Consider the following 288,358-nt stretch of genomic DNA (forward strand, 5'->3'; position numbering starts at 1 on the left):
TTATAATAAGTTTATACTTTCTTGGACCCTTGAATGCACTTGATACATTTTAATCAATCTTCAAAACACTGAAGTGACATAGATGATGTGTTATTTCCATTTACCTTTTACAGTAAACTTCTGATAATACGGCACCTTTAGGACCCAGGGGGTGCCAGATTATCAGATATGCCGGACTATAGGAAGGGGGGGCTATGGGGGGTCTGGGATGGAGTGGGGAGGATGTGCCCCTCGGCGCTAGGGGACCAACCTGGCAGCGCCCCAGCTGCTCTGCCCCAGACTTCCCCAAGTCAGCCGCTGCTGAAACTGACCAGGGGCTGACTCTGGGAAGCCCGGGGCAGAGCAGCTGGCAGCTGAATTGTGGAAGCCGGGGGCAGAGCAGCTCCAATTGTCGGCTGCTCGGAGCACTTCCGGGTTCCAGATGGTGCCGGCCCATCAGGAGTGCCGGACCATTGGATGCCGGACCACTGGAGTTTTACTGTAGTTGGTTTTCATGCTATGAAAGAGTCATATGAGAGAGAAGATGCTCCTTGAGTAGGGCATTGCTCTGAGTCAGGTGACAATATTTCAGTTTCCATTAGTTACTTCCCAATGTGACCTAGGTTAAATAATTCACAGAGTCCAAAAGCATCCACTGATGGTGAATGCCTCTTTTATATGTATGTGGCCAGTTTCAGACAATTTTTTGGCTTTAACCTCCTGCTCCTGGTTTTTTTTTTTTTTTTTTTTTTAGTTTCAGCTCCAATAATAGGGGGATAATTATGCTTATCCTACATCCTGATGTAAGGATACATCACTGATATTGCTCAAAGACTTTTAGGCTATGTCTACACAGCAGCTTTATTTCGGGATAACTGACATTATTCCGAATGAATAAAAAGTGCATCTACACTGGAAGCCATTATTTTGAAATAATGATGAGCTGAAGGACTGCTGACCCTGACTCTTGTAGCCCTCATTTTATGAGGAGTAAGGGAAGCCAAAGGAAGTGTTCTTCCTTCAGCTTCCTGCTGTGTAGACAGCGCCGAAAGCCGAGTTAATCTATTTTGACTTAAGCTATGCAATTGACGTAGCTCAGGGTGCTAGCTTGATTCGACTTTTGCCCTGCAGTATAGACATGCCCTTAGAGTCTAAAATGGGAGTGCATAAGTGAGGTACAAAATGTAAGGAATGCAGTGGTCAATGTTAAAAACAATTCTTGACCAATAGTTACTGCACTATAGTATCTCAGATGTGGAGATGGTTGAAAAATTTCCATCTTGAGAGGGGATTTTGACAGAAAATGAATTTTTAACTAAAGATGTCAAACTTTGAAAAAAAAGAAGAAAACCTAATTACTGAAAAATGAAAATTGTGTTTTTTAATGAAAACTCAGACAACTTCAATGAAAACATTTCATTTTAATTTTTTTGCAGATATTTCCCTGTGTGTCAATTATAAGTAACTTCAGTATCTCATATACTGCAGTGTAGGCAGCTGCTGACAGTGAAATATTTGTTTTTTAGCTGAGACCATTGCATTAATGCAAATGTGTGCTGTCCGGGGTGTTGGAACTGGGGGAAAGTCCGAGAGGGCCATGACAATCACTATACTGGCCATAAGGGGAGGGGAGAAGTAAGGGGTGGTGAGTGAACAGAGGATAGGGTCGGGGGGAAGGGGTGGGGAGGAGGCAGGACAAAGGATGGGACCACAGTTTGAGCATTGGTGTCCCCCCACATTTAGGAAGCTTCTGTCACTCTTGATCCTGACAAAATGCTTCGAATCATGATATAAGCTATTAAATGTCCAGTACATCTCTCATTCTCTAGAAATATTAACAGACATGTATTTATAAAATACATTTAGATCTTTCCTCTGACCTATGTATTTCTTACTCTGATTTCATCGTTTTCTATGCCACTTTGTTATATTGAATTTATGCTTAGTGTGCCTTTACCATACATTTGTGGAGAAATCACTGACAGGATTTTGAGAAATAAAATCTTGCAATACAAAGCCACTCAAATGTCATAATTCATAACTTGTCTCAGCTTCCTCTCAAAGATCTTTCTCACAAAAGTAACAAACTAAAATAACCATTGATCATAAATGATGGACTTGGAATCAACAAGAGTTGCTTACAAAGTACCTCATTTATTGCCTTGCTATAATTGAGTCAATTGATAATCGTGGCAGAGGAACAAATCATGCAGGTTTTAATGGGTTTGGTTTTCTTTCCAGTAGTACATCACCTCATTCAATGCCACAATCCATGACAAATGAAGAACAGAGGGTTTGGACCACAGACCTGCCAAAGATTAAATTGTGCATCTTCGTTTGACACAAATTACCCGCACCATATGTGTTTCAGCTACAATCTCACTCCCCTTGTAAGGTGACTGGAGGATACCCAGAAAAATCAGATTAGGAAATAAAACATAGAACTGGACAAAACTCTTCAGGCAGTGAGTATTTCTTACAAAAAAGGAACAATACGAAAAGCAGTTTGCTGCCCCTTTAGGAGCTATATAAAATGAACTCCTCCAAATTGGGAAGCATTCAACAGGAGAACAGGAGCTAGGCTTACATCTGCCTATTCTGGAGTGGTAGGGCTACCGCTATTTCAGGGCTTTCAGCCAAGAAGCATCCTTCACTTTCCTTTGAGCAGGGGTCTCACACTCCCAGTCCATGGGCCATCCTCGGACAGAGCAATTGCACAATCTGGCCCAGGAGTCCCATCGGGCTGGGGGGGGCCCTGTCCATTACTGTTCCCCAAGCTCTTCACCATCCCACCATTGCTCCGCTTCTTCCCCCCATGGCACCTTGTCTCCAAGGACCCAGCTTCAGGGATTACTGGGGTGGAGGCTTGGTGAGGGATAGCAGCAGCAGTCGTCACTCCCTACAATTTTAACAGCCCTTTAACAGGTTGATGTAAGGGACTGGGCAGCGTGTACACGCACATTACAAATTGAACCTAATGTCAAATATGTCGACCTGAGTTCCCAGTGTAGACCAGCCCTTAGTAATGTCCAGACCCTATAGCACAGGTTGGCTGGCTGTGATGGGATGAGGTGAAAAATGGTGGTGGCCAGAGCAATAGCTGCAGTAGGTCTCTCATTTCTGATGAAGGAACTGCAAAAGGAACAGCCCAGTCTCTCTGTGAACAACTTGGGTCCATTAAAGTAAAACCCAGGATTGAGGGGAACCTGCTGACTGTAACTGCCATTGCTTTTCTCTCTCTTCACATGCCCTGTAATAACAACTGATGCTTGGCTGCATGAACATCCTCACCAATTATTGCTGAAAAATTCATGTCTCAATCGTTTAATGCTTTTGTGCAGGGCTTTCACTCAGGCTGTTCTCTGTTTCCTGGAATTGGGTCTTATGTGCATTTGGTGTGGGGCGATTCCCAATACTATTTAAAAAAAACACCCAAAACCTGTATTTTTCCATGAGGCTAAAAATGAATCAGAAATTCAACACACCATTGTTTATTACATTACATGCATCTCCAGAGTAGTACTGACAGCAACCTACACACTACCTCTGTTCTATGGGTTAATTCAAAGCCAGCCTCAGCCTGATGAAAGGCAACTGTTCATAAACTATCAAAGATTTGTTGTTTGAATGTCCTGCCTTGACTTTTGATACACGATGTTACCCATTGCTTGTAGGAGTCACAAGACCTTTGAAGCTGCAATTGCTAATCTCACTACCACAAGCACAACATCCATTGTGCCTTTCTAACAAATTTGTTTAAAGGGCCATTCACTTGTTGGCTGCCCCTAAATCTTTATTAAATGGCAGCCAACGGGAGCCTATGGTCTGAATATTATAAACAGGAGCCTCTCGCTAAGATAATAGATAAAATAAAACCAATTTTTGCTGCTGTATCTTTGGATGAATTGGGCACAATCTTATTGTTAGGATTTTTCTAGCTATGAAGTATTAAAATAAAAATATCTATCAGACTCAGCTCATTACATAAACTTCAATCTTTCTTAGGACAATGCTGCCTGAAATTGCTATATCATTCAGTTTTAAAATGATTTGCATATCGAATGCAAAAGAATGATTAACTAGGACCACCCCAGAGACATATGGTAAAGACAGCAACAGAAATGATGGATGTAATGGATGATTGCTTGCTGAACCAGAGTGAAAGACTTTGCTAGGAATAATTCATGTCTAGGTATAGTCTTAACTAAAAGACCTACTAAAAACAACATCTTGACAGGTTTAATATCTTATTTGATACATGTAATCTGTGACTGCTAAAGCAGGTGGTTATCTCAAAACTTGACTTAGAGTAGAGACTTCATTTCATAAAAGATCTCAGGAGATGCTTGAGCCTAATATAAAATCAGACATTCACAAAGCAGGGAGATCATGTTCTAAGTCACAGTCAGGCTGGGGGAGGTGGGGAGGTGGGACTCTATGGCGTGATATTGATCTCATGGTGATTTTGGGGAGGAATTTTAATTATGATTCCTGTATTAGCCAGCTTGGATTTTTATGAGTTGTTGTTGGCCTCCATGTTGGGAGACCTTCTTTGTCACTGTTGGTGCCCTTTTGGCAAAAAGAGCAGGAAGAGGGAAAGATCACTTGACCCTACTCTGTGTAGTAACAACTAGGTAATATAACAATATTCACCTGTCCCTGAGGGCTATCTGGAGTCCTAGGAGCAGTAGTTCAGTTGTGACCCCTTCTAGTAGCTGGGGAGCAGCCCTGTCAGAGTTATTGGCATACTAAGTTGCCAGATGCAGTTGCCAGGTTGTGTTTTTACCATTGTGAAGGTCATTGATCTCTAAGAAAAGAGTGTGTCTGGTATGAACAATCATTGTTGGAGCAACCCAGTAACCCACACTACGGCTGTGTCCAGACTCAGGGTTTTTTTCAAAAAAAGTAGCCTTTTTTCGAAAAAACTTCACCTGCGTCTAGACTACAGCTGCGTTCTTTCGAAATTAAATCGAAAGAACGCAGCTTTTCTTTCGACGGCGGTAAACCTCATTGCACGAGGAAGAACGCCTTTTTCGACGGAGATCCGTCAAAAATAGGTGAGTGTGGACGCGGGGAGGCCATTTTTTCGAAAATATGGCCTCCAGGAAGAAGCCCTGGTGGACAATCTGGGGCATGCCTTGCATGTCTCTGGTTCCTGTCTGCAGCCATTTCTTAAAGGGACAGGCACCCTCACAGCCACTTGTGGCAGCAAAGCAGCCAGAGCATACGGCTAGTGAAGTGCAGCATGTCCCAGCCCCAAGACGCTCCTGGCCCTTCTAGAGAGCCTTCTGGGGACCCAACCAGGGTCTCCAAACGCTGGGCACCACCATGGTCTGGGCCAGAGCTCAAGACCCTTCTCGAGCTCTGGGGAGAGGAGGAGGCCTTACAAGCCCTAAAAAGCCGGCGGCGAAATGCGGACATTTATGGCCGCATGGCAGAGGCCCTGGCCCAGAAAGGACACTACCCCCGCACCCAGGACCAGGTGCGCTCCAAAGTTAAGGAGCTGTGCCAAGGGTATGTGAAGGCCAGGGAGGATAGCTCCCGTTCTGGGGCAACCCTCCACTCCTGCCCTTATTATACTGAGCTGGACCAGATCCTGGGTGGTGGTGAAGCACGCACACCACGGCATCTCGTGCAGTCAGGCTTGGCGGACCCTGTGGTGGACGCGCCAGAGCAGGACCCAGAGCAGTCTGGAGACGGGGACATGGTGCCAGAGGAGGACAGTGAGGAGACGGCGACCCTCACCCTGGAGCCAGTCACACAGACACCAGAGGCCTCCCAGGTGTCATCTGACGCCGGAGATGAAGCAGCAGGTGAGTGCAGGAGGTTGTGTAACACCCGGGGGAGGGGGAGGTAGGTGGGTGCACAGTGGGTGATGCACAAGGGAAACCTGTAATGCTCAGGCTGATGCCCAGGTAACACACGGTGTTACCTTCAGAATGTCTGATTCCCCTGTCTCAAGGAGAGGGCATGCCCTTTTGGACAGCTGTTGCACACATGACTGATTGTGACAGAAATGTAGCTGTGTTACTCTGATCTGAGGAAGTGGGTCTGGCCAAAGAAAGCTCATCCCCTAATACACCATCCTGTTAGTATTTTAAGTGCTACATAGTCCAGTTTTTTAGGACTGGTTGTGTCTTCCTCTTTTCCTCCACAGCCGGACCAGCCGTGCAAGAGGGCTGCAGCACCCCAGCCCGACCTCCATCTCGGGGACATGGGAGCCGCAGACACAGGCGTGTGTATGCAGACATCCTGAGGCAGCATGTGGAGGCCGTGCAGGAGCTCAACATCATCCTGCGAGAGAGGGCGGAGGCAGAGGATTTGTGGCATGACCGGCTGATGGAGGAGCTGGTCCAGCAGCGCACGTCCCTGAGTGCCACTCTCAGGGAGGTCTGCGGCTTGCCTGCTCCTGTGCCTAGTCCTGCTCCTCCAGCACCCCATGACCCTGCCCCACCAAACCCCCCTTCCACAGCAGCATCCCTTTCCCCCCTTAGACCTCCCTCTCCCCCAGCCCCCCCCTAGTTCCCCAGCCCCTCTCTTCCCCTGGCCCTCCTCTCCCCCAGGCCTCCCAGTTCCAAGAGCACCTACCCGCTGTTATCCAGCCAACTGATCCTGTGGCCATGGTGGACCCCGAACACGAGGCCCAAGCAGGAGACTGAGATCAGGCAAGCACCGTGCAACCTGATCCCCTTCCACCCTCCAGGTTTCAAGTCCCCTTCCCCCCTCCAGGTTTCAAGCACCCCCATCACCCCAGTTAAATGACAAGGAAAGTGTTCAACAAAATGTTTATTGTACATAGTTTGGCATGAAAGTATATTTTCTACATCAAAAATGAACAAAAGCTTTTTTATGTTTGCAACAGTTATACTATTTTCCAGTGAGTGATATTTAATAAAATAAAACAGAACTTATTATTTTGAGAAAAACCCTGGTGTTTATTATTTCTCCAAACAGAGTCAGGAGATGGGTTGTGGAGGGAAGATTCTATTGGGCCAGGGCCCAGTTCCCAGGCAGAAGCCCCTCAGTAGAGTCAGTGGCCTCCAATTGAGAATTGCTCCCGTAGGGCCTCCCGTATGCAAACAGCAGACCGGTGAGCCTGGCGGATAGCAGCTGTCCGGGGTTGGGCAAAGTGCCTCTCCTGACCATCAGCACCTGTACCCCACCCTCGTAGGAAGGCCTCCCCTTTCCTCTCTACCAGGTTATGGAGAACGCAACACGCGGCCACCACCTCAGGGATGTTGCTCTCCCCCATGTCTAGGCATGTGAGCAAGCACCGGAATCTGCCTTTTAAATGTCCGAACGCACATTCCACCTGGTTGCGAGCCCGGTTAAGGTGAGCATTAAACTGGTCCTTGCTTTCATCCAGGTGGCTGGTGTAGGGCTTCAACAGCCACGGTATCAGGGGGTAGGCGGCATCAGCCACTATGCACACCGGCATGTGCACATCCCCAACCGCAAAGTTGTGATGCGGGAAAAATGTTCCTGCCTGAAGCCTCCGGTAGAGGTACGAGTTCCTGAAGATGCGGGCATCACGTGCCCGCCCTGACCACCCAACACAAATGTCAGAAAACTGGCCACGATGGTCGACCAGGGCCTGGAGGACCATAGAAAAGTAGCCCTTTCTGTTAATGAATTGGGCTGCTCGATGGGATGGTGCACGGATTGGAATGTGTGTCCCATCGAGCGCTCCTCCACAATTCGGGAAGTCAAGGGCAGCAAAGCCGGCCATGACACTGTCCAGATCTGGTAGACAGACGAGCCTGTTGAGCAGCTCCGAATTGATGGCCCTCACCACCTGCAGAACGAGACAGACAACAAAATGTTAGAAGGGGTGCCTTATCTCTTAGGAGGAGAACCCACCACCCACCTTCCCTCTCAAACACCCCGGGAATCCCCTCCTCAGAACTCCCCCCTCCCCCAGCAGTTCAGGGTGAGTGAAGGAGCTCCCTCCCACTCACACTCCACTTTGCCCTTCCTGACAGTCTCCCTTCCCCCCACCCCAAACTGTGACTGTCCCCAGACATTGACTTACCTCCATCAGGATGGATCCAACAGTAGACCTGCCCACTCCAAATTGGTGTCCCATGGAGCGGTAGCTGTCGGGGGTTTCCAGCTTCCAGAGGGCAATGGCGACTCTCTTTTCCACGGGGATAGTGGCCGCAGGTGGGTGTCTTGCCGTTGCAGAGCAGGGGCGAGCCAGGTACACAGCTCCTGGAAAGTGGTCTTTCGCATCCGGAAGTTGCGTAGCCACTCTTGGTCATCCCAGAGCTGCATAACGAGCCGGTCCCACCAGTCAGAGCTGGTGTCAAGCCTCCAAAAATGACTGTCCACAAAGAAGTTTGGAGGCAAGGGCAGTGGGGCTGCATGACGGACGATCCCTTCGTTCCTCTGGTCTGGGTCCAGATGGGGAAGTAGCCTCATGACTGTGTCATGCAGATGCAGCAACACTTGCAGTATGATGGCGTGGGGCCATCGCCTGCCCAGGGGCAGCTCTGGCTCCATGCCAAAAAAAAAAAATGGGTCTAAAACAGAAAAACCTCCACACAAAAAACCTGCTGGGGTGTCCCAGGAAGCTGAGCACTCCAAACCAGCACTGCAATGCCTTCCTTACATCCTACAGGGACAGCAAAGGCAGCTGCAGAAGCAGAGCAACGGGTGTTCAGGGGCGTCCCTTTAACCACGCGTCTCTGCAAAGGGCAGGCAGCAGCACCCGGAAGGAAATGCTGCCCCCATGCCCTGGCAGAAGCGGTTCCGGGTGGCTTTTAATTTCGAAAGAGAGTCCAGCAGTCAGGACGCTCTTTTTCGAAAAAGCGGATCGATTTTCTGATCCGCGTATTGTAGTCTAGACACGCTTTGTCGAAAGAGGCTTTTTCGAAAGTATCTTTCGAAAAAGCCTCTTTCGAAAGAGGCTTGCAGTCTAGACATAGCCTAAATATGGCTGGTAGATTTGGGTCAGTTAGAGCAAATATTTGGAACCCCCCCATGGCCAGGTCTAAACTAGACCTGGAAGGTTGACTTAAGGTATGCAATATATAGTATGACTTGTATTATACATAGCTGGAGTTGCGTACCTTAAGCCGAGCTTGGTGGCTTCTCCACAGCAGGAAGCCAATGGGAGCTAACATTCCTGTCTGCTTCCCTAACTCCTCGTGACTATGAGGAGTACAGACATCGACTGGAGCTGCCCTCAGCATTTTATTTACAGGTCTTAACTAGGCTTGCTAAATTGAATGCCAGAAGTTTGATCTCTGGAGCAGTGAGTGAAGACATGTCCTGAGTCTTCAGAGCATAACCACACTTACCTGTTACTCTCTTGACCATCAGCATTCTCCACTCACAACATCGTGTCAAGAATAGAAGAACTGAAGAAAGAAGAAAGAAAATCATCTGCCTGATCCTGAATTCTGGGTCCCATATCCAGCAGTCCTGTTCCTCATCTTGCATCTTTCCCCCGGTTCCTGTAGCATTCTCTCACCTTGTCTCGTGTCATTGAGATTACAGTAGAGTGATTCTTTTTCTGCTGTGTTGCCCTAGTGTTGCAAATATTTGGACTTCAGGCTTTATGCCAGTTTTGTTGTTGACAGATGGATCACTTTAAATTATACTTGTTAGCTGGGGTCGGTTAAGTTATCTGCATTGATTAAATAAACTTACCTGTTACACATTAATAGCCTGTCATGTCATCTGTTATTAACTAAACCCTGCTGATTACATACAGATGGGTAGAGAACCTGAGCCTGGGCCTTTCTGGTACACTCACCCTTTTCTGTCTTGGCCTGAATAATTTGGGTCTTAGCCCAACAGTGGTGTAAATCAGGAGTGACTCCACTGAGGTAAATGGAAATCCACTGGCCTAAAACTGATGTAAGAGAGATTGGAATGAGGGGAAAAGGCATTAAGGTGACCTGGCAGATAAAGCCCTGGGCTAAGATTTGGAATACCTGGGCTCTAATCCTGGATTGGCCACTGCCCTGCTGAGTGACCTCAGGTAAGTCATTTTTGTTTCAGTGTCCCCATATGTAAACTGGAGATGATGGTATTTACCTCCTTTGTGAAGGCTTTGACCGCTACTGATGAAGCATGCTACATAAGAGCTGGGTGTTATTAAGGTGAGTTTCATATAAATAAGAGCTTTACAGTTTCAAAATGTTGAGAACTTGATGTTGCCAGAAGATATAACAGGAGTTTTATTTCTCAACATATAACATGTATGACACACACTAGACTCATTGGCATTTTCACTATGTCTGACCGATGCATTTTTACATTGGTTCCAGTGAGGGGAAAACTTATAATAGTTCAAAAGCAAAAACTTAAGTCGGTGGGTTTATAAAATGTAAAGAAGAAAAGGTCAAAAGTTTAACTCTGCATAATTTGCTGCCAGTAATTTCCTCTTATCTGAGGAACGGCAAAGTTAAATGACATTTTACAATTCATTTGATTGGTTGGGGTTGGTCCTGCTTTTTAGCAGGGGTCTGGACTTGATGACCCCCCTGAGGTCTCTTCCAACCCTATGATTCTACTATTCTATGATTAGAAGTCTTGAATTAAATAGTAATGGCCTTTATGTCTTTGTACAAATAAACAGATTGATAATGACTAACATAAGTGAGCACTGTGGCTTATAGACAGGGAACTGGAATGGGAGTCAAGAGACTAGGGTTCAATTTTTTGGCTTTGTCAATGCCTTTGGGCAAGTCACTTCACATTGCTGTGTTCCTCTTTCTTCTTCTACTTTTCTTCTGTGTTGTCAGCTTAGATCGTAGGAGACCTCTGCCACCTCAAAGAGTTTACAATATGTTTGCACTGTGCCTAGAACAATAGGGCTCCAAACACAATTGGAGCCTGTGGTCATTAGATTAAGCCAAATACTACCACTAAGAATGAAAATAATAAAAGGGGACAAAGGGTTGAGTTTTTGTTCCTAACAGAAGATCTCCTCACTTAGGACCCCTTACCATGAGTATTGAGGGAGAAAGGAGATCTGCCCAAAAAGCAATAAAGGAAAAATAACTTCTCTTTTGATATAAGAGATTATCTCCCAATTTTATTCCTTAAAATTTCTCTCTTCCTGTGACAATTAAGATAAACACAGAAGTTCTGATTCTTCCACTAGTGTAAATGAGAAGTTACTCCACTGAAGTCAATGGAGCGATACCTGTGTACATTCTGCGTAAAAGTAAGGACAATCAGCTCATGCTTTCTGAAGTGAAACAGACTTTGACAGCTGAGAAAAGGTGCCTAATACTTGCAGCTTTAATAACTTCTTGGCTAAGATGGAGTCTGCTCTGCTGGCAGCTCTGGTCAAGAAAAGGTACATGCAGGAATGCTGCAAAGAAAGGCACCTGTTCCATTCCTCCTTGGAGTGAAGACGCATACACACCAGAAGAGTACAATGAATACAGGAAAGGGAAACTTTTATTTACCAAGGGATGAGAGGAGAAAAATAGGAAGTATAGGCAGAGAGGTAAAACAGGGTTACATTCAGCATGAACAATGCATCTGGACTCAGAGCTCAGGAGTTATGGGCAAAGTTCCAGTCCAGTGGTGAGTCTTGGGTACTCCCGGTCATGTTCAGTGCCAATGAATTTTCCCCAACAAATCCCTGTGACTTCTACAGCTGCTCTTTGCAAACCTACACAGAGCAACAACCTCTCTGCTTAGCTAGCTCTGAGTAACCTCAGAAGGCCAGTCTGTGCACAGAGTGCTCCACAATATAGGAAGATTAAACGGATCAACAAGTGTGTACGTGAGCTGAACCTAGACTAGAAATAAAATGAAAAACGTGAGCTAGCCCAGCAATATCTAAGGAATGAAAAAAAGCACTTTCCCACTGATCTCACAGTGAAAGCCATGTGAGTTTACAGTTACAATTAAAAGGAAAAGTAAGTTGAAGGAAGTAAAATGTATGAAATACAACTTGAACAAATGGAATGAGCTGTAAAATTAATGCCTTACTGTACTGTAACTTAAGGCAGACAGACCTCTGGGACTATCCTGTATTCAGTCTTCCCAAATTAGAAAGATGTGAAAATAATGCTTTGATTTTTCAGCAGTCCCACAGGATGGGTTAGAGAGCTGAAGTACATCAATAAATATTGAATTAGATTTACAGCTTCTGCACTATTATCTAATTATAGCATGCTTACAAATATATGGTAATTTATCAATAAAGAGAAACATATTGAACATGGTAGTCATAGGTCTCACAATAGAGGTATTTTTTTTATTATGCATCTTGATAGTCATCCTGGCTACTTTAATTTAAAATGAAGGTAATCTGGAATTCAGTAAGAGCCAGTTTGGATTAGTCCCCATCCAGAGTGTATGTGATTAGAGTAAAAAAATAATATATATGGTTAAAAAATCTTTAAAGAGTTTACATCATATTGGAAATTGCCTCTGCATGGTTTATTCTATCTAATCTAATTTACAATTCAATCCCCTCTGTCTTGCCTTTAAAGAATATTATTAAAGCTGCACAGTGAAGAAATAAAAAGTTACAAAAAGTTAGAATTAAGACTGGGAACCCTTTGTGTATATGCATTATTCTACAGTTTAGAACAGGGCTGGGCAAGATGTGGCATGGGGGGCAAGATTTGGCCCACCTAACACATTGATCTGTTCCATGGACTGCATCTGGCTGCTTTCTATTTATATCCTGCTGCCTGTGCCACTGAATTTTCAGGCAGTGACTCAGGCAGCAGGATGCTATTTAGATGACTCATGGCTCCCACACCTGGTCTAGAATCATATGACCACATATGTAGAGGGAAAATAGTGATCACATAATACAATATCAATATTTTTCCAAGTGAGAAAAATAAAGTTATTCTGGTATTAATTCTGGCATTTTAAAATAGAGTGCATTGCTTTACAATCTTATTGTAAGCAGAATCTGAAGAAAAGTGGAAAAAGACCCTTAGTGTGTCTGTGTAAATACAGTTTGGTCCTGTTATGTTTAGGTTTGCTAAATATTCAGCTGATGGAGTGGTGTTTTATTGATTGTAATCACAAATTGTGCTAATACTAAATGCAGGCATTGTGAAATATGATGAGCATTGCTTGCAATTTTAGTGGGAATACAGAAAAGATATACTGGCTGTGTATAGACTGGCAAGTTTTTCCGAAAAATCAGCTACTTTTCTGGAAAAACTTGCTAGCTGTCTACACTGGTCGCTTGAATTTCCGGAAAAGCACTGACGATCTCATGTAAGATTGTCAGTGCTTTTCCGGAAATACTATGCTGCTCCCGTTCGGGCAAAAGTCTTTTTCCGAAAGACTTTTGTGCAAAGGGGCCAGTGTAGACAGCACAGTACTGTTTTCCGCAAAAAAAGCCCTGATCATGAAAATGGCGATCGGGGCTTTTTTGCGGAAAAGCACGTCTAGATTGGCCACAGATGCTTTTCCGCAAAAAGTGCTTTTGCGGAAAAGCATCCTGCCAATCTAGACGTGCTTTTCCGAAAATGCTTTTAACGGAAAACTTTTCCGTTAAAAGCATTTTCGGAAAATCATGCCAGTGTAGACGTAGCCACTGTGTTTAACACAGTCAGTGTAAAGAACCTCAGGTGGACAAAGGCTTCATAACCAGAGCTCTCTCAGGTTAAGTGGGGAGGGCAGGAGTGTGAATCAGCAGGTTACATGCCCTCCAAGTGTGAGATGTGAGACTGGTTCAACCTGTTTCTTCCCCATGCTCTGGTTTCAATGATAAACCTAAAATAGGCTCTGTTGTGGGTTTGGCTCCCCATCAGGCTTATAGCCCATTCATCATCGGAGTCATCCGCCCGTGCACCTTCACCTATCCATGTTGCCCTTCTATTAGTTTCCCCCCACAATCGTGATTTGTGGCTCTGCGGAGAGCCCTCGGGCTAAGAGTTCCGCTCGGCATACGCAACACTGAGCAGGGAAGGAGGGGGACTCAGGCCCGCCCCCCCTCTGGGTCCCAACCAGGACTCTAAAGGCAGCGACGCACCGGCATTGCCTGGTTGGTAGGAATTCCCCCGTAACTCACCAACCCTCAGGGTTTATATGGAGCCACTGTCTCCTGCCCCCATCCTGGGTCACTTCCTCCTCCTCACTTGCATCGTTCCGTGCTTCTAGTTTGTCAGGGCGTCCTCTGGGCCGCTGGCCACCATCTAGGCTCCTTTGCCACCTCCCGGCTCCGTTTGGGCGTGGCCCCTCTTCCGTGGGGCACGTCCCTCTGCCCCTTCACCGCTCTGGTGTCTACCCCCTTCCACAGCTCTGGCTGGGCGCCATTTGACTGGCCCGTCGTTCCATGCCCCTAGTTTATCAGGGCTTCCTCTGGGCTGCTGGCTGCCATCCCGGCTCCTTTGCCGCCTCCCAGCTCTGTTCGGGTGTGGCCCCTTTTCCGCGGAGCGTGTCCCTCTGCCCCTTCACTGCTCCGGTGTTTGCCCCCTTCCACAGCTCTGGCCGGGCACCATTTGAATGGCCCGCCTATCACGGTCCTGCCCTGTTCCTCGGGGCGCAGGCTGAGAATGTCACCAGGGGATATTCCCTCACTGGCTCTGTCTTGGTTCTGGGTTACCCCCGTACAGGCTAGGCAGGAGCGCCGGGGGGGGGGGGGGCGCACACGCGCGCCAGAGTCCCTGGACCTCCATACTTTCTGCTGCCCCAGCCAGCCAGGGAGTGAGGGGAGCCGTGAGCTCCACGCCACCAGAGGCCAGCACCCCATCACAGGCTACATAAGGAGTCTTTTTTATTATTTTAAATTTACACCAGTGTATGCTGAAATTTCTTGTGGCTGGACGATGTCTTGGGCCAAGATCTAAAATCACTGGGTTTTTGCAGTTGGCTGGTGGGAGCAGCAGTGAGCAAGCAAGTGGCCAGCTGAGTGGCTGGCAGGAGCAGCAGAGAGCAAGCAAGTGGCCAGCTGGGTGGCTGGCAGGAGCAGCAGAGAGGCAGCGGTGTGATAAGCCACTAGCAGAGCAGCGGTGGCAAGCAGTGAGCAGGCAGATGGCGAGTGACCAGATGAGTGAGTAAGATGTTTCTTTACCTCCCCCTCCCACTCAGGATGAGAAGTGAACTCAGTGCACGCACTTCTGAACACTAGCTACAAGTGTGGCGCACAGAAAGGTTGAGCATGTGAAGGGAATGTTTAGATTGCTGGACTTAAGAACTTGAGAGTGAAAAGACATTGCCCTACCTACTTGGGCTGGGACTTTTACTCGGGGTTTTGTTTATGAACCCTGTTTGTGGTGTTTTCCCAAATTAATGCCAATTTACTTCCCTTTTTATTAAAAGTTTCTTTTCTACACCCCGATTCTGTGCTTGCAAGTGGGGAAGCATTGCCTCTCGGAGGTGTCCAGGGGTGGTGTGTGAATTTCCCAGGCTACTGGGACAGGGCTTGAGCCAGTTCTGTGTTGGATGGAAGGAGAGGGACCCCTAGATATTGAACCTGGCTATGGCTCCTCCTGACAGAAGGGTTACATTAATATTCTTTTAAAGTTTGTTCTGTGAAGGTAAAAGTATTTGTTTCTCATGATTCTAATGGTAAAGAACACTATTATTAAGTCTGTGTGTTGGGGAGTGAATTAGCCAGGGATTCAGGAACATCAGCACTGACAACACTTCTCCTCAGTGTGCACCCTGACCAGCCAGAAAAAACTTCAACTTTACCTTTGATCCCATTGCCGCGGTGTGCTATGCCTCCAGCACTATTTTTTCACTTTCTGGTGGTGACTTCTGAGCTTGTGATTAGTGCAAATGATACATACTCCACAAACAAAGCCCAAAGGTGGTGGCGTAGAAGGTAAATGAAGTGGTGTAGGAGATTAATTTATTTGGGATGCAGAATTTACAGTTGTAATGAGGATTTGTCTGCTGATTGTCATGCCACCCATCAATCATTTTTGGCTCTTAAAGCAATGAATAAAGTGGGAGAAAATAGACTAAAATTAACAGACTAACAGCTTGGTCATTGCCTATTTTCCTTCAATTAATTTTAGAGCATAGAAAGAAAGAAAGTTGAAAATGAATGCAAATATTTTATACTTTGGGTGACAAATATATAGGAACTAATCCACAAAATGTAAAGCATCAGCTTCTCATTTATTGTATTGTTACATGGTTTCCAGATACAGCTTGGATGAGTAAAAGAATCAATCAACGTTTCAACTGAAGAAATGGTTTCTTTAAATGGGATGCCCTAAAACACAATTTTATCTTTATCTCCCTCTCTTTTGGACTCCTTGTTTGCCTTCACTGCCCAAAATCTTGGGATCACTCTTGGATGAATTTGTGGAACTACATGTGAATGAACAAGCTCGGAGGTTTTATGTGTCTTGGAATCTGATTAGAAGACTGCTGGGGAGTCCTGACTGGTTCACAGCTTCCACAGGTGTTGACTCAGTGGATGCTCTAGAACTGAAGCACCCGTGAGGAAAAATTAGCAGGTGCTCAGCACCTGCCAGCAGCCAAACTCCACTTTCTCCCCCCAGAGCCTCTCACCTGCCGATGACCCTGTTAACCAACTCCTCCCCCTCCCAATATCTCCCTCTCTGCTTTGTGGAATTCAGGATGTTCTGGGCAGGAGGGAGGGGAGCAGGGATGGGGCACACTCAGAGGAGGAGCCAGGGCATAGGCAAGTGCTTGGGGGAAGGGATGGAATAGGGGCAGGGATGGAACAGGGGCAGCAAGAGGAAGGGCGGGGATTTGCGGGAAGGGCTGGAGTGGATAAACAGAGGGTTGAACATTCCCTGCCTAGAGGGGAAGTCAGCTTCTATATAAATTTAGCAAGTGTATACAGGCAGTCCCCGGGTTACGTACAAGATAGGGACTGTAGGTTTGTTCTTAAGTTGAATCTGTATGTAAGTCGGAACTGGCGTCCAGATTCAGCCGCTGCTGAAACTGATCAGATTCAACTTAAGAACCCCAGGCTCTGCGGCTTTGCTCTGCTTTGCTCCCCGTCCCCCTGGTCTGCAGAACAGGGGGACGGGAAGCAAAGCAGCGGAACACGCGGGCAGCGGACAGCCCAGACGCATCTGGGCTGTCCGCTGCCCGCGTGTTCCGCCACTTTGCTTCCTCTCCCTGGTCTGCTGGAGACCAGGGAGAGGGAGGGCCCCGTTCGTAACTGCGGATCCGACATAAGTCGGATCCGCGTAACTCGGGGACTGCCTGTATAGGAAATTGTCCCTGTGACTAGCTTCTCCCTGTTTTGGTCTGCTTTCCCCATGATACCTACTCCTACTGCTGATCTCCTGGTAACCTAACACTGCATGACTCGTGATACTGACCTTGGTCTGCCCTCTGGCTTGCATCCATATCTGACCTCCTGATATTGGACCAGGCCTGACTTCCAACCCCTGCTCAGACTAGTAGGTCAGACAACCCACGTCGCAGTGATGACAGCTTACTATCCCAGCTTACTAGGAAGCCTAACATTGGGCCTCCCCCTGTCTGGAGAGCTAATCTAGTGGTTCTCAAACATTTGTACTGGTGACCCCTTTCATATCGCAAGCCTCTAAGTGTGACCTCCCTTTTAAATTGAAAACATTTTTTATATATTTACCACCATTATAAATACTGGAGGCAAAGTGGGGTTTGGGGTAGAGGTTGACAGCTTGCAGGCCTCCCCATCTAGTAACCCTGTGACCCTCCTGGGGATCCCAACTCCCAGTTTGAGGGCCCCTGAGCTAATCAGTTACAGGAAAGAAGAGAGGAAAAAAGGGAGCTTTGCAACAATCCTATCCAGGTACATCGACCTTTTACCACTGACTCCCACCAAGCAAACGGGTGGATGTGGGCAGTCAATGGCTCACCCCCTGAAAAAAGGAGGGATGATACCAGCACCACTTCTATTGCAGTGAGTCAGAACACTCCATTTCTGCCTGCCCCATACACACTCCAAAGAATCAGGGAAAAGAGCTCTTCTGCCCTTCTGTCTTGAATAGAGCATACCTGGAGCCCCACCTAAGTGCTTCCCCCTTGCAGGTGCTGGTTCAGTGACACGTATCTGGGACACCTCTACAAAATCTCTCCTTATTGGTCCTCATCAACTCAGGTGCAGCTGACTCCTGTGTCAATGCAAAGGCAGCATGAATCCTCCAGAATCCTCTGCCATCCAAAGCCAATCCTAACCTTGACAGAACCCCTTTGTTTTCTGGTCAAGTAACAAAGAAAATAGCTCCCCTGGAGACTGTGATTGAGGGGTACAGAGAAAGTTACAATTCAGTGTGATCCATTTGACACACTTTCCCCAGATTTTCAGTATATCCTGGCTGGATGGTCCATGGTTCACTCATTTGGTGACAAGCACAGAAATTCTCTTTCCCATTAAAATTTTGTAAATGGAATTGTTGGAGACTAGGGATTCTTATCCCAGCATCTAAACCTCAAGAGGCTCATAGTAGAGTAGCTATCCAGTCAGAACTTTCCATTTGATGCTACATAAGATCACCCCTCAAAATATCAAGGCGATGCCAGTGTTTTTGAAAAGAAGAGCATGAAAACTCTGCCCCTGCACTTGGACTATGTCTGCCTAACAGAGTTGCAGCCAGGAACAAAAATACCCTTCAGATGAATTTATGCCACGTCAGGAACCAAGGTGACAGTGCTCCGAGAGTGCCCCTGGGAGAACCTGTCCTAAGGGTTTATCTGCATGTCAACCTCACCAGCTGGTGCACCAGTACTTTTGGTCAAGAAGAAAGATGGTAATCTCTGACTGTGCACGTGATTGTCATGCACTGAATCAGTACTAAATCAGATAACTATCAGGCATTTTCACCTGTTAAGGCTGATTCAACAACTACACTAATCTCTGAAGAGCCATCCTTTGTTTTATGTACCACTTTTGAAACCGTACACAGAAAACCTTTCCCTCACAGGATTTAGCCAACTTCTCCACCATCACAGGTACTGGACTATGAGGAATATGTGGTTCACAAAATCCTGGACATTAAACATAAATATGACAAGTTCTGGTACCAGGTTCCCTGGGATGGTAATGGTTCTGTGGATCACATCTAGGAAACTACAGAACATTTCCCTGCCTCCACGCTAGTATAAATGTTCCATAGGAAACACCCTGAAAAGCCTCATCCCATGTCATCTTGAAGGTGCTTGTAGCAGTGCTACGGCCCACTCAGAATCAGGTGGGACTAATGCAAGCCAAGGGGAGCCTGCCCTGTTGACTGTGGCAGTGTGACCCATGGAGAAGTGTTCCTTTGGGTAGACTGGTCCCAGGCTATTTAGGATTTTATTGGTCATAACCAACTCTGTAAACTCTGCTTGCAGATCAATGAGAACCGTGGTTAACCTTTACCATGGGACTCATCATTGCAGATGTTCACTGTACAAGCAGAGGAAGAGAGAGCACCTTAACAGTGCATTCCAGTTACCACCTGCCAATCACAGCCAATCACAGCCCCTACCAATCATAGCCAATCACAGCACAAACTCCATCAAGGGGCGGAGGAGGGCAAAGGGGAAGTGGGGGGAAAGCCTCACTCTCAAACACAGGGGAAAATAAATAAACAAACAAAAAACAAAAAAGAACACACACCAACCCTGACTCACAAACACAAGCTCAGCACACAGCAAGAAAGCCCCAAACACAACACACACTTCCCTCAAGAGTCCTGTATCTGCTTCTCCTCTATCTGGAGAACTCCCTCTCTAAAGCCTCACCCAAACAGGAAAACAAACAAACAAACAAAAAATACCACACCACCACACACCAACAAACACAAGCTCAGCACACAGTAAGAAAGCCCCAATAACACCACACACTTCCCTCAAGAGTCCTGTATCTGCTTCTCCTTTACCTGGAGAACTCCCTCTCTAAACTCCCTGTTAGCACTCACCTGTTAGTGCTGGGAAGCTATGTATCCTAAGAGAGAATGTACTTGCTCAGAATTATGCAGTCTTTTTCAAAATCCAACTCTACTAGCTTATTTGTCTCTCTCTGGTGTCCTGCTGAAGTGAATTCCACAGGAAGACTGCAAACTGTGAAGTTTCATTGTTTTTCTTCTGGGAAGCTTAGCTGCCATTAATTTGGCCCTTATTATTAAATGACTGTTCCTGAATAATGGGACAACATAAAAAGGAGTAAGTGATTAGTTTTCACTACACCAATCACAAGTCTCATAGACTAAAGGCCCTACCAGTGATTTTCCTTTCAGGCCATGAATACACTGCAGAGAAGATTGAAGCTGCCACAGTCGATCTTCTGGGGTTCAAATTAGCAGGTCTAGTGAAGACACACTAATTCAAACTGAGAGAGTATTCCCATTGATGCTGGTAGCACTGCTCCTACAATGAATAAGGGAAGTCGAAGGGAGAGTGTAGTCCTGTTGACCTCCCACAGTGTGGACAGCACTAAAATTCGATTTGAGATACTTTGATTCAAGCTATGCAATTAATGTAGCTGAATTCAAACTTATCCCTGGTGAAGACCTAGCCTCAGATAGCAAATCTCCCATCAGATGCAGATACTGAAGGATTGAAGAGCTTTATCTTGTAGTGCTCTAAAAAGCAAGTGACATGTTATTTGGCTTTTAGAATTTTTTTTCTTTAGTGACATGGAATCATTAATGCATGACCTGATCGCAATTAGAATTTTTAAAAAGTTATCATATTTGTATCCTTTCATCCTTCCATATTGCATAAGCCAAAACTCTTCTGCTGAAAAAGTAGCTATGCACACAAAAGCTTCAATGCTAAACACAAGAATTTTTTGATCAATCCTAACATAATATACAGTTGACATAACTTAATGTTGTGAATGCATGGAGACATCTGGGTGGTATTTGCAGCATCCATATTAGATTAAAAGGGAGGAGACTGTGTAAAGTGACTATTGAGAATAATATGATGTAGAGTTGCTCATAAAATCAGACTTGTGCAATAGTTATGCATTACTGTAACTCTGCTGCTTGAGTAAGCAATGAAAAGCAGTTTATAGGATTTTTAAAAATAGGCTTTTGCTCATCTCTGACATGTAAAAGTGTAAAACAAAAACTATTGTGTTATCCCAAATCTTTCACAAGGGTAGAGCAATTTTAGAACAATTACTTACTGCTATAGTGGGGCAAAATTCAAGAGGACACAATATTTTAATACCTGATTATCTCTCCTAACTTGCTATTTATCTCAGTGGGAGGAATGAAGTAATAATTAGAGAATTAAGCCTTGCTCACTCAGTCATGAAGTGCACAAATTCACTTGCTGGTTCATAGTTATTTTCTAGCTGGAGGAGTTTAATTAATTTTCCTTTCTGCTGTGCCCACACCTTACCAACAAAAGCTACTTCAGTTTGGTCCCATTGATCTCAGCCATTTAACCCCTGTCTCCCTCCATATCATTTTGCAAGCAAGCAGCTTCCCCTACAGCCAATGCCAATGCTGCTCACATATAGCTAGCTAGTGGATTTGAATTAGTAAATGCTTGGTCAATTCTTGAGACTGCCACCCGCAGAGTACATTCACTCAACCTGGCAAAAGAGTGAGACACAGAGAGTGAACCCCAGTTCAAGTCCCCAGTGCTGTTGTCTGAGGCTGCTCTGAGTTTAACCACATGTAAATCTTCTTCATGCCCTTTTACTGCCATAATCTCTCATTGTCAGATCCATAGATCATGGTCATTCCACTTTAAAAAATCCAACAGCCTTTTCCCAACAGCTGAAGCAGTAATATATCATTATGGCTGTGTGATACTAATGTACATTAAAAATGTGCTTTCTCTTTTTCTCTCTGAGTCCAGATGTTTTCCACAGTCCCTATAGGCAAAGTACTGTTTGTGGGGAAAAAAAAGTCCCGGACAGTTTTCACAAGGCATTGTTAGCTTATGAATGGTTCCTTAAATATCTGCAAGACTGCAAAGATTAAATGTTTTATAGGAAACCCAGTGAAAATAGAATGTCAGCATCACCTTTCATCCAAATGAAAAGTCAAATGACATTTCCAGAAATATCGATTAGAACATTTTTGAGTGTCACAATAAAATGAAGATTTCAGTATCTACAATGCATTGCACAGGCTGTAGCAGGAGCTAGCAAGTACAGATAAGACTTTACTTCAGCTAGTTCAAAGTTGGTGATTGGAAAATCTTACCCGTTGTGCTTGAGGTTCATACTCAGTGGCTATGTCTAGAATGGCCAGTTTTTCCGGAAAATCAGCTGCTTTTCCGGAAAAACTTGCCAGCTGTTTACACTGGCCGCTTGAATTTCTGCAAAAGCACTAACTTCCTACTGTAAGAAATCAGTGCTTCTTGCGGAAATACTATTCTGCTCCCGTTCAGGCAAAAGTCCCTTTTGCGCAAAGCTTTTGTGCAAAAGGGCCAGTGTAGACAGTTCAGATTTGTTTTCCGCAAAAAAGCCCTGATTGCGAAAATGGCTATCGGGGCTTTTTTGTGAAAAAGCGCGTCTAGATTGGCACGGACGCTTTTCTGCAAAAAGTGTTTTTGCGGAAAAGCGTCCGTGCCAATCTGGACGCTCTGTTCCAAAAATGCTTTTAACGGAAAACTTTTCCGTTAAAAGCATTTTCGCAAAATCATGGCACTCTAGGCACAGCCAGTGAGTTCAGACAACTTCATGTCAGACCTTCTCTCTCCTTTTCCTTTCCCACTAGCCCCACTGGTGGGAGAACCCAGGCATCTGATTGCGAGTTTGTTGCCCTTTCTTGGTTTGAGATACTTCTCCTCTGGATCTGCCATGTATAGTAGATTACATTAACTTGGAAAGTAGAATGGTGGGGCACAGGACTTCCTCTAAAACTCCTCAATCCCACTTTATGGACTGTCCAGAAATGGTGCTCCGATAAGTGTATGAAAGCCACAATTCTCAAAAATACTTTCTCCTGGCCTTACCTCCCCTATGTAACATATCATTTCAGGCCTCAGAAAGCTGAACCTTTTCCTGCTAACACAGGGAAATTGCGATAATGTTACCGGAGTAGACTTCTGAACACTATCTACCAGAATCCTTGTTGTGACATGGAGTTATGTATTGAAAGAAATGGTAATGGCTCTTTATCATAACTTACTTTCTACAGTGTATTTCCTGCAAATAATGTCCCTTCCAAATGCTTTACAGGATTAAACAGAATTACTACATTTCAAAAATGGCTGAGGAAGGAAAAAATAAAGAGACATAGTTAATGGAGAAAATATGGGTAGGATGATGCCACTGATGCCAACCTAGATACAGTACATTGATTTTTGTCATCTGAGAATCTGGCCTTCCATGTTTTAACCTGAGATTTAAAAATGCTGAAACTGAGAAATGCAGCAATGACGTGTGTCAAATGGCAGAAATTGCAGGGCAGAAGCCTCTTACACCAAAATGGATCAGATTTTTCAAAACAGAGAGTTGGGAGAAAAGTGCTAGAAAAGCAAAACCAAACAGAAATAGTCAAACAGAGAAGGAAAGAGAGAGCCTGGAGGAAGTCCATAAAGTAAGATTATTTTTGAACAACTGTTAGTGAGCCTCTTGTCAATGAATATAAATTTATCTTCTGCTGAAGTAAAATATATATTGCAACTTTAAAGTAATAAATTGAAACAAGTACAATCAACAATACAAAGAAATATTGTGCACATTTCTGACTTGTTATAGGTCAATATGACCTCATTACTAATTAATAAAATGGTCTTAATTAAAGTCCTGATTTTCTGAGTCTCTGCATAAATCAGTAGACAATCTTCTGGCCATTCTGCATTTTTCAGCTTTAAGATTATCTCCTCATTCAGCTCCCAGGCTGTCATTTGATCTTTCGCTGTCCTCTATGACCTTACTCTTCAGACTCAAATCATATTGACGCCTCTGATCACAGTCTGTGAAGGGAAGGGGGAGAAAAGGTTTATCCTTATTCTGTGCTTGTATAGATTCATGTCTTTTATTATCACAGAAAGAAATTAGGTTTGTAAAAATGTGTATTGCATTGATCTCCTCCTGGAATTCAGGGTTACATTTGGCCAGATTTGATATCACTTACATCAATGTAAATCAGCAATAGCTGCATGACAGCCATTGGAGATTCAGTAGTATTAAATTTTTGTCAGTAAGATGAGAATACAACCCATTGCCTTTCTAGCAGCAGGAACATTTCCCCATAGCTCAGTCGATATGTTGTTATGGACACGATCTGTAACACAAAAATAACCTTTCACATTCTTTTATGCATATCCAACAAAATTCAGGCTAGCAAACTATTAAGCCGTTTACGTAAATTTCAGGCAGACTCACTGTGTTCTTCCCAAAAGAAAGGATTTGGGATATGTGTAAAAAGGAACTGTGGAACTGGATATCTGCCATTTTGTTATTTAATTTGTTAGCTTCAGTAAGTAGGTTGATTTTATTAGAAGCATAAATTATCTATTTCTGACATGGAGGGTAGCTTTAAAAAATTCCAGATGAAAATAGTTTGATTTTCTGGAGTGTATGTTAGTGACCCAAGACCTTAGGAAAAATAGAATATAAACATTCCTACAGGGGAGTTGGCCATCTCAGGTGACTGACAATGAAAACAGACCATTCAGGTTCCCTGACAACATCTATAACAGAGCAGCCTCCTAAATTTTGTAGGTGTTTGAAATATGTACTGAACATGGCTCCACAGCTGAATTTTGCAGTAGGAATCTATAGGCTGGTTGATTCCTGTAGGGTTTGCTTTGTTAGGGTGCATCTGCATAGCATCCTAAACTTGAAATAAGATACTCAATTTGCGCTATTCAAATTGCATCTCTTATTTCAAATCTATTTCCAAATAGCTTATTTTGAAATGTTTGCACATCTACACAGCAGCAAATTTTGAAATAATGTGCTATTGCAAGCCATCCCTGATCCCTCATGCAATGAGGTTTACTGGGATGGCAAAATAGTTCACCCATTATTTCAAAAAATATTTTGAAATAACAGGTGTCTTGTGTAGACATGAGGTAGCTACATCTGTGTAGATGTACCCTTAGAATAACATAAAACAGAGCCTTCAGGGACTTCCTATGGATTTGCGTGCATGCTGAGAGCCTACAAGGTACACCAACCCTGAAATATAAGTAATAATTAACATCTGTACCTTAAAGGTGCCCACATAGAATAAGGCAGTAGGGAGTGGGTAGGATAGAAGAAAAGGAATAATATCAACAGGATAACATGGTGCTCAATGAAGCAAGTGCACAGGAGGAGGGTGGTTTTGTTGTTGCTGTCTTAAATAAATCCAAAATTGTAGTTTCTATCTTAAATAATGTCTTAGTTCAACAGTTTCTTGTGGCAATTCCGTTGGGTTTTATGAAGGCTAGTGACCTTGCAGACCAACTCAGGAACAGTGTTTCATGAGTAAACAGGGTAGCCGGATGCCTCTGGTGGAGGGGGACAGAATGGGCCACCCAGAGGGGCAGGGAGGGAGCATGAGGGAGTACCCCATTCAGCAATAACAATTTTGTAGGGGCATAAAGAGGTTGTGCATTTTTGAGTGATACCACAAGTCACCTATGTGTATAAAGTGTGGTGTGGAGAAAAGGCAGAAAGTTGTGTGACAAACTGAAAAATGGGGCACTGATGCTGGCATTCTTTTATAGGGGCTAAGTGGGGACAGGATATATTTTTAATCCTCTGTAATGGCTTTGAGTGGTTCCTCCCTGCCAGTGTCTGAGGGCAGCTACACTACCTGGATGATCAGCACAGGCTTAGCACAGTAAATCCACTAAGAGTCTAGGTCCCTAGCCCGTTAGGATAGAGTAATTGGCTGTCCTTAGCCCAGATCCCTGCCTGAGGCAGACAGACACCACAGTCAGGTTCAAGGCCTCCAGGCAGGGCAAAGCAATAGCAGTTGGTAGCCAAACCTCAGTGTGTTTGCCTGGTGGCTTCTTCTCAGAATATTCCTCCAGAGGCAGGAGATGGTATAGTTCAGTCCCTGGCATAGGAGCCAGTTGCAAGGCAGGTGTCCTACTTCTTCACTGGCTCTTTCTCAGCTGAGCTGGACCCCCATTTCTTATACTTCCTGTTCTGCTCCTCTGCTTCTGGTGCAAGGGGAAGACCCAGCGATGCCCTGCCCACCAGGGAGGGGACTGGGTCATGTCCATCAGAGGGAGGCCAATCTGTCTCACCACAGCCACTTGAGAAAACAGACTACTACTGTATATGCACCAAAGACACGGAGTCTCTAGAGAGCATCTGTACAGCATTATCTAAACCAGTGGACACCAAGTGATCGAAATTGACTGGTAGATCCAGGGGACTCTGCCAGCTGATTGCAATCTCCAGTAGTGAAGGGGGCTTGCCCCAGTTCAATGCCACTCCTGGAAGTGGCCAGCATGGCTCCACGGTTGTGAGGTCTTGGTGCACTTCTTCTATATGCAAGCACCAACCCTGCAACTCCTGTTGGCAGGGAATGGGAAACTGTGGCCAATGCAAGCAATGGGAGTGGTAACAGCATAGAGCACAGAGAGCGCATGGAGCCACATTTCCCCTCCTCCCCCGCTCCAGCCCTAGCAGGGCCACAGCTGCACACTGGCCTCATCCAAGAGTAGTGTGGCGCCTGGATAGGCCAAAAGCCTGCCTTAACCTCATGGTGCCCTGGACTCCAAATTCTGTGGGGCCAACCAGTAGTCCCACATTCCAGACTCTGTGGGGCTGGGCAGCAGTTCTGGACCCAGAAGGGTTGGATGGTGGAGCTGGGAAGCAGCTTTGGAGTGTACAGGGATAGGGTGGCAGGGCCTGGCAGCTGCTCTGGCCAGTTTCAGAGACTTTGGGCTCTTCAGCGTTGTGTGGCAGGGCTTGGCATCTGCCTTGGACCCCAGAAACTGCAGGGCCAGGTGGTAGGGTGGGGCAGCAGTTCTGGATCCCAAATTCTGTTGGGCTGGGAGGCAGCTCCAGATCATGTGGAGCTTTGCGGAAGCCCTGGACCCCACAAAGCTGGTGGTGGGGCTGAGTGGTAGCAAGGGTACCATTTCGGGTGCATAGGGTGGCAGCAGCCGTGTGCTCGGGGATGCGGCTAGCTTTTCAGGTTGAATCTCTCTAGTCTGGCACCCTTGGGACCTGAGAGGTGACAAACCAGAGAAACTTGGTTCCTGGAAACTTGGCTACAGCCATGGTAAGTGGACATCTGGATGCTAAGGGAGTGAGGGGAAAGTGCTTCACCAGCCAGGTGTGAGAGGAATGCATGGAATGCAAGTACTTTCCTTTCGCTCCTTTAGCATCTGGAGAATGGGATGAAAAGCAAGCCACATCCTGGAGTGTATGGCTGCTGCTCCCCCTATAAGCCCTTGAATGGCAGCCCTGGAACTCAGACTCTATGGACCTGGGTGGCACAACATCCATGCTCCAGCATGATTTTAGTAAGGTAGATGTCCACTTACCATGGGTGTAGCCAAGTTTCCAACAATCGGATAAAGTTTGTTTACAGCCATCAGTCCTGCCATTCAGTGTTCTATGCTGTTAGCTTTAATTTACCCCTAAATGCCTCCTAAGGGTGTGTCTAGACTACATGCCTCCTTCGACGGAGGCATGTAGATTAGCCAGATCGGAAGAGGGAAATGAAGCCGCGATTAAAATAATCGCGGCTTCATTTAAATTTAAATAGCTGCCCCGATCTGCCGATCAGCTGTTTGTCGGCAGATCGGGGGAGTCTGGACGCGATGCCCCGACAAAGAAGCCTTTCTTCATCGTGAAACCAGGCTTACCTGTGTCGATGAAGAAAGGCTTCTTTGTCGGGGCATCGCGTCCAGACTCCCCCGATCTGCCGACAAACAGCTGATCGGCAGATCGGGGCAGCCATTTAAATTTAAATGAAGCCGCGATTATTTTAATCGCGGCTTCATTTCCCTCTTCCGATCTGGCTAATCTACATGCCTCCGTCGAAGGAGGCATGTAGTCTAGACACACCCTAAGAGTCCAATAAGCAGAAGTTTTGGTAATAATGCTGCTAGACAATATTAATTTCCCATGGTTTGGCAAATTCTCTGGTTTGGCACCACTCAGGTCCCAAGAGTGCCAGATTAGACAGGATCAACATGAAGTGCCCAAAGACATCAATTATTAATTATAATTAAAAGCTTAATACAACTTTAAAGTCGCACAGAAAAAAGTCAATATGTGCAAAAGTTAAAGATAACAGCTACAATCCTTTGGTTGCTTTGAATCATAAAATCATAGAATACTAGGACTGGAAGGGACCTCGAGAGGTCATCGAGTCCAGTCCCCTGCCCTTGCATATGAAGATTTTTTTATTACAATTTTTGTTAAATTATTTGTGCCATTAAATAATTATAAAGATTTTAAAAACTTAGTCACAGTTTGTCCTCCTTAACGAATCCCAATTTATTATAGGAGAAATGTGTCTCATTTTAAAATATGCTCCTGGTTATATTCACCTTCTTTTTCCTCTCCCCATGTAACCTCACCTTCTTCTATAAATAATGCTACATGCTGCTTCCCCATGAATTCTTTACTTGATGTTTACAAGCAAATTAAATCAAACACCACCATGCTTTTTATGTGAACAGGTGACATAAAGCTTCTTTCTCCTATTATATCTATTCACAATAATCCTACGTAGTCATTTGCTATGTTTTTCCATGGCCAAAGAGCAACAATGTGCTTTCAGTCAGAGCTATCTTAATTCTCCATTAAGAAAAGAACAAAACAAAGAACACAAGTCAGATCTCCATGGAAGAGCACATAGCGTGCCTGAACTCTGTAACATGCTGCCTCTCAGCACAAAACAGTAGATGCCTCTGTAGCAAAGAGGCTCCATCAATCTCTCCATTTAAAGACCCAGAACCCAGAAAAATGGAAAAATTGGCTAGAATTTGAGACAATGATATTTCCATAAAACATTTATATCAGCTAATAGATTTATAGGGCAAGGATCTTACTGGCTATTAAATTTGATGGGATTCATAATAATTTTATAGAATGCTGTTGAATTGATTCCTATTAAATTCTGTAAGTCTGTTCCTGAGCATAGACAAAAAAGGTAAACCATACCAGTCACACACTTCTCAGCATTGTTCCCTTAATTCTGCAGAATAAAACTATGATTTGAAAAATATTCATAAAGGGCCTGGTTCTGTAAAATATTTAAAAGTTATTTAGGCTCCTAAAGAAGCAGGTGGGTACCCAGAGAAAACACTGATTTCAGTGGGAAGTAGGTGCTTTTAAAAGTTCCTTGAGGTGTCTATCTGCATCTGAAGCAGGGGCAGGCAAAATATGGCCAATGGGCTGAATCTAGCTCACTAAACTGCAGAATCTGGCCCCACCCCAGGGCACTTTGCATGCTACCTCTACCCCCAGAAGAATCTCACAGCTTCCACTGGCTGGAAACTGGCCAATGGGAACTGCTAGGGCTGTGTTTGTGGTGCAGGCATCATGGTGTGTACAGATGCATGTGGCCTCCAAAGCGGGTCACTTTGAGTGGCTTGTAAGGGTACAGCAGGCAGGAAGCCTGCCTAAGGATTCTGCTGGGCTGCTGGCAGGCAGCTGTCTAGGTAAGTGCTGCCTAGCCAGAGACTGTACCTGACATCCCACCCCCTCCCACACCTAACTCCTTGCTACAGGTAAAAAAACAAATCCCTGCTTCTGCACCCATACCTCTACTAGACCCTGGACCCCAATCCCCTGCTCCATCTCAGAACCCAAACCCCTGCAGCCCTGTCCCAGATCACAACCCTCTTTCAGCCCCTGCACCTGCTCCCAGGTCCTGCATCCCCTCCTGTATCCCAATCCTCTACCCCAACTCACAATCCAGACTCCTGCACCCCTACCCCAGGTCACAATCCCCTTCCAGACCCTGCATCCCCTCCCAGACCCTGCATCCCCCGTGTACCTGTTTCCTACCCCAATCTCTCTTCTACATCCATCCTCCATCCCAGACCCCACACCTCTTCAATTAATATCATAGAAAAGCGTGGCCCTTGACCACTTACCAAATTCCTGGTATGACCCCCATAAAAATTATTATTGCCCACCTCTGATCTAGAGGCATCTAAATAGCTTTATAATCTGGACCTTCGTGCTTCCGTTAATTCCCATTGAATTTATAGGAGCCATGAGAGCTCCATAGCCCATAAGAAGCATTAAGTACATTGTTGAATCATGTCCATTAATAGCTCCGACAATGTGTTGAAACAGATATAGTGTAAATGCACATATTGAAGGATAAAATAATACACTAGTGAAATACATACAGGGCCTGATTCCTCATTTACACCAGTGTACCCTTTGTGCTACTCTAATGTTGATGTATAGGGACCTTAAAGAGGATATAAATGTTTTTTATTCCCATTTTATAGCATTTATACCCTACGAGAATGGTGTAAAGTTGACTCAGAGTAAATGAAAATAAGGTCCATTGTATTCTGCTTTGCTCAACAATAAGGACTATAATCTGTGTTCTGTGACAATAAATTCATCAGTTCCTGAATACTGCATACCCTCCCACTCTCTGTTTAATATGAGGAATGTCTCAGAACATTACAAAACTAGTGCACTGACACAATGCATAAGAAGGGTATGTTAAAGTATTGCCATTATCATAGAATGTGGGAGAAATGGACACAAATGTGAAAGGCTCAGCTGCACACACACACTTATCTTCCACCTGTAGCTGCTGGGAGACATGAAATCAGGTAATGACAAGAAACAGCTGTTGTTGAGCTTGTAATATAGCCCGTGAAGAGTCATTGGTTACAAAGACAGATCATCAGAACAAAAGCAGGAATATATATGGAGCATTTAAAGGGAAAAGACATTTCCTCCTCCCCTTCCCCAAGTTAGGGTGGGTTTTCTAGTTACTAAACGTAGGAAAATCAAGATAAACTGTGACAATGTCATCTGTAACTGAAGCTCACAAGTGGAAAATTACTAACATTAAATAAAAAATGTACAGACAAAGGCTTGTATATTGCTACTGACTACATTAAAAATATGCAATGCACACAGAAACCAAACTTCCAATCTTGTCATGCTTAATAAAATATTGAACTAAGGATAAGTGAAACTACCTGGCATATCTAAAAGATACTCTCAATGCCCTTTCAGTGTTTTATTTTAAGACCAAGTACAAAAGGTTTTCACCTTAGCGTAATTAACTTTTTATTATTAAGATTCAGAAAAATTGAATTGTGTAGGACACAGGTCATCATAATGAGAATTTAATGGATATGTATTACTATGCAAGTTAAGCTTTGAATCTGTGCTAAATGCATTACATTACCATTGACCTATGCAAATTTCTATCCCTGTGACTCTTATTCTTCACTGCTGCCGCATTAAGACCCCCTCATTCTCCTCATCTCCTTAAACAATGATTTCCTCATTTTCATATTAATTGCATCAGTTAACTGAGATAATGCTCCCACTGAAATGAGCAATAGGATGAATCATTGAAATGGTGCAGTTATTCTTTTTGCTTAACCAATTTCACAGGACCCACACAAAGAACTGCCTTAATTTGACTTTATATAATTGCTTATCATTAGGCCCAGCAGCCCCATGAAGTACCTTTATTTATTTAAGCCTCATCTCTGATTGATGGAAAATTAGTCACTTGCATATCTGAGGAACACAGATTGTTCTGCTACCAGGCAACTTGGTTGCAGAATACCCTGGAGAACTTCAAAACAAGCAAATGCTAATGCATTCTGAATATAAAATATAAGGAAACAAAGTGCAACAGCTAATGACACCCAGGAGTTCTTGTAGTGCAAGCATGATGTCACAAAATTGCCTTACCTGATCCCTGCTAAATTTCCTGCATTAAAGGGAAAAAAAAGGCAGACCTTGTTCTTGTAGAATATTTAGCTATCGCTATATACGACATGTTCTGAACACCGATGATGGCTGTCCATTACACAGCTTGAGCACTGAAGGTTATAACATTCCTCCTTTTAAACTAACTAAGTAATCTACAGGGTTTGGAATTCAGTTAATCCACTTCTTCTTTTTAATATTCTTATAGTATATATTCAGGACAGCTCAAAGGAAATGTTCGTCGTCGTCTTCTTTGTAAGGAAAAAGAGGGAAGGGGAATTAACATTTCTAAGGCAAATTATGCTGTTATCATTGACTGACATACTCAGAAAGGATCTGGAAAAGATGCCACCTCTAGCATAAAAGAGCTATAGCACATTATCCTATCATGGGATTTGGGCTGAAGGATTGCCTCTAGGTCTCCTCTAAGCACAATGTGTACTTTGTCTCCGTGGATAAGAGTACCTGTCACTGAACTAGATATCAACCGTCATTAAATCCATATAGTCATAATGTTGTTTCTCCCAGACATCAATACCATGATTCATTTTCCCCCTTATATTTGCTCCTCTTATAATTCCACCCTCCCACACATCATCTTTCTCCCTGTCATCCTCCTAAGTTTACCTTTTAGATGCCACTGGCCTATTGCATCTGTTTAACAACAGAGAATTTGAATGGTGTGCATCATAGTGCTACCTTGGCACATGAATCAAAAAAAAAAAAAATCCTGAAAAACTGCCTTCAGCAATACAGAATTATTATTGATTGTTTGTTTAACATGCAGCACTTGCATAATGAAACACCAACTGAAGACACTATTTGCCCAAAAGGGCTTGCAACCTAGGGCCCCGTTCCTGCAATGAAAGGTGAGATTTTTGATGGTGCTGAATGTTGACTTAATTCTATTCGCATTGAAAACTCTCTTTAACATCAATGGGAGGAAAGACAGCCTAAGACTGAGCACTTTTGAAAACCATAGTTAAGACACATGCAAATGAATCTTTGCCTCTGTGCAGGGAGCTGTTGACATCACAAGCATCCCACACCGGCTCTTAAACTGCCACTAAAAACCCACAACTGGTCCAGCCCAGCTTATTTGGGCTCTTGGGACTTGGGCTAAGAGGCTCTTTAATTATGGTCAGGCCTGTCAATGGGGGTGGAGTGAGGCAAAGGCAGCCATTGCCTCCAGGCCTGGCATAGCTGTGATAGTGACCGAAGCCCCAGGTCCTTTAAATTGCCACAGGAGCACCGGGTAGGAATGCTAGGCCTCATTCTCTGGAGCAGCGTAAAGAGCTGGGGAAAGCAGGATGTGCTCCAGGCAGTGAAGAGGGCCTGCTGCCCTCAGCTCCACCCCTTTTGCACTCAGATCCGCCCCTTTCAGGAGCACAGAGCCACCCCACCATGTTGCCTAGGGGCCCACGGAGGCTGTCAGCTCTGCTGATTTTAGTGTAGATGTTTGGGCTCAGGCTGGAGATTAGTTTTTAGGACCTAGCAAAATGGAGAGTCCATAAGCTCAGGCTGCAGCCTGAGACCAAACAAACATCTACACTGCTATTAAACAGCCCCTGAGCCCAAGCCCTGTGAGCTTCAATAAGCCAGTATGGACCAGCAGCAGGTGTTTAACTTCAGTGTAGACATACCCTCAGGCTATGTCTACACTGGCCACAGTTTCTGGAAAAGGGATGCAAATCAGGTAAGTCAGGATAGGGAAATCCGCGGGGGATTTAAATATCCCCTGGGGATTTAAATAAACATGTCCGCCACTTTTTTTCCGGATTGGGGAAAAGCCGGAAAAAAAGCGTCTAGACTGGCGCGATCCTCCGGAATAAAGCCCTTTTCCGGAGGATCTCTTATTCCTACCTTATTCCGGAGGAATAAGAGATCCTCCGGAAAAGGGCTTTATTCCGGAGGATCGCGCCAGTCTAGACGCTTTTTTCCCGGCTTTTCCCCAAGCCGGAAAAAAAGCGGCGGACATGTTTATTTAAATCCGCGGGGGATATTTAAATCCCCCGCGGATTTCCCTATCCTGACTTACCTGATTTGCATCCCTTTTCCGGAAACTGTGGCCAGTGTAGACGTAGCCTCAGAGTCTGCCTGTGATTAGCTCATGACTGGATTGAGGCCTAATTTTGCAAATTAACAACGAGAATGACAAAGCCTAACTTAAGTAGGCTCAGTATTCTGTTATATGCTGAAGTTCCTCAGCCACTTATCATATTAGGTCTAAAATAGTCAAAAAATTATACATTTGTAACAACACTTCCCCCTACAAACCTTTAACAGAAGCAATAATGACAGAGTTAAATCAAACTTCACTATGGTATAATGAAATCTGACTAACATACTGTAGGTATGATGCTATGTAATTTTATCAATTGTTAGACTAACTGAAAATAATAGCGTAGGCTACTTTTGACACTCTTTAACAAAACATCCTTAGCTGGGAAATAAAGACTGTGGTACGGTTGCCAGGAACTAGAAATATGACTTAATTTTAGAAATAATTACCAATTCCAACCTTAAAACTAGAACTGAGTGAAATTCAGAATTTCTATCCCATGGGAAATTCTGGTATTTCAACATTTGTTTTCTTTCCCAAAAGAATGAAATTTCAATTTTTTTAATAGACTAGAAATTCTGGAAATAAGTTGATTTGGATGTCTGAAGTTTCCTGATGGAAAATTTAAAAATTTTGGCCACTTTTCCCTGTGGAAAATGTTGATGTTGAAGAAACTAAATTTGCAGATGGAAAATTCCTGCCTGGCTTTATCCAAAACTATAGTTTGTGCGAAAAATTATGCAGTGTGTTTGTTGTCCCCTACTTCTCTTAGCAACCAGGGATGATCTGAGAACCATATTTTGATGACAGGTCTGTATTGAGTATGCTGAGTAAAGAAAGTTCCTTGTTAATGAAGAGCAGCTGAATAAGTAGACAACCAGTAAATTGGAAACAGACTCTGGCCTGCATCTTGGCGCCTGACTTGCAGCCAAAAAGACCAATATCCCTGAGGATAACATGAGTACTCACTGGAGCTGTAGAAGAGCTGGGAGCTGGAACAGACTGGATCAAAGAGAATGTAACTTGAGAGCCAGGCCAGGAGTTATGAGCCAAAGTGATGAAGAGGACTAGCAGAACTGGGCTATTATTCTACAAGACCAGCAAGTTTGCAGATTACACTAAGGTAGGGGGAGAGGTAGATATGCTGAAGGGCAGGGATAGGGCCTAGAGTGGCCTTGACAGATTGGAGGATCGGGCCAAAAGAAATGGGGAGATAAGGTTCTGCACTTGGGATGGAAGAATCCCAAGCATTGTTACAGGCTGGCTAAGTAGCAGTTCGGCAGAAAAGGACCTGGGGATTTCAGAGGATGAGAAGCTGAATATGAGTCAATAGTGTGCCCTTGAGGCCAAGAAGGCAAATGGCATATTAGGGTGCATTAGGAGGAGCATTTCCAGCAGATATAGAGAAGTTATTATTCCCCTTTATTTGGCATTGGTGAGGCCACATCTAGATTATTGCATCCAGTTCTGGGCCCCCCACTACAGAAAGGATGTGGACTCATTGGCGAGAGTTCAGCGGAGGGCAACCAAAATGATTAGGGGGCTGAAGCACATGACCTATGAGGAGAGGCTGAAGGATTTGGGCTTATTTAGTCTGCAGAAGAGAAGAACAAGGGGTGATTTGATAGCAGCCTTCAACTTCCTGAAGGGAGGTTCCAAAGGGGATGGAGAGAGGCTGTTCTCAGTAGTGCTGGATAGCAGAACAAGGAGCAATGGTCTCAAGTTATAGTGGGGGAGCTCTAGTTGGATATTAGGAAAAACTATTTCACCAGGAGGGTGCTGGAGTACTGGAATGGGTTCCCTAGGGTGGTGGTGGAATCTTCATCCCTAGAGGTTTTTACGTCTTGGCTTGGCAAAGCCCTGGCTGGGATGATTTAGTTGGGGTTGGTCCTGCTTTCAGCAGGAGGCTGGACTCAATGACCTCCTGAGGTCTCTTCCAGCCCTAGGATTCTATGATTCTATGACTCTGTGATTCTAGGAGTTGCTGGGGCAAGATTCAGATATGTAAAGATAAGTAGTCTTGTGAAAGTGTATCATGATGATGCCATTGCTAGAGCATCATCTTAGAAGTTACAGAGGGAGAGGCAAAAGAAGGCTGAAGCTAAGACTGTGAGATAAATGCTGGGGATAAAGGTAATTGTGGTATGGCCCAGAACCAGGGAGAGCAAGTGTAATGAGGCCTGCAGGGCCCCAAGAGAGCCGGTGACTTGTATTCAGAGTCTAAGAAAAGCCATTTTTTCCAGAACGCTTAAAAGAGCAGGAACTAGCAAAGATGTGCCCTATATGTTGGCAGCCAGCTAAGGGAGGGGATTATGCAGTAGGGGCTGGGAAAGAGTCCAGGGTGAAGAGCTGAACTGATAGTTGCACTACTTTGTGCACCTTTTCCTCCCAGTCATTTCTAGTAAAAAAAAATTCTTCACTAGTGTAATATATCAGGTTTCTGGGGCATTGCTGAGAGGTCAATTGCTTAGAAACAGGACTACTTGCAGTCCAAGACTTGGGGTCCTCCTCCATCCATAAGGCACACCAAAACAGTCACAAATAGCACTTCTGTTTGTCACACTGGCTAACAAGAAATCATACAAGCACTCCAGCATCTCCTATGCCACAACCAGTATACACTTGCACAGGTGAGACATTATGAAAATCAATATTCTCACCAAATCCATTCAAGTTCGCCTGATGCCAAAGGTCCAGCCTCATTCTCAGGTCAATTTACACCTCAGATCTTACCCTAAAGATCATGTTGCCAATCCTTTAGGCTATGGAGCTATTTTGGGATACTGGAAATATCCCAAAAGAGCTATTCCACATCTTTTGAGTGTACCCGTCATTTCAAAATATAACTGGCTCACTATTCCAACGTCCCTGTAAACCTTGTTTTATGAGGGTCAAAGGACATTTTATAATAGTGTTTATTTTGAAATTACCTCAAAATAAGCTTTGCAATTCGCGTAATGCAAATTGTGCAGCTTATTTCGAGCTAAAGGTGCAGTTAGACACACCCTTAGAGTCTAAAATATAAAGTTTATTAATAAAAGATAGAAAGAAAAGGTTGAGAGTAAAATTGTTAAAGGAAATAAATTACATACATCAATTACAAAGTTCTTGCTGCAGACTTGTAGCAGAGATGGAAAAGTCTGCTGTCTCTGGAATACATCCTCTGTTAGGATGGGTCATCAGTCCTTCAGGGTTAAATTTATAGCAACAACGCTCTGTAAGTGATGAGCTGGAGTGTAGACAAAGATGGAGGAGCCCTTAAGGCCGCCAAAGGGTTCTTTATACCCTTGCCGATGAGGATGGAATTCCATTGTTTTCCATGTGTGAAACTATCTTCCAAAATTTAGTTTGTCACTTGAGCAAGTCACTGAGTCCTTTTTTAGGCAAGCAGTCAATTCACTTGACTAACCAACCTTTAATAATAGGTGGACAAAGCCTGTTGATATCTCCCAGAAGCAAATATTTGGAATACCACGACATAGCCAATAATTATAACTTCAAACACAGAAAGCATACATGCATATGAACAGTACAAACAGAATCAGCAAAGCATAAGCTTTCAATAGACACCTCACCTGGCCCACTTTGTACAATATTTGGGGGCAAACACACAATAGTGGGTGTAACAATGTTCTGCATGCTCACATCAAATATCCAGGAATTTCATAATTAGGTCTGAGTGTATGTGTGGATGATGCATGGGAGCCCACTATCTTTCAGGACCTATATTGATTGAGTTTTATTTGCAGAGCCTATTAGAAGATAGTGAGATGTTTATTTAAATTTTGGGGTTGTCCAGCTCGGGACAAGGTGGGTCTGAGTTTCAGAGTTGTCGAGTGCCTTCAGCTTCTTCTATCTTCAACTAGCTTTTAAGTTTAAGATGCACTGTTCTGTTTCCAAAGAAGTCTGATTTATCATCACATTCATCGCTATCCGGACTGGGGAATTCATCTCGATATTTAGTAGTCCATTACATGTAAAATAGGCAATGAAATACAGAATAAATATTTTTGTAGGAAAAACATTTCAGATACTCCCCTTTTAGTACAATATACAACAGTAACAATATTTTATTAAACTGTTTGTAGTGATGTCTGATGGACATATTTTCCCCATCAAATATGAGCATGCATCAATACACTGTGAATTGAAGTCAGAATCCTCTCAAATAACAGAGACACGATTTGAACTAAAAATACAAATGCTCACCTTCAATACATCAGAAATGTTGCCTATATTAAAGCAATCAAGATTCTCATTACTCTCTCTCTTTCTTTCTCTCTTCCAGGATCCTTAAAGAAAAGCACTTTCAGTTCAAGGACATCTTCATCTTCAGCTCTTGTTTACTTTTCTTATCACTAGTCTATTGCTCTCCTGAGGAACATTAAACATTTCAGTGGCATAACTTGCACATGAAATATACAGTTGGTTCACTACAGAGGCCTTCATTTTAGGGCTTATATTAGTGAGTCTCCTGTGAGTTGCTTATTATGCAATTTTGGTCCTTAGAACTTAGGGGAAAGTTATCATCCAGCAAATTGCCTCAGTCAGATATGCAGTACCAGTTATCTTCCTGCCTATCTCAGCAATGGACTCTATAGTAAGAAAGGACATTGTTCATTCAGTTTCAGTTTATCCTGCTCAATTATTTCTTATTCCACCAAGACAGAATTAGTTTTTACTTAAGTGATCTTAGAAAATAGTAGTGGCATAGTGAACAAAAACATTTTTTGCAGGGAGAAAAGAAGAGTATATTGGCTCTTTTTTAGAAGTTTCTTCACTTTCATTCTGCCATTCCTCAGGTCACAAGTTTAAAATCCTCTACTTTCACTTTTTTAATCCACAGAATAAAATATTTGTAACCTTTCCATGAAAATAATTTGAAAACTGCCTCATTCCATATCAGAATTGAGAGCAATTCCCTTCAATAATCTCCATCTTCATCAGTAACTCACTTGCTTCTTGCATTTCCCCATCTTCCTTAGGTCCTTCTTTCTCCCATGTTTTTCTGTCTTCTCAAAGTTTCCACCAGAGAGACCGTGTGTGTGTGTGTGTGTGTTTGTGTTTGTGCGTGCGCGCGTATGTGTGAGGTACAGGCAACCTAGATCCAGTTCCATTAAAACCATGGAAGATGGTGACCATCTTTAAAAGGAACAGTGTTACTTCCAGCAGCAAAGGCTAAAGGGAAAGTTTGCCCATCTTAACTGAAGGCAGATTGTACCTTCAGCCTCTTAAGAAGTAATAGGAGAAAGTAGGTATCTTGAATAAAAGCAAACTATGTAGCTCAGTGGTTCAGGAGCCAAATTAGCCATCAACACCAACGTAAAGAGCCACAGTTGTGTGATTTTACTGTTGCATTTACTATAGTATTATTAATATTTAATATTTTATATATATAACATTCTCATTGCAAATAAGGTAATAACCAAGTGCGAGTTGATAACTTAAATAGTTAACAACATTGTAAAAGCATCCCAATTGGTTAATAATTAGATCACACAGTGTTTCACTATCACATGCAGGAAAAAGCCACAAGAGACTCATTAAAGAGCCACTTGCAGCTCAAGAGCCTTAGTCTGAGTATCACTAATGTAGATAGTTTCAAGCATCAGGAGAGCATGAAAAGTTGTTGTTCAACAACCTTAAATCATAATACTAGCAATAGTGTGAGACTCGTGACAATCTTGTGAGACTTGTCATGGTGTGGCAAGAGTGGACATAAAAGGGAATGTTGTTGAGTTGGGCAAAACACTCAAGCATGTTATGATTGTTTCAAAGGTAGGTCACAAAAGCAAATGGCCCAGGCTGCTCATCAGCATGTGAAACCTGAGATCTAGGCCAACTGCATTTCCCTTATGGCTAGTAAAATAGGGGGAGATACCTCCTCCTCATCAAAATAACGTCTAAGTGTCCTTCTAAAATAATTGTATCCACAACATCAACTGTACTGTACAGGCTTTAGCAAACTACTGAAGAGGAGGGAGGGATAGCTCAGTGGTCTGAGCATTGGCCTGTTAAACCCAGGGTTGTGAAGTCAATCCTTGCAGAGGTCATTTAGGAATTTGGGGCAAAAATTTGTCAGGGATGGTACTTGGCCCTGCTGTGAAGGCAGGGGACTGGACTCAATGACCTTTCAAGCTTCCTTCCAGTTCTAGGAGATAGGCAATCTCCATTTATTATTAAAATACAAATGTTAATGGAGGAAAGTTACACAAGCACATACCTTACTGCTATACCAGGCACTGAAAGTGTTAATCACTGCAATGTTTCTTTCTTCACAAAATGTAGAGCTTTTGTCACAAAATGCCCATGGGCTGTATCTCATAAGTGTGACATTTGAAAGATTAAATCAGAATCAAACAGGACCTGGTGGTATTTAAAGTAGCTGATAGGATCAGTTGCTTTTATGATGAACATTATTTCAATTTTATTCATTTGTACTGGAGCCAAATACCATACATTTAAGTCCATTTAAATGTAATTTGGATTGGATCAGTTTCACCCAAATGCCCTATAGGGCAGATTGCTGCTGTAATATAATCAGCATATAGTGTAATAAAAAAATCAACCCTACCCAGCCTAACAGCATTTTGCATAGAACAGGAACCCACACTGTGTATGGTGTACAGAAGAACAGAAGACATGGCATGGCAAAGGGCAAATCATCTGCCTAGTGCTTGCCCTGATTAGCCAGATCAGACACTGATGGGGGTAGTTGTGGTTGGCAGAAAGAAATCAAAGAACTTACTTCAGACCAATGTCTTACATAGATTTTGTTGCTTGTTCTACATCTACTTACAGGAATCAATGGGCAGTTGAGGGAGAAATGAGAATGGACAGATCTCCCCAGTGGCAGATTTTCTGGCTCTGGTCTTTTTGGACCACATTCTACTGTGATCCTGTAGGATTTAATATGACAATTTGTATCATTGGTGCTAGCACGGTTATATAGTCACAACAAAGAGTGTATAAAGTATGTCATGTAAGGTGTGACTGGAAATGGTATATTTTGCTAAGTATGATATTCTGTTTATATGCACATGTCATCTTTGTATCTGCAGTTACAAATGTTGGCCAGAGACTTCTATCTTGTATATGTGCGGTACTTCTGGGTAATGCTCACCAGATAATATTTACAGACAATTTTATGTTGATGGCCCATTCAGCACATTTCACTCTCACAGTGGGCCATAGAAGAAATTCATTCCACCCAAATATCTCTGCCTGATGATACTTCAGACTACAAGGGGCCAATAGTGAGTCATCAAAGCATGTAAGAACATGTAATATGCTCATGTGACCCTACTTACCATTTTGGGTCAGTAATTTTCCAAGCATCTGGGCTATGAGTTTTGTCCGAGTCAGTGAATTTTCAGGTCTGTGGCAGAGGATATAAAAAATGTCTGATTTATCTCCATTTTGCCTCTTTCCTTTCTGATTCTTTGAATTGTGGAGTTACAGTTTCCAAGGAGCATTTTGGAAGTTACCAGAGAGACTTTAGAAGCCTGTAATTTATTTCATTACTGCTATGATCCTGATCTATGAACACTGAAAAATCACTTATATGTATCTGATTTATTAATCATTAATAACTATCTTCTTTATTTATCAAGAATACATTTATTAATAAGTCTTTAGCTTTCGTTAGTAAAGGATTGGCATTAGCATGCTTATTGGGTAAGATCTAAGACATATGTTGACCTGGCTTCCCCCCACCTTGCACAGGGGCTCAGCAAGTTTGTCAGCCTATCTGCATATCACACCAGGATGTCCACCCACTCTTTCTGGAATCCTGTCCTCCTTTCCACAACAGCATGGCATTAGTTGCATGCTTTCTCATTAGCAAAGACAGTGCTTAGTGATGTGTGAGGCAAATAGCCACACTTCTCCAGGGTCCAAAGTGCTCTGATCTCTCACCTGCATATGCTCCAGCCTATTTTTTTTTAAATGAAGATTTTTAATCATTTAAAAAAATTAGGATGATCACTTTTGAAAAATGTGGGCTGAACAGTTTAAAAACAGCTCATATTTAAAAATTCTGCATATATTTTACTGCTCATTATTATTTCTCCTCTGTCATAAATGTGCATGGTGTGAGTAAGATGTAGTTTAAAATAGGTTTAGTGTTTTTAAATTACTGTAATGTGATTAATTTAAAGTGAAAAATAAATCCCTGAAGGAGCTAGGAGCTAAGTATTCTGAAAGCATCACTTAGAGCTAAAACTGGCCCCAGTCTTCTCTGTTTTACTGGAAATCATGACACTTCTGTGTTACATTTCATGTGGTTGGGGATAACTCTAGAGACAGACTAGAACAGCTGTGACTCAGGTTTGATTTAGACCCAATGGTATAGCCAACACCATTCCTGAGTTGGGGTTGGGTTCATGGCCCATAGCATACAAGTTTCCTCTTATTCTTCCACTAGCAGCTAAAACAACCAACCATTCTTCTCCAGTTAATTATTTGCCTACTTCTAGGAACAGGAGAGAAATTTCTAAAAAGGCAACCTCATGTGAAAACCTCAGGGCTTCAACTATACAAATCTATATGCTGTACCACAGGACCATTAACATTGCAAGAAATCCTATAGGAGAACACAGGGTAAAACTATCTCTATCTATGTACTGAGTCTGCATGACCATCCAGTGACCCAGAAGGGGAAGTCCTCCATAAGAACCCTTGGTGGGCGGTGCCTGAGACACCCAGCCTCTCCCACAGGAAGCAGAAGGGCGGGGTTGGGACTATAAGAACAGAACTGGAGAGCTCAGTTGGAGCTTAGCAGGAGGACAGGCCAGATACTCTCCCTGGCCTCCCCAAAGGGTGAGCTGATGGCCAGCCCCCCCCCCCCCAGGGATGACTGGATAGGACCCCCAGGACTGCTGCCTGACCCTGGGGACAGACCAAGGCCTTGCCAAATCTCCCCAAGCATTGAGGCACAGCTGAGCAGACTGGAGTGCGCACCCAGCTTGGGGCCCATGATGGCATCTCCAGGACCCCATCAGGACCTAGACCCCGAGCCCATGGACACCCTGCCAGTGCTGGAGGACCCCGAGATGCTGCCGACCTGCCAGATAGGACCCTAGGGGAATTAGGATATGGCCCAGGGAAAGCTGACATCTCATCAACTGATGAGATGGAGGTCAGGTGGGCAGCGTGTTGCGGCTGAGACTCCTGCTGACCCACTAACCCGGTCAGTGGATTGTGGCTGGGATCCCCGCTGACCAAGTGGCTGCCTGCACAGCCACTACTAGGGCCCTGGGCCAGGATGCAGCGGAGTGGGCGGGCCTGAGTCCCCTACCGCCATCCCCTCACTTGGGGTGGCAGGTTCCCCCTGTAGGGGAAACCCCCCTGCACTTGTTAGTTCTCTGCCGAGCTAGGAGAACCGACCCTTGACTCAGCCTGCAACCAGGCCTGAGCGACAACGCTATTATAAACTTTGTGTATATTTGCTGTCCCACCCTGACCAAGGGCCATGGCTGATCAGACTATTATAGGCTTTGTGTATATTTGTTGCCCTGCCCTGACCCAGGGCTGTGGACCAGTCAGAGTGCTACAGACTTTGTGTATATTTGCGGCCCGCCCTGACCGTGGGCCATGGCCACCCAAACTGTCACAGCCTTTAGGGGTGGTTGCCAGTGCAGTGAGTCAGCAAGCAATTAGCATACTCCCTGCATTCCTTAAACATAGAAACACAGAAATTGCTATACAAGGTCCACCTTCTCCAGCATCCTGTTTTTACTGCTAGCCATAATAGATGCTGTAGAGCAGGGGCAAGCAATAATTTTAAATAGGGGGGCACACTAAGAATTTGGAAAGTGGTCAAAGGCTGCATTCTTCTAAGATATTAATGGAGGAAGTGCAGGGTGTGGGATGGAGGCTGGATGCAGAAGGGAGATCAGGGAAGGGAAGTGGGATGAAGGAGGGTATGTGGGAAGGGTATGGGTGCAGGAAAAGATTCTGACCTGGAGGGGCATAAGAGGGGTGCTGGTCTGTGAGGGAGTTATGACTAGGGACCGGGGTGCAGAAGTGTAGGCACAGAGAATTTGGGTTGTGATTTTGGGCAGGAGTGCAGGAGCACTGAGGGCTCTAAATACCATAATGCACAGAACCAGACCCTGTTACAAGAAAATTCTCTTCATTTTTCCAAGTTGACTCTTGGTCTGATATTTCTGCCATTGGCTTCAGGGGATTGCTGAGTTTGTTGTTTTTTAAGTTTATCCTGTACAGACAGTCTGGTAGTACTTTATAGTCTAACAAAACATGTAGATGGTATCATGAGCTTCTGTGGGCACACCCACTTCTTCAGATGAGCAGTTTTTTAAAAAGCTCATGATACCATCTACATGTTTGTTAGTCTATAAAGTGCTACCAGACCATTTGTTGTTTTTAAAGTTTATTTCTGCCATTGTTTCTCATCTCCCAGAGGTCCTCAGTCTAGTATCTCTCACCTCAGAAAAGTGTCTGCATTGCTTTTGTCAGTGATTTTATCACTATTTACTTCCTTTCCTAGGTCATTAAGGTGGCTATTAATCAAAACCGGCTCTAACACAGATCACATGACATTTCACCACAACTCAGTATTTTGCTGTTTATCTTAACCATTGGTTTACATTCCTTCAGCCAGATTTCAATCAGTGTGACCTGTCACGTACACAAGGACCTAAATTAGCTTTAAGCTTAATTACAGCTTTGCCACAAACCCCCAGTTCTGATGTGGTGCTGCCCTGGAATAATCCAGGGAACAGGCTATGGCCTCTCCTATCCCCCATACTGCAAGGCATGAGGGAGAATCTACTCTGGAAACTGGTACACCTGACTCAAGATTAGGGTTACCAGGCATCCAGTTTTTGACCAGAACACCTGCTCAAAAAGGGATCCTTGTAGCTCCAGGAAATACTGCCAACCGGGCCATTAGCAGCACAGTGGGGATCTGGGGTTAAGGCAGGTTCCTTATCTGCTCTGGTTCTGCATCGAATAGCTCCTGGAAGCAGCCACCACATCCTTGTGTCCTCTAGGCTCATGGAGTCTCTGCATGTTGCCCCTGCCCTGAGACCCGGCTCTGAAGCTCCCATTGGCCAGGAACTGTGATCAATGGGAGCTGTGGGAACAATGTCTGCAGGTGTGAGGGCAGCATGTAGACATAGAGTCCATAAGGACTTGGCAGCCACTTCCTTAAAGCTGCAGAAAGAACCACTAGGATCCTGTACTCCATCCCAGCCTGGAGTCCCCTTCTGTACTCAAACTCCACCCCCTGGAACTCTTACCCTTCTCAGACCCCAATCTTCTGCCCCATCCTTGTTCCCCCTCCCACTCCAAACTCCTCATTCCTGGCCTCACCCCAAAACACCCCCCGGCTGAACCTCACACCAGATCTCACCCCAACTCCTCTGCCCCAGCCCAGAGCCCCCTCCTCCACTCCAAACTACTCATCCCTAGTCACCCCAGAACCGAAACCCAAACCCAGAGCCCTCATCACAGTGGTGTAGCCAGGACCCAGACAAGTTTCTCGTCCTAACTTCAGATAGGTAGGCAATGGCAAGGCGTGGGGGCAGGAGGAATTGGGGCCACCTTCCATCACCCTCTCTAGCCAGCCTTGTGAGGAGCATTAGACACTTAATAAGCACTCTGTTCAGGGACCCATGAGGCAACCAGCTCCAGAAGAAACATCACTCTTTGAGCATCCCACTTACTTCCTGTTCCTGCTGGTTGTGTATCTTTCCCTTATTGAGCTGATTACCTCATTAACCTAACCATTGCCTCCAAGTGTCAACAGTCTGCCCTGTAACAGATTAATTGCTTGCAGTTAAGCCTATAATCTTCTATTACACAAGTACATAGGTATGGCACTCTGGTCATTTAATTATCACTGTTACCAATCATTCACCACTCTGGCTAACCTACAGGAAAGTGGTTTGACAAATAAGAAAAAGGCTCTTTTCTTTTGGATCATTCATTGTTGCATATAAGACATTTCTAATTGGTTTGTTTTGTTTTCTTTACATGACTTGTATATTTATTAGGTTTTATGCCAGAACTCTGAGTTAATTTCTGAACAGGGTTTCCATAAAGCAATCACCATGTTCACTAAGCAGGAGATTTAGATAAAAATGGAGTAGCACAGTGGGTTAGATACACCTTTTGAGCGATGGGATTTTGCTTTTAATAAATATTATACACAAAGAACATTCCTTTTGCCCCTTGAAGTGTAGGGTCTGTTAGAGCATTTCTGTATGAATCTTAGCTATCGTTCATGTTACCAAGTTTTTAGAACATGTTTGTGTAGTTAGTTAGTAAACTTTATCTATAAATCCCATCAATGAAATATCATAGAATTAATCAACCGTGAAACTATTTAGAGGGGACATTTTCCTTGTTCTAGGTCAGCATTTTCTGACTTTCGGTAAACATTCTCTCACATGATGCTTGTTAATAGGCTTCCTCATGCAGAAAATTCTTGGCAGCCACTAGAAAAGTTCTCCAAAAGACTGATTACTTTCCTTTGCCTGAGGCCAGCTGCTGATCATAGCCCTTATGTAGCATGACAAACACAGTTAATATCAGAACACACAGCCAGAACTGAAACATTCAGTCATGCACCAGTTAAAGCCTGGTCTGTGAACACACCATGGGGTATATTAGTATGCTGGGACCTGTTGATACTAGTTTCCAGGATTACAAAAAATGAGGGAGAAGTGAGAGGGTAGAGGATGAATTCAACTGGAGCTCAACCAAGTTTAAATGTCCATTAGTAATTAAATAGTTATTGGGCTGATTTCCCAGACCTTGTCACATTTTCTCTTATGATCTGATTTAGGAACACAAACCTCACATTCAGACCTTGATGCATTGCACCATCTTCTTTCTTGAAGGCTGCTTTAAAAGAAATAAATAAATACATGCCTGGCAGGAATTGTTGACCAGGAGCAAATTAACTAATAGTAATGATAATGATCTTTCATTTATATCAGGTGAAAGTCTATGCTGTCATATGAGTGCAATTCATAATGTGTAAAAAGCAAAAAATGGCTGAGAAAAACAGGGAGATAACACACCACAAATGCCAGTGATGACTGAACCTGGTGATATTCTAAATAAAAAGAGCTTCCAATCATTCTTGTAGCTGTTTCCATTGCTTCCCACTAACTCAACAGACATGCTAGATCTCTCAGTGACCCACAGATGAAGGGTGTGTCTAGACTACAGAGTTTTGTCGACAAAAGTGGACTTTTGTCGAGAAAACTATACCTGCGTCTACACTACCGCTGAGTTCTGTCGACATAACGTCGACAGAACTCAGCAGTTTTGTCGACGCTGGTAAACCTCATTTTACGAGGCATAACGCCTTCTGTCAACAGAGTTCTGTCGACAGAAGGCGTTATTGAATGTAAACTGTCCTTGCGTCTACACTGCCATGTCGACAAAGCAGCTTGCTTTGTCGACAGAACTGAATGTAGTGTAGATGCTCTTTGTTGACAGAAGCTTTGTTGACAGTATCTGTCGACAAAACTTCTGTCGACAAAACTCTGTAGTCTAGACGTACCTGAAGTGACAATTCTGAAATCTTACTACATAGATAGCGTGAAAACATTTAACAGGTTTTACTAACTGAAGTATGACAAGAGAGAGATGTGGCCACCTTTGCGGTGAGGTACAACAACTGTTTAACAGTACACAGCAACACAAGAGTTTATGTCCAAAAGAATGAATATTCTAGCCACCCACCCTGAGGGATTTAGGGAGGCCCAATAGAATTTGAGTGAGATAGTAATAAAAATGTCACTCTATTCTTTTGAAAAATGCTATAGGTTCTTAAATGACCACAAGTGTTCAAGATATCCATTCTGTGTCTCACCAGTAGGGTTTTCCTGGTAATCTTCCATAGGGGCCAACTCTGGGACTCAGCAGCCATCTTGCCTTCCACTCTCCCCCTCAGCAGCCCAGCCTGCCTGCAGCCCTGGTTCTCAACTTCTCCCCATCCCTCTCAGTTCCTCTTGCCTGCCACAATCAGCTGTTTTGTGGCATGCAGCAGATGCTGGGAGGAAGGGAGAGTATCAGGGAAGGGGTGTGCTTGGGGGAAGGGGCAGAACAGTTCAGGAAGAGGTGGGGTGGGAGTTGGGGGTTTGGAGTGGGCTTGGGGTGGGAGCAAGGCCTGGGATAGAGCAGGGGCAGGAAGATGCAGGGGTGGGACATTGGGGAGAAGGGAGTGGATAGGCTGGCTGAGGCCTTGGGTGGAGCAGTGGCATGAGCAACTCTGGAGCCCAGTGGAAGATGGCACATACACATCCAAGTATTAACCTGCCCAACACCTTGCTTAGCTTATGATGTCTGACAAAGTCACAGTTAATGATGGTACAGCCGCAATAAAAAAGTTATGTTGGGTACTTTATCACAATAAAAAATACAGTTTCCCACTTCCTTTCAAGTGACTGCTCCAATGAGCATTACCTCTTCTGTTTTCCAATCTGTCCTCATTTGTATTTAGCTCAGATATCCTGCTTCCTTCCCCAGACTTGAAAAAGAACTCTGTGTAGGCTGAAAATGTCTACCTTCCACCAACAGAAGTTGGTCCAATAAAAGATATTACCTCATTTACCCTGCTTATATTCTGGGACCAAGAAGGCTACAACAACACTGCAAATAAAATAGTATCAGATTTCCTCAGGAAACAGAATGGAACACGCTCTATATGATGGGCTGTAGATAGCACAAGGATAAAAATTAGCTAAGCCTATGTCTATACCACAAAGTTTTGCCAAGACAAAATATGTTGGCATTCAGCTACCACACTTGGAGTATCACTTGTGAGCATGCATATGTAGCTTCATGCATCAGCTTTGCACATACTCCCCAGGACTGGCCATGAGGGACTTGTCTCTGCCCACCATCTCTGGCAGAAGCATGGCGATTGCTCATCATTATCATAATCAACAACCACGGGCTCAATGCCTGTTGATGTCGAATGCCTCCCTCACTATTTCCTTCCATCTTTCTCTGTCCAGTGCGGAGAGTGGCTTAGTTTCTGTAGTCTAGCTCCACACCAATCTACTATATCATCTACCTGCCTCTCCTCATCCATTATGCCGAATACCAAGGTGTTGACTTTTCGCTTATCATTCATTCTGCAGATATGCGCGAATAGCTGTAGCTTCCGCTGAACAGTATACCCTTCTGCAGTAGGTTCTTTTTCGGCTGTATCTTCCTATATAATTCCTTGTTATACCTTCTGTATCCATCCTATTCTCGGGATCTTTCTATAACAACTCCTCTCAAATGCCAATAGCCTTCTCTTTGAATCTTTCCTTATCACCTATGTCTCACATCCATACAACATGCTGCAGAATACACGTTTTCAAGATGCTTAGCATCGTTCCTAAGCTAATCGCTTTGCTTTTCCAGATCTTATCCGTTGCCTTCAAACTCACTCTTGCTTTTGCTATTCTAGTCGCTATCTCCTTCTTACAGTCTTGATGATACGTCATGTTACTCCCCAAATATGTGAACTTTTCTACGTTCTGTAGCTTAATCCCATCTACAATGATCTTCCTTCCTATTTCCTGTGCACTATTGTCACAAGTATTGCAAGAATAGCATAGCACTGCTTCTGGGCCCAAGACACAAACATTGACTGGTGGGATCACATTATAATGCAGGTTTGAGATAAAAAGCTGTGGCTGGAGAACTTTTGAATGTGCAAAGTCACACTCTTGACTCTGTGTGCAAAGTTTGCCCAGCCATCAAACATAAGGACATTAAAATGAGCACTGCACTCATATTGAGAGTTTCCACTCATGGTGGAAACTTGCAACAGCAGATTGCTATCAGTCAGTGGGAAGTCATATTGAAACTGGAAAGTCCACTGTCATGCGAGTGTGCAGGCCCATTAATAATCTTCTGCTATGCAGGACTGGGATGCTCAGCAATGTGTAGAACATAATGGGTTGACTTACAGCAATAGGGTTCCTGAATTATGGCAGAGCAATAAATGACATGTATATTTCTATTTTAACTCCAGACCACCTTGCCACAGAGGACGGCAAACAAAAGAACTACTTTTCCATATTCATGCAAACATTTGTAGTCATGGGGGATGCTTCACTAATATCAGTGCAATATGGGCAAGAAAAATGCATGACACTCAGGTATTTAAGAAGCCAGGGCTGTTCAGAAAACCACAAGCAGGGAGTTTCTTTCCTGACTGGTAGGTTACCATCGATAATGATGATGATGAAATACAAATAGTGATCCTGCAGGATCCAGCCTACTCCTTACTCCCAGGTTCATGAAGCTATACACCAGCTACCTTGATGGCACCAAGGAAGATTCAACTACAGGCTCAGCAGGTGCAGAATGACAACTGAATATATTTTTTGTAGATTTAAAGGCTCTTGGAATTTTTTATTAACCAGATTGGATCTCAGTGCAAAAAATATTCCAATGACTATAGCTGTCTGTTGTGTCCTGCCCAATATTTGTGAGGCAAACAGGGAAAACTTGCTTCAGGAATGGAGGAGGGGTGTGACTGCTGAATTTGAACAGCTGTACATGAGGGTGATCAGCTATACACAAAGGCTTAATGCATGAGCCAGCTAAGGAAGGTTTTGAAAAGCATTTTAGTGAGCATCACCAATGTGCTGTGTCCAATCAGGGGTGACACTTAGAAACTGTGTGGTGCTTGCTGTACATCTGTGCAATCCTGCTGATGCATCTATTAATGTTGGTGTGGTTGCTGTATATTTATGACAATTGCACTGGTTGGCACTTATCCTATGAGTTGTTAAAGTACAAGACCACAGCCTTCCCCCTCAACAGGCATTACACATCATGTGATATAAATTAATAAATATTAATTACTTTCAATACAAGTTATTTTTATTGCCTTATGGATGTGTCTTAAAACAAATAGTTGGAAGTAAACATATTTTAACTTAATTTTTTTTAGCAACCTTAATAAATAAATGTGACGATGTAACACAGATGTCCATTGCAGCTACATATACAGCAATCTTGGCTCTCATAGATCAGTGTATGCTTTGGTTGTCCGTGTCTTTCCCTGGTGTGAAGTAGAGGTGTGCGAGCCCTGAGGCCACATGGAATGCTAGAGTCAGAAGGAGAGTAGGAAGAGATTTATAATGGAGGTCACCATGGACTTAAAAAAGGAGGCAAGCCCATGACTGTTGAATTTAGAGGTGGACAAACGTCTTCAGCATCTGTATTTGAGAAGGCCCATGGCCTGGTGCATCTCTCCCTCCTTTTCTTGTACCTTTCTCTTGTACACTCTTTCTTTCTCCATGCTGTCTGTATAAGTGTAGACACATGCACAACTAGGTTGATGCAAGGCAGATTACATTGAACTTTGTAGTATAAACCAGGCCTAAGATTTTAAATCTTCCTTCTACTTCTATACTGAAGGCTTAAGAGGCACTTAAGTGATACATACACCTTGTGCTTCTTTGATTCACAGGAGTTAATTTCATCCTCTGCTTTGTAAACATGTTGAACAGCTTCTAGGTAGGAACAGTTTGAAGTAAGTTGCAAGTGGCTAACAGGTGGAAAAACTTTTTCAGCTTCACTGTCCTCTCCACTTCCTCGCACTTTTCTTCACCCTACTTTCCAGGTGATGCTGTGTTTTATCTTTGTCCTTCCTCCATCAATGTTTCCCTTGCATTAGCCAATTAGAAAGGGTATAAGGCTTTTTGTATGTGTTCCAGTGTGAGGAGATCCCAGCAGGAGCTGATAGATGGCTAAACCATCCTTGAAATGGATTAACTGGCCCCTCAGAATGTGTAAAGAGCCAAATTCTCCCTTTTAATCATTTCCATATCTGTACTTTTGTTGCGCATACTATGTCTTTTTTACTACAAAACTAAGGGTTGACCTTCACAATATACAGATGAATTCTGCTTGCTTTGCACAGTGGACCTTAAAATTGTGATTGATGTGCAGCAGTGATTAAGTTCAGCTAGCCGAAATGCTTTAAATGCAATCTTTAGGAAAATAAGGGGAATTGGGTGAAAATGGAAAATATATTCAGAACATTTACATTATTGGATGCAATGTTTGAATTTCCACCGAGCTATGTTTGAACATATGGGCAATGGAAGATCCCCTTTGAAATATATGAAATCAGTCAGGTAGATTTGTATGTTGTTTCAGAAAAAGAAAGAAATTAGACTTGTCTATATATTTATTAGAAATAAGATACAAACTTTTGGCAGTGGAAATAATTTCTGGCTGTATATTGGTTCTTGTATTGTACTCATCACTATTAATACCTGAGTGCATTAAGAAACACAACTAACATCTGTCTTGTGTAGTCCATGCTTTTTTTCTCATTTTTTTCCCTGGGGAGAAATAGTGTATGCACTGTAGTGTTTTATTTTACCATTGGAACAGCTTACCTATGACATGGTGGATTCTCCATCACTTGAAGTCTTTAAATCAAATATTTCTAAAAGACATATTCTAGAGATCATGTGTTTGAAGAAGAAATTATTGTGTGAGATTCTATGACCTCATATGTACTGTGTTTTTCAGGCTAGATTCTCAGAATAGTTGTTTCAGGCCATAAAATGTATGACTATTTAACAGGCCTCAAAAGTCGTGATGGCTGAAACAAATGTAAAATGTTTGTTATACATCTGAAATGCCTTTGCACTAAAGCTGAAATGACTAGGGTTGCCAGGTGTCCGGCAGTTGACCCAGACAGTCCGGTATTTTCTCCTCCTGTCTGGTAAAAAAATTCAGAAAATACCAGACACCTAAAATGTCCTGTATTTTCTGATTTTTTCCTGGCGAGGAGGCAAAAATACCAGACACCTGGCAACCCTAGCCCCCAGGCCCAGCCCCTGGCCTTCCCACCCCGGGCCCCGACACCCCCAGTTCCCCGCCCCCGGAACCTATGCTTTCCTGGTTCCGTAGGGAAGCTAAGTTCTGACTTGAACAAGAACACACAATGGCCACTGGCAAAAAGCCTAAAGACCAAGGGAAAGCAATGCCTTTCCTGGGTGTTAGTACACAACCCCTCCCCTATTCCTATCCTTATTCTAACTCTGCACTCACTCTAAAAGGGGCCATGCTATTTCAATTCTGTTTTATTATTTATTTATTTATTTGCTTAATAAATCTTGAGGTTCTTTTTTTGGTCAACAACTTTGGTCCCCCCCCCCCCACCTTTTTTTTCCCTCAACAGACTTTTTCCCCGGTGTTTTGTGTGTGGGGGGACGGAGGGGGGGGAGGGTGTTTGGTATTTTTGGTTCAACCATCTGGCAGCCCTAGAAGTGACTTATCACTGGGCATATTTTTCAACTAACAATACCTCCTCTTGGTAGCATGCCATATCTGGAGCTATAAGAACTGTGGGGACTGTGTTGTGGGATTACTACATGTTGAAGGTCTGAAACATTCTCTGCTGTAGCATTCCAAAGTCTTGCCAAATGGAAGCAATGGCAAATGGAGCCACACTGGAGACTGAAGTCAAGAATGATTGTGTGCCAAAGTGGAAATTTTAAGTGAGGCCTGTCCACACGGATAACTTGTTTATTTTGTAGTGGTTTTATTTTCTTGTTGGTGATCTGATCCAATTAAGATCATTGTCATTAACAAAAGCATGTTTTTACAAAGCATGGATTTTGGAAAACATCACATTTTAAATGTTATAAGATTAGGCATCTTAGAAAGTCTGGTGCCTAGATAGCAGGAAGAAGGGTGCCTTACAAATATTATAGATAATTTAGATGGGACATACTTATGATAGCCAAAGGGTTGAGCTTGCATAATATAGCTCAAGAGAGCAAAGAGCTGTTTGGAAACCATAGATCATATAGTTTTCTTGTGCAATTATTATTTAATATTTTTATTGCTTTCTGAGTTATATTCACCCATATGGTAAAGGTCAATTCAAGGCTTACTCCTCACTACAGCCATCAAATTTGGGTGTTACTAAGGCAGAGCCCTGCTCTTGGCTTTCTGCACACAGGTGGATTTCATCTTAACAAATATGATTCCTGGTCAAAACAGTCATAAAAACGGCAGAATATAAACTGGATTGAGAATCTGAAATTGCAAACATTTACATTGCACATGTGATTCTAACACTTCTGACCTAGATCCTAACCCCCAAATGTAGGTGCCTACATCCCATTTTTTTTAAGTTGACTCTGATCCACAACCCCCCCACACACACACCTGCTGCCTACCCTGTAAGAATCTGAAGCCCCTAAATTTTTGCAGAGAAAGTTCTCTCAGTACCTATATTCCTGCCAGTGAGCATGAGTAATGCTGCTTCGCTGTAGGCGTCCAGATGCCTATCTGCTCCCCAAGCTGCAGTGTGATTCACAAACAGGAAGAGAGATTTTCTTCCACCTAACTCATATGTGGGGCCCAATGCAGTTGACATGTGCAGAGGCTAATTTAACACAAAACAGGAGGTGGGAGGAGGAGAAAGGCCTTCTTTATTACTTTTGTCCCAGAGGTTTGAGTCCTCTCTGAGAAGTGGTAAGGATAAGGGGTTTCAACAGGGTTCTGCCATCTTTCAGATGAGTGCCCTAACCACTGGATCACAGAATAGCTCTGATTCTTTCTCTGGCTCAAATCCTATTTCATTAAAGTGGCACAACTTCAGTAGAAGAGATTGAGGAACAATCACCTAGGATTGCCAACTTTCCAATTGCACAAAACCAAACACCTCTCCCCCCACCCTTTCCTGAGGGACTGCCCATGTCCTGCCCCTTCTCTGAGGCCCTATCCCTTCCCTTTCTCACCTTCACTCTCACTGGGTTGGAGCAGAGGATTGGGGTATGGGGGAAGTGAGGGTTCTGTCAGAGTGCAGCTGGGGATAAGGCTCAACTCTGGGGTGGATGAATGGGGTGTGTGGGAGGATGTGAGATGCAGGCTCAGGTTGTGTGGGAGGGAACTCTGGGCTGGGGCAGTGGGTTGGGGTGTGGGAGGGATTCAGGATCCTATAGTGTTTATTGCGGTCCTAGGAAGCTGCCACAAGGTCTCTGGCTCCGAGGCACAGGGATGGTCTATGTGCTGCCTTTGTGCCCGCAGGTACTACCTCTGCAGTTCCCATTGATCATGGTTCCCAGCTAATCGAAGCACAGAGCTGGCACTTGGGGCGGACAATGCATGGAGCCCTCTCATGTCTAGGGGCCACAGGACCTGGAAGACACTTCCAGGAGACATGCAGACCTGCCTTATCCCCAGACTTCCACAATGCCACTGACCAGACTTTTAACAGTCCAGTCGGTGGTGCCAACTGGAGCCGCCAAGAACTGTTTCAACTGGGCAATCCTAACATCAGCATATCCCATAAACCAGCAATTAGGGCACTCACGTGAAATATGGCAAATCTCCTGTTCAATTCCCTTCTGCTCATCAGGCAGAGGGCAGTTTTGAACTGGTGGTCTCCCAGTTCCTCCTCATAATGCCTAAATCCCTTTGTGGATCCTTTCTATTCCTCCAGTCAGATCCATGCTATCTGACCTATGTATCTAGTCTAAATGGCTTATTTCTCACCTATGGAACACACACAACTAGCTACATACAGATGACCTATAGAGCAAGAATTATTTACATAATAATTTCAAGGATTAAATACATTCCAAAAGTTGAAATCTGTTTGTAAAGTTCTAGTCATCAAACCCTTTTAAGGGGAAAATAAAAAGTATATCCCTGTTTTCATGCACTTAATAAACAATCAATATAGTTCTTGTTTCATTGTCATTTGTTCTAGTTTTATATCTCAATGAAAGATTTTAGCCTTTGTGCCTCTGTTGAATTCTTAATATTGGATGTGATATGTTAACAAGAGAGGCATGTATTTTTAAAATGTATCTTGCCTATCTCCCAAGAATGCTTGAAAACATGTAAGAATAGCCATACTGGGTCAGACCAAAGATCAATCTAGTCCTGCATGCTGTTCCTCAGACTGAGAAACATATCATAGGAATTATTAGAATGGAATTACATTGAAAGATGAGGGTCACTTTGAATGGTCATGAAAAATATTGCACATCTAAGCAATACATAATAATCTCCTCATTTCTACTTCTTCTAACATAGAAACGTTGTTTAAACCATTGCCTTCTCTGTTCCTTTAAATCCCAATAGCAACTCCTTATTATTTTCACTCTACATCTGTTTTGTTGTCAATTTTCAAGTACAGCTGTCATATATTATACTAAGATAATAATGATTATACAGAAAAGCAGAAAATAATTACCCACTTAAAAAGAAAATAGACATAGAACATTAACTCAGGTTGTTTGAAGTACATAGGCATATTATTCTATTTCCTGATGTTTACTTTTAGAGATCCTTTTTCTGTTGCATGCTATTTCTTTCATTTCATACATAAAATAACGAAAACTGCAAAGGCATTGTTTTTCTTGTCATTTCAGCTAATGGAGACCTCCACGGCTATCACAAAACACAGATAAGTGAGTTATCAAGACTACACAACTCTTGGAATTTGATCCATCTTTTACCCGAAAATGTGTTGCTTCAGGTAAAGTAGTCAAATCATAATAGCTATTATGCAACCTCCTATTGTAATCAATGGAGAGAGAAAAACACATTGAAGTCAGCTAACTATGAACAGGGATCTCACTTTCCTAATGCTCTCTGCACAGCTCCTCATATCTTCCCCGTAGAGGGAGGAAGTTTCAGACTCTCTGACCTCACCACCTTTCTCTTGGGAGCTGTAGAAAAGGATTAGGAGGCCTGAAGTTGTAAAAATCCAGGTCATGTAACTAGGGATTTTCTTTCTCCCAATTCTGAGACACATGATACATGATATAAAAGTGTTCTGTTTTAGCTTACTACACTAATGTTAGATCCCCACTCAAAACAGACAGAGGTGTGAAACTGAGTCATTGAACACTGTGCATTTGACTAATGTGTCTTGATTATAGAAAGAACTGACACAGATAACATGTTGACAAGTCACAGTATTTAATAACAGACAGACAATGTGGGTGACGTAATATTTTTTATGGGATCAACTTCTGTTGGTGAGAGACAAAAGCTTACACAGAGCTCTCCTTCCACTCTGTGTAAGAAAATAGCATGTCTCTCTGCAACAGAGGTTGGTTCAATAAAAGATATTACCTCACCCACCTTGAGTCTGTAATATCCTGGGACCAACACAGCTACAAACATGCTGTATTCAATAATGACATGCAGAATAAAGCATTCATCATTTCCCCCTTTTTAAGGCTCTTGGGATTTTGGAAAGAAGGAGGATATCCATGATGATGCTGAAGTAATTTCTAGTGCATTAGTATTTAAAAAATAATACTAAACAACACCTATTAGGGACATATATTTTTAAATCAGAACGTTGTGATAATTTTATATTCAAGAGCAGTGTTCTCCTGTAGCCACTCAGGAGAGATTCAAATGCTGCCCAGCTGATTAGCAGGGCACCCACAGCTAGGTTTTGTTTCTACTGGTGGTGCACATTCACACATGCCTCAGTGCACATCACATTTATTCTGCACATAGATGGAAAAGATTAGAGGGAACATTGCTCAAGAGTCCTAAAAAATTGGCCGAAGAAATTGTTGGCCAGCCAATGTTAATTTTTCATATATATCATGAAATATAAAGGAAATTCCAGAAGATTGGAAGAGTTCTAATATTGTATCAATATTAAAAAGGGCAAGCATGATCATCTGCAAAATTATAGGCTATAAACCTGACATTAGCCATGGAAAAATATGGAAATAGCCTGGGAAGAGTTATGGAAATGCTGATATGGGATTCAATAATTAAAGAATCAAAGGATGGAAAATAATCTTATCAAACAACACTGATACAATTTTTTTTAAATGAGATTTCAAGTTTTCTTGATAAAGGTAACTTTGCAGATGTAATAGGCTTCTGTAAGGCATTTGTCTTAGAGCATGACATTCTCATGTAAAAGTTAGTACTATATAATATAAAGAATGCACATTTTAACAATTAGCTAACTGATCTCAAAAAAGAGTAGTGGATGGGAAATCATCATGGGATGAGGGTGCTTCTGGTGGGGTTCCACAGGGATCCGTACTATGTCTGCTGCCGTTCAACATTTTTCTCAATGATCTAGAAGTAAATATAAAATCAATGCTGATTGCATTTGGGAATGACAACAGTTGATAGAATGGTAAATAATAACGAGGACATTGCAGTCATACAGAGAGATCTGGATCTGTGAATGACATCCAGCAACTGCCTGACCATTCATTGTTGTAGTATTTGAGACTGGTCTTCCTCAGCCACATGAGTGTCTATCAGCCACAGAAGAAATTTAACTCTGTACATGGCTAAACTACAAAGAACGCAAGCCAGGCATTATGACCCTAAAACTAACCCTCTATTAGGCTATGTCTACACTGCTGTGCTACTTTGGGATACTGGAGGTATCCCAAAATAGCTATTCTACGTATTTTGAGCATACCCGTTGTTTTGAAATATAATGGGCTCCTTATTCCGATGTTCCTGTAAACGAGGAGTAAGGGACATTTCAGAATAGCGATTTGTTTTTAAATAAGATCTGTGTAGACAGTGCCAAATTTCAAAATATGCTATTTCAAAATTAACTACACAATTTGTAGAGCTCAAATTGCAGATCTTATTTTGAGCTAACAGTGTGATGCAGACACCCTTAGAACAGGAGATATCCACCTGCTCCTGCACCAATCAGGTGAGAGTTCAGCTATCAGGCGAATTCTTAAAATGATGAAGAAATTATACACCAAGTTGCTGCATTTAGAGCAAAATTCTATCCACTTTTTCTAGCCACATTCTTAGTGGACATGAGAAACAGAGCCCAGTCTGCCTACTAATACTTTCTGAAGGCCCAGCTAATGGCCGTTGTATACCCCAACTGAATGATTAGTTAGCATAAACAAAGTATCTGCACCCCCTCCGCCCTGAAAAAAAGAAGGGTACTCCCAAGGAGTTAGGACATAGTTAAGGAAGGTACTCCCAAGGAGACAAGAAGCTTCTGAGAAGCAGAACTCCTAGGAAAGTGATTGGTGAGCTTACCAAAGTAGGGAGCCTACAGGATGTACACCTGTACACCTGGAGACAGGAAGCTCTCCAGAGAACTCACCTCAGCAGGGAGCTTAGGAGGTGCTCCAAGAAATTTGTGAAGGGTAGGCTGCAGAAAGCAGGCATCCGGGAGGGTCTGGCCTCAGCAAAGGGAACTCCCCATTTGGTAACAGGTAATCCAACCTGCTGGAACTACATACTGCCCTGGGAAGGAGCTGGAGTTAGCAGTTCTCTATGGGTTCCTGAATCCAGAGAAGGATTCTACCTAGGTAGCGGCAAGAAATTTGGGAAGAGACCTGAGCTGAAGCAGTCCTGTGTTAACCAAAATGCACTTAGTGCACTTACATCAGGTCCCCATCTCAGGGGAGTGCCCCCAATGAATAGGGGCAGTAAAAATATATCAGAGCAGTGATACATCCCTGGGCAATGAGTCACAACACTACTCACTCAAGTTTGGCTTGACTGCAATTCCATCATATGGGGTGAGAAAAAAGGTTATTCAGGGATCTGAGTGTGGGCTAGGAGGGGCATTCTGAGCTCTGTGTGGACTGGGGTATGTATAGAATAAGGGAACTTTGCTGTTGAGTTTATAAAATGCTGGAGCGGAGGACAATTTCTAAAGTTCCCAAGGCCTCAGAATTCTTTAATCCAGGTCCAGTGGGGCCGACAGCCACCATGGGCCCTGGGGCAAGGTGTGTGTGTGGAGGGGGGAGAGGGAGAGCTGGCTCCGCATCCCAGAAGGAGCGGGGCCTCAGGCAGAAGGGTTAGGGCCAGGGCAGCCAGCCCACTGCACTACCAGGACCACAGCGCCAACCCCCTACTAGCCCTCAGAGCCCCACAGAATACATGGCACCGCAGAATGCACAGCGCCATGCTCTGGCAGTGAACTGAAGGGGCCCAGAACTCTGGCTGCTGTTGCTGCTGCTGTGGCAGTGGTTCAGCCAGCGCCCCAGGATCCCTAGAATTGCCAGGCCCTAGGGGATTTGCCCCTTTGTCTCCCCATCAGTGGCCTGTCCAGGGGGAAAGCTCCTTAATACCTGAAGGTTGGCCTTCTTGGACTTGTTTATAGCATGGGTATGGGGAACTGAAACAGGGCTGACTCTATGGGGACACTCATAGAATCATAGAATAATAGGACTGGAAGGGATCTCAAGAGGTCATCGAGTCCAGCCCCCCGCCCTCAAGGCAGGACCAAGCTCCGTCTACACCATCCCTGACATATGTCTATCCAACCTGTTCTTAAATATCTCCAGAGAGGGAGATTCCACCACCTCCCTTGGCAATTTATTCCAATATTTGACCACCCTGACAGTTACGAATTTTTTCCTCATGTCCAATCTAAACCTCCCCTGCTGCACTTTAAGCCCATTACTCCTTGTCCTGTCCTCAGAAACCAAGAGGAACAAATTTTCTCCTTCCTCCTTGTGACACCCTTTTAGATATTTGAAAACCGCTATCATGTCCCCCTTTTATCTTCTTTTTTCCAAACTAAACAAGCCCAGTTCATGAAGCTTGGCTTCATAGGTCATGTTCTCTAAACCTTTAATCATTCTTGTCGCTCTTCTCTGTACCCTTTCCAATTTCTCCTCATCTTTCTTGAAATGTGGCGCCCAGAACTGGACACAGTACTCCAGCTGAGGCCTAACTAGTGCAGAGTAGAGCGACAGAATGACTTCACGAGTTTTGCTTACAACATACCTGTTGATACAACCTAGAATCATATTTGCTTTTTTTGCAACAGCATCACACTGTTGACTCATATTCAACTTGTGGTCCACTATGACCCCTAGATCTCTTTCCGCCATGCTCCTTCCTAGACAGTCACTTCCCATCTTGTATGTATGGAATTGATTGTTCCTTCCTAAGTGGAGCACTTTGCATTTCTCTTTATTAAACCTCATCCTGTTTACCTCTGACCATTTCTCTAACTTGCTAAGGTCATTTTGAATTATGTCTCTATCCTCCAAAGAAGTCGCAACCCCACCCAGTTTGGTATCATCTGCAAACTTAATAAGCGTACTCTGTATCCCAATATCTACATCATTGATGAAGATATTGAACAGTACGGGTCCCAAAACAGACCCTTGAGGAACTCCACTTGTTATCCCTTTCCAGCAGGATTTAGAACCGTTAACAACAACTCTCTGACTACGGTTATCCAGCCAATTATGCACCCACCTTATCGTGGCCCTATCTAAGTTATATTTGCCTAGTTTATCAATAAGAATATCATGCGAGACCGTATCAAATGCCTTACTAAAGTCTAGGTATATGACATCCACCGCTTCTCCCTTATCCACAAGGCTCGTTATCTTATCAAAGAAAGCTATCAGATTAGTTTGGCATGACTTGTTCTTCACAAACTCAAGATGGCCTGCACTGTGACAGGAAATGCGGCATAATACAGTACTTGAAGTCACTCCCACAGCCTTTTGTACATACAGTTCTGCCATATCTCACAAACATAGCTGGAGGACACCTGAAACATATGGTCCTGATTGTATGTGGGGGCTATTGCATTAATTTAGATGGAATATATATGTACAAAAGCATTAATGTAGCCCAGTCACTGTCCCACATTAAACAGTGTTAAACAACAGATTCAGAAACCTCAGCCTGCTCAGTACCATCACAAACACATAATTACAAATCCTTTTAAGCTTTTTATTAAAGATATGGGGAAAGATGGGAAAGCATTTGATGTGCAAAGTATTGAGTAATCATTTTAACAATATCCCTTGTTCCCTTTGTCTTTAGTCATAGAGTCTTTAGATGGAAAATTCACCTTGTTTTACAGTCACTTAGATGGTAACAAAGATGGCAATAACTGTCCTTTCCGTGTTAAAGAAAATAAATAAACTGAAAATAGGTTGCAGCTGTTGCTGCTGCTGTTGTTAAAGTCCAAAACCATTTCCTAGAAGACAAAACAAGACAAACACACACACACAAAAGAAGAGACTAGAACAGCAAAGATAGAAGAAAATTCAGCTTCTGTCTCTGTCATTGCAAGCTCACTGCTGGAAAAACAGAGGCACAGCGCACATGTAAGCGGGGGAATGGTCCCGCTCTTGTGGGGAACTTTCCTGGCTTCTATACACCCCGGTGAAATGAACCAGCGAAAGGATCTGAGTCCCCGCTCCCACTTCCTTTACCCCACGGCTCCCTGATCCTGAGGGCTCCCCCTCCACTCTCCTGAGTAGCAGAGCCCTTGAAACCCCAACAAGGCTGGGCCCAGGTTTCCTGGGGCTTAATCCCTGACCTTGTAGTCACTAGGGGCAGGAGTTAGGGTGTCCCCACTCCGAGGTGCTCTCTTTACACTGCAGGCCTTCTTGGCCCAGTGATCACTTCATAATGTTCAAAGCAAATACAATTTATTAAACATCAACTGATTAAAGAGAATAGAATAAGAAACAATGAGAATGGTTAAATGGGAACACACAGCCCTGCTCTGTAGCACAGGCACATCAACACAGCAGTCTGCAGAGTGTAAGGACAGTTCACAGTCTCTTCCTTAGAAGCCCAGGATGTGCTGCAAGGGGCTACAGGCTGGACACGCTTGCACTGGCAGTGACCACACAGCCTCAGTCTCTAAGTGGCCAGACCCCTCTCCCAGTCCAGAGCCTTTCCCCACACTTTGCAGGTCCCAGTAGCTCACCACATCCAGCTGCAGGCTGTGCTGCTTGGCCAGTTCCAGCTCTTTGTGTTGCTTCTCTGTTCCTTTTGGCTTTCTGAGCACTGCCAGTCTGCTGCTCAACACAGGGTCTGCACTGCTTGGCCTGTCTGTGTCTGGTTCTGTCGCTGCAGGACTTCTTCTTGTACTCCTCTTTCAGATCTCTGTCTTTGCAGGACCTCTCCTGCACACAGCTCGCTCTGCTCTTTCAGCTCCCTGTTTGCTCAGAGAGAGAGCCAGAACAATCCCCACTTACAACCTGCCAGTCAGGCTGAGCTGGAGTGTTGGCTGCTTTCCATTGTCTCTGGGGTCTGTCAGTCTCATGAACCCTTCCCCTTCTGAAGCTGGTAAACCAAAAAACTCCCACAGAGTTTTAGTAAGGGGTAACAGTCCCCTTACATTCCCCCTTGCTAGAATTCTACCACAGCCACAAAATTCACACCATATAAAAAACATTAACAATTAACAAAAACATTTCACATACTTAACATCTTATTTCTACTGGACATGCGGACACTCATTAAGCCATTACATAGGACCAATAACATAATCATCTCTAAGTTTAACAGGCAATACACCCTTATTAGTTCTCTGGGACCTTCTTACAACAGGTGGTTCATTACCCATATTTTCTATTTCATAGAATCATAGAATCATAGAATAATAGGACTGGAAGGGACCTCGAGAGGTCATCGAGTCCAGCCCCCCGCCCTCAAGGCAGGATCAAGCTCCGTCTACACCATCCCTGACAGATGTCTATCTAACCTGTTCTTAAATATCTCCAGAGAGGGAGATTCCACCACCTCCCTTGGCAATTTATTCCAATATTTGACCACCCTGACAGTTAGGAATTTTTTCCTAATGTCCAATCTAAACCTCCCCTGCTGCACTTTAAGCCCATTACTCCTTGTCCTGTCCTCAGAAACCAAGAGGAACAAATTTTCGCCTTCCTCCTTGTGACACCCTTTTAGATATTTGAAAACCGCTATCATGTCCCCCCTTAATCTTCTTTTTTCCAAACTAAACAAGCCCAGTTCATGAAGCCTGGCTTCATAGGTCATGTTCTCTAGACCTTTAATCATTCTTGTCGCTCTTCTCTGTACCCTTTCCAATTTCTCCACATCTTTCTTGAAATGTGGCGCCCAGAACTGGACACAGTACTCCAGCTGAGGCCTAACTAGTGCAGAGTAGAGCGGCAGAATGACTTCACGAGTTTTGCTTACAACACACCTGTTGATACAACCTAGAATCATATTTGCTTTTTTTGCAACAGCATCACACTGTTGACTCATATTCAACTTGTGGTCCACTATGACCCCTAGATCCCTTTCCGCCATGCTCCTTCCTAGACAGTCGCTTCCCATCTTGTATGTATGGAACTGATTGTTCCTTCCTAAGTGGAGCACTTTGCATTTCTCTTTATTAAACCTCATCCTGTTTACCTCTGACCATTTCTCTAACTTGCTAAGGTCATTTTGAATTATGTCCCTATCCTCCAAAGAAGTCGCAACCCCACCCAGTTTGGTATCATCTGCAAACTTAATAAGAGTACTCTCTATCCCAATATCTACATCATTGATGAAGATATTGAATAGTACGGGTCCCAAAACAGACCCTTGAGGAACTCCACTTGTTATCCCTTTCCAGCAGGATTTAGAACCGTTAACAACAACTCTCTGACTACGGTTATCCAGCCAATTATGCACCCACCTTATCGTGGCCCTATCTAAGTTATATTTGCCTAGTTTATCAATAAGAATATCATGCGAGACCGTATCAAATGCCTTACTAAAGTCTAGGTATATGACATCCACCGCTTCTCCCTTATCCACAAGGCTCGTTATCTTATCAAAGAAAGCTATCAGATTAGTTTGGCATGACTTGTTCTTCACAAACCCATGCTGGCTATTCCCTATCACTTTATTACTTTCCAAGTGTTTGCATACGATTTCCTTAATTACCTGCTCCATTATCTTCCCTGGGACAGACGTTAAACTGACCGGTCTATAATTTCCTGGGTTGTTCTTATTCCCCTTTTTATAGATGGGCACAATATTTGCCCTTTTCCAGTCTTCTGGAATCTCCCCTGTCTGCCATGATTTTTCAAAGATCATAGCTAAAGGCTCAGATACCTCCTCTATCAGCTCCTTGAGTATCCTGGGATGCATTTCATCAGGACCTGGTGACTTGCTGACATCTAACTTTCCTAAGTGATTTTTAACTTGTTCTTTGTGTATCCTATCTTCTAAACTTACCCTCTCTCTGCTTGTATTCACTACGTTAGGCACACCTCCAGACTTCTCGGTGAAGACCGAAACAAAGAAGTCATTGAGCATCTCCGCCATTTCCAAGTTCCCTGTTACTGCTTCTCCCTCCTCGCTAAGCAGTGGGCCTACCCTGTCCTTGGTCTTCCTCTTGCTTTTAATGTATTTATAAAAGGTCTTCTTGTTTCCCTTTATGCCTGTAGCTAGTTTGATCTCATTTTGTGCCTTTGCCTTTCTAATCTTGCCCCTGCATTCCCGTGTTGCTTGCCTATATTCATCCTTTGTTAGTTGTCCTAGTTTCCATTTTTTATATGACTCCTTTTTTATTTTGAGATCATGCAAGATCTCCTTGTTAAGCCAAGCTGGTCTTTTGCCATATTTTCTATCTTTCCTACACAGCGGAATTGTTTGCTTTTGGGCCCTTAACAACGTCCCTTTGAAATACTTCCAACTCTCCTCAGTTGTTTTTCCCTTCAGTCTTGCTTCCCATGGGACCTTACCTACAAGTTCTCTGAGCTTATCAAAATCTGCCTTCCTGAAATCCATAACCTCAATTGTGCTGGTCTCCCTTCTACCTTTCCTTAAGATCATGAACTCTATTATTTCGTGATCACTGTCCCCTATACTGTCTTCCACTTTCAAGTTCTCAACTAGTTCCTCCCTATTTGTTAAAACCAAATCCAGAACAGCTTCTCCTCTGGTAGCTTTTTCAACCTTCTGAAACAGAAAGTTGTCTCCAATGCAGTCCAGAAACTTATTGGATAGCCTGTGCCTCGCTGTGTTAGTTTCCCAACATATGTCTGGATAGTTGAAGTCTCCCATCACCACCAAATCTTGGGCTTTGGATAGTTTTGTTAATTGTTTAAAAAAGGCCTCATCCACCTCTTCCACCTGGCTAGGTGGCCTGTAGTAGACTCCTAGCATGATATCACCTTCGTTTTTTACCCCTTTTAGCTTAACCCAGAGACTGAGGGTTTCCCTGTCTTCGGGTAATACTGGGTCAGCCTGAGGGATCTGGTCATCCTCGTTATGGACTGGGGTTGCTACCCTCTGTTCCCTTTGGTATTCAGTTTGTGGGACTAGAACCATTCCCCAACTCCTTTCAGTCTCTTCAGGCCGTCCCGATCTACGCCTCCTAGGATTCCTGACTGAACTAAAGGTGCAATGTTTTAGCTGGTCTCTATGAACTGTTCTTTCCTGACCTCCGCGTTCAGGTCGAATGGTGTAAACTGGTAGGTCAGGATTGTTATGAGCAACTACAATGTGAGGACTCGACTCCCATTTGTCCTGTATTTTATTACGCCCCCGGTGTCTATGATTACGAACTAGTACACGATCACCAGGCCTGATGAGAGCCCCCCTGGACTTGCGATCATAAGTCCTCTTCCTGCTTTGGGCTGCCTGTTTAGACGTACTGAGAGCAACTTCACAGGCTCTCTTCAGCCTGTCATGGTGACTTTTGACCCAGTCATCCATATTGGTCACATCATCTTCCTCAGGGCCCTCTCTGTCCAGAATATCCAATGGCAACCTGGGATCTCTAGAAAACATGAGATAAAAAGGAGAATACCCTGTCGACGAATGGATGTGACTATTATAGGCCATCACCAGCTCAGGGAGATGCTCCTGCCAGGCTCGTTTCTTTTCCGGTGGGAGTGTTCTGAGCATGTCATGCATTGTCCGGTTAAACCTCTCGCACTGAGCATTTCCTTGTGGGTGATAGGGTGTTGTTCGGCTTTTGGCTATGCCATACAGTTTACACAATGCTGATATCACCCCTGACTCGAAATTCCTCCCCTGGTCTGAGTGTAACCGTGCTGGACAACCATAATACATAAACCAGTGTTTTAGGAGGGCTTCAGCCGTTGTCTGCGCTGTCTGGTTTCTAGTTGGAACTGCAACAGTGAATCGGGTAAACATATCTGTGAGAACCAGTACGTTCTCAAACCCCTCTGAAGATCTCTCTAGCCGAGTGTAGTCCATTGCTAAGACCTCCATTGGGGCAGTCACATTAGTGCAGGTCAAAGGGGCCCGAGTGGGCGGAAACACATCCTTGGCTAGGGCACACCGCTTACACTGACGGATCCATGCTGTTACATCACTAGCCATTGTAGGCCAGTAATAGTTCTTCCTCATCACCTCAAGAGTGCTTCTGTCTCCAAAATGCCCTCCATGGTCATGCCTGGCTTCATAAACTTGTCGGCGAAGTGACACTGGCACCACTAACTGCCACACTTCTTCGCCATCACGAGGATGACAGATTACACGGAACAGCACTCCACGATGCAACCTAAGTCGCTCCCACTGTCTGGTCAGCTTCTTAGCCTGAGGGTATTTGTCCCCAAAGCTCCGGTCTGGCCTCATCCGCTTCATGACTGCCTCTAAGACTGGCCCAAGGTCCCCTTCTTTTTGCAGGGTGCGAATCTCTTCCCACGAATACCCTGAGATTATTGCATCCTCACCTTCTACCAGGTTTTGTGATACCTCTTTTACCATCACTGTCAAGCAGTCCCCAAAAGCTCGACCACAGAAGTCATCAAATGCACTAGCATCATCGGGGTCCTTTTCCTTACTGCTGGCATGCTGCCCTTTTCCGAGGGACAGCCGTAGGAACCCTTCTGTCCCCGCTTGGCCTTCCCCTGATGTGCTACTCGATCTTGGTGTCTCTTGGATTCCAGACGCTCGGGATTCCAGTCCCCTCTTCAGTGGACAATCTCGACTAGTATGCCCTGGTCTTTCACAAGTGTAACAAATGTACCTTCCCAGCTCATCCTTTAGTGGGGGTCTTCGGGACCCTGGGGTCCTGGGGTATTTTGGCCAAGTAGTGGAGGAGGTGGATTTTTCTTTCACCACCTCAGTCATTACTTTCAGCATCTCCCCCTGCTGGATTGCCAGTTTTTGGATAGCTTCACTTAAACTTTCCAACGTTAACTGTGTTTGGGGCAGGGCCTTTTCCCCAGTAGTTGCACTGACTAGGCCCCCACTCCGTGTTCGGGAGTTAGGCTTGGCGGTCTCTTCCAAAGGAGCCTCCTCTTCTTCTGACCACATAATGGCAGCCTGCATGAGTTCAGGGAACTTCTTCCCAGGCTCTTCCTTCAACCTTCTCTTCATTTCACGGCGGAGGGAGTCATCCCGGAGCCCAAACACCATCTGTTCTTTCAGCGCCATATCTGCATCTGAAACTCGTTGAGGGTCTCGCCGCTCCACTTTGCTCATTCTCTCCTGGAGTTCATAGGCATATGCCCGGATAGTTTCACCAGGCTCCTGCTTTCGCTCAAAGAACTCCTTTAGCCGGATTCCAATAGGTACCTTGTCTCCATACACTTCTAGGAGGAGTTCAAATACCTTTTTCACATCTTTCTTGTCTGCCATTGCCATAAACTTTACTGTGGCCTTGGCCTGGCCCTTGAGGTGCTCTTCTATGAAATCCACATGATCTTCTTCAGGTATTCTTAGCACATGCAGAGCTGCCTTCACAGACTTCACCCACTCCTCTACCGTAATGTCTCCTGGCCTAGTTGGGAAGCCACCAAACTCTGCAACCTTCCGCTCCCGTGGGACATAAATAGTAGGGGGTTTCTTAGCTTCTGCTGCCTGTTGGTCTATAACTGCCCTGGCCAGTGATAAGGCTTCTCTATGCTCAGCTCTAGCTTGCTGTAATGCCTCACTTTGGTCTGATAATCTGCGCTGAAGTTCAGCAACTTGGATCTGTAGTTCTTCAATTCCAGCCATGGTTGTGCTCTCGACCAGGCCTGGCTGGTGCTACCAGAACTCAACAAATAAACCAATGGGGTGGACCCTTTGAATAGGATCCTGTTCGTGACGCCAATTATGTAAGCGGGGGAATGGTCCCGCTCTTGTGGGGAACTTTCCTGGCTTCTATACACCCCGGTGAAATGAACCAGCGAAAGGATCTGAGTCCCCGCTCCCACTTCCTTTACCCCACGGCTCCCTGATCCTGAGGGCTCCCCCTCCACTCTCCTGAGTAGCAGAGCCCTTGAAACCCCAACAAGGCTGGGCCCAGGTTTCCTGGGGCTTAATCCCTGACCTTGTAGTCACTAGGGGCAGGAGTTAGGGTGTCCCCACTCCGAGGTGCTCTCTTTACACTGCAGGCCTTCTTGGCCCAGTGATCACTTCATAATGTTCAAAGCAAATACAATTTATTAAACATCAACTGATTAAAGAGAATAGAATAAGAAACAATGAGAATGGTTAAATGGGAACACACAGCCCTGCTCTGTAGCACAGGCACATCAACACAGCAGTCTGCAGAGTGTAAGGACAGTTCACAGTCTCTTCCTTAGAAGCCCAGGATGTGCTGCAAGGGGCTACAGGCTGGACACGCTTGCACTGGCAGTGACCACACAGCCTCAGTCTCTAAGTGGCCAGACCCCTCTCCCAGTCCAGAGCCTTTCCCCACACTTTGCAGGTCCCAGTAGCTCACCACATCCAGCTGCAGGCTGTGCTGCTTGGCCAGTTCCAGCTCTTTGTGTTGCTTCTCTGTTCCTTTTGGCTTTCTGAGCACTGCCAGTCTGCTGCTCAACACAGGGTCTGCACTGCTTGGCCTGTCTGTGTCTGGTTCTGTCGCTGCAGGACTTCTTCTTGTACTCCTCTTTCAGATCTCTGTCTTTGCAGGACCTCTCCTGCACACAGCTCGCTCTGCTCTTTCAGCTCCCTGTTTGCTCAGAGAGAGAGCCAGAACAATCCCCACTTACAACCTGCCAGTCAGGCTGAGCTGGAGTGTTGGCTGCTTTCCATTGTCTCTGGGGTCTGTCAGTCTCATGAACCCTTCCCCTTCTGAAGCTGGTAAACCAAAAAACTCCCACAGAGTTTTAGTAAGGGGTAACAGTCCCCTTACACACAGGCTGATCGGTCAGTTCAGGACCTGGCAAATTTGTTCCCAGAATCATGCTGTCTAGGGCATTGCTTTTAGCTGCCTCTGTTGGATCACAGGCTTACAACAGTGTTGCAAACTATGCAGTCTTGGCCAGCTAAGCCAGACTCTTAGGAGACAGAAGGAAAAAGGAGCAATGGGGGGATTGGCCGGGGGGGGGGGGGGGGGGAGAGGGAGCAACAAGGTAGGAAGGAATAAGATACATTTGGAGGTAAAGAGTTGGGAATAAAGTCTCACATCCCAGGTGGTGTTTGGCATTCAGTCAGAGGTGGTGATGTCATGTGTGTCCCTCTCTCTGGCTCAGTCTGGATAAGATGTCCCACAGGTCCAGGATGACAAAGGCCCAGGGTCCCAAGAAATAGTGGGGTGGCAGCTACAATGGCGAAGTTCACTTTCGTAGTCAATTTATGTCCCAAAATCTCTTTTGTTAAGGATCCCAAAATGGAACGCTGGGTGGAATAACCCATTCCCTCATTATTTTGTTTACCAATTAGGCCTAAAATCCAACACATCAGTTTTGGTTAACCAGTCCCACATTTCTGGTTTACCTACCATGACCTTGTTAAGGGGTTCACCCCTGTCCGGGGTTAGCCCCCCCCTTTTTGGGGGGTTGACCCCCTTTTTCTATCGTTGCAACCCCCACTGGTTGTCTCAGTGTCTGTTAGTTCTCGGCCCACTTGTAGGTTGCTCAATAAGTCCTTGTGACTGCCAGGAGGGAAGGGGGACCTGGAGCCTCCCTCTCTCCAGTACCAGCCCAGGACCCTAAGAGCAGGCGTAACTGATGCCCTGATTGGTGGGGTGGGGAGCCCGATGCCGCAACTCACCAACACTCGGGTCATCCTTGACCCCGTCCTGGGCTCCTTCCTTCCCTCGCACCGTCCCCTGTCCTGGCCGCTCTGGTCAGCTTTCTCCCCCAGTCACCTGGCACCTCTCTGGCCTCAGCGTTTTGGGGTCCCGTGGCTTCTCCGTTGCCCGGTCCAGGTGGGTCCGCCTCACGGGTTCTGTCCACCGACCCAACTCCTACCATCCTCCTCCTTTGAGGGCAGGCGCCCTCTTTTTTAAAGCCGGCACCCTCTTCCTGGGACGCCAGCGCATGTGCTTCTTGGCCCTCCTCCCCCCCCGGCGTGTCGGCCTAGGGAATCCTCATGTCTGCTCAGGCGGCGGCAGCTGAACAGGCTTGGCAGAGCCGCTTGCACGCTGCAGCGCTGGGGCTCTGCGCTGTTCGGGTGTGGGGCACGGGGCTTAACCCTTCAGCCCCAGCTGCCCCGTCACAGACCTTAACACAGTTCCTGGAGTTATATCAGTGTCCCTTTTCGTTTGGATTAATCGCTTTTGTATCTCTTTCCAACAACATTTATTGTTATAGATTGTGACACCTTATAAAATGTCATTCATTTTTTACATTTGTACTTACATTAGGATAAATTTGCAGACCTAACGAGCACAAGAAGGCATAGCATGAAAACAGGGCCGACTCTAGGTTTTGTGCCACCCCAAGCAAAATTTATTTTGCCTCCCCCCTTTTTTGTCTGGGGAGGGTCCACCCGCAAATGCAGCTTGCGTGGCTTGCTGGGGGTGCACATGCAAATGGAGCTTGTGTGTCTCCCTGGGGGGGTGGGGTGCTCACTTCAGGGGGAGCCCAGGGTATTTTCATCTCCTTTAGAGTGCCAGGGAATCCCCACATGAGGACAATGGGAAAGCAGGTTCATCCACAGCAAGCCAGTTACCGCACTCACGAAGGCGAAGAAAAGGCCACTGGGCTCAGCTTCACCAGCTGCGGCCGCCCCATGCCATCCGCCCAGCAGGGGCCACGTCTTGGGATTGCCCATGCAGAGCTCCCAGCACCCTGGGGCCAGGCACAGGCTCTGAGAAGCTGGGCGCGGGGCTCCTAGCTCAGGGCGGTGTCCACAGGGCTCCCCACTCGGGGGATGGGGCCCCACCGCAGCTGAGCCCCAGCACCTGCTGAGCCCCTGAATTCCACTCCAGTGAGCTGGCTGTCGGGAGCAGCCACCATGGCCACGGCCTGCCCCGCCAGGCTGAGCATCACCAAGCGCGGCCGCCCTGCACCGGGGCCAGGTGACCAGCCCTCCCAGCGCCCCACCCCGCCCTGTCCTGCCCTCCCAGTGCTCCGGAGCCAGGCCCCCAACCCTCCCAGCTTCCTGCCCCGCCCTGCCCTCCCCTCCCCTCCCAGCGCCCCGGGGCCAGGAGCAGGCTCCGAGCAGCTGGGCGCAGGGCTCCCAGCTTGGGGCAGGCTCCGGGAGGCTCCTCGCCACCCTGCTCCTCCTGTGGGCCTGAATGCCGTCCCTGGCAATGCGATGACCCAAGCACCTGCTTGTTTTGCTGGTGCCTAGAGCCGGCCCTGCATGAAAAGGGGATAATAAAGGGTATGCAGCCAATTAAAAGAACATTTCTTTGGAGTTATAATTGTTCATTTTGTTTACATATACACACACCTAGAGTATTATGATAAGTTGGCAAGGACACTGGATTCAGCAGCAGGATTAGTGAAGAGATACATAAACACGCATATTTACACAAAGACATGTATCATTGTGACTGAAAGACATTTCTTTATAAACACTGATCACTTTTATTTTCACCGTTCAGCCAGTAAAGTGCAGCAGGAACTGTCTACACTTTTTAAAAGCAAAGCAAAATATGAATCCTTTACATAATATAAGGTCAATGACGTACTCACTCCTTTCTTGAAAGGTTATCATTTTTTCTCTTATTAATCAACAAGCTGTAATATGGCCACACTTTAAACCAAACAAATATTACTCTGCAAGTAAAAGTAACAGCAATAAGCTTGATTGTTTAAACTTTAATGGATTAAATGTAGGGAGCAAGTTTTGTTAGTCTGAGGACAGAGGCTGTTGACTTTAGAATGTGTGTGAAGCTAAGGGTGCCATGATGTTAACAATTCTGATCTTTAGGGAAGATGAGATCAGATGGAAAGATATGAACTAGCACCAGCAATTCTTCAAAACCTTAGAAAAGTCTATGTGGGGGAGGAAGAGGTTTTTGCAATAGCAGTAAGTGAACCTCAATAATTCAGATTCAGTTTAACCAGCAAAAAGAGCCTTAATTTACATCCTTTAGTTAGCTGTTGCTAAGCACATACTAAAAACTTAAGGATTCAAGATAACATTACATCAGTGTGAGAAAACTGGTTTGTGTACAGTCATTCAGCAACTAGGAAATGTTTACCGAATAAAGATATTCTGTCATGTTTATTACTCTTCAGTCATACTGAAGGCAAAAATAACATGCTTTCTTCATTTCAGCATGAACCTAGTTTGACCTTCCTCCTCCAAATCAGCTACTTGCTTGGTCAGTATCTGTTGAAACCCCACATGCATGGTCTCCCTTGTAAGTGCTGAGTAAGCATCACAATTTAGATGAAACATTGTGCCCTGGGGCTACTGCAAACTGCATGGATTATCTAGTCCAGCTGAAAGTGCACTTTCAAAAGCATAGCTATAACTGCCAACAGCAAAGACATTTCTGTTCTCTCAACCGTATTTCCTCTGGCTTATGTATTAACATGGTTACTTACCAAACTGCTGCTCTTAGCAAGGAAAATACCTTTGTTTGTTAATGTCTCTCTGAAATAGTGACTAGGGTCAGAAAAAAACCTTATTAATAAATAAATATACATTGACAGGGAAAAACTGTCAAATGAATTGCCAAATATTATTTGATTCATACATAATTATTATTGATGGTATACATTTATGTTGCAATAGTGCCTAGAGGTCACCAAATGAAAACCTCTTTGTACATTTTACAACCATTGTAAATAACACTGTATGTCTCCAAAAGCGCACAGTCTAAAAGACAAAATAGAAATGGACAACACTTATGGTAGTTCATGCCAAACTAACCTATTTCCTTCTTTGAGAAGATAATGATTACAGTAAGTAATGAGAAGACAACAGATTTCAGTAAGGCTTTTGATGCATTCCAAATGGAATATATTAGCTAAACTGGAGAAGATGGGGTTTAATGTGAAAACTGAAAGATGGATAAGGAACTGGTTAAAGGGGAGATTACAGTGAGTCATACTCAAAGGTGAACTGCCAGGCTGAAGCCGAGTTCCTCAGGGATCATTCTTGGGATGAATCTTAATTAACATTTTTATTACTAGCCTTAGCAAAAAAGTGGGAGCATGCTAATAACATTTGCAGATGATACAAAGTTGGGAGGTACTGCCAATACAAAGAAGGGTCAGAATACCATACAAGAAGGCTTGGATGACCTGGAGTAATAGTAATGGGATGAAATTTAATAGTGTAAAGTGCAAGGTCATGCATTTAGGGACTAACAGAAATAATCCTTAATATAAGTTGTGGACATATCATTGGAAGTGACAGAGGAGGAGAAAGATTTGGGTGTATTGGATAATCACAACATGACTATGGCCACCAATGTGATATCACCGTGAGAAAAGGCAAAACAGTCCTAAGGTGGTTTTTGTTTGTTTGTTTGTTTTTGCTTTCTTCTGTAGCACAGATCACTTTCAGGTTTAAACTAATGTAAAAACGTTGGATTCTCTGTGACCGGAGGTCTTTAAATCAAGATCTCTTCAGTAACTCAGCCAGAGATTAGGTGACTGTTACAGGAATGTGGGGGTAAGGTTCCATGGCTTGCAGTGTGTTGTGGTCAGACAAGATGATTATAGTTCTTTGTGAGCTTACAGTCTATGAGACACAAATAAATGGGTTGGAATGGGGGTGGGAAAATGGGATCACAAAAATAATAGAGTATGTACAATTCATAACCCATCAAGACCAATAATTGTAACAACACAATCAGATACATCAAATAACGATAATAAAAAACCTTGTAATAAGTTAATGAAAAAGAGCATAAAATTAATCCAATAAATGATTCTCAGGGACATATCCCTTGAGACTCAGGAGATGTACTTACTCTTCATAAAAAAGTAACTTCTGACCCTGTGACTGGCAGCTAGTATCACTAATCTGACTTTGTGAAGGCGCAAGGGACCTGGTGAGTTATAGAGCAATCTAGGATCCATGAGCAAACAATACTATTAACTTTTAACCAGTTTCATACTACCTACTGTTGACATCATTAGCAGCTCACCTTATTCATGTAATTTATCATGATCAGAGCTGTGTTTAGATAAGTGATGGGCAACCTACGCTAGTGAGTTTGCCGCATGAGTGTCCCTACCTCATCTCAGTGGGCCACAAGATTGTCATAACCAAGATGGTCTCCTGGGATAGGTTAGTTTTGCTAACTGCGTTTGCATACCTAGAATTGTCTGGGTGTGCCGATGGAACCATAGCACCACTTTGACTGGACACAGAGGGAGTGCACAGCTTTCACAGTCAAAGTTGTGTGCAATCAGTACGTTCCTCACTTCGCATACCCTTGCTTTAAGTGTGCGTCACTTTTGTCATACTGGTAGGAAAAAAACCCTGCCAGTGCTGATGGAAACCAGCATAATCTGGCAACCCTGGATGTGGGTAGGTCCACCAATGGGGAGGGTGCAAAAGGGGCAATTGTCCCAGGGTCTGGGAGAGTCAAAGGGGCCCAGAGCTCCTGGCTACTGCCACTGCTACTGTGGCAATTGTAGCAGCCAGTGCTGTAAGCCCCTTTGAATTGCTGCTGGAGCACCATTCCGCGTGGCTCTGAGGGTGAGTGGAGGCACTGCAGTCTGGGCAATGCTAAGGGCTGACTGCCCTCAGCCCTGCCCCTTTTGCCCAAGGTCCCTTTCCTCCTGGAGGCATGGAGCCCCCCACACTTTGTTTTAGGGCCCACGGTGGCTGTTGGCCCCACTGCTCATGGGCAACAGTAAACAAAATGTCTCACAGGCCACATATAGAACCCCAATGGGCTGCATGTGGGCCTTGCACTGCAGCTTACCCAGCACTCGTTTAGATGATAAAGAAGTAAGAAAACCTGACCCCTATCTACTGCTGTATACCCATGGTAGAGCTGCACCTCCAGTTTCCAAGTGCTCCCTTTGTGCCACTTACCCTGGAGTGAGGAAATCCCCAGCTGGCAAAGAGCTGGAAGAGCTGGCTCTTAGGCTACTTTGATGTTCATGCAGGGACAGAGAGGAAATATATTCAGAGTATAATGCGCTTTGACTATCCCAGCTCAGGGATGGCCCTTTTGCCAGCTAATGTAGGTTAGAGCAGCCCCTCTGTCCCTCTAATCTGAACCTTGGGATCAGGGTTGAGTAGAGAATTAGAGAGTTGTAATCAGATCCCTCACAGCCCACTTCTCTGCTGCATCCAGTTTATTGCTGGATGCGATAAAGATTTTAGCACTCCATTTGTACCCAGAGATACTTCTGCATGGAAAGTGAGATATGCATGCAACATACATATTGTGTATGTATATTTATGCAAGAAGTACCAAAAGGAGAGCACTATGAACAATGTGTGCACCAATGCTACAAACTATGGGTCCTATTCTGCAGTCCTATCTCACCTCAAGATGCACTTTTCCATCTGTGTAGTTAGTGGGATTACTTCTTTGCTCAAAAAGACAAGATGAAAGCAACAGACTCAAGTACGTCTAGACTACACGCTTCTTTTGAAAGAGATCGTCTAGACAGCCACAGCTTTTTTCGAAAAAGCGATCCGCTTTTTCGAAAGAGAGCACCTAAGCAATCTGCATGCTCTCTTTTGAAAAAGCCCTGTTTGCAGTCAAGAATGCCTTTTTTTAAAAGATCTCTTTCGAAAAAGGCTTTCTTCCTGGTAAAATGAGGTTTACTGCTGTCAAAAAAAACTCCATCCTGTTCTTTCAATTTAATTTTGAAAGAATGTGGTGGCAGTCTAGACACAGGTGAAGTTTTTTCGAAAAAAGGCCACTTTTTTTTAAAGGAACCTGTAGTCTAGATGTAGCCTTTCTATATTAGGGTCACTCCTGAAAGGGAGAAGGGTAGTTTTTCTGCAAATGTAACACCAGAGGAGAGGAAATTAAAAAAAAGTCTCCAACTGAAAATCCAGAAGATATTTCAGGTAGGCAGATTTTAATTTCCCACACTTTAACACTGCTACTCTTGTGAAAAATGGCCCTTGATCTTTAATGATGATGAGTTGTTATTGGTTGTGTATAACACAACTTGAAAAGTTAACAATGCAAGACAATTTTAGCATCAAAACACATTCTTTTTATGCTTTTTTCCAAAAGTTGTTTCTTTTCATATTTCTTGGATTTGGGATTGGGATATCGTAATTCTTTTGGCACCATATTTCTTTTCCCCCAAATTGGCACTAATGGCAACTACTACAGAGACTGAATTCAATCCTCAAAAATCTCTATTGCCACCAGTACTCACACTACCCACGAGGTTTCATTGGGTATTATGAAAGTTCAGTAACCATCAGATGGGTTATCAAATTGGCCAGTATTTAATAATTCTTTGTCACTAACATTTCCAATGTTATCCCATGATGTTATCTCACTATATTTTTTTAATCTCTGCTTGATACATTAGCAGCCTTGTGCTAACTGTTTGTACATCTGAATTCCCTTAGCACTGTGAAAACAGGCTGTCAGGATAATGTACCCACATAAGCTTGATACAAAGAAATCCCTTAAACACTTTAGAGTCTTTTAATGCTTTAAATTCAGATATTCAAAGTATATTCTCAATTTCTTTTTTAAAAAAAGTCTTAATGGTATCTTAAATGACCCTTAATTTAATGGCTGACAAAATGGCAAGATGGCAGATTTTATTACAGATTTAAAATACTGCGCTTGATTTGTGCTAAGACATCAAATCCATAATTCCCCATGAGCATTATGAGTTCATTGCCTTCTTTCTGTAGTTTATAAACTATAACGTTATTTTAGCTTGAAAATATGACATGGAGAATTGCCTATAACACTTTGGATACTATTTATGCACTTATGAGATGAAATACAGATAATATGGGTACTGAATACCTTTAGCTCTCTCTGCCCATTTTTTAAAGCAACAAACAAGCTTTGCAGAATTTACATTTTCTCTGTTACTACAATGTCTTATTAAGGGAACAGACAAAATTCAGGTGTAGTTAAATATCAAGTTCCACACAGCTATTAAAAATGAGGTTTATAAGTTACTAAAAAAGGTAGTATACAACATATAAGATGCTAGCACAGTCCATCTGTGATGGCCAGCACTCAGTGACTAAAGGGTTAAACTCAGGTAGCTCAGGGTGTTGGCAGGGGGTGAGAAGAACCAATGGGATACAGTATTGAAATCTTAATTGTATATAGGTACCTTGCTTGCTCTCTTTGGCTATGTCTAGACTGCAGGCTTCGTTCGGAAGAAGTTTTTCTGGAAGTTATCTTCTGAAAAAATTTAGAACATAAGAACGGCCATACTGGGTCAGACCAAAGGTCCATCTAGCCCAGTAGCCTGTCTGCCAACAGTGGCCAACACGATGTGCCCCAGAGGGGGTGGACCAAAGACAATGATCAAGCGATTTGTCTCCTGCCATCCTTCTCCAGCCTCTGACAAACAGAGGCCAGGGACACCATTTCTATCTCCTGGCTAATAGCCTTTCATGGACCTAACCTCCATGAAATTATCTCGCTTCTCTTTAAACTCTGTTATAGTCCTAGCCTTCACAGCCTCCTCTGGCAAGGAGTTCCACAGGTTGACTACATGCTGTGTGAAGAAGAATTTTCTTTTATTAGTTTTAAACCTGCTACCCATTAATTTCATTTGGTGTCCTCTAGTTCTTCTATTTAGGGAACTAATAAATAACTTTTCTTTATCGGCCCTCTCCACACCACTCATGATTTTATAGACCTCTATCATATCTCCCCTCAGTCTCCTCTTTTCTAAACTGAAAAGTCCCAGTCGTTTTAACCTCTCTTCATATGGGACCCGTTCCAAACCCCTAATCATTTTAGTTGCCCTTTTCTGAACCCTTTCCAAGTCCAAAGTATCTTTTTCGAGGTAAGGAGACCACATCTGCACAGAGTATTCAAGATATGGGCATACCATAGTTTTATACAGGGGCAGTAAGATATTCTGGGTCTTATTTTCTATCCCTTTCTTAATAATTCCTAGCATCCTATTTGCCTTTTTGACTGCCGCTGCACACTGTGTGGAAGTTTTCAGGGAACTATCCACGATAACTCCAAGATCTCTTTCCTGATTTGTCATAGCCAAATTAGCCCCCATCATACTGTACATATAGTTGGGGTTATTTTTCCCAATGTGCATTACTTTACTCTTATGCACATTAAATTTCATTTGCCATTTTGTTGCTCAATCACTCAGTTTGGTGAGATCTTTTTGGAGTCCCTCACAGTCTGCTTCTGTCTTCTTCCGAAAGAGAGCGTTCACACTGCAAAAGTGCATCGAAAAAGTTGTCTGCTTTTTCGGCAGATAGCGTCCACACTGAATGGATGCTATCTCGCATGCAAGATGTGATTACTATGGACGGAGTGGCCACCAGGGCACCTGTGCTTTTTCCTCTTCTTGAGAAAGAAGTCCCTCTTCCCTGTCCACATATGCTTCTTTCGGAAAAAGACTTTTTCTTTGTAGCAAGAGGTCTACCAATGTCAGATAAAACCCTCTGTTGTTTTGATTTTTTTTCAAAAGAACGCAATTGGAGTGTGGACGTAATTGAAGTTTTTTTGGAAAAAACTTAGTGTGTGAATTAAGCCAGGATTTGGGAGACAAAATGATTTAAACCCTAGGCAGGGCATACCATGCCTCCAAGGAATTCAGGGCATGGTAGTGGACTGAAAAATGAAGAGATTGTGAGTAAATAAGGGAAAATGTGTATTTAGTAGCAATTAGGGTATTTTTCTTTGTTTTGGTTTTTTGGTTAAACTTCTCTGAGTGAACCCATGTCTTCCCTCCCACATTCACCATTTAAGCTGCAGCCCAAAGAGCTATGAGTTCTTTGTGTTTTTGGTCTGTTCTTTTCTTAGTTGCTCTGTAACACCTAGCAACCAAATTTGCTTTATCAAGTATATCTTTTTGTTTTGTTAATAAAATCACCTTTTGTTAAGGTGATGATTTGATTCTTGTCCCTTGAAAGAAACAGGAGGTCTGTGTTTGTGTCTGCCTAGACTGAGAGGTCATCTATCAGGTACTGCAGTTTGTTTTCTCTTTTTTCCAAACTCTCATTTGGTAAAAGAGCTTGGGGTATGCTTCTGGAAGAAGTCCAAGTGCTTTCTTCCTAGGTTCAAGGAGAAAGGGATTTCTTTTGTTTCACTTGGTGATGGCAGTTACCTTCCAAGGCCAGATTTCACACTACCCTGTCCTGCTGGGCCAGCTCCCTGGTTTCTCCTAGTCAAGGCACAGAGCTAATCAGCAGCAGTACAGACACCTAGAGAAGTACAGACAGCTAAACTCTTCAGGTCTAAGGAAAATGTAGTTTTGGGCCCCGCTTCCTGGGATACCACTCTCCAAATGGGATCAAAACCTCCAAAGGAATTATTTAGGTAATCCCCCTTTAACAATGAAAGGAGGATGTGCATACTGTTTGCTCCTCCAGGTAACAATGATTGACACTGGGCTTGATAGTAAATAAAAGTGATTTTATTAAGTAAAGCAGTAGGATTTAAGAGTTCGTAGGTGAAAACAGGTGGAGCAAAGTTGATCAAAAATTTAAAATAACAGAAAATGCTTAGCTAATTCTAACACTAAAACCTTAGTAAAAACTTATTACAAAATCACCCTAAAACTTCTTGCTCCAGCTAAGCCTCCAAACCAGGGAAGTTCCCTCTCCTTGGGGTCTTTCATTCATTCACTTGCATGTGGCACACCAGCTACAGACAAAGATACCACTTTTCCATGGACAATTTATAGATACCACTTTTCCATGGACAATTACTTGGTCTGCCCCTTCCAGTTGGAGTGGACATGTGACTTTCTAAGACCAACCACCGCTAAGACTTAGAGGACAAAGGAAGTTGTTTACAGTTGGTCATCTAGACATTGAGGGTAACACCCTTTATGGCTTTCATTTGCACATTTAAAACCATAAAGCATTCCATACTCCATATATCTAACGTTACACACAAGAACAATACATACACCAAATAAGATATACAGACCTAGTGGATTAAGACATTAGAATTGACAGGTTATGTAAGGTAATTTTCCCGAGCATCTTTGAGTTATGCATATTTGTGTCCATAAGTCCATTTCATAAAGTATGGGAGGGGGGTCCATCACACAGAGATTTCAGTTATAGCTTGTGGGAGCCCCTAAATATTTCTACTTCGAATAAAAAGGGAAAGCCAGACGTATCTAATTTAGACTACTATAATACTTCTATATAACAGTTGTAAGCAATATGTCCCTCAAATTGCAATCAAACACTAATCAAGTAGTCTAATACAGCAGTGTTCATATATGAATTTATATGCAACTTACATCAGGTTGAAAGAGATTTTTCCCCCCGTTCTCAGGTTAGGCTCTGAGGGTAAAATTAACAAATGTGATTCAATTTTCTCCCTAAGGCATGAAGCTGGAGGAAAAAAAAGCAAGGAAAGGAGGAAGTAGCTTCTGCATTTTTCTCTAATCAGCCATGCATATTGCTGTTGAAGGCGAGAGAGGAAGGTAATATGAGAATGAGGCATAAAGCCAGATGAAAAATTGTGTAAGACATCTTTGTATAACTGCCAGCTTCTGTGTTATAATAGAGAACACCATGGTTTCTATTTAGCAGTGTTGATTGAATAGTAAAAATATAAAATAAAAAATGGGCTAGGATATTGTCTGCAATCATCACTGCACAACTGCTATTGTTTATGCTTGGTCTACTTAATGGGGAAGCTAATTACCATGTGTTTGTTTTTTATTATGTTTGCAATATTGCAGGGAAAAGTGTTATTTTTTCCCTCCATGGGTTTATAGAAAACAAACAATACAAACAAAAATATGGTGGGGAAAACCAGCCTTATTTCATGCTCATTTGGGCCCCTGTTTTTATTTTTCAATGTGGAATTGGAAGGTGAGTTTAGAATATCTGGTGAGCTAACTAACCTGTCCCAAAGTGCAGTCACACTGGGTTGCTGCTGCCCTGAATGTGGCAGGATGCGGAAGAAAGTTGGTCTACAGTTACTGTATTTGCATTGTGTAATGAGGGGTTATTTTATCTCGCACTTCACATTTAGACTTAGGAAAAGAGACAAAATAATGACATTGCTTCAGAAGGTGGCAGATTGGGAACTTCTTAATAGAAAGGCAGAGATTCCCCATAGAACCAACAGAATGTGCCCACTATGCCCCAACAATGTGCCTTATGTTTCTGAAGGTACCATACAGTCTCTAGATATGGGTGGTTAGTTTAGTCTCCATGCCCATTCAGTAGTTGGTGGCTCTGTTGAGACTTTTACAAAGTTAGCACTAGGAACCTCATTGAAACCACCAGCTCATTTTTACAGAGACTAGTGAATGATCATCATACAATACTGATTCTTGCTTATTATTAAATGGAGCTCAACTGAAACAAAAAATTTACACGAGAAAGATTCCACGTCACAATCAACAATCTGCCTGGCCTTCCAGATGCCTCCTACTTTATACTTCTGAAGCTTTTATAGACTCAGTGTGCCCTTCAGCTCTCACATGGTACATGTTTAACAAGAATTCATTTTTGCACAGCCTTTTTATTGTTCTAAATACATTTCCCATAAGAAAAAAAAACTAATGGCCTGCACCTTTAGTTATTACAAACTAGAACATTATCCTGCTCCCTGGAATAATATTCAATTAGAGAAAGCAGAAAGTTTATTTTTGAAACAAAACAGAGTTTTCATTCAAGCTAGTTTATCCCTTGCCTAACGCAGCTGCATATGAAAAGTGCCTCATAACCTTTAACTATAGCATAACTACCAAAATGCTGCTATATGACAAATATCACTGCAGCCATGTCAACTCACAATAAGCTATCATGTACCACGTGGGCAGTTATGTATGTTAGAGATCAACGGCACATGTGACAAACAGTGCTTATTTGCCAAAACCTCAAGGATTTAGTTTTTGAATACTGATTTAAAAAGTCCTCAGAACGTTTATGAGAAATAAAGCATATGACCAAAACAAAAGCATGTGACCGAAATGTAGACATTCAGAATAACTTATAATCTCTTTGACTAAGCCAGTTACAACCACTAACAGGAATTTTTCTCCTCTAACTTTTTCTCCTCCTGAATTTTTCTCTAAATTTTTCTCCTCCTGAATCCCTTCCAAACTGCCTTTCCATCCCTCCACTGCATTGAAAGTAGACTCGTCCAATTTTCTAATGACTTCTTTATGCACCGTTACCACTTTAGCTGATGGGTCACACACCTTTCCACACTTGACCTTTTATCCAGCCTCTCATTTTGGACCATTTCTCTGTCCTACCAGCCTTCATGACTCACCAATAATTCAGACTAAGTATGACCAAAATCTTGCTCTTTCTTTTGATGTCCTCTGCATTTCTTCTCTTACTCATTATTGTGGATGGCCACACCATTTCCTCCATCATTCCTCTTGGTATCACTTTTGACTCCTCCAGAATTATACCAACTCTATCCAGAATTATACCAAGTCATGCCACTTCTTCCTCCATAACTTATCAAAAGTCCATTCTTCCTTTCTGTCCCATGGCTAAAGCACTGTCTTTGTGATAACGGTCTTTCATCTTGATTACTCCAAGCTCCTCCCCTGAGGAGCACTAGGTTCCAACTGTCTTCAGTCAGCAACAGCTATAATTACGCATCTCCATTCAAAAGCAGGACACGTTATTTCCACTGGTAGAAAAGAAAGAACAGTTTCCATAGTTTTAGCTTAATGTATTTATTTAATTTTAATATAACAGTAGTCTCAGAAGACAGTTTAAGTAATACAAAGTGGGAGACTATGTAATTACAAAGCAACATTTGAAAGACTGAGAGACTTGGCTGGAAGGGACCAAGAACAAAAATGCCAAAAGCAGAGCAAAGGTAGCCACAGATGGGGAAAAGCAAAAAGGTTGTAGCTCGGCTTTTGATTGGATATTATAATTATTATTATAATGCAATACGATAATAATAATAATAAAATAATAATAATAATAATAATAATACTATATCTTATCATCAATAATAGTACTACTAATAAAATGGCAATAATTATCTATTATATATCTTTAAGAGTGTTTGTGGATTTGTTTGTGCAAAATAAAGTCATACTTGGAGATTACCTACTAACACCAAATTTTGCATAAACAATCCTGTTACCTACATTAGCTGAATGCACTGCTTTTTACACCAGAATAGGCTGGGTAAAAGGTTTAAACAATTATTTTTGGTTTTCATCAGAAAAAAGTCATGACTATTATGGGTAGGGTTCATAAAAAATATTTGCTAACAAAATTAAAATCCAGTCACCTATTCAACTGTCACTTTAGTGCAAAGAAGAATTTTAGTGTTATAAATCACAAAATAATTCAAATTAGTTACTGAAAGTGTAATGGAAGCTTTATGAATTTCTGATTCAAATGTACTATATATGGTAATCATTCAATAAATGAATAATGTTTACAAATTTAAAACTATCCCTTTACTTCTCTTTTGCAAGCACATTACAAAAAATATATTACATATAGTTAATTTCTTGAACTTTCCTATAAGTGTAATCTATGCAAAATGACTTTGCCTGGTCAATGATGGGCCTCACCTGCTAGCACTACTACTACTAAAACACTACTAATATAATAATATGCTCTCCTGTGTCTAAACTCTGACAGCTTAACAAAATTTAACTAAAATATAATAAAAAGGAACATAGCCCCATAAATCTGCAAGCCAGTGAAGAGAAACCACTAAAAATTCACCTTTCAACGGTCTATAAATAAAACAAAAACCTACCAGATGAATCCACATGGTCATAAAATAGCCTGATTCTGCTCTTGCTCCCCTGCATAATTACTCCTGATTTACACCAGTATGAGTGAGAAGATAATCAGGCCTCAAAATATCTTGAGCTTCAATTGGCTATTACAGTTCATGCAGGAACTTTCAGGAATGATCAGTGGAAAACTTTCTGCTTCCCAACCTCTCAGAAGTATACTGGAGGATGCTCAGCAGGTCTAGCTCCCCACATATCTGCTATCCCAAAGGGAAATAAGGCAGCCTCGTTTGTAGGACCCATCAGTTACTGTTTGTACGGTGCTTTGAAAAGGTGCATGGTATTATTAAATAATAATATACACACAATAACAACATACATATATACATTAGAGAAACATTATGATTGAAAAGTCAAATACACAAAAGTTAGGAAATGTCAGAATTAACGTTGCACATGTAGCCTGAAGTCAGCCTGCTTATGCATATGAATTATGATGCAGTCTGTAATTACATGATCACGTACAATTATTTTTCAGTGAATGGGCAGTCATTCAAATTTCTTTTCATTTGCACAAATGGAATGTGTGGCTCCAGGTCTTATTTAGCGCACAACATTTAAACCCACACACTAAATAGAAAATGATTAATTTCCTTATGGGCATCTCAATGGTGCTGTCATCATGAGTGCTTCCCAAACATTAATGAATTTATCTTCGCAATGCCCCTATAGAATAAGTAGTTTTATTTTTCATATTTGACAGCTGGGAGACTGAGACAGAGAGAGATAAAGGACAAAACTGTCAGATGGACACTACTTGTCAATACCTAATTTAATGCCTAATTTTTCAGAGTACCCAGAAATTTTTAGCTACTTGCTAAAAACAGTATTTTTTCCACAGCACTCATTCCTAATGGGAAGTATTGAGCAACCTCAATAACAGGTGTGATCCTGTTCCATCTATAGTAACACTGATAGCACAGGTTGGACCTCCCTGGTCCGGCACCCTTGGGGTGTGTGTGCGCCAGCCTCCCCTCTGGACTCGTATCCACAGCTTCAGCACCACATGAACAACAATAGACCTGCCACCCCACCAGAGCTCGTGGCCACCCTACTACCCCTGGTGAACCATGGATGTTGTTGGACCAAAGAGTCCCAGACCATAGAGGTTCAACCTATACAATAGAGATACATAATATGGGAGCAAACTAATACAGGCTGTACATCTCTAATCTGGCATCTCTGGTTTGGCATCATCCATGGTCCAACATGATTATAGTTAGCTAGATGTCCACTTATCATGAGTGTGGCCAAGTTTCTTGTGGTCCCACAAAGTTATTTACAGCTACCAGTCCTGGCTCTCAGTGTCCTGTGCTGAGCTCAAATTTACCTCTGAATGTTTTCTAATAGCCCAGCAAGCAGTGAAAGTGTTGGTAATACTTCTAGACAACATTGACCTCCCTTGGTCTGGCAAATTCTCTGGTTCGGCTCCGGTCAGGTCCTGAGGATGCCAGAATAGGAGAGATTCAACCTGTAGTAAGAGTGAAACATTGAAGTTCACTTGCTGGAAAACAGTCAGTCGGTATAGGATGCAAAACATAGGCATCACCAGTTTTAAGGATGATCTGCCATAACTGTCTGTGTGTTCTGGTTTGTATGGAACCTAACAGAGTGGAATCCTGATCCAGGACTCAGGCTCCTAAACAATACAACTAATAATAATAATTAATCAGTACTGAGCAATCATGTAACCTTATTACTTGTTTTCAAGGGCCTCTCCACTTTAAGCAATGGACTCAGTTAATAAAAATAAAATATTCTGGACTTCTGTAGTGACTGTGGAAGATGTTGTCCCAGAGCATGCCCCCTTGTGGCATCATCTGGTCCAGCATGCAGTCTGCCTTTAGCTTCCTAATGGCTCATGCATAATGCAGAATACTTAAAGTAAGATTTTTCCCCTCCTTATGGGGGCTTATTTGTAATGCCATTTCAGAACACTGACTCATTGCCTCTTGTCCCTAACATAGGGACAGTCAATTATTTTTTGTCAAGATCCAGATTTCTTGGTCAAGGTATAGTCAAGATCAAGACTCAAGAGAAAATAATAATAAAAAAACCACAACAATGATGATGATACTAAATAAATAAAAAGATTTCAGGGACCATTCAAATTGTCTGGCAGTCTGAATTTGGCCCACAGTCTGTCTATTGACTATGCCTGTCCTACCCCTTCCTCTCCTTGATTCAGGTGTCCCACAGTTCTCATTCTTGGAGTGTGTGGTAAACAGACATTTGTTTCCACAAGCAGCCTATCAGACCTCTAGCTCTCTCTAGGCTGCTACTGTCTTACCACCCTGGCCTAAATTAGCCTCCTGATCTCCCTGTCATGTGACTGATAACTCTTCCCATGTAGGGAGGAAAGCTTAGTGCAACCAGGACCCAATACCTCTTGAAGGGGCCAGTCACCTTGTGACTGCCATCTGAACATCTCAAAACACTTTGGAAACATTAAGCATCATGACCTCTGTGGTTGGGAGGTATTAGAATTGCCATTTTACAGGTGGGAATACTGACAGTAACCACTCCCATATAAGTAAATTACCTGCTTCTGTGAAATGCTTAACACCTCTGGTGAGGGATCCATTTCCTGCCAGGATTAGGGCCTAATCTCACAACACAAACAGAAAATGCACTCAAAAGAGCATCCCCTGGGACCGAATAGCAACTGTCACATGCCAACCTGGAATTGTCAGACTGGAAATAAAGCATATATTTTTAACAAAAAAGGGTAATTATCCATTGGAAGAGTTTTTCTGGGGAGGCTCTATCACTGGCTATCTTAAACTCCAGATTGGATGTTTTTTCTAAGAGATGCTCTATGAATTATTTTGAGGAAATTCTAAGGTCTGAGTAATACAGACGGTCATACTAGATAATCACAATGGTCTCATCCGGCTTGGGAATCTATGAATTAAGGCTAGTTAGAGAAATATTAAGACTCCAGAATCCCTAAAAGCAATCAGTCAAAATTAATGCAGCATGGATTTTAACAAGCGGGTTCACAAAGTCTAGTCCTCCCACATTTGAAGCAAATAGGAAAATGTTACGATATTTACAGAAAGGATTTTAAAAAGTAGGCACAGCTAGTGCACTCCCTTTTATTAGGATCAGGTCCCTCGTGTTTACAAATTACTGTGTATTTCAAGGCTTATTTAATTTTTAATACAACAATCTGTTATGTAATGAGATCAAATTTAAGCAAAACTTATTATTGTGTCTTGCAGGATGACTAATTTGCCTTTAAAGGTTCTGGAAAGCAATTGAATGTGGTTTTTATATAGAGCTATGTTACGGGGCTGGTACACTCTGTCCCAAAGGGGACATTATGGTTCTATAGCTGCATTCATTTGATTGCCCTAGTCTCAGGGCAGAGTCAATATGACTGCTCTTCCTCAAAGGGCAGCATGGCCATTACAGAGTTGACAGCACTATCCTTAAGCAGCAGGACAGTATGGTCTAGTGACCAGAGTCCATATGACTGCCCTCCCATGCAGGGTTGTGTTTCCTAATGGTCAGAGTCTATATAGATGCTCTCTTTCACAGGGCTGTGTGTCTTAGTGGCAGAGTCAGTATGACTGTCCTTCTTTACACAGCTGCGTAGCCTGATGGCCAGGGCATCTGGGGAGGTGGGCTGCTGCTTCCTGGCAGGCAGTAGCCAGGCTAGGGGGACCCAGACCCTCGCTACTTCACTGGGTCCCAACCCAGGGCATTGCTGTTGACAGGGTTGCCCATCACCTGCTCAGAGGAGATTCTGTTGAAACACACTGAACCAAGTACTGGTTCACTGCTAAGTCCCCTTGGATAACTTCCCACCTGTTCTTCTGAAATTAGTTGTCTTGTGGGTCCCATGGTATCGCCTCCCTTTGTGGTGTCAGGAAGTTAGTTGCCACAGTCTGGCTGGCCTCCGCGTCCTGGATTGTCAGCACTTCTTATGCGGGAGTCTGCAGCACATGTCTGTTTCCTTTGACAATCAATCTCAATTGAGCTGTGTTGCTTATCTGGGTTCCAGCTGGAGCACTCCCAGTAGTGTGGAGAGAAAAATTGCTGCCTGTAAGGGTCCTCTGTTGCCTCCATCGGCTTCAGGGAGATGAGATGGGACAGATCCAGATCTCTAGATGTCAGCGTGAGGATAAGCTATTTCAGTGCCCAAGAGACACAAGCAGAAAGTCACTAGACCCTGTACTCCAAGGCACTGAAATCTTGAACAGGAATCCAGAATAAAAACAGATGGAACAGTACTTCTGTTTCTGCTCTGACCTAAGATAGTATAGGACATATAGGGAAGAGGAGGGGAGGATGGAGGGACTTAAAGTACACAGGAAGTGGGAGTTTGTTTACATTTATTAGAAATAGGTGTCCTCAGGAAAATAAGCAAAATATAAGTTTAACACAGGCAGACGTAAACAGAAAAGCTCCCCAGCTTAGAATTCACAGGGGGCATGAATGTGTGGATTGGGAAAGCAAAATGGCCAACAAACAGTGTTTAACCCGCTAGGTCAGCTGCGGTCCATGCATGAAGCTTTTCCAGGAGCATGAGTAAACCTCCATCCAATAAAAAAGACAAAAAACAGGGGAATGTTGTAAGGAGAGAGCCTGGAACATTGGACCTAGTGAAATACTTAAGGCCTGAACCAGAGGCTGTGAACCAAAATCAAGTCATGTATTAAAGCTCGATACTATTCTTTAGACATTCCTCTGGCAAGATAAGGAACCCGACAGCCAAATATGCTCAGAAGGAAGTCCCCTCCTTGACTAAAAGAATGCAATGCCCTGCCATGAGGCTTGGCTCAGAAAGCAGCTTTAAAGATCCTCAGGCTCTGATAAAGAAAACTCCCTCAATAAGGAGGGAAAAGAGACCCAATTATAGATAAAGTGGTCATTTGAAATCTCTTATGACCCATACTACATTTGATTCCCCTCTCTCTGAGATCTTGCTAATGCAGCAAGACGTGTTTTTAATCAGATTCCAAAATAAATACAATTTATGCCAAGGCTAGTACCTCAGAGAGGATTAGTTCTGCTTCTGCCACTTTTGTAAATATTAAATTGTATTCAATTGCCATACTTCCAAGAACCTCAGGTCTCACGGATACATTTTAAAGCAATACATTAAAGTAGTGCACACTAGTGGTCCCATTAGTGAAAGTGTTGAAGCCTGTACATTTATAAGCACTCCATTCAAATCTTGCTACCATTGTGCTGTATGGAAGACATTAATGTGTTGTTTTAATTTGAGAGTTAGGCACTAAAAAGCTCTCATCAGGAATAATTTTCAGCCTTCCAAGATAGAGGAAATAAAATAAAGCACTAAAAATAAATAATTCAAGGCAGATTTTATTCATTATGCTATGTTTTCTATGGACAACTATTTGTGTAATTTCTCTTACACTGCCAGTCTGATCTGCATCTCACAGTACTTATTACTTCAGACAAACTGTTTGATTTATGCATTTACATTTTATTATTAAGGCAAGTTTAAATCTGTCTAGGCCTCTGTTCACATTTTCAACACCTTAAAATTAAAAAAAGGAAAAAAGGACCATAGACAAGCCTCAGCAATTTCACAAGTCCCTTTTCAGACTGGGATGTATGTATTCTTTCTGGTTAACCCTATTCATACTATATCTATATCTATATCTAATCTATATCTATATCTATAACCTTAGAAGAAATGGCCTGTTAAATACCAAAGGGTATGTCTACACAACAACATTAATTTAAAATAATGTTGAAATACTATCAAGCTGGAGGACTTCTTACTCTGACTGCTGTAACCCTCATTGTATGAGGAGTAAGGGAAGTCAGAGGAAGAGTGCTTGATTTTGAAGTAAGTGCTGTGTAGACATTCCCAATTTCGAAAAAAGTTACACAATTGACGTAACCTCAGTTTGCTTAATTTATTTTGAGTTAAGCCCTGCTGTGTACCCTAAATGCCTTGGAATTGCAGATTTTTGTTGCAGCAAGGTCAACTCTGGCCTTTAGTTACCATGTGTTTACTGTGTGTCCTGTTTAGAGTAGGAAAACTATTTGTTTTAAAACATGGTTAGCTACCATGATTTTAATTAATATATACTAATATTTACATAGTAATAATTCATTAGTTAGCAATGTGTCAATTAACATAACCCAGAGCTTATTCTAGCAGAATATTAGCCATCCCCTCTACCTTAAATGTATGTAGCTAGCTGCTCATCCAGTTTACCCTCAGTCACATTTCCTCTATTTATATGTTCTTCATTGCTGGCTTGTCCCCTTGATGTTGGCTGCAAGGCTATTTTGTGAGTACTGTGGCATTTGAAATTATGTAAGTGGAGGATAAGGGTAATCATTCATGTACTAGACAGCAGACGAAAGCTGAGCATCTGAAAGGATCAAGAAATAGCATTACTGCATCATGCACTCAGGGCCAGATCAGATGATCAGGAAAAAATACGCCATAGTATCATAGGACTTTCAAATAAAGGTGAACATTTGTTAAATCAAAACCCAGATTCATTCGCCTTTCACATTTTTTCATTACTTTTCTGCTTGTGAATTGCTATAAATCTCTGAGTGGCAGGATTCTTTACGTGAGTAAATATTCACCATTGTAAGAGTTGTCCAGATAAGGAGTTCACAGCAAAGGATTATGCATTCAAAGGCTGCGTGCCACCAGGCCCACCGACAAGGGGGAGCAAATAGGGCAAGGGCACAGGGGCCCTGAGTCTCGGCTGCCGTCATTGCTAATTCAGTAGTGGCTGAGGTTGGGGCCCCTGACCCCTTTGAACTGCCGCAAAGTGCTGCTCCGTGTAGCTTTGAGGGGGGGAGGGATGGGGAAGGGCAACACAGGCATCACAAAGGGCTGATTTCCCTAAGCCATGCCCCTTGCACCCTCAGCCCCACCCCGTCTGAGGGTATGGAGACAGGCCCCACTCTCACCTTGCCGCAGGCCTGTAGTAACTGTCAGCTTCGCTGCATGCCACTTACATGTAAACCTGCAGTGGCACCAAAGTGGAGGTGTCCAGGCCATTCCAGTAGCTACTGGCTATATCATAATATACAAGATTAAGATTGCAAGGCAATGTCAGGCCTAAGAAGGAGAAGAGGGAATGGATGAGGGAGAATGAACTCAGTAATGCCAATTCCAGCAGATCATGAGATTGACCTCTAAATCATGCAATTTTAAAAAAGTATTTACATGTGGTTTTTGGGCTGCTCTTTAATTTTGGAGGGGGAACTGTGCCACAGAATGCATCCCTGGTGACAAGGACACTCACTGCTCAAGGGTGTCCTTTGCTCTTGCTTCCCCTCCTCTGAGTACAACTGTGAGCTTCATCAATGGGTTAGAATGCAGAGATGGCTCCTTCACATGAGCAGCACAGAGGAGAGCAGGGTGCCTCTTAGCCAGCCACTACATAAATCTGGAAGGGAGAGTATTGTGGGTAAAGGATATTTGCCTATTGGATATTCACAGCAGCAGGCAGGGAAATGAGTTAATGGACTCCTGCTAAAGTTACTTACTGCAGGGGAGTATTTTGATCACTCGTTAGTTCATTACTCCATTGCTGTGTTTTCTCAGGTTCATGCTGCATTCCCTTTCCTCCTAGTAAAGTTTTCCTCACAGTCTCAATGCCTGTGAATGGGGCAGTATTTCTTTAATTATCTGGGTGGGAGCTCGAGCTAAGAGGGCACCCCAAGCTATTCTGAACTCAGCCCTTGGTGCCACCTATAACAGCTGGCAGAAGGGTTACATTTGCTGCCATTCAGTACAGGGGAGACAATATCAATGGGAGTTGTGGCTGCTCAACATCCCTCAAATGCTGTTGTAAGTATTAATGTAAGCCAAAATATAGGGTACTGCAGCTGGGTCTCTAAATTAAGTGGCCAGATTTTTCCCACACAGCTCCAAGTGACAAACCTATATAGAAGCTTACCAATGAAATCCAATTTTGCACCTCACCTGAGCTGACATACCTAAGCTTCTTGTTACCCAACTTTAGCGTGTGCCCGAGTGATGGCTTTGACTTTGTTTTCTTTATACCGTACATTTGCACTTTAGAGATGTCTGCCTGTCTGTTATGGCAGCTACCATTTTGTGAAGCAGTATCAATGCAGCATGATACAGGAGACACATATTGTGCTCTTTCAGGAAGAACATACTTTTGTTTTTTCTTGTTTAGTTGTTTTCTTCATAAGCAGATAAGAATAGTCATACTAGCTCAGAACATTAGTCCATATAGCCCAGGAGCCTGTTTTCCAACAGAGGCCCATGCCAGATGCTTCAGAGGGAATGAACAGAACAGGGCAATTAACATCCAGTCTCACTTTTTGGCATTTGGAGGTTTAGGGACACCCAGAGCATGTCCATCCCCAACCATCCTGGATAACAGCTATTGATGGACTTATTCTCCATGAATTAATCTAGCTCTTTTTGAACCCAGTTACATTTCTGGCTTTCACACCATTCCCTGGAAACAAGTTCCACAGATTGACTGTGCATTGTGTGCAGAAGCACTTCCTTATGTTTGTGTTAAACTTGCTATCTATTAATTGTGTCAGATAACCCTGGTCCTCGTATTATGTGGTGAGGTAAATAACACACCCTCATTCACTTTCTACACACCATTTAGGATTTTATAGACTTCTATCATGTTGCTCTTTAGTCATCTTTAAATTTAACTGTCCCAGTCTTTTTAATCTTCCCTGATATGGAAGTTATTCCATACCCCTAATAATTTTTGATGCCCTTCTTTGTACTTTTTCCAATTCTAATATATATTTTTGAGATGGGGTGACCAGAACTGCACACAGTCTTCAAGGTGTAAACATGCCAGAGATTTATATAGTAAGCTTATACTTTCTGTTTTATTACCTAGCACTTTCCTAATGGTTCCTAACATTCTGTTAGCTATTTGACTGCTGTTAAACATTGAGTAGATGTGAGCTGTCCACAATAATTCTAAGATTTCTTCCTTGAGGAATAATAGCTACATTAGACCTCAACATTTTGTATGTATAGCTGAGATTGTTTTATAACATGCATTACTTTGCACTTATCAATACTGAATTTCATCTTCCATTTTGTTGCCCAGTAACCTAGTTGTGAGATCCTTTTGTAATGCTTTTCAGTTTGCTTTGGACTTAATGATCTTGATTAATTTTGTATCATCTGCAAACTTTACCTCCTCACTGTTTACCTCTTTTTCCAGATCATTTGTCAGTATATGTTTCTGGTAATTCCATTATTTATTGTTGTTTCAACCAATTTGTTTTGCACTGAAGTTAGGCTTACTAGCCTATAATTGCCAGGATCATCTCTGGAGCTGTATTGTCATTACGTTAGCTATCCTCCGGTCTTCTGGCATAGAAACTGATTTAAATTATAGGTTATGTAACACTGTTAGTACTGCTGCAATTCATGAGTTCCTTTGGAATTTTTGAGTGAATATAATTGCAGTTAAACCTCACGACACACCTTTGATGTAAGTTAAAGTTGTGCCCATTTACTGATGGGTAAACAGAAGCAAAAGGTAGTAAAATAGCTTGCGTAAGGTTGCAAAATGGATAAGTGACAGAGATGGGAATAGAATCCAGGTTCTAGATGCTTTTGGTAGGAAACCTACCCTCTTCCGTAGGCTTCTGAGCCCATGTTCCAACCTGAGCCACAACTCTGAAGTGCTGTCCACACATGCATGTTTAGAGTGCTAGTGCAAGTCTCTCTTGCCCAGGTCTGTGGACCAGGGCTGGGGGGCTTGCTTCTGTGGGCTCTGCAGACATCCCTTTTGGCACCTATTTGTCCACTGCCTTGCTATATGTGAAGTCATTTTTACCAGGGCTATGTCTAGACTGCAAGCCTCTTTTGAAAGAGGCTTTTTCGAAAAAGCCTCTTTCGAAAAAAGCGTCTAGACTGCAAGCGGAACTTTCGAAAAAGCAAGCCGCTTTTTCGAAAGAGAGCACCCAGGCAGTCTGGATGCTCTCTTTCGAAAAATCCCTGTTTGCATTCAAGAACGCCTTTTTTTGAAAGAGCACTTTCGAAAAAAGGCGTTCTTCCTCGTGAAATTAGGTTTACCACCATCGAAAGAAAAGCCGCGTTCTTTCGATTTAATTTCGAAAGAACGCGGCTGCAGTCTAGACGCAGGTGAAGTTTTTTTGAAAAAAGGCTTTTTTCGAAAAAGCTCCTGAGTCTGGACACAGCCCAGTATAAAATTGGTGTAAAAATTCCGAATGATAATTTTATACTAGTTTCATCACTTTGCAGAGATGTAAATGATTCTACCAGGTGTAAATGGAAATTCAGACCTGTCGCTTCCTTATTGGCTACTTAATTTCAGTCTATTAGGGCATTTGAACAACTTGGTACAACTAAAGCTGAGCATAAGTCATAAATCAGATAGAATATAATGGTCAATTTTAACATTCTAAAAGTTTAGAAAATCTTTCTCTATATATGAAAGCGAAGGAAATAACTCTTTGGATGCAATTGTTATGTTTATTACTAACTTTATGTTATTTTTATGGCATCACTGGGATATTGAAGACCTGATGCAAACCCCACTGGAGTGAGGGGAAAGACTCCCTCTGACTTCAGTGGAGGTTTTTAAATCACGCCCTAAGTCACTTGGGAAAAGTGGATGTTGCCTACTTAGCAAAGCATTCATGACATACCTCAATGTCTGTTAATATTCATTAGAAAAATAGAAATGTGCTTAAATGATGCAGAGGTTACACAGGCATGTTGACACCATGAAATTCTCATTTACAACTAGCTTTTCATTCAAATAATATTTCTATTAAGAGTAATGCCTATTGCCTGAGGAGTTAATGTGGAAAGACATCACACAGTGTTGATTAACAGAGCCACAGTGAGGTCCTATTTACCAACAGATGTCTTAATTAGAGAATGGACCAAATTCATCCTTGGTGTAACACTGATTTGTCTTGTTGATTGCTGGCTTTTCCTGGTGCCTTGTGTATATTTGAAGAACTCTAGTAACACCCTGCTCCTTCTCTTGTTTGGTGGGACATTCTACATTAGGAGTATGGAAAAGATGATGAGCAACTAAAAGGACTGGAACTAGTCAGCTTACAAAAGAGAGATGACTAAAGGGAGGAGATGATAGACATCTATAAAATCATGACTTGTTTGGAGAAAATGAGTAAGGAAGTGTTATTTGCCTCTTTGCATAGCTCAAGAATCAGGGGTCACCAACAAAAATTAATAGGCAGTGGGTTTAAAAAGAAGCAAAGGGAAGTACTTCCTCACACAATGCATAGATAACTTGTGGAACTCATAGCTAGGGGATGATATGAAGGCCAGAATTATAACTGGGTTAATAAAAGAATTAGGTAATTCATGAAGGACAGGTCCATCAATAGCTATGAACCAAGGTAGCTTCCTTGATCACAGGATGCTGTTCCAGGAAGGACTGCTAAGCAGAGATTGGGTTCACCTTTCAAGGAAGGAGTAGAGAGTATTTGGATACAGACTGGCTAAACTAATGAGGAGGGCTTTAAACTAGGCTTGAAGGAGGGGCAGGTGACCAAAGCCCACAGGCAAGTGCAAAACATGGAAACCTGGGAGATGGGACAGAAATGGGAGGGAGCATAAGCTATAACAGCAGAGATAAAGGAAGGACAAGGCACAACTGGGGTGCAAAATCAAATCAGTTATCTGCATATGAATGCAAGAAGTATGGAGAAAAACTTGAAGTGCTAGTAAATAAACACAACTATGACATAGTTGGTATCACAAAGACTTGGCAAGATAATATATATGATTGGAATATTGGTAAAGAAGGGTATAGCTTGCTCAGAAAGGATAGGTAGTGTAAGAAGGCAGGTGCTGTATATATTAATGTATACACATGGACTGAAGTTGAGATGGACATAGAAGACAGACTTGTTGAGAGTCTCTGGGTTAGGTTAAAAAGGTTAAAAAACAAGGGTGATGTCATGCTAGGAGCTCTACTAAAGATCACCTAACCAGGCAGAAGAGGGAGATTAGATTTTTTTAAAACAACTAACAAAATTATCCTAAGCACAGGACTTAGTGGTGATGGGGAATTTCAAATACACAGGCATCCGTTGGGAAAACAACACAGCAGGGCACAGATTGTCCAAAAAATTATTTGAATGCACTGGAGACTATTTTTTATTTCAGAAGGTAGAGAAAGCTATGAGGGAGCAAGCTGTTCTAGATTTGAGAACAGCTAGTTGAGAATTTGAAAATGGAAGGCAGCTTGGGTGAAGGTCATGAAATGATAGAGTCTGTGATTCTAAGGAATAGTAGAAGGGAGAACAGCAAAATAAACACAGTGGATTTCAGGAAGGCAGACTTCAGTAAACTCAGGGAACTGGTAGATAAGGTCCAATGGGAAGCAAGACGTCTACACAGCTTTCTCTTCTGCAAAAGCCTATGCAAAAGAAGAATGGATTAGCATATTTTCATTCTTAATTTTCATAATTAATTGGGAGCCGTTTTTGAGCAAGAGGTTTTTGCACAAAAAGGTACCATCTACATAGCACCTTTTTGTGCAAAAACCCTCTCTTGTGCAAGAGTTGTTCTTCCTGGAAAAATGGTTTACAGGATTCTTTTTCGAATGAAGCCTGTAAACCTCATTTTTTCAGGAATAAGGGTTCTATTGAAAAAGGGTTTTTTTTCTGAAAGAACTGTGTCTAGACTGCTTTTTTTTCCTGAAAAAACCTTTCTCGAAAAAGCAATCAGATGTGATTATGCAAATGAAGTGTGAGATTTATAAATCTGTGCTTCATTTGCATTTTTTATTTCCTTCATTTACATTCCTCTTTCAAAAGAGGAATGTGGTCTAGACTCAGCCTAAAAGGGGATGTGATAGCAGTTTTCAAGTATGTAAAAAAGAGTGTTACAAGGAGGAGGGAAAAAAATTGTTTCCCTTAACATCTGATGACAGGAGTCATTAAAGCCATCAATGGGCTTAAATTGTAACGAGAGAGGCTTAGGTTGGACATGAGGAAAATTTCCTGTCAGGGTGGTTAAACACTGGAATAAATTACCTAGGGAGGTTGTGGAATCTCCATCACTGAAGATATTTAAGAACAAGTTAGATAAACATCTATCAGGACTGATCTACATGGTGGTTGGTCTTGCCATGAGGGCAGTGAACTGGACTTGATGACCTCTTGTGTTCCTTTCCAGTTCTACTATTCTATGATCAGGAATACATGCTCTGGGTTTTCTAAGACTCTGCCAGAACTTGGGAGTTGATGACAGGGGATAGGTCATACAATAATTGTGCTGTTCTGTTCATTTCTTTTGAAGCATCTGTCATTAGCCACTGTTAGAAGTCAGGATATGGGGTTAGATGGATATTGGTCTGACCCAGAATGGCCATTCTTATGAGATCCCCCGATGAATGGTATTACATGAGTGCAAAGAACCCTAAAAACAAATGTTGAACATTGACAATAATGATATTCACAAAGGTGACATGAGTCAGTGTTTTGGTCCATATCATTAGCTGGGGTAAGTCAGTGCAGTTCTGCTGAAATTCTGACAATTTTTTTCCTTTGGATAGCATTCCGGATTTTCAAAAATATAATATGAAACTGACATAAGGTAATGAATAACTACTTCTTATTAAATTTGAAAGGCACCTTTGAATATTACTGGTATAATTTATCACAATCATCTATATGAACTTCTGTTTAAATAATTTTATAATGTTACTTTATCTCATTGAGTTTTAAGCTAATATTGGTTTACTTTGTATTGAGAGCTATCATTACCTACATAAAAAGAAATGAACCTCTAACCCATGTTCCCCCCACTATCTCAACACCACAACTATACCTATGAATGATTTGCCCCACTTGAACCTAGTGTCAGAATTCTTTATACTGATTCAGCCAGCCCCTTTCTCCAAATTAAAGCTGTAACAAATTATGAATCATAATAGGAACTCCTTACTCACACTGAGTAGTACTTTATTCCACAAATAGTCCATTGACATCAACAGGTGTGGACTATAATGGGGGTAAACTGTGGCTATCATAACAGTGCTGTTGCTGGTATCCTAGTGCAGGTGTATATTCATGCAAACATGCATGGACAAATATGCAGTGGGTGAAATCCTGGCCTTACTACAAACAGAAATTTTGCCACTGAGTTCTACAAGGCCTGGTGTTCATCTGTTGGCACTAGGCCTACATGCTAATGCCATGGATACCAGCAGAAACACTCCCACTTAGATGCAGAGTGGAAATAGGATTACAAGGCAGTACCACAGGGTATGTCTACACTACCCCCCTAGTTCGAACTAGGGGGGGGGGGTAATGTAGTCATACGGAGTTGCAAATGAAGCCCAGGATTTGAATTTCCCGGGCTTCATTTGCATAAAGCCAGCCGGCGCCATTTTTAAATGCTGGCTAGGTCGGACCCCGTGCCGCGCAGCTACACGCGGCACGCACTAGCTAGTTCGGATTAGGCTTCCTAATCCAAACTAGCTGTACACCTCGATCCACAAGACGTACAGCTAGTTCGGATAGGAAGCCTAATCCAAATTAGCTAGTCTGTGCCGCGTGTAGGCACGTGGCACAGGGTCCGACCTAGCCGGCATTTAAAAATGGCGCCGGCCGGCTTTATGCAAATGAAGCCCAGGAAATTCAAATCCCGGGCTTCATTTGCAACTCCGTATGACTACATTACCCACCCTAGTTCGAACTGGGGGGTAGTGTAGACATGCCCACAGTTAGCACAGGTGTCACATTTCTGTTGTGGTTACTAAACACTTTCTAACAATAAAACACTCAAGTTTATACTTTGCTCTAATTTTGCTTTTCATATCCCAGTAAAAGCATAAAGGTGGGGACAAAAGAGTGGAGGCTTGTAATTAAGTTTAATTGTAGGGATGCTCTGCTTGGTAGGACTATAGGAATTAAGCACTGACACCCACATAGAGAGTTCAATCCTAGGTAGTGCTGATCCCCCTCACTTTTCCAAAAAACTTAATGAGAGTTAAGGGTGCTTAGTGCCTTGCAGGAATGGTCCTTTAGACGCTCCATTGGAGCAGGGCTGAGAGAAGATGTTTGCGTAGCTCATTACAAAGTTAAACCTGTTATCTTGACTTTCAGTGTTCTGCCCAATAAAAAAGGAGGCTTATACAGAGACAGTCGTGAGAAAATAATTAGCCGAGTCATGCTGTGTGCCCTCATCAAAATGAAGGAACAAAACACAAATCTAGAAGAATGAAAGTTTTCATAAGTTTTATCCTTAAGTTTAATAAAAAGACAGGCTAAGCAGCAAGCCGAGAGGTTTGCATCAGATTGAAAAGCACTCATTACTAAGCTTTACACTGAGATGACAAAAAGAAAAGGGAGAAAAAACCAAACCCTACACAACCTGATTTCACAGTAAAGTCTAGTAGCTAATTATTTGCTAAGTTTCCTGCTGATGTTCCCTGTCTGAAGTCAGACTTGATGAAGACTACTGTCAGCGGGAGAACAGAAAAGATGGGCCCAATTAGTTCAGAACAAACCCATTCTGTTCATCACTCATGCTTGCTACTTGTCTGGTACCAGCTCACAGCTTCCCATTGACCTTCCTCTTTCATTGTCATTTGAAGTGCAGATGCTCATCTTCTTTTAAAATCTTTAGCAGTAAAAGCTCAATAAATCACAACTTGCCATCAAGGCACCAGTCTTTTACACCCTCAAGAGGTGCACAAGAGGGTTTGTTGGGGTACACTCATTGCTGGGATACCCCTTGGGGCTGCATATGGGGATTAGCTCTCCATGGGCTAATGCCACAGCACCTCCTGCTCTCTTGGAGTCACACTGCTTCCTCTTTGTGTCATGGTCTTTTTCACAGCTTTGTCTTCCAGCCAGGTCTCAATAGAGATTTTTTTCCTTCTGGGGTAACAAAGTCTCACCAGATCAGCTGTCTAAGGTTGTGTCCAGATTCAGGGGTTTTTTAGAAAAAGGTAGCCTTTTTTCGAAAAAACCTCACCTGCGTCTAGACTGCAGCCACGTTCTTTCGAAATTAAATCGAAAGAACGTGGCTTTTCTTTCGATGGCGGTAAACCTCAATTTACGAGGAAGAATGCCTTCTTTCGAAAGTTCCTCTTTCGAAAGAAGGCGTTCTTGAATGTAAATAGGGCTTCTTCGAAAGAAAGCATCCAGACTCACTGGATGCTTTCTTTCGCAAAAGCAAGCCGCTTTTTCGAAAGTTCAACGTGCAGTCTAGACGCTCTCTTTCGAAAGAGGCTTGCAGTCTAGACATAGCCTAAGTGCCATTTCAGGCAGTATTCGAATTCAAACTCAAGTTTGCCCTAGGTGCAGCCTGCTAGGTTAATTAGCCTCTTAATCAGTCACTTTAACCCTTTTAGGGGTGATATGGAGTAAACACCCTATCACAGAGTCGTTGTGACATACAACTGTCAACATGTGGAAAAGCTCTGCAAACAGACTTCAGAAAAAAATAAGGAACCATTTCCTGTACCTTACATACTCCAGAAGGGACCACATCACAGAAGAAATCACCACATGCTCCCACATACTGGAAGGGGAAAAAAATCAGGAAAGTTAACTAGAAATCATGCAAGAAATCCAAAACAACTGTCAGAAAACCACAACAGCCATCCAATATAAACTAAAAATGAAGCCAACTACAACTTACTCCACAACTCATAGAACACCACCTCCAGAAGAAACCGTGACACCAGTACCCATCAATGGTCATTACATGGCACCTGATCATCAATTTATCAGACTCTTCGTAACTAGTCCTGAATTGCTCATACTCTACGGGAGTGTCTAGACTACATGGCTCCGTTGACAGAGCCATGTAGTCTAGACACACCCTACAGGACTTAACTTCTGCCCCACCACAGAGCCTGACACCATGATAACAGGTGGTGAACTAGAAAAAACTCTTCTGCTGACTCCACCTCAAAAAATTCTTTCAAAACAATGCGGTAACTTGAAAGGTATCAAAAGAAAAAGGAATCATCTGATTAGAGAACACAGAGAGGAGAAAACCACACCTGTGTCATTATACCAATTGCTTCAGAAAAAAAAGGTACTGAAATTTCTAACAAGCTTAACCTCCAACACAATCTCTCCACCTATATAGTCTCTGAAATCTAACCACCAAATAGTTATTAAACCAGGATAAAAAGGGGCCAGCATCAACCAAGAACTCACAAGGATGATCCACAGCCAACGGGAGCTGCAATCTCCTGTGCCTACAGAGGTTCAGGTAAATATAGCAGCGGTAGCCCACCAGAGTCTAACCCTGGTGACTCGGATCTCACCTGTGTGCCATTTTTGCCCACCCCTGCTATATACCAACATCCCTCAAAACGATGGCATAGCTGTATCCTAATATTTAGAAGACGACATACATCACTAAGATGTTCACCCCAAACACATCACCCAACTCATCCATTTCATCCTCACTGTGGCAAGGTCTACTTGCTTCTGCCCCTTTCAGTCCACAAACAATTCTGAAACCTTCTTCCTGTAAACCACTTGGTGCAGTGTATTTACAATATTGGTTTCCATCATCTTTACACATTATGTGCCTTCATCTATAGTCCTAGTGAGCCATCAGCTCCCAAGGCCAGTAGGAAGAACAAACTCTCTCCTCCTTTGTTTTCTCCACCCCTTCATTCTATGACTTTTTGTATCCTCTGCTTAATGGTTTAATTAGCCTCCTGGCTCTCCTCCACCTATCAGTTAAGCACAGTTCTGCTTAATTAGGTCTGTTCTGCAGTAATTAACTGGAGTTGCAGTGATCAGAGTGCTAGCTTGGTTGCTATTGCCTAGCATTCTGTTACGCACCTTTAACAATTTTACATTCAACAGCACTTTGTCCAAGCCATGGTGTGGTGGGGTGTCTGCCCCACACTGGCCAGAAGGGGTTAAAGCAGACTGGAAGGAGCCTGCCAGAGTCCTGGCCAAAAAAGGAGAGTTTTTTTAGTAGCCAATCAACGTGTGGCTTGCTGGGGCAGCCCTAAATATACAGAGCTGCCCAGCAGAGAGAAACAGTTAAAACCTGACCAGGGAAGACGCAGGACCTGGGTCCTGGAGAAGCACTTTCAGGAGAGCATTGCTGGGCAGGCTCAGGGGGGCTAGAGAGGTAGGCTGCCGACTGATACCTGCCAGGCTGCTGGTCTTGCCACTAAGGCTAGGTGGGTTCAAAGGGTCCTGGGGGAAGTGTCTCAGGGAACAAGAGGCAGTGAAGGGGAGAATGAGAGGGCAGGACAAGGCGATTGCCAGAGAGTCCCTGTGGGTGGGACCCAGAGTAGTGGGTGAGTCTAGGTCACCCCTTCCCACCCTTGCACTTCATCTTGCCACCAAGGCGTGACCTATGCAAACAGTGGCTTGCTCCTGAGACAGAGGGGCTAGGCTTGGAGGCCACCGTGAGCCACAGTGGCAGTAGAGACTAAAGACTACTGATATAACCCTCAGAAGGGCAATGTCCTGAAGAGGATGCCGTGGTGGGGATCCGGAACAGCAGGGTGGAGTGAGAATGGGGGAGACACCAGACAGAAGGAAGCACCCTGTGGACTAAAGAACCAATTCCCTGGAGCAACCAGCAGGAGGCGTCATGGGAACAACCTTGTATACTAGGATCTTCCTCCCCCCCATATGTCAACTTCTTCATGGGCTTCTTTGAGGAAGATTTTTCTGGATAAATAAGCCATAAAACTAAGACATACTTAAGATACATTAATTATATTTTCAGCTTCTGACAGATTATTTAACTCCTCTCCCTTAAACTCTACCACAGCTTCAACAATCCCCAACCATCCATCAAACTTCCTCTGGAATACTCCCACATAAGCATCAGTCTCCTGGACATCACAGTCAGGTTCAACATTGGAACACTACAGACAACTGTGGCGGGGCGGCCCCGCCACTCTCGGAGCCGACCGCGGCACGAGCTCACCCCGACCGCCGTGAGACGCGGTTCGGGACGGCCGGCGGACGCCGCCCAGGGGAGCGGCGTCTGTTCAGTCCTACGCGGGGCATGACGTCATCCCCGCGACGGGACCAGGCGGGGCGCACGAAGGACGTCGGGGGAGACGTCATCCCCCGGCGCCAGGCGGGAAATTTAAACGCCGGGCCGCCCGTCGAGAGGGGGGGACCGGGAGACTGGGAGAACCCCGGAGGACCGGGGGGAAGCGGATACTGGCGCCCCTGGGTGAGGTAGAACCCCGGGGGCCAGTGAGGGGGAAGGAGGGACTTGTGGGAAGAGGGAGAAGTGACCCAGGGCTGGGCTGTGGAACCCGAGTGCGGGGGAGTTTAGGGTTCGCAAACCCCCCCCATCATTGGCTGGGACGAGTGTCCTGGCTTTAGGGCCCTGGGTCGGGGTCCGGAGTGAGGGCGGGCCCGGACCCCCTCCCTCTCACCCTTCCCCAAGGGGGTGGTCATTGGCACCACGGTCGCGTTGTGCGGGATCGGCAACGCGGCGAGTATATTGAAATTAAAAGCTCTCAATTTAGGAAACAGATCGTGTCCGGCGTCCAGCTAGTTAGGAAGGGGGGGACCCCCCCCCCTTTTTCCCCTGCCTCAGGGATAGAGGCGTAACACGTGGTGGAGAATGTGGGCACAGGGCCCCGAAACAGGGGCCTAGGGGGGACGGTAAGCGGTGTTAACGAAGGTTTGACTCTTAGCCGAGATGGAACCCAACCGGATCATAGAATGGTGGACCGAGACGCAAAAGGTGCAACAGCAACAGCAGATGCAGGCCCTGCAGCAGTTGCTGAACCAGTTGCAAGAACGTCAGGAGCAGGCGGCCAGGGAGCCGCGGGGAGCAACTATGGGGACTGGGGCTGGAACGCCGGGAGCGGACGAGGACAGTGGAGCCCGACTACCCATACGATTGACAAAGCTGGGACCGGACGACGACCCGGAAGCCTTCTTGGTCACCTTCGAGCGGGTGGCCACAGCGGCCAGGTGGCCACAGGAACATTGGGCAACCTTGTTGGCACCATACCTGTCCGGACCCGCCCAGCTGGCCTACCGCGGGATGTCGGCACGAGACGCCTTATGTTACTATAAAGTAAAAGAAGCAGTCCTCGACCAGTTAGGCGTAACCCCAGAGACCCACCGACGGAGGTTCCGGGAGGCCAGGTATGACCCACTGGAGCGGCCGCGAGCGGTGGCCCAAAGGGTGAAGGAGGCGGGTATGCGGTGGCTGGAACCCGAAAGTAAGACGGGGACACAGGTGGCCGACATGGTCATCCTAGAACAATACATTCGGATACTCCCCACGGAAGGGCAGCTGTGGGTACGTCGCCATCTCCCCGAAACCCTAGATGAAGCCGTGACGCTGATGGAGCACTTCTTGGCCGCGGAGGGAATAGAGGGAAAACCCCCCAGCGGGCCGCCACGAGAACCCAGAAAGGGTGAGCCACCCCCGGCGAAACCAGCCACACCCCTACGGAGTGGGGAGGGCCGGAGAGGCCCCTTAGGACCCCTACCGGAGAGGAGACTGGCGCCACGATGGAGCCGACCCCCAACGGAGCCGAAGGTCGACCGGGCGACCGAGACCGGACCAGGGGTTCCACCACCGGAGGGGGCGCCCAGAGGGGCGTGTTACCAATGCGGCCAAGAGGGCCATTACAAACGGGACTGCCCTATGATGGACTGTACCTTCGGCCAGAGGCGCGGAGCCCCAAGCACCGCACAGGTAATCAGGGAACTGTGGGTCGAGGGGCGCCCCGTAGAGGCAATATTAGACTCCGGGTGCGGGCAGACCATAGTCCGGAAGGACGTAATATACCCCAAGCAAGCTAAGGGCCCCACCATAGCACTCCGGTGTGTCCACGGGGACGTCCACCACTACCCCACAGTACGCGTACGGATTGGGGATGGGGTGTTGGAGGAGGATTGTATAGTGGCGGTAGGCCCCAAGTTGGCATACCCGCTACTGGTGGGGCGGGATTGGCCGGGACTAAAAAGACTCTTAAGCCAGTGGGGCAAGGCCGTGCCAGCTGGACGAGGAGGGGGTGCCGAACATGGGACGCTGGTAGCCCAAGGGGACGAGGAACAGGCAGATCCGGGGCACTCAGAGAGAGCGGAGGGGACCCCGACGATCGTCCGCCTGGAGGTGGAGGAGGGAGACTTCCTTGTACAGCAACGGGAAGACCCCACCCTGCAGGCGGCCTGGGCCCAGATTCAAACAACGGAGACCCCCCAGCCGGGCGGATCCACACGCCAACCCAGAGGTGAAGGGGGACCGTTTATACCGGGTAGCAGAAGGGGAGCTCCCCGGGGAGGAACGGTGGCAGCTCCTGGTACCGCGACCTTATCGGTGGAAGGTCTTAGAGCTAGCCCACGAACACCCGTGGTCCGGACACTTAGGGGCGGAAAAGACCCAGCAGAGGGTATTACAACGATTTTATTGGCCCGGGGTATACCAGGAGATTAAGGACTTCTGCAGCTCGTGTCCACAGTGCCAAAAGACGTCCACCAATCGGGTACCCCCGGCACCGTTAGTCCCCCTCCCCGTGGTAGGGACCCCCTTTGAGCGGGTCGCACTAGACTTGGTAGGGCCCCTCGAGAAATCCGCACGGGGGCATAGTTTCATTTTGGTTATCGTGGACTATGTGACACGCTGGCCGGAGGCCATACCCCTAAAACGGGCCACAGCCCCCGTGATAGCCGAGGCGTTAGTAAAGCTGTTCTCATGGGTCGGTTTACCCAAGGAACTGCTAACTGACCAAGGGACGAATTTGACGTCCAAAGTAATGATGGAGTTATGTAAAGTGCTGCAGATCCGGAAGATTCAGACCTCGGTATACCACCCGCAGACCAATGGCCTGGTGGAACGTTTTAACCGCACCCTGAAGGGGATGTTGAGGAAATTTGCGCAGGACGACCCCCGCGAGTGGGACAAACTTCTCCCAGCTCTGATGTTCGCGGTGCGAGAGGTTCCCCAGTCATCCTTGGGATATTCGCCGTTCGAGTTACTGTACGGGCGACGGCCTCGAGGCATCCTGGACTTGGTAAGGGAAGGCTGGGAGGCCGATAACTCCACCGCGCTGGGGACAGCCCAATACGTAGGCAAATTAAAGAGGACCCTGCACGAGTTGGCAGAGTGGGCCCAAGGGAATCTGAAAAAATCACAAGACTGACAGAAAGAGAACTATGATAGGAAGGCCCAGATACGGGAGTTCGAGCCCGGAGACCAAGTCCTCTTATTACTGCCCAGCGGGGAGTTGAAACTGTTAGCCCACTGGCAGGGACCCTTCCGAGTGCTGAGGAGGGTGGGGCCTGTCGACTATGAGGTCCGGGTGAATAGGAATCGGGTAGAGGCACAAATCTACCACGTTAACTTGTTAAAGAAATGGAACCCCCGAGAGGCCCTCCTAGTAGAACCCCGGCCAACCGACATCGAGTTTGGGCCCTGGGGAGAACCCGAAATCAGGCTCGACGGGATACAGGTCGGAGAAGACCTCTCCCGCGCACAGCGAGAACAGCTACGGGACCTCCTGGAGGGGTTCAAGGAGGTGCTGACAAGCCGCCCCGGGCAAACTACACTAGTGCAACACGAAATTAGGACGGAGCCTGGGAAGGTGGTACGGGACAATATGCGCCCGCTTCCCCGGAAACTGTGGGGTACGGTAAAGGAGGAGCTCCAAGCTATGCTAGAGTGGGGAGTGATACGGGAATCCCATAGCGAGTGGCGGAGCCCCATTGTCCTGGTGCCCAAACCCGATGGGTCCGTTAGGTTTTGTATAGATTTCAGAAAGGTAAACGCCATATCCCGTTTTGATGCCTACCCCATGCCGCGGATAGACGAGCTGCTGGACCGCCTGGGAGGGGCCATATATCTGTCAACATTAGACCTGACGAAAGGCTACTGGCAGATCCCCCTGGAAGCAGAAGCACAGGTGAAGACGGCGTTCGCCACCCCCTTCGGATTATATCAGTTTACGAAGATGCCGTTCGGGCTACATGGGGCCGCCGCGACATTTCAGAGGCTGATGAACCGCGTCTTGAAAGATCACCAGAACTACGCCGCCGCCTATATCGACGATATCATCGTGTACAGCAATTCCTGGGAAGAACATCTGGAACACCTGAAGACGATATTGACAACCCTACAACAGGCAGGCCTAACTGCCAACCCAAAAAAATGTCAGTTTGGGAAGTCCGAGGTCTTGTACCTGGGATATACAGTAGGGAAGGGGAAGCTCAGGCCCCTGATAGACAAAGTTCAGGCCGTACGCGAATACCCCACCCCAACTACGAAAAGACGGGTAAGGCAATTTCTCGGCTTGGCAGGGTATTATAGACGATTTATACCTAATTTTGCATCGATAGCCGCCCCTCTCACAGACCTCACCCGAAAAGGACAACCCGACCAGGTAAGATGGACACCAGAGTGTGAGGCAGCCTTTCAGGAGCTAAAAGGGCGGTTGGTATGCGCGCCAGTGCTGGCACAACCAAACTTTGATAAACCCTTCGTACTACAGACTGACGCGTCAGAAGCCGGTTTAGGGGCTGTCTTGACCCAGGAGGAGGGGGGCGAGGGTCATCCTATTTTATATTTGAGCCGCAAGTTATTCCCCCGGGAGAAGGCGTATGCAACAATAGAGAAGGAGGCCCTGGCTCTGAAATGGGCAATTGACTCACTGCGGTATTTTCTTGTAGGGGGGAAATTTACCGTGGTGACGGACCACGCGCCACTTCAGTGGCAGACGATGAAGGAGACCAACCCACGGGTATTAAGGTGGTACCTGAGCCTGCAACCGTACCAATTCCAGGTGACACACCAGGCAGGAGCCGCGAACGGGAATGCGGACTGCCTGTCACGAATAGATGAAACATTAGAGGGCGGGCCGGTAAGGAGAGACTCGGACTTGAGGGGGAAGGTGTGTGGCGGGGCGGCCCCGCCACTCTCGGAGCCGACCGCGGCACGAGCTCACCCCGACCGCCGTGAGACGCGGTTCGGGACGGCCGGCGGACGCCGCCCAGGGGAGCGGCGTCTGTTCAGTCCTACGCGGGGCATGACGTCATCCCCGCGACGGGACCAGGCGGGGCGCACGAAGGACGTCGGGGGAGACGTCATCCCCCGGCGCCAGGCGGGAAATTTAAACGCTGGGCCGCCCGTCGAGAGGGGGGGACCGGGAGACTGGGAGAACCCCGGAGGACCAGGGGGAAGCGGATACTGGCGCCCCTGGGTGAGGTAGAACCCCGGGGGCCAGTGAGGGGGAAGGAGGGACTTGTGGGAAGAGGGAGAAGTGACCCAGGACTGGGCTGTGGAACCCGAGTGCGGGGGAGTTTAGGGTTCGCAAACCCCCCCCGTCATTGGCTGGGACGAGTGTCCTGGCTTTAGGGCCCTGGATCGGGGTCCGGAGTGAGGGCGGGCCCAGACCCCCTCCCTCTCACCCTTCCCCAAGGGGGTGGTCATTGGCACCACGGTCGCGTTGTGCGGGATCGGCTACGCGGCGAGTATATTGGAATTAAAAGCTCTCAATTTAGGAAACAGATCGTGTCCGGCGTCCAGCTAGTTAGGAAGGGGGGGGACCCCCCCCTTTTTCCCCTGCCTCAGGGATAGAGGCGTAACAACAACTATAAACAAGAAACCATGGATCACCTTCATCACACCTATTCACATGGCTACAATAACCTCCCAAAACATATCAATAAACCTGTACTATATAGCCAGGAATTGAGATACCACAGAATATTCTCTGAAGAGAAAGTCCAGGATATATACTTTAACATATTCAAAAACACCTTTACCAAACAAGAACATGCCACCAGATAAGTAGATCACATCATGGAATGGGCTACCCAAATACTCTGAGATAACCTGTGTAATGCAGAAACAAAACTGACCACACACCCCTAATTATTATTTGCTTCCCCACCATGGCTGAAGGGGTGTTAATGAGCTACTTATTCAGCTCAAATGGTCCCCTGAAATTTGCTAACTACCTTATGCTAAACTATTTGTTCCACCTTGTATTCAGCTGCAACACACTGTGTATATTTTTCAGACCTGAAGAAGAGCTCTGTGTGGCTCAAAACCTTGTCTCTCCCACCAACAGAAGTTGGTCCAGTAAAATATGCACTTTAGTTAATGATTTTTGTATGCCCATCACCATGGCATCTGGGTGCATACCCCACACAAAATGCAGTAACACTTTCTGTAATCCAAAGGCAGAATTATCTTTCTAGGTAGGTATAGAATCCTCTGTACTATCATCTTTAAGTAACTGCCCAATTATTTGGACTTATTCTTACAATCTTCCAGCCCTCCAGTGAAAGACTGAAGTGTTATTCCCATTAGGTGAGGGACGAAATGGAGAAATAGCTGTGTCTCTTTATAAGGGTGTGGGGTGTTTCATTAGCAGTAAGTCACACAGTCAGAAGGCAGAGACTGGAAGAAGTGATCTTTACTGAACACACAGACACCAACATTACATGCTGCGTGTAGCAGCATGGCCCTGGTACTCTTGAGTTCCTGGACCTAAGTGATTTGCCCAGCATTACATGGGTCTGTTGCTGAACTGAGAACTGAACCTAAAAATCTCAAGTCTTCTCATGCCTTTTATGCCAGTCAAGCTTCCTTTGTGCTACAATGCACAACCAGAGTGTTTAACACAGGAATGCGCTGCTGTCAAAAGGTGATCTACTCAAAGGATATGTCTGCACTGCAATAAATACCCATGGCTGGCCCATGTCTGCTAATTTGGTCTCATGGGACTCAGGCTGCAGGGCTATAAAGTTGCAGCATATAGATCTTAGGGCTCAGCCTGGGACCCAGGCTCTGAGACCCAAGCCTCCAGTTGTTGAATAGCACTAATACCATGCTAAATAAAAGTACAGTTTAATTATTCGGCTAGTTTGACAGCCTCTCTTTTTTACAATATCTGATATTGGATGAGTAAGGACAGACAAACATTTGCAGCAAGGCAGGTCATAGCTCTCTGAACCAGTTCAGATTGCCTGTTTCCCCCATCTTCTGCCAGTGATGAGAAGCTGGTTGTTTCAGAGTCAGGGAAAGACAGAAGAGGCTTAAGGGAACATGGGGAGAAAGTTTGGCATCTGACTCAATAGGGACATGAAGCTGATATTTTTTGTTTGATTTTTTTTAACCTTTGTGCTCCAGGTAAACTGACTGGCTGGTGTGTGCCTTTGAATTTGCACAGACCCCATGTGGATATCCTTATGCTATCCTAGTACTTTGTGTCCTTGGGCTCAAACAAAATAAGCAAAAGAAACTTATGTCATTCTGATAGTGTTTGTCTGCTAAGAGCGATGAATTAATGACAGAGTTTATTAAACTTTTTTTCCTCTCTAGTTTTCTATTAGGGGGGGCTAACTCTACAGAAACAGATTATTCTGATCACAAGATTTTATGATGCATTAGATTTAATATGCTCATTTCAAATGAGGTTAGATAAATCGTATTTACAAAAAATTCTCTTGCAATAAGTTACAATTTCAAAATTAATTGACTTTTCATTTTTTAAACAATTTACTAATACCTTCCTCTCTGCGGTGTGAAACTGGAAATGCTGTCAGTTCGCCTTTTGTTTCCACTTAGTTTAACTTTCAGGTTCTCATGCACTAATCAATGCTGTATTATTTAGATTGCAAACATTAATGCAAGGGAAAACTCCTAGATTTAAAAAAAATTCTTTCCATTGGAATTCTTTATAAAATTATGCAAATATATTTGTCTTAAGCTTTGTAAATGCTTGTTTTTAGAAAATCTAAAATTGGCCAGAATTTGATCTAACTGTGTCTCTAAGTCTTTGAACATTAGATGATCAAAGTGCTATAAAAGAGCAAAGTATTGTTTTTATTATGATATCTGACACAATCATAACATCAAGGAGTAGAATTAATCAGCAAAAATTCCAAAATAAAATATTTACTTGCCTTTCCAGATAGGAGTCCATCATTGCTGATCAATGACAAAGATAAGTGTATCCAAGTAAGGAAAAGCTTCCTACAAACATCCCTGTTAAGCAATTAATGCCAGTCTGGAGGTGTCAGTGTTTGCCATCTCTCCGTTGTCACTGGCTGTAGGTAATGGTGATATTATTCACGTAAAACCCAACATTTTATGAGAACTGGCCAAATTTCTGAAGTTCTAGCTTCAGTCTCCTTCTCTGTCATTTTCTGTCTCTGAAGTATTAGTTTAGCACAAGGAAGTACTTTTGAATGTAGAAAAATATGCAACATTTCCCATCCTATCAATCCACTGAAATTAGGAGTGGGTTAACCAGCTCAGAAAAAACCTGGAAAGTCACACATCAAAGAACTCCCTCTCCTTTGCACATTTCTTTAACTGAATTGGAATTTAACCTTTTTGCACCAGTTCAGAACATCTCTCATTATTTTTCATTTGTAGGCCAAATCCAAAGCTGGTGTAAATTAGCTTAGTTCCACTTCCATACCTCCTGGCAGTGCCAGATTTATGCACATACTAAGTAAACTACAGTTTAGGGCCTCAGACTATGAAGGACCTATAAATAGAAAAAATGCTAGTTTTTAGTTGCATCCTCACCTATGTACCAGTAGATATGCAAATAAAAATATTATTTCTATTTTTTTTGGTTCTTTGTTAGAATAATACATTTTTTGGTAATGTTATGGAGTCTTTTAAACTCGATATACCATGTCATAACCTGGCCCTGCCTTCTCCACACCTCTAGGTTTGCCAGTCTCTTCATTGCCTCTTCCCATGGAGTAAGTATCCTTTTCTAAGAACTCCTGCAGTTTGTTGCCATCTTCCTGGCTTTTTAGGCCCTGCATATTCCTGCCCACCTAAACCTGCTTACTATTAATTCCATGCTCCCTGGTTCTCCCTCCAGGTTCAGTCTCTGGAGTTAATAGGCCTGCTTGGCCACCTTAACCCCCTCCAGTCCTGGGGGGGCACAGAAGGACACCCCATCATAGAGTCCTTGTTAAATCTTCGTGGAATTTGTAAATTTCCCTTCCGTCATGCTAAATTTCAAGTTTAACTTCAAAATAAAGATTTTACACTTGATCGTACAAGTGCTTGGTAAGAAAATTATTTTCTCTTACTAAACAATAATTTCAGTTTATATCTTTGCTGTCTATAGTAGTTTTTGTTTCAAGATATGAAATACCTAGGTTTCCATTATTTTTTCCTACTGTTTTTCCCCTGGGAGTTGACCACAAGTTTAGATTCTAAGATCAGGAGAGTTCCAGGGCTCTTGGGTACAGCAGATGAGAAAATGTCACAGCACAAGAGCAAAGCAAGTTGGACTTTTTTGCCAATTGCTATACCCAGTTACATATTGAACCATGGCATTTGTAACACGTAGCAACTACAAAGCTATTACTGTATCTAAAAAGAGGGATAAATGGGTTCTTCACATAAAAATGACTTTTCTGCGCTAGGGATTTGACAGCATGGATGAAGGAAGTGGCAGTCTGCTGAAAAAAATCATTTTGTAAAAATGAAATTCTGATCTCATATGTTTTGTCTATGTGACTGCTGTACATCTATATCTGATCTCAAATGTTTGCACATGCAAAGAAAGCTAAGTTAGGAAAAAAAAACAATCTTCAGGCATACATAGATGTAGGGCCACAATTTGTACCTTTCTGGGAATATGTTCACGTACGCTAGGAAGAAAATTCTCCTATTGATGCACTGGGATTCTGTGAACTTAAGTTTTGTCTGAGAAGAATTTAATGCTGTCTAAGGAATCCTTAATCTGCATTTTTATGGTTAATTAACAGAGCTCATATGACTAGTGTGCCTGCCACGGAACAGTGTCTTTCTTCACTTTCTATTTCTCTCTTGCTGTGCCTTAACAGAAATTTATTTCGCAGTCTTCAAAATGTGGAGTTCATTTTCTCCATTTCTGAGAGATCGCTTTCCACACTCATAATTTAACTTCTTCAAGTCTGATTTTCATTTTCACTAATGTTCCTTCACACCACTCTTTCAGATTCTTTTACTCTTCCAGGATGGTAAAAAGGTGTCGTGGCAGAAATACAAATCAGACACAGAACAGTTGAATTATGGAGATACCATTAAAAATGCAAAAGGCAAGGTTTTATTCTTTGGTTTGGATACTTCAAATTTATAGCACTCATTCTGTATTACCAACCTCTTACATTCCAAAATATGAACTAGACCATCCCCATGAAACAATGAGAGCACTTTTAAAATCAAGATTTTTATCATCAGTTTTGGCCTTGGGGATTTCTGATCCCATGGGTCATCCTTTCAGTCTCTGCTTTGAAACTTTCAGAGCTAGAAATTACTTAAAAAAAAAAAAAAAAAAAGGAAACCTTAGATTCTCATGTAATAAAATGGCTGCTGGAAGTGGTTCTTTAACTCCTCCCCCAAATATCAGTCTGAGGATACAATAATGAAGGTTGGCAACACGTGATACAGGCTTTATGTGAAAATGACAGCCTTTTGGCTGCAACACTAATGGCTGCCTAATAGAAAAGCATAAGGAATACATACTGGGAAGGGATGGTTTAAAGGTTTTATCAAGGTGAGTTTGAGATGAGCAAGTTACTCATATGTGGTGAACCCATATACCACTAGGCTCAAAATGGATGCCAACAAAACCTCTCTGCCTCAAACACATCACCTGGCTTTTGATGTAATTTTGGAACCGTTAAAATAATTTTACACTTAATTTGACTTCAAATCTTCAGGCTGCAAAATGCTTTAGTACTCCTGTGCTTTGCAAAGAAAGCTAGAGACAGGTTCTTAGGTTAACTGTATTCCAGCACTATGATCCACAGGGGGAGGAGGCAGGTAATGTCTCCCAGCACTAAATGCTCAACCTCCCCAGCTCAGTAAATGGCACTGCTCAGAACAAGTCTCATGAAGCTCAATGTCATTGCCAGTACAATCGGATTTTCAAAGTGTTCTCAGGCTTTCTGTTCCCAAAGAAAAATAAATGACAACAATGATAAATAATGAGAGCAGTTCTTGCCTGTGATGGCAGAGTAATGAAATGGCAATGTGTGACAGCAGCAATCTTCCTCCACTTCTAAATAAAGATTCCTTATCGGCAGCGGGGTCAGCACAGCAGAGTCATTACACAGCTTTCTCTCCCCATTCAGCTTCCACTGCTTTCTTCCACTTGTGGTTTAAAAAAGAAATGTTGTTCCTTGAGCAGCCTCCTCATTCAGGCTTAGTCTGTGCCGGATAGACTCACGTCACAGTAAGGGACAGGGGAGCTCATGCTAGTCTGGGGCAGCACCAGGAGCCATCCCAAAGAGGCAGAAAAGCTCCTCTGCAGGAACTCTGACACATGCAGAGGTTGGCTGACTGATGCAATGCTGCATGGCGCTTATACAAGCCAGAACGTCAACCCTCATGGTTTCTGAAGTGCAGACGCTGCTTCATTCATAGGAGCAGGCCCACTGGCAGCAATTCTAGGCTCTGGGACAAAGTAGTCTATGAGCCCCCCCATGCATTCACAAACTGCACCCGCGAGGACATGGTCCACCTGACATTTGGGTGGCGCTGTGTCTTTGCTGGCTGGTGCCCAGTGAACTGACGGCACAGCCAGAGTTTCCCCGTGCCTGCCCCCAGGAAGCCATTTTGGGAGGGTAATGGGGGCAGCAGCCGTGCGCTCTGGGACACAACTTGCTTTTCATCCCATTCCCCGGACACTAAAGAGTATGTCTAGACTACATGCATCTGGCGACAGAGGCATGTAGTTTAGGCTACCCGGCATAGGAAAATGAAGTGGCGATTTAAATAATTGCCGCTTCATTTAAATTTAAATGGCTGCCACGCTGAGCCGACCAGCTGTTTGTTGGCTCAGCACTGTAGTCTGGACGCTCCGCGGTCGACATCAAAGGTATTTGTCGACCTCCCAGGTATGCCTCCTGGGATGAGGTTTACTTGGGAGGTCGAGAAATGCCTTTGATATCGACCGTGGAGTGTCCAGATTACTGCGCTGAGCCGACAAATAGCTGATTAGCTCAACGCAGGAGCCATTTAAATTTAAATGAAGCGGCGATTATTTAAATCACCGCTTCATTTTCCTATGCCGGGTAGCCTAATCTACATGCCGCTGTCGCCAGAGGCATGTAGTCTAGACATACCCTAAGGGAGTGAGGGGAAAGTGCTTGCATTCTGTACATGCCTCTCACACCTGGCTGGTGACGGGAGCTCAGGTGTAGAGCCAGCCAGGTGTGAGAGACATGCATGGATTGCAAGCACTTTCCCCTCACTCCCTCAGCGTCTGAGGAACAGGATGAATAGGCAGCTGCATCCCGGAGTGCGCGACTGAAATGGAGTCGTGGCCTGCCCAGCTGCCTTTGCTACTGTCAGTACCACCTCATGTGTGCCTAGGAGCCCTCTGCAGGCAATTTAAAAGTGTGTGGGGCTCCTAGCTGCCAGCTCTTCTACCATGATAGTGTAGGTGACTGGGAGCCACTGAGCCCTTTTAAATCATCCCTGGGGCATAGCTTCCTTTTTCCCCTGTCAGTGGGCCTGCCATGGAGGGTGCATAGTGGCCTAATATGGGAAATGAGGAGACAAGCCCATGACTCCACTCTGTGCTCTGGATGGCCATGCAAGTTGATGCAGGAGGAAACTGAACCCCACAGAGGTGGGTAGCAGTAATTATGCAAACTCTTCATGTCTGGGAGTTCCAGGCAGGTAATCTCCTTCCTCACCATGATTTCTCTGAGACCATGACCTCCCTGTCCTCTGCACCCACAACATGGCTAGGTAGAATATAGCCCTTAGATTATCTTATTCCACCCTGCAATTGAAGTGAAGGTTTATATCGGAAAGGAGCCAATGAAATAGTAATTAGTGTTCTGATGACTACATCTGCAATTTCAAGATTTAATTTTCTTTGTTGGGGCCTGCATAGTCAGCCTTTAAGTTGCAGTTCAGCTATTTTCTTTGTGAGTTAAATGCTTTCTTTAAAGAGAAGAACAGTCTAAATGTATAGGATCTTTATCATCGGATCTGGATAAAGTTCTACCCAGAAGGTTTGAAATGTTAGCAAAAAGTTGAGCCTAGCACCAACAACAAGATGAAACTGTGGTGTGGTTAATAAAAGGGAAGAAAATCTTTGGCCGTGTCTACACTGGCACAATCTTGCGCCAAAGCGGCCGCTCTTGCGCAAAAACTTGCTGCCTGTCTACACTGGCATTGTGTTCTTGCGCAAGTAAACTGACGTTCGACTGTATAAAATCAGAGCTTCTTGCGCAAGAACTATGATGCTCCCGCTCAGGAATAAGCCTGAATTTCTTGTGCAAGAATGCCCTCTGGTTAAAATGGCCATCAGAGCTTTCTTGCGCAAAAGCACATGCCTGTGTAGATGTTCTCTTCTGGAAGAGTTTTTGCCCAAGAACTCTTCCGCAAAAAAGTTCTTGCGCAAGAAGCTGCCAGTGTAGATGTAGTCTTTGAAATCAATATGTAGATGAACAACACACATAGGCATTTCATGCATGTACCAAACTGCAGATATTACTTGATCTGTGCTTTATATCGATCTAATAGCCACCTTAAAAAAGAAGCTGTTACCGTTAGAGAACATTAGACTATCATTAAGAACAGCAGGGTTATCCTACCTAACTAATGTATGCTATTATTGATCCTAGTTATACACATGAAAGGACATTTATCATGGTGTGTTAAATTCAATGTCTATAGCAGAAAGTTTGCTGTATGACTTATAGGTGTTTAACATTATGTTTGAGAAATGCAAGCAATCTGTAAATAGCAGAAATGTAGTGATAATAGTATGTTCTATGCAAAAATACTCCCCTCAAAATCATAGAAGATTAGTGTAGAAAGAAACCTCAGGAGGTCATTGTGACGGACCGGGCCGTATCTGGGCACAGCTGAGTGCGTCCGCTCAGGGCGAATTGCTCAAATCCGGGGCTCCTTACAGTCCCCCTGACTGGCGACCTCTCCAAACAGGCCACAAACCAGTCTCACAGAGCGCTTCAGCAGCCTGCCTGAAGCCTCCCGAGCAAAACCCCTGCGACACCCCAGCAATATCCGTGCCCCAGATGGCCCCGGGCCTATACACAGGTGAGGGGTCCTAGCACCCAATCCCACCTACCCCGAACAAGTTCTGTCCGGTTCCAAGAAACCAGCCACAGATCCCTGGTCAATTTACCCGCTGGACCTTACCCACAAATCACGCTGGGCCAATCCTTTAGAATCTATATCTAAAGGTTTATTATTACAAGAAAGAAAAGCCTGAGAGTAAGGTTATTAAAGTACAGTACGTTACATGCACCGAATCTCCCAGTCCTCGATGCAGGCTCTAGCAGAGATGTTGCAGCTGCTGGTTTAAAAGTTCTTATTGCACATCCTGCGATCAGGATGGGTTCACAGGTCTTCCGGGCTCTTCAATCCCTGCAGTGCTGCCTCTGGGATGAAGTGCTGAGCTGAGAACAAAATGGCATCGACCGCATGGCCTCTTTATATTCCTTCCTGGCCTCTTCTAGTCTGCAGCAAGTCACCTGGTCAGAGGCCAATCTCTGTGTTTCCTGCTGGCTGCCCTCAGGTGACAAATCCCATTCTTTGGGTGTGTCCATAGCCTATTGAGAGTCATTGTCCCACAGGGCTTTGCTACTCAGCCTGTCCATAGCCATGCTTAACCACATTCACAGAAATATTCAGCTTCCACACAGATTACAGATTCCTACCTACACACACAGACATTATACACTCACATAAATAGCGTACATAAGATCAACAAACAGTAATCTCCCATTCAATACCCCACATGGCTCCCCCCACACCAATTTCTGGGGCCAACACCCCCACCTAGGGGTGCAGCAGCGATCTGGCTGCTTCCCTCCAATTCAGCAACGTGACAGTCATCTAGTCCAATCCCCTGCTTGAAGAAAGACAAACCCCAGTTAATTCATCCCAGGCAGAACTTTGTCAAGTCAGGGCTTAAAAACCTCTAAAAATGGAGATTCTGCCATCTCCCTAGGTAACTCATTCTGGTACTTCATTACTCTTAGGATGCATCTAGACACCAATGTTATTTCAGATTACTTCCGGTATCCTGAAATAGTATTTTCTGCATCTTGACAGCACACCCATTATTTCAAAATAGCTTTTGAAATAATGAGTGCACTATTCTGATGTCTCTGCAAATCTCGTTCCACGAGGATTAAAGGAGATTTTGGAATCGCTCTCTGTTTTGAAATTAACTTGAAATAAGATACGCAATGTGCGTAGCTCAAATTGTATAGCTTATTTCAAGCTAAGGGTGCAGTGCAGATGCACCCCTAGTGAAATAGGTTTCCCTAATATCCAACCAACCCCTCTCCCACTGCAACTAGAGACTATTCCTTCATGTTCTGTCATCTACCACCACTGAGAATAGTCTGGCTCCATTCTCTTTGGAACCCTGCTTCAGGTAGTGAAAAGCTGCTATCTAATCACCCCCCCCCCCTGACACAGGGTGTGTCTAGACTACCGAGTTTTGTCGACAAAAGTGGACTTTTGTCGACAAAACTATACCAGCGTCTACACTACCGCTGAGTTCTGTTGACATAATGTCGACAGAACTCAGCAGTTTTGTCGACGCTGGTATACCTCATTTTACGAGGCATAACACCTTCTGTCGACAGAGTTCTGTCGACAGAAGGTGTTATTGCCTGTAGGGTTGCGTCCAGACTACGGAGTTCTGTCGACAAAGCAGCTTGCTTTGTCGACAGAACTCAATGTGTCTGGACGCTCTTTGTCGACGGAAGTTTTGTCGACAGTATCTGTCGACAAAACTTCCATCGACAAAACGCGGTAGTCTAGACGTACCCACACACACATTCTTCTCTTCTGCAGACTAAATAAACTCAGCCTCTCCTTGTAAGTCATGTGCTCTAACCCCCTTTTCATTTTTTCTTTGCCCTCTGTTGGGCACTCTCCAAATTGTCCATATCCTTTCTGTAGTTGGGACCCAAAACTGGATGCAGAACTCCAGATTGGCCTCATCAGTACAGAATAGAAGGAAATAATCACTTTCCTCAATCTGCTGGCAATGCTTCTATTAATGCAGCCCAACACCTGTCTTTTTCAGATGGTCAAGCTGCACTGGTATGCTTGCCATGCTTAACTCATACAGTTGCCTCCTCATAGCTGCTTGGACATGGTGGCAGGCCACTCTGGTGCCTGATCTTGGCCGATCAGCTGAACACCATGTGGGTAGTCAGCCGAAGATTCTTTGGCTGGTGAGGGAAATGTCCTTCCCCTTCCTTGTGTCAAGTGGCCAACAGCAGATCCCTTGAGGAGATGGTGGATGAGCTGCGACCCGAACAGCCAATGGCGTCGGGTGGATGAACTGCTGAGACCAGTGCTTTGAGACACGGTCCCCCCATCTACTTGGACCTCCTTGCCATTGGTTCTAGGCTGTGTCTTGGTCAAGCATCGTGTAGTTGCTGATGTGCAACAGCATCTCCACATAAAACACTATCACGCATAGGTGCTTCCTTGGCTAACCACTTCTCTTTCAGCCAATACCCACCATACCATTATCTGAACCAATCATCACGGTGGACAACCAAGTGCTGGAGAATGTCAATAGCTTTCCTTATCTTGGAAGCTATCTGTCCAGCAATGCTGACATCGACGATGAAATCCACCTTTGAATCTCCACTGCCAGTGCAACTTATAGATGTTTACAGAGGCAATTCTTCGATTACCATGACATCAAGAGGCAGACCAAGGTTGATGTCTACAATGCCATAGTCATCTCAAAATTGCTGCATAAAACTGAAGCCTGGACTCCCTATAAATGACATATAAAAGATTTGGAGAAATTCCACCAAAGGTACCTGAGGAGAATATTGGACATCACGTGACAGGATAGATGGACCAATGTTAGTGTCCTTGCAGAGTCTGATTCTTGCAGCATCGAGGCAATAGTCACGCACAAGCAGTTATGATGGTCTGGTCACATGGTCAGGAAGCCTGACACACGCTTGCCTAAACAGATTTTCTATGCTCAGCTGAGGACCAGGACAAGGTCTCGTGGTGGGCAGAGGAAGTGCTACAGAGATGTTCTTAAGAACATCTTGATAAAGTGTGGCATTGACACTGACACCTGGGAGAGGCAGGTGAAGGATCGGGTAACTTGGAGGACAGTGACCAACACTTTGGGTATGTCTAGACTACAGGCTAACGTCGACATCAGTTTTGTCAACAGAATCTGTCGACAAAACTTATGTCGACATAGAGCGTCCAGACTACATCGCTTTGTCGACAAAGCGATCAGCTTTGTCGACATAAGAGCATCCAGACTGCAGGACGCTCTGTTGACAGAAGGAGGCACCCGGAAGCCATAAAGCCCTGGCACTGCTGCATGCTCTCTGCAGAGACACATGCTTAAAGGGATACTCCTGGATAGCCATTGCTCTGCTCCTGCTTCTAGCTTGCCAACCTTTACAGGGAAAGCAAAGCTGCTGCAGTTTTCCTGGCTCTGGTTGCCGTGCTTTGTCGGACACCACAGCTGTGTATTATCTGGTTTGTCTGTTTGTTTGTGTGTGTGTTTGTTTGTGTGTTTGTTTGCTTCTGTGTGTGTTTGCTTGTTTGTTTACTTGGGTTTAGACTTTTTGGGTTTTTTTGTTTGTTTGTATTTTTGTTCTTGTGTGCGTTTGTTTGTTTTGGTCTTTTGTTTGTGTGTTATTTTGGCTTCTTTGGGCATGGAGCCTGAGCTGCCCCTGGGCAGGCGATGGCCCCACACCATGCTGCTGGAAGCTATGCTTCATGCTCAGGAGAGCATGCTGACCTTTGCAGAAGAGCTGGATCCTGAGGCCAGCGTTGAGCCCCTCGCTCAGGATCCAGCTGCAGCCCTGCTGCCCTTGCCCCCCAACTTTTTCCTGGAGAGGAGGGTTTGGAGGCTGGACACCAGTTTGGACTGGTGGGACCGGCTAGTGCTACAGCAGTTGGACGACGATCAGTGGCTCAGAAACTTCCGGATGCGAAGGCCACCTTCCGGGAGCTCTGTACCTGGCTCGCCCCTGCCCTGCAACACCAGGACACCCACTTGCGGCCTGCCATCCCCCTGGAGAAGCGCGTTGCCATTGTGCTCTGGAAGCTGGCCACCCCCGACAGCTACCGCTCTGTGGGACATCAGTTTGGTGTGGGGAAATCTACCGTTGGGGCCGTCTTGATGGAGGTAAGTCACTCTCGGGGGACAGTCCAGGGGGCAGTCAGGACCAGGCACAGGGAATTGGGGATAGGGTGGCACAGGCAGAAGCCCTCTCAGCCTCCCCCTGCCATGGTGCAGGGCCAGGGAAGGGATTGTCTGGGGGACAAAGGGGGGAGCACTTCTCATCAGGTGAGCCAATCCCTCTAAAGTCCTGTGCTGTGTGTTTCTATTTCTCCCATTCTGCAGGTGGTGACGGCCATCAATGCGGAGCTGCTCCACAGGACCATTCGCCTCGGAGACCTGCAGAACATCCTGGCTGGATTTGCGGGGCTGGGGTTCCCAAACTGCGGTGGAGCACTGGACAGGACCCACATCCCTATCCATGCCCCACCCCATCGAGCGGCACAGTACATCAATAGGAAGGGCTACTTCTCTATGGTGCTGCAGGCTCTGGTCGACCACAGAGGACAGTTCACGGATGTTTGTGTCGGGTGGTCAGGCCATGCACACGATGCCCGTGTGTTCAGGAACTCCTACTTGTACCGCAGGCTTCAGACTGGGGCATTCTTCCCAGAGAGGAACCTGGCTGTCGGGGATGTACAGATGCCTACTCATGAAGCCCTACACCGGCCACCTAGACGCGAGCAGGGAACTGTTCAACTCCCACCTGAATAGGGCTCGCTTCCAGGTGGAGTGCGCCTTCGGCCGTTTGAAGGGCAGGTTTAGGTGCCTGCTGACGTGGCTGGACATGGGGGAACACAACATCCCTGATGTGGTTGCAGCATGCTGTGTGCTGCACAACCTCGTAGAGAGGAAAGGGGAGGCCTTCCTCCCTGCGTGGAGGACACAGATGGAGATGGAGGGGAGGCAGTTTGGGCAGCCCCGGACAGCTGCCACCCGGCAAGCCCACCAGCTGGGCCTGTGCATTCCGGAAGCCCTGAGGGAGCAATTCTCACAGGGAGGCCCCTGATTGTCCCCAGGGCCTTCCACATGTGGGATTGCCCCATACCCCTGGTGCCTTCCTCCCTGCAACCCCTCCCTGCCCCACATTCACCCATTCTACTCAGTCCCCACTCACTGAGAATGGAGACAGGTGATGTTGAAAAATACAGTACACTTTATGTAACTGGTTTTTTTGTAACAATTGAAAATAAATAACTCTTGGATTCAGAGACAAAATAAAAATGTTTGCTGTAGAAAATAAAGTGCTTAAAAAATGCTTCCCTCAGTTTGTGTCACTGGTGGGAAGGGGGAATGTGAACGTGGAAGGGAGGAGAGAGGCTCAGGGCTGAGGGGGCTGCCTGGAGGCCGAGATCCTGCTGTTTTGGCTCTGGTGGCCTTGTCGCGCTTGGCTGCGCGTGTGGGATGCCACAGAAGGGGGCTGGGGCTGGGGCTAGGGCTGGGGCTGGGGCTGAGGAGGGGGCAGGGGCAGAGGAGGGGGCAGGCTGAGGAGGAGGGGCAGGAGCAGAGGAGGGGGCAGGCTGAGGAGGAGGGGCAGGAACAGAGGAGGGGGCAGGCTGAGGAGGAGGGGCAGGAGCAGGCAAAGGACCGGGGAAGGCCATGGCCCCCTGGATGGCAGCGCAGATGTCCCTGCGCTGCTGCCTAAATTCTAGCAGCAACTGCTGGCGCCACTCGGCATCTGCCTCCAGCCTCCTTTCCATGGAGTCCTTCATCTCGTGAAGGACTCCAACGTGCTGGTGCACCAGCTCTAGATAGGTGCGCCAGTGCCTACAGGTGCCCTGCGGCCATCTGGGTGGTCGGGCAGGTGGGGCGCCCCCCTCCTGGTCAGCTGGTCCGGCTGTGGAGGACAAGAGGGAAAAGTCGTCAGTCAAGCATGCTCACCCTTTCCCTGAGAGTGCATGCCCTTCTTCTTCTCATCAGGCAGTGCCTGTGCTAGGCTCAGAGGCTGCTCATGTGTGTCTCAGTAAGGCATGGTGTGTCCTGGCCCAGGCGGTGTGCAGGCCACCGTCATACCCCCCCGCCCCCACGCATCCCCCATGGGTGAGCAACACGGATGAGTGTCGGGCCACGGTCGGGGTTCCCACTGAGTGCTGAGAGGCCTGCAGCTGTGAGGCTGTCCCAGCGTCTCCAGTCCATGCCTGCATGTGGCATCCCTGCCTGCAGGAACAAGCAGTGCCTAGCAGCCGTGTGGATGTAGGGGGGTAGCACGGTCCTCCCTGAGGGCAGCCATGGGTGTGCTCTCTCCCTCCCCCCGGCCCTTGCTCAGCATGACATGTTAGAGCACTGCACCGTCCCCTTTGCTCCCGCCTGCCCTGCCCTGCCCTGCCCTGTGTGTGTTGGACCCTCACAGCACTCACCTGATGTTCCCTCCCTGGAGTCCGAGGTGGTCTGAGAGGCCTCCTGTGTCTCGAGGCCTGGCTCCTGGGTGCTGTCCTCCTTGTCTTCCTCCTCCTGGAGCTCCTGGTCCCCCAGCAGGTGTTCCGGCTGCTGTACAACCGGGGTCTCGAGCCCAGACTCCACCAGTCTCTCAGGAGGCAGAGGATCCCCTGCCCCCAGGATCCTGTCCAGGTCCTTGTAGTACTCACAGGAGTACGGCTTTTCCCCAGAGCGGGAGCTCTGCTCACGGGCCCGGACATACCCCTGCCTCAGCTCCTTAACTTTCGCTCTAACCTGCTCCAGTGTGCGGGGATGGTGGCCTTGTTTGGCCAGGTCTTCTGCCATTCTGGCAAAGATGTCAGCATTCCACCTCTTGGTGGAGTACATGGCCTGGAGGGACTCCTCCTCAGCCCAGAGGCCCAGGAGGGCTTTTATCTCTGGCCCTGACCAGGAGGGTGCCCGGCGCTTCGAGCCCTGGGGATCCCGGGGGGATGATTCCCTGGAAGGGCCGGAGGGGTTTGGGGGGGCTGGTCCCTCTGACATAGCTCACCCACAATTGAGCAGTACAGTTCTGATCTGATCTGGAGCTCGCTTGCTGCCAGAGTGCTGCTCCTGGGTGCCTGTGCCTTTTAAAGATGGCTACGGGCAGAAACAAAAGCGTTGCAAGCTGTGGCAGGAGTGTCCACCAGGGGTTCTCCCTGGAGGCCTTTTATGTCGACATAACTTTTCCCCTGCGTCCACACTGCTGTTTTGTCGACAGAACTATGTCGACAAAGGAGTTATTCCTCGTAGAATGAGGTTTACATACGTCGACAAAACTGCTGAGTTCTGTCGACGTTATGTCGACAGAACTCAGCGGTAGTGTGGACGCAGGTTTAGTTTTGTCAACAAAAGTCCACTTTTGTTGAGAAAACCCTGTAGTCTAGACACACCCTTTGAGATGATGCAATGTCTCCATGAAGAAGATCAGAAAGCCCGACATAGGAAGCGTGACTGGACCTGTATTGGCACCACTGGTGTCGGCGCCGCTGAAGATAGAGACCTCACATGCAGCCACTGCCAGGGAGTGCTCCTTGCCAGAATTGGCCTAATTTCTCATCTACATACTCATGAGTTAAAGGAGTCCAAGGGAAATCTTACTCACTTCAAGAGATCCCAGAGAAAAATGCAGCCCAATATGATCTTAGGCTTCTTGACAACAGTCTGTGAAGGATACTTCCCCATAATCTTGGGACCTACTGGACTGAACAATGATTTCTGAAAGTGCTGAAGAGCAACACTCCCTACCTAAGTTATTCAACGCAGTACTAAGCATGCTAAAGCAGCTGGTGATGATGGCTTGGTCAGGAACTCCAGAAATAGCCATTGGAATTTCAGGTACCTAAAATAAAAGGGTAACTCAAAGCATATAATTATGATGCAAAAAACATAACGGGTTTTCTGTTCAAAATCGTACTGGGGTATGATGCTGGACAGTCAAGTAGGCATAGAGCAAGTTTACATCACAGGCTAAGTCAACCTATGTCATGCAACTCCAGCTACATGAATAACATAGCTGGAGTTGACTTCCTGTGGTATCTACACCACACTGTGTTGATGAGAGGAACTTCTCATTCTGGTGGAGTACCAGAACTGACAGGAGCAAGTTTGGCAGTCAGGTTAGTGGGCCTTCTTTAGACCTGCTAAATTAAAAGCCAGTGGATCAATCCACCTGCTAGTGGAGACAGACCACTAGATTCACAAAGGAACGTAGGCATTGTTATGCTGAGCACCGTTTAAACATGTACACTATCACATCTCTATTAGGAAGCAGTACAATAAGGAGTAACCACTTTGTTATTGGGCTAAAAAATGCAAGCATGAAATTGACCTTGTAGCCTAGGGATTAGAGCACTAATCTATGCTGTGGGAACACCAGGTTCCCCTCCTCCAATGGCTAATCATTTATCCAAATTGTAGCAATTCCATCAGGAAAGATTGAGGGAGACCTTCATTACAGTATTACACTGCCACCACATCTAACTTGTAGGCACCTGAAAAAATCTCAGGAACACCACCGTGATCTACAAAGCCTGAGTTAGGTGCTCAGGCTTCTATACATTTCATGAGGAGAGATAGGTGCTCAAGAAGGAGATTCACAAAATCCAGAACACTGGTAGGGAATAACATAAGCTAGTAAATGGAAGATGCCATGTAGAGGGGTATGAACTAAGCCTTGCCCCTTCCAGGAGTTTTGCATCTATGGGTACGTCTACACTACAGCGCTAGTTCGAACTAACTTAGTTCGAATTAGTTAATTCGAACTAAGCTAGTTCGAACTAGCGCATCTAGAACTAAAAACTAGTTCGAACTAGCGTTTTGCTAGTTCGAACTAGCGCGTCCACACTGATTGGACGCAGGGGGGCATTTAAGGGCAGCTGAAACCGGTTCTGGCAGGGCATCAGGTCAGCAGTTGCTTTGTGTGGCTGCTGTCTGAGGCTATCTGAGGCTCGTGCTTAAAGGGACCCCCCCTGGACAGCCGGTTCTCAGCTTTTCCTGCTTGCTTGCCAACCTCGCCGAGGGACAGCAAAGCGTCGGTCTCTGTGCCCGTCTGTGTCGGTGCTTCCCTTCGGGGGGGCCGCCGCAGGTGGCAACATGGAGCCACGGCTCGCCCTGCACCTTCTGGTGCACGTTCTGGACTTGCTGCTGCAAGCCTGCCAGCAATGGCTCGAGGCTGCCTGGCACCACCTGGGGAACGTCAGCCCCCTGCCTCTCCGCCTGGCCGCCCTGGGGGCCGTGGAGGAGCCGCGGCGGCGCCCCGGCACCGGCGTGCCCCGCCGCATCTGGCGTCTGGACACCAGCAGCGACTGGTGGGACCGCATCGTCCTGGAGCACTGGGACGACCGACAGTGGACCCAGAACTTTAGGATGAGGAGGGACACCTTCCTGGAGCTCTGCGAGTGGCTCGCCCCTGCCCTGCAAAGAAGGGACACTCGCATGAGGCCCGCCATCCCCCTCCAGAAGCGGGTGGCCATCGCCCTCTGGAAGCTCTCCACGCCGGACAGCTACCGATCCGTCGGGAACCAGTTCGGCGTGGGGAGATCCACTGTCGGAGCAGTGCTCATGCAGGTACGGCGCTCGTCGGCCACCGAGCCGGGGGGGAGGGGGGCTGCGAGGAGGGGATGGGCCGCCCCAGGGACAAAGGGGGGGGCGGGAGGAGGCGAAGGCGCCCCGCACCGGAGGGGTCGGGCTGTCCCGGCCGTACTACACGCCGCCAGGGGGGTTGCTTCCGGGAGTGGGGCGCGGGGCACTGCCAGGGCACGCACGCTCCCAGCCACCCGGGCGCCCCACTGATTGACGCTTTGCTGTGTCTCTCTCCGCAGGTGGTCAAGGCCATCAACCGGGTGCTGCTCCGCAGGGTGGTCCGCCTCGCCAACCCGGATGCCGTCATCCGGGGATTCGGCGCCCTCGGCTTCCCCAACTGCGGGGGGGCCATCGACGGGACGCACATCCCCATCCGTGCCCCGGAACACCAGGCGTCCCGGTACGTGAACCGCAAGGGGTACTTCTCCGTCATCCTGCAGGCCGTATGTGACCACCGGGGACAGTTGACGGACATAAATGTGGGCTGGTCCGGCAAAGCACACGACGCCCGGGTGTACCGGAACTCCTCCGTGTGCCAGCGGCTGCAGGACGGGACCTTCTTCCCCGACCGCCACATCAGGGTCGGGGACGTGGACATGCCCGTCTGCCTGGTGGGGGATGCCGCCTACCCACTGCAGCCCTGGCTCATGAAGCCCTACACGGGACACCTCAATCCCTCCCGCCAGGCCTTCAATAACAGGCTGAGCAGGGCCCGCATCGTGGTGGAGGGGGCCTTCGGGCGACTGAAAGCCCGCTTTCGATGCCTCCTCACCCGTCTGGACCTGGCCGAGCACAACATCCCTCCCGTGGTGGCGGCATGTTGTGTGCTCCACAATTTGTGTGAGCGGAAGGGGGAGGCTTTCTTGCCAGCCTGGATGGCTGAGGCTGACCGCATGGCTGGACACTACGGTCAGCCCCGCACCGCCGCCGTCCGGGAAGCCCAGCGGGGGGCCATCCGGATCCGGGAAGCCCTGCGGGAGAGCTTCCAGGTGGAGGAGGAGGAGGACTGAACTCTCCCTGCATGCCCCACCGGGGCCTTCTTCCACCCTACCCCCCCCCTTCCCCTTTCCCCTCCCTATCTACTGTACAATAAAGACACCTGTTTTTCAAACAAAAACGTCTGTTTATTTCAGAGAACTGGGGTGGGGGAGGGAGGAATGAAGGTGGGAGAAGGGAGGGGGAAACCTGGGACGAGGGAGCTGGAAGGGGAGGGGAGGGAAGGGAGGAAGGGAAAGGAAAGCTCAGGGGTGGGAGTCTGGGTGCCTCTCCCGTCTCGCCACACTGCGGGTCCGGGGGCGTCGGTGGGGAATGGTTGTGGAGGGGGGGGCAGAGAGGACAGGGGGTGTGGAGGAAGCAGGAGCGGAAGCAGGAGGAGCAGGAGGAGCAGGGGGAGCAGGGGGAGCAAGAGGGGGAGCAAGAGGGGGAGCAGGGGGAGCAAGAGGGGGAGCAAGAGGGGGAGCAGGGGGAGCAAGAGGGGGAGCAAGAGGGGGAGCAGGGGGAGGAGGAAATGGAAAGCGGTCTAGCAGGCTCTGGAGGTGGCCTCGCAGGGCACGGCCCTGCTCCTCCAGGGCCTCCAGACTCCTCTGGCGCAGCCTGAGGTCCTCCTGGACCCAGTGGTCCTGGAGACGGAGCTGTCGGTCCAGGAACCGGAGGTGCCGCCTCTGGTAGTCCTCCTGGTTCCTGGCTGTCCTGCTTGCCCGGGCGCGGGCGGCTGCTGCAGGCGGTGTGGTGCGCCCTGCAGTCCCCGGTGCTGCAGCTGTGGTGCAAGAAGACCAGCGGTCAATTACCCCAGGGGCCCAGGTGTGTGAAACCCAGCTCCCCTCTGCAAGGCCAGGGCCCCTGCAGGATCCCCAGCTGCTGCTCCGTAGTGGGCAAGGCCCAGGCGCACGGTCCCGGGGCTCCCTCTCGCCCCAGCCCCCCGTACACATAAGGGGAACACGAGGGTACTCACAGGTGGATGCCTCCCCGGCCTCTGATGATGCAGGCGAGCGGCTCTGTGGGGTGCCTCGGGGGTCCCGGGTCCTGGGAAGGCTGGCAGCAGGCTCCTGGCTCTCAGAGCCCTCTTCCTCCTCCTCGGTGTCCAGGAGCGGTCCCTCTGCCCCGGGGTCAATCACGTCCCGGGGGGCAGGGACGGCATGAGGCCCCAGGATGCGGTCCAGGGCATGGAAGTGGGGGCAGGCCTCCGGGTCAGCCCCTGGCAGGCAGGCCCGGGAGTAGGACTGCCGCAAGTCTTTAATCTTGCAGCGCACCTGCTCCCGGCTGCGCTGGTGGCCCCTGGCGGCCAGGCTGGCAGCCATGCGTCCATAGACGGCCGCGTTCCGGTGGCTAGTGCGGAGATCGTGGACATTTGAGGCTTCCCCCCAAACCTCGATGAGGTCCACGATCTCCGCACTTGACCAGGCGGGCGCCCGCCTTTTGCGCCCCCGGGCAGGCTCCCGGGAGCCGCCAGGCTGGTCGTGGGGAGCAGTGGAGGGCTGGGAGCCCTCGGATGGCTGGCTCATCCTGTGGCAGGTGCAGGCTGTGCAGGCACGGGTGCTGGCAGCCTTGCAACTGGCACAAAGTGAGTAGCCAGCCCGTGGCCCTTTAAGGGCTCCGGGGCCGGGAGGGGGGCAATAGAGTTTCCCTGGTGTTGGCCAGAGTGGCCACCAGGGAAACCTGGGAAGCCTTAGCCTCCCACTAGTTCGAACTAAAGGGCTACACAGCCCTTAGTTCGAACTAGCTAGTTCGAACTAGGCGTTAGTCCTCGTAAAATGAGGTTTACCTAGTTCGAACTAAGCGCTCCGTTAGTTCGAATTAAGTTCGAACTAACGGAGCGCTAGTGTAGCGCATAGGAAAGTTAGTTCGAACTAACGTCCGTTAGTTCGAACTAACTTTCTAGTGTAGACATACCCTTACTCTGCTTGGGAGCCTTAACTGTGAACCTTCTCCTGGAGTCAGATGCATGAGGGATTTCTTGCAAGAAGCTAAGAAAGCCCAACTTGTAGCATTCTGCCCCATGGTTAGGGTACTTATCCAGGTTGTGGGAGATCCCAGTTCAATACCCCCTCTGCCTAAAATGGAAAAGATACATGACAAGGGATGTACTACCTCTTAACTGAGTACCTGAACCCTGGGCAATATAATACCGTGATGTAGGTCTCCCTCAATCTTTCCTGCTAGAACTGTTCCAATTTGGTGCCATGCTGCAGCCTCTGATACAAGTAACTAATGCTTCTGATACAGAGAAAGCAGCATGGGAAGGGAAGGGGGAAGCAGGAGGCTCCCTGGAGCTTGTGCTCGTGGGGAGCGTGCTTAAAAGACAGTTCCCCACGAGCACTGGCTCCCACCTGCTCTCCCCTGTTTTTATGCTGCATTCATGTATAATCATGTATATCTTTTGCAAAGAAAAGATGACTCAGATTGTCCTCTATAAAAGTAATATACTTGACTGAGATGGATACTGCCATATACACTATCAGCTGTGTTACGGTACAGTACAATGTTATGTTTCTGGCTATAATGCTGACACACCAGGTGTCAGTTATCGTTAGGCCCCCTAAGTCCCACTGAAAATGGTCAAATACACAACTGGAAGCCATTTTGACTCACTGTGTGTTAGTTCTGTTCAACTAGATATTAGACTTATAAAAATATGCTTTAAGCTATATGGAATGTTTGTGCATTGTTCATCTCATTTATAATATCTGTACCTCATGTTGCAAGATAATATTGAAATGTGTGTTCTGTAACTGAAAAAATGTTAATTTTAGAACAAACAATTTGCATTATAAGTATCTGCTGGAAACATCAACAGAATCCTTCACAACACCCCTTCCTGTCTTTACACCCTTCTCTTTGCCCCCACTATATGCATGTACACACACACTCTCACACACACACACACACCCTAAGGAACAGGATAAAGCCATAGGTGTGCTCAAAATTGTGTCTTACTATTTTAGTTTCCCCATAATTTTTGCTGAGTTCTCTAAATTCTAAATATTTATTTCAACTTTCTAAATACAACAAACGTAATATCATTAGAAGTGCTAGTACTGTATTGCCCATCCTTCACATTTTGTGGTACACCATTAACAATATGAACAGAAAATATATTAGACTACTTATTTAGCAAGAAAGACAGGAAAAGAAAATGAGATAAAACATATTCTGTAGGAATCGTTATTTTAGCATTTCCTGACTTTTTTATTTTAAATGTGCAACCTCAGTATTGATTCAGAGATGGTTTGGTTTGGTTTTTGCATTTAATATAAAATAGAGATATATTTCTGAACTGTGTTTTCTTCATGATTCTGAAAGTGTTAAAGAGAAACACATTTACAAAATGAGGCAGAATGACCTTGTAGAGAACAGTTTGCCACGTGCCAACATTTCTTTTTTTCCTTTGCACACAGCTTCTAATGGAAAAGTACTGCCTACCCTCTGTAAATTATTAATTTCTTCATGTTATCAGATACTGTTGATGAAAAGACAAGTGGCCACAGCACTGAATATCTGGGTAAAATGAATGCCCACTAATACACTTTATACCTTTTATATGTTTTCATCTACATTCTGTTAAGCTCAGCCTTGCACTGGGCAATAGACAATTACACACTTTTAGCAGCTCACAAGTAATAAGCCATTTCTGTTGCATTATAGGAGCTGACTTAGACAAATGAATTAATCTTAGTAACAACCTTCAGCTGATCTAAGATGTCTAACAAACTTTAAACTACTATATAGTCAGGTTTGTGTGAACCTAAAAACAAGACAAGGCTGAGATCCTTTTCATGAGCTAGAACATTTTATATTATAAAAGTCACAGTTTGGATACATTGGCAACAAAGACTATTGACACCTTCTTAGCCAAATGGTAATAATCATTATCAGTTTAAAAAATCCAATATAAAGAGACAAGATGGGTGGGGTAATACCTTTTATTGTACTAGTGTCTGTTGGTGAGAGAAACAAGCTTTCAAGCTACACAGAACTCTCTCATTGTCTTGAAGAGGAGCTCTGTTTAGCTTGAAAGCTTGTATCTCTCATCACGAGAAATTGATCAAATAAATGATATTACAATGTGCATCCTGTCTCTCTAATGTCCTGGGATCAGTCTAGTCCAACAAAGGAAAATAACACACCAAACACTTTATAAAACTAGCAAAATTAAGACTTCTAGTAATAATGGCACAAGCACCCAAGAAGCTCTAACTTTTAGTATATTTACCATGTACAAGTATGAGGTATTTATAGAGAAAAAGAACACATAAGGGATCCACCAAATAGCCCACATTGTTCAATATTGCTACATCATAGACTGCTATATTTAACTTCCCCACCATAAACAGTAGGACACAAGGTACAGTAGGCAAGTCAATAAGGGAGAGCAGATGTCCAAAAAAATCTAATCTACTGAAAATTACCTTTAGGCTCATTCATATAGGCCAGAAAAATGTGTTCCAAATGGCAGCCAAATACATTAGAACTAGTAGCAGAATGACCTAACCATCCACAATTCTTTCAACATCAGTTTAGAGGGTTATGAATAATGTTGGTTATGTCTAGAGCAGTGATTCTCAAACTTTTTGGCCTATAGCCCAACCCACTCACCACAAACTTTTCCACAGACCATCAGCCAACCACCCATGATGACAAAATGGATGCAAGAGGGGTAGAGGGAAAGGTCTGAGTGGAAGATAGGATGTAGGAGCAAGTTGGGGATAGGAGTCTGGTTGGGAGGTTGGATGCAGATGACTGGGGGCGTGGGGTTGAGGTGGGAGGGAGGATGTAGAAGCAGAGTGAGGGTACAGGATCTCAGTGGGATGGGGGTGTGTGAGAAGGAGGGGCACTTCCTGCCATGCCTAGCTCCAGCCCCTGCTTCTCCCATTAGCTGGGATTGCAGCCAATGGGAGCAGCAAGGAAAGCCTTCAGGCTTCAGTTCCCTGCAATTCCATTCCTCCAGCCACTGGCAGCAGCAGCAGCAGCGCATGGAACTACTTCCTCCCCTTGCAAGCCAGATCCAGTTTTCAAGGCTTGGGCTTCCCCTCACCCTGCAGCAGGAAGTTGGCACTGGTATTCTAATCCTACAGGGAGGCATGACTGGAGCGATTGTGGGGTGGTAGGTGAGGGGCTGAGCCTTGAGCCTTTGGTCCACCTACAAGATGGCCATGGACCACTAGTGGTCCACGGACCACACTTTGATAGCCACTGGTCTAGAGCTACTGAAAATGTAGATTCAAATCCCAACAGGATCAGTTCAGCACTGAGGCCTTATGAAGAAATAAAATAACAGGGCATATGTGTGTTTGTGTGCGTGTGAAGATAAACTGCAGAGCTAAAATGCAACTTAAGCATCTATTGGATTTCTCTATTTGCACTTTTAAAAATTTATTATCCTTGTTAGGAAAGCCTGTGACACTTCTTGTGAGAAACCGAAAGCCATTACATTGTGTCCCATTATTTGATGTAGATGATAAAATGGATTACATGGGACTTCTGGTCATGTAGTATGAGATGACTGCAAATGTAGTCAACCACCAAGAGGCCTCAGTCAGTACTGATGTAAGCAAATGAGATATTGCTGTCTTCACTGGAATTACACATGCTTTTGCCAGTGATGAATTAGGTCAACACGTTTTGTATTGTACTCTGAGTTAGTAAAAACTACAACAACTAAAACCCAACAAACCACGTACATGTATGTTGAGCCAAATGACTTTTAAAAGAGGATGGAATTCAAAAATTGTTCTTACACTGATGTTTGCTATTAACAAGCAACAGATTTGAAGTCTGAGGCTGTCTCTCTTACTCACTTGAATAATGCTTGAATCTGAAGTAAGTTGTATGGACTTCAGTCAGACTAGTCATGAGCAAAAATTTGGAGAATTGGACCCACTATACCCATGATACTATTGTAAGATTTAAGAAAATGAATACTTTCTGTGCAATAATTGTGGTGAAAATCCCCTAGCTATACTATTCAGATATGGAAGCAATAGATCTGGTTCATGTTCATGTTACTCATTTGTCCATATTATTGAACCAGCATAGGATCTGGCACAATTTGCTGGAACTCTTTGCTCAAGAGATACTAAGTTTTAGAATGGCAGTGCATTGTTCTTCCTATATCTGACTCCAGCTAATGCTATTAATCTTACTGGGCATAAGCACTAAATTTAACTTCAGATAAATAATAATTATAATATGTACCACTATAATAATTGTCACTTTTACGGTCATGAGTGATCTACATTTAGCATCACCCTTGCTGGCAGAGAGAGGTCAAAAAATAAATGGACACACAGATATACAGGGCACTATAAGAAGTTAGCACTCCTGCTGTGCCTATTTTGAGTATAAATAGAGGCTTAGAGTCTCCAGAGCTATTAATCTGGTATCTTCAATGTGAACTAAAACACTTTGGGGTGGAAACTTGTTAGGGGAGAATCTGAGGAGGTCCTTTTGCTGGCTCACATTTTGTAAAACACAACTCTCCAAGCAATCCAGTAAGTGTTGATTCAGTGTCAGCTCCCCTGAAAGAGTCTTCCTGTGTCTGATACACTTTAATCACATGCACTGAAAGCTGCAATGTTTGTTCATTTGTTCATGTTTGTCCTGAATTACAATAACGCATTTGTGTGAGCATGCCTTGAGCAAGGAGAAGACAAGCAAGTGAGCATGTCAGCGGCAAGAGTGGGTAACGGGCAGAGAGGATGTTGCCTTTGCATAGACTCATTAGAATGTTGTAGCTACCTTCTCTATTGCTTGTCTGCACTGATCATGGGAGAAATTAGTGACGGGATGATTAAGACAAATGCTGCTACTGGTATCTGGCACCATTCTTTCCCCCTTGCTTTGAACAAATGCAAAATAAATTAGATAGCAAAGGAAACCCTACTGTATTGTATTGTTGCTGTCACAAGAACTTACTGTTAAGCTGTTTACAAACTTCAGAATAAGTAACGTATTTGTCAGGAAAGAATAAGTGCTGCCAACACTGATTGTTTCACATTTCAAGGGCAAATTGGAAACTGTACGTTCACAGCGAGGGAACATAGCTCATTGGAAGGATGTTCCCATAAACACTTTGGGGAGATACGACAACCTGGCTACTGGCACAATGCATCACAAACTACTACCTGTGTGGCACACGTAGGAGGGTGAAGAGCTTCAGGTGTACAAAAGAAAAGAAAGAAAGAGAATGAAAAAGACCAAGCAGGAGCAAGAGGGGAAACAAATCAGAAGAGAAAATAAAAACACTCAAAGCACCCCCAGGACTTTCCCTTTGTAAAAAAAGGGAGTTATGACAGCAGTGCTCTCTTCTAATTGGGGAGTGAACCAGGGAAAGTTTTGAGGTCCCAAAAAGTTCAGATTACTTCTCTTGAGTGAACACTGAGGAGTTTTTTAACCCCTCTTCCCATCTACCCACCACAAGAGCAATGATATTGTTCCAGGTGAAACCTAGTTCTTGCCTTGCACCAGAGTGACAGGACTTTATTATACACAGGGATTCTAAGGATAGGATTATAGCTGGCAGAGGGGAAAGGAGAACGGCAAGGGAAGAAAGATTCCCTCTGCACTACTGTCTTAAGGAAAGAAGTCACTAGTGGGGACAAGAGAACAGCCCTGCAGGCAGGTAGGAATTAGGTCTGCTGTGTTAAGCTTCTACATTCATGTACTGCTTTCCATGTTACTTCCTCCATTCAGAATCCTTCAGACATTCATTGTGCATATATTCAGAGATAGTCGAAGATTTCTGTGTGTGAATAAAGCATTGTGCAAGCATTCCAGACAGAGACAATAGTGGGACAGAGGCATAAGAGCAGTGAAAGGGAAGGACAAGAATCAGGTGTAAGAGGAGTGAGAATCAGCATTTGTCTCTTTGGAAAGGAAAACTTCTTTTTGGGTATGTTTACACTACATAGTTTTGTCAGAAAAACAGCTGTTTTTCTGACAAAACTTGAGGAACGTCCACACTGCAATTGCATTCTTCCACAAAAAAACTGAAAGAACAGAGGTTTTTTTCTGACATTGGTAATCCTCATTCTACGAGGAAGAAGCCTTTTTGCAAAAGAGCTCTTTTGCAAAAAGGTGTGCGTGGATGGGGAAGAGGGAGTTCTTTTGGAAGAAGAGGAAAGAGGAAAAAGCACAAATGCCCTGGTGGCCATTCCATCCATAGCAATCACAGCTTACATGTGAGAGAGCATCCATTCAGTCTGGACACTCTTTCGAAAAAGCAGATTGCTTTTTCGATGCATTTTGGCAGTGTGGATGTTCTCTTTCAGAAGACGTTTTTTCGGAAGATCTCTTCTAAAAAAGCTCCTTCCAAAAGAAGCCTATAGTCTAGATGTAGCCTTTGTGAGTGAAGTGAGAAAAACAGTTGGCATAGCATGGTTGAAAACTTTCTGTTAAAACCTTGTCCAGTGGACAAAGGTTTTGACAAAATATAATTTTCATCAAAAGTCTGTTTCCTCAAAAATTTGGTTTTATATATGAAGATCTGGTTTCAATTTTTGGGGGGTATGGAGTAGTTTTCGGCTGAAATTTCAGTCTTCAAGCAAAAATGAAGGATTTCAGTTTTTCAATAAGGCTATGTCTAGACTACAAGCCTCTTTCGAAAAAGAGCGTCTAGACTGCAAGCAGTACTTTCGAAAAAGCAAGCCGCTTTTTTGAAAGAAAGCAGCGAGTGAGTCTGGATGTTCTCTTTCTAAAAAGCCCTGTTGGCATTCAAGAACACCTTTTTTCAAAAGAGCACTTTCGAAAAAAGGCGTTCTTCCTCGTGAAATGAGGTTTACAGCCGTCGAAAGAAAAGCCGCGTTCTTTCGATTTAATTTCAAAAGAACGCGGCTGCAGTCTAGACGCAGGTGAAGTTTTTTTTTAAAAAAAGGCTACTATTTTCGAAAAAAAACCTGAGTCTGGACACAGCCTAAGATAACAATCTTTTCAATGAAAACTCTTCAAATCCCATCATTTTATAATTTTCAACCAGCTTTACTGGGTGGCTGATCAAAACTAAGCAATACATGTCAAATTTTTGCAAGCAACCACTTACAACCAATCTACAAGCCAAGAAATACTAGCTGAATATACTTGGCTCATCATTTTGAAGGACAAATAAAAATGAGAAAAACACTTAGCTGTTCATGGATAATTCATGAACAGAACAACAAAATTTGGCAGATAAATTATTCTTTTTGGATTCTACGCTGAGCTCTGTTGCAAACACTTCCATTTTCCAGAGCATGACATACAGACTCTCCTTTTTGCATCTACCTTCACTCAAATTTGCAAAGAAACAGGGTTTTCTCCTTTCTTATGGAAAGGTTGTTTGATAGTTTCCTCAGACCAACATGCCTTGCCTATACAAGTAGTCTTTGTTAGATAATTATTTTAGAGGGCTTGATTTTAAAATGGCAAATAATATAAATAAGGTAAACATTGGGGGTTTGTAGCCCTTGCACACGATGAGTGCTCATATGCATTAACTCTTATGAGACTCTTTGGACTATTAATTCCCAAGTATTCTAATGAAAACCTTCTCCCATTTAAATCACTGGCAAAGCTTTCTTTGACTTCATTGAGAAGATCTTAATCTTCCTAGGACAAAGTCCTGTAGCTCACTCCCTACTAAGATTCAAATCAATAAGAGTTCCCTGCCTACGAGCCTGATAGTGCTGGATCCATGTAAGAATTTGCAGTCAGGGAAGGGCATAAAGAACTTCATTCCCTTGTGAAGGTTGCATTATAGTCAGACAGAATTTCAGCACCTAAACTTTGGGCAACACAGGGTTACTGCATCTCTCGCATGCCAAAGGAGGAGAATCAATTGATATGGCCCACATCAACAGAGCATTTGAATACCTGGCAATAAGTTATTAATTTTTTTGCTCATATCATCCCTCTGAGGTAATGAAGTATAATATTCCCAGTTTACAGATGGGCACAGAAAATTAAGGGCCAGTATTTTAAAGTGTTGTAGGCATCATGGCACTCAGCAAAAATCTCATTTTCAAAAGGGCGCTTTAGAATCTACATCCCACTGGCCAATGACAACAGGATCAAAACCCAATGCTCTTCTTCCAAGAATTTGACACATTTACATAAGAAGTCATGATAAAAGTCCACTTGGGTCTCTGACCCTGCCCTTCTTCTGCCACTTGGGACTCCTGTTAACAGTGAATACGAGCACTTCTTTTGGTGATGAGAATCTACTATGCACCCCCCAGAAAACATGCATTAGTCCCACCAGTACTGAAGAAGTTACTGCTCACTATTAAAGACCTAAAACACTACAGCCAATTGCTTACCTTCTCTTTTTCAAGTAGGTAAATAGAGAAGTCCATTCAGTGTCAGCTTTCATCTTCCAGTATTTTGGTTCCCACTTAGACTGGCTTCAAGCTGGGGCATGCTACAGCATGATACAGCACATACAGATACAGCACATATTGCTCTGGAGGATACCCTCTTCTCTTTAGGAAAGGAGGAGGGAAGGATACTATACTCATCCTGCTGGACCTTTCTGTGACATCTTATATAATTGTTGATCACCAGATAGTATTGGCTTGTTTCCAAGAGGCTGCAGGGATCAACAGAAACACCCTGAAATGTTCTCTGATGAAGTACCAACAACTGTCACGGACAACACTGAAGGGAATAATTTGAACTACTGATATACACTGCTGGGTTCAAAATGTGTAACTTCCCAGGAAAGAGACAAGGGCATCATTGTGCCTAATTTGATGAAAAGCTGAACTCAGTCTGCAGGGGCAGTCAAAAGAGCAAATAAAATATTAAGATGCATAAAGTATGGAAGATAATCTAAAACTCATAATAAGATAATGCCAGTATATAAAACATCATATAAACATACTCTTTTTGAATAATGTACTGAGCTCAAGATGTGGTAGAAATTGAAGGGGACCAAAGACAGGCAAAAGAAATGACTATGGATATAAAAAGATTTCCCCATAAGAGGAGATTGAAAAGAATGAGACTGTTTAATTTACAGAGAGAAGGATCATGAGGAGATATCTTTTATTGACCAACTTCTGTTGATTGAAGGGACAAGCTTTCTAGTTTCACAGAACTCTTCCTCAGGTATGGAGAAGATAACCAGGATGAGGTAAATACAAGGCTGAATAAATCGTGAAGTATAACAATTTCTTGCATGTTGTAGGGAACTCTTTAAATGAGTTGGGCTAATAAGGACTAGCAGACAGTAAGGAATATTGCAAATTGTTATAATGATCCATAAAATCAGTGTTTCTGTTAAGTCCATGTTTCTTAGGGTGCGTCTACACTGCATACAGTGAACCCTCGTTTATCGCGGTAGATAGGTTCCAAACCCGACCGCGATAGCTGAAAATCCGCGAAGTAGGGACACCATATTTTTTAAAACCCTCCCTTTACGTAGTACTGTTAACAAACCACCCTTTAATGTACAGAACACTTAATGCATGTACTACAGTACCCTAAACTAAAACATATTAAACACTTGTTCGGGCTTGTATCCACCTTCAGTGATAATATTCTTAAATGTCTCATTCGCGTAAGTTTCAGCAGCGGTAGTGTCAGCGGAAGCAGCCTCGCCATGCAGGGAAACGCTTTTCAGGCCGAAGCGTTTCTGAAACTTCGCGAACCATCCTTTGCTGGCGGAAAAACGTTGTTTCTGAGGCTGGGAAAAAAGTCCGCGAAGTCGTGAATCCGCGATGGTCGAACCGCGAAGTAGCGAGGGCTCACTGTAACGCCAAATTTGAAATAGCTAACTTGAAATAAGCGCTGTATAGATGCTTATTTCAAAATTGGGGGCCTCCAGCCCTTCCCAGGGTGCCCTGGTGGCCACTCTGGGCACAACCAGGAAAACTCCTCTCCCTCCCCTCCGTCCCTAGAGCCCTTAAAGGGGTAGAGTCTGGCCACAGTGCCTGTGCCAGCTCCAGGTCTGCCAGCCCAGAGCCAGCAGTCACTGCCCCTGACTCAGTGGCCCAATATGAGCCAGCAAGCCACCAGCAGCCAGCCCTCCACTGCTTCCCAGGACCAGTCCCCCAGCTCCCAAGATCCTGCCAGGGGCCGCAAAGAGCGGGCGCCTTCCTGGTCTAGTGCGGAGATCATGGACCTGATTGAGATTTGTGGGGAGGCCTCCAATGTTCATGATCTCCACACTAGATGCAGGAACGTGGCCATCTACAGCCAGATGGCTGCCAGCCTGGCCACCAAGGGCCACATCTGCACCCAGGAGCAAGTGCGGATGAAAATCAAGCAGCTGCGGCAGGCCTATGCCAGGGCCACAGGGGGCAGCTCCCAACCTGGGGCTGACCTAGACACTTGCCCGTATTTCAATGCCTTGGACCGCATCCTGGGGGGCGGGATGAGCCATGCCCCCCAGGTGATGGTCAACCCTGCAGCAGAGGGCCCTGACCAGGGCTTCGGGAAGGAGGAGGAGGAGAAGGAGGAGACCCAGGAGCCACAGCAGACCAGGAGAAGGGTGCTGAGCAGCCAGGGCCCCTGAACCACCCAAGCGGGCCTGTCGCCGGTGTCATCCGAGGCCAGGGAGGCAACAACAGGTGAGTGCTGTCACTGTTCTCTTATGTGTGGGGAGGGAGGGGAACGGAAACCAGGGACTGCACATGTGGGTCTTGCTGTCCATGGATCACACAGCAATCCGTGCATGTGCGAGTATGTGCCGCACCACCCTGGGCATGTGGCCCCAGCTGACTGCCTCACAGGGGCCTTAACCTGTTAGCTGCATGCATGTGTGAAGAGACATGACGTTCTCCTGACTTTGAGGTGGGACACAGCAGGATGCCTTCCCTTCACAAGGCCACTCTACACAGAGGAAGGGGACATCCTTCCCTCCCCCCCACACTATATATAGCACAGGGGCATGGGTGTGGTCTTGAGGTAGCTCCCATTCCCTGGGACATTCCGAACATGGCCTCAGTGCAAGCGCATCGGCTTTGATGGTGCAGGGCACTGTCATCCTCACCTTGCAGAGGCAGGCTGCGCTTCACCCACTGTGTCCCCAAGGAGAACTGACCACTTCTCTTGTTTCTCCACAGCCACACCAGCTGCACGTGCACAGTGCACCACCCTGCCCAGGATATGCACCCGCACCGGAGGGCTCCGCAGGACCACTCACGGAGTGGAGAGGTACCAGCAGCAGCACGTGGGGGCACTGCAAGCCCTGCACTGCACCCTCCAGCACTGGGTGCAAGAAGACCTGCAGCTCCGGCGGGAGCAGCTTGCCCAGGGCCGTGCCATCTGCCAGCATGCCTGCTGCCTCCCCAGCTACCACTCCTCCTCTCACTCCTTCTCCCCCTCCCGCTTTTTCCTCCACACCCTCCCCAATCCCCCAGGCCCCTGCACCTGTGGTGCTGGAGACAGTTGGCCTGTCGAGACTCCCAACCCTGAGCCCTGAACCTCCCTCCCTCCCACCCCCGTTTGCATTTGTACAAAGAGAGTTTGTATTTATGAAAATACGTGTATTTTATTTTACACCAGGAAGGGGGTTAGGGAAGGGTAAGTGGAAGGACGAAAGGGAGGAATGAGGCACAAGCCCCCAGTGGGGCACACCAGGAAGACCAGCCTGAGGTGGCTCCTCAGGGTGGCAGCTCTCCCACAGGGCCTCCTGGATACTGACAGCCCCCCGATGGACTCCTGGATGGCAGCCTGCAGCAGGTGCAGCCAGGCTTGCAGCAACATGTCCAAGCGAAGCACCAGAGTGCCCAGGGGCAGCTCTGGCTCCATGTTTCAGAGTGCTGTGATGTCCCAAGTGAGGGCAACCAGAGCATGCCGAGACAAAAATGCTTTGCTGTCCCTCAGCGAGGTAGTCAAGCAAGCAGGGAAACCTGAGAACTGGCTGTCCGGGGGTGAGGGGCGGGGGGCCTTTAAGCACAGACTTCAGTTAGCCTCAGGCAGCATCCCCGAACAGTAAGTCCTGACCTGGTGCCCTGCCGGAACTGGTTCCGGCCAGCCTTAAATGCGATTCAGCATCCACTCAGTGTGGACGCGCTATTTCAAAATAACAAAATGCTATTTCGAAATGCATTTTGTGTGTAGACACATTATTTCAAAATAATCTATTTTGAATTAACTATTTCAAAATTAGATATTTCGAAATAATGCTATAGTGTAGACATACCCTAAGAAAGTTTAGGTTGTTTATCAAGAAGATGAAAATATCATCAATGTACTTTAGCGATATCATTGTTTTGTTGTGCAGTTTTCCAAAAATTCTTTATCAGGGTTGCCCAAGGAAGGAATTGGCATATTGGAAATCCATCTTAGTACCCCTGGCTATTGCCATGGTGTGACGGAATGGGCCGTGTCTTGGCACAGCTGAGGGTGTCCGCTCAGGGTGAATTGCTCAAATCCGGGGCTCCTTACAGCCCCCAGACTGGTGACCTCTCCAAACAGGCCACAAACCAGTCCCACAGAGCGCTTCAGCAGCCTGCCTGAAGCATCATGAGCAAAATCCCTCCGACACCCCAGCAATATCCGTGCCCCAGATGGCCCCGGGCCTATACACAGGTGGGGGGGTCCTAGCACCCAATCCCACTTACCCAGAACAAGTTCTGTCCGGTTCCAAGAAACCAGCCACAGATCCCTGGTCAATTTGCCCTCTGGATCTTACCCACAAATCACGCTGGGCCAATCCTTTAGAATCTATATCTAAAGGTTTATTATCACAAGAAGGAAAAGCATAAGAGCAAGGTTGTTAAAGAATAGTATATTACATGCACCGAATCTCCCAGTCCTCGATGCAGGCTCTAGCAGAGATGTTACAGCCGCTGGTTTAAAAGTTCTTGTTGCGCATCCTAGCATCAGGATGGGTTCACAGGTCTTCCGGGCTCTTCGATCCCTGCAATGCTGCCTCTGGGATGAAGTGCTGAGCTGAGAACAAAATGGCATCGACCATATGGCCTCTTTATACCTCCTTCCTGGCCTCTTCTTGTATGCAGCCAGTCACCTGGCCCTCAGCCTCTCTCTGCTGGCAGCTCTTAGGTCTCCACCCTCATGCTTTAGGTATGTCCTTGGCCCATTGAGTGCCATTGTCCCACAGGGCCTCGCTAATCAGTCTGTCCATAGCAATGCTCAACCACATTCAGAGAAATATTCAGCTTTCACACAGATTACAGATTCCTACCTACACACAGACATTATACACTCACATAAATAGCGTACACAGGATCAGCAAACAATAAGCTCCCATTCAATACCCCACATGGCCCCCTTTTATACCATTGTTGGGGCCAGCACCCCCACCTATAGGTGCATCAGTGATCTGGTTGCTCCCCTCAAGATCCAGTAACGAGACACATTGGTTAGACAAAGTGTTTGCTGTTAAATGTGAAGTTTGTGGTGGTGTGAATGAAATGGATGAGTTTGGCATTATGTTTAGGATGGATTTCTTAGACTTATTCATTATATTGTAGTTATCTGAGGCAAACAGTGATGCTGTAATAGTGAAGGATGTTGGTATATAGGGAGATGGCATCCATCAGGTCAAGGATGGTATTCTAAGGGAGGTTGTTGATATTGTAGAGTTTTGGTAGAAGATAGTAGTGTCTTGAAGGAATTTGGCCCTTTATGTGGTGAATGGTTTGAGAATGGTTTTTGTGATTGCGGATATTCCTATGATGATAAGTGTCATGCCAGATAGGACGATTCTTCCTGGGTTCCCTTGTTTGTGTATCTGGGATTGATTCATGGAGGATGAAGTTGTAGAGATTTTTTGGAATTATTTGGGGAAAGATTGTGTTCAGTAAAGTCCAGGGATCTAAAGACATACTTTTTCTGCTTCCCCAACACATAAATTAAAGAAGATACTATGTAATTCCAATTTCTTTGTGGAGTTTGTCTGCAATTCAAAATCCTGCTAACTACTGCTTCCCTTTTGCCCATTGTGAAGGTTTGTCAAAGCTGAATTTTCTGGGGTACTGAATTGTGGCTTGTTGATGAAATCCTGCAATCTTTATTGCTGTTCCTTCTGTCTGCAACCATCATGGCTTTGTCCTTCCTGTTTCTCTCCTCCTCTGACTCTAATTTACTTCAGATACATTGTTATGTTACTGTACCAGATAGGGACTGGCTACAGAACTTCTTTGTTAGTCAGATAGATACCAGAGGTGTTCACCATAAGATCATTTAACGCTCTGCTAGGTGTGGTTGGGGTTAGGTTAAATAAGGTATTTTACACACAGTGATGCCTAGTAACAGAACAATATATCACAATTTAGTATCCCCTTGCAGGCTGTGGAGTGTCAGGCCAGTATCAGGCCACACTTGCCAAAGGACTAGAGATAGGGCTGATGGAGCACACCCTAGGACTCTGGGACTATGCTATCCTTGACACCTAATCATGAGTATGATTTAGTGGATGAGGAAAGTTCTGTGGTATGAAGACATTTACCTGTTGAACATTTCTACCAGCATGTATGGAACTGAGTTAATGAACTCCTGCCACAATAACCAGAAATGATGGAGGAGTGTTACTTATCATTCATTTAAATATACACTGTGTTTTTCCAAGTTGATGCAGCATTCCCTTTCCTCCACTAAAGTCGTTTTCATTCTCAGTGCTTGTTCTTCAGGAAGTATTGTATAGAAAGGGTGCCAAGGGAAGGTATTCAGTGAGACCAGAAATTCTGGCTGAGGTGGTGGTAGTTATCAAGTTTTAAAAGGACCCTTAAACTGAGTTAAAAGGACTTGGGTCCTTTAAATTAGATCCACATCACAGAGAAGGCTATTTTCCATAAGTGATGTGACTTAGCAAAATAAGCAACCCTGTTTAGATATTCAATCCAATTTAAAGTGCTCTTAACTGGTATGAAAACTTGTTATATACCTGACTTACTTAGGCACAATAGTAGACTTTGGAACAACAGAAAATCCATATATAAAACATCCACTGCATACACAGCTATCCTCATGATTTGTTTTCTTTCCCTTTTAATTAGGTTTGCTTCAGGCTCCAGCCATTAACTCTGTTTTAAAACAAACTGTCCAAGGCTTTTCTTTGATAATGGTTTAATTTTAGTTTGTCCTCCACCCACCAAACACAATTAACTTCTATGCCTGGTATCTCTCATCAGACTTTCCTGCGTCTCCTCTATTGGCATGCCTCCAAAGCAGGTTCATTTAACACCCACAAAGTTCTAACAATAGAAATCCTATCTTTACTGATCCAGCTTTTCTCTGCACATCAGCTCCTATGGAGATTTCCAGCTTCCTGTTCCACTTACATCAAAGCTATGAGGTGCTGTGGGCAGCAGTGCTTCTACAAAACTGCTTAATCCTAACAAAGAATGTATCCGGGACATGCCCACCCTAACAGGAGTGAGAGTACTGCTGCTACATTGAAAGAGGGTATAAATATGCTGCCAAGGCTGCTGCTGTTAAGGTAATGACACTAGCTCTGGCTTAGATTTAGTAACCTTTCCTTTTCCTTTTTTTTCCCCAGGAAACAGAAGTGCCAGTTATTCTGAGTACCGATCTAGAATCTCCAGAGTCAGTCACAACCCTATTATATGCCCTCGCCTGCCATTATCTGCATCTAAAACTCCAAAGGATGTCAGCATATAGAGGGAAGATAAGCGTTGCTGTTCTTCCATATACACCACTAAAGGCATCACAAAAAGCTATTTTTTATGCTGCAAATAAATACATAAATAAATAATTATTCTTTATATGCCTATAGTGTCTTTCATCTGTGGGTTTCAAAGCCCCATCCAACAGCCTGACATTGTATAGAATACATAAGCGATACAATACCACTCTGATGTGGGTAGGTAAATGTTACTATTTCTATTCTTACAGATTGGGGAAAACGAGGCCTAATTCTTCAGTGGGAGTTAATATCAGAACCAGGATTTCATTTTCAGTATAAATCAATGGCGGTTGTGGGGACTCTACACATTGGAAAGTTAGGCTGCTTTCATGTGGATATTTAACTTTCGGCACCCAGGTTTGAAAAATGTGACTTATTTCCTGCAGAAATACTACTTTTGGCATGATTCCATTTTCTGCTTAACATCATGGTGAAGCTGACACTATGTGGCCTAACTCTCTGTTAGCAAAGCCAGTGCAAATGTTCGGAATACGAGATAATAGATAACTTTGTATTGAGTGAAATTCTCCCTGTGCAACATGCCAGTTCAAGGCCCATGTGTTGCTGAAGTCATACTTCAGCTATATTTTATGAATATAAGCATTCCATAGATAATTTATCTACAGATATTCAGACTTCACCGATATTCACCAGGGTCAGATTTCTTTCCACTAATTTTGAGGCCACAGTTAATGGTAGAGACTCTGGCATAGAACTTGTCGATCCCAAGAGGTGCTGAACCTCTGCAGTTGACAATGACTTCAGTAAATGCCATAGGTGCTCTGCATCATTCAGTAATAACTCTAATTTATTGCAAAAATCAATACGACAATCTGGGCCAGGCTTTTAATGTATTTACAGGTTTAAAGATACAGCTAGGTACCTAGTGGGAGGTACCATTAAGCACTATGGAAAATCCTACTGTATCCTTGCTGTGTCTTTCATTTACCTTTAAGATTCTGATCCACCAGGACTTTATATGTAGAAGAAATTTTAAATGTTTTCTCTTCCAAGAATTCCATCATCTACAAATTGTAGAGACATTATATTCCCTGATTTACCAAAATGTCATATTTAATATGAAGCAAAAACAGTATATTCCACCTGCTACATGTGGTCAACCTGTCTTGTGTGTTTGTGGTTTAGTAAACCAGACAGCTCACTAGGATTCTGATAATGTGGCTTCTTTTCCTGGCTCTGTCATTGACATGCTGCGTGACCTTAGGCAAGTCAGTTCACTAATGTGTTCTTTCCCCCCACTCCTATTCTCTTTAGTTTGTAATGCTCCTGGAGAGGAACTGTCTCTTGTATGTATTTGTACAGTGCCTAGCACAATGGGATAGCACAATATAACAACTACCACCAGTAATCATAATGTCACAAATAAACCTGATGAAACACCGGATTGCATATTCCTAGGGGAGGAATCTGTCAGTTCTATCCCTACGTGGGCAGTTATTAATTACCAACATTTTGACTATGAAAAGAAAACTTGGGTTTTGTTGTTTAAATCATCCTTCTCAAATATCATCTGGCTATATAAAAACAACCTGCTTTATGGGACATTATGGGACAATATTGGCATGAAAACTGAAAGGAAAGAGAGTTTTCTGGAACAGGGGGATATGTTGCTAACCAATTATGTAATAGTGATTTCCTGCTGAGGCTCTACTCTGGTACAATGTAAGACCTATATGATCCCTAAGTGCATCAACAGAGACATCTCAAGTAGGCCTCTATTTGGTACTGGTGTGACTGCTGCTGAAGTACTATGTTCAGTTCTGAGGTCCACAGTCTAAAAAGGATGCTGAAAGCTTGAAGAGGGTTGAGAGAAAAGACACTGAGAATGATTAAAGGATTAGAAAACCTGCTTTATAGTGAGCTCAGTCTATTTAGCATAAACAGAACGTTAAGGGGTGACAATTACAGTATGTATGTATGTACATGGAAACCAAATATTTAATAATGGGCTCTTCGGTCTAGCAGAGAAAAGTATAACATGATCCAATGACTAGAAGATGGAATCAATTAATTTATGAACTCTGTCCAAGAAAAAAAAAACAAAGGATTCAAGAATAGCAACATTTACAGAACAGATACATAATAACAAAAACCATCACCCTCATTTATAATGAGATTATCAGTTCAGCTGTCACCCTTTGATTGACCTGATTTCATAGTAATAAATGGTCCAGTACTTAGGACATTCGACACAACTTAGGAGATTTGAATATCACTCTGGGCAGATCCGTTCACCCCAGATTTTTAAAGGTATTAGGCATTGTGCCACACTGCCTGAGGGTACGTCTACACTACAACGTTAATTCAAACTAACTTAGTTAATTAGTTAATTCGAACTAAGCTAATTCGAACTAACGGATCTAGACTAAAAAACTAGTTCGAATTAGCATTTTGCTAATTCGAACTTGCATGTCCACACAGAGTGGACCCTGAACCAGGCTTAAGGATGGCCGGAAGCAGTGCCAGCAGGGCATCAGAGGAGGACTTAGAGCGTGGAGATGCTGTCTCAGGCTAGCCAAGGGCTGTGCTTAAAGGGTCCCGACCCCCACCCCGGACAGACAGTTCTCAGGGGTGCCCCGCTTGCAAACCAGTCCTGGCTTGGAGTGCCCGGACTACGCACACTGGGCACATCACAGCACTCAGCCATCAGACCAGCTGCACTTGCCACAGGCTGCCATCTGGGGAGAGGGGGCAATTGGGGGGCTGCAGGAGAGGTTCCACCCCCCAGAAGCCCGCAGAGCCAGCCCAGTCCTCCCCATCGGGGGCTCGTACCCCATTCCTCCCTCACCTCCTTCCACTTACCCTTCCCTAGCTCCCCTTCTTGATGTACAAAATAAAGGACAATTGTGTTCAAAAATAGAATCTGTCTTTATTGAACAAAACTGGGGGAGACTGGGAAAAGGAGGTGGGAGAGGGGAAGAGAGAGGGTGGGAGAGGGGAAGGCAACTAAAATGATCAGGGGTTGGGAACAGGTCCCGTATGAAGAGAGGCTAAAGAGACTGGGACTTCTCAGCTTAGAAAAGAGGAGACAGAGGGGGGATATGATAGAAGTCTCTAAAAGCAGGAGTTGGGTGGAGAGAGTGCATACAGAAAAGTTCTTCATTAGTTCTCATAAAGAAGGACTAGAGGACACCAAAGGAAAGGAATGGGTAGCAGGCTTCAAACTAATAACAGAAAGTTGATCTTCACAAAGCAAAGAGTCAACCTGTGGAACTCCTTGCTGCAGGAGGCTGTGAAGGCTAGAACTAGAACAGAGTTTAAAGAGAAGTGAGATCAAGTCATGGAGGTTGAGTCCATGGAGTGGTATTAGCCAGGGGGTAAGAGTGGTGTCCCTGCCCAAGGTTTGTGGAAGGCTGGAGAGGGATGGCACGAGACAAATGGCTTGGTCACTGTCTTCGGTCCATCCCCTCCAGGGTCCCTAGGGTTGGCCACTGTCGGCAGACAGGCTACTGGGCTAGATGGACCTTTGGTCTGACCCAGGACAGCCATTGTAAGCTCAGGGCTCAGGGTCGGGGGTCTCACTGGACCCCCTTGATTTTCATGCACACCTGCTCCTGGGTGGCCAGGCTGGCAGCTCTCCTGCCCTAGACGGCCACCTTCCTGTGCCTAGTGCGGAGGTCGTGGACGAGGTCCACGATGTCCGCACTAGCCCAGGCGGGTGCCCGTCTCTTGCGGTCCCGGGCAAGCTCCCGGGAGCCGCCAGCCTGGTCTCAGGAAGAGGGGGAGGTCTGGGGGGCATCGGGTGGGTGGCTCGATCCGTGCCAGGTGCAGGGTCTGCTGGCTGGGTGCTGGCAGGCGTGCACCTGGCACGGGCACCGTAGCCAGCCCGTGCCCCTTTAAGGGGTCCGGGGCCGGGAGGGGGCATAGAGTTTCCCTGGTGTTGGCCAGAGTGGCCACCAGGGAAACCTGGGGAGGGCTAGCCTCCCACTAGTTCGAATTAAGGGGCTACACACCCCTTAATTCGAACTAGTAAGTTCGAACTAGGCTTAATCCTCGTGGAATGAGGATTACCTAGTTCGAACTAAGCGCTCCGTTAGTTCGAATTAAATTCGAACTAACGGAGCGCTAGTGTAGCGCCTATCAAAGTTAGTTCGAACTAACGTCCGTTAGTTCGAACTAACTTTGTAGTGTAGACATACCCTGAGTGCCTTAGGTGCATACATCTCATTTTCAACATGGCCTTAGGCATTTAACAGCCTAAATCCCATTGATTTACACTGACATTTAAATCTGGCACTGGGGCCAGATTTTAGGCATTAGTTCCTATAGATTTCAATGGGTTTTTTATAGGCAACGTGGCAAGGGAGTTTAAGTAGGACTTTGAAGGGAGTACAGTTAGTTTTCTGGTTGTTCAGAGTGAGCTCCTTCTGGGGCAGCATGTAAGAAAGTGCAAAGGTGCTTGTTTGAAAATGTAATCAGAGGCTGGGAGATGGAGGCTGGCATCACTGGAACGTGCAAGGCAACTTTTTAGTAGTGAATGAAATATAATAGGTAGGGTGGGGATAGGTCAAGAAGAGCTTTGAAAGTGAAAACAGGCAGCTTGTGTTTGACCTAATAAGCCCAGGGAGCCAGTGGAGGAAGGCAGAGAGGGTTGAAACAGTCTAATAGAATGTCTAGGAAACTATTTCAAAATAACTAACATCGATTTAATGACTCCCAAAATAACAAAATCGAAATAGCATGTCCACACTATAGGGAAGATTTGAAATTAGTCTGAGGCAGGCTCTGTTATCATGGACATATTACCTCAACTTAAAGCCCCAGGAAGCACTGGGGAGTAATTAGTTCGGGTATCTCTGGGGAGTAGTTATTTTGAAATACCAGCACCAGAGCATCCCCACTTATGCTGTTTTGAAATAACAATTTTGAAATTAGCATTATTATCCCTAGAAAAGCAGGAGTACAGAGTTTGAAATAACCAGCCTGTTATTTCAAAATAATGAGCTTGGTAGTGTGGACTCTCTGCATGTTATTTCAAAATAAGGGGCATTATTTCAAAATAACTTCTTAGTGTAGATCAGGGCTAAGTGACAATTGGGAGAATGATCTTGTTAGCAGCATTTGGAATGGATGAGAGTGGGGAAGACTGCATTTGTCAAGGCTAGAGAAAAAGATATTGCATTAACTTCACACAGCAATAAGAGCCTAGACTAGAGGAAGGCCATAATTTAAAAGTGGTAAGAGGAAAGACTCAACAGGATTTATGTATGCCTGGAAGCAGGGACCTAGAGGAAGGTCTGATAAGATATGATGATGGTGTTGTCTACAGTGTTCAAGAAAGAAGATGTAGGGGAAAGTTGGGGGGGACGATTCAGAACTCTGCTGTAGCCATATTGATCTTGAACTAGTAGTAAGACATCCACAAGGAGATGTCAGAGAAACAGACCAAAATTTTGGTTTGAATAGCAAAAAACAGGTCTGGAGTAAAGAGTTACATCTGTGAGTCATCAATGGAACAAAAGGGAAGAGAGGGCAGGGAGGAGAGGGTCATGAGCAAACAAGAAATCATCAAAGTTGATAGACTGGAAGTCACAGAATGTCTTAGTGACCGGGAATGTGTGTGTGGGGGGGGGGGGGAGGAGATGATGAGTGATGTGAAAAAGGGCAAGTAATACTCAGATAGGGGGAAGTCATCAACAAAGATGAGAAAGCAGTGTCTGGTGAAGGCTAAGTCAAGTGAATAGCCCTTTTGGCTCAGTGGTAGAGTTAAACCAGAATTGCAGATCAAATGAAGATGTGAGGTGAGGAAATGTGCAGTTCAGGGTAGATGGATCATCAACACACAAGCCAAAGTCACCCAGGATGAGTGTGAGATATTGAGTACAAAATTTAAAAAAAGGGAAAATGGAATCTTTGGGACCCTCCCCCCCCCACACAAATTTTTACAGAATTTTTTTCATGGAGAATTTTGCAATTTTCTGTTTTCATTCTGATTTGTAAGTTAATTCTCAAAGTCTTTTGTGAAATCGAGCTTCCATCCTTTGCACACAATACATACAAGTCAGACACAGATTGCTATCAATGTAAACCCATTCTTCTCTCTATTTAAAATCCCTAAACAGTTGCTCAAATTAATATTGAAGCTTATTGATCCATTCAGCATAGTAACAGCTATCACATTCATTTCTTAAGCATTCAGTGGAAAGACAGTTCCTCCCGAGCTCCCCAGGAAAAAGTGTCAGGTTTGTGTGGGAGACTATTACCTTGCAAACACAGTTTGACACTACTTGATCACTGTCTTGATGTTGGAGAGTCAAGTCACTTACAGATTTGAGTCATTTAGATGTGATATAACGGACCACTCACTTTCCAGAGGCACTTACAACGTGAGTGCAAAGTAATATATCATTTGTTCTCAATTAAAAATAGCATGATCCCACCGAGAGGTTAACAGACCTTCCCTCTTCAGAGCCATCAAATCTTAGAGTGGAGTATTCTAATTAGATTCCATTTCCTTAAGGGGAGCCTTAAATCAGAGTTGATTTAAACCACATGGTCTATTGAAATTCATTGTAGTGATGACAACATCATTGAGATTTGCCATAAATCTTTACCACAGAGATTTGGCTTGGGTATGATAGAGAGATACCAAATAATTTTCTTTCATGATATCAAAGATGGGGATAATACATGATACCAAAGTATACTTTGCTCTGTTTCAGAAAAGCCATGTGTGGGAGGCCACTGAGTTTAAACAGATACACATCCAGGGATTCCATGCATTCAAGCAGGGCTTTGAAAGGACCTGGAATATGAAGCAAGCTGTAAGCACTTTGCCTATTTAAGATCCCATTATTTCACAAGAAAAATAAACATTTGAGCTGTTACTGTGCAATCTGCATTTATCATTTTACTACCTCCTTTACTGCAATATCATCACATGAATCTTTTACTCTTCATTTGGTAATCAGTCACCTGAATCTAAACATTTGCAAACTTTTAAATTGATTTAAGGCATCCTTTATTTTTTTTTCAACAAATGCACATTGTTTCACAATTCAGGAAGATGAACGGTATTGGGGTTTTCTGCTGTCAAAGAAGCAATTTCATTACTGATCTGTGTGGAAATTGCAGTGCAATCACTGGCTTTTTTGAACAGTTTGTGTTGGCCAGATGAAGAAAAGGAATCCATGAGCGACAAAAGCAATTTTCTGTTTGTAGTGTTCAGCTTGACACTTCCTGAACTGGCTGTGTTTCAGAGGATGAGGTCACTTCACATTCTATTATCTGGACACAACTGTGTCTTTACACAACAAGCAATTAATAGAGCCCTTGTTTTTCACAGCATGGTAGTTTTCACCCACACCTCTTGGAACACTCAATTTTCATCTAACTTCTCATTCGGAAAAATCCTACAACATCTCCAGAAAAATAAATTTTCATAACAAATCAGTTTCAACTCTCAAGGATCCAGACAGAGGCTAGGGTCGCCATTCCTACCCATCCTGGATAATAGCAATTATGGAGCTAACCTTAATTAATGTATTTAGCTTTTTTTTAAATCCTGTTAAAGTCCTAGTCTTCATAACATCCTCTGGCAAGGAGTTCCACAGGTTGACTGTGTGATGCATGAAGAAAAACTTCCTTTTGAGAAGGGGAGCATACCTCTGTTTCTTTCTCTATGGGTACATCTAGATTACAGGCTTTTGTCGACAGATGCTTTGTCAACAGATACTGTCGACAAAGTTTCTGTCAGCAAAGAGTGTCTAGTCTACATACAGTTCTGTCGACAAAGCAAGCCGCTTTGTCGACATGAGAGTGTAGACGCAAAGGACAGTGTAGATGCAATAACACCTTCAGTCAACAGAATTCTGTCGACAAAAGGTGTTATTCCTCGTAGAATGAGGTTTACTGCCATCAGCAAAACTGCCGAGTTCTGTCGATGTTATGTCGACAGAACTTGGTAGTAGTGTAGACGCAGGTATAGTTTTGTCGACAAAAGTCCACTTTCTTTGACAAAACCCTGTAGTCTAGACATACCCTATGAGAGAAGCCTGGATACAATGGGGCTTTAAGTCCACCCTGCCAGATGTGCAAGCCTTCCTGAGGACAGGTCCAGAGAGAGACTCACTAAGTAACCATTTGCTTGACATCAGGCCTGGAAGTGAAGAGCAGGGTCCTTCCAAAAACTTGCTGGAGGACCCTTTTGAGTTCCTTGTTTTTCCTTATTCAGGGACTTTCTGGAAAGCATGGAACCTGAAAGGGTCTTTAGCAGGAGGATCAAGTCTCCATAACATCAGACTCTAGGAGACATGCTGGCTCTCTGGTGGAGAACTTAAGGTAGAATAAGTGTCACACTGGACTGCAAAGGGTGCTATGAAGGCCAATCTTATCACAAGGAGTTTTCATTTGAAATCTCTTCACTGATGTTAAAACAACCATGCAAAGAGCCATGAGAATCAGAAACTATGGGCAAACAATCTATATACAAGGGGAAAATAACCGCTGGTTTGCAATCATATATTACCTGCACAGTGCTTCCATGGGGATCTCATAGCACTCATCTGAACATCTCTGTGCTCTTTAGATAGAAAATAAATTCTTCCCATAGCATATGACATTTTTCATTTTTCTCTGTAATCTTATAAATAAGATGTTTATAGGAAGCAATTTCTGTCATGTCAACCGATCAGTCTTTGGAAGTGGGACACCAGAGCTTTCCCAGTTTACAAAGATCAATCTCTTTGTACCACCAGAGGCAACCACAATTCATTTTTTAAAATACTGCATAGTCATAGGTACTGAAGACAAATGATGTAGCAAATATAGCTCTTACTGCCTGGTAGCTTATGATACTAGACTCTTTCCCAAACATTTGATCAAAAATATCTTAATATTAAGATATTGCCACAAAATGAGGAGAATTATCTCCCTGATGACCAGTCAGCCAGTAAACATCATTATGCAGTACACACATATTAACAAGTGGCCAGTAAATCATCTGTAATATTTTAAATTGTAATTTGATTTTTAACTCAGTAGTATAGCCAATATACGTGATAAGTGAATCTTTTTAAAACATGCATTTAATTCACATCCTTGCCTCTGTCAGATTTAAATGTAACACAAATGATAAATATATCAGTTGTTCTAGCTAAAAAGTAAGGCTAATATCTAGCCAAATATCTTGAAAATATGTGAAATCTCCATTTTTTATGGTTTATAATTATTATAAAGGGGCATAAAATACATAGACATATGTTCAGCAGGAATATTTTAATTTAAATATATATTTGTCTTACTGCTGTTTTAACAGGCTGATTCCAGGTAGGGCCACCTCAGCTATAGGTTTCTGTTTACAACATCTATTTATATTTATTCTTCATGTTCATGTTTCTTACTGTGCTGCCAACTATATTAAGACATTTGCATTGAAAGAAATGCTTGTTTCATCATAATCCACCTTGTCCCATTTGCTATTGCCAAGTTCACAATGAAGTCACAATGCTCTATTTGTGATAGCATAGGGTATGTCTACACTGCCACCCTAGTTCGAACTAAGGTGGCAGTGTAGACATACCCATAAAAAGAACTCCATATTCTCTTTTCAAATCAAGACTATCTTTCCTACAGGATCAGAAAAAGAGGTCGTTGGCAGGGCAACGGACTAGAATTGAAATTCTTATTTCCTATCTCTATTATTTGAACTTCTTTCCCTGACACTTACCTCACCCTTCTCCACTCCATTCTCCTCACCCTTCTCCACTTCAAAACACAGCTGCCAAGGTTATCTTCTTAGCCTGTCGCTTGGCCTTCTCTTACCCCATGAATCCCTCCAGGCTCCTCTCTAATACATCAAGTGTAAACTTCTTGTCTTCACCTTCAGTGCGCTTCATAACTTTGCTCCCTTCTATAATTATCAACACTTGTCTCTTATTGCATCACTCCACTAACAATGCAATCCTTGTATAACCATTTGCAATCTTCTTCAAATAACACCTGAAGCCTCTCTTCTACACTTCCTTTTATGCATAGAAATTGGCAACTTTCCCTGCACACACATTTTCAAATCCCTCCTCAGCAAGCCACCTCTTTGAGATATCAGACAAACAACAGTAGCTAGGAGAAGGGTTAGTTGAGGTCAACTTATCTTATCTACTATATATTTGAGAGAGTTTATGCATCTGTCTGTCAGTCTATGAGTCCATTCGTCCATCTGTGAGTCTATTTTCTCAAGAACTCTTTGTAAACAGTAAGAGCTTGGACCACCAATTTTAGTATGCAGCTTCCTCATTACTTCAAGATAAGGGTTTGGTTGTGCCAGGACAATGGGATGTGCCTGGAATGTGATTGTTTCTCATAAAATGTAAAGGGAGGGATCTGGCAGGAGGGACAGTTATACTGCAGAATAACCACAGGGGTCAGCGCTGCTCTAGGAGGAGATCAGGAAGCAGACTCAGATCCACAAAATCACAATCTGCCTTGCAAGTTCTCTGTTTTCCACAGTGGAAGAAACATAGCCTATTACAATTTGACACCCATTCAAATTGGGGCCTTTGCAATGGAAGTAGTCGCTTCTCTCTCTGACCTCTATCTTCCCTGGGAAAAGCTGAGCAGTCGGGCAGCCTTTGGGTAAAATCAAGCCATATTATAGAATGCTGAAGCCCTGAGCACTATGGAATTGGGGAAGGCACCTTCCTTAAATCACTCCAGCTCCACATATACTCCACCCCACACAGAGATTCCAGAATGCCCTTTTCACCTCATATATACACCAACAACTGTCCATAAGCCCCTCTCCCCCACTTATTCTGATAGGCTCTGCACTTATACTAAGCAGGATGTATGTCAGGATAACTCCAACACCTCAGTCCCACTGGCCGCAGCCGTCAACATCCTGCACTTCCCTCAACATCCAACACTTGTCCCCAAAAGCCTCCATATCCCTCACTACTTCCAACACCTCCTACTCACCCCAACATCTCCCATTCCCCTCACTGTCCCAATATCCCTCCCAACTCCCCCTTACTGATCCCAATATCTCCACTCACTCTCACACCCACTCTGCACAGCCACCATCACTCCCCACTCACTCCATCACCCATGAATAATCCACCTCCATCCACAGCCCTAGGACCTTAATGGCCACTCACCAATGCTGCATCCCACTCCCATCCCAGGCTGAGGTGGCTCCCTCAGGCCCCAGATGTCAGGTGCCACTGGCTTCCATCACCAACCACACACTCACACTCACCCATGCTGCTCAGATTGGGCCATGATGAAGTAGCAGAAGCCAGGACAAATCTGAGAGCTTAGCACTGCAACTTGGTACTCAGGATCATAGCACACTGTTTTGTTTGTTTGTTTCCCAGTGGTTGAAGTCCCCTACTCCCAAGATGTGCACATTGGTCAATCTGGGCATGATTCAAATACAGATAAAGCATAACTATGTATCTGTTGACTTGTCTAGCTAAATATTTACATGGTCACTTTTTTTGAGTTACTATGGTATGGATACCTATGCTATCATTTAATCTAATCTCTGTATAGCTATAAAAATATTTTAAGAACTCTAGGGAAAAATCAGCCATGTTAATTAATTACATTTTTTTCTCATGTTTGCTTGGATGTGAAAGTCCCTTTCTAGGGGCCCAATCTAGCTGCCTGTGAGTTCAAAAGGAGTAGGACCAGGCTCTTAGTTACTGTGCTCAAGATGGAGTTCCATTATTTAGAAAGTACATTACAATTGTCTCATGTAATTCAAGAGTTCTCTTATCCACTGCTGACTACCTGCATCTCTACTGCAAAAAATAAAAACAAAACAAAAAACAACTGACCCAGCCAACAATCCCTTCTCTCTCCAAAAAAACCCCTCCCTTCTAGGGCTGATCACATCGCAATCAAACAATGTTATGTGAATAGGTCTGCATGAACATTCTGTGCATGCAGTGTATTGAAATAGTGGTCCCTGAGGACTTTTACATTGTATACTGTTCCTCTCTGTACTGACAGCTGATAGAAGTTATAGCCTAAAGAAGCTGAAGAAACTGAAAAACTAATGTACTAGCAAGGGAATCAAGTAAAAAGCAAGAGTAAAGAAAAACAACATGAAAGAAAGAGATAATTGGGAAGGAGGGAATACACTCCAAAGGAAAAATATATACCTGGAATTTAAAAAGGCCAATAAAAAAAGAACTAAGTTGTGTAGTCAGCCAAATAAGCACAGGTTAAATGGTTGGAATTAAAATAAAGGCAAGAAACTAAAAGAAAAGAAAGGAGAAAAGAGTATTAAAGGTATAAACAGACCACATTTTGGGGAAAACACTTAAGAATATGTTCAGAAAAAGAAATAACTAGGTACAAGAATTGATGAGAGGATGGATTGCACCTTCATCAAGTTTGTGGATGACACTAAGCTAGAGGGAATGTAGATACGTTGGAGGGCAGGTGTAGGGTCCAGAGTGACCTAGAGAGATTAGAGGATTGGGCCAAAAGAAATCTGACTAGGTTCAACAAGGACAAGTGTAGAATCCTACACTTGGGATGGAAGAATCCCAAGCATTGTTACAGGCTGAGGACAGAATGGCTAAGTAGCAGCTTGGCAGAAAAAGACCTGGGGATTACAGTTGATGAGAAGCTGGATATGAGTCAACAGTGTGCCCTTGTAGCCAAGAAGGCGAATGGCATATTAGGTTGCATTTAGGGGGAACATTTCCAGCAGATCTAGAGAAGTGATTAATCCCCTTTATTTGGCACTGGTAAAGCCACATCTGGAGTATTGCATCCAGTTTTGGGCCCCCCACTATAGAAAGGATGTGGATGCATTGGATAGGGTCCATCTGAGAGCAACCAAAACTATTAGGGGGCTGGAGCACATGACCTATGATGAGAGGCTAAGGATTTGGTCTTATTTAGTCTGCAGAAGAGAAGAACAAGGGGGGATTTGAGAGCAGTCTTCAACTTCCTGAAGGGAGGTTCCAAAAAGGATGGAGAGAAGCTGTTCTTAGTAGTCACAGATGGCAGAACAAGGAGCAATGGTCTCAAGTTACAGTGCGGGAGGTCTACTAGGTTGGATATTAGGGAAAACTGTTTCACTAGGAGGGTGGTGAAATACTGGAAATAGGTTACCTAGAGAGGTGGTGGAATCTCCATCCCTAGAGGTTTTTAAGTCTTGGCTTGACAAAGCCCTGGCTCAGTTGATTTAGTTGGGATTGGTTCTGCTTCCAGCTCTATGATTCTATGATACTATGATAAAGAAATAGCTTGGTACAAGAATTGGGAAGATATATTCAACAGTAAAGAAAACAAAAATTGAAATTTGATTCAGTGAATATATTTACAGATTTTGAGGCATGAATGGACCATTAGCTCATCTTGCCAGACCTGTACAAGATAGACCATGGAATACCAGCTGGTTACCCTTGTTACCTGTGTCTGTATTGAGCCAAATAATTTGTGTTTGATTCCTTGAGTTTGACTTTTAAAGAAAAAGGCACAATCATATTGAACCAGTTTCTTCTGTTCTCAGCTAATTCTCAATTTCAACTCAATGAGTGTAATTTGTGCAGAGACAAGGGCAATATTTGGCCCAGGGATGAGAAAATGGCATATATAAAAGGCTGTGTCTAGACTGCAGGGTTTTTTCAAAAAAAGTAGCCTTTTTACGAAAAAACTTCACCTGCGTCTAGACTACAGCCACATTCTTTCAAAATTAAATCCAAAGAACGCGGCTTTTCTTTTGACGATGGTACTCCTCATTTCATGAGGAAGAACGCCTTTTTTCGAAAGTGCTCTTTTGAAAAAAGGCGTTCTTGAATGCAAACTGGGCTTTTTCGAAAGAGAGCATCCAGACTGCCTGGGTGCTCTCTTTGGAAAAAGTGGCTCACTTTTTCGAAAGAAGAGATTGCAGTCTAGATGCTCTTTTTGGAAAGTATCTTTCGAAAAAGCCTCTTTTGAAAGAGGCTTGCAGTCTAGACGTAGCCAAAGAGGAAAAATCCAGAATACATTAAAGAAGCATGATAACACTTTAAAGAACACATAATTTTTGTTATAGTTTATTTAAACTAAAATTGTATTAAAAATTATAAGGCTGGGGATTGCAAAAGCACTCAGATTGGCAAACTGTGCTCCCATTGAAGTCCATGTGAGTTTTTATAATAAACTTCAATAGGAGAAGCCTTAGGCCAACATTATTTTTGAAAAAAAAAATCCACCCATAATGTAAAGTGGATAGGTTACTCGGGAAAAGATTTCTTATCAAAAGATGCTTCAAAAATATAAATTATGGAAGTGAAACTAGGGGGAGATTTATTTTCTAATTTGTTCATAGAATTTGGCCCTGTTTTCTGTTTTCAAAAAGGTCTCAAATTCCATTCATTTGTTCATTGTTTGCAAGTATTTCATGACATTTGAATATTAATATATTTAAATATTAAGGTATTTCAGCCTATGAGATGCTCTCCAAAGGTATGCTATTATCCTATTGTACTGTATTGAATGGTTGAAATTCAAACTGTTTTTATTGGACACATAGGCCACATGATATCATTTTTGTTCCTGATTAGATGATGCAAATATTTGAACCTACAACTTGATTCATCAGGGTGAAAAATCATTTAAAAGTTCAAACAATTGACTATGATCAATTCCTTTGTGGTATACACAAGCACTAACTACAACTGTCCCAAAATAAAAGCAAAATATGTAATATTTTTATGTGCCTATATCACATAATAATCTTGTACCACCTCAGGGTCAATTTTTTTTTTAAAAAAAAATATAACATTCAAGTAAACCTATACTCAAGGTCTCAATTTCCTCTCTCTTCTCCATTTCCTTTCGTTTACTTGCTTCAAGCTTCAGTATATCAATAAACTAAACCTCCCACTTGAAAGCTTATTCCCAGGAAAAACTGCAATGTAATATTCAAAGGAAGTTGCAACAGTTCATCATCAAAGTTTGAGGCTTTTATTGAAAAGAGACATTGTGATTTGCTGTGAATTAGCAATCTATTCTCTCTCATAGATACAGTTTTAAAAACATTTTTATACCCTTGAAAGGTGGGTTTTGTGAGCTGTCATTTTAAAACATTCCATCTCCCATTTTGATGCTATGCAGAAGCTGCAGCAAAGGCATATTTTATAGTGATAAGCATACTGAGTTAATGCACTAACCTGTTGTATTTGGAGCGGGGAGTTTTTTAAACATGTCATTATAATTCATCTGAGAAGGAGTTTGGTGGTTCCATCCTAATGGATGCTCATTTGCCACAAAAGCAACACACAGTTTTGCTTGGGCTGGTTTACACAGAATCACTGGACTATTTCAGATCAATATTACAATCAAATAGGCCATCTGATTTTCATTGTTTAGTGACTATTTGGGCATTCAATCTTAAAATGTGCTTTACATGAGTATCTGTGCTAGCAAAGCTCAAACACTTGAGTGCCATTGATTGCTCTGTTATGGGCATCACTTTAGCCTCTCCATGACTCCAAACTAAGAAAGCCTACGTACTTGAAGGCTTTGCTAAATCAAGGTCATTGTCTCAGAACCAACCAGTAAAATTAGCAAAATACTCTACTCGGTAGAGTCTCTCATCAGTTTTGAAGTCCTTTGAGGGACTCAGGGACAAATTCCAAGTATTTATGAAACATGCACAAATAAATCAAGGGAAAAAAGAAAACTTCAAAGCACTCTTCGGAAGGAAATAATGCCATATACAGCACTCAGCCTTGATACAGGGTAAATGTGGTTTTCAGAACTATGAACAGTTGAATTTCTTAATTTGTGGGTGAGCCTTAGTTATTTTAATATTTGTTTTTAATTATATTTTTAAAAACAGGCATGTTAAGGTGCTTACTGCAAATGTCAACTCTATATAGAATGCACTTTCAAACTGTAGTCTACAGGTTGCTGTTTCTTTTACAACTATTTAAGATAGGGATGTCTCAAGTGCAGCCCTTGACACAAACATAACCATAGGGAAGATTAAAGAACCCTGATGTCTGCTGTTCTTGTGCCCCTATGCCAACTGGGGATAGCCCATCTACAGTACGCTTGGCTTTCCTCCCAACACCGCCTAATTCTTTTGTCTTGCCCCACAACTCCTGAAATGCATCCTGTAACATGGTGAGGAAGGAGCTGCAACAGCTACCTACACAGACTCTTCACTAACATAAATGCTTATGCCTACAGGGGATTGGTGGTGGCTTCTGCACTTTTTGTGTTGCTTGGGATATGAATTCCACTCTCCCCCCCCCTCCCCCCCACACACACACACATTCTGGGAGTTTTAGCTTGTTTTCATTTCCTTTAAAGTAAAATATGTGACAGAGCTTTAAGACAAAGCTGTATGCTCTTTGTGCTAATTCTATCAAAGATCCTGAAAGCTCTAGCAAAAATATTGTGCGTATATCTGGTTAGCTGCCATTGGCAATATTTTATTTTTGCTAATGGCTACACGTCTCTGAAATTGTTTTGTGTTGCTAGACTCCCCATATAGATATGGTGTTTGCAGCATCCTCATTTCCCATTTTATTACCAATATAACAGTTCCATTGCGAAGATTAACTGAATCTTATGGCCTCTTAATATAAGCAGCCTCACAGGAGAACAGAAATAAATTGATACAGTTTATCCTAGAACTAAAAATGTTTTAGATGTTTCTTTAGTAAATAGCAGCACAAATAATGCATAAAAATTATTGTGTGGTGTCAAAAGAGCACCATAAAGGCCAAAATGAAACAAAATATATTCTTTCATTCTTTCATTTTCTTTCTTATATTTACACATTATTTCATATGCAGTTTGTACAAAAAGTGCCTGCTGCATACATCATTATTATAATATTTATGCTATTTATTTGGGTCAATTGTTCTTGGCTTTGTCCAAAACAAAGAAAAAGACAAACCCCACCCCTAAGAAATTGGTCTAAAGGAATGACAGAGAAGGCAGGACATACTGGGATATGTCAAGAAAGGACCAGTTTAATTATTTATCGTTCTCTCCCTAATTATGGCTATTACAGAAAAGGTGAGCTGTGAGAAGGATGGGCCTGCCCTGCAAAGTTCAACTCACAATACAAGCTTCTTTGAAGTTTGAGGTATTTGAACCTGTGGATTTGGATTGAATCGTTACTTAAAAGGGACCAGGTGCAAAATTGATAGATCTTAATACACATCTCCCCTGAGATTGGCAGTGTTTGGACCTGTGGTTTTGGTATGTGCTTATGATGTATGTAGCTTAAAGTTTTTGTTTTCTGCACAACTAAAAGAACTTCCTGTCTCAGAAAAGGAGCCATGTTGGTCTCAGAGTTGCTGTAGCTTGTGCAACATAAATTTTGGTCCCTTTGTGTGTATTATACGATCACATACTATTTTGCCACAAAGTCTCTGCCTCATTCACAGGATGGACAATGCTTACTGTCATTCAATACTTTGTTTTCTTTTCATTGTTCAATGTATGGCCCACACCTTATTTACTGCATGCTATTCAACCCCCCGCTCTGAGTCAGAACTCTTAATATCTGCATGGGCTTTTCTATGGTGCGCCTTGCTACAGTAATGGAGTGCTACATTCATTTCTTTTCATAACACTCCTGTGAAGTAAAGGGATGGTATTATCCTCATTTTGCAGGTGGGGAACAGAGGTACAGAGTTTAATGTCAAAAGTATAAAGTAATTTTGGTATCCATCTTGAGAGACCTAGAAAATAAATGTTCAGCATTTATTTACTTACACAACAAATTATATGTTCTTAGAATCATAGAATACTAGAACTGGAAGGGACATTCACAGATCATCAAATCTAGTCCCTGACCTCAACACAGACCAAGCACCATCTAGATCATCCCTGATAGATGTCTATCCAACCTGCTCTAAATATCTCCAGTAATAGAGATTCCACAGCCTCCCTAGGAAATTTATTCCAGTATTAAACCACCTTGACAAGAAGCTTTTCCTAATGTCCATCCTAAACCTCTCTTGCTGCAATTTAAGCCCACTGATTCTTGTCCTATCCTCAAAGGCCAAAGGCAATTTTTCTCCCTCCTCCTTTTAATACCCTTTTAGGTACTTGAAAACCACTATCATGTCCCCTTCTCAGTCTTCTCTTTTCAATACTAAACAAGCCCAATTCTTTCAGTCTTTCCTCATGTTTGAAGCACAGCTCCCAAGACTTCAGCAGCAGCTGTGAGAGCAAATCAGACTCTAGGGTCTCATGCTGGATACTCAGAAAATGAGAAATGCACAATTAGTGGCCAACTTTGAAAAGTTTGCTTTAAGTGACTTGCCCAGCATGACAGAGAAAATCTGTAACAGAGGCTGGGAGATAATCCATCCCATCAAAGCAGCATTTAACTGCCTGAACCACAAGACCCTCCTTTCTCTTTCTGAAGTTCCAACCTAATCTATAACAGATCATCCAGCTTCTTCAACAAATGAGGAATGAGGTCCTACAGTCTCCTTATTGCACAGCAAGTCACAATCACGCTCCTGACCCACTTACAGTTTCCTTCTCCTTGAGTCCTTACTTAGGCCCCTGCTCCAGTTTCCTCTTCTCCTAGACTCCTTGTCCCAAACTGCATCTACCTTGGTCTGGCTCTTGTGCCCCCTGCATTTGAAAGAACACTTTCCTTCTCCACTGCCTGTACCCAGCAGAAGAGTCACAGAACACAGGAGAGACAGGTTCTCTGTTTTCCATTCTCGATCCTGATCCCTGCTTGGCCTGCGGCAGTCCAGATCTGCAAGTGCAGGGAAAATCAGGCTGAGCCTCACATTAGAGCATGCCCAATGAGGAGGGAATCTTCAGGGAATCTGCCTGCCAAAATCTAAGAAGTCTTTACTGAGAGTGTGCTAACTTCAATTTGTTAAAGATTTATAAGTTGGCAAAAATGGGGTGGATTTTCACAGACATTAACAGACACATCCATGCTAAATTTCAAGTGCCTGTTCTAGACTAGAGGGATGTTAGAGCTTTTTTAAAAAACAAACAAACAAACACAAACAAAAACGAAAAGATCAACAGCATTTTTTAACATGAACAAAACTATATATCTTTCATAGCCTGGTTTACAGAAACAGCTGAATGATTGTGGTTGAAATTTTTCCAAAAATTCAGCCTTAGGCAAACATTTGGCATGGAAAGTTTCAGCCCAAATGGTTACATTTTGGCAGTTACAAGCAATTGAAAAACAGGTGCTTAAGGGATGAGTCAGGCAACTTTAATCATGGGCAGTGCTGTCTGACAGAGCACTCTGGTGATAAATGCTTTTCCTGAAGTTTATTGGAACTCTCTAAATTTGGAGGGGGGCAGAACTGGACTGGATACCTTGTAGAAAAATGCTTTCTTGAGAGGTTTCAGAAACTTCTTGCTGATAGCTCACAGGTGCAAAGAAAGACTGACTAAACATTTTCTAACCCAAAAGCTTGGGTTGAGTTTAGGACAAAGGTTTAAGTAGTGTGTATCTTTTGCTATGAAGAACAAAACCAATCTAGAAACCTGTACCCTTGAATTTGTATTATCCTGCTTCCACTACACAGTCTGTTCTCTACAATAGTAGGATGGGCTTGGTATTAAGGCACTATCCTGTTACTCTGTAGATCTGGAATCATTTCCCACTATTCTATGTGATAGATTTGCTGTCTCCATGATTCATTTTCCCAACCATAAAATGCTAAAGATGGTATCATGTTATTGGATTCTAAATATCACTGTTGCACATGTGTGTGTGTGGGGGGGGGGGGATTTGCCCCAAAAGTTGGTACAAAGGGGGCCATGTGAGGTGTCACATGAAAGCTTATGTTCTACTGATTCTGTAGATGCTATTCATGTACTTGTATAATATCTGCATGTGGAGTTATAAATATGTACTCTGGGTTGATGCTGGAAAATTCTCTGTCTGAGGCAGAGCAATGTGCCAGGAATGTTCATTCAATGTCTGTGATAATTAGTGTTGCTCCATGGACAGTAGATCTCTAAGTGCCGGAGACACACCTGAAGGAATGTGTCTGGCTACCTGCAAACCAGCCAGGGCATAATGGCTGCAAGCATGTGAAACATGGATAGATCCCTGAACCATGTGACCTACTCCGGCCAGGAAGAGGTCAGGTGAGGTATATAAGTGCCATGTGGCAGATTCCACAAGTTCAGCTCCTGATCCCAGATGCAGTACTGCAGGGAACAACGAACCGGAAAGAACCATGGACCCATCCTGACATAGGATGTACACCAGAGACTTTTAAGATAGCAGTTTATAACATCTCTGTTAAGAGCCTGCATTGAGAACGTGGTGATTCGATGCATGTAATGTATTTTCTTTCACAACCTTACTCTCATGCTTTTCTTTCTTTTAGTAATAAACTTTTAGATTCTAAAGGATTGGCTCAGTGTGATCTTGTGGGTAAGATCCAGAGAGTAAATTGACTGGGACCTGTGGCTGGTTTATTGGGACTGGAAGAACCCGTTCGGGGTAGGTGAGAGTGGATTCTAAAACCCCTCACCTGTGTGTTAGGCCCAGGGCTGACTGGAGCACAGGAAGTGCTGTGGTGTCAGAGGGGTTTTGCTCATCAGGCTTCAGGCTAGCCTGACAGGCAGCTGGAGTGCTCGGTGTAACTGGTTTGTGGCCTATTTAGGAAAGTCCCTAGTCTGGGGCTGTAAGGAGCCCCAAGTTTGAGTAATTCGCCTTGAGTGGATGCCCTCAGCTGTGCCCAGACCCGGCCCAGTCTGTCACAGATGGTATTTCCTTTTTTTCATACTCTTTGTAGCAAGGATTGCCTCTCACTTCCTATTTGCATAGTGCCCAGAACAGTTGACATTTTTCATAGCACTTGATCTCAGTTGACGGCTCTTGAGTGCTACTATAACACAAACTAATATTCAAAGTGATGGTGATCTCTTCCAGTCTTAGAGGTCTCCAAAGATGTTAGGATTCGATTATTTTAAAAAGGGGATAAAGATTGTGTATTTACATACTCACCAACCATGGGAATAAGCGTATCATAGGCTGGGGGAGAATATGCTACCCCACACAGCCATGCTCTTCTCCCAGAACCACTCCTCTCCTGCTTCCTACTCTCTGCAGCTCCAGACCCTTTGTGTGGTAACCACCCTTTCCTCCCTCTGAGGGTACGTCTACACTACAGCGCTAGTTCGAACTAACTTAGTTCGAATTAGTTAATTCGAACTAAGCTAGTTCGAACTAGCGCATCTAGAACTAAAAACTAGTTCGAACTAGCGTTTTGCTAGTTCGAACTAGCGCGTCCACACTGATTGGACGCAGGGGGGCATTTAAGGGCAGCTGAAACCGGTTCTGGCAGGGCATCAGGTCAGCAGTTGCTTTGTGTGGCTGCTGTCTGAGGCTATCTGAGGCTCGTGCTTAAAGGGACCCCCCCTGGACAGCCGGTTCTCAGCTTTTCCTGCTTGCTTGCCAACCTCGCCGAGGGACAGCAAAGCGTCGGTCTCTGTGCCCGTCTGTGTCGGTGCTTCCCTTCGGGGGGGCCGCCGCAGGTGGCAACATGGAGCCACGGCTCGCCCTGCACCTTCTGGTGCACGTTCTGGACTTGCTGCTGCAAGCCTGCCAGCAATGGCTCGAGGCTGCCTGGCACCACCTGGGGAACGTCAGCCCCCTGCCTCTCCGCCTGGCCGCCCTGGGGGCCGTGGAGGAGCCGCGGCGGCGCCCCGGCACCGGCGTGCCCCGCCGCATCTGGCGTCTGGACACCAGCAGCGACTGGTGGGACCGCATCGTCCTGGAGCACTGGGACGACCGACAGTGGACCCAGAACTTTAGGATGAGGAGGGACACCTTCCTGGAGCTCTGCGAGTGGCTCGCCCCTGCCCTGCAAAGAAGGGACACTCGCATGAGGCCCGCCATCCCCCTCCAGAAGCGGGTGGCCATCGCCCTCTGGAAGCTCTCCACGCCGGACAGCTACCGATCCGTCGGGAACCAGTTCGGCGTGGGGAGATCCACTGTCGGAGCAGTGCTCATGCAGGTACGGCGCTCGTCGGCCACCGAGCCGGGGGGGAGGGGGGCTGCGAGGAGGGGATGGGCCGCCCCAGGGACAAAGGGGGGGGCGGGAGGAGGCGAAGGCGCCCCGCACCGGAGGGGTCGGGCTGTCCCGGCCGTACTACACGCCGCCAGGGGGGTTGCTTCCGGGAGTGGGGCGCGGGGCACTGCCAGGGCACGCACGCTCCCAGCCACCCGGGCGCCCCACTGATTGACGCTTTGCTGTGTCTCTCTCCGCAGGTGGTCAAGGCCATCAACCGGGTGCTGCTCCGCAGGGTGGTCCGCCTCGCCAACCCGGATGCCGTCATCCGGGGATTCGGCGCCCTCGGCTTCCCCAACTGCGGGGGGGCCATCGACGGGACGCACATCCCCATCCGTGCCCCGGAACACCAGGCGTCCCGGTACGTGAACCGCAAGGGGTACTTCTCCGTCATCCTGCAGGCCGTATGTGACCACCGGGGACAGTTGACGGACATAAATGTGGGCTGGTCCGGCAAAGCACACGACGCCCGGGTGTACCGGAACTCCTCCGTGTGCCAGCGGCTGCAGGACGGGACCTTCTTCCCCGACCGCCACATCAGGGTCGGGGACGTGGACATGCCCGTCTGCCTGGTGGGGGATGCCGCCTACCCACTGCAGCCCTGGCTCATGAAGCCCTACACGGGACACCTCAATCCCTCCCGCCAGGCCTTCAATAACAGGCTGAGCAGGGCCCGCATCGTGGTGGAGGGGGCCTTCGGGCGACTGAAAGCCCGCTTTCGATGCCTCCTCACCCGTCTGGACCTGGCCGAGCACAACATCCCTCCCGTGGTGGCGGCATGTTGTGTGCTCCACAATTTGTGTGAGCGGAAGGGGGAGGCTTTCTTGCCAGCCTGGATGGCTGAGGCTGACCGCATGGCTGGACACTACGGTCAGCCCCGCACCGCCGCCGTCCGGGAAGCCCAGCGGGGGGCCATCCGGATCCGGGAAGCCCTGCGGGAGAGCTTCCAGGTGGAGGAGGAGGAGGACTGAACTCTCCCTGCATGCCCCACCGGGGCCTTCTTCCACCCTACCCCCCCCCTTCCCCTTTCCCCTCCCTATCTACTGTACAATAAAGACACCTGTTTTTCAAACAAAAACGTCTGTTTATTTCAGAGAACTGGGGTGGGGGAGGGAGGAATGAAGGTGGGAGAAGGGAGGGGGAAACCTGGGACGAGGGAGCTGGAAGGGGAGGGGAGGGAAGGGAGGAAGGGAAAGGAAAGCTCAGGGGTGGGAGTCTGGGTGCCTCTCCCGTCTCGCCACACTGCGGGTCCGGGGGCGTCGGTGGGGAATGGTTGTGGAGGGGGGGGCAGAGAGGACAGGGGGTGTGGAGGAAGCAGGAGCGGAAGCAGGAGGAGCAGGAGGAGCAGGGGGAGCAGGGGGAGCAAGAGGGGGAGCAAGAGGGGGAGCAGGGGGAGCAAGAGGGGGAGCAAGAGGGGGAGCAGGGGGAGGAGGAAATGGAAAGCGGTCTAGCAGGCTCTGGAGGTGGCCTCGCAGGGCACGGCCCTGCTCCTCCAGGGCCTCCAGACTCCTCTGGCGCAGCCTGAGGTCCTCCTGGACCCAGTGGTCCTGGAGACGGAGCTGTCGGTCCAGGAACCGGAGGTGCCGCCTCTGGTAGTCCTCCTGGTTCCTGGCTGTCCTGCTTGCCCGGGCGCGGGCGGCTGCTGCAGGCGGTGTGGTGCGCCCTGCAGTCCCCGGTGCTGCAGCTGTGGTGCAAGAAGACCAGCGGTCAATTACCCCAGGGGCCCAGGTGTGTGAAACCCAGCTCCCCTCTGCAAGGCCAGGGCCCCTGCAGGATCCCCAGCTGCTGCTCCGTAGTGGGCAAGGCCCAGGCGCACGGTCCCGGGGCTCCCTCTCGCCCCAGCCCCCCGTACACATAAGGGGAACACGAGGGTACTCACAGGTGGATGCCTCCCCGGCCTCTGATGATGCAGGCGAGCGGCTCTGTGGGGTGCCTCGGGGGTCCCGGGTCCTGGGAAGGCTGGCAGCAGGCTCCTGGCTCTCAGAGCCCTCTTCCTCCTCCTCGGTGTCCAGGAGCGGTCCCTCTGCCCCGGGGTCAATCACGTCCCGGGGGGCAGGGACGGCATGAGGCCCCAGGATGCGGTCCAGGGCATGGAAGTGGGGGCAGGCCTCCGGGTCAGCCCCTGGCAGGCAGGCCCGGGAGTAGGACTGCCGCAAGTCTTTAATCTTGCAGCGCACCTGCTCCCGGCTGCGCTGGTGGCCCCTGGCGGCCAGGCTGGCAGCCATGCGTCCATAGACGGCCGCGTTCCGGTGGCTAGTGCGGAGATCGTGGACATTTGAGGCTTCCCCCCAAACCTCGATGAGGTCCACGATCTCCGCACTTGACCAGGCGGGCGCCCGCCTTTTGCGCCCCCGGGCAGGCTCCCGGGAGCCGCCAGGCTGGTCGTGGGGAGCAGTGGAGGGCTGGGAGCCCTCGGATGGCTGGCTCATCCTGTGGCAGGTGCAGGCTGTGCAGGCACGGGTGCTGGCAGCCTTGCAACTGGCACAAAGTGAGTAGCCAGCCCGTGGCCCTTTAAGGGCTCCGGGGCCGGGAGGGGGGCAATAGAGTTTCCCTGGTGTTGGCCAGAGTGGCCACCAGGGAAACCTGGGAAGCCTTAGCCTCCCACTAGTTCGAACTAAAGGGCTACACAGCCCTTAGTTCGAACTAGCTAGTTCGAACTAGGCGTTAGTCCTCGTAAAATGAGGTTTACCTAGTTCGAACTAAGCGCTCCGTTAGTTCGAATTAAGTTCGAACTAACGGAGCGCTAGTGTAGCGCATAGGAAAGTTAGTTCGAACTAACGTCCGTTAGTTCGAACTAACTTTCTAGTGTAGACATACCCTGAGTGCTCCAGGGTGGGGGAGGATGATAAAGCAGATTTTACAAATGGGCTGCTCTGCAGTACTTGGCTTCCTTGACTTAACATTGTTAGGAATACTGTTATTAGTAAATAAACCCAAAGCTTTTTTGCCACAAAAATATTGCCCACAATTTTTTTTTTGGAAAAAAATTCCTACCACACCACTTTTACTATGTATCAAAAAACCAAAATGTATACCAAGCTGGTATTACACGAGTATATTTCTCAAAGCTTGGTGTAAACGTAGTGAAATGATTTAGGCAATCACTCTCTTTTATATAATAATGGATCCCACGTAAAATACTGGATGTATCATTAGTACTCTACCAATATTTCTTTAGGATTCTGTCCTCATTTTCCCACTGGAATGAATAACTTTTAAGCCATTCTTTATGTGAGCTAAGTAAATTAATTTGATATTTCCACTCTGAATTTTAGTATATCCAGCAATGAATGTTTTTTGGTTTACATCTTTCTCCTAAGGGATGCCATCAATTCGTGCACAATAAAAGCTGTAATCTAAAGACTGCTGATAGTAGAGTCACTGGCAGTACCATGCAAGTTTATTAACATACAAGTGTTTTTAGGTGAAGAAATGTTAAGTGGACTTAATTGGCTGTTCTTTGCCTTTTCTTGTAGCCAATTATAACTTTTGTCGTTTGCTCTTCCACAAATTGGATCCCATTCCTCCTCTCATTTACATTAGTTTAACTCTAGTTTAACTTCATTGACTTCAGTGGAATTATTTCCGATTTGTACATGAGCTCAGACTCAGACCCATTTTGCTTTTTTTTTTTGAAGAAGAAGAAGTTGCTCAAATGGGGTCAGAACAAAGGCTCCCTGAGGTCAGTAGGAAAGACTCTCAATGATGCCAATGCACTTTGGATCAGGTACATGGGGACCCTTGCAACCTTTCCCCAATAGAAAGCCTTGACAGAGACTTTGGTATCGCTTGCTGGGTTGAAAAGCTACACAGATCTGATGATGGGGTAGTTAGACATTGCAGTTGATGCCTCAAAGTATTACTATAACACAAACTGTTATTCAAAATGATGGTGATCTCACAGTCTTGGAGGCTTTCAAAAATATCAGGAATATATTATTTTAAAAAGGGGATAAAGACTGTGTATTTGCATACCCACCGACCATGGGAATAAGTGTATCATAGGCTGGGAGAGATTATGCCACCCCAAACAGCCATGCTCTGCTCCCAGAATCCCTCCTCTCCTGTTTGCTCCTCTGTGCACCTCCAGTCCCTTTGTGTAGTGGCCCCTGTTCAGGTCACCGCTGCTACCCTCCTAGTGTTCCAGGGCTGGGGAGGCTGATGAAACAGATTTTACAAATGAAAAAACAAACATTATGAAACATTATCTACTGGGCAAGTAGAATCAGCAGCTGCAAACAAGGCCGGTTCTAGGTGCAGCAAGGAGAGCAATTGCCTTGAGTGCCAACCTCCACGATGCACCACTCACATGTGACTCTGCTTTCCCCAACTCTAATTGCCTGGCTTATTATTAATTTTTATTTTTATAACTTTGGCTCACCTGCTCAGGGAGAAGGTGAGGAGATAGTGACATGCAAAGCAGTGACACAAAATAGTATTATTTTTATGTATGCTTTGTATAGCAATAGCTCACAAAGGCTATGATCTATATCAAAACCTCACAGTGGTAGGTGCTATACAGATGCACAGTACTGATGTCTCTATCTAAGCAGTCACCAAATCTTAGGATTCAGTGGCCCTGTAAGTGCCATTGCAGTTTTATTGTATCCATCTTTATTCTGCTCAGGCTCCAATTCAGCAAAGTATTTAAGCATGTGATGAACTTCAAATGTAGTTGTTTTCAATGGGAGCTTGTGTTTCTGAGCATTCCTGAAAATCTGGTCCAAAGTGTTTAAACCAGATTTTGTTTTTAATTTTATAACTTCAAGGGATGATGCCAAGTATTTAGCTGCAAAGTGTGGCCTCTCTTGAAACTGTTGTAATATGGGGAGAAATGTCTCCATGATTTTAAATATTGATATTTAAAAATGAACTATTCTATAGAAAAATAATTTTAAGGATTACTAAATTTAATTCATGACTCAAGTATTTTTTCTTCTGCGCCTATAGAGGTTGCTATTCTTCCAGCAGAGGGCGCACAAGTTAATTTAACACTGCTTCAGAGATAGTTGAATCATATTTACTGAATAATTTACTGTATCATTCTTATGATATCTTTCAGATAAATTATTCAGCAAATATATTTTTCCATTATCCACCACGTTAGTGCTGGTAGAATAATTCACAAATGTATTAGTCACAAAAATGTATTCATTGAGTCATGATTATTTCAAATAAAATATTTGACAGGTACTTCTTCTATTCACTTCCCTCTGTTTTTACTCTCAGAATAGTGTGAAACACCTTTCATTTCATTTAAGGCAAATAAAACTATCAACAACATGTGGTCATGCTGACTTCTGTGTGCCATAACAATGAGTGTGTGTTCTAAAGCTTGCTGAACGTAATTGATACATTGTCATTTCCTTTCAGTAGGCACTAGATGAGGACCAAGGTGAAAATGGAAGGGCCAAATGGAAAATGTCAAAACTATGATTGTCACCATAGCCAACAGCTGTCACTACACTATTATCTGAGACACCGCATAGAATCCATATTCTAATCAAAAGAGAACTGCTGTATGTCAGACATCACAATGTGATAACTATTTGTAAATGCTGACCTCTAACAGTGCCAATGATAGCAAAGAAAAATGTTATATTCAGTGTAAGGGGTTAGTACTAATGAAACTTAGGGCTCAGATTTTTTAGACACTTTAGAGATTTGACACCTCATTTGATGGGAATTAGATATCCAAATCCCTTAGGCAGTTTTGAAAAATCTCATCTTAAAAATAGGTCCACTCCTATAAATCAATGGGAGTTTTTCCACTGGAGACCAACCCTCAATTTTGACCATATGCCATGATTCTTATTTCGAAGCAAGCTCTTCAAAAGTTGTTGCAAATGAACTCTTAGCCCAATTCTACTTCGTTTGAGATCTAATCTTGTAGGCTATCAAGGGTATCACATTTAATATCACAGGGTTGGTCCTCCTTTGGGTAGGGGGCTGGACTTGGTGACCTCTTGAGGTCTCTTCTAACTATATGATTCTATATAATTTCACTTTGTTTGGTTATTGTATTTTGTGGTATGGGCACCAGCAGTTTTTGATAGGCACCTATTGTTTTATTAAAACCAAATAAATGCATCAATAAATCTGAGTAAATAGTAAATCTTATGCAATGAGAAAGGAAAAGACTCCTGTTCCAGAACAACAACAGAAAGGAACAAGTACTTGTTTTAGCTCTTGTTTTTCAGTATAATTTAAATAAGCATATTAAACTTTCCTTAATTTGGCTAATAAAATATTAAGTATATTTTCTGGGGTGCTTGGGGTTGACTTAGCCCTGCTTTATGGAAGTCAATAAGGGTGCGTCTACACTGCACTGTTATTTCGAGATAAATAGCGTTCTTTCAAAATCACAATGCGAGCATCTACACAGCCATTTTGTTATTTTGAAATAATGGATGGCTTATTCTAAAATCTGTAAACCTCATTCTACAAGGAATAACACCTATTCCAAAATAGCTCTCTCAAAATAAGGTGTGTGTAGATGCTTCACTTTTGTTATTTCGAAATAGTCCCTCTTCAGGGCCATTCTAAGTTATTCCTGCCAGTGTCTCCTGGGGCTCTAAATCAAGATAGCATATCTACATTAGGGTAGCCTGCCTCAAACTAATTTTGAGGCTTTCCTGGAGAGTGGACATGCCATTTCCAAATAAGATATTCTGGAATATCTTATTTCAAAACAGTGCGCAGTGTAGACATACCCTAAGAATGTTAACTTTGACTTAAATGGAAGCAGAATTATTCCAGTGCACATGCTTTTTTAAAATCCCAACTTTAGTCATCACCTATATATAAAAATCTTTTATAAATCTTATTCAGGACTAGACTTTGCTCTGTCACCCATTTTAACCTATGAGTATACAACAAGCTAGAGATGTAATTTTCCAGCTAGGAAAGGTATATTTGTGTTAGCTGTCATCAAGCTAGTAAGAGTCTAAATAGCAGTGTAGCTATGATATCATGGGCAGCAACAGTGGAGCCATGGTTGAGCTGTGTTAAATACAAATCCACAGGAACCCAGTGGTTATGTTGGGAAATGTCTCAGCCATGTTTCTATTACCAATACCCAAGGCAACACAATTACACACTTTTGTACTCACTCTAATTTGATCAGCACTAGTGTGCACATGTGTATAAAAGCGGGTAAGTCATACACCGAGCTCTGGGTATGTCTATACTACCCCGCTAGTTCGAACTACCAGGGTAATGTAGGCATACCGCACTTGCAAATGAAGCCCAGGATTTGAATTTCCCGGGCTTCATTTGCATAAGCGGGGAGCCGCCATTTTTAAAACCCCGCTGGTTCGAACCCCGTGCAGCGCAGCTACACGGGGCACGAACTAGGTAGTTCGAACTAGGCTTCCTAGTTCGAACTACCGTTACTCCTCATTTCACGAGGAGTAACGGTAGTTCGAACTAGGAAGCCTAGTTCGAACTACCTAGTTCGTGCCCCGCGTAGCCGCGCTGCACGGGGTTCGAACCAGCGGGGTTTTAAAAATGGCGGCTCCCCACTTATGCAAATGAAGCCCGGGAAATTCAAATCCCGGGCTTCATTTGGAAGTGCGGTATGCCTACATTACCCTCCTAGTTCGAACTAGGAGGGTAGTGTAGACATACCCTCAGTGCATAGTCTTAAAATCAAGACACAGTCTTAAAATCAAGTGCAATATTTTTAGTGAAGTCATGCCTGATTTTCCATACATATTGGTTCCATATGCAGTATACTGATTCCAGATCTCACCAGTACCATGCTTGTCTCTCCTTTGAATATAATTAAGACTCACTTATGGTCTACATCACACAGTTCCATTGATTCCAAGGGTCAAACTTTGACCTGATTCATATTTGTCTTGATCCTGCAGCCTTTACTCAAGATAACTACCACATTAGCATAAGAGCTGCTGGATCAGGCTCACAGTGTATGAATTCAAAATAACTTTTTTAAACTAGGTGCACAATTAGTGCTGACATGCTTGGTAAGTTCCAGTGATGATGAGTACCTTGCAGCAAGATTATAGTAGGACTGATTAACTACCGGGTTGTATTTCAGGCTTTTGAATAATGCCTCACTTCCGCGGAGTTGCAAAGAAAGATAATTGTATTATAAATGAAACAACGATCTCTGAGTCTGCTTTTTAATAAAGCCTCTAGCAAGCAGGTTTCATAGGCTATGCTATCACTTGTGGGTTTATTCTAAGGCAGTGGTCCCCAACGTGGTTCCCGTGGGCGCCATGACGCCCGCCAGGGCATTTGTGTGCGCCCGCAGACAACCTGGGCCAGCCCCGCCCCCGGTGCGTGGCGCACTGGAGGCGCCGGCCCCAGGCGCACGACACGCACCGGCGCCTGGTGCGCGGCGCTCGGGCGGCCCCAGCCCTGGGGCACATGCGGGCGCGCGGCGCCGGTGCCGGCCCCAGGCGCGTGGCTCGGGCGGCGGCTCCGGCCCCAGGCCAATGGCACAAGGCGCTCGGGTGGCCCCAGCCCTGGGGCACATGCCGGCGCCGGGTGCAAGGGCATCCCCTCCCCTGGTGTGCCCCAGGATGCGCAGCCCCACCCCCCAGGCACCCAGCGTGTGAGTGGCCCCGTTCCCAGGCGCCCAGGAGCCTCTAAAGGTTGGGGACCACTGTTCTAAGGCATTGGAATAAGGAAAACAGGGTGTACGTGGTCCTGGGCCTTTTGTTTTATACTAGTGCTTTCAGTTAGAAGTTGTCATATGACTACATATTAAAAAGATTTCATACTTACAGTAAAAAGCATATTAGAAAAAGATCGGCTCATCCATATAAAGAAATAGGGCCAAATTAAACCAGTGTCAATCCACAGTGGCTCCTATGAAGTGACAACAGAATTAGGCCTGTGGTTTTTCAAAGACTTATTAAATACATTAGAACAGGGAGTCATTGAAAAAGTCAAGTTAATTGACCTGACAAAGCTAACTCTCATCTGCCCAACCCCATCCCACAAACAGAAGCTTTGAACTGGACTCAGTGATGTTAGTTCTAATTACATATTGTTTAACGTGGCTTTTAAACCTCTTACCTTTTCCTAACGCCTCTTTTCTATCACATCTACAAACTCTTTTTAAGCTTTCCTAAATCAAGCCCATTGAATCATTGAGTTTAATTGAGTTAGACTCAGATTTTAAGGTATTTAGGTATTGCTGCACGCAGCATTGAAATGCTTAACCGTCATTTTCAAAACTTATTTAGGCACTTAAGAAGCCAAAATCCCACAACAGCTGTGTAACCCTCAGTAAAAAAAGCAGAAGAATTAGTCATCAGAAATCTGTGGCTCTTGGTTTCTAAAGCTATGTCTACACTGCACCTCTATTGTGCAAAAGCCAATGCAAATGAAACTCATATTAGCATATTGCCATGCTTCATTTGCATAATCAATTAGGAGCCATTTTTGCACAAGAGGCTTTTGCGCAAAAAGGAGCTGTGTTGATGGCTCCTTTTTTGCGCAAAAACTCTCTCTTTTGCAAGAGCCGTTCTTCCTGAAAAAATGAGGAATGTTATCAGTGAATCCAGATCTCAGCATATAACAAAGAATAAACACAGTTTCAGTCTTGCTCTCACTGAAGTCAATGGTAAGGCTCCTATTGGCTTCAGTATTGTGAGATCACGCCTCAAGTTTGCAGCAGGATTAAGGGCCTAGTCTTGCATGCAGTGAAGTCAGTCAGAGTTTTGTCCTTGAGTTCAGTAATAGCAAAGTCAGAATCAAATATTGCACACTTCAGATTACAGCTCTATCTCTGCAGCCGTGTCACATGGGGTTATCTGACAACTTCACATTTTCTTTTGGAAAAGGGCACGGCGTTAGATATATTTAAACTAGATGTTTGCAATATATCCTGCTAAGACTAGATCGGATAAACAGACACAAGTTATACACAAAGTGTTTTGGAGTCTGAGGCCAATATTCTCCTCCTCTCCTCCAACCTCTATTAGCCATTGCTGTGATTTTCAGAGGTGAAAGAGGCAACTAATTAATTTTACTCTGTGAATTTAAGAAGCAAGAGAGGCTGTCCCCATGCCCAGCACTGCACTGCAGACTTCATTAACTTTTCATCCCTGGAAGTCACAGGTCAGTCCCATATTGAAGAGTTGCTCCCACACACTGGGTAATGCCCTTGCTACTAAACTGCAGTTAATAAATGACACACTGTAATATGTGTAAGTGAATGCATATCCTGGGAGGAGAAAGTATGGAACTCTGAAACCATGAATATATTCAGATTGTACAACTCCTGTCTGCAGCATCATCTGTACATTTTGAGAATAGAAAACTAGACAGATTATTTTCCCCTTCCCTACAGAGCTATAGACTGCTTTACAAATTTACGGTAAGGAGACTTTTTCCTCTGTAAACTGTTCAGATAAAAGTGAACTGCATTTAAATGGCAACAGTAAGTTTAATTCCTCTGTTTCAAGTGACATACCATGTTGCCCAGTTGCTAACCACAAGGAAGTTACTACCTACTGGAGTGCTGCGCGTACTGTGTTGCTACCATTGAAGCATCATGAAGTGTATGTAGGCAAATATGTCTGGCAAACACCATTCGCATTTTTCCCCTTTTGTGAGCTGTTAAATTGTTTTCTGACAGAACAGATAAGAAAACGCATACTGGTGCAAAATGGAATTATTTGCTGCAATCCTCCTTTATTTCAAAAGACCTTTTCTAGAATAAAAAGAGACAACTTTCCTCCATCTTTTCTTCATTTATTGCTAACATTAGCCATTCTCATCAAAGACCTGAAGGATAAAAGTGGGAGAAACCCATTGTTCTTCATAGAAATGCTGAGTGATTCCCAGAGACCAGATAATATTTAGGCATCTTCGTGTAAACTATTTTGTTTTATTAGAGCAGTTATAACAGTGTGCAGACTTACTGTGTAAACTGCTTCATCTATAGAGCAAAATACAAATAGGTTATTCAAGTGGAGACACTTTCCTGGCAAATCTCAATTTGTGAGGCTAAATTACTATATTTCCCACCATGCAGGAAAACACCAAATACTTAAGTATTGAACACTCAAGTTCAATAATCGTAGAATAACAACTATTTATATGATGTGCAACTACTTAGCTTACACTAGAGAAATTCCCAAATCACTATTTCAAACAGTTCTACATTTTAATGGAATTCACATGCCAATTGCACATCCAGATCTGATTTTTCCTACCTGCTATTCCTATATTTTGAATGTGCTGAATCAAGGCTCTAGATTCAAAATGCAGCTCCAAACTATGGCCAGATCAAAATTCTGATATGCAAAATTTAGAATTCTATCTAAATAGTAATAGTTATATCCTTTTGAAAGTCTGGTGAATAAGATAGATGAATATTTTAAGATAAAAAGGTTTGTGGGTGACTATAAAAATTGAAAACAAGTTTAAATTACTATAGTAATAATGACCAAGTTTAAATGTCAATCAGACATCAAAAATAAACTGTACATTTAGCCATTTCTATACAATGAAACCTCCAAAACAATTTATCAGCCAGTGATGACAAAAACAACCCCAAAGAATATATACAACTCTCTACATGGAACAGATGTTTTACTACTTATATGCTACAGTTCTGAAATTTTTAGAATAACTGAGCCACTGAAGGTGCTATGTGAGACCTCTCTGTTTATTACTCTTGGTGGACATACAAATCAAATAATGATATATTTGTCATTTTATTTTATAGAAAGTTTGATACCATCTAGTCCAGATTAACTGTGTTGTTCTTTCAGAAGAGACATGAAACGGAGGTTCTAACCAATTCTATTAATTGATAACCTTTGAGATCTGTGTGTGTATGTGCAAGATAAGAGGGTATTACTATGCAGAATGAATTTCTACTCAGTTATATTTTGCCTATCTCCGTGGCCCTCTGCAACTTCTTTGGAGTATGGTTAATTCCTCTCCTGATTTCTTGTTGTACATTTTAAAATTGCTTTCACCAATATGAGCCAGGCCTGCAGACAGCTGGGAACAGAAAATTTAGCTGCAGTGACCACGTGCCAAGGCTGATCCCCAATCTAGCACTCCAAGTGCAGACAGTGGGGGCCCACAAAATGCTTAAAACCCTCGCTTCTTAGGCTCTGTTTACAACCCCTCCAGAGTCACAGATACACTGGCTCTGAGAAATGAAAAAAAAGCTGCCACCATCACACGAAACAACCACCTTTCTTCTTGAACCCAGAAAGAAAGCACTAGACTTCCTTCCCCAGGTGTACCGCAAGCTCCTCTGCCACGAGAGGGAAGAAAAAAGGGAAGAAGGACAATCCAGGAAACTACAGACCAGTCAGTCTTATCGCAGTCCCTGGAAAAATCATGGAGGGGATCCTTGAGGAATCCATTTTGAAGCACTTAGAAGAGGGAAAAGTGATCAGGAATAGTCAACATGGATTCACCAAGGGCAAGTCATGCCTGATCAACCAGATTAGCTTCTGTCATGAGGTAACTGTCTCTATGGACATGGGGAAGTCAATGGATGTGATATATTTTGACTTTAGCAAAGCTTTTGACACGGTCTCCCACAATATTTTAGCCAACAAGTTAAGGACGTATGGATTGGATAAATGGACTGTAAGGTGGATAGAAAGCTAGCTAGATTGTCGGGCCCAATGGGTAATGATCAATGGCTCTATGTCTGGTTGGCTTCAAGTGCAGTACCCAAAAGTTTGGTTCTAGGGCCAGTTTTGTTCAAAATCTTTATTAATGACCTGGATGAGGGGATGGATTGCACCCTCAGCAAGTCTGCAGATGACAATAAGCTAGGGGGAGAGGTAGATACATTGCAGGGTAGAGATAGGGTCCAGAGTGACCTAGACAAATTGGAGGATTGGTCCAAAAGAAATCTGATGAGGTTCAACAAGGACATGTGCAGAGTTCTGCACTTGGGACGGAAGAATCCCAAGCATTGTTACGGTCTGGGGACTGAATGGCTAAGTAGCAGTTCATCAGAAAAGGACCTAGAGATTACAGTGGATGAGAAGCTGAATATGAGTCAATAGTTTGCCCTTAAAGCCAAGAAGGCTAATGGCATATTAGGGTACATTAGAAGGAGCATTTCCAGAAGATCTAGAGAAGTTATTTTTCCTGTTCTCAGTAGTGACGGATGGCAGAACAAGGAGCAATGGTCTCAAGTTACAGTGGGGGAGGTTGGATATTAGGAAAAACTATTTCACTAGGAGGGTGGTGAAGCACTGGAATGGATAACCTAGGGAGATGGTGGGATCTCTATCCCTAGAGGTTTTTAAGTCTCAGCTTGACAAAGCCCTGGCTGGGATGATTTAGTTGGGGTTAGTCCTGCTTTGGGCAGGGGGCTGGACTCGATGACCTCCGGAAGTCTCTTCCAGTCCTAGGATCCTATGATTCTATAAGAGAGCTTGAAAATATATAGAGGAAAACTAGCTGCAGTCTCTGGTAGCTGACTTTTTAGTCTGAGGCATGCAGACACAGACAGACAGACAGACCTTCCAGGACACAGGAATCAAATAATAGAATACTAGAACGGGAAGGGACCTTGAGCGGTCATCGAGTCCAGTCAGGATTTTTATTACAGAACAAAGATGTACTTCATAAAAATACTTCATTGCTAGATGTTATAGAGCAACTAAAGAAAACCAATTAAAACATAGAGGGCTCATCTAGACTACTCTGAAGTTTTGAAGAATTTGTATATCCTCTTCCGATCTCACTTTTGAAAGCTCTGCTTTCGAAAGTGAAAGTAGTTAGGATGAAGTTTTTTAAGCAGCCCCCCCTTTTTCGAAAAGCCGCTCTTCCTCAAAAAATGAGCTTTAAGCAGCTTTTCAAAAAAGGGAGAGGGTTGCTGAAAAAATGCATCCCCCCTACTTTCACTTTCAATACCTCAGCGTAGTCTAGAAGAGCCCAGAGAAAGTCTCTGGAAACAATGCTTAGATGTAAATGGGGAGGGGTTGCATAGAGTTACACAGAGCAGTTCAAACCGAACCACAAAATAAAGAAAAATACCCTGATTGCAACAAGATTCCTTTTTTTCCCCTTTACTTACTCATGATCTTCTCTGTGTTCAATCTACTCCCATGCCCTGAGTTCCTTGGCAGCATGATAGTCCTGCCTGGGTTTAAATCATTTTGTGTGTCTCAACTCCTGGTTTAACTCTCCCACACAAAGAGTATGTCTACACTACCCTCCTAGTTCGAACTAGGAGGGTAATGTAGGCATACCGCACTTGCAAATGAAGCCCGGGATTTGAATTTCCCGGGCTTCATTTGCATAAGCGGGGAGCCACCATTTTTAAAACCCCGCTGGTTCGAACCCCGTGCAGCGCGGCTACACGAGGCTCGAACTAGGTAGTTCGGACTAGGCTTCCTATTCCGAACTACCGGTACACCTCGTGGAACTAGGAAGCCTAGTCCAAACTACCTAGTTCGAGCCCCGTGTAGCCGCACTGCACGGGGTTCGAACCAGCGGGGTTTTAAAAATGGCGGTTCCCCGCTTATGCAAATGAAGCCCGGGAAATTCAAATCCCGGGCTTCATTTGCAAGTGCGGTATGCCTACATTACCCTGCTAGTTTGAACTAGTGGGGTAGTGTAGACATACCCCAAGAAAATAGGCAAGGTATCTATAGCTGATTCAAATTTCAACCCTCTCTCTTGATTGGTTCTCTTGGCCCCTTGGCCAACACCCTTGCTAGCTACCCGAGTTAACCCCTTAGTCACCAAGTGCTGGCCAGAACTCCTCCTATCAATTACACCAGGCATCCATTATCACGGGTTTACCAAGGTTTCTGGAGCCAGATGCCACAGCCTGACATAGGATATCCTGATACAACATAAGACTCCGAGGCAGCCAAAGTTTAAAGACCAACAGAGGTCTTGAGCGCAAATGTTATTCTAGGGTGCACATAGTTCAGAGGGAGCAAATTTCGTGTCTAAAAAATGCAGACGGGCCCTTTTGAGAGCCTACCAAACTACATTTTATTTTACGAGATACACAAGATTGATTTATTAAATGTTCTAGAAAATTTAGCCAGCATTACTCGAGTCTCTAATTCAATTAAATTTGTTTTGAAAATAAAATGAACATGTACCTGCTTCATTTAAATTATTGTTCTGGGGTGGGACTGAGGCCAAGGGGTTCAGTATGCAACCCTAGCCCTGTCACTGCAGCAACTTGGACCCAGTTGAGATGCATGTGTCCATGGCTGCTGCAGCTCCATCTTGGAGAGCTGGGGGAAGGGTGAATGTTCACTAGCTGGGGGATAGACAGACACACAAACTCTGAAACATATAGTAGAGCACTGTCCCTTTTCCCACCTTTGCCCCCTGCTGCCCCAATGGGGTTATAGCTGTACTGGTCCCCATCTCTGGCCCCTTGCTTCCCCCCCTGTGGTCTTTATACAGTATATCTGTCCTTGCTTTCCATCCCATATCTCCTGTTGTGCTGTGTGGTCATTATATAGCAGAGCCCTCACTTTCTGTTTAATGAGAAACAATCCCATTCCAGGCACATCCCATTTTCCTGGCCCAGCCAAATCCTAACTTGCTTTAAGCTTCATGCCAAATTTGGTGGTTCTCCCTCTTACTATTTAGGAGGAGGACATCTCCGAACAAACAGAAAGACAGACAGATACAGGCAGCCAGCCAATCAGACAGTCAAATTATCTCAAACATAAAGTAGATTACATCAACATAATTATCTTTGACTTCTGTTTGACATTTGACTTGGTTGCACGCACATTTTAATTAAAATATCTAGAATGATACAAGTTTCCCATGGCACATGTTAAACAGATTAAAAACTGACTGCTCTCAATGTGATTGTAAAGTGGTAACCATCATCAAGAGAGTATGCTTCTAGTGTGGTCCTTCAAAGATTGGTTCTTGGCCCTATGTGATTTTACTTTGTTATCAATGCCTTGAAAGTGAATATAAAAATCACTACAGATAATGACTACAGATGACCCCAAAATTGGGAAGTGGTAAATAATGACGGATAGGTCATTGGTCTAGAGCTGTCTGGATCGTGTGATAAACAGTGTGCAATCAAACAGCATGTATGTTTCAATATTGTTAAATGTAAATGTAGATATCTAAGGAAATAGTGTATAAGCCATCCTTACAAGATGGAGGACTTCCTGGGAAGCAGTGAGCCTGAAGATTTCTGGGTAATCAGGTGAACATGAGCTCCCAGTGTGACACTGTGGCCAAAAATACTACAATGTGATCCTAGGATGTATCAACAGGAGATTCTTGAGTAGGAGTGGAGAGATTATTCTACCTATGTATTTGCTGCTAGAATACTGTGTTCAGTTTTGGTGTCCACAGTTCAAGAAGGATGTTGTTAAATTAGAGAAAGTTTAAACAAGAAGTATAACAATCGGGGCTGTCCAATGAGTGGCCAGGGGCCTGAGGCAATGCTCCCCCAACCAAATGTCCTATGTCCCATCTCTGATCTGTCCCCATTCTACCCTTTCCCCCAAGCCCTGCTCCTGCTCTGTCACTTTCCACCTCCATTGCACCCCTTTTCCCAAGCCCCCTTTCCACATGACACCAAGGCCTGATGAAATGCATTCTAGAATGCTCAGTGGGCAGACCGAGGATGTATCTAAGCCATTAGCCATCATCTCTGAGAAGTTATGGAAAATGGAAAAATTCCAGAAGACTGGAAAAGGGCATATATAACAGGTATGTTGTGAGCAAGACACGAGAAGTCATTCTTCCACTCTACTCTGCGCTTGTTAGGCCTCAGTTGGAGTATTGTGTCCAGTTCTGGGCACCACATTTAAGAAAGATGTAGATAAATTGGAGAAGGTCCAGAAAAGAGCAACAAGAATGATTAAAGGTCTAGAGAACATGACCTATGAAGGAAGACTGAAAGAACTGGGCTTGTTTAGTTTGGAAAAGAGAAGATTGAGAGGGGACATGATAGCAATTTTCAGGTATCTAAAAGGGTGTCACAAAGAGGAGAAAACTTGTACTTCCTGGCCTCTGAAGATAGAGCAAGAAGCAATGGGCTTAACCTGCAGCAAGGGAGGTTTAGGTTGGACATTAGGAAAACATTCCAAACTGTCAGGTTAAACACTGGAATAAATTGCCTAGGGTGGTTGTAGAATCTCCATCTCTGGAGATATTTAAGAGTAGGTTAGATAAATGTCTATCAGGGATGGTCTAGACAGTACTGGGTCCTGCCATGAGGGCAGGGGACTGGGCTCGATGACCTCTTGAGGTTCCTTCCAGTCCTAGGATTCTATGATTCTATAAAGGCCCATCTACAAAAAGGGAAATAAGAACAACCCAGGAAACTACAGACCAGTCATCTTAACTTCTGTGCCAGGAAAGATAAAGAAGCAAATAATTAAGGAAAATATCTGAAAATATTTGGAAGATTATAAGATGATGAATAACAGCATGGATTTTTAAAGAACAAATCACATCAAATCAATCTGATAGCTTTCTTTCATAGGATAACAAGCCTATATACCTAGATTTTAGTGAAGCATTTGATACAGCCTTGTATGACTTTCTTATTAATAAGCTAGGGAAATACAGCACACATGGAGCTACTATACAGTGGATGCATACCTGGTCAGATAACCATTGTCAGAGAGTAGTTATTAAGAGTTCACAGTCATGTTGGAAGGGCATAACAAATGGGGCTCTGCAGGTATCTGTTTTGGGGCCAATTCTGTCCATTATCTTCATCAACAATTTAGACAATGGCAGAGAGAGTATGTTTATAAAACAATAAATAGTCTAGTAGCACCTTAAAGACTAACAAAACATGTAGATGGTATCATGAGCTTTTTTGGGCAAAACCCACTTCTTCAGATAAAGGGAGTATAATAAGTCCAGATCCAAGAATAAATAAGGGAAGGGGGGAGGGCAGTGGGAGGAAGAAAAAGAGAGACAGTGAGAAGATAATTCAAATAGTTACAAGAAGCTGTTAAGAACCATTAGCACCTCCATTGTTTGGTTGGTTGATTAAGTCATTAAAAGGTGGAAGATAGTGTGTGAGCCATTCTATATCCCAGTTCAGACTATTTGCATAAGAATTAAACTTGTGAATGAAGGTAAAATGCAGATGATGCCATGCTGGGGAGTGGAGATGCAAATGCTTTGAAGGGTAGGGTCATAATTCAAAATGCTTGAACAAATTGGAGAAAGGGTCTGAGGTAAATAGGGTGAAGTTAAATAAGGACAAATGCAAAGCACTCTACGTGGGAAGGAGCAATCAGTTTCACACATACAAAACGTGAAGTGATTTTCTAAGAAGGGGTACTGCAGAAAAGAATCTAGGGACCTTAGAGAACCACAAGGTAAATATGAGTCAACAGTGTGACACACTTTCAAAAACACAAACATAATTCTGAAATGCTTTAACAGGAGTTTTGTAAGCAAGAGATGAGAAGTAATTCTTCTTCTTTACTCTGTGCTGATTAGGCCTCATTTGGAGTATTGCGACCAGTTCTGGGAACAACATTTCAGGAAAGATGTGGAGAAATTGGAGAAGGCACAGAGAAGAGCAACAAAAATTATTGTCTAGAAAATATGACTCATAAGGGAAGACTGAAAGAACTAGGTTTGTTTAATTTGGAAAAGAGAAGACTGAGAGGGGACATGATAGCAGTTCTCAAATACTTGAAAGGGTGTTAAAAGGAGAAGGGAGACATCCTTCTTCTTATCCTCTGCTGATAGGGCAAGAAGCGATGGGCTTAAAGTGTAGCAAGGGAGTTTTCGGTTGGACATCAGGAAAAAAATTCCTAACTGTCAGGTTGGTTAAGAACTGGAATAAATTGCCGAGAGAGGTTGAAGCAAATTCTTGCCAGAAACCATGCATCACACCTCAAACATAGTCACTCAGGAACCTACTCCTGCAATAATCTCCACTGACAACTCTTCCCACACATCTATACAAGTGACACCATCCCAGGACCTAACCACAGAAGCCATCACATCAGAGGCTCATGTAATGGTGCATCCGCTAATGCAGGAGTGGGCAATAATATTTGATAGGGGGCCACTCCAAGAATCTGGAAAGTGGTCAAGGGCTGCAGTCTTCCGTGATATTAATGTAAGAGGGACAGGGTCTGGGATGGGAGATTGGGTGCAGAAGGGAGCTTGAGATAAGGGAGGGAATTTGGTGAAGGAGGCAGTTGTGACCTCGGGCACTGGACTGCAGTGCAGGGATTTGGGTTGTGAGCTAGGGAAAGAGGGGGCTGTGATCTGGGGCAAAGGATTGGGGTGCTGGATCTGGGAGGGGATATGGATACAGGAGGGAGTGGAGGATTTGGGTATGTGGAGTAGGGAGCAGGTGTTGGGGGCAAAGGATTGGGGAAAGGAGGGACTGGGATGCCAGAGGCAGGCTATGGCCAGGAGAATTACCAGCCAGCAGCCATTCCTGAATCAGCCTCCCTGCCTGCCTTGCCCCAGCACAGGCTGTAGTCATGTGCTCTGGAGCCCCTTGTGCATCATGGATGCCTGTTATTGAATCAGACAGCTTCCATTGGCTGGTTTCTGGCCAAAAACTGTCCAATGGGATTGTGCTGGGGCAGGAGCATCTCCTAAATCTTTACCCCCTCCTCTCCAGACTCAGTTTGTAAATAAAAATCACCCAGCAGTTGCATTTCTGAGTGGTATGCGGCTGGGGCAAGGCAAGCGGGGAGCCTGCTTGGGGCTCCCTGCAGCGTCCACAGGCTGGATCTGGTGAGCCACAGGTTGTAATTTGCCCAAGCCTGCTCTAACGTGTAATATGCCATCAAGTGCCAGCACTGCCATGTCTATTGGCCAAACTGGACAGTCTCTACAACAAAGGATTAATGGACACAAGTCAGATATTTGCAATGGTAACACAGAGAAACCTTCAGAGGGGTAGCCGAATTAGTCTATAACAGGAAAAACTTAAAAAACAACAAATAATCTGGTGACGCTTTAAAGACTAACAAAATATGTAGATGGCAAACCTGTTAGGCAGCATTTTAACCTGCCTGGATACCCATGAATGGATTTAAAAGTAGCCATTCTATTGCAAAATAATTTCAGGAACCAACAAGAGAGAGAAACTTGGAACTAGCCTTCATATACAAATTTGATACCTTCACACAGGGACTGATCAAAGACATTAGCTGGGCCTTTATGTTTAACACCCCAATGACATCAAAAGCTAAGTATCGAACACTTACAGCCTACTCTATTAGCCTCATTTAGCACGGACACTATAAATGACAGGGCTGTTTTCCCCTTTCTCTTCCCTGTCTTTTTCTTCTTAAAATTTAGTATTTCTGTGCCTCTCATGCCTCTTGCTCCACTCGTCTGAAGAACTGAATTGAGCCCACAAAAGCTCATGACACTGCATAAATTTTTTGTTAGTCTCTAAGGTGCTACTGGACCACTTGTTTTTTGAAATATTTTTAGGGAGCTGTGGAATCTCCATCACTGAAGATATTTAACAGCAGCTTAGATAAACATCTATCAGGAGGATAGCCCTGCTGTGAGGACAGGAGATTGTACTTGATTACCTTCTGAGGTCCATTCCAGTTCTTGTCTTCTGTGATTCTATGTTGTATTAATTTGTGTGATGTCTCTCCTTACTCCAGCTTAATAGTATGGTGTATCCAAGGAGAACAGGAATAGGCTAGCACTTCCACATCCACCCTCTTTTCTTTTTTTATTGTCAAGTTTGAATTATTGTTTCAAGAAACACAATTGTTAGTTTTCTAACTTGCCTCTGGATTCTTTTACTCCATTGGTCTAACCATATAATTTTCTTTCCCACCCCTATTAGTGTTGTTATTACAGGACCTAACAATTAATAAACCTTTACACCATGCTTTGCATCTCCAAAACATTAACTATACATTAATTCACTGCTTTCATAAAGCTTCAGGCTCCTCTGATACTAATAGAATGGCTGAGTCATACCTTCATATTTATAAACCATGACTTACATCCTAGTACATTTTGGAATAAACAAATCAGTTTTAAAGCCATTTTTTAAAACAAAATGTTCCGTCTTCAAAGCACAAATTTATGGTGTTCTAGAGATCTCTCAAAATGAAAGTTGCTACAACATCTGACAGGATATCTTTTTTAAAAAAAATCACAAGGTTGGACTATTACATAACATCCCAGAAAAGTTGTCATATGTTTAATTTGCCAAAAATGTGTCTCACTCCAAGTATAGCTTCTGAATAGACCTTTTCAGCCCTTACCTTATAAAACAGAATGTAAAAGCCAACCTTTTTTTGCATATTATGCTACATTCCAACTTTCTATAAATGGATTTCCTTTCAGCCTTTCGTTGCAACCTTCATTTAATAAAGAAACTGACACAGCATAAAGCTGTGCGTTAGAGATGGTGCATATCCTTTAACAAATGGCTTTAAAACTGATTTATTTTTATCCTGAAATGTATGAGAACACTAGCGATGGTTTATAAATATGAAGGTATGACTCAGACAGTCTTTTAGCATCACAAGGAATCTGAGCTTTTATGGAGAAATTGAAATTGACTTGTCTAATGCCTTTCCAATTCAGGACCAGATCCTGATCTCAGATACGTAATGTGTAGTTTCATAAATTGAAAAATCCACTACTGGGTATTTGTGTGCAATTACAATAGAGGAATTTTCAAGCTCTATACACATGATACCCTTGAGATTGAAATCTGGCCATTCAATGCAGGTGCTATTATTAAAACAACAAAAATAGGCAATTACTTTATTGGTCTTAAAGTCTACTGCAGACTCCCAGGCCCACTAATATACAAAATATACTCCCCCTCACTGAAAGTAAGGGAATATTTTCTCTAGAGAAATTCAGAAGGGAGTAAGGTCTGCAAAGGCAACTGTCTTGCATACCAAGGTTGATGGGAAAACTTAGCTGTGGAATTGATGAGATGGTAAAAATAGAGGGATGTGAAGATGTTGAGGAAACTCTTGGGGCTAAGGGTCAGGACAGCATAGGGAAGAGGTAGGGGAAACTGAAGTTTCTTTCATTGTCAACCCCTCAAGTTACAATAATCAGAATCTTTACACAGCACATAATCAGCGGGACATGGAAACAAAGTGACAACCTTCTCAAACTGGAGCGATAGGGAACAAACCATAGAAGCTGAATATTATTATTCAAATAGGTCGGAATAACATTATTACTCTTAGCACCTTTAGTGTTATGAGCTAGCAGGTGAGGAAGACTGCCTAACTAGTCTTTGTTTGGTTGTTCATGTCTAAGGTATGTCTATACTGCAGCACAGGTAGATGGGCTTCTTATAACTCAGGGGCTACGTCTAGATTGCATCCCTTTTTTGTAAAAGGGATGCAAATTAGACATATCGTAATTGCTAATGAAGTGGGGATTTAAATCTCCCCCACTTCATTAGCATAAAAATGGCTGCTGCTTTTTTCGGCACGGAGCTTTGCTGGAAAAAAGTGCCAGTCTAGATGTGGATCTTTTGGAAAATAAAACCTTTTCCGAAAGATCCCTTATCCCTCTTATAATAAGGGATAAGGGATCTTTCGGAAAAGGCTTTATTTTCCAAAAGATCCACGTCTAGACTGGCGCCTTTTTCGGGCAAAGCTCCGTGCCGAAAAAAAGCGGCATCCATTTTTATGCTAATGAAGCGGGGGAGATTTAAATCCCCGCTTCATTAGCAATTGTGATACATCTAATTTACATCCCTTTTACGAAAAAGGGATGCAATCTAGACGTAGCCAGGCTGAGTCAGCTCTCTAAAGTAGCAACATGGACTTTGTAACATGAGCAGTGGTTTGGGTGAAGCACCTCAGCTCACACCCGAGGGGTTGGGCTGAGTTAGACTCAGGTGCCTAGTTAGAGCCACCAACCCTGCCACAACATCCACATTGCTATTATTTAGTCTGCTTGCTTGTGCACTCCTTGGCCAGGTCTACATTAGACTTGGAAGGTCGGCTTAAGGTATGCAACTCCAGCTACATTTTATTTGATGTGCTTGGGTAATCTCATTATAGTTTTCATAGGCTTTTGTATGCCCTTCCACATTGAGGGAAGAGTGGTCTGGATAATAAATTAGCACTGACTAGGGGCTTAGAAAATGTCCTGGTGCCTTTCTCTGTGTGATTTGCTAGTGGCTCTGAAAGTGTCCATGTAATGTAACTCAGTATGGGGCTTCTGTGCTGAATGATCAAGTTCCTGGAGAGGTTTTTTGCTTGTCACTAGCAAAGCATTGTGAGAGATAGCACAGGCTAGAGCATTTAGGGACACATCAGTATCCCACTTTCAGGTGGTACCCTGGGGATCGCATCACAAGCCATCAATATTTCTTCAAGCATGTAAGACCTCCTTCGGTGACATTGATGTTTCTTGCTATAGAATATCCCTACTAGTGCTGGTATAACCATCTTAGATTATGGGAACCCACTGTAGTGTCTAGAAAACTGTTTCAGAAGGACATGTGTGCTTGGAAATTGTATTGAACAAATATATTATGCTAACATATGCTAAAACTTAAAACTGCCTGTGCTGCAAAGAAAATTATCTGCAGCCTCTTCTATCGTTTAGAGAGGATCAAAAAGGATGAGATTTTAGTCTAATAAAATGTTGTGCTTGCAGCTGGACTAAGGGAGAATATCAAGATACATTAGGTAAAGCTGACATTAAAAGTGCAATATAACAGATGGATGCAAAAGTGAATTTTTATCAAGATGGTCCATTAGTGTTCTGCAGCCAAGCAGAGAAAAACAATGACCTGGAACAAATCAAAAAGAATGGTGCTTGACTTACACTTCCTCCTTGTAAAGTGTGACCCATATTCATAGTCTTTAATTAGAAATGAATTTTGCTTATGGCTGATGGGATAATTTCTCTCTACTTTTCTAAATCACTCATCTCCCAAGTTACATTCCAAATGAGCAGAGAAAAAATGGACCAGTCCTTGCACCAGTGACATAGCAGGTTTTCTTTGAAGTGGAGAAATCAATCAATGAGTCACTTAGTACTGCCCAGTTGCATAATCTATGATTAACCTCAAACAACCTTGGGTAACTTTTTACATCAATATTCAAAGCAAGCCAAGTGCAAACCACATTTTTAACTTCAGATCTTGCACTTTCAGACTGGAAGGTTTTGATCTGCCCCATAAGTAACCTCTGGGGGAACTAAGAGAACTCAAAACAATGGCCTTGTTGCAAAGTTTGAATGCTCTGGCTTTTAGAAGTTTATGTCCATATATTTGTTTGTGAAAGAGCTATGTAGCTGTTTGTCTTTAGGCATTTTGATGCTCTGTTGCTACTTCTACAAAGCTATTGTACAGACAAGGGGCAATATAGTGGTCTGAGTTAGGGATGTAGGCTTATTGGGTAGTCAAGTGGTGACTCGACTAGTTGCTTCCCTCTCCCCGCACCCTGCTGCCTCAATCAGAGATAGGCAGCAAGGAGAGGGCAGGAGCCGGTGCTGGGGGGAGTCATCTTAAAAGCCAGAGTTCCCCCCAGCACCGTCTCCCCTCAGTCCTTTCACCACCAGGGGTATTTGCCATTTGAACAGGGTTTAAATTTAGTGGCTTTAAGTCATCTCTAACACATACACTGATTTTTTAAAAATTATGCATTAATTTTAGAATTGTTTACTGAAGCTGGCTGGATAATACATGCAAATAACTTATTTGATCATTTTCCTCTAAGTTGTTCAATACATTAGTCAAATATTTCTAATGAACCAGCTGTGTAGGTGGCTGAATATTATTAATCAAATATTCAAAACTGCACTGTCCTTCAGCAACTAATTTACTCATAAATAACACTTTCATTTTATTAGCCAGCTCCACTTCATGCCACAAAAGCAGAAAAGCCACAAGTTATAATGGCACTTATATGGCCAGCACGACTATTGCATAAAGGGGCATATGACAGAGATCTTTAAAATGATGACAGGTGTGGAAATAAGGAAGCAAATAAGGAAGTGTTATTTACCCTCTCTTAACACAAGAATTAGGGGTTGCCAAATGAAATGAACAGGCTTAAAACAAACAAAAGGAAGTACATTTTCCTACAACACACACTCAACCCCTAGAACACCTTGCCAGAGGATGCTGTGAAGGCCAAGATTATGATAGGGTTCAAGAACTAGATGAGTTCATGGAGGATAGATCCATCAATAGCTATTAGCCAGGATGGGTAGGGATGGTTCCTAGCTTCTGTTAGTCCAAAGCTTGGACTGGACAATGGATCACTTGATGATTACCTGTTTTGTTCATTCTCTCTGGGCACCTGGCATTGGCCACCGTCAGAAGACAGGATACTGGGCTAGATAGCTGGACCTTTGGTCTGACCCAGTATGGCCATTCTTAGCCTAAGTTCTTATCCAATCACCTAACAATGTTCTATGTTTTCAGGTAGGGAAATATTACTATCCCTCACCCTATTTTACACATAGGAAACTTGCTCTAGGTCATAAAGGAAGCTTGTATCACAGCAGAGTATTTAACCAGGTTTCCTAATTGCCAAGATAGCTCCCTAACAAGTGGCTCATCCTTTCTTTCAAAAAGCAGTGGAAAGTGTGCTTGACAAAGACTGAAGTGGTAAACACTGCAAAGGAGAAACTAAGTGATTTAAAAGCTCCCTCAAGGAAAGTTTTGCCATACCAACCATTGCAGTAGGGTTGTTTTTGAGTGAATCAAAAGGTAATGTGTTCAGGCAAAGCCTCTGAAAAGCCAAAGAAGTAACCGAGAGAATCCACTCATTTATACTTCCAAAATCAGTGGGAATTTTGAAACCATGCCTTAGAAAATGTTTGTATTGTTTGTTAATGTGTATTGCTCATTCATACTGCATCTTCCTTCCCTCAGCTATATGTGCATGGGCATTGAAAATGTTAGTTCTTGAACCCAGCTTCGGGGAGGGGGGGGAGTGCAGAGAATTTTAATCCATTATTAGCTTATTCATATCCATTTGTCTTGAACCTCTTCCAGAGGATATTTTGTTGTGGACAGTATGGGGTGTCAGGTGATGATGGTCAAAGTGGTGCAGTAACACAAGGAATGGGAAGACAACTCACATAGAGAAGGTCAGTGGAGATGCCCTAGCTTGTTCCTTTGTATGATTCCATCTCGTTTCGAGAGCAGATTCCATAGCACATTTCCAACCCAATTTGTTTATGATTGGGGAGACACTGAACTGAGAAACTGCCAAAAGAGAGATGCATGAAAACAGGGGGCCGTGGAATAAGAAGCAAAGAGATATCAGAAATTCATTTTCCATGAAAATAGTGAAGTCTGTGGAAATAGCTTTCTGTTTGCTCTATTCATGGGTGGTTTTGTAGTATTTTTAAGTAGTCAGGTAAGTTGTGTCATGCCTAGTCAGCTGTACCACAAACAACAACTAACAGAGCACATTCAGCATGCCTGATTCACCTGTCTTTTACACCATTATAAATCAGAAGCAACTTTCTCTTAGCCAATGGAATAACAGTGCTGTCACTGATATGACAAGACAATCAGCTAGAGGAAGACTTAATAGCACCTGCACATTACTTAGTTAAGAATGATAAATTCAATATCACACATATTTCTTCAAAGACTTTGCATGGATTCTTCAACTTGCCTATCAACTAACAAACTAGCCCTGGCTTTCTGTCTAATTGCTCTATCCTGTGGTCATTACGATAAGATTAACTCTGGGCCAATACAACAACCCACTTACTACTATTAAGGGATGATGACAGATGAAATCCAGGTGGCAAAGGCCTAAAGAGAAAAGAAGAGCATTGTGGTATCCAGGACATTTTGTAGTAATACAAGTTAAAGAAATATTGACACTAGCTGGCTGACTTTTATGATTTCTAGTGCTGATTCTATGCAGTATTTAACAGTGTAGTGTGAATGCAGTTCCCTTGAAATTTAAATTCATGATGTTATTTATTGCTAGAGATGTACCAGTTGTGTCAGAAAGCCAAACACTAGTGAATAAAGTGACTGAAAAAAAGCTTTTGAACTTGCTATTTGTTCAATAGGGATAAAATTAAAACCTAAAAGTTGCCAAAATTTATGGTTTGGGGGATACCTGTTGAAAATGGTGGGTTTTTTTATGAATCCAGAACAAAGATAGGCCATTTAAGGGGCCAGTTTTGTTTTTGTTTTCCTTTCCTATTTTTCTTCATTTTAATTAATCTGTCTCTGGAGTCATGCTATTGGCGAGTTTTCAAAGAAACAGAACTTCTATGCCAGGATTCTTCCCTTCCCCCAGATCTTTCAGCTTTATTTGTTGCAAGTATTTATCTTATCAGAGAAAAAGACTTGAAATGGGACTGATGGGGTATATATCAAATAAAAGCCTAAATACAGACACATTATTAGCATTCTGAATACTGTGTTAAGACTGGGATTTTCAGCTTGGAAAAGAGAAGACTACAGGGGATATGATAGAGATCTATAAAATCATGACTGGCATGTAGAAAGTAAATAAGGAAAAGTTGTTTACTTGTTCCCATAACACAAGAACTAAGGGTCACCAAATGAAATTAATAGGAAGCAGGTTTAATACAAACAAAAGGGAGTATTTCTTCACACTTTGCACAGTCAATCTGTAGAACTCCTTGTTGATTATGTGGTAAAGGCCAGGACTCTCACAAGGTTCAAAAAAGAGCTAGATATATTCATGGAGAATAGGTCCATTAATGGCTGTTAGCAATCTCTAGCCTCTGTTTTTCAGAAGCTGGGAATGGCACCTGGAGATTCATTGTCTCCTTGCTAATTAGCATAGCCACTGGCTGAACATTCTTTGACCATTGCTCTGTCTCAGAGTATTTTCCAGCATCAACACAGAGTACATATTTATAACTCAATATACAAATATTATACAATAGCATCTACAGAATCAGTAGAACACAAGCTTTCATGTGACACCTCACATGGCCCCCTTTGTACCGACTTTTGGGGCAAACACCTCCCCCCCATTGGTGCAATAGTGATCTTTAGAATCCAATAAAGTGACAGACACTATAGTCAAATTCCCTAGAATTCTGCTATATGTTTTGTGTTTTATATGTAACGGTTTTCTTAATTGGATGGGAGCTGCATGATGGCAGCATATGGACTGGGCAATATTAGAGAGACGAATACAAACAGAGAGACACTAGGCTAGTTTCACCCTTGATTAAAACCTTGAAGTAGATTTTAAAGAAAAAATGCACTTGATTTCTTGACAATTCCTCACAAACATTAGAAAGATATCACTGCTATAAAGAAAAAAAATATATTTATTTTTACCAATAATTAAAAATGCAAATTTAGGCCCCAATCTTGCAAACACTCATCTGTGAGTATTGTATGCAAATGTATAGCAAAGTCGTTAAACTCAGTGAGTGCTTGCAGGACTGGAGCTTTCTTTTGATATCACTGTCACAACATTCCAGAATTAAAATAAATGAGATAGGGTCAGATGTCTGTTCTGTTATTAAACTTTCATTATGCAGTTCTTAAAACTATCCTTTTATCAACTATTCTTTTTTGAAAATATGCATAAGCTTTCCTGGCACAATAGTGCTGCATCAGAACTTCTTGGAAGGGGGTTAGACTAAATGACCTTTCATGTCCCTAATAACCTATGATTCTATAATTATATTAGGATAAATCTACTCTTTTACTCCATAGCATCTCCATTGAATTTAACTGGAGCCTTGTGCACATATGATAATCTAATATGGCTCTTGTTAGGTATTTCCTGGTTTATAACACTTTAAGATCCAATGATGATCAAACTGCATTACACAGGTGAGTATACATCTACATTATTTTACGGGTGGGGAACTGAGGTAAAGAAAGGTAAAGTAACTTGTCCAAAGTCACACAGTGCATCAATGGCAGAGACAAAACTAAAACGCAGGTTTCTAGATTTCCATTCCATTCTCAGATGCACAAAAGTGAACCATGATCACAAGCCTCATAATTTCTGAGAATCTGGGGCAAAAGAATAGCAGGTGGACTAAGAAATTAGAAATGGAGCTTTAGGGCTTTGATTCCATCTCAGAAAAAAAATTTAGGCTGGTTAATGTCAAAGTCTAAAAAACAGAACTATCTTCAGACAAGAACACTTCATATTTTATTCTTAATTCCCTATACTGTATAATATTTCTTAATGTTTCTGGCTATAGAGTATCACCAACATAGTATGTTGTGGAGTACCATTACTGTAACAAGCATAAATGAGCTAAATTTTTGTTTTTGTTGTCAGCTACTGTTTAAAGTGAATACATTGATGTAAATTCTGTGAGAATTAAATACTGAGCACATTAAAGTCTAAAGGAATTTTGACCCTGACTTTAATGAAATCTGAATTTGGCCCTTACGTACCAATTCAGAAAAGCTCTTAAACACATATTTGGGACCATTCTTCTTCAACAATACATGTAAGCAAGTGCCTAAGCTCTAATAAAGGTATGAATGCTTTCCTGAATGCTTAATTTAAACTATAATGATTAGATCTACAATTTGAAACTAAAATCTTTCCAGATTGTAGAGTTTACAAGAACAACCCAGTAATTCACTATTTGCTGCAGCACATAAGCAATAACTGAAACATACAACCGGCATTCCCTTAAGTACTTTTTATCTGAGTAGACATGACAGAATGTTGGAAATGATCAAATTTCTTGTATATTTTGCATTTTTACTATAAATTTTTACTTAAATTGCCAGTAAGACTTACATGTAAAATATAATTTTAATATTAGAAACAATTGTAGGAAACAGAAATATTCTTAAATTAACTGGTTGAATCTGCAATGTCAAACTACTTTTTTGAAGTTAGCTGCTATTTTAATGAATTTTTGATGAAATCCATAATTTTTACCAACCTAGTCAATATTTAAAAAAAAAAAAAAAAAAAAAAAAAGGTTCAACAAATAGAGTTGTGGAAAAATTCCAGCATACAGGTCATTCAGAAATAGTCACTTCAGCATTTGATATTTAGAATTCAGTATCTGAGCTGCATGACTGATTTTTTAAGTTACATGAAATTTTTCCTGTTCCCTGATTCACTGGTCCCATCATTATACACTACAACTGTTTTTGCAATAAACAAGTAGTTTTCTCTTTAATTTACTTCTGTTCTTTGATTAAAAATACTAAGCTACAAGACTGAAATTCATTTCCCAAACCATTTATGTGAGAAATTTTGCTCATCCTATTATCTAGGAAAAGTGAACAAGAAAGACGTGAAAATAGCTGATTCAAAATGCAATTCAAAATTTACAAACATTCTTGCAAACATATTTTTTCACTATTCACCCACCTTTAACTTTTGATTTTAGTAAAGCATAATAATGCCTTAGGTTAGTAAAGAGAGTTCCAGTCAGTAACAATAAGACATTCCTACTAGACTGAAATAATTCCTTTCCTTTTCCTCTCTCGGCTGCGAGTCCTTGATAATCAAATGTGTTCATTTTAGACTGGTCAGGAATGTTTTTCAAGTGGGTAAAAGTAATGCTGAGTGAGAAGAGAGGAATAATTTGAATTTCTTATAAAATATCCTATTAACAGTAGTTGATTCTCATTATCCCAGTTTTAAATTATTTCAATGAAAGTACATGATTTACAAAACACTATAGACCACATAATTGAGAAAGAAGAATTGATCCTTAAGACAGAGCAAGACAATTTTAGGTCAAATCTAATTCAGATGAATGTTGTGCATGTATCAGTCTTCGTAGACTTGTTCCATTTCATAAGGCATGTTCCTCTTTAAGTTGTCTTCAGCATAATCAAATGGGAGGCTCAGCCACTTGCCAAATCAGACCCTCTATTCAGTAACAAAATAAAGAATGCAAGGAAGCTATTAGTAACTAGAGGTGGGTGAACATTCCATGTTAAAAACAGCAGAAAGCTCTCGTCATTCTTCCCTGACACTATAGAGCTCACTGAAAATGAACCAGATTCAAAAGTTATAGTTTGTCAGTGAAATAAAGAGAAAGCTGTTAGAGAAAAGAAACTGCCCACCCCCCAGTAAAAAAGTTTGGCCAGGCCGCTCTTGTTCTGCAGTACTCCTTGAGAGAAACCGGCCGCACCCTTCCTGCATACCATTGCCTTTAGAAAAAGGAAAGGGGTGTAAAGGGGAAAATAGCCTCAGACTCTCCCACCCGTCACCTTGGTGTGAGAACTGCGGGGCTTACCTGGTCGCATGAAACCTGCACAGTTTTGGCCCAACCCCTGGGACACAGACCCCCCACTTGGTGACCATTGGGCCATATATGGTAATATGCAAGCACGGGAAAGCAATGTGCAGATTTGGGGATAAATACCCATGGCACAGTTTGCTCTAGGAGGTCTTCGTAACACACGTACCACCGTGCGTGTGCCTTCTCGTATACTTCAAAGCGCTGCCGGCCTGATCAACCGACCAGCCACTTCCCCCGACTCTCGGGCGTAACCAAGGCCTTCGCAACCGAACCGATATCTGTGAAATATTCCGTGTGCTGTGTAAGTTGGTATGTATGATTTGATTTTTTCCTGTTGTATAAGCTTAGTGTTGTAGTTGTTTTTGGGTAGTACATAAGAGTTTGTAGTTATCACTGTTATTTTATTACTGTAGCTGGATATTTTAAGATTAGAGACTATTCCCCTTGCCATTCCCATCCCTATATCTCTGACACGTTTTACTAGAAACCATAGAATAAATATAATAAATACTGTAAATTCATTATTAACACGGTCTATTAAAAATCTTAGAATAAATACTATAAATTCACCACTGTCATAAATAAATATTTTTTATTTGATAAAACTGTCCACCTGGCTCTGTCCTTCCCCCCTTGGGTATTCATTATCGGACCTGTGATTCTCACGACAAAAGCAACAAAATCACAAAAACTGTATGTTCTTGTGGTAACTTCCAATTGCAGTCTGCCAGCGGGAAGAACATCAAAAGTAACCAAAGAATGAAAGAGAGAGTGGAGGAGAGATGGTAAGGAATGTTGAGAAGGTAAGAACATTGGATGAGGCAGAGAAGAGAAATGATCCTAGAGACAACAGATAAGCGAAACAGAAAAGCACTAGAGAATTCCCCAACCACACACAGTGGCATGCAAGGCTTTATTTTTCTTCTTTAGGATATGAATATATCAAATGACTGAGAGTTACTTGTATCCTAAAGGGGGAGATCTCTCCCCTCCCCACCCTGTCCCTGGCTATAAAAACAAATGCTATTAGTGTAATTGGATGGAATAGGAAACTAAGAAAAAAGCAGTCTAAAGAAATGAAGGCCTAGAAATGGAGGAAACTGCAAAAGCAAAACAGAACAGAAAAATGGGAAGCAGAGACATAAGGTTTGTCCCTGCTTCATTCCCTTCATGCATAACTGTGTGCACGCTCTAAAATCTGATTTCCATGATTAATTCTGCATGCTGGGGATTCTACTGTGGCTATTGATTTTTACATGGAAGGTACTCACATATTATGGTGTCGGGTGGCAGCATAAACCATAAATTGGATTAGCCAGCGTGAACCATCACAGAAAAGCAAGCCTTAAATGGATGTGAGTGTAGCCAAAGTGAATTCATTTAAAAATGTAAATGAATACTTAGTATTCATCCAATTCCTACAATAAAATAATTAGCCTGTATACATCCAAATCCATGCAGCATCTATTAAATGGATTAAAACCTATAACATGATACATGAATAACATGTAGTAAAATAGCTATGAAACGATCTAGAAAGCAAACTATTCCAGATTGATCCCAGATTTATCTCCACTGATTTCAGTGGAATTACACCTGGCCCAAGGGGTCTTTTACAAGCACCTTAAATGATTCACTGTACCAAGGCTATTCTTTTCTCATTATACTTAATTTCTTTCCTGCTGCTGGGTACTGAAGTGAACAACATTGTAGGGTGAACAAAGAAATTACTATTTCTGGGCATCATATGGAGTTCCTCAATCCCAATGCCCACTCTTCAGCTATCAGTCGGCATGTTTCAGTCTTCCAGTTTTCTCCTGGTAACCTTGGCATTTCTTTCCTCATTAAGCATTTTGCAGTCTCTTCTGTACCTGATTGTCACAATCTTCCTGTGGTCAGATTCCAACACAATCACAGTTTTTGACTATGGTGCTGCTACCCTTATACGAATAGCTTTGGTTCTGAGGGCACCCTGCTGGGACATGGTGTCACACCCCAATGGCCCTCTCCCTCAAGGAGTTCACCTGGGGAGGCAGGTCAGTATTGAATTTTGCTAATGCTATTGCAAATATTGCAGGGCATTTTGGGGAAGGGTCAAAGGTGTGAGTGTGGAGTGAATGAAGGATTCCTTTGCAGGTCATGACAGGCTAAGGGGGGGGAGGGACGAAGAGAATGGGTAACCCCATACTTCTGCTAGGTTCGAAGATAAGACGTTGGCTCTAGCCAGCTCAAGGCCACAGTGCACGTCTGACTCTCGGCTGCTGGCCAAGAAAATGGAGGGGCCTGGAATCCACTGGCCAGCCATAAGAAAGACATTCAATTGAATAAATCTGCAGAGCCAGTCCATAACAAGCAAAACAAGTGAAGGCCAGCACAGAGTGAAACTAAGGGAACAACAGAGTCTAGCAGGTGTGTTTTGGGAAAGTCAAGGAGACCACAGAAAGCCGGTTTGGACTGTCATGAAGAGCACCAGGACTAGAGGTCGAGGAATGGAACACCCCCAAAGGAGCCCAGGACTTAAAACCCTCCTGAGAGCTAGAGCAATTTGGAGAGATCACAGTGGACCCTGGACAATCTGTTCAAACAGGACCAAACTCCCGTCTACCCTTCCTCCTCTTCTTTCATTACACCCAGGCCTGGCCAGCCTCGGGTAGTGAGTGTGTGAGTATGAAAGTGGGTTAGGGCGTGGGATGCTAATGCTTTCTTCCTTCCTCTGAGTGACATGGGAAGCACCCATCACTCTCCGCTGTTATTTTATTATCTTATCAATAAAGCTTTAAAATGTAGACACTTGGTGTGTTCCATCATCTCCTCCCCTAACGATCCTGTGGCTTCAGCCCGATCATCTGATGCCTCAGGCAGATTGGTAACAGAAATCTGTCACAATGGGAGACCCAGGTGCAAATCATTGCTTTGGAACTGGGACTTGAACCAAGTTCTTTCCCATTCCATCGGAGTGCCCTAATGGCTGACTATAGGATAGCTAGGGTGAGGGTAGGAGGGGGAGAAAAGGAAAGAAGAGGTCTCCCTCAATCTCTCCTCCTTTAGAAGCTGTTCCACTTTGTACAACTATTCAGTGGAGCAGGAACTAAAACCCAGCAGTCATCCCTCCTAGAATGGTAGTTAGGGCATTCATCTGGTAGGGGAGAGCTCTGGGTCAATTCCCTGCTCCAGAGTATAGATTTAGAGCTGTATCTTCTACATCCCATACAAGTGCCCTAGTCATTCGGATATTTGGAATAAGGAGCAGGGAGGTCTGGTTTGTGAGCTGTGCCTAAATCACCTGGTAACTGTAGTCCCACAAATCAAAACATTTCATTTTGACATTTCCAAAAAAATTGTTTGTCTTGGCCAAAACAATTCTCCACAATTACATGAATTAATGAAATGTTACAGGATATCCAGATTTGCATTTCAGGAAAATGTTGTGTCTATATCTATATCATGGGCTAGCTAACAGCTGTGGGCGGGAGGGTGGGGGGATTCTCTGTCCACATTGATTACTAAAACTCTAGGACAGCTTTATTAGTGCTGTTAGCAATAACAGTCTTCAAACATATTTACAGTCTTACCGTGCATTTGGCCCCAACGTAGACACAGTCTCACTGTGCTAAGCTTTGGCTCTTGAATGCTTTTTCAAATATAAAGAGGAAATCACTGATAGCAAGCCAAACAGCAAGCAAGAGAGAATCAAATATAGCTGCTTGAGTGCTGATAATCAAGTATTTCACGACAATAACACAAATATTAAGGAGACGTCTGTTAAATGTCAGTATTTCCCAAGACTTAGCAATATATTCTGGAGCTCAAAAAGGCAAATTCAGCGTTTTACCAGCCTGAAACAGCTTGCACTACATAACAACTGTAAATGGTTTATTTTTACATCCCTATCAATAGAACTGACTGAACAGCTTGCTGACAATTTTGCATCAGTGGATTTACAGCTGCAGCTATTAATACTAAATTCCAGCTATCATGTGTGATTGCAAAAAAGCCTTATCCATGTAAAAATACAAAATTTAGGCTGTTACATAGTAATTTACTCCCATGATATATACATTATCCATTCAGTAAGAAACCTTAGACGTTTTTAGGCAGGAAACATTTCTAAGCAGCTACTTATTAATTTATTATAGGGAGAGCTGAAAGCAATCTCTATACTTAGGTTGCTTAACACATTCCAGTATTAAAGGATTCTTGTGACCTTTTCTATGAGAAGCTCTCACACTTGCTAGTCCTTGATATTTGTCAGGGGGAAATCCCTCAGGCTACAGAAGTGAATTTTTGTTCATCTTGTGCTGATATTTAACTATTTAAAAATCCCCATTTTGTTTCTCTCCCTTCCATTCCATAGTAAAGTTGTGGTGGCATCTCATGAAGTGAGTTGCAACTCACAATAGCTTGGGTCATAATAAAATTGTTAGTTTTTAAGGTGCCACTGAACTCCTTGTTTTTTCTGAAACAGACTAATACGGTCAGGGTCGGCATAAGGCATGTGCATTCAGTTGCCTCGCATATGGCCCTATGCTTAATGCTTTTCTCTGCCTGCCTGGGCACCCAGTGGGGAATCCCAGCCCACAGGAGAATAGGAGGAGGCTGCCACATGTGCTGATGGTGAGAGGGCCATGGGAAATTTGAGACCCCACACTGCTGACCTGGGAACTTTTTGTGCCTCTGGGGGTATAGCTGCTGCAGCCCTGTGAAGGCAGGGCCAGAGCACTGTACCTGGTGTGCAGCTGCCAGAATGCCCCATTCAAAATAAGCCCCACAAATAATCGCACTGTCTTTGAAACCTGAATAATTCTGAGCGGAAGAGGAACTTCAAATACTTGCAGCATAATGCATGAGCTGTGGAAATGGGTCTGTCCCATGAAAAAGAAGGAAGAATACGCACTAAAATTCACTTGTCAAATGTATTGATTATTTTAGCCAGAAAAAGCAGCAGCCAGTTGCTTAAATGGCCATTTTTGGTTGTCATTTACATGTCGATCATCTTTAATGGGCCAGCCCAAAAACCACATGCTGCAAAAGAGTTTCTACAACTGTGCAACTATTTTACTGAAGAAAGTCAATAGGGGTGCACAGCTGTTACCAAAGAAGGTGCTCTTGAGTAGGGTTTCTCTTGTGTTATCTGCATCCCCTTTCACTTTAGGTAGTAGATAAGACACTAAATATGGAGCCAGGGGAACTGATTTTTTATTCCTGGTTCTGCCAGACTTGCTGTGTAACTCATGTAACTTAAATTACTGCTTCACAGTGCATTCTCAGTGTGGAAAGCTTTGGCTATGTCTACACTGGCGTGATCTTGTGCAAAAACTCTTTAGCACAAGAGTTCTTGCATTAAAGTAGTTGTGCAAGAGAGCGTCTACACCAGTGGTCCCCAACCTTTTCAGGTTGCCGGGCGCCAGGGGGCGTGGCCGTTAGCCCGCCGGGCGGCCCCCCCCCATAGCCCCCGCATGCCCGGGGCCGGCGCTCCCCCTGCCCCCCGCAAGCGCCACGCGCCCGGGGCCGGCGCTCCCCCCCCCCCCACAAGCGCCGCGCGCCTGGGGCCGGGGCCGGCGCTCCCCCTCCCCCCCGCAAGCGCCACGCGCCCGGGGCTGGGGCCGGTGCCGGGGCCGGCGCTTCCCCCCCCACAAGCGCCGCGCACCTGGGGCCGGGGCCGGCACTCCCCCTCCCCCCCGCAAGCGCCGCGCGCCATGTGCCCGGGGCCAGGCCAGCCCCGAGCACCTGGCGGGCGCATGCAAGTGCCCCAGCGGGCGCCATGGCGCCCGCGGGCACCGTGTTGGGGACCACGGGTCTACACTGACATGTGCTTTTGTGCAAGAGCATCCATGCCAGTGTAGATGCTCTTTTGCGCAAGAAAGCTCTGATGACCATTTTAACCATAGGGCTTTCTTGAGCAAGAAATTCATGTTGCCTGTCTACACTAGCCTCTTGTGCAAGAACAGTTGCGCAAAAGGGCTTATTCCTGAGCGGGAGCATCATAGTTCTTGCACAAGAAGTCCTGATTTCATACAGTAGAACGTCAGTTTACTTGCGCAAGAACATGTGGCCAGTGTAGACAGGCAGCAAGTTTTTGCGCAAGAGTGGCCGCTTTGGCGCAAGATCGCACCAGTGTAAACACAGCCTTTGGTTTTACACAAACTCTATTCTAGTAATAAGAACATCTTAAACAGGGTAAGACTTGTTGGTAATCCATAACTTGAGATGCTACAGCAAAACCTAAGCCTTTCTAAAATGTGGTTGCAAATAATTAATTGCTGCTTGTTTGCTGGTTATAAATTACCCAATAGTTAAAATTGATTACCACATATTTATTAAACACAAGCTTCTAGAAATAGCTGATTTAAGTAAATGTTCATCATTATTGCCACCATTTATCAGAGTAAATTATTTAGCGTTTTGCTTTTATTTCTCTTTTCTCAGCAACTTTAGTTCCTTGTTTTTCCTGAAGTACTAAGTTACCTGAGACCAAGAATGATAACTTTGTATTTGTTCCTCCTTTGTGTCAGTCTCATATTCTCATTAGCTTTGTATTACCTATGCCATGACAACAGGCCTCTAATTTATCTGCTTTTCTCTTTTCCTGTAATGAATTAACTATGATGATGGGAACCATAGTAACTGAAGCAAAATCTTCATTAAGGAAGAATTTTCACTATATGGTGTACGAACAGCAGTGGTTTTGTTGCAGTCCTGGATTCAATGCACCAACATAAAAATATGTCCTGTATCCTCAACATACAGTTTCACCAGCATGCCAGATCACAGCTCACACTGGAGATCCACACTGGGAATGGGAGGACTGGCATGGATGAAATGAGGTCCCACCTATACTCTCACTTACAAACTTTGAATCAAACCCAAACCAAACCCTCTAAAGGATAACTCTTCCTCCCTGTTATTTTTCTTCTTTATATTTTACTTTTCTAAGTACCTCCATCTTCTGACTGGTACCAGAAACAGAAGTATCAAAATATCCCCACAGAGACTTGATGTATTTTCATCACAGGGAAGCTAAAAATATCAGAAACCCCATGAGAAAAAAAAAATCAAGTCTTGTGAGGTTTCCAGCCCCATATTTGACAGAATAGGTAAAAGGATCCTTCAAAATGTTTAAAGCTAATCTGGATGGAATGTAAAACCACTGCACCCATCTGATATGTGTACGTACACACACACACACACACACACCTGCCTCAATTCCAGCTTAAGTCCGTGGTCATTCTGCCATTGACTCAAAGGGAATAGGACTGGTTTTCAACAGTCCAATACCACACTGCTAAAATCAATGAAGTTTTGCCCCATTTGGAAACAAATTCAGGCCCCAGATGTGCAATTCCCTGGAATATGAAAGGGACTTTTGAAACTTAGAAGGACACTTTTAATTACATGTTATCTAATGAAGGTAATCTAATGCATCTGTAGTGGTTCCAAGCAGACTTCGAGTTACCTTAGCAAAGTAGGTGGGAGTTTCTCAGACACAGATAAACCCGATGTTTGAATGTTGTTTACTTGCAAGATTTTTTTAACACTAAAATATTAATAACATTTATATAACTTATTACATATAATTTAATTATATAACTTATAATAAACCTCACTGAGTGTTTTCAGACTAAGTTCTTTAGCTCTTTACAAATGTAATCTCTGCACTTTGAGTTAATTTGCAGCAGATTCTATCCCATAACTTTAATGTTATGCTAAATAAATAGAGACAAGGAGTAGTAAATATCTGGTTCAAGTGCAGATAAACATGTAGTTGGGGTAGGGTACAAGAATCCCTCTTTTATATTGCATAGGGACTAGCCAAAACTGCGGAGGTGCGCACTATTCCCAAAAGTATATGAAGAATGTAGGTACATGGTCCTACTCCCCTATACCCACCCTAGTACTGACTACAGATTGAACTTCTCTAGTCCAGAACTCTCTGGTCTAGAAACATCTATGGTCCAGCATGATTTTATTTAGCTGGATGTTCACTTACCATGGTTGTGGCCAGGTTTCCCACTGTCTCAAAGGTTGTACACAGCCACCAGTCTTGGTTCTCAGTATTCTGTGCTGTTATTTGGCTCTAATTTACCCTCAAATGTCTTCAAACATCCCAGTAAGCAGTAGAAATGTTGGTGATGCTGCGAGACAATAGTGACCTAGCAATACTGACAATTTGGAAAATTCTCTGGTTCAGCACCAGACAGGTCCCAAGGATGCCAGACTAGAGAGGTTCAACCTGTAGTACAGAGACATGGTGGGAAGCCTTGTACATCCTTGAGCCTTATTTTCTCCCATTGGGGCAAGTCACTTCCACAATATACTTAGCTCCTAGGGCAAACTGTTTATTCCCAGCTTAGTTTGGACTCTTTCTAGTAGCCTTCACTTACATGACTTGTTCAACTGAAACAGACATAGGACCAGAAATTGTCCTTGTACAGAGTGAGAGGGAGGCATACAAATGAGGCCTAGTAGAGCCCAAGGTAGTAGCTTTGCCATTTAAGGTAAGGAAGAATATGCATTATCAATCATTAGTAAATGTTCTAACTGAAGCCTGTGAGCAAAGATCTCAGTAACAAGTACCTCTTGCTTAAAAGAGAGAATAAAATCACCACCACTAAAGTACTTAGCTCTAACCATAAGCCTCTGATAGACAATAGAAAATTAACACCTTCCCACAAACTAATAATGATTGACATCTACTCTGCCCACACAAAATGGCACTCATACCTTGTTATTTTATCATAGAAATATGTATAAAGATGTGAAACAGCAGTGACCCTTTGTAAAAATGTTGGTAGAAAAATCTTTCCATTTCCTCTCTCGTAATGCGTAATCACAGAATCATAGGGGGGGAAAACAAACACAAATGGTCATTAAACCAAAGTACCAATAAATCTGTACATAAACCTCAGGACCTACCCATTCCCCTTCTTAAAAAGACTCTATGGAAGCTATCACAGAAAGAGGGATGTTATCATCAGTGTCCTGACCAGTTTTCATTTGAATATTACATTCATAATGACTATAACTCATTCTTTGCTTCTGGAGGGTGAGTCTGCTTTCATTTCCTGTCCCCAACGATTTATGTAACTTCATAGATTTTTAAGGATGGAAGGGACCACTGTGATCATCTTGCACAACACAGGACATCCGTGAATTAATTGCTCAACTAGAGCATCTCTCTTTTAGACAAACATCCAAGCTTGATATAAAAATTGCCAGTTATGGAAACTCTACCATGATGTTTGATATGCTGTTCCAATGGTTTATCACCCATTCTGTTAATACTCAAGTTTCTAATTTCTAGTATAAATGTACCTAGCTTCAAATTCCAGCAACTGGATCTTTTGTTATATTGTTATTAGTAAACTGAAGTACCTTCTATTATCAATTTCTGTTCTCTATATATTTGCTTATATAGACTATGATCAAATTATCCCCAAAGCTTCTTCATGATAGATTCAAGGAGCACAATTTAGCTTCAAGTATAAAGCTTTTTTAAAAGTCATTTAATCAGTCTCATCACTCTTCTCTGAACCCTCTATAACGTATCAACATCTCTTTTGAATTATAGACAAACTGAACACAGTATGCCAGCTGAGTTAAAAACAGCATCCGATACAGAGGTAATATAATCTTCCTACTCCTACCAACAGTTGAAGGATCACATTAGCCCTCTTGGTCACAGCATTACATTCAGAGCTCATGTTCAGTTGATTATGCTACATGACTTCTAAGTCCTCTTCATAGTCATTTTTTCCTAGAATGGAATCCCTCATTCTGTAATTATGATCTGCATTTTGTGTTCCGAGATGTATGTCCTTACATTTGACCATACTGAAATATGTATTGTCTGTTTGCATCCAATTCACCACAGAATTCAGATGTCTAGTATCAACAGCTTGGCTTCTTCATTTGTTATCACTTTCAAAATTTGTGTGTCAATTACAAATTATGCGAGTAATGATTACATGTTTTCTTCCAGGTCATTGATTAAAAACAACAACCATTAAACATAGGGCCAAGAATTGTGGGATGTTACTAGAAACACATCTGCTCAGTAATGTTTCTCTCTTTACATTAACAATTTGAGCCCTTATTTATCAAGATTTAAATTTATTTTATATGTTCAATGCTGGTTTTATATTATTTTAATTTCTTAAAGTATTGGGTGGTGACACGTCAAATTCCTTGCAGAAGCCTCAGTCAACAATACTACTTTTCTCAACCAAATTTGTAATCTCATACAAAAAAAGACATCAAATTAGTTTGACAGTATCTATTTTATTATGAACCCCCATGCTATATTAATTATACCATCCTCAGTTAATTTGTTATTAACAGAATCCTATATCAGCTGTTCTGTTATTTTTCCCAGGATTGAGGGCAGGCTGACAGGCCTACATTTACTCTAGTCATCCTATTTACCCTCCTTAAATACTGGTACAACATTAACTTTCTACCAGTTCTCTGGAACCTCCGCAGTGCTCCCAAAATTATTCTTAAAAAAAATTAACATTAACGTACAAAGACAAAAACAATCAGTCTTAATAAGTCCAGTCCTCAGTTAGGACTTTTAATACTCAGATAAAAGTTATTCAGATTTGCTGATGTACAGATGACTAATTTTAGTAGCTGCTGCTTAGCATCCTCCTGAGTTACTGTTGCAATGGAAAGCATTTCATTCTCATCGGATATGAGTACATCATCTGGCTTGTTTCCAAATACATAGCAAATATTTATTAAACACTTTTCCTCTTTTCTTCTCTATTGACAATTCTACAATTTCCATCTATTAATAGACCTATATCTTTATTAAGGTTCTTTTCCTTCCTTGTTCTAGTTAAAAAATGAAACAAAATAAAACATCTTCCTAATGTTCTTAACTCTTCTGGCTATAGATTTCTTCCTGTGTAATTTTGTGTCTTTTTTTTAAAACAATTTCTAGCTACTTATTTAGTATCACTGGGATCAACTTTTCCCTTTTTTTAATTTGGCATTTTTTTTATTTTGTACTACTGCTTTTATTCTAAGACAGACTATTGTTTTTAATCAGTGCTACCTTCTTTCTCAATTGTGGTTTTGGGGGCATCGAATTAAATGTTCTTAAACAGTTCCCAGTTATCACACACATTTTTGTATATCTCCCTGATGATCTGTACCATAAATTCAGCCTTGTGAAAATGGTCATTTGAAAGCACTTGGGGTGAGACTCATATCTAAGTCTTATGCTGAGATGCCTTTAGGCTCCACTATGATCCTTGGAATCCCTACTGAATGCTGCAGGTGTCTCAACTTACTTGGCACTCAAGTTTCTTCTGAATCTATGTGTGTGCCTCTGAGCATGCGCACTGCAGCTTCATGTTAGGTGTTCAGATGCCTACCTCCCACCTAAGCTTCAGAGCCATTCTTAAACTAGGGATGATAGACATTTGGTTGTTTGTCACATATGAGGACTAATATGGTAGACAGCCTCTAAGGACACCTACCACATTTGGGCCCTCTTGTGAGATCACACAAAACAGCTGTTGGGAGGGGGAGGCAGGATAATTCCTATCAATGTTCATGCCCTAGGAGAGGAGTGGCCACTCTGCATGGAGGGCAGTGAGGGCAAAAGTTGTAGATGTGGACCGGATGAACTGGATGCCATTTTACTGCAGTGATGTCTGGTCTGGGAGGGCACATCTACACAGAAGGGCTAAAGCTAAAATAAGCTACACAACTTGAGCCATGTCAATTGTGTAGGTTAAGTGGAAATAGCTTATTTCGGCTTTTGGCACTGTTTACACAGCAGGAAGTCTGAGACAGAGCCCTCTTCCTCTGATTTCCCTTACTCCACATAAAATGAGGGTTACAGGAGTTGGAGTAAAAGTCCTTCAGCTTGACATTATTTAAACATTGTGTCAAAATAACTGATTGTAGTGTAGATGTGAACTATGTTATTTCGGAATAACATGTTATTCCGAAATAAAACTGCTATGTAGACATACCCTCTAGAGAGTTGGAAACCCAGGAGCAGGTGGACTAACTTCTAGTCTTCACTTCATGAGTTGGGGAGGGAGAGAAGAATGCCGAGGCAGCAAAGGAAATTGGCTGTGTGGGTGCCTAAGAAACCAGCACAGTGCTTATCTGCCACCCTTACCTCAAACAAACATACTTCATGCAGTAGCCAGAGAGACTTGTTACACATAGGTATTTCCCCCCACCCCTGACCTATCCCTTCCCAGAGACCCCAGCAGGCATACATAACAGGTATTCAAGCTACAACTCACCCATCCATCCCAGCCAGGGGGATGCAGTGCTGCAAGAAATAGTGGTGTCCTATATGGCTGTGTGTTCTAAGGTCAGCCTTGAGGGAAGGGAAGACGTTCTCCTTTATAACCTTCAACTTAGTGAGTTGGCCGATTCCTGTTCAAATCCCATCTCATCAGGTACAGAGGGGCTTTGAGCCAGTAATCTCCCCACTCTCAGTGAGTGTCCTACCCACTAGGCTAAAGGATCTAAGATCTAGTCTATACTACATGGGAAGGTCACAGAAAGATACACAACTCCAGCTATGTAAATTATACAGCTGGAACTGATACATCTTACATCACCTTTCCATGCTGTCCACACAGCAGGAGGTTGACGGGAGTAAATGTTTCTATTGTGAGAAGCAGGAGTACCAGCACTGACAGGGGCACTGTGGCGGGCTACTCCCACCTTGCCTCCCGCAGCACCTCTTAAGGCTAGTCCGACTGGCCTGAGTCCAAAACACAGTTTAAGTCTGGCCCTTTTAAGGCAAGGCCAAGGCCCTCTGGCTCGAGTACAAAACACAGTTCAGGGTTGTAGCAGAGACGCACCCCAGGTAGGAGGACCCTAGCCCACCCTACTCCACCGGGTCCAGGCCCAGGGCCCTGTGAGTGACCGGATGGTGTGTCACTCCCTTGGCAGGGCAATTTGGCCAAAACGCACCGAGGTTCTCGGAGCAGGAGAGGCGGTTCCCACTTCTGCCCTGGGCCACTTCTTACCTGGTTCACTGGGGTTCCTTCCTACGTACTCGTCGAGCTTGCTGTGCCCTCTGAGCCAGCATCTCCTTGGTGGGCAGCCTCTGGGATGCACCAACTCAGCTCCGTGTCCCCACTGGCCTCTTCTGGAGACTCTGGTGACATCTGTGTGGGAGCTCCCTTCTCTGGTCCTTCTTCTCCAGCTGCCACCCCTGACTGAGTCCTTCCCCAGGCTTTTATAGTGGAGCTACAGCCTGGACATGCTTGGTAGGGCTGTGCGGGAAAGGCCTCTGCAGCCAGGTAACCCTGGCTGGGCCCTGCAGTCTCAGTGCAGGGCTGCCTCGCCCCATCACAGGCACCTTTTGAGTTTGACGTAGTAGTTCTATACTGCACCGGATAAATCAAATACCAATAGAGCAACTGCAGCAGTGTCACACTTCAATGTAGTTTAGATGTGCCCTAAGGGAGCATATTCTAAGGTTCATGTCTCTCCTCGTTCATTGCATAAGGAACCTAAGTGTCTGTCTCAGGCATTGTGAATCACAGTGTAGTGCCTGTAATTTTCTAGGCATCTAGGGTTTGTGGTTCTAAGTCCAAGAGTATATATTACTATGTGAGACTTCTGTCTGCAAATAACAAATGTAATCAAGTCATGCTAACTCATGCCAAAGCAACCACTGATTTAGTTCTGTCAGGTTCAGATTGTTGGAGATAGCCCAACCTGCAAAACTATCAGGTTCTAATAAGCATCCATTCTCAGGTTTATCTTGTACTGCTCTCCCATTCCACTCAGGCAGCTGGATTTTCAGGGAAATCTTCTGCAGTTTCCACTCTGAGGACCTAGCATCCATTGGAAACTTTTTTCCCCCCTGTGTGGAATTCCTTTTGGTCCTCTTGTGTCTGGTGGTCACACTCTGCCTTTCCTTGTCCACCTGCAGCTGTATAGAATGCTACTTTATCCTCTAGCCTACCAACTGACAAGTCTCCTTGCTGGCCAAAGCCTTTCTTTCTTTACCCTGGGATAGTGATGCTTCCCAGTTGTCCATGGACACATTTTTTCTGGTGCACCACGCTGTCAGTTCTTCCAAATCACAAATATTTTCTTCTAGCACAATCATCAACTTGCCCTTGATACTGAGAAAGTCCCTTCAGTCCGGGGACAGAAAATAAAACATGACACATCCATTGTAGATCACAAACTCTGTTCTATCATAGCATTGGTAGTCTGTCGTGTCCGGCAATGTTGTCTTGAGCTTGCACAGGCTCATCGGTTGTGGACTCGCATGTGGCTGAGGAGTCCAAGCCTTGAACAGCATGGGCGTTCACAGTGGGGGCAAAGGAATTGTCCTGGCTCTGTCAGTGTGGCTGTTACTGTTGCTTTTCTCTTCTCACGAGCATCAATCAGGCGTATGCGTCGCTGCTTTTCGAAGCTGTCATACATGTGTCGTATGAGAGCATGCCAGCCTGTTAGGTCTTCTGCATGCAGCTCTAGCTGCTTTGGCTTTAATCCAGCATGAGCAATGTTGGCCTTTAGACAGTCTTTATATCTCTTGCGAGGCCTACCTTGATTCCTTTTGCCCTGGGAGAGTTCACCATAGAGGAGTTGCGTAGGAATTCTGGATTACTCCTTTTGAATTACATGTCCTGTCCAACGAAGCTGGGCTTTCAGAATCATGGCTTTGATGCTTGTGGTTCTTTCTCTGTCAAGGACTTCCAAGTTCATGACTCTGTCCTGCCATCGAATGTGCAGTAATGACCTCAGGCTGCATGTGTGGAAGTGTTCCAGTAGTTTCACATGTTTTCTGTACAAGGTCCAGGCTTCACATCCATACAGGTGGCTGGTCAAGACTACAACCCTTTATACTTTCAGTTTAGTGGACTGTTGAATATTGTGCTGATTCAATCCATGTGCTCTCAGATGTCCTAATGCCTGATTGGCTTTGCAGATCTTGGCACTGATTTCTTTGTCAAGGGGACCATCATTGGCTATCACACTGCCGAGGTACTTAAACTCATCCACTGTTTTTAACTCTGTTCCTTCAATAGACATTGAAGCGGGGAGAGCAGCAGATCCTGGAGCAGGCTGAAACAATACCTTGGTCTTTCCTAGGCAGATGGTCAAACCAAAGAGGTGAGTGGTTTCAGCAAATTTGTTGACAATAAGCTGGAGATCAGATTCCTCGTGTGCCATAAGTGCACATTCATCGGCAAAAAGGACTTCAACAATGAGCCTCTCAAGTGTCTTGGTTCTAGCATTCAAATGACAAAGGTAGAAAAGAGATCCATCAAGCCTGTACTTTATTTAGACTCTACGGTCCAGGTCCCTGGCTGCATGGCTGAGGATGCACGTAAAAAAAGAGGTTGAATAGCACTGGGGCCAGCATGCACCCTTGCTTCATGCCACTGGATATCTCAAATGGATTTGAAAACTCGCCATTCAAAAAAAATGAAGCCAGTCATGTCATCATGGAACATGTGTATGAGGTTGACAAATCTTCTTGGACAGCCAAATTTTAACAGGATAATCCACAGGGCTTCTCTGTTGACAGTGTCAAATGCCTTGGTCAGGTCTATAAAGACAGTGTATAGATCCAAGTTCTGCTCTATGCCCTTTTCTTGGACCTGTCGAACAGCAAAGATCATGTAAATGATATGGCAGCCTGGATGGAAACCACACTGTGCCTCTGGTAGGTTCTCCTCTGAGATGCTGGTGATCAGATAGTTAAGGATGACTTGAGACAAGATCTTCCCAGCAGTAGAGAGAAGGAAGATGCCTCAGTAATTTCCACAGTCAGCTTTATTGCCTTGTTCTTAAAGAGCGAGACGATTGTGGCATCCCTAAAGTCTTTGGGCATGTCTTCTTCCCAGATGCTGGTCAAAATGCTGTGAAAGTTTTCAAATAACAGTGGTCCTGATGCCTGGAAAATTCCAGCAGGAATACTGTCCATCCCAGGGGCTTTTCCAGAGCTAGTCTGGATGATTTCCTTTTTGACCTCATCCATTGTAGGGGGCAGGTCAAGACTGTCTATCGTGGGTTTCTGAGGGATCTGATCTAGGGCCGCAGAGTCGACAATGGAGGGCCTATTGAGAAGGTTGCTGAAGTGCTCTCTCCACCTATCATTGATGCTGCTCTTCTCCCTTAGAAGGGTCATGCCATCTGCAGATAGGAGTGGTACAGTCCTTGGCTTTGAAAGTTCATTTACAGCTTTGATAGCACTGAAGAACATCTTGGAGTTCTTGGTATCAGCATAATGTTGGACTTCATCAGCTTTTCTCTCCCACCGCTTATCTTGCATTTTTCACAGTGCAGTCTGCGCCTGACTCTGAAGGTGCTTGAAATGGTCATGTTTGGAGATTGAGGACTGGTTGTTTTGGCCATACCAAAAATACATTCTGTTTTTCCTCTAAGATCTTCATGGTGGTCTTGTCATTTTCGTCAAACCAGTCTTTGTGAACTCTCTTTTTTAGTGCTAGAGTCAACTTAGCTGATTCTGTCACCAGGGTTTTGAACTGGTCCCATTTTTGTGTTGGGACTCCACTCAAGGGTCCATGGGACATCAGCACATCGTCAAGGCAGGCTGCAAATTGCTCATGATGACCAATATGCTGAGCAGCAGCTATGAAGCAAAAGAGTATCTACGAGGACCTTGATCATCTTGCAAAAGCAACTCCTCCTAGTGACAAGCTTCTCCTGTTGGGTGATTTCAACGCCAGAGTTGGCAAGGACTGTAGGATCTGGAAAGGGATGCTGGGGCATCACAGCATTGGTAACATGAATGCCAATGGCCTCCTTTTGCTGAGCTTGTGTGCAGAAAATGACCTGATCATTACCAACACTCTCTTAAGGCAGGCCGATAAATACAAGACCGCATGGATGCACCCGAGATCAAAACAGTGGCACCTGATTGACTAGGTCATCATTTGCAGGAGGGTCATGTGTGCTGTTAAGATCACTAGGGCCATGCAGGGAGCTGAGTGCTGGACTAATCATAGACTCATTGTATCTGTCCTTATGCTACACATCACACCACTGTACCGCAAGAAACCCAAAGCTGTCAGACCTTCCTTCAATATCAGGAAGCTGCAGCGTATATGGGTCTATCATAGTAGTGAACATAAAACTACACCTAGAATGAAAGTCTCCCTCTCTAAACGTTCTTCATAATTTCCCTGTTTGCTACACCTGTTCAATTGCTCAGGAAAGTTTGTCTGATAACCAACTTCTCTAATAAGCCTTGCTGCTTAGCTTCATTCCCTTACTAATGAGAAGGATTAACAGATCTGTATCACCTGAGCTGTTCAAGGCCCAAAAACCCAGCTATATGACTGTCGTGGAGTGCCCCCACCCCGCACTGCTCGGCCCTGGGGTTGGGCAGTACACTCCCAAGCCCGGAAGCCTAGTTCAGCCCAAACGTGGGCCCTGAGGCCTAGTTCAAGGTCAAAGCAGGCTCTGAGGCCTAGTCCAGTCCAAACGTGGGCCCTGAGGCCTAGTCCAAGGTCAAAGCAGGCCCTGAGGCCTAGTCCATGCTCTGGATGGATGGGGTAGGTGGGGTACATGCCCTCCCTCTCCACCGAACCCCAACCCAGGGCCTTATTAGTGGTGGGTGGTTCCCACCACAAGCTTGGTGGGGAGTTCTCCCCGAAATGCACCAAGCCCACCAGTGTGTTCCCTGCCCCTTGCCCTGGGTTGCTTCCTACCCCAGCCCTGTGGCCGACTGGGACCCCACCTGCAGATGCTGGGTTGGCGGCGGCTGTGACATTCGCAGGTCTGGCATCTGGGGCAGCAGTGACGGGATTGTCCACCGCAGCAGGGCGGGCAGCCTTCCGGGGTCAGCGTCGCGGGCGTGCTCAGCCCGGGGACAGTAGTGGCAACGGCGGCTCTTGCTTCAGTGGCAGGTCTGGCTGTGGCTCTGGAGGTTGGGCAGGAGCTCCTCCCTCCCTGGAGGCCAGCCCTAACTGAGCTGTTTCCCTGGCCTTTATATCTGGCTTGCAGTTGGAGCATGCCCAGCACTGCTGCGGGGGCGGGGCTAGCACAGCCCAGCAGGCCAGCTGGCTCCCCCGTTGGCCTGTGCGGGGCTGGATCGCCCCGTCACAATGACCCTCACAGAGAACAAACTTCAGTGGCATTTGATTTTGCAGATGATTGCATTTCAGTAACAAGTAAAGCAATTCCTCTGTATGTAGAAGACCACATTTTCTAAAGATGTATATACATATTTGCATGTGCACATAAGTACTATTTTTGCATCTTTTTGCCACTGGTGTTTTGTACCTGTGAACAAAATTATATAAAACTGCAGTATTTTGCAGACATCAATGACTGTGCTCATCTTTGTAGGTCTGGCACCTATTGTATAGCAGTTTACTAACTTCCTAGATTGAAAGATGTGTATAATTGTTATAAAAAGCACCTCCCTTTCAAAAATACCTTCCTGAACAAACAAGTCACATATTATGAAAAGAGTAAAAAATGACAGCATTATTCATAGGAGAAATGTAACTTTTCATGGCAGTTCACTTGCAATCATCTTCTCTAGATTGCTAATTATATACCTCAAACTGTATTTATTAGTACAAAGATTGAGTCGTTTGCTCTTTTGTATGGTTTGTCAGAAAAAGCCTGTATTAAATATCTATGGCCTTATTCACACTTGAGAAATTTGGCATGGCAATCAATGTGTTGTCTATTTAGCATAATTATAACACCACCCACCCCCGCACAGACATGCTCTAAATGGTACAAAAGCATTATAATAACCTGGTGGATTACTCTTGCTTCACGCAATACTTCCCACCATGCCAGTCCCCACTATTGTGATACTAGCGTGGGTGGATATTGCTGGCGTAATAGCTCAAATGGTGAAAATAATCCTCTCGTGACCATTGCTGAATGCCCCTGTCAGTGATTTTGAACTACCTTCCTGCACTACACCGCCCTGAGGTAAAGTTTCCTGCAGACAGGTATCTTACAGAAGGTACACACTATGCAGCCCAGGTGCACTCTCTTTTCCGTAATGAACAATATCTTGTATTTCCATGCAGAACATTTTTACTAGTGGGCTGCTGAAAGCAAGCCTCCTTTCTCCTGTCCATTTCTAGCAATCAGGGAGCCCAGCTCAGAGCTAGCAGCCAGTACCTCAGAGTTAGCAGTCAGGGTGCAGGCTCGGTAGCAGAGTCCCAGACATAGGGTTGGCAGCTGGGACCCACATAAAACATTGGGGTGCTGCAGCATTCCCTGCACCCATCGTTCTTATGCCTGTGCTTCTGTGGCTCAACTGATTCCAGAACCTGCATGTGTCCACGCTAACTTTGTTGGCATCATCGTTGCATGAAATAGTGTTTCAAGGCCCAGTGGCCAAGTTTGTTTCTTCAATTCCGAATACCGATGTGGTACTATATCTAGTTTCATTTCAGTTTTTTACAGAAATAGTGTAACTCTAGTTGTGTTAAGTGCAATGATGGGGTAAAACTAGAACATAAAATGTGAATCTGATAAGCTTTGGTTTAACCACAATTTGTTGGGCTAAATGCAGAAATTGTGAAGACTAGATCGTCTAACTTCAGGCCCACTTCAAGGTCAGCTGCTTGCAGACTGATGAGATTTCTACTCTTTTAATCTCATATATCATTCCAACGTCCCATTGGGGTAGGGTTCCATGTAATTTAAGCCCAACCCTGAGCCCTGATTCAGCATTGACCCTGAATCTAAGTGAGGATTGGATCTGAAAACCATTCTCTTAGCTAAATACAGGCTTCTTACAATGCTTTTTCAGAATAGCCTTTTTTTGGTAACAGCATATGTACTGATGTTTCCTAACACATCTATTTTTATATCTGAAGTGCTCTTACCATCCACAAATGCCAAACAAACCGTGTGCAAATATGAAAATGTTGTAAGCTTTTATCACTAAGGAAGCAAAGGATAGGAAACTGGTCACAGGCTACAGATTCTTTCATTTCTAGAGCAAGTATTTGAAACGTGATAGTAAGCAGCATCTGAAAATAATTGTCATCTGCCATGTATCTCTGGTGGTCCATATGAAAGAAATTTGTGGTCTCAATCCAGTTTTTAGTGAACAAGTATTCATATTACTATTTACCCTAAACTAAACCCTTGTTAAATAGCCTCTCTGCTAAACTAAGTACAAAATGGGGCATACAGAATAAACTACTGTCTCTCAGCTGGTTGTCTCTTCTGGCTAGGATTGAAGCATGGCACGAAGGGCGTGTCTGAAACCTCATACTGTTCACGCCCATCCTGCACCAGCACAGAACGTTCTCCAGATCTGACAGACTGACTTCTTACATCAGGGTGGGGAACCTTTTTTGGGTTGGGAACTGCTGATCCACAGAAAAATCAGTTGGGGGCTGCACATGAGTGAGAAGTAAAGCAAGAAGCCCCTGTCCGAGAAGAAGAAAGACACTCCCCACATTCCCCTTGCATATCAAGCCTCGGGGACCCATGCTAGTAGATTTCGTATGCTCCAGCTCCACGGGTGAGTGGCAGGGGGGCTGGAGCGCCAATGCGGCTCCCCAATGCTAAGCTTCAGGGGCTAGATCCAGGCAAGCCAGGGACTGCATATGGCCCCCGGGCCTGAGGTTCCTCACCTCTGGCTTAGATTAATATTTCTAGCTTTCGAATAACAAACGCTACTCACTATAATTGCCAACATATGCATAGTAGTGGAAACAGGGGGCCCCTTTCTCATCAACTAATTGCCAGCTCTAAAGGAAAGGGATAAGCCATCTTGCAGAAAATGCACACTACTATGGAAAGAAGTTTAGCTCTATCTGCTGTTTTAAAGTGTAATAACTTTTACTCGGTGCAGTTTCTAGAAAAGGCCTCATGGCCCAAAGTTAATTGCTAACTTTGTCTTCTGCTACCAGTGTCCCTTTAATAATGTTGTTGCATTCACAGCCCACACATTGACGCAAATCTCCTCTTCTTTTGATCTTTGACCTATTTAAGTCTGGGCCTGAATAGCTTTCTAATGCTGAATGAGCCATTAGGTCTTTCAGGTCAATGTGTAAACCATCTAGGCACACTTGACTGCTAATCATTTTTCTGTATATGAATCCCCACACATCTATAATAGAATATAACCTAACCACTTCCTGAAAGCATCTGGCAAGAAAGCAAGGTACAGGCACATCAGCTCCTTTTTTAAACCAAATAACTCACTGTTTACATCCCAAAGCTGATTTGTCCATTTTTAAGACAAAGGCCATTTTTTTTAAAACTTAGCTGCCTAGAGTTGAGCACCTTAATCTGTAAGGCTGTGTCCAGACTCAGGGGTTTTTTCGGGAAAAGTAGCCTTTTTCCGAAAAAACTTCACCTGCGTCTAGACTGCAGCCGCGTTCTTTCAAAATTAAATCGAAAGAACGCGGCTTTTCTTTCGACGGCGGTAAACCTCATTTCACGAGGAAGAACGCCTTCTTTCGAAAGTGCTTCTTTCGAAAGAAGGCGTTCTTGAATGTAAATAGGGCTTCTTCGAAAGAGAGCATCCAGACTCACTGGGTGCTTTCTTTCGAAAAAGCGGCTTGCTCTTTCGAAAGTTCCACGTGCCGTCTAGACGCTCTCTTTCGAAAGAGGCTCTTTCGAAAGAATCTTTCGAAAGAGGCTCTTTCGAAAGAGGCTTGCAGTCTAGACATAGCCTAAGTAGCCACTCAGTTGAATGGCCTCATATGCGGAGGTGCTCAGTATCTGTAGCTTCTGTGCTGTGGGTCATCAGCACTGCTGAATTTTAGGTGTCTTATTCAGATGCTTAACTTTGAACTTGCTTAACTAGAATTTAGGCATAATACTAACATTTTCAACACTACATGGGAAACTATACACTATCCTGTAAACCTCCAGGAGGCATAAGGGATCTGTCGAAAAAGGCTTTCTTTCTCGACAGATCCTCCTCTAGACTGCCACTTTTTGCCAACAAAGTGCTGAGTCGGCAAAATGCGGCAGCCATTTTTATGCAAATTAGGCACGGGATATTTAATTCCCTGCCTCATTTGCAATGTCGACCTGCCTAATCTGCATCCCTCTGCTGACAGAGGGATGCAGTCTAGACATACCCCTAGATAGACAGAATATAGGACAATTTTATAGATTTGTATGATGATACCTCTTCTGGGCATTGTGGGCATGAGCCAAGGTGTTAGACACCTTACTGGAATTTTTCAGTTATGTAGAGGAAGCCTGCAGGAGACTACTGAAAATCAATGGAGTTACAGCTGTATGAAACTGGAATAATGCTGATGTGGATCTGACCATTGTGTTTACTGTGTGTATAGTTTAAATGTATGTGGCAATATATTGTCTTGCTGAAAATGCATTATCTCATAAGAAAAAAGGGTAAATGCCAGGTTTCAATGCCTTCATTTCAAGGGGCAGCTGGTATGTGTCTGCGCTTTTTTTTTCCTGTCCTGTTGCCAGAATGCAGCATAATGATGCTCCTACAGTAAAAACAGAATTTAAATGACTAAGCTGCAGGGAGAGAAATACATTTGTCTCAATCCAAGTGATTATCAAACATAAAACATGTACATGAAATTCAAATATGGGCAGAAAAGCAAACAAATTTGTATGCTCAGGTTTGATTTTGGTTTCTATTTATTTGCTCATATAAATTCCATTCCCAGGCTTCTATACGAATAGAAATTTACCTTGAATTTATTAAATTCGAATCAATCAGTAATTAGAGCTAGAAGTGCACTAATGAGATATCTGTGGCTGCTGCACTCCTTACAATTTGACTACTACATTACAGAGCTTGTTCTACATAAACAACTACCTGGTCTCTTTGGTGGGATTTGTCTTTCCTTTTAAATTCATAATTCATTCTGCCTGTTGTAGAAACAAGCCAAAATAATACAATGCAGTCTCCCTTGCTTTCCTAGGGTAAACACATTAGCCCACTGGCTTCACGGTGACTACTGACAAAAGGCAGCCTTTTCCATAGAGTCCCTCCACATGAAGGAACCATCTTTCCAAGGGAAGCTTCAGACAATGGTATCAGAGACTAGGAGGTGCTGAGGCACATGCAAATAATTTCCACTTTTCCCTGCCTGAATTTGGACCAATTTGCGAAATTCTTAATCAACTGTAATAATCTCAGCTTTTGAGATTTTCAATTTTTGTCTCAAAATATTTACCCTCTGTAGCTATTAGTCTATATAGAAAGAGAAAGTCATGGGCTGTGTCTAGACTGGCAAGGTTTTCTGCAAAATCATATGCTTTTGCAGAAAAACTTGCCAGCTGTCTACACTGGCCGCTTGAATTTCCGCAAAAGCACTGATGATCTCATGTAAGATCATCAGTGCTTTTCTGGAAATACTATGATGCTCCCGTTCAGGCAAAAGTCTTTTTCTAAAAGACTTTGTGCAAAAGGGCCAGTGTAGACAGCACAGTACTGTTTTCTGCAAAAAAGCCCCGATGGCGAAAATGGCGATTGGGGCTTTTTTGCGGAAAACCGCGTCTAGATTGGCCACGGACGCTTTTCCGCAAAAAGTGCTTTTGCGGAAAAGAATCCTGCCAATCTAGACGTGCTTTTCCGAAAATGCTTTTAACCGAAAAGTTTTCCATTAAAAGCATTTTCAGGAAAATCATGCCAGTGTAGACATAGCCATGGTGTCTTCATGTTGGGCATGCCACATCATTAATGCTGCTTATGCAAGCATTATGGCAGAAGACTTGTACTAACAAAACCTGTGCACTGGCGTCTACACTGGCCCCGATCCTCCGGAAAAAGCGCCCTTTTCCGGAGGTTCTCTTATTCCTACTTCGAAATTTACATGCCCCTTCCGGAAAAGGGGCCAGTGTAGACGTAGCCTAAGGGTATGTCTACACTACTCCGCTAGTTTGAACTAGTGGGGTAATGTAGGCATACCGCACTTGCAAATGAAGCCCGGGATTTGAATTTCCTGGGCTTCATTTGCATAAGCGGGACTCCACCATTTTTAAATCCCCGCTCGTTCGAACCCTGTGCCATGCGGCTACACGCGGCACGAACTACCGTTACTCCCCGTGGAATAAGGAGTAACAGTAGTTCGAGCTAGGAAGCCTAGTTCGAACTACCTAGTTCATGCCACGTGTAGCCGCGCGGCACAGGGTTCGAACGAGCGGGGATTTAAAAATGGCGGAGCCCCGCTTATGCAAATGAAGCCCGGGAAATTCAAATCCCGGGCTTCATTTGCAAGTGCAGTATGCCTACATTACCCCACTAGTTCGAACTAGGAGGGTAATGTAGACATACCCTAAGGCAGCTTGTTGCAACAGACCACTGGTGTTTTACTGCATGTTAGACCTACCCTGGATTCTAAGAATGATCCCAATCTGGGCTCTAGGATTGAGTAGATATGTTCTGAATTAAGATGCATTGGTTTTCTTTCAAGTGCTAATCTCTTTACCACTCCAACCTTCTATATTATATTGTTCCCTCAGACTATCCAGCTGAGATTGTCACTCAAAGTTACCAGGCCCCTCACCAATCCCCAACAATTCTAAACTAAGGGTATGTCTAGACTGCAGAGTTTTTTTGGGAAACCAGCCATTTTTCCAAAAAAACTTCACTTACATCCATACTGCTATTGCATTCTTTCGACAAAAAGTCAAAACAGAAGGTTTTTTTTTCCGAAAGCAGTAAACCTCTTTCTATGAGGAAGAAGCCTTTTTCTGAAAGAGCTCTTCACCATGGGGTGCAGTTGTAAGAGTATTGCTCCCGCATCCAGGCAGAGAGACTCACTGATGACCTCGGAGTCGAGGTGGGGCAAGACTGTCAAGATGGTCTGCACAAACTGCTGCAGAACCTGCAGCATAACAGTGTGGGACTATTTCAAGCCCAGGGGCAGCTCTGGCTCCATGGCAAGAAGTATGCTATGGCGCTCAAAAAATGGGCAACCAGTGCATGCACTGCAAAAGCTTTGCTATTCTTTGGAGTGGCAGACAAGCCCACAGCAGAACCTGAGAAATGTCTGTCCAGAGGGGTCACTTTAAGCATGCGTCTCAGATAGCCTTAGGAAACAGCACCTGGAAACAACTGCTGACCTAATGCCCTGCCTGAAGTGGTTTTCGATATGCTTTTGCTGTGTAGAAACTCTCTTTTGAAAGAAGATTTTTCAGAAGATCTCTTATGGAAAAGCTTCTTTCGAAAGAAGCCTGCAGTCTAGACGTAGCCTAAATCTGCTACATATCTTTGAAAATATTAGGCTAAATATATTTCATCCAATGATAAGAAAATATGAAGGTTGCATGATTAGGCTCTGAAAAGTTAAGAGAAGTGGAAGAAAAGGCTACAAGGAGCAAACACAACTGTAAAAAAGGATTGGCATTTGTTTTTTTCTGTCATGGTCATTGGCTTTCTAGAGAGTTGTTTTTATCCCTCACTGTGTTATTTCTGAGTTAGATTATGAGCGTCTAATTGTAGAGACCAGCCATTTTTGTTTGTGCCTTAGAATGCTGTTTGAATAAATAACAGCAGCAGTAATGTGATATTTAGCAATGCTAAAACAGGTAGTGGTGAAATGCTTAATACAGAGTGAACTGGAAGGAGTGGTTTACAAACCCAATTCAGTTAAAAGAAACTAATCAAATTATTATATATGTAACCCTTCTGCTGGGTAGGCCTGGCAGCAACCAGGGCTTGGTTCAGTATCTAGGGGTCCATCTCATACAGAACCAGCTCGAGCCCCCACCCAGTAGTCTGGGAAGTTCACACACCTCTGGGCGCCTCTGAGAGGCAATGCTTCCCCACTCGCAAGCACAGAGTCTGAGTGTAGAAAATAAACTTTTAATGAAAGAGAGAGAGAAGTCACATGGCATTATCTTGGGAAAGTACCACAAACAGAGTTCATAGTCCCCTTCCCCACAAGTAACTGTCCCAGCTCAAAAGGATTGAGCAATGTCTTTTGCCTCTCAGGCTCACCAGTCCAACAAGGTAGGGTTCCGTTCACTTACCCAAACTTTCTCCGTACCCCACGTCAAATGCCCCACTTACAGCTCTGTCTAGTCAGTACAGACCCTGACACATCATCCTGATGACTCTACTCCTTGGCTACGTCTAGACTGGCATGATTTTCCGCAAATGCTTTTAAAGGAAAAGTTTTCCGTTAAAAGCATTTGCGGAAAAGAGCATCTAGATTGGCATGGATGCTTTTCCGCAAAAGCACTTTTTATGGAAAAGCATCCATGCCAATCTAGATGCGCTTTTGCGCAAAAAAGCCCTGATCACCATTTTCGCGATCAGGGCTTTTTTGCGCAAAACAAATCTGAGCTGTCTACACTGGCCCTTTTTTGCAAAAGCTTTGCGCAAAAGGACTTTTGCCCGAATGGGAGCAGCATAGTATTTCCGCAAGAACACTGACGATCTTAAACTGCATCAAGGGAGTTGGCTGGACATGAGGAAAAACTTCCTAACTGTCAGGGTGGTTAAACACTGGAATAAATTGCTTAGGAAGGTTGTGGAATCTCCAGCACTGGAGATAGAAGTCTATCTAACCTGCTCTTATATATCAGGGATGGTATAGACCATGCTTGGTCCCACTGTGAGGGTAGGGGACTGGACTTCATGACCTCTTGAGGTCCCTTCCAGTTCTAGTATTCTATGATTCTGTGATTGAAAACATTGCCCTTTCAATCTAATTTACAATAAAAGGTAGAGTAACCACATATCCTGATATTTGGAGCTTTATCTTTGAGGCACCTATTACTCACCACCTCCCTATCCCAATTTTTCACATTTGCTATATGGTTACCCCCATGACAGGAAACTTCAAAATGTCAACATTTTCTGTAGAACCAAATATATGAGTTTCAGTCAGACATGAGTATTCAAGATGTTTTGAATAGTCTTTTAGCCTAGACACAACTAAGTGACTGAGTGATACATAAGGAAGGTAGGAATAATTGCTAACCACAGCCAACCCCACAAAAAGCATGTGTAAGACTTAGCTTGATCAGAGCGTCACCCTTCAAAGTATTTCTTTTTAATCCAGTCACATGTTACATGGAATTTCATTTTAATTAGAGACCAAATCCCACTCATCTTCTTCAGGCAACAGATTCTACTGACTTTAACTAGTCATCTGAGTAAGGGCTGCAGAAACAGGAACATAATCTAAGCCTGAATGCAATACTATTATAGTCCAAAGAAGTTAACAAGATTTTCTCTTGCAAAAGCTAATCATTGCAATATAGCAGGCTTTAATGACGTTTTAACTATAAATCTCTGTTTGGAAAAACAAACCTATAAAACTTCACTAACCCCCTCTCACAAGATGTACAAAGGCAGCAACTTCCAAGATATAGCTGGAGACAATAAAATGTTAAAAACACATTAAGAATGTCTGAAACCACCTTTGAGATGAGTGACATCTTTTATAGTAAAAGGCTAAATCAAACCAAACCCTTTGCTGACATTTTGATTGCATTTATGTTGGTTGGTATAATGAAAAATTAACTTTACACATAAAAAATTGATTGTAGCTTTTTTATTGCCTAGGAAAGAAAGTTTAGTGCAGTCAAGTGAACTGTGCTTCGTCACAGGTTGTCACTTTATGTACTTTATTATTGTAATTTATGGGAATGTTTGTAAGCAAAGGAATGTTATTTATTCTACAGAAATCCCATTTGCTCGCTCATTACTCTCATCACAGCTCTATGTATTCAACTTCATAATATCATATATTAATGGGGTTATTTAAACTATAACTGGTATAAGTTAACAGGCAAATGCCTTGCAGTTTTCCCAGGTATACTTGCAGTTCTGAAATAACATACAGGAGACACTTTTAGTATGGAGGGAGTTACCAGCTTTAGTCCAATAATGCATGGGGAAGTAGATCATTATTTAATAAATACACAGGAATTGACATTCATGTCTCTGGGTGCAGGCTCATTAAAATGATTGCTTACTACTTTTTGTGTGTCAGATAAAATATATTTAGCATCATTTCATGAAAACTGCTATGGCAAACACTTGGCCTGAGTCCTTACAAAATTTAGATACATTCCTGAGCGCTGACAGCCTCCACGGGCCCCTGGGCAAGGTAGAGTGGGCAGATCCCTGCTCCTAGAAGAGATGGGGCCTTGGACAGAAGGAGCGGGGCTGAGGCTGAGGCAACCAGCTCTCCATACTACCCGCAGCACATTGTTGCGCCTCCCCCGCACTGGCCCTCAGCACCATTTGTAGTGCAGCGCTGCCTCAGCACTCAGAGCTGCCTGGAACATGCAGCACAGTGCTCCAGCAGTGATTGAAAGGGCTTGGGGCTTTAGCCACTACCAGTAGTGGTGGCAGTGGCTGGGAGCCCCAGGCCCTTTTGAATCTCCAGACCCTGGGGGAACTAACTGCTCCTTTTGCCCCCTCAACCCCCATTGGCAGGCTTGCATACATTTGTAATCCCATTCAAGTTCTCCCTTGCTATTTCCAGCACTGGCAGAAATGAGACAAAAGCTAAACTCCATTTATCTAACTTCCACAACTCTGATTAGTTTGAATATTGATGACTATGTATTGCCTTTAGTATGCTGGTAATAAATATGCTGATGTATTTTTACTGCACGCCATTCTGTCTCAAGGCTCTCTTGGAACCAAGATGTAAGACCACAGTAGGAAAATTTAAATTTTAAATATGCACCTTTCCTGGGCAACATGCATGCACATCAAATGATATTTCATTCTCATTCAAAATTGAGCTATGTAGAATACGCTTGTAAAGTTGTAAGAGTTTAAGCAAAATGTGAATACTGAGTGTTAATTTGTCTATTGTTTGAAGGAGATAATTCATATTTCCCATGATAGTATGAGTTCACGTTGTTGTGTCAGCCTTTAACTTGGCATTTTTAAGGGGAGATTTTTTACCAGTTTGTGTCATGTCCTAAGCATTATTTGAAATGCACGGCTTTGGTATTTAATATAATATAAACAGTGGGTGTGTGAGAGACAGCTTGGTGTAATTATGCCATTTTCAAAGTCATACTTTCTCATCATTTAAAAGGAGACGTCCATTTTCATCAGTTTTTCAGAGTATTGCCTGGTGCTCCTGAGAATGACAACTGGTGATGAGGAACCCTTCTGATAGAATTCAGGGATGTAAATTTCAAACACAAGTTTACATGACAGATGATGTCTATTATTTTGCAGATGAATGTGTATGCTTTAATGCATACGCCTATAAATGAAAAGTCAAACATCAGACCTGCTCAGGTTTAAGTAAAGAGATAAATGAGAGGGGGTATGGAGTGCGACTTGAAGGTCAATTGCTCTGAAGTTCTAAGCAAGCTTTCCTCATCAGCTTAATACAGTGTTGCTTCTCTTTTCTCCTTCATTAAAACAGATAAAGAACAAGATCTTCTGTTCCAGAGTCACCCTGAAAAGTTCAGATCCAAAACCTTTGAAATTCTATTATTTGAAAAGCAGAAATGCTCTATGAAATGCTGCCAAGCATCGACTTGGAAACATTATGTCACTGAGTGACAGAATAACTATGGTAGCATTTCATTTAAACTGTTGTTTCGCTCTATAAGCAAGTCATTTTAACAGCCAGGGCCCAGATGGGTAATAGAACAACTGTAATCTAAACATTTTCTCACCTTCAGAGGTGGGAGAAATCACTTTCACTTTTCATGTCTGGACACTGAGCAGGGTTTAAATTACACAAACCAGAGACATTCATGATTGGGAAGGGTGAGTATGATGAGGGTGAAAAATCATCAATCAGGATAGGCCTTAATGACAACTGAGAAACTAAAGTACCACCTCTTAGTCTTGCTTTATAGATAGGACAGCTAGTATGATTCATAGATAAATTGCATGGCAGCTTGTCAGAGATTCAGCACAGAAACACTAGCACAACTTAACTATCATCCAGCATATAATAGGTGATATGTCACTATGTTTAGATATTCCGCTCATTTTTTTCTGGGGGCGTTAAATACTGGTTTATGGTTTTTATGTGAGCAACCATGTCTTTCTTTTAGAGCTCTCTTTCAGGAACTATGTTTGAAACATGGTATTCTTAGACCTATTCAAAGGCATGCTGAAGTCAATGGAAAGGCTCCCATTGACGGCAGTGGAATCTTAAAGCAAATCCTTTCAGCACAGAATCCCAGAGCAAGAGCACAATTAAAGGAGTTGCTCAAATAAATTGCTAAACAACAACTTCAAAGAGGAAAATCTGGAATACAGTTACTTAAATTATAAACTCCTGGAAGCAGGAACTGACTTTGGTGTGTGTGTTTGTCCAGCACTAGCTCAACATGACCCCCACTCAGACCAGAACTCCATGTGCTATGATGATAGAAATAATAAACATGTAATGAATGAAGAACAAAGAAAGAGGATGACTCTATGAAATCATCTTCAGCTTCAAGTTCAACTCATTGCTACTACAAATTTGCATCCTCCAAATAAGTCTTACTGTGAGACACTTACCTTTTCTTTCCTTCATAACTTGTCTGTTTCTTCATACCTCATAGTGGTTACCTAACTGATCTGGACACTAGCATTAGAGATATTAATCTTACTGAGTACACTCTAGAAGCACCCATGTACAAGTTCTTGCTGATTTTGTTCTGAACAGGTTTGCTATAGCTCCCTAGAACAATTGCTTGAGCCAAAGTCAAGCTGTAGGTTGCCCAACTTTTCACATTTTCACTTAACTTGTTTTCAGTGAAATTATGGTTGAACTCCCATTTACTTCAATGAGAAGAATGGATACTGACCTATTATGGAGATGCCTAACGAGGCTCCTAGAAACACAACTTTGGGGATCAACATTTGATTTGTTTCTCCACAATATTTTGATTGTGTTTATTTTTTGTTATTGCGCACCTTCCATGGGAGATGAGCACCAGGTGCAGAACTTGTATTGTTGGTTTTGGTAGAAAATGCCAAGAATCAGGTAGTTCAATTAAAGTCTTTCATTCTGTTAACTTGTATACTCTAAATCATGATAGGCAGTAATAACTAATATTCCTACTGCAGGGCTTTAAACTAGGTTTGAAAGGAGGATGTGACCAGATCAGAAAAGTCCAACAAAAATTATTAAAGGTCTAGAAAATATAACCTATGAGGGTATGTCTAGACTGCCACCCTAGTTTGAACTAGGGTGGCTAATATAGGCATTTGAACTTGCAAATGAAGCCCGGGATTTAAATATCCTGGGCTTTATTTGCATGTTCCTAGGCACCCCCATTTTTAAATCCCCCTTAGTTCGAACAAACTGCCCACGGCTACACGTGGCAGTTTAAAGTTAATCTGAACTAAGTCCTTAGTTTGGATTAACTGTTACTCCTCGTGGAATGAGGATTTAGTTCGGATTAACTTTAAACTGCCACGTGTAGCCATGGGCAGTTTGTTCAAACTAAGGGGGATTTAAAAATGGCGGCTGGATGGGAACATGCAAATAAAGCCCAGGATATTTAAATCCTGGGCTTCATTTGCAACTTGATTTGCCTAGCTAGCTCGAATTAATGAGCTAGTGAAGACATACCCTGAGGGAAGATTGAAAGACTTGGGTGTATTTAGTCTCGAAAAGTGAAGACTGAGAGGGGATAGAATAATGGTTTTCAAATACCTAAAAGGTTGTTATATGGGGGAAGGAGAAAATTATTCTCTTTGGCCTCTGATGACAGGACAAGAAGCAATGGGCTTAAATTGCAGCAAGGGAAGTTTTGGTTGGACATTAGGAAGAACTTCCTGACATGTCAAAGTGGTTAAGCATTGGAATAAATTGTCTAGGGAGGTTGGGGATTCTCCATTATTGGAGATTTGTGAGAACAAATTAGATGAATGCCTGTCAGGAATGCTACATAGTCCTGTATTTTGTGTCAGGAATGGTCTAGTTGGTGCTTGGTACTGCCATGTGTGCAGGGGACTTGATGACCTCTCCAGGTTCCTTCCAGTTCTATGAAGAAACAGAATATTGAGCTAGATGAACCATTGGTCTGATCCAGCATGGCCATTCTTATGTTTTTATTATGGTCCTTTAAAATTCCCAGTTCACTATACATGTGTCAACTACTCAGTTACTGTCACACTTAATAAGATTGCAAAGTTATTGTGTGAGTTATATACTGTTTATAAAATGGAGGATTGCATCTGCGGAAAATAAAGTTCACAGATGTTTTCTAAATCTGAAATAGGGCATTCTGAACTGTTGAATTTTTAATCAAGTCTACTGTGGTTGATGTAGCTGTCATTTTACATTTACTTTCTCTTTGCTAGTCCTCTTGTTTCAGTATCTATCATAGAGTTATGGGCTTTCCATTGCTAATTGATTTTTTTCAGCTCAGCTTTAAGGCAGAATGACATACTATCCAGTATTTTTATCAAAAGGCAGTCTTATTGCTTTTAACAAAAGGAAGCACTTTATATATTAGGATCTCAAATTCTTTTCAGCATTCTTCAGTTACTTCAGACTGTCATATTTTTCAGGGTACACTTGCCAAGCCAGCTGGTAGAGGAGTAGCATGAAGGAAGTGGCTGGAGCATTTCTGTTCCTGTGGAATGAAGGAAGAAGCCTGAAGCACTCTGGCATGGATTCTTTTTTCAGCCACTTTTTGCTTTGCTGATTCAGCAGAGGAAAAAAGTGCAGAGCAGTAGATACAAAAAGCTATATATTCTGTCAAGCTATTTATATAGCTCCCACACAGTGTAGTTGCTGGCATTTGAATTCACTTGCTAGCTGCTTTTTAATAGGATCAGTGGCATTTTCCCCTTCTTCTACAGATCTGAGTCAATAATAAAGAAGAAATATTTTCAGAGAGAGACTCACCAGAGAATTCTCACTAGCAATATGCAGAGAATGAGGGTATATTCAGACTAGGGTAAGATAGAGCCCAGTTGGGTAGAGAGCTCACATAACAAGTATAACCACTCCAGTCCAGCTTTCCACATTCCTATTAGGCAAGCTTTTCAGGATGATCTGTCCCAAATATATAAATGTTGGAAAAATTTTCCCAGAGCACATCCATGCAGGCAAGTCATAGGACTATATTCTTCTCTTTGTTACAACTGTGCAACTTCATTGACTCCAATCAGTTTCTAAAGGGTCTTGGGATCCATATGGATAAAAATAACTATGAAGCAAATTGTGATGCTGTTACTCATCCATCCATTACTCATTTATGTGCTTAAGTTTCACTGGGATTATTTGTAGAGTAAGTGCTTGTCCTAGCAAATAAAGAATGCATAGTCTATATGTATAAAAACTGAAGATGAGCCTAAACCAAAATCCTGAATATCAGTACCCCTCAGTTTAGATCTGGAAGTGGCAACTCAGGCATATTGCTAGCATAAATGTCAGCCATTATCAGTGTCTAATCAAAGTAAATTTACTGCAGTTGGTTTAGGTGTGACTTGCCGTTGTATCCAGTTTCTTTGCAAAACATGCTTGATTTCCCGTTCACTTGCTGTGGTCATTTCTTTAGACCTTTCCTTCCCCAGTAGGTTGGTGTATTAAAGACATATTCCTAGGTGGAGACTAGATCTATTTATCATGTTGTTATACATAATAAATAGTGTATGTATTATTTTCATGTTGCTTAATGGTGTGATAGACACCTTCCAGAATATCTCCAACAGAACATCACTCCAATTATGCCTAGAACGGTCACCAATTATTATCTGCATCAAGGGATTCATAGACCACTAATAGTAGAATACCAACTGCCCAAATAAGTAATTGATAATGAAGACTTTGATGGCCTGTTTTTTAATTCTCACTACTGATAAAGAAAGACTCAGTGACATGAGCTAACAACAGAGTGTTATTCATCCTGTTGTCTTTTGTTACAGCCTAAAATTATATGAATAAAAATTTATTTACAAAAGTTATAAAACATTGATTATTATCTAGCTAAGAAATCAGCTCAGAAAGTAGTGTGAGTGCTTGGTGCCCAAAATGCTCTAAAATTGTATGTACTGCTCAGCCAATACTGCATAATTTCCAAAATAGCTCCCGGGCTGTGTATGCATTCTGTTTAGTACTCTGACATGCCACCTGAAATAAGTCATAATTAATAATTCATTAGTGAACACAGGAGCAATATGGTTACATGCAAATACAGCTCAATCCTGCTTAGTTCTGAGTACTTGCAACTTCTATTGGTATAATTGGGAGTAGTAGGCACTTAGCAGATCATAGGAGATGATATATACTTAATGGCTGTGTCTACACTGGCACCCTTTTCTGTAAAAGGGATGCTAATGAGACACTTCAGATTTAAATATCCCCCGCGGCATTTGCATGAACATGGCTGCCGCTTTTTTCCAGCTCGGGGTTTTGCTGGAGAAATGTGCCAGTCTAGACGGGATCTTGTGGAAAATAAGTCCTTTTCCGGAAGATCCCTTATTCCTACTTTCAAGTGTTATGCTTTCAAGTAGGATGCACATGTACTTTGGGAAGATGTGTAGAACATCTATAAATAGACACACACTCAGACAGACCCTGGATGAAAATGCATCAATATTAGCATTTGATATGCTTTCCTAGGGAAAACTAGCTGCAATTAAGTTAGCGGTACAAGACTGAAGGGAAAGAATGTTTCATAGAAATGCTTTATTGCTTAAAAAGATTACATACACACACACACACACGTTTTGGTTCTCTCTCCATTAGAAAATTATGTTATTTTAGGTGAAGAATTTGGTTACAGTGAAAACTCTTAGCCAAGTCATTTCAAATGCCTTGTTGATCACTCAAATAGTTTGTTTCCCTAGTAATTTTTAAGTATTTCCCAGACAATGACATACCTCCTAGCGCCACATTGTGTTCCAGGAAACACATTGTGTTCTTTCTGTCTGAGTATCAAAGAACCTGACTCTAAACTCAGATTGGAACACTATCTATCTTGTGAAATTATCTACAACACTTTTTCATCTCTGTTTTATTAGTTATTAACCCAGAGGGAAATCCAGAGTACAGACAGTTTAGAGAAGCAGAGTTTGGAAAACAAAATTGAGTAGAGCTTAATGAAACTGAGGTTAAGTTTATAGGAATTTTTTACAACCTCTCGATTCCAGTCCACATGACCAGTGTCCCATAAATTTCACCACATGTTTATGATCTCATTACTTTTTCTGTGTTTACTTTTTCAGTATGATTTTTTAAAGTGAGGTTCATAGATTTCAAGGCCAGAAGGAACCACTGTGATCATCTCATCTGACCTCCTTTATTAAACAGACCATAGAACTTCCCTGTAAAAGTTCCTACAGAATCTCTTTTTAAAAGCATATTCAATCTTGATTTAAAAATTGCCAGAATCCAGCATGGCCCTTGATAAATTCTTCCAATGATTAATTACCTTCACTGTTAAATATGTATACTTTGTTTCCAATATGAATTTATCTGTCTTCAACTTCCATCCATGGGACTGCATTATACTTTTTTCCTACTAGATAGATGAGCCTATTAGCAAATTTGTTCCCCAAAGATTTTATAGACTAATCAAGTCACTCCTTAACCTTTCTGATAAGCAAAATAGATGGAGCTTTGAATATATTATTATGAAGCATGTTTTCCAATCCTTTAATCATTCTCATGGCTCTTCTCTGAACCCTCTCCAGTTCAATAATATCTGTCTTGATAGGAGGGCACCCAAACTGGATATTGTATTCCAGCAGTGGTCACACCAGTGTCAAACACAGAAGTAAAATAACATTTCTACTTCTACTAAAGATACCCCTGTTTAAGCAAACAAGGATTGCATTACCCACAGCATCACACTAAGAGCAGCATGTTTAGCTGATAATGCAGCATGACCCCCAAATCTTTTTCAAAGTCACTGCTTCCCAGGGTAGAGTCCCCTAGACTGTGTATTTCAGGTCATTAGTAAAAATGTTAATGAATGTAGTGTCAACAGCTAATTCCCCTTTACAATTATATCATAAGGCCTATCCATTATCCAGTTTTAATAAATGTAATGTGCAATGTTAATTTTATATCATTCCTGTTTTAAAATCAAAATGTTTTGTGGTACCAAGTAAAATGCCTTAAAGAAGTCTGTTACAGCAACACTATTGCCTTTATCAACCCAAATTGTAATCTCATCAAAAAAGGTATCAAGTGAGTTTGACAAAATCTATTTTCCATAATCCCATGTTGATTGGCATTAATTATATTATCCTCCTTTAAATGTTTCCTAAGCTAGTCTTGTACCAATCCCTCCATTATATTGCCCAAGATTGATGTCAGACTGACAGGCCTTTTATTATCAGGATCAACCCATTTAAGGTTTTTTTTAACTACAGGCAAAACATTAGCTTTCTTCCAGTCTTCTGGAACTTCCCTCGTGTTCAACAATTAATTAGAAATCAACATTAATGGTCCTGTGAGCACCTGCCAGGTCTTTCTAAAAGCTAATGGATCCCAGTTATCCAGACCTGATGATTTAAAAATATATCACTTTAGAATCCACTGTTTAGCCCTCTCCTGAGATACTAATGAAAGGGAAAAAGTTGTCTATGATGTGACTATGTCATCTGTTTTCCCCCAAACACAGAATAGAAATATTCATTCAACATGTCCATGTTTTCTGCATTATTACAGATAATCCCATAATTTCCAGATAGTAATGGAACAATACCATTGTTAGGAAGATTTTTGTTCCTAATATACTTAAATTCCTTTTTATTGTTCTTAACTCTGTTGGCGATAGAATTACTATTGTGTCCCTTTGATTTCCTTATTTTTCTACAGTTCCTAGCTTCATTATTCATTATTATCAATATTCATTATTATCAACTTCACATTTTTTCCATTTGTTATATATTATATATCGTTTTCTTCATTTTCCCTTTAATCCAGACAATAAAAAAAACCAACAATATGGCCTTCTTCCCTAATTATGGCTTTTTGGCTTTCTATTAAAAGTGTTCTTAAACAAGAAATAGGCTTAAACTGTTGCAAGGGAGGTTTAGATTGGACATTAGGAAAAATTTCCTGTTAGGGTGGTTAAACACTGGAATAAGTTGCTGACGGAGGTTGTGGAATCTCCATCTCTGAAGAGATTTAAGAGCAGGTTAGATAGACATCTATCAGGAATGGTCTAGACGGTGCTTGGTCCTGCCAAGAGGGGAGAGAACTGGACTTGATGACCTCTCGAGGTCTCTTCCAGTTCTAGTGTTCTGTGAAACAGTTCCCCTTAACACTCATATTTTTCTGATTAAATTTTTCCTTAAGCTGATTTAATTTAGAAGACTGATGGCATTCAGTTTTGTGAAATTGGCCTTTTAAATCATCAAGTTATTTATATATTACTGGTTTGGGTTTGGACTTTATTTTGTTTGCACATTATAAATCTGATCACTTATACCTATGCCATAATTTATTTTTATTTCTGTGATAAATTCCCCTCTCTCTCAGAGAAGTTGAGGTCCAATGCAGAATTCTCCCATGTTGAACTAAAAAGTTCTCATTTTTAATATTTAAAAATTTCAAGGATGTTTTAGAATGGGCAGCATGAGACTTTCAGCATGTCATGAATATTATGGTCACAAGTTTTTCCCTACACATTATAAATAGGTGTGTAATTAGACAGTTATCCTGTTCACTAGTGAGATTTGATAGTCTGAAGCAAACTCCAATTAGTACCACATTTTGTATTTCATCTGTTAGGTTATTGATCCCAAAGCAATTCAAGATCTTTTTCTTGCAAGCTCTCAATGATTCAGAATCATGTAATGCAATTTTTGGCAGTGCCATCCACATTCCAAATTTACCCACTTGATCCTTCCTAACCAGATTATAACCATTGGTTTTAACATTCTAGAAATCATCTCTCCTGACTTCAGAAATAGTAAGTAGATCATATTTATGCTCATAAATGAGCAACTGCCGGTCTTGTTGATTATTACCTGCACCCCAGCATTGCTGTATACACAATACAAGAATTTCTTCTCTTCGTGTCCTTTGGTAAATTTTGTTCTCAGCATTTTGACTTTGTCCTAATTGAGTTCTTGTATCTTCACTCTTTTACTTCAGGCCCCATTTGCTATTTGCTTAATGCCCTCCTCACTATTTTTTCCCTTCTGCTGAGGTGGAGGACATCAAAACTATACAGTTCCCTCTACTTCTAAAAGGAAGAACAATGTTTCACAAAACCAATACCTTCCATCCTATATTGCTAACCTAGACAGTGGTTCACTTCCAGATTCTTCTACCTTCTGTCTATCTTTGCTCTTGGGACATGAAGGATCTTGACAATTTCTGGGATGTTTTTCTTCAGCACACTTTCCAAGCATGAGTGGCATGGATAAGAGGTTAGGGGAGGTTAAGTCTCCCCAAACAGCATGTGGCACACCTCCCTTTGGAGGCATGTGAGCCCACCACCTTTGGAGTACTGCCACCAAAAGGGCAGCCAAGTCATGGTCCCATCCGTGCTTCACCCTGACATGCCACTTCCACTCATCCTCTTCTTTTATGACCCACCCAGGCAGTTGTTCTTCCCCTGCAGGATCCTGGCCTTGCTCCATCTCTTCACATTCCCACTCTGACTCTTCCCATGAGGCCCCTACTGCCTGCCATTCACTCCTCTCTGCCCTCTCTCATGAGGTCTCTACTGCTTACCATGATGGGGGAAGTAGGGGACAGAGAGGGGCAAGTAGACTGCAGTGGGAGTCCTCAGGAGAGGGGGCTAAGCAGGAGTGGGCGTAGGGTGGAGCAGGAGATGGGGCCATGGTCTGGTACCGGTATTATTAAATGTATTTTTTCCTCTTTGCAATAATATCTGCAGGCTTTTTATAACTTTTTGTTTCATTTGCCATTAATCTGAAACCAATACAAACACCAAATCCTTAATGGATGTAAACTTTACAACAACCCCAATGCCAAAGTTCCTAGTTTGAAAACACAAATCTGCCCCCTTACTACCCTGGCCACAAAAAAAAAAAAAAATCCTCCACTCCCTATCAAGTACTCTTAGGGAGGTACCCTTCCTAGCCTTCTCTTAAGCAATCTTGTTAATTAGCACATCCCAGCCTATCCATCTTGCTTCTGAGTTCTCTATAGAAATAACTGCCAGATTGCTTAACTTTCCTGTCCCTTTGATGTCTTAGGTAGGTCATCATGAAAGGAGTCTGAGCAAACTAAAATTAAATCAGCAGCCACAGTTACAGGAAGATAGCAAAAATAAAAAAGTCAGTGTTGTTTGTGTTAGGGAAACCTGTATCTAAAGACCCTTTGTGAATGTACCTAGAGAGTTTAACGGGAGTCTTTGTTGCCAAGTCATCCTTAAAGATTTGCTTATGAGAACTGGTGAAAAAAATTCAGTCTCATTCTCAAAACCAAGGTTAAATGCTCAGGGTAATTGCTTGCCACCCAGCATGACTCTTTACCTCTGCACTATTGAAACTTTCCAGTTTCTCACCCATCAAAAAAACCAACCTTTTCTCTGCCTGTCTATATTTATGCCGCAAATTGTGTTAACATTGTGTCTAAAATTACTAAAAACCTCATATGCAAAAACTATTTTGGGGATCTGATGACTTTGTGTCCTTTGCAAGTTCCACTGGCATTATGTTCCTTCTTTGAGAGCATTTCTGTTTGAACTCCATGCATATCCCTGAAGTTTCAAACTGTGAAGCAGCAGCTTCCTTGTATTCACTGAACACAGAAGACTATAGTTCTGATAAAGCATCTCAAACAAGGAAACAGGCTATTTGAATGTCAAGATCCAGATTTCGGGGAGGGGGGAGGGATAATCAAAATGTTAATTTCTTTTAAAAAAAGATATACTAGCTCAGCCAAAACAGCAAACACTCTGCAATGTTCATCTCCAAGTTAACGGCTTTGGAGTTCAGTTCTGATGCAAGATTAAATGAGATTGAGGCTTCACACAAAGTCAAAAACACTCTCAGTCTGATCTCACAGGAGATGGATTGCCTCTACTCTGGTTGACTATCTTGCCATGCTTTGACATTTCTCTATAATGTTAATATGCTTTTACAATACATTCCAATGATTAGTAGAAGCAGAAAATGGGGTATAGAATCTTCAAACACAGAACACCTCTTCAATTCCGAAGACGATTGGAGTGCCATCCAGCAAACAGTTTAGCTTTCCTAACTTTGTCAAAAATAGTCTGCCATATTTTTCTTTCAGTCCTACCAATGAATTAATCTGAATAGTTACATTACCTTTGCAGCAACAACATTTCTATGGACATGTCTACACAGCAGGGCTAAACTTAAAATAATTATTCAATTTGAGCTATGCTAATTGTGTAGCTTAAGTTGAAATAGTTTATTTTGAATTTGGGCATGTCTACAAAACACTTATTTTGAAACAGAGCACTCTTCCTCCAACTTCCTTCACTCCTTGTAAAATAAGGGTTACAGGAGTTGGAGTAAGAAGTCTTCCTGCTGGATATTATTCTAACATTATGTCAAAATAACTGCTTGTGTGTAGACACACACTTTGTTATTTTGAAATAATGTCAGTTATTCCAAAATAACAGCGCTGTGTAGACATACCTGATATGATCTTGCACTTTGCAAGCAATTCAAGTAAACCCAAAAGTTACCATTATGAAAATTAATTGCACATCTGAACTTCAAAGCTAAACACATATCACCTAAATATAGCAAACATATCCAAGAAAATAAAGCACAATATTATGCCTCGTGTCTTTCTGCAGCTGACAGAAGGTATGAAAACGTTTGTCAATTGTGTGACACTTTTCTAACTGGAAAAACTTAAACAATGAATAGTCTAGCAGCACCTTAAAGACTAACAAAACATGAAGGTGGTATCATGAGCTTTTGGGGTATAACCTGATACCATGATACAATCTACATGTTTTGTTAGTCTTTAAGGTGCTGCTAGACTATACATTGTTTTTTAAGTTTTTCCAGTAACAGACTAACTTGGTTACCCCTCTGAATCTTTTCTAACTGTTCCGCAATTTCCATCCAACAAGAAAATCTGCCTACGTGTTCTTTCGAATATTCACATTAACATACTTGCATGCTAAAATCGAAAAAAATCATGAACTCAGTTTTACAGTTAGCAGCAAAAGATGAGGAACTTGGCTCAAAAAAAGCAAAGTGAAAGAGAAAGGAAGCAAGAGTCAAATTGTACATCAATCAAGATCACTAGCATAACTCCCCATTTCGAGCTAACAAAAACAGTTTTCTTTGCATTTACTAGACAAAAATAATGGTCTAAATTAACAATGGGACAGCTTTCTACCAAAACCAGCCAACAGAATCCATCACTTGTAGCCAAGTACCCAGATCAGTCTTGTCAACATCAAAATTCTGCCCCCAATAGAATGTCAGTAATAAAATTGTTTTCAATATTAATGTCCATTACAATCCCACCAGCAGCCAATGGCCAAGATTTTTCCTAAAATCAGATACTCTAGGATCCAATATGTCAACACTAATCTCTGCGCCAAGAATCTCTATGTGACCCAATGAGGCTGGCAAACCCAAGTCAACATCTTCATAGCTAAGGAAGGCTGAGAAGTGTGAATAACTGAGTCAGTCTGCAGATTGCGTATGAGGAATATGGTCAGGCTTCATCTCTCAAGAAATTACATGGACCACTTGCACTCTTTTGATCTTTTGCAAAGGCCTGATGCAGCTTCACTTTTGAGTACCACTCTTGTAAGTACTACTAGCTGAAACCATGGCCAAACTTAAAAATTCACCCACCAGGCTCCTCATAAATGAATGTAGCAACAGGTATCTGGTGAGATATCTGTTCTTGGGGCAAGGGGAAATGCAACCTAGAAGCTGGGGAGGGGCTGGGAGAAGCCACAGGGGCATAGGCCCACCCATACTGGCAGCTCAGACCCTTGTAGGCTCTGAGCTGGGCCAGTAGGGAGGGATGAGATATAGTGGGAATGATGAAGATGGGAGAGCAGATGCAGCCACCAAAGCACAGGCCCTACGGACTCAAAGATACCTTCCCTTCTCCCCACCATCACTGCACCGCTAGCCACAGAAATATTGCACATCTCACTGAATCCCACTATATCCCCACAGAGAACACCCAAAATCTAGAGCCCCCCCCCCCCCCCCCAAATGCAGTGAATCTCCCTGCACCCTCAGAAAAAAAAACCCTCAACTGTTCTGGTATCAATGACATCTACAAAGCACTAAATGATGCCAATACACACCATTTGGGGCACTAAATGAAGGACAGTGGTAGAAATGTAGCCGTGTTAGTCTGGTGCAGCTGAAACACAGTCCTGTTTTTTGTTTTAAATGAAGGACAGTGCCCCACAACAGTAAAAACAAACTAGTTAATCTCTCTTTCTTACACACACACACACACACACACACACACACAAAGGGCTAGCCATTTGAATCTATTCACAAAGCCTGCACCATTTGAGGAGCTCACCTAAAGTTACTGCAACTCTCAAAGTGAAATTCATTTGAAAGCCTGAAACCACCAACTGCTACCTTATGTCACTTGACAAGCATGAAAAAGAACAAGTTTTGCTTCACTCCAACAGGGAATTATAAACAGCCCCATGTACGCTCAAGACATTATGAGCCTTACCGAACCTCTCAAATCTGATCGTTTTGTGTGGGTTGAGGTTTTGTAACGGAAGTTTTGCATAAGTCTCCTGCCAAGTAGATAATTGTCTAAGATGTGATTAGCTTCACCGATTTACATCCACTTTCTTTTGTGGACACTTCTGATTGTAGGTGACACACAGTGTGATTCACACTACGTGGCTAAGATCAGAAGAGCCCAAGACTATGAAAAAGTTCTCAAATGAAACAGCTTAATCACATCCCTATTCTGTAGGTCTATTTTTGGCAATAACATCAGTCTCATGTACAATGATACTCTCTATTCCTTAAATTGCCAATTGTATTGCTGATTTTCTTTTTACAATAATATCCCCAGCAATTTCAGATTCAAGTTCTGTCTGGAGTTTTTTTGTTCTCAATCCCATTGAGAGGGAGCACAGGCAGATATTTGATAGATTTTTAATTTTGGTGACCAAGTCCCCAATCCTACAGCAATTTACTCATGTGCCTAGCATGAAGCATGCGCATAATCCAGTTGACTCCAGAGGATTAAAACTAAGCATGTGTGTAACTCTTTCAGGATCAGGATCTAAATGGTATTTATTTTTATATGTTTCAGGAATAGGGCTGTTGATAATTTGGTGCTGAACATTTAGTTCAACACTGCAATTTAGATCAGAAGACAGCATGTCTTGTGCTTACGTCACTGAGATACAACGTGGGAGAGCTGGGTTCAATTTCTGGCTCTGCCATGAACTCCCGGAGGGACCTTGAGCAACTTCTATAAAATATGTCTACACAGATCATGGCTGTGAGCCTCCCAGGTTGGCTTTGCACCGCCATGCCAAAATTAGGCATGTAGACAGCACACTGAAGTTGCAACTTGGACTAGATCTTGGATTCTGAAGCCTACAGCTATTTCTGGCATGGTAGCACAATACTGAATTTGTCAACCCAGGCTGGAAAGCTCTCTGCTGCAGACTATGTAGGTGTGCCTTTACTCCTGATCCTGCACAGGATTCCAACCAGGGAGACTATAGCACTCATGCAGAGCTCTGTTGTGCATACAAAAAGTCACACACAACCTATCCGTTGCAGGATGCACTCCTTAACTTTTCTGTGGCTCAACTGTAAAATGGGGATAATAATTCCTCCCTCACCTTTCCCCTACTCATTCTGTATTTATATTGTAAACTCTTTGCGGCAGGGACTATCATACAATGTATAGCCCTTTTCTCAGCTCTGTCCTGACTTCTAGATGATACCATCATGTAACTGAGTAGTTACAATGATGATGATGAATCTGTTTGATTATTCCTTTATACTTCCCCCTATAGCGTGATCAAAGCGACAGGGTGTACAGCTCTGAACTCAGCATAGTCCATGACACAAGACTAATTACCTCATTTATATTCTGGAGATCTAAAGTAGGGTGGATCATAATTTCCTCAGCTCTCACCACATACGTCTTATGTTCCACACAACTCAGAACCTGAAGTGTGCAGTTTATTACAATATTAAGATAAATTGTTTTAGGTATATGGTAAATAATTCATAAGGAAATATGCAAAAGCAAATAGATTTGTCCAATTTCCATTTTCATTGGGATTGAAGGAAATTGTTCATTGTCTCCAACTTTAAAGGTACATTTTCCATTTTCTAGATATAATGCTTGGAAACTAAGTGCTGTGAGAATAGTTTTGGGGAAAAAAACATATTTTAAGGCTTGGTCTACATTTCAAAACTCGTAATTGTGTGGTTATATCAGCCAGGGGAGTGAAAATCACAACCCTGGCCCACATAGTCAGGCCAATATAATCCCAAGGGTAAACACACCAGTTATACTGCCATAGCTAACATCATTCAGGCTGTGTCCAGACTCAGGGTTTTTTTCGAAAAAAGTAGCCTTTTTTCGAAAAAGCCTCACCTGCGTCTAGACTGCAGCCGCGTTCTTTCGAAATTAAATCGAAAGAACGCGGCTTTTCTTTCGATGGCGGTAAACCTCATTTCACGAGGAAGAACGCCTTCTTTCGAAAGTTCCTCTTTTGAAAGAAGGTGTTCTTCAATGTAAATAGGGCTTCTTCGAAAGAGAGCATCCAGACTCACTGGATGCTTTCTTTCAAAAAAGCAAGCCGCTTTTTCGAAAGTTCAACGTGCAGTCTAGACGCTCTCTTTCGAAAGTATCTTTCGAAAGAGCCTCTTTCGAAAGAGGCTTGCAGTCTAGACATAGCCTCAGTGAAGAGGTGTTTCCTACAATGGCAGAAAGACTTCTTTCTTGGTGCATGCTGCCTTAGCCCTATGGAACTATATCTGCCTAGGCTCCTTAGTGTGGACATAGATTTAATCAATACTCAAAAGAAATTGAGACAATGAAAACATCATGGTCTCAACCTGCATAGTGCTGAGATTTCTGAAGAGATCAAACTCCTTTTGCTCTTAAAGGGAGTTAAAATATGGCCCTCAGTGCGTTCTACAAGGTGTTATGTATCCTGAAATCCAGTTGAAGTTATAGGAATCTGTTTTTACCATTGACTTCAATGTGATCAGAGTTAGGCCAACACTGGGAACTTTTATGTAATTTATTATGTGCATTATGTTAGCACATAACTCAGTGGCCCCAAACATGGACTAAGATCCTGCAGTGCTGGTTCTATACAAACAGAATAAAAAGGTGGGTCTCTGCCCCAAAGAGATTACACTTTAAAAGATTTTTAAAACCCCCTTGCAAATAGCCAGCATTCCACGCAGATAAACAATGATTAGCAAAATTGCAGAACGGAAGCTGGAAAAGTAAAATGAAATCTCATCTGAGAGTTTCAGGCCTTTTGATGGAGGAATAGCTGCTTATGTCCCAAATAGAGTCAGACAGAAATATGCTTTCCAGAAGCAGGGGGAACAGGATTCTTCCAGACTGAGGTATGACAACCTGATTTGCCTTCAAACAGATTACAATCACCACTTAGAAATTATTCATTCCTGGATAGATGGAGGTTGGATGGGGGGGGAAGACAAGTGTCAGGAGTGAACCTGAAGCACAGATAACACAAACAGACAGTATTCATTCCAGTGCACTCAAATCCAGTTGTGTGTCACCAGGAACAAATTCACAAGAAGATTGTGTAGAAGTCTGAGTTAACATTCATTGGATTGAAAAGTCTCCAGGGTAGCCATGTTAGTCTGTAAGGGTATGTCTACACTACCCCGCTAGTTCGAACTAGCGGGGTAATGTAGGCATACCGCACTTGCAAATGAAGCCCGGGATTTGAATTTCCCGGGCTTCATTTGCATAAGCGGGGAGCCGCCATTTTTAAATCCCCGCTGCTTCGAACCCCGTGCAGCGCGTCTACACGGGGCTCGAACTAGGTAGTTCGGACTAGGGTGCCTACTCCGAACTACCGGTACACCTCATTTCACGAGGAGTAACGGTAGTTCGGAATAGGAACCTAGTCCGAACTACCTAGTTCGAGCCCCGTGTAGACGCGCTGCACGGGGTTCGAAGCAGCGGGGATTTAAAAATGGCGGCTCCCCGCTTATGCAAATGAAGCCCGGGAAATTCAAATCCCGGGCTTCATTTGCAAGTGCGGTATGCCTACATTACCCTCCTAGTTTGAACTAGGAGGATAGTGTAGACATACCCAAACTTTAAAAAACAGTGAGTGGTCCTGTGGTACCTGAGAGACTAACAAAATTTATATATAGTATGATGAGCTTTCGTGTGCAAAACCCACTTCTTCAGATGAGACGATCTGAAGAAGTGGGTTTTCCCACAAAGCCTCATGACACTATATCTATATGATTTCAGTCTTTCCCAAAGTGGTCCGTGGACCCACTCTTAAAAAGCTGCTGCTGAGTTGCTCTGGTTTATTTACTTACCAGCTCCGCGGCCATGGAGCCTCATGGCTTCCATTGGCTGTGGTTCTCTGCGAGGCTCTGTGTCTGTGGAACCAGGAAGTAAACATACTGGAGCAGCCTGGTAACAGCTCTCTAAGAGTGGGTCCATGGACTACTCTGAGAAATACGGATATATTTGTTAGTCTATAAGGTGCCACAGGACTACTTGTTTTAATTCCTTGGGTTGGTTCATCCAAGCTTGATCTTCCTTTCAATTGCTGTCTCATTCCAGATTCCAACAAACCCCCAAGGGTATGTCTACACTACCACCCTAGTTCAAACTAGGATGGTTAATGTAGTCATACGAACTTGCAAATGAAGCCCGGGATTTGAATTTCCCGGGCTTCATTTGCATGTTGCCGGGCGCCGCCATTTTTAAATGTCCGCTAGTGCAGACTCCGTGCCCGCGGCTACACGCGGCACGAACTAGGTAGGCTTCCTATTCCGAACTATCTAGTTCGTGCCACGTGTAGCCGCGGGCACTGAGTCCGCACTAGCGGACATTTAAAAATGGCGGCGCCCAGCATCATGCAAATGAAGCCCGGGAAATTCAAATCCCGGGCTTCATTTGCAAGTTCGTATGACTACATTAACCACCCTAGTTCGAACTAGGGTGGTAGTGTATACATACCCTAAAAGTCACTGTGAAAGTCAAACACGACTACCTAGTTTTACCTGCTTCCAGCATAAGAATTTTACAGTGAGTTTCATACTGGGACTATATAATAGATGCCCCCTGACATCTCAGCTAGGGAAACAAATTAAAAATCTGCCTCCGTAGAAGGTATTTAACATACTAAAATCTGCATCCAAAAGGCAAGTCTGTTTAAGTGTTGCCTGGGAGGAGGAACAGCCTTGGAATGGTATCAAAGTGGTAAAAATTCATAAAACATTTCATAACGGTTTTGGGACAAAGATTTGTGCATTCACTGGAGATGATCCTTAGTGTTTTCCCTAATTTGGAGTGGATGAAACAGAAAATGTGAAAAAAATATTATTCTGAGTTTAGATTCTCATCTTGTGCATTGTGTATGTCTGAACTCTACTGCCCACCTCTAATTCAGATGAGAACCCTGGAAGAGCAGAGACTGTGGTCTCACTCTGTTTATACAGCACCAAACACACTGCCATCTCAAATAAAAAGAATAATGCTCAGTCAGAGTTGCACACTCAGTGTATATCTAGACTGTATCCCTCCATTGGCAGAGGGATGCAGATTAGGCAGGTTGACTTTGCAAATAAGGCAGGGATTTAAATTTCCTGCACCTAATTTGCATAAAAATGGCTGCCGCATTTTGCCGACTCAGCACTTCATTGGCAAAAAGTGGCAGTCTAGAGGGGGATCTGTCGAGAAAGAAAGCCTTTTTCGACAGATCCTTAATGTCTCCTGCAAGGAGGTTTCTAGGATCTGATGAAAAAGGCTTTCTTTCTTGACAGAGCCCCCTCTAGACTGCTGTTTTTTGCCAACAAAGTGCTGAGTCAGCAAAACATGGCTGCCATTTTATGCAAATTAGGCGTGGGATATTTAAACCCCTGTCACATTTGCAATGTTGACCTGCCTAATCTGCATCCCTCTGCCGACAGAGGGATGGAGTCTAGATATACCCTTAGGCTGTGTCTAGACTGGCAAGTTTTTCCGCAAAATCATGTGATTTTGCAGAAAAACTTGCCAGCTGTCTACAATGGCCATCTGAATTTCCGCAAGAATACTGATGATCTCATGTAAGATCGTCAGTGTTCTTGCGGAAATACTGTGCTGCTCCAGTTCAGGCAAAAGCCCTCTTGCGCAAATCATTTGCACAAGAGGGCCAGTATAAACAGCACAGTACTGTTTTCTGCAAAAAAGCCCTGATCGCGAAAATGGCGATTGGGGCTTTTTTGCAGAAAACCGCATCTAGATTGGCCACGGATGCTTTTCTGCAAAAAGTGCTTTTGCGGAAAAGCATCCTGCCAATCTAGACGTGCTTTTCCGAAAATGCTTTTAACGGAAAACTTTTCCATTAAAAGCATTTTCAGAAAATCATGCCAGTGTAGACCTAGCCTTAGAGTACCTCTCCACAGCAGTGTTATTTTGGAATAACAGACACTATTCCAAAATAACATAGTCCATGTCTACATTACAAGTAACTATTTTGACAATGTCAAAAAAATGTTGAGCTGGAGAACCTCTTACTTTTACTCTTGTGACCCTCATTTTATGAGGGCTAAGGGAGGTTGGAGGAAGGGTGCTCTTCCTTGGACTTCCTGCTGTATAGACAGCACCAAAAGCTGAAATAAGCTATTTCGACTTACGCTACACAATTGATGTAGCTAAAGTTGCATAGCTTATTTCAGCTTTAGCCTTGCTGTGTAGAGGTGCCCATAGAGAGCCAATCAATGTAAACATAGGGTTGCTCTAAATAGGAGACTAGCGGAAGCCAGATGGGCATGAAATCACTGAGAAATGTTTCATAAACTTTTCCTGCAATCAAATATAATTGAAATAACACTAGATTGTGGACTTTAGCAGGTGGGCAGCACACGCAGCTGCTTCTGCCAGTTGATTTCCAAAGAATACATAAATAAAACATTTTGCAGAAGATGACATCTGGGGAAAAAGGTTAACCCAGATGGAATGCTCAGTTTGAATCTTCATTCTTCCAACAGCTTTCTGGAGCTTGCATTTTTAACAATACAGGCAGAATTTTTTTTTAAAGCAATCTTGTCATTTCCAGGGAGCTACAATATAGATGTGCAGTTTTACCTTTGTTATAAAAGTCTTCAATTCTGATTTGTAGTTCTGATTTAATTGAGAAATTGGATGAGCTAAGAGAACCTCTGGTAGGTCACTACAGAGAAGTCCAGATTGGATCTCGCAGTGGTTTCACATGACTTTGACCAGAAAGTTGGCTATTTGGAATAAATTTTGCTTTAATCTTTTATTTGTGTTTGAAATCAACACTCCAAGCAAATCATAGGGAAAGGGTGCGTGGACCAAACCAAGGGTTAAAAATGTTTCTATAAAGCCGATATATAGACTCTGGTAAGTTTAATGTATCTATGCTAAATACTATAATTCTGTTGTACAAGTAACCAATTGCCCATTCTTTTCAGGGTTGTCTTATTCTTATAGACAAATGCAATGTAAAGACTTACACAGCCAGCCTGTTCCATTACTACTTAGATCTGAAATGGTGTTTTAAACACTTCAGTCTACAAAAGCAGGACTTGCCCCATGACACAGCAAGAACAATCAGCACAGAGATTCTATTAGACAACAGCAAAATTAGATGTAAAATACTCCATTTCATACCTCTGAGTTCTTGGACTACCCATGTGTACACATTGTCCACTGAGTACTTTATAAATCAACCAAACTTTCCAAAGTACAGCAGGGAAACAATTGACAAAAGCACTATGTAGAGGAATGATCCCTATGGTGCTGAGACTTAACAGGAAATAACTGAATATGAGAGACTTGTAAAACCACTCGTCTCCATTTTGTGATGTAGAAATCAGCTGGCATTGCTTCTTTCTTAATGATAAAAGAACCCCCCTGGAAAATGCAGAGAGTCCCTGAAAGCACAGAGCAGGAAGAGACAATGTTGAGCTAAGCTGTCAAAGAGATGATTGAAGTGGCCTTTTGAAAATGTTTTACTTTAGTGAGATTAAGCTTGTATATTGAAGTTAACATTTGGTTCTATGATTATTTGTTAGTCACCATAAAAATAGATAGTCCTTAGCCTGACTTGCTTATGTACTATAGAAGAGATTCTAACCCAATAAGTACCAGTCGTAGGGTTGACAACTCTCCTGACCAGACATTAGTGTTAATGGCATCTGGTCTATGAGAGCTCACAATTCTAAGCAGTAACAATGAGGAGAGAAAAAAGAGAAATATGTGGCAAGGGATCAGGCTGAACAAGGAACACAGCAATGATTGTGTGATTGCTTTGGGATCAGCCAAACCTTATCGTCTGATCTTCTAACTCTCTCCTATGGTTATTTCAGGAGGCGGCAAACTAAAAGAATCCATTCAGGTTATGGAAGGGTTTTGTTTTGTGTGTCATTTTATGTAGTCACTGTGGGGGTTGAGTGTCATCAAGCTACAGCCTGGTGAGCCAAGGTGACTTGATCCCTGAACATTAACACACACACACACACGGGAAGGAAGGAAGAGGAGCTAGGAGACTGAAATAAATATTAAAAAGGATGTGTCAATATTTAGTTTGTCATTACCTTCACTCAAAATCTTTAATCCTATTTCCCGATAAACTCTCTTACCTTTCATGCAAACATAAAGGTTTCTAGGGAAGCAGATCCCTGTTGGTGCCCCATTCTCCCCAAGCTCAATATTTCCCCCCCAAGAAGATTGTCTCTTCTCCTGCCCCTTTCTGGGGTTGTTTTTTTCCTAGGCACTCTTTCAAATCTTCCTCTCCCCTATCTTCTTGAATGCTGCCTCTCTCCCTTGAACTGAGCTTGAACTAGTTTATATAGTCCCAAACTCCTCCACTCCTAGCAGCCTCTTTGATGATTGGTTAATTGGAGTCAGATGCTTGAGGATTTTTTCTCCACCTTTATGTGACAGTTCACTCTATCATAATGTGCTCATGGGAGGCAAAACTGGGAGGAGAAAGGAAAGATGACATTAGAAGATGGTGGGTGTTAGAATAGAGGACACAGTAGAGTTTCACATATCACTTAATATCTAGTTCTCATGGAGAACTTTTCCTCCATAGCTCTCAAAGTATTTTATAAATAAGACTTGTATAATTTCCTTCATTGCAGAGTCAGGAAATATGAGGCACAGGGAAGGGAAATGACTTATCTAGGTAACCCAGAAAACAACTGGGAGAACCAAAAATTGAACATAGATCTCTTGAATCTCAAGCTTGTGCTCTATCCAGTAAACTATACAGCCTTCCTCTGGATCTTCTGGTGTCACAATTCAAACACATAGGTACCTGGTGTTTACAACACCACATCTAACTTTTTTCATGTCTCTTTGTAAAGTATTAGAAATGCCTGTGTCCATGAATACCTGTTGTTCTCTTTAGAAGTTATATGCTGAATTACCATGGCAACCAACTGTGGCATGTAGAAAATAGGTGTAGCATAGCTGTATGCATGAATTTTTAGGCCCCTTAAATTTTGCTTTTTGCATAAGTTCTAGACAATCCAAAGCCATGAAAAATGAATTGGTAAAAGATTTTTTACTAATTTAATCCAATTGTAATTATTGTATGCATGGTACATCAATGATAGAAACCAGGTAACCTTTGGATGTACTAGGTAATCTATTCTTCTACCATTTGGATTAAATGGAAATCTTCTTTAGCTGCAGTTAGGAGTAAGGGTTTTAGCTTCCAAGGGCTTAGAGCTGGAGGATTTAATTGCACTCTAGTTCATTACAGTCAGCTGAGGAAAGTCTTTAATTACATGTAGTGTAAAGAGATCATTTTAAAAATTCTTTAAGGCAGGAAACATTTTCCAGTGGTGGTATAACTAGTATAAAACTATGTATTGTTATTCCAAACATGTGCAGTGTCAACTGAAGCATCTGCCTGGTCTTATTGCTGTAACATTTCCCCTCCCTTTTCCCTCCAGTCTAGATTATTCCTCATTTTACACTGCAACCGCTTCAGGATAGGAACTATGTTTTTCTCTATCTGGACCATGAACCTTTATGATGCTGTATAAATAATATCATTAGCTTAAGTCACTGCTATATTATAATGGAACTCTTATTTGCCTGATTCATTAAAAAATGCAACCAACATCCGTGCTGCAGATGTAGTCACAGGGTTGCACATGCATTTAAAATTGAGGTTCGGAAGCACTGGCTGGTTTTCTGTACCACAAAAGATATTCATACTTTTTTATTGGCTTTTGCCTTATGTTACATCTTTGTCAGCTGAAAATGAATTCACATTTGTTGTTCTAATATCAGTAAGAATTGTAATTACAGAGAATTACAGATATTTTGATTACATGAAGAGTTGATTTAAAAGACCTAAAGCTGACATTAACAATTTGCATTTTATATTGACCACATACGTACAATGATCACCTTCTTCATGTAGCAGGGCAGGTGTGATGTGACATGGAGAAGGGAAGAAATCACGTACGTGTGAAATTTTGATTATTTCAAAAATATTTGAATAAGCTTCTGTTAACAAGTCAAAGCAGTAAGTAGGAGGAAGAATCCCTATAATGAGGCTGGGTATGAAGGAAGATTGTTTGAGCAAATGTATCTCATCAATATAATGATCACTTCTAATCAAAGACCAAGTAGCTATTGTTCCATATTCCAGAAAAGACACACGCATATTGTACGACTTATACTATATGGCACAATAATTCTCCCTTGAGCACACTGCACTTATTCAATGGCTATTTTAATGATTTGGCTAATGAATTCAACCTTAGAGTGCATGATCTTGTAATTACATGGCTCAGGATCCACATCAGCCAATCAAAGGGTTCCTTCACTCCAATTTTGTATTGTTTCAGGCTGCAGCTAGCAGAGCACTTCAACACTTGCTTAATATTAGCACATGATTAGCCAGTGAGACTAGTTACATGTTTAAATGCTTTATTCTTGCCACCCCTTTCCCAGCTAGCTTCCCTTTGTGGGCACTGATTGCTGTTCTTGTAGTAACCGAGGGTGAATCTATACTGCAGGGGGGGGTTTCAGAAAAATGTCTGTTTTTCCAAAAATCTTAATTTATGTCCACACTGCTATTGTGTTATTTCAAACGAAAATTGAAAGAATGCAGGGGTTTTTCTGACATTGGTAAACCTCATTCTACAAGGAAGAACACTTCTTCCAAAAGAGCTCTTTCAGAAAAAGGCGTTTGTGGATACAAAAGAGGGAGTTCTTTCAAAAGAAGAACCCTCCAGGAAAAAAGCACAGGTGTCCTGGTGGACACTCCGTCCACACTAATCACAGCTCTATAGTTCCTGTCTTCTGCCAGCTCCCACCCATTCCCACGGGCAGGTGCAGGTCTGTGTGCGGGCCCCAGGGAGGGCGAAGCTGCTCCAGGCCCCTCTCCTGCACATGGGATCCCACTGTGGCTGGACACAGAGTGAGTGGCAATGTGACTGAATGCATGGGGCCTGGCGTGCCTCTCAGACTTGGCCCTGGTGCCCCGATCATGTTGGAAAGGTTGCAGGATCAGCGATATGTGTTATGCCTAAATGTGTGCACAGCTGCAGGTTCCACTGTTTACCATGTTCAGAACTGAAATAGTGACCCCTGTCAGAAATACTCTTTTACTGACTAGACAAGATCAAACATCAGCACTTAAGTCAAATAACCTAAGAGGACAGATATTAATTGAATCTAAATTCTGGAGTAGAAATATAGAAAATCTTAAGAATTTCTAGTCAGTGTTGTTTTTTCTTTAAAACATGTAAAATAATAAACTCTGTTTTTTTAAAGTCTTTGTTTTCTACAAGACTACACTTTATGCAGTAAAGATCTAAAATAATACGTATCCACATAGCAGCCATTTAGCTGTTAACAAAAAGAGATAATGGCATTTTGGAATGTTGTAGAAGCCAGATGACTTGACTGCTCTGAAAAATGAAATCTGGGGATAATGAGTCACAGTAGAGGTGATCCTTTAAAAAGAAACCTTAGCAAACTCTCGGATTTTAAAATAACTTTACTGAGATCAAGTGGAGCTGTCTTCGGCTATGATGAAGAAGCTAAAAGCAAGTATCGCACTGTGCAGATAATTCCAGTAGCCTAGCAGCACTCGTTTGCAGAGTGCTCAGACTGGAAAGACAAAGTAAAGGAAATACAGGCCTATGCCAACTCCAACAATAGTCATGAGTTCTTCAATGCAGTTAGGGCAATTTATGGACTGTCAAAATAGGGTGTCACTCCCCTACCATTAGCAGATGGAGCCTTGCAATTGTTAACAACAGCATTTTCAATGTGATCACCAGTCTACCTGTCCGTGTCAATGTGGATGAAGAACTTTCCATCTGTGAGATCCAAGCAGACACAAAAATGATAAACGATAAAAAGGCCAGAGGCACTGATGGAATCCCAGATGAAATATTCAAATGGGGAGGTCCATCCATAATGTTGTGTCTATACTCCCTCATTCTGATAATCTGGAGAGAAGAAACTATACCCACTGAGCTCAGACAGGTGACAGGATGTACTGTGGAAACTACCGAGGGATCTCTCTTGCTTTCAACCGCAGGTAAAATTTTCATCCAAGTACTTCTGAACTATCTCCTTCCACTGGCAGAAAAAGTCCTTCTGGAGTCACAATGTAGCTTCCAACCAGGGCAAAGAATGACTGATATAACCTTTTCTTCCCACCTAAAACAAGAGAAGGGTTGGGAGCAATGTCAGCCTCTGTATATGGCATTATTCAATTTGACTAAAGCATTGGACTCTGTCAACCATGAGGTCCTCTGGAAGATCCTGCAACACTTCAGCTATCTACCAAAATTTGTCAATATTATATGTCTCTTACACTACAACATGCAGGCCATGATACTCAACAATGGTGACACAACTGAAATGATGTAAGGTCTGGAGTCAAACAAGGGTGTGTGATAGCACCTACATTATTTAATATCTCCAGGTTATTGGAGATGACCTACAAGGCATAGTCGAAATAACCTACTAGATGCATGGTAACATCTTGAATCTGGGATGCTTCAGAGCCAAGACAAGACCACATAATATCAGTGGTAGAACTTCAGCATGCTGACAATACCGAGGTCCGTCCCACCTCAGAAAATGGTCTCCAAGCAATTGTCGATATTTTTGCTGTGGCCTATCTCAGGTTGGGACTGACTCTCAATACACAAAAGACCAACATTCTCTTTCAGCCAACACCGACCACACCGTTACCTTAACCAATCATCACGGTGGACCACCAAGTGCTGGAGAACGTTAACAGCTTCCCCTATAACAGAAGCTATCTGTCCAGCAATGCTGACATTGATGATGAAATCCACCACTGCATCTCCAGTGCCAGTGCAGCTTATGGACATTTACAGAGGAGAGTATTTGATAACTGTGACATCAAGACACAAAGATCTACATCTACAATGCCACAGTCATTCTGACATTGCTATATGGAGCTGAAGCCTGGACTCCCTATAGATGTCATGTTAAAGATTTGGAGAAATTCCACCAAAGGTACAAGAGAAGACTATTGGGCATCATGTGGCAGGACAGATAGGCCAATGTTAGTCCTCACAGAGGCTGATTCCTGCAGCATTGAGTCGATAATTGTCCACAGGGAGCTACAATGGTCTGGCCATGTCAGGATGCCTGATACATGCTTGCCTAAACAGATTTTCTACACTCAGCTAAGGACTGGGGCAAGGTCTTGTAAGGGCAGAGGAAGTGCTAAAAAGACCTCCTGAAGAACACCTTGGTAAAGTGCAACAGTGACACTGACATCTGGGACGGGTAGGTGGAGGATTGGGGAACCTGGAGGACCACCATTAAGAATGGTGCCCCACACTTTGAGATCAAGCATTGTCTCCATGAAGATCAGATAGCCTGATGTAAAAAGCATGCCTGGGCCTGCATTGGTACCATTAGTGTCACTGCTGATGGAGATAGAGACCTCACATGCAGCCACTGCCAGAGAGTGTTCCTTGCTAGAAGTGGCTTAATTTCTCATCTTTGCATTCATTGGTTATAGGTGTCCAAGGGGAAATCTTACTCAATTTGAGGGATCCCAGAGAAACTGAGAGAGGCTTAGACAGATGTTAATATGAGTGACACCATGTGACTATATATTACACAATCACCGCATAAATAGCATCTACCTTCATAGAGTACACAACACATATGATTAAATTATTATCATAGTGATATGATCACGTTTTTTTCCAGACATTGGTCTGTTTATAAGACACCGATCTCCACAGTTCATGGGTCCTCTGAACACTAGTCTGGAAAGCCTGACTGCTACTTTTCTCTTTACAGGCAGTCCCTGGGTTACGTACAAGATAGGGACTGTAGGTTTGTTCTTAAGTTGAATCTGTATGTAAGTCGGAACTGGCGTCCAGATTCAGACGCTGCTGAAACTGATCAGTTTCAACAGCGGCTGAATCTGGATGCCAGTTCTGACTTACATACAGATTCAACTTAAGAACCCCAGGCATCCCCAAGTCAGCTGCTGCTGAAACTGATCAGCGGCTGATTCCAGGAAGCCCGGGGCAGGAGCTTCCTGTAGTCAGCCACTGGTCAGTTTCAGCAGCGGCTGACTTGGGGACGCCTGGGGCAGAGCAGCTGGGGTGCTGCTGGGTTGGTCCAGTAGTGCCGCTGCTCCTCGGCGCTACTGGACCAACCCAGCAGCACCCAAGCTGCTCTGCCCCAGGCGTCCTGATTCAGCCACTGCTGAATCTGACCAGCAGTGGCTGAATCAGGATGCCTGGGGCAGAACAGCTGGGGTGCTGCCCGGTTGGTCCAGTAGCGCCCAGAGCGGCGCTACGGGACCAACTGGCAGCGCCCCAGCTGCTGTACCACAGGTGTCTGGAGCAAAGCCACGGAGCACAGGGGCAGCGGGACAGCCCAGACGCGCCGTGGCTGTCCGCTGCCCGCGTGCTCCGCGGCTTGGCTCTGCTTTGCCCCCCCCTCCTCTCCCCGTCCCCCTGGTCTGCAAATGGGGGGGGGCAAAGCAGAGCCAAGCAGAGCCAAGCCGCGGAGCGCGCGATCAGCTGACAGCCCAGACGCGTCTGGGCTGTCAGCTGACCGCGCGCTCTGCGGCTTGGCTCTGCTTGGCTCTGCTCTGCCCCCCCCGTTCCCCCTGGTCTGCAGACCAGGGGAATGGGGGGGGGCAAAGCAGAGCCAAGCCCCGGAGCGCCCAGCCAGCTGACAGCCCAGACGCGTCTGGGCTGTCAGCTGATCGCGCGCTCCGCGGCTTGGCTCTGCTTGGCTCTGCTTTGCCCCCCCCCATTTGCAGACCAGGGGGACGGGGAGGGGAGGGGGGGGCAAAGCAGAGCCAAGCCGCGGAGCGCGCGATCAGCTGACAGCCCAGACGCGTCTGGGCTGTCAGCTGGCCGGGCGCTCCGTGGCTTGGCTCTGCTTTGCCCCCCCCCCCCATTCCCCTGGTCTGCAGACCAGGGGGACAAGGAGGGGAGGGGGGGCAAAGCAGAACTAAGCAGAGCCAAGCAGAGCCAAGCCGCGGAGTGCGCGATCAGCTGACAGCCGAGACGCGTCTGGGCTGTCAGCTGGCCGGGCACTCCGCGGCTTGGCTCTGCTTTGCCCCCCCCCCGCTGGTCTGCAGACCAGGGGGACGGGGTGGGGGGGCAAAGCAGAGCCAAGCTTCGGAGCGCGTGGGTAGCGGACAGCCCTGTCCGCTGCCCACGTGTTCCGCCGCTTTGCTTCCTCTCCCTGGTCTGCTGGAGACCAGGGAGAGGAACCCCGTTCGTAACTGCGGATCCGACGTAAGTCGGATCCGCGTAACTCGGGGACTGCCTGTACATTCTTAACCAGGCCTCAGGATGACCAACTTTCTGAACTTAGGAAGACCAAACGTGTCTTCTTATGTAGCCCATCAAAAATCTTTATGACTTAGCAGCCAAAGGGATTGCTAGAGAACAACACATGTCCTTTTGCCAGACTAAAGTGGTCCCGCTTCTGAATGTCCCAAGTGCAAAGGACAAAGATCACATTACAAACTCTGTTACCTTGGTGATAACATGTTGTACTACTAATAAATCATCTCTCTGGCATAGCTTCTCATACTAAGGTGATCTTTGAATCTTCTGTTTAAAAGCAAGAACACCAGATTTTTTCCTGAGCTTCACACTATTTTGTGTGTGCCTACTTTGTGACATAAGAAACATTGAGCTCAACCTGATCTAAAGTTCTAAAATCAACCAGTTCTTGCTGTTGTTGAAGAAATACTGTTTTTCACTTTTTGGGGCTCCTCATCATTGCTTCTTTCCAAGTTTTGTTTGTGATTCACACGCATCTCAAAAATAAAAAAAGGTCATAATAATAAAACAACACTTTCCCATCTGCCTAAAAGAATGCACACAGAAGTTAAATGCCAGCGAGAAACCTGCTCACTTTAGTGGCTCACAAAAAAATCTCGCCAACAGAAATGACAAGGCTAGAGGAAAAGTACATACCTGTCATGCAATATATATTTTTGACTATAAAGGGAACACACACTAATCATTACAAAACCAAAAGGCACTGAACAGAAATAAACAAGGTGAAAAAACTCAGTCACATTCCAGTTTTGTCACGTGGATTTCTTAGAGAGATCTCTTCAGGCAGGCCTTTCGACTATGTATTAACCAAACGATCATTACAAGATATATAGTAGAAGTTAGCACTTCAATATTCTGCTCATCAACATGTAACACAAACCACAACATTGCAGATTTAAAGGACTTTATTATACAGCCAGGAGTGTTTTTTAAATGTTCAAATTAAAATTGCAGCTGTTCATATTTTTTACACTACTGTATTATATTTATTGAAGCAGTAAAGAAATTATATGCACACCACAGCACAGGGAATTGTTCTGTAGAATATTGGTATTTTACAGATACGTTACACTAGAGAAACTGATTTTGAACACATAGAAACAACTGAGGTATGAAATGCACAGCAAAATGTCACTGATATAACTATTACATTCTGGAGTTTGCAAAGATTTAGTTTTGCTGTCAGCCAAGGTTGCAATGCTTTCTTTTTATCTAGAGTTACAATGTGCTTTCTCAGCAGAACCTGTACATTAAATAATATTAAGTAGCAAGAGAATGAGAGTACATTATGGTGTTGTATGGTGAAAAGGTTTTATCAGAAAGAATTTGGTTTGGCTGCATCATTCATTGTTTTGTACAGGCCATGTATTTTACAGAAAAATATTTTAGAAATGTTTAGTGTTGGTAAAGTGCTCTTGCTCCTTTATTTTGCTTGTTTGTTTAATATATCCCTTCACCTATAAATCCCAGCTCCCTTTGTTACCGTGAATCTAAATAGCAATGAGAGAAATTGCACATTACTATGGAAAAAAGAAAACATTTCTCTAGTGAGGTTTTTGGGGGATTAATGGTAGCTGTTTGAAGCTGTCCAGCAGTTTGGAATGTGAGCAGCAGTCCCAGTGGAAATGGATCAATGAACAAAGGGCAGAGTTTAGGGGAGGTGGTCAAAGGTGCAAATTTATCAGGAGTGCAAGCAATTTCACAGGGTTCTACAATTTGTTGAGAACTAGATGGATATTACCATACAGCTGTGATAAATATGATTTAAATGAAGCAGTGCTTTGCTTTGATTGAATTAAAGGAAACATGTTACAACATCTTATCATAAATGAAAGGAAATGTTAAAATATCTTATATTTAAGATAGAAGTATAATGATATCTTGAATAACAGCAGCATAACAATTTACGAAACCATACAGTTCATTGCTAGTAATTAACACTAATAAAAACTGATATCACTGCAAATTCATTCTGAGATTGACACTAAAAAGTGGAGTACAGACCATCTTCTGATTTTACAAATCAGAAGGAAATGGTCATACAGTCTGGGCTCTGCTTCATCGGTGCTGACTCTGTGGGTGCTCTTGGGCTGGAGCACTTATGGGGAAAAATTAGAAGGTGTTCAGCACCTACCAAAAGCCAAGTTCTGCCCTTCCCCCAGTGACTTACAACTACAGGCAGCTCTACTGCTGCTCATCTCCTCTCCCTCCCTCCCTCCCAGCGCCACTCACCAACCACGAACAGCTGTTTCAAGCCGTTTGGGACTTTCCAGGAGGGAGAAAAAGGAGGAGAAGCAGGGATGTGGCACCTGCGGGAGGAGGCAGAGAAGAGGCAAATGGGCATGGACACTTGGAGGAAGGAGTGGAATGGGGGCAGAGCGGGGTAGAGCAGGGGTGATAAGTGTTGTGTATTGGGTTGCAGCTATAGATCTTGTTGTTATCGTAACTGAGTTAGGTCACTGGGGTCAGCCCTGCTGGTTTGGGCTGGTCAGAAAATTGGTTTGTCCTGGGAACAATTTTTAAATTTTGACATGTTTGGTCTCAGATCAGGCCAAAAAAAGCCAAAACTTTTTCACAAAACAAAATCCAGAAAAATAATTATTTCCGGTCAATAAAAACATTGTGTATTGGTTCATTCCAAATGGTTTGTTAAAATTTTTACCATTTAAAATACATGCATAGAAAATAAATTAAATTTTGAAAGGAAAAGTGATTTTGAAATAATTCAAAGGTTCCATTGAAAAATGTCAAAACAGGATTCAACATTTTCTTATTTTTTTTCAAAATTAAATGTAATTGAAATTGATATAAATCACTAAAAAATTCAGATTGGTCAAACTGCAACTCCTGATGGAAAAATGGTTAGACCCAAATCTTCCAACAAGATCTATTCAAATATCCCTTCATGACAACAGTAAATGTTGTTATATACCAGTGATCACCAACCAGTAGATCGGGATCTACTGGTAGAACTTGGAACCTTTGATAGGTGATCCTGAGAGGTTTGGCTGGGAGGCTATCAGGTTCTGGCACTTCATCTATCCCTTTCAGCACTGCTGTGCTGCTCCTGCCCTCCGCCTTGGAGGTGCCCCTCACCCTCACCTTCTGCTTGCTGTGCAGCACACAGGAAAAAGAGGAGAGGGTGATGATGTCAGTGTGTCCCTCCCTCCACCCTGTACCCCATCTCCACAAAGCAGGGGGGGGGACAGGTATGGAAAGAGTTTGCTGGCGACTTTGGGAATGATACAGGGCCAGGATAAGGGTAAGCCTGCCTAGCCCCCTGTACCACCACCCAGAAGCCAGCTCTGGTAAGTGGTGCCCAGCTGGAGCCAGCATTCCAAACCCCGGCCTCAGTTCTGAACCCCTGATGCACCCCAAGCCCCTGCCCCTAGACTGATAAAAGAGAGTAAGGATGGGGCAGGGAGGATAGACATGGAGTGAGCAGCGATGGGGCCTCAGAGAAGGAGTGGGAAGGAGATGGGGAAAGGGTGTTTGGGTTGATCCTGGATTACACTTAAATTCAAAAAGTGATCTTATACTTAAAAAGGTTGGAGACCCCTGCTATATGCTATAATGCCTTTTCTCATTGGTTATCAAAGTAAAAGACATTCAGAGTGAATTTTGGGATGATGAACTCCTGAGAGGAGTACAGTTTTAACATAATGCACACCTGATGTGACGTATACTTTACAAAATGGGTGATTACAAACCAAGGCTATGTAGAATTCCCTAGAAGCAACCATATTATACTGAAGGTTTCCTCTGTGCTCTATTGCTTTCAACTAAATGTGAATCAATATTCAACTGCTCACAATAATCAAATTCCACCTGATTGTTTTGCACAGAAAAGCAGTGGATATAAAATATCTTGAAAAGTGGAAATATTTTTAGGCTTAATCTAATCACAATAAACAAAACCCAGAGCTAGGGGAGCTTAGAGTTTGGTGAACTGGCTCACTTTTCAAAACAACATATCAAAGAAGTCAATAGTAAATTGCAAGCTTAGTAAAGGAAAACTATGGCAGCATAAAAAAAATGTTGCTTCCTAATTATGCCATAGGTTATGGATGGATGGATCTCAAAAGGATTGAGGTTCTGCTTCATTTTGGATGCTTTATCCATAGCTTATCTGGACCTCCTGAGTCTGAAATTTGGACTAGAATTCTAGTGAGAACTGGCTACCTTGGAACACTCCCAATGCTTCCACGTCCTCGTCACAAATAGTGTGGAAAGTCTTTCTTACAGTATTTTGCAACATCTTTTTCTTGTCCCAGACAGCAAATTGGAGTAAGAAAAAATGATCCAAACATTTCAGAAAAACCTCAGAAAAAATTTTTGATTCAAGACTGGCAAAATAAACACCTCATTTTCCCTTTTAGCCTTTGTCATTTTGAGATCCAAATTGGTTTGGCCATCTCTAATCTGGACCTTTGCTTTCCAAAGCTCCCATTTTACTCCATTACCATGAGTTATGCTTTGAGCTAGGTCAGCATTGTCCCTATGTGATATAGCTGATGCTGTCAGTCCCAGGATAATTAGATAATAAAAGGTATCACCTCACCCACCATGTTTTCCTTACAACAAAGCAAATTCAGAATACTGATGGGAGGGAATTCTCCAATTTACACTCTTTGCAACTCCAATGCAGCCATCAGTGAGTTTGCATGGGGTGTAAATCAAAGGAAAAATTATTTCTGGAACATCCACATTTCTCACTGGGGTCATGTCTAGACTACACCTTTCTGTCGACAGAGAGATGAAGATTAGGCACGTCGAAATTGCTAATGAAGCAGGGATTTAGATATCCTGCATTTCATTAGCATAAACATGGCCGCCACTTTTTTCAAAATGGAGCTTTTTCAAAAAAAAACAGCAGTCTAGATGTGGATCTGTCGAAAATAAACCCTTTTTCGACAGATCCTGTAAACCTCATTTTTTGAGGAATACAGGATCTGTCAAAAAAGGGTTTATTTTCGACAGATCCGCATCTAGACTGTTGTTTTTTTCCGAAAAAGCTCCATTTTGAAAAAAGCGGTGGTCATGTTTATGCTAATGAAGTGCAGGATATTTCAATCCCTACTTTCTTAGCAATTTCGACATGCCTAACCTTCGTTTCTCTGTCGACAGAAAGGTGTAGTCTAGACATAGCCTGGTGGTATAACTAACCAGAAACAAAAAGACTTTAGGAATATAGGAAGGATAAATATCCAGTTATTAATGGAGTTTCATCCACAATTAAGATGATTCCCCAAACCAACATAAATAGGTTAAAATGGGCTGGTTAAAGTTTGTCTGTCAAAGCTAATTTTTGTTCAAAAGTTGGGTTTTCAACAAAACAATTTTTTTTCATTAACACAGTTTATTTTTCCTGGAAATTTTTTTTTCATTGAAAAACCAGAGCCCTCCTTCCCCAAATAAGAATATCTCCATTCATATATCCTGATGCATTACCTCTATAAATTGGACTCTCCATCCAGATTACCTCTCACATGTTGCATCACAACAAGGGATTCCCATTATCATAGAATCATAGAATAATAGGACTGGAAGGGACCTCGAGAGGTCATCGAGTCCAGCCCCCCGCCCTCAAGGCAGGATCAAGCTCCGTCTACACCATCCCTGACAGATGTCTATCTAACCTGTTCTTAAATATCTCCAGAGAGGGAGATTCCACCACCTCCCTTGGCAATTTATTCCAATATTTGACCACCCTGACAGTTAGGAATTTTTTCCTAATGTCCAATCTAAACCTCCCCTGCTGCACTTTAAGCCCATTACTCCTTGTCCTGTCCTCAGAAACCAAGAGGAACAAATTTTCTCCTTCCTCCTTGTGACACCCTTTTAGATATTTGAAAACCGCTATCATGTCCCCCCTTAATCTTCTTTTTTCCAAACTAAACAAGCCCAGTTCATGAAGCCTGGCTTGTTATACAAATGTTACAAATGTTACTCATTATACAAATGTTTTCCTTCATGAAGAGAGACTATGGTGAATCCTGGGAAATAGTCTCCAGCCAGGTGTCTCAACTACAAATCAATTGGTAAATGAACAACAGCGCCATTTGCAAATGAAAATATTTTTTTAACTAAAAAGCATTTTTTCTTATTTTTATTTAAATGGTAAGTGGGCGGGGGGGAGGAGAGACCATTTTCTGACCCTTTCTAATAATAGTCATTCACACCAGGTAGATGGGGGCTTTCTTCCTTTTTGTCCTCGTAGGCATGTCTACACTGTAGGCTTCTTGCGCAAGAAGCTTTTTGCAGAAGAGATATTCTGCAAAAACTTCCTGCACAAGAGCATGTCCACACTACAAAAGTACATTGCAAAAGTGATGCACTTTTGCACAAGAGAGCGTCCAGACTGCATGGATTCTCTCTTGAAAAAAAGCACTGATTGCTATTCACAGAATAGCCACCAGAGTACCTGTGCTTTTTTCGATTCTTTTTGTGCAAAACCCCCTTGTTGCCTGTCCACATACTCATTTTTCACAAGGACTCTTGCGCAAACAGGAGTTATTCCTTGTAGAAAGAGGAATACCTACACAGAAAAAACCCTCTGTTCTTTTGATTTACTGTAAATTTACTTGTGTAAAAAAGCACTTGAGGTGTGGATGCTCTGTGGATTTTTGCACAAAAACAGCCATTTTTGCACAAAAACCCTATAATGTAGACATAGCCTTAGATGCAGCACCCACTGCATAACTAAGGACTCTGGAGTGTAGACATAACTTTATCTGAGATTAGATTCATGTGGTCACATGTACTGCAAGTATAGTTATTGTTGGCTATATAAGAAGTCTTGGCCTTTTAAAATTTTATCTGGTGGGAGATGGCAGAAATTAATGAACCACTAGTAATGTTCAGCATTATTGCTGCTTATTGCTCCACTAGTCTGCAGCCTCTGTGCAGCTATATTAATAATTGTCCTTGGTTATATACCTGGCATATCAAGGTTGAAATAGTTCCACATATAAGATGTTGATTCTTCAGGGACAGCAGGTACACTAGTCTTCTTTTATATGATGGCCCAAGTTCAGAAGTGAATCTAAGCTGTGGATGTATGCACTGAAAAGGCTGGAAGAAGGGATAAGTTACTTACTCTGAATTTGGCCCACTAATATTAGGCTATTAATCACAAAGGGCAAAATAAAAAGAGGAGACTGTTTACAGAATTGGAGTTTGTCAAATTAGAAGGCACTGACTAGCCTGTGATTTTGCATAGAGTCCCATTTTCCCCTTATATATGATTTTAAACTTACTCCTCTCACCTTTTTCCTAAATTATTCTTCAACTGCCATCATATAATATACATTTCTCACTTTTATTTTAAACAGACAAAAAGCCTTTTGCTCTCGCTGCCTAAAGACATACATAACAGCAGCAAATCTCTAAGACAACTTTCCTGCACTTACCTCCTCATTGTGACCCTTGAGGAAACTGGGAGAGGAATCAAGTGTTCAAAGTGGTTTAGCTATATTGCAACACTCCTAGATGTGATTGCTCCTGGGCTTAGTCTCTCATTTCCCCTGAGAGTCAATGATATAGAGGTAGCTCACCCTTTGGAAGAGGGTGAGTCTTTCACCATACCTCCTGTTTAATGTATATGTGGCATATGTAAGCAGCAAAGAATGCTGATCTAGTCTGACTGGCCCTTGAAAAACACAGATGTCTTTTTTTTTTTTAAGAAAAAGATAGTGAGAATGTAAATAACTAGGATGTGGAGAATGCTATTTAGTGGGAAAATATGTGTATTTGAGGCCTTTCTTTCCTTCAGTCCCCTTTTTAAGTATTGAAAAGTGCTATTAGATATTTCTCTTTTCCTTCCTTCCTTACATTAGCATATTTATTTGCATAAGTATATGAAGTTTGTGCTGTACACAAACTCTCTCAATAATATAGCTAGTACTTGGAAAGAAGCACACATGTTCATCCTAGCTGATGGTATTGCCTCTGTAAATATCCATTTTTTCCCTAGGACGAAGCCATGCCATGCATTTTTCTATTGCAGGTGCACAGAGAGATTGTCAATGTGTTAATAACAGGCCTGATGCAGAACTAAATAAACCAGCCTGTTTTCTATAAGAAGGGCTGAAAGCAGGAAATGAAAAATTATGTTCTGTGGCATACATAGGATGTGTGTGCCTTGCGGTTTATTATGAACATGTGAGGTGTTTTTTTTAAAAAAAATGTTATAAAGCAAGACATAGGCTTTGAGATTTTCTGTTAACAATTCTGCATGCTTTATATTTACCATCTCTAAACACACATGTCTAATTTGCTATTAAAGACCTAGGTTTTTCACTCCCAACAGGCATTACCTAGACAATAATTGAAAGCATTATAGATAGTATTAAATGTGCTCATGGCCAAATTCAGCTCTTCTGTAATTTTTGACTTCAGTAGAGTTTCACCAGGGCTCAGTTCGGCCATACATGTACATACTATTACATTTCATGCTTACAAGTACGTCTACACTACCACCGCCGTTATACTGAAGAAAATGATGTACTATCACCCACATCAGTTCTGTATTTGGACCGTGATATTTCTCTCCATATGATCATTGCACCTATTTAGATTCTAACAAAAGAAGAGTTGACAGAAGTTTTTCAATTACATAATTCCACCAGAAAACACCAGTTCATCAAACCCAAAATATTTTGCAGGAATGTTTCAGGTTGTATGAACTTTTTTTTGAATCACAGGCAGGTTTCCATTGAAAGACTGCATGGTTTCCTGCCAGCTTGCCTGCTGGAACCCTGACTTTCCAGGATCCATGGCTGTAAGAAGTCCCACCATGCCATCCGCCCTCACTGTGGAGACACTGCTCTACAGACAAAATGCTTCTGAAATAAATGTAGTCAAACTTTACTACTTCTGGGTCACTGAGAACGAAAATGATGCTTAAAATTGTTGATTGACTCTAGTTTTCAAGATATGCTATTGGGTCCGTATGTACGACCCTTGACTTGCGAATGGCGGAGGATAAGTGAGTTATAAAGGGAAAAGATCTCAATTTAAACCCGAAATGACTAAAATACATCTTTGACTGGATCTATGAATAAATCTATGACTGGGTTTGGACAGTACTTGCTTTTTAGGCAAAACAATGAATGATGCAATCTGAAGCTGGTATTGCGTCATACGTGATATGAATTGCATCATGTTATTCCTAGAAGTCATGAATGTTTTGCTGCATAATGGCAATGTTTTGCCATCAATTCCAGTTGGTCATGCAGTCCATTTGAAGGAACCTATGACAACATGAAACAACTTTTGAGATGCATAAACTATGGCAAACATCAGTGGCAGCTTTGTGGCTATTTGAAGGTTGTTGCTCTCTTGCTTGGTCTGCAGACTGGATACACAAAGTACTGCTGTTTTCTCTGCGAATGGGATAGTCGTGCAAGAGATTCCCACTACATCAAGATAGATTGGCCACTCCGACAGTCATTGGAGCCTGGGAGGAAAAGTGTTCAGCATCCACCACTTGTTGAATCAAGGAAGATTTTGTTACCACCCTTACACATCAAGCTGGGTCTGATGAACAACTTTGTCAAGGCCATGGACAAAACACAAGCAGCTTTCAAGTACCTCCGTGGAAAATTTCCAAGGCTAAGTGAAGCTAAGATAAAGGAAGGTGTCTTTGTTGGTCCTCAGATTCGTGAACTTCTTCGAGATGATGCATTTGACCATGCACTGCGTGGCAAGGAAAAGACGGCATGGAAAGCCTTCCAGTTAGTGGCAATAAATTTTCTCGGAAACAACAAGGCAGACAACTACAAGTTGTTGGTGGAAAACCTCCTCAAGGCATACAAAAGCCTTGGTTGCAACATGTCACTAAAGATACATTTTTTGCACTCTCATCTAGATTTTTTTCCACTGAACTGCGGAGCAGTGAGCAACGAGTACGGCAAGCGATTTCACTAGGACATTGCAACAATGGAGAAATGCTATCAGGGCAAATGGAGCCCATCAATGCTTGCAGACTATTGCTGGACAGTGACAAGAGACGCTCCATTTAATGAATACAAGAGACAAGCCAAGAAGCGCCGAGTAGACACTGAATAGGACTAAACTATGTACATAATAGTTTTTTGCCTTTTGTTTCATAATACATTTTATTTATCTAACCCTTTTGCTGATTTTTAAAGTTTTACATAAACAGGACAGGTGAAATATTATCATGTAAAGCAACCATAAACACATGAAAAGACCTAGGTTTACAATTTATGATTAAAACTCTACTTTCTACACAATATACATAGATGTAAAATGTAAAAACTTAAATATCTTGGAAACAGTAGCCAATCAGTTGTTTTAATTGTCATATTTGACTGTCCAGTCATGTGTTTCTATTAATTTTTGAGCACATCAAAATACATAATAAATAGTACATTTTATCTCTGAAGCAGACAACTTCTAAAAAATTGTAGGCCAGTGTTACCTGAAGTCTGGGGATCCCTGGAATTCCATGGTCCATGGTTCTGGGGCAGCCTTGCCATGCAAAGGCTTTCAGGCTTCTTGCCATGGAGCTGGAAGCCTGACAGCCCTGGAGACCCTCATGGCTTCCAGGTTTATTGAAGCAGAGACCATCAATCCTGGAAGCCCCAGCACAAGCCAGGCTTTCAGAGCTTCCAGGTTCTCTGTCACAGAACCAAGGCCCTAGAAGTCCAGGGCAAATGTCCCAGATCCATGCTCTGGGACAGGGCTGCCACAGTCCCTAGAAGCACTGGTCACTGCTGAATAAAATCCACATGACTGTCAGTTTCGCTGCCACTATTAATAGTCATGAAACTGATGAGAATCATTTCAATTTCTCAATGGTAACTGAGGAATATATTTCTGTTCCTCTGCTACACTATCACTGTTTCCCAAATAGGGTTGTGTGTTTTGGTTTTTGTTTTTGTTTTTTTAATTTCCAATTTGTGTTAAAGTTCAAAAGAGTTCCATATCAGACCAAAACCTAATTTCCAAAGGTAGAATTGCCCGTGAGCTAGAAATGTCAAGTTTCAGTCAGCTTGATTTGGTACCTCTTCTAAGATATCTAAAAGATCACCTACATTTCTGGGGTGAGGACTGGGGCCAGTAAAAACTTCTCAAAGGTCCCTTATAATAAGGGAACTTTTTAACCATCTGTATATGTGACAGAGCTTTTTCAATGGCTGATCTCAGATTACAGAATGAACTCTGACCGGAACTCCCAGAAATCTCAACATCTTCTCCTTCAAGTGAAAAACACACTTCCTTGAACTTCTAGTCTCAAAAATTAATAGAAATACACGACTGGACAGTCAATGTGACAAACAATAAATGGACATATATCAGATATCAGAAATGGTAACAGACATAAGCCTGTAGGGGAATATTTAAACCCACATGGACACATAATCATGGATTTAAAAGTAGCCACTTTTCTCAAAAGGAATTTTACAATCCAATCTTAGAGAGAGCCTACTGAACTAGAATTAATTTACAAATATGACACTGTCAGTCTGGATCTGAATAAAGATATTAACTGGTTAAGGCACTATATGCTGAACCTCTGTGGTCTGGGACTTTTTGTTCTGGCAATATCTGTGGTCCAGAAGGACCACAGATGTTGCGGGACTAGAGAGCCCCAACATCAGAGGTTGCCAGTGGCTTGGATCCAGGCAGTAGAGCCCATGGGGTACCAGAGCCCACAGCCAGTGGGGCAAGGAAGCCAGTGGAGAAGCCGGAGCTCACAAGGTACAGAAGCCCACTCCTGGGAACTCCAGTGGGATGGCAGAGTTTACTGGGGGCTCCAGTGCTGTGACAGAGGATCCAGTGCTGTGATATGATGCCAGCAGGACCACAAGGAATTCCAACAGGGTTGCTGCAGCTTGCAGGGCCAGAAGGCTGGGAAGAAGAACGCTGGTGACTGGGGAGAGGAACCCAGGTGGAGGCTGGTGCTCCCTTCCAAACCTTGCTTGGTCTGGAAAACTCTCTTGTCCAGGACTGGTTAGGTCCTGAGAGTGCCAGACCAGGGAGGTCCAAACTATACAATTTCCCCTGCCTTTGACATTTGCATTTTCACATCAAATGAATTATCTTCATTAACATGGGTCCTACAATTGACAGGTAACTGCTTTTGTTGTTATATAAATCTTGAATTCTGTTATTTCCACTCCAACTCATCTGATGAAGTGAATTTTATCCACAATGTATTTTAAAGACACAATTAAAACAATACAGTTCCCTCAATTTCCGCTTAGAGAGAATGTGAACCACACGTGGTAGATGTTGAAATGTCACAGAATATGCTACTAGAAGGTCCTCAGGTACTACCGTGATAAGGGCAGTACAAGAACCTATGTTGAATACAAGAAAGTTATTGTTTCCTTCAGGTGTTATTTAAAAACCAAATAAACCTCAATTTGTTCTTCAAAATGAAATCTAGGATTCAAACAATGGCACCGATTTGCAATCAAATGTAGAAGAGTTACTAAAAACAGATGCACAACGGTACATGAAATCTTAAAACAATATTATTACAGGTCAACAAATCAAAACTTTTCTGAACTTTGTAATTTCATATACTGAAGGCATTTCATTGTTATGGTAATTTTTACTTGTATGGAAGCCTTAGGGTTTTCCATACCTAATTACAAAAGCCAAATTCTTCTAAGATCAAGCATGTAAATTGTGACAGCTTGGGCCAAAACTAAGGTTAAGCATTTGTTAATGTATGTGTTGTTTCGTGCTGGGTCAGTGATCTCAGACTTTTTTTAAAGAACTACCAAGAAAATAGTTTAAAATGGTGGCACTGTCATTTGATATTAAATATCTGCAACAGGTTTAGCAGCTGAAACTGATGGGATTATCCAGCTTTTTGACCCCTGCTGAGTAAACTGAACTAGAAGAGGGCTTTGTTGCTGATGGAAAAGGTGCCATCATGGCATTGCAAATCAAACACATTAGGATTTACATTCTTGCCCCCAAGCTAAATGGTTGCTTGTTGCACTACATAAACAGCAAGAAATACACTCTTTTGGCAGATGCCCTGACCTGTGTGAGTTGAAGGCTACAGAAAAGCTTTGAGAAAGGCCCAACAAAAGCTGATCACAAAGAAATGTTCCCTTGGAGACTGCCAGTGTCAGCAGTTTTGGATAATCTCTATCATATTAGTGACATTCATATTGTATTAGTGATTTATAGAGTCGCTAATATAACATTAAAAATGCTAGCACAATGTGAGTTGTTTGCATTCCCCAACTGACATCTTTATTCTGTGAAACCTTTTAAACCCACTCTCAGAAATTAACATTTTAGAAACCTTATTTCAATTTAAAAAAATAACAGGGATAGAAGTCTCAACATTTTGTAAAAGGGCACTAAACCCAAGCACCCTCCAGAAATCATTAGGCTTATGGAAGTGTGTGTTGTAAGGGTCCACAATCACTGGCTAAGTTACAGAACTGCAAGAAAACAGGCTTCTGGTAACTTTGCTGCCAAATTCTCTCTCTTTCCTGAAGCCCCTATGGTTCTGTGCAATTGGACAGTGTCATGCAATTATTAAAGAGACAGTAATGCACCTTTGTTTTTGTAAAGAGCAGTGTTATTCAATGTTTTACAAAACAAATATTTATTAGTGACCTCCTAATGGTGATGTCGCAGGTTTTAGTATTTAGAATAAGGGACACTGCCAGAATTTCTGGCTTCTTTTCTTGGTACTGCATGAATTCACTGTTTGAATTTAGGCAAGTCACTTAACAATTTGATACTTGAGTTTCCCCATCTCTAAAAGAGTTACAATAAATACCTATCTGAAAGGTGTGCCACAAGGCTCAAATTAATGAAAGTTATGGCTTATCTATTATCTTTAGAGGAGAGGTGTTACAAGAGTACAAACAATTATTTATTTATTAAAAGGCAATATCTTCCAGTTAACGTAGGCTGCATCGGTTCAGTTATAGTAAGAAAGGGCTTAACATTTTGCTAAAACTTTGAATAAAATCCAAACCATTTCTGACCTTCAGGGAAAAAATTTTTAACATTATGACTCAGAAGACATTGTATAAGTTGGTTTACAAATGTAACCCTGCAGTTCAGTTTGTACAAGCTAGGAGTACATTAACTTGAAGGACAGAGGTACATGAATTTGAGCCCTGTATTCATCAGCTGCACCTTTTCCCAGAGCCATCTATTATCCACCACTGCAAGTTAGATCAGCCTTGAGGCTACTCTAACATGGGCTGTGAGCCAGTTTGGCTACTGCAGCCAGATGGAAAGGTAGTGCAACCGATATTCCTACTCTGACTGTCACAAGGGCTGTGTCTGCACTGGCACTCTTTTCCGTAAAAGGGATGCTAATGAGACACTTCAGAATTGCAAATTCTGCGGGGGATATTTAAATCCCCCGCGGCATTTGCATGAACATGGCTGCCGCTTTTTTCCGGCTCGGGGTTTTGCCAGAGAAAAGCGCCAGTCTAGACGGGATCTTGCGGAAAATAAGCCCTTTTCCGGAAGATCCCTTATTCCTACTTGAAAGTGGAGCCTACTTGAAAGTAGGAATAAGGGATCTTCCGGAAAAGGGCTTATTTTCCACAAGATCCCGTCTAGACTGGCGCTTTTCTCCGGCAAAACCCCGAGCCGGAAAAAAGCGGCATCCATGTTCATGCAAATGCCGCGGGGGATATTTAAATCCCCAGCAGAATTTGCAATTCCGAAGTGTCTCATTAGCATCCCTTTTCCGGAAAAGGGTGCCAGTGTAGACACAGCCAAGCACTATATCGGCACACCTAGGATTTAGCCAGTAATTTTGAATATGGTCTACCCTCCAGTGTTTCACTGTGTTATATCCACATCATTAACACCAATGTTCCCTTGCACATGGGAACAGTGCTCTGTTATACTATTACCCTCCTTCAGTCTGCCTATCACAGACTGAGCAGATGTATCTGCTCTTTAAGGGTATGTCTACACTACAGTGCTAATTCAAACTAATTTATTTTGAATTAGTTAATCTAGACCAAAAACTAATTTGCATTAGTGTTTTGCTAATTCAAAATAGCGCGTCCATACTGATTGGGCACTGGGTCGCATTTAAGGGCAGCTGAAACCAGTTCCGGCAGGGCATCAGGTCAGTAGTTGTTTTCTGTGGCTGCTGTCTAAGACTATCTGACGCTCGTGCTTAAAGGGAACCTCCTCCCCCCCCCCCCGGATAGCCGGTTCTCAGCTTTTTCGCCTGCTTGCCTACCTCGCCGAGGAACAGCAAAGTGTTTTCCTCTCCACCTGCCTGTGTCGGTGGTTCCCATTGGGGACGCCGCCTCAGTTGGCACCATGGAGCCAGAGCTCGCCTGGGCATTCTGCTCCAGTTTTTGGACTTGCTGTTGCAAGCCTGCCAGTAATGGCCAGAGGCTGCCCAGCACCATCTGGTGCACGTCAGCCCCCTGCCTTTCCCCGTGGCCTCCCTGGGGGCCATGGAGGACCCGCAGCAGTGCCTGAACGCCAGCGTGCCCTGCTGCATCTGGCGTCTGGACACCAGCAGCGACTGGTGGGACTGCATCGTCCTGGAGCGCTGCGGAGACCAACAGTGGACTCAGAACTTCAGGATGAAGAACTCTGCGAGTGGCTCGCCCCTGCTCTGCGTCGATGGGACACTCGCATGAGGCCCGCCATCCCCCTCCAGAACCGTGTGGCCATCGCCCTATGGAAGATCTCCACACCGGACAGCTACCGATCCATCGGGAACTTGTTCGGCGTTGGGAAATCCACCGTCGGAGCAGTGCTCATGCAGGTAGGGCACTCACTGGCCACTGAGCTGGGGGAAAGGAGGGCTGCAAGAAGGGGATGGGTCGCCCCAGGGAAAATAGGGTGGGAGGAGATGAAAGTGCCCCGCAAGGAAGGGTTCGGTCTGTCCCGGCCGTTCTACACACCGTCCATGGCAGTCAGGATCGCAGCGGGGGTTGCTTCCGGGAGTGGGGCACAGGGCAGTGCCAGGGAATGAACACTCCCAGCCACCCGGGCACTTCAGTGATTCACAGTTTGCTGTGTCTCTCTGCAGGTGGTCAAGACAATCAACCGGGTGCTACTCCTCAGGGTGGTCCGCCAGCCGACCCGGATGCAGTCATCCAGGGGTTCGGCGCTCTCGGCTTCCCCAACTGTGGGGGGGGCATCGACGGGATGCACAACCCCATCTGTGCCACGGAACACCAGGCCTCCCAGTACATCAACCGGAAGGAGTACTTTTCTGTCCTCCTGCAGGCCGTGTCTTACCACTGGGGCCAGTTCACGGACATAAATGTGAGCTGGTCCGGCAAGGCACATGATGCCAGGGTGTTTCGGAACTCCTCCGTGTGCCAGAGGCTGCACACCAGGACCTTCTTCTCTGACCACCACATCAGGGTCGGGGACATGGACATGCCCGTTTGCCTGGTGGGGGATGTGGCCTACCCCCTACAGCCCTGGCTCATGAAGCCGTACACGGGGCACCTCAACCCCTCCTGGCAGGCCTTCAATGCCAGGCTCACCAGGACCCGCACTTTGGTTGAGGGGGCCTTTGGCCAACGGAAAGCACACTTTAGGTGCCTCCTCACCTGCCTTGACCTCGCCGAGCACAATATCCCTCCCGTAGTAGCAGCATGTTCTGTGCTGCACAATATGTGAGAAGGGGGAGGCTTTCCTGCCAGCCTGGATGGCTGAGGCCGACCACATGGCTGACCAGTAAGCTCAGCCCCGCACCACCACCATCCGGGAGGCCCAGCGGGGGGCCATCTAGATCTGGGAAGCCCTGCGGGAGAGCTTCCAGGTGGAGGAGGAATGACCTCTCCCTGAATGCCCCACTGGGGCCTTCTTCCACCCTCTCCTCCTTCCCCTTTCCCCTCCCTAACCCACCTTCCTAATGTCAAATAAAAACACCTGTTTTGCCAAAAAAAACCTCTCTTTACTGTACATAACTGGGGTGGGGGGAGGGAGGAATGAGGGTGGGAGAGGGGAGGGGGAAACCTGGGAGGAGGGAGCTGGAAGGGGGTGGAAGGGGAGGAAGGGAAGGGAAAGCTTTGGGTTGGGGGTCCTGCTGGCTCTCCCATCTGGCAGCACCTCAGGTGCGGGGATGTCACGGGGGGTGGTTGTGGCGGGTGGGGCAGGAGAGATGGGATGGTGCGGAGAAAGTGGGAGGGAAAGCTGGAGTGGGAGGAGGAGCGAGAGCTGGGGCAGCTGCAGAGGCTGGAGCAGGAGGAGGTAGGAACCTGTCCACCAAGGTCTGGAGGTGGCCACGGAGGGCACGGCCCTGCTCCTCCAGCGCCTCCAAGCTCCACTGTCACAGCTTGGACCCAGTGGTCCTGCGTGAGGAGTTTCTGCTCCAGTAGCCGCAGGTGCCGCTGCTGGTAGTCCTCCAGGCTGTGGGTGCTCCTGCTGGCCCAGGTGCTGCGGCTGTGGTGAAACAAGAGCAGTGGTCAGTTCTCCCTGGGGACACAGTGGGTAAAACCCAGCCCCCTCTGCAAGACGAGGTCGGTATGTGCGGTACAGGCCAGGGACCCTGCATGACACCCAGCTGCTGCTCCATGATGGGCAAGGCCCAGGTGCACGGTCCCTGGGCTACCTCTCCACCCCCCCATACACATAAGGGGAGCATGATGGCACTCACATGTGGAGCCCTCCCTGGCCTCGGACGACACAGCCAATGTGCTCTGTGGGATGCCTCGGGGGTCCTGGGCAGGCTCCCCACAGGTTCCGGGCTATCGGCATCCTCCTCCTACTCCTCCGTGTCAGGGATGGGGCCCTCTCCCCAGGGGTCAATCACCACCTGGGGGGCATGGACTGTGTGAGCCTCCAGGATGCAGTCCAGGGTCTCGTAATGAGAGCAGACCTCTGGGTCGGCCCCTGGCTGGGAGGCCCTGGAGTAGGCCTGCCGCAGGTCTTTGATTTTGCTGCGGACCTGCTCCCGGGTCCTCATGTGGCCTCTGGTGGCCTGGCTGGCAGCCATGAGGCTATGGACGGCTGCGTTCCTGTGGCTAGTGTGGAGATCATGGACATTGGAGGCCTCTCCCCCAACCTCGATGAGGTCAGTGATCTCCTCACTAGACCAAGTGGGCGCCTGCCTCTTGAGGCCCTGGGCAGGCTCCTGTGAGACGCCAGCCTGGTCCTGGGAAGAGGTGGAGGGCTCGGTGGCAGCGGGTGGCTGGCTCATCCCATGCCATGTGCAGGGTCTGCTGGCTGGGTGCTGGCAGGCTTGCAACTGGCACAAGCACAGTAGCCAGACCATGCCCCTTTAAGGGCTTCGGGGCCGGGAGGAGGCAGAAGAGTTTCCCTGGTTTGGCCCAGAGTGGCCACCAGGGCAAGCTGGGAAGGGCTAGTCTCCAACTAGTTTGAATTAAGTGACTACACAGCCCTTAATTCGAACTACTTAATTCGAACTAGGCGTTACTCCTCGTAGAATGAGGTTTTCCTAGTTCGAATTAAGCGCTCCGCTATTAAATTCAAATTAATTAAATTCGAAATAGCAGTTTGCTTGTATTGCCACTATGAAAGTTAATTAGAACTAACGGCTGTTAGTTCGAATTAACTTTGTAGTGTAAACACACCCTAACTGACTATTTGATAGCCTCACCTTAAGGACTGGGCGGTAATATTTAGAGTGCTGGGCACGCATTTATCTAGTGATGTATGTGAAAAAGAGTCTTGGCTACTATTTTCAAAGGCAAATAAGGGGGTTAGTCTCCCCTATCCACACATCTTAGTCTCCTTTGAAAATCCCAGCCCTTGTTAGATCAGAAATGTTTGACAAAGGAGGGTAAGTTTCTTTAACTCTGTTTTACAAACTGGGAAACTGAGGCACACAGCAGGCGCGCACACCTTTCCTGTGACTAAACAGAAAGTCAATAACAAAGCTGAAAATAGAACCATGTGCTCTTAATTCCCATCCTCATATCCCATCTGCTATATAGTCAGAGACCATCAAGATCACCCTGGTACATGGCTTTGGAGGGATTTAGAGTCAAGCGAGTAATTAAAGTGAGTTTGAACATGTCTACAGTGTTTAATTTCCAGCAGTAGCCTCCGAAACCAAAAGCTACACTTTCTCATGTGATTCTCATGAGAAAGGAATTGATCCCCTATTGTTTTTCTTACATGGATTGCATATGACAGAACAAACACACACAAATTAAGTGGATGCTTGGTATTTCCTCTTTCAGGAAATTAAATTTTCATAAGTTATTACCAAGTATTTTACTGAGCGGAATCTTGGATACCTTCCCTGTAGTGTCTCCTGCCCGCCGCCCCCCACCACCGATGGTAGTTTATTTATTTTATTTTTGTCTAAGCACTTCACTGTTGGCCCATGAATAATGAAACCAAGCAATTACATATAAGCAATGCCTCCTGCCGCACAGCCCAGAAACTAATCTGAATGTGTTTTTCTCTTCTGCTTTTGAATGTCTGTTCACCCTTGAGAGGAAGAAGGAGATGGTTGCTCTTAGCAATCAGAGTAAAAGAAACCATGGACGAACCAGAGGGAAATATCACAGCATTCCTGTCCCTCACCATGTCTAACCTTGTAAATATTTGATACTGGACTAAGTGTGAGGGGAGGGGGTATGAGTGACTCTCTAAGTGTATTAGACCCTACCATTTTAATTATTAATGAGGAAATCAAAATTAAACAACAGCATTTATATATGGTACTACATCCCTGTAGGCTCCCTATATGAGCTGTGTAATTCTCATACAGCATAACCTCATTTGAAAACTGTTCAAAGAGACCTTGGCTAAATTCTGCAGAGCTGCAGTTGCAAACAGGGACGTGAATCTACTGACATAGCTGCATTGGAACCTTTTACTACTGTTCATTAACTTCAGTTCTACTACCATCAGAATTATATTAGGAACATAAAGGAGACTTTAAAAAAATATGAGATGACTCATGCCATTTGATTTCTGTTGTGTCATTTCCCACTGCTTTGCTTTTTGTACCTCAGACAGGCTGGCAATCAAACAGACTATTGAGGTCACAGTACAAAAATGAATGGCAAGAGTTCCAAGTTGAAATTTAGTTATCCTTCTCTGTGCTAAAAGGAATTACATGAGTAATTCACTGTGGCTATGACAGAAAACTTCTTAGAGATTTTATTCTGGTTTCTTTGGTATCTGTGTTGTCTCTCTTTCTGGTTTGCTTTACATGTTTATTGTAAGTTTATAGTGTACTTTACCACATCCAATTTGAAATATTTATATAGTTTAAAACAGATCAAATCACTCATTTTATGGCCATGTCTTCAGCTATGCCTAGACTGCAGAGTTTTTCGGGGATACCTATGGTATCCCGGAAAAACTCTGCCACATCTAGGGAACGCATCCGCTTTTTCGTAAAAGTTTCCAAAAAAATGGGTATGTTCTTTTGGCATCCCTGTAGATGGGCCAAATTTTGGAAAAGCCTCTTAAAAAAAAATCAGAAAAAGGAATGCAAATTGCAGTTCATGATTTGCATATCTTTTTCCGAAAAACACCACAGTCTAGACATAGCCTCCTACTGTTGTTGAACAGTTTTCACACAGTCTTCTTTTCCATTTTACAGACATTCACTTCATTCAAAGAACAGCTTAACTTTCTGTTCTTCCATGGAATACATAATCAAATATCAAGAAAAAAATCAGTGTGGTAACTGAAGGAGACTGTATGTTTTTATTTTATTTTTCTGTGGAATTTATAAATCTTTATCCCGTCTATATTTTGGACAGCTATTCAGCAAATGTTTGGTAGAGTCTAAAAAAAGAATACAGGTGTTTGCCCATATCCCTATTGGATTATCATCCCAACAGCAAAATCTGGAGCCCTGCAATTGCTTATACAGTATAGATGAGATCTGAGTGCAGGAAGCTTGCAATTGATCAGTACAGCCTACATTAGGAGATGCTACACAAGATACCATGAACAACTGTTCAGATATATTTCAGAAAACCAAATAAACACTCACATGCAGAATACTTACATTTGATATATGCTTCTTTATACTGTCTTTCCTCCAAAATATATTTATCACTTTTTATTTATTTATTTTAATTTTATTTGAGATAGTAAATGTTTGGTGCATTTACTGCTTATAGTGCCTTCCACATATATTTTAGTCATTAATTCATTTTTTTCTAAACCAATTAGCTACTAATTGCTCTTACTGTAAAAGGCCTGATCTGGCTTTGTCTGATAATGAGTTTACACCAGCCCACTGACCTCAGCGGAGTCACTGCCATTTTACATGAGTAGACCTGGGGGGATAATTGGGCCTTTAAACAGAATCACAGAAATGTAGGGCTGGAAGTGACATTGAGAAATCATCAAGTCCTTTCCCCCATGTTGTGGCAGGAACAAATATATCTAGATCATTCCTGACAGGTGTTTGTCCAGCTTGTTTTTAAAACTTTTTGTGCTAGGGATTCCATGAAATCCCCAGGAAGGCTATTCCAAAGCTTAATTAAATTTATAGCTGAAAGTATTTCCTAATATCTAACCTAAATCACACTTGCTGCAGATCAAGCCGATTACTTCTTGTCCTACCTTCAGTGAATATGGAGAATAACTGACCACCATCCTCTTTATAATAGCCCTCAAGATTCTGAAATACTTATCAGGCGGTCACCCTTTTGTCTTATTTTCTGTGTACACAGGCGCTTATGCCAGCAAAACTTATGCCAATCAAGAGGGGAGGTTTTTTAACATCCCCGAACAACAAAAAATTTGCTGACATAAGTGCTAATGGAAAATTTGCTGACATAAGTGCTAATGGTTTTGGACAGTTATTACTCATTTTTAGTTGTGCATTTCATTCTTCCTCAATGGAATACTTTGCACTTGTCTTTATTGAAATTCCATCATTCCTTATATGCATTTTCCAAGATATCGTGGACATTTTGAATTCTAAACCTGATATCCAAAGTGCTTACAACCCTTCCCAGCTTGGTGTCATCTGGAAATTTTATGAACAAACTTTCTATCTCATCTCCAAGTCATTAATGAAAATATTGACTAGTACAACACTCCACTATTTGTGACTTCCTAAGTAGATGGCAAGTTGCCTATTTATTTTAAACAAAGAACTTAGAATAAGCAGGGAGAACAACAAGCTATTATTTTTCATTATATGTATCTGAAAAAAAACATGTATAATAATGATTTTAGTGCATTTATCATTAGCAATAGGCAAAATTCATTACTAATATTGAGCACCTAGATGGCATGCATGGTCTCTCAAGCTTTTAAATAAATGCAACAAGTTTACACAGTAGTAAGATAAACTGTTGATATACTGTGGACACATCAGAAGGTGCAACTCAGTACTATTGACTTTCAGAATTTTACTTTCATAAGCAATCACCTTGGTTTTTAACTGTACTGCTGCCTATGTGGTAGAATAGCATCACAGCATATAAATCACTATCATTTCATTCGTTGCTCTCAGGATCTTAAGGGACACAGTGATAGAAAATGAACAAGTGAAAGGAAAGAAAGAGAAATAAAAAATTCAGGTCTGTTAACTCTCTCAAATCCCCAAGGTTTTCTTCAGATTAAAGGCTCAAGTTAAGGGGATAGAGTTAATCTTAAATTTAAGACAAGTCATCTTTCTTTTTCTCCAGCACAATATTTTTGTACCAATACACATTCTCCTATTTGTGCCTCCAAAATGATTGCAATATTGAGTGCTCTATGCAGACATTTTCCCAAAAATCTTTTTGAGCTACTTTCATTTCCAAATTACTGGATCTTTGCAATAATCAGAAACACAAGATGATTACTTAAAATTAAGGGCACATGTATTCCACTGTTTATCAAAGTTTAGCACAACCAGCTATCATGGAAGCTTTGTTATATAACACACAGACTGTCAAAATTCTGAAGGCCAGGGATATCTTAATAAAAAGTGAAAGGAGTTCTAACCTTGAAAGTGGTTTAACTCACAAATCTAGAAAAGATCAAATGATGAATAGTTCAGTTAATTTGTGAATATAGCTGATTAATTTGGAAGCATGTTATTACTCATTCCAGCTTCCTTTCTCTCAATGTCTGTGGCTTTAAATATTCCCCTTACACAAAATGCAGTGCAGCCTATTTCATACATTAAAATTCATCTTCTTTATAGTATTTTAAAACTGGAATTGGATTCAAGCTGGATCTAGATTTTGAACAACAACTCAGATTCAATTTTAGGTATGACTTTAGAATACGTAAATTTGGGATCATTAAGATCTTAGGTTTGATTTTAAGCATATCTATGCCCTTTTCAAACTAGGGAATTTTACAAAAAGTTCTTAACTACACTACTACTGGTTCACTGACATCAATGGGAGTTATAGGAGATTTAACTGATTTAGTGCTAAAAATGCAGGGAGCCAAAAGAACCTAGGCTATGTCTAGACTGCAAGCCTCTTTCGAAAGAGAGCGTCTAGACTGCACGCGGAACTTTCGAAAAAGCAAGCCGCTTTTTCGAAAGAAAGCACCCAGTGAGTCTGGATGCTCTCTTTCTAAAAAGCCTGTTTGCTTTCAAGAACGCCTTCTTTCGAAAGAGCACTTTCGAAAGAAGGCGTTCTTCCTCGTGGAATTAGGTTTACCACCGTCGAAAGAAAAGCCGCATTCTTTCGATTTAATTTCTAGACGCAGTCTAGACGCAGGTGAAGTTTTTTCGGAAAAAGGCTACTTTTCCTGAAAAAAACCCCTGAGTCTGGACACAGCCCTAGAGAGGAATGGGGACAAGAGGCAAACATAGCTATAACTCTCATGAGTCAAACTTTCCCAATCACAATTGATTTTATTTTTTTTTATAAAAAAGCAAAATTTTCTGTGGAAAGCAGATTTTTCTCATGAAAAAATGTTTTGTTGAAAACCCAATTTTCCATCAAAAACAATTTTGATGCACTATTTTCAATCAGCATAATGTTCATACTAAAGATTTTCTTGGTACTACCTCAAGAACAGCTGAAACAAGGACAGTACAGGTGGAAAATTTGGTTAAAATGTAAAGTGGGTTATACTGTCTAAAATACTTTACACTATTAAATAATTCAGACATTAAGCTATTTTCTCTTTACAGTTTCAGAAGTACAAGCCAGCGAGAAAAGCCATATTTTTAGATTTTATTTCAAAGGTCATGGTACAGTGATGAGGTAGAGGAATGCAGAAAAGCTGTTCTAGAGAGTAGGGGTTACAGTGAAAAAGTCTACACCTGGGGCACATCAACACAGCAGGGAAAAAGTCAAATTAAGCTACACAACTTCAGCTACACCAATTGCGTAGCTGAAGTTGAAATAGCTGAATTCAGCTTTTGGTGCTGTCAGCACAGCACGAAGTTGAAGGAAGAAAACTTCCATTACTCATTGTGAAATGAGGACTACAGGAGTCAGAATAAGAAGGCTTGGAGAAAGTCAGCAGTAATGGAGGAGCTAAGAGCATGAAGTAATTGCTAGGAAAGAGCCAGGGCATGAACTTGGAGAGTAGTTGAGTACGGGTGGAGAAAACATGGAACAGGTTTTTTGGGTGGGTAGAGAGGGATTGCTAGGGAGCTTTCCCCATGTAGAGCCTGGCTGGACCCTAGTCTCTCTCATAGAATCATAGAATCCAAGGGCTGGAAGAGACCTCAGGAGGTCATCGAGTCCAGCCATAGCAGGACCAATCCCAACTAAATCATCCCAGCCAGGGCTTTGTCAAGCCGGGAATAAAAAGTGCCGGGACTCTCATTCAGCAAGACACATCTACTTCTGCCCCCACGTGCCTCTGTGCCCTTACTCAGTCACCCTCCTTTCCCCTTGTGGCCCTATCTCCATCTCTCTCTGAAGCCCTCTACCTTGTGGCCCTACATCTGTACTTCCATTCAGTCCCTGCTTCATTCTGTCCTGCCCAACTAGCCCTTGTTTGTGACCTCCTACCCCCCCAGCAATCCATGTGCCCCTCCTGACCTGGCCAAACTGGCACTATGAAGAAGGCGCTGCAGGCTCTCTCTCTCTTTTCTATGGAAGCTGGGGTTGGCCAGGAGCTGAGATTGGCTGCTTTGTTATTGTGTCACAATACCCTCTTGTGGGTTAAAGGAATTGTAGCAATTTTTTGGCAGAAGTTATTTTCTAGTGGAAAATAAGGTACGTGCAGCATATGAATGATATGAGCGCACCACGGTGTAGAACACATACACCTACATATTTAGTCCCATAGACTTCAATGAAACTTAAGCAAATGCTCCAGTTCTGTCCTGAGTGAGGATGCTTTCCTGAACAGGGGCCCGAGTATATGTATGTGATAAGTTTCGTTTATTTTAATTTTGGGAAACACTCTAGAGAGTTCTTAATAAACTAATACATGAAACTTAACAATCCTAACATATTTGTGAGGGAATGGCAAAATGGTCACCTGGCACAGCAGGGGTTAAAGAGTTCAACTAGACCCGTACCACGCTACCTGCAACCAGTGAAGACAAAGGGCTGGGAAAGGAGGCAGGCTCAATGGCAAAGAGGCAGGAGCCCTCTGTTTGTCTGAAGAAATGGATCACTGCCCTGCCAGACACCACAGCCTCTTGAGGCAAGTGAGCCTCCTCCTGCCCAGGTGAATCTGTAGATTAGCCCCAACTGCAGGGCAACTGAACCAGTGGAGCTATTTCCCAAAATAAAGACACTTGTAGGAAGTATCCCAGGGAAAATAGTCTTGACCCTTCTGCTAGAAGGTGATCCATCCCCCCTGTTTAGGGGCTGAACTACAAAGGACCTGGAGTTAGGAGCTGGTGGAGAGGAAGAATCTGGGCCCCCTAGTTGCCCCTCTTGCCTGATCTAGCCACTAGCCCACATGCCCATGGAAGGCTCTATCACATCTTCTTTAGACTTTCCACATTCTTAATGCCCCCTTATTTTGAGTTCTTATGCAAAGGGTTTCTGAGCACCATTCCAATCTCCATGGCATTTTCCATGTGAAGTGCTATGCATGGAACTGTTTCCCTCATTCTGTTCTGTCAGTCATTTCCTTCTGCTAATGCAAATCCTTGCTAAAATCAACTTATGCCATGTTTACTATGGGATGTGACAGTAGAAAAGAACAATGACACTAATGTCACAGAACCACCATGCCAATAATACAACTTACTGTGTGGCCATCTAGTGTTATTGTAATCTTTGCCCTTCTCCTGATTTTCTCTGTTTTTGTTTCTATGACCTTTACATGTTGTCATCTGTAACATATACCTTGCTGAGGAAACAGTATGTGGATGAACTGACCTTTGCTATCCACAGTGAACCATATTACCAGCAGTAGACAGCATGATCTCATTGGCTGCTGGACTGGGAGTCAGTCTGGGTTCTAATCCCAGCTCTGCATATGATATAGACCTAAACACTCTGTTTCTCTTCTCATCCTTTGTTTGTCTTGTAAATGCTTATGGAAATACTTCATTTATGCATGCAAATAGCCCCATGAAAGGCAACAGGTCAACACATGCATGTAAAGTTAAACATGTATGTAAATGTTTGCTGGTCCAACACATTATATTGCTAGCTCTTTGGGCCAAGCTTTATGCCATTGCTTATTGTTTTAAACTACATACTTCATGCGATAGTTAATGTATTAATAAAACCTTGCAGATTCTCACATTTATAAGCATTTCATTCCTTGCTGGCTGAGTGACATTGTTACCTTTTATGGGCTTTTTTTCCCCATCACCAACTTAATGGGCACAATCAGGCTTCTGCTAAATAAATATATATATATATATATATATATATATATATATATATATATATATATATATATATTGTCTGCCATATGAGTTGTTGCCAGCTTTTAAACTTGGAAGACTTTTTAACCAAAGGTGTAAAAGTGTGTGCTGTGTCTCATGTTCCAGTTGCATCTGTCAAAGTGCACCTAGGGTGTGTCTAGAGTACATGGCTCCGTCGACGGAGCCATGTAGATGAGTTTACTCAGTAAAGAGAAATGAAGCAGCAATTTAAATAACTGCCACTTCATTTCCAGGATCTGACGACAAATGGTTCTGGGGTCGGCTGATCTCCGTCTAGACTACAACGCTGTGCTGACAATCAGCTGATCGGCACAGTGCGGCAGCCATTTTGATGTAAATGAAGCGGCGATTATTTAAATCGCTGCTTCATTTCCCTTTGCCGAGTAAACTCATCTACATGGCTCTGTCGACGGAGCCATGTAGTCTAGACACACCCCTCGAGTGCTGCTCAAATAGCCAAAACCCACTGAAAATAATAGAAAAGCACCATCTGGCATCAGTTGAACTTTGAATCAGAGCACCAGGGTCTACTGCTGATCCAATGACATGGCAAAACTTCAGAATATGATCCCTCAGCCATAAGAAGGGAGGACAAGCAATGAGAGTCCCACATGACTTAGGAGCTATTAAATCTCCTGAGCATGTGTAACTCCCATTGACATTGTCAGGAGTTACCTGTGTACATTACAGGGAACTAAGAAGAGAACAGATCCATAAACCTTCTAAGAGAAGATGGCAACATTTGTTGGGTTCGGTCATTTTTGTTATATTTTACTCTTGATATGGGCTCACTTCTACCCAAGCATGTTCCTGTGTCTAGGATCCCAACCTGCAGAAATAAACAGTGCATTGCAGAAAGACTTACCATGATAGGGGGGTTCAGAGAAGCACTGAAGCATGTGCCCTTTGGCTTCTGTACAACATAAACCCTTTCAGAAATAGAGATGGTTTTCTGAAATGGGGCTTAAAGGCCTGCATTGCAAGTATATGGATTGAAGGCTACTGATACAATTGTGTGGAAGAGTCCCGGAAGCTGATACTCCAAAGTTTGCTACAGCAAACTTTGTATAGCATCTCTCATCCTGCTTTTGGCACCCACTCTGGCTCTGTAGTGGTCTGCCTCTTCCTAAGACTGGGTCTTCCAGCCATGTTACTTTTAGACCTGTCCAAATGTTTCTTCTAATCTTTTCCATCTCTCTACTTTGTTTTGACAAAAAACTTCAACAATGCTTTGAAAAATCTCATTCTATAGTTCAATGAAATGACCGACTCACTGGTGTGTCCTCTTGTGGTTGGGGATGGCATAATAGTTTTTCCTCATCTATCACCACCTTCCAACAGCTACATCAGCTCACAGGTGGTCTCTCTTCTTGTGTCTCATTCTGTCCCACCCCTTCTGAGGTCAACCTGCAATTCAATAAACTATACTCAAAATAATCAGAACTGTTCACAACTTCCCAAGCTCTGCCAGGTTGCTTTCTCATTCTTCTGAGGAACAATGTCTCCCAGGGCTTTCTCCAGGTAGGCCCAGACACAAATTCAGTAGTCCTTCTTCCTCTTGTGTCCAGGTATTGCAGCAGCACCTTTCCTAGTTGTGAAAAGAGGAACCTCATTGTCTTTTCTGGGTTACTAGTTAGGAACCCATAGCACGAGGTTAAGTTCTGTTCCCTAAGATTTATCAATACCTCCCTGGACTTCTTCCTATGATGGCCTTCCTTCAGAACTTTTTCCCACTGCTCCTCTCTGGATATATTACCCACGTGCCTTTCTCTAGGCAGCTCTTCACCCTGCAGCAACCACTAAGGGTGTGTCTAAACTACATGGCTCCATTAATGGAGCCATGTAGATTAGGCTGATCGGCAAAGGGAAATGAAGCCGCAATTTAAATAATCACGGCTTCATTTAAATTTAAATGGCTGCCACACTGAGCCAACAAACAGCTGATCAGCTGTTTGTCGGCTCAGCGTGCTAGTCTGGACGCTCCCGCGCCGACCTGAAAGCACTTTATCGACCTCCCCGTTATGCCTCGTAGGATGAGGTTTACCAGGGAGGTCGATAAAGGGCTTTAATGTCTGCAAGGGAGCATCCAGACTGCCCCGATCTGCCAACAAACAGCTGATCAGCAGAACAGGACAGCCATTTAAATTTAAATCGCGGATTCATTTCCCTTTGCCGAACAAACAAATCTACATGGCTCCGTCGACAGAGCCATGTAGTCTAGACGTACCCTAAGTGACTGCAAATCTCCTCTCCTCTCTATGGCACTCTTCTTAATTAATGGAAAAGCAGACTTAACTGAAGAGTCTACTGCCATTGCCAGTTATAATTCCAAAATACTTAGTCTATTTTCTCTCACTCTGCCCTATGCCATTTCATTCCCTGTAAACCCAATATGTGCTGGGATCCAAGCACATCTACATGTGTCTCCATCTGTACTCACTGTTATTAGGAATTCAATTTCATTGATTAAATCACTTCTGCTTACTAAGACTGCCTTTTTTATTACCATAAGGTCTGAATTTGAATACAAAAAAGTGACCACGACTGCTGGGTATACATCCCAGAGCCAACTTATTGCTAATATAATTGCTACTAATACAACTGTCATGACAGCTACAAAACCAGGTATTTTTCTGGATGTACTTGATCTCAACTTTAATACTCAAAATGTCATCCCTACACTTCCTGTTTTTTTTTTCTTTTGGGGACTCATCTGTTTATTTTTGACAGTATTGATTCCACTTTTCATCTACATACTGGTAAACTTTGGTTTTTCTACTCTTAAGTTAATATTTAAATCCACATTTGGACTTGCAGCTTTCCATTCATAACTAATTTTTCCATGACTAAAAGATTAGACATCTGTAACTGCTGCAAGGTGGAGCCAGCACCAGCCAAGGCTGGGTTCAATAACTAGGGATTCCTCTCTATCCATCCAATGCAGAACTGGCTCAAGCCCCCACCCAGTAACTTGGGAAATTCACACACCTCCCTAGCCACTTTGGAGAGGCAAGGCCTCCCCACTTGCAAGCAGAGAGTCTGAGCATAGAAAATAAACTTTTAATAAAAGGGAGGGAAGTAAGTTGGCATTAATTTGGGAAAACACCTCAAACAGGGTTCATAAACATAAACCATGAGTAAAAATTCCACCCCAAGTAGGTTGGGCAATGTCCTTTTCCTCCCAGGCTATGTATACATTGCATGCTTATTTCGAAGTAACTCATGTTATTTTGAAATAACAGAGTGCGCATCTAGACAGCAAGCCCGTTTTTTCAGAATAATTTCAAAATAACGGGCTTCTTACTCTGACTTCTGTAACCCTCATTTCAAAAGGAGTAAAGGAAAGTAGACGGAAGAGTGTTCTTCCTTCAACTTCCTGCTATGCAGACAGCGCCAAAAGCCGAGTTAAGCTATTTTGACTTCAACTAAGCAATTAACATAACTGACGTTGCATAGCTTAACTCGACTTTAGCCTGCAGTCTAGATGTACCCTCAGGTTCTTAAGTCTCACAATCCTAATGTCCCCTTCACATGCCCAACGCTTCTCTGTATCTGACTCACAGTTGTGCCCTTGATCAGAGTGAACCCAGAGTTCAGAGGTTCATCCACAGAGTTCACCTCCAATCCTAAGTGGGTGGAGGTAAAGAGGCATCTCATTCACTCTGCTGGTCACTTGCCAGCCACCTGCTCTCTGTTGACACCCTGCTGACTGCTTGTTGAACCTCTTCACCACCACTATGCTGGCCGCTTGTTGCATCACTGCAATGCCATCCTGCTGGCCTCTCCTTGAATCTCTCCATTGTCCAGTCACCATCCACTGCCATCCACCTCTTGGCTATAACTCCTACCCATCAATCTCAACAAATTTCAGCTCCCAGTGATTTCACTCTTAGCAAGCAGGGCAGAAGAAACACAACTCCAACACAATTTACTTAAGAAAAGAGGCTCTTTATGAGGTCTGTTTAGCTCTTTGACTAGTGTAGAGGAACAGGTCAAACCAACCCAAGAAATGGAGGGTTGCAGCCTTCTGACCAGAATGAACTTCCCTCATCCCTCTACTCTTATAAAACTCAAAGTCGAGCCCCTGCTTAGCAAGGTTCTTTCTGCTATGAGTCTTTTCCTTTGGAATGATTTAGCCCAGTCCTACTTTGCTGTATTCCCACAAAATATGGTAGCCATATTTTAGCTATCCCTGGATTTAATATAAACACAGCTGATTTGGGGTCACAAATTAAGTTGATTACAATTAGCAAAATACCATTCCATCTAATGAATATCTAACAAATCTAAGCAACGCGGGAGCAAAGTATATTTACATAGACACAGGCAGGATCGCTTCCCCCTTCCAACTAGGTGTAAGAAAAGAATTCCCTCAGACCCTGCTTAGATGATTCAATGTTTTTTTTAAGTTTATCTCTTCCTTGTCTTTCATGTTCTGCCTGCACATTTTAAATCAATTCTAACATTGTGTGTTATAGTTTACTATCAAGTTTCCTTCTATTTTTGTTTGGTGCTTTCATCATGACAATTCCTATTAACTTTGGAACCTCCTTCTCATCTGGCTTCTTTCATTTCTATTCACCACCCAGATCCTTCCCTGCTGAGCTTCATCTTCCTTTGTTGCTAGCTCACCTTCCAGAGACAACCTTAGGCCTTTATTGATCTTTCTAGCTCCAGTTAACCCTTATAGAGCTAATGTAGGGTTCCTACTCCATCACAAATCCCAGCAAAAATAAAGTGACTCCATACAAGATATCTTATCGTATGTATCTCTCAGACTAACACAAGAAGCCTTTACCATAGTAATGTACAAGCTTTTGCCATAATAGTATATCAAATAAAAATAACATTAACACAGGCATCAAAGAACAAACACTTCACACAAACAGAGTCATAATCACAAGAATTCCAAGATAGCCTATTGGGTTTCAATTGCTTTCTGAGAATAACAGGGTTTTTTTTTGTTTTTTTGTTTTTTTTGCTTTAACCAAGTTCAAAAAGAACCCAGTTGTGCATACTATTTTATTGTTCTGTATTGGAATTAAAGACTTGCAAATACAGGTGATAAC

General features: G+C 43.5%; 3 long non-coding RNA genes across 8 annotated transcripts; 1 reads left to right on the plus strand and 2 right to left on the minus strand.

The window, feature by feature from the left end:
* Positions 1 to 7,478: 7,478 nt before the first annotated feature.
* On the minus strand, positions 7,479 to 9,578 carry LOC142829673 (uncharacterized). 3 transcript variants are annotated; one of them, XR_012904370.2, is made up of 4 exons: positions 9,455 to 9,578; positions 9,282 to 9,341; positions 8,012 to 8,471; positions 7,479 to 7,774 (listed from the first exon to the last, which is right to left on the minus strand). It is a non-coding gene; the product is annotated as an uncharacterized LOC142829673 (long non-coding RNA). The 3 variants fall into 3 exon arrangements; XR_012904369.2 differs by having other exon boundaries at positions 8,012 to 8,475; XR_016349397.1 differs by having other exon boundaries at positions 9,282 to 9,528.
* LOC112546628 (uncharacterized) lies at positions 9,547 to 145,688 on the plus strand. Of its 4 annotated transcripts, XR_012904365.2 has the most exons (5): positions 9,547 to 9,967; positions 56,144 to 56,250; positions 81,073 to 81,172; positions 112,135 to 112,168; positions 112,294 to 112,681. It is a non-coding gene; the product is annotated as an uncharacterized LOC112546628 (long non-coding RNA). The 4 variants fall into 4 exon arrangements; XR_012904368.2 differs by lacking the exons at positions 112,135 to 112,168; positions 112,294 to 112,681 and adding an exon at positions 145,463 to 145,688; XR_012904366.2 differs by lacking the exon at positions 81,073 to 81,172.
* On the minus strand, positions 79,224 to 91,396 carry LOC149524498 (uncharacterized). The gene is made up of 3 exons (XR_016349398.1): positions 88,304 to 91,396; positions 85,821 to 85,961; positions 79,224 to 83,352 (listed from the first exon to the last, which is right to left on the minus strand). It is a non-coding gene; the product is annotated as an uncharacterized LOC149524498 (long non-coding RNA).
* Positions 145,689 to 288,358: the final 142,670 nt, after the last annotated feature.

Source organism: Pelodiscus sinensis, chromosome 4, assembly GCF_052426305.1.
Source record: "Pelodiscus sinensis isolate ZL-2025 chromosome 4, ASM5242630v1, whole genome shotgun sequence".
Lineage (NCBI taxonomy): Eukaryota > Metazoa > Chordata > Testudines > Trionychidae > Pelodiscus > Pelodiscus sinensis.